The sequence below is a fragment of the Columba livia genome, chromosome 16 (assembly GCF_036013475.1).
Source record: "Columba livia isolate bColLiv1 breed racing homer chromosome 16, bColLiv1.pat.W.v2, whole genome shotgun sequence".
NCBI lineage: Eukaryota > Metazoa > Chordata > Aves > Columbiformes > Columbidae > Columba > Columba livia.
Genome location: NC_088617.1, coordinates 14,890,821 through 15,123,762, shown reverse-complemented (window position 1 = coordinate 15,123,762; position 232,942 = coordinate 14,890,821). Strand labels below are relative to the sequence as shown.

The 232,942-nt window shown below is 54.0% G+C and overlaps 3 protein-coding genes across 19 annotated transcripts in view; 1 reads left to right on the top strand and 2 right to left on the bottom strand.

Moving 5' to 3' along the window:
* The first annotated feature begins 32,505 nt into the window (after positions 1-32,505).
* Positions 32,506-207,448, top strand: DLGAP4 (DLG associated protein 4). Of its 14 annotated transcripts, none has more exons than XM_065032719.1 (14): positions 32,506-32,850; positions 60,478-60,624; positions 138,764-139,806; positions 141,161-141,331; positions 146,940-147,157; positions 150,211-150,325; positions 153,286-153,336; positions 154,481-154,727; positions 198,052-198,413; positions 199,528-199,619; positions 200,068-200,477; positions 202,118-202,209; positions 204,812-204,964; positions 205,689-207,448. In XM_065032719.1, the coding sequence occupies exons 2-14, from the start codon at positions 60,573-60,575 to the stop codon at positions 205,902-205,904; spliced, it is 3,222 nt and encodes a 1,073-aa protein (XP_064888791.1). In that variant the 5' UTR covers positions 32,506-32,850; positions 60,478-60,572; the 3' UTR covers positions 205,905-207,448. The 14 variants fall into 14 exon arrangements, with proteins under 14 accessions (XP_064888791.1, XP_064888792.1, XP_064888793.1 ...); XM_065032721.1 differs by lacking the exon at positions 141,161-141,331 and adding an exon at positions 140,400-140,453 and having other exon boundaries at positions 32,508-32,850; XM_065032722.1 differs by lacking the exon at positions 32,506-32,850 and adding an exon at positions 130,679-130,772 and having other exon boundaries at positions 60,487-60,624.
* Positions 207,449-211,114: 3,666 nt separating this feature from the next.
* On the bottom strand, positions 211,115-218,874 carry TGIF2 (TGFB induced factor homeobox 2). 4 transcript variants are annotated; one of them, XM_065032735.1, is made up of 3 exons: positions 218,732-218,874; positions 217,249-217,487; positions 211,115-213,749 (listed from the first exon to the last, which is right to left on the bottom strand). In XM_065032735.1, exons 2-3 carry the CDS (start codon positions 217,450-217,452, stop codon positions 213,165-213,167), a joined length of 789 nt encoding a protein of 262 aa, XP_064888807.1. In that variant the 5' UTR covers positions 217,453-217,487; positions 218,732-218,874; the 3' UTR covers positions 211,115-213,164. The 4 variants fall into 4 exon arrangements, with proteins under 4 accessions (XP_064888807.1, XP_064888805.1, XP_064888806.1 ...); XM_065032733.1 differs by lacking the exon at positions 218,732-218,874 and adding an exon at positions 218,431-218,650; XM_065032734.1 differs by lacking the exon at positions 218,732-218,874 and adding an exon at positions 218,270-218,649.
* A 6,850-nt stretch (positions 218,875-225,724) lies between these two features.
* MYL9 (myosin light chain 9) overlaps positions 225,725-232,942 on the bottom strand; it is a 9,111-nt gene continuing 1,893 nt past the window's right edge. Inside the window, exons 3-5 of the mRNA XM_065032718.1 lie at positions 227,960-228,163; positions 226,636-226,797; positions 225,725-226,445 (exon numbers count right to left, since the gene is read on the bottom strand). Coding sequence (XP_064888790.1) covers positions 226,273-226,445; positions 226,636-226,797; positions 227,960-228,143 — 519 coding nt within the window. The 5' untranslated portion in view covers positions 228,144-228,163 and the 3' untranslated portion in view covers positions 225,725-226,272. The remainder of the gene's footprint in view (positions 226,446-226,635; positions 226,798-227,959; positions 228,164-232,942) is intronic.

Genomic DNA, 232,942 nt, shown 5'->3' with positions numbered 1-232,942 from the left:
TGGGCACCATGCTGGAGGCATGCTGGTGCTGCCGCGGTGGGGAACGTGTCTCCCTGGAGTCAAGGAGCTGTTCCAGCCACAGCGGCACAGAAGATTATGGTTTTGCTGTCTGGGCTGAGATTATTTCTGACCTGATATGTGAGAGACAGAGTTGCCAGTGCAGCAAACTGTCATGCAGTGCCTGCACATCCTAGAGCTCAAGGAGAGGGCAGGGCTGGGCTCCAGCCCTGCTGCTGCTGGAGGAGCAGCCTGGTTTTGCTGACATTTGTGCACATCTGTGGGCAGGGTCCTCACGCACCTGCAACTCAGATTTGCTGTAACAAGAGCACTGGCTTTGCACACCCAATGTAGACATCCCTATCATGGACCGGGGCCTCCGAGTGGCACCAGGTGAAACATCTGAAAAGTTGATTGCTCTTCAGCAGAGACTCCCCTGTCTCTGGGAGACACAGTCCTAGGGGCAACTGCCCTTGACAAAGAAGGGTCTGGCTGTTTCTTTGCCTTGTGCATTTCTCAAGGATGCCTTTTGGTCCTGTGGCCCTGGGACATTCACTATTTATATTTTCAAAGCCCAGAACTCTGGATTCAAGATTTATAACTCCATCAGGATATTTTGTTTATTCACTTACTAAATTATACTGAGGTGTGACAGGCATCCTTCCACCTCTCCTCTAAGGAGATAAGCCTACTAGAAAATGTGTTGATGATTAACTGCTGGTCTTTTCACTCCCTTGAGAGTGCACAAAGCTGACATTTGCATCCTGATGGGTAAGGACAAGTGAAGCATTGGCCCTCTGTTTGTCCCCCAGCTTGGGCTGTGATTCCAGCCATGGAAGGGAGATGATTGCCGTGACCCTTCCCCACCATCCTGCTATCTGGATTGATCTATCTGAATTTGAAAATAACAAGCTTAGTGTCATACCAGAGTCCTGGCTGGTATTTGTTACCCCAGTGGCTTCCAATCTCCTGAACATGCAAGGTCTGAGATCCCATTTTGCTCTCAGATCTCAGAATGGTGGCTCTCAGATCTCAAATTTATGGTGCCCAGAAAGGCTCATTTCCTTAGGTTCTTGTCACTGCCACCAGGATGGTTCTATCAAATTGGGAGCTTTCCATGCGTTAGTCTAATGAGCGGCCCAGCCCTTCTGACTGGCTTTGGGATTGTCTCCAAACGCATTACGGAACGACCTTTGGGTGCTTATGGACCATTATATATGGATAGTCTGGTACTTGACCCAGAGTTGATATGAGCTGGCACTCTTGAGACCTTTCTTAAAGACTTGAGCAGCTTGTTGGTGCGTTTGACTCCAGGCTGGGCTAGGCGGGTGCAGGCAAGGTTCAGACTGGGGTCCTGCCGTCACTGTGCTGGACTCAGGCAGTCCCAAGGGTACCGAACACGTATGTACCGAAGGTGCAATTGTTTGGTCTTTCAGGGATGCACTGACAGAGACTGTTTCTAGATGACACTGGGTCTGTGTCCTGTCTAGTTGCTTTACCCACATCTGCTTGGACCAGCCACCTCCAGGTGTCTTCTCTGGGTGACAGTAAGAGCATTTTGCTGGTTGAACTCTCTAACCTATACTATCTTGGCTGAGAATGAAACCCAATTATATTTGGTTTTAATGCCTATAAAATATGTTTTGACCATGCTGACTTATTTACACAAAATATCCACAACTGCATAGGTTTTCTTCAGCTGTCTCATAAGCACAAATGCCATGGGGCTCACAATAGCTTCTTCTTTGTGCTGACAAGTCAAGTGAAGAAGACACAGTGAGGATGAGCTCTTCCACACTGCCTCCACCAGGAAGGAGTGAAGTTCAGGCACCATCAACCTTTATTAAAAATCATTAAACTTGCCCCAGCAGACTGGCAACTGGAAAATTTCATGTGGCTTTTAGTAAGGCTGGGTGGAGCTTTTTAAACATCTACATCTTCAGAAAGATGCAGGAAGAAATCTGTGCCAAGGTAGGAAATCAGGACTATGTCCATTGAAACTACACCAGTATGATTTCAGGATGGAAGGTGACCTCTGGTGACTCTGTCAAAACCATACTTTTTTTTAAACATCTACCTGATTTTTCAGGGCAGTGATTATAGGAAATAGGTGCTTGTTGCAGAACATCTTAGAAACTCTGACCTAAGATGAGCCTTTTATTTCTGTACCTGTGAGAGTAGGGAAGGAATGAAGTGAGCTTAAAGGAGACTTGATGTCCTGGTCCCACTGCTGCTCACAGCAACAGTTGGCAATGGGAACAAGCTCATCCTGCTGCATCCTGCTGTGATTCACTTGCCATGGGCCTCATTGAAGAAAATGGTCCCTCTGCATCATTCTGTCATTAACTGTCAATGCAGTGAAACTGAAAAGACAAAAACTTGCAGCAGAGCAGAGTTTTAGTTACACAGTCCAAGCATGCTCAGTAAGATTTGCTTCTGTAAGAGGTCAAGAGCTGGGAGGGTGCAGGATTTCTTCAAACTCCACTGCTGGCACTGCCAGCCCTACACTCTGTCTTGGCGAAAGAGCCAAAAGCTGCCATTCCTCAAAACCGCTGTCCTCGTGCAAAATACCTGAATACAGAGATGTTTGCAGTACTCCTTGGGTAAGAAGGGTTTGCATCCACACTCTGGCCCACGGTCAGTGCTGCAATGCTCTATGGCAACAAAACCCTTATGGTACCAGTGGGAACACAGTGAACTAAACCCAGTGGCATCATGTGGGAGGTAGATGACAGCCTGGGAGGGGGGTGAACCATCATGGTGTGAATACAGTGAAATCTGGCACGGGCTGTGCTCAGGACCACCTTGGTCCTGGCAGCCTGGATGAATGTGGTTCTGTACCTGCTCCATCTTGCTACCACCTCCTGTTCTCCAAGACCTCCCGAATATCAAGAGGGTATGCTGGATTGACATTTGCCATGGTCGTGCTCGTTCTGAACCCCCGGTAGGTCTTGTGGGGTTAGTTCCCTCACACCATTTGCACCACACCTTTTGGCCTTGTTTCCTGTCAGAGCTGTGATGTGCTGGGCTCTCTCCCAGGACTCGGCGGGGGTGGGACAGAGGCGCCTGGAGAAAAGAAGATGTCTGGTCCCCAGTGGCTTGTGGCAAATGGCCCAAGTGGCAGGTACCCCAGGGCAGGGCGTCTGCTCTTAGTCCTGCTCCAAAGGCTGCATCGTGCTTGCACTGCCAGACCCCAGCAAGGAGTGAGGATGGCAACCATGCTGCCCGCACATTCCCAACTGAACACAAAGGCTTTGGGAAGTTCCCAGAAGTGGGAGCCAACTCGAGTGTGAGTTCTGCCAAGTGACAGACCTGGAGGTTGAGCTGCAACCCAGCAATAACTAATGTAGCACTTATTTTAATGACTGCCACTAGCTGGAAGTGCAGACAACTCTCATCTGTGTGTCACTGCAACCCTGCGGGTGATCCTTGGCTCCTCGTTTCAAGAAGTGAGGATGGGGAGCAGGATGCCTGGTTTTTTCCTGCTCCCAAGGTGATACTGGGTCATGCTCCCCTCTAACAGCTGGTGACTAGACAAAGGATTCCCGCTGCGAATTGCACTTCCCAGCAATGGAGAAGCAGCAGGACTTCTCTCTAGTCCAGCTCTCGGGTGCCACAGGAAGGTCGTTCCACACCATAGGGCGGCTGCCCTTGTGGAAGGCAGCCCAGTGGCAATCTCTCCAAGCACATCTGACCTCTGGACCCTATGGACTTGTGCCACCCCTTACCCATAACCAGTCTCTGGCCCTGACACCATTTTAAGTCTCCCACCTCCCTGGGCTGCTGCCCTGCTTGGGGCACTGGACCAAAATCCTGGGCTGTCAAACGAATGTTCTCATGTGGGGGCTCTGAGAGAGACGGAGCATTTCAAATGGAGAGACAAGCTCCTTTAGGGCATACGAAACAAAGGGTGAGACCTGCTGAGCACAATGTGATCACCAATGTCTGAGGTAGGAGCCTGGAAGCTGGAGAAACAGGAAAGAGCCTGGGAAGTGGGGAGGAGGGTCTCTTGCAGCTGGTCCTTACTTTTACTCCCTGTCTCTCTCCTTGCCTGTGGAAAGCTCCCCAGAAGGCAAAATCACCATTACTTTGTTTTCCCAACCTGAGCTTTGAGTAAAATATAACTAAATAAATATTCCTGATGCAGCAGTGGTTTTCAGCAAAGACAGCATGACTCTCTAGGTCTTGCTATGGGGTGGGATGGGGTAAGAAGCCATCCTGGATCCCTTACAGGATGTTTGTGTGCAGGAGTCATGTCTAATGAGCTCAGGCTGCCAGCCTTACTACTCAAACTGGGCATGCAAAGCCAAGCATGCTTAGGACATCAGTTTGTGTCTGCTGAGCTGTGGGTCCTTGTGTGTTGGAAACCTGGTTAGCTCTGTTGTTTCTGGGGCGGGGAACAGGGCTTGTGTTTGTTAGTGATCTTGGCTGTTGCTTTGTGTAAAAGCAACCAATACCTACTGAGGCTGATGGCCTTGGATGGGGTGCTAGTGCGAGTGTGATACAGCTGTGCACTCCTGCTAGACCCTCCTGCTGTGTCTTGTTCCCCAGGACTGAACCCAGCCTCTTATGGCAGAACAAAGCAGGCTTGCTTACCTGAGCTGGCTGCAGTCCTGGCATTTCAAATCACTGTCTCTTCTAGGGCCAAAACTGGACATTTCTAGGACTAAAACTGGACATTTCTGTAAACTGTCATTTGCCTATGACTTCGTATGACCTATCTTGCCATGATCCTTCAGCAAACCTGTTCCTCTCTCACTGGCACTGATACGATGGGCACTGGTTGTCTTAGGGAGGTTGGTGGAGGTCCCCTGGGGTAACCTGGTGCTGGGTATGGTAGCTCAGTAATCCCAGGCTGGAAATTTGGTTTGCTGGGTGAGAGGGAAAGCAGGGATGCTCCAAGCAAGGTGAGGAGGTGCTGAGGGCTGCGTTCACCCACCTCTCTGTGGTAACACCCGTTGCGGTGGGGGCCAGGTTGACAGGAGAGGCAGCACAGTCCTTCCTGCCCATGTTGGAGCAGTACCTGCCTGTTCACGTGCCTTTCTGAAGGGCTGCAACCCATAACCCTTACTCCAGCTAGCACTCTAATGGTCATGTCCTTCTGTAAGTCCCTTTCTCAAAATCCTGGCTTAAATATGCAGGACTTTGCTGCCAGCCTCTCCCCTGGTGTCACTCCTGGAGTGGCTTGCACCAGCTCCAGCACCAGTGGCTTTTTCACATCACAGGGCAGAGATGTTGCAATAAACAACCTCTCAGGTGACTGCAGGAAGAGAACAGAGAGGGAATCACATTGCCCTTAGTCATCACGCTCCTCAGACGAGGACAGAAATGGTGGGAGAGGAAAACCATTCCCTCCGTCCTGCTGATCAGGCCTCCTGATCCCCCCCGCAACCGGGATCGCCTCCTCCTCTGCTGCTGCCGCTGCCGGGGCACACACAGGCTGCTCCCCGTCCGCCTGCCACCCTGTGCGGATCCCACTGCCCTCCCCAGCCCCAGGGACACAGCACTGCGTGTCTGAGCCCGTTAGAGACTTTGCTGAATTACGGCTGGAGGTGTGTGCAAGGGATTTATTTATAACCTCCCTGCTTTCACCTGTCTGCTCAGTCATAACAGTCCCAGACATGCTGCCTTTCCTCCCCCGTTTTCCATATGCTAATGCTTTACTCTCACCTGCCAGGGGCTGCTAATAGACTAGTTCGTGTCAGCCTGGTAGACAGGCCTTTAATTTTCTCCTCTTGCAAACTCTGTGGCTGCAGGAGAAGGAGGCCACCTGCCAGGGGTGGTCTGATGGATTTCTGAACTACTGGGGTCCCTGGGAAGTGGGTGTCTGGGTCTGTGCTCTGCACAGTTTGAGACAAGCAGCCTCCACCCTGTGCTGCTGTGCCCAGTCTGGCCCCAGTGAGAGGCTGGGACCTCCTGCCAACTGGTGGCAGGGAAGGCAGGTACAGACCACAGCAAGCTCGACAAGGTCCTCCACCTCCCTGGCATGCCAGTCCCTGCAGGACCTTCTCCCGTCCTGTTCCCAGCCTGACAGAGGGGCTGAACCCACGTCTGAAGAGATGCTGCTCTCCCAGGAGCAGAGACCTGTCTGTCCTCCTTGCCCAGCACACACTTGAGGACAGAGGGATAGATCCCTCGGGAAAGGGATGCTGCAGGGACCACTGGATGTGACAGCAGTGAAAGGTGGTTGCAACCCTGCCTGTTCCTGAGAGCTGGGTGTCTGGCTGGGATGTCAGTGTCTGTTTCCTGGCAGCCTTTGGGCAGGTTGCTCTGCCAGCTCCCTGCCTCAGTTTCCCCAGCCTCGTTTTGCCTCAGTGCCTTTGTTTCCATTTGTCTCTAAGCCAAAGCATTTGTGCTGTCTCTGGCTTTGCTTTAGAGGCCCACAACAATCTGGATCTTTCAAAAACTGGGAGCAGCCTCCATTCCTCACCTCAGTCTCCACCAAGCTCTCCAGTTCTGTGCTTCCATGGCAAACCCAAATGCTTCCCCCTCCTCACTCTTCTCCCAGCTGCCAGGAGAGCCCAGTGCCCTGAACCAGGACCTGCAGCAAGTTGGAGACACGCTGGGCATCAGCATCCCGCCGTGCTGGGCCGGTGCTGGGCCGTGCCTGCAGCTGCCCGGGCAGGCGCTGGGGCTGAGGGCTCGGCAGCCTCCCCCGCCCGCCTGCCCTCCCTGGGCCTCCCCTGACATCAAGTTATTTTTCTCAATACATGTTACTCATGTTGAGCACCTCCCTCTATTCTTGGGCCTTTTAAGCATCATTCGTTTCCCAGGCGTTCTCCCCCCACCCCCCTTTTATTTTTAAATTAAAAGGAAAAAAAGAGATGTTTCCATAGGAACTTGGTGAGAGGCTGATCCAGACCTCGTTATTTGCTCAGTGAAAGGAACTTTATTTTCGTCTGTTTGTGTACATTGTCAGATTTTGGCTAAACCTACTTTCCTGACTTTGTACAGTGCGTTCTTTTAATCTTCATTTCAAATGCATTCATCCCGTGGCTTAATTTATCCCATATTGTGATCGAATTTAGCTGAAAGCAATCTGCTTTGCCAATTCTGAATAATCATCAGCTGCCTCATTCATTCACTGGAGCAAACCCTGCTCAGAGCAGGGGCTGTGGCCACAGCAGCCTCGGCCGGGTGCTGCAGAGCGCGTTTCTTGCTCGGGGCGCTGCCTTTTGCTCACCCTCACCTGCTGCGGGGCTGCCCGGACCCCACGCCCACTGCCCACGGCACTGCCTGGGTGCTCTGCAGGCCATGGGCTCACAGCATGCCAGCCGACTCAGCCGCCACAGCCAGGGCCGGCAGCCAACAGGTACGGGTGCCCTGGCACTGGTGTCCTTGGTCACCAGGAGGCCATCGTGTCCACGGGGAATCACAGGGGATGTCTTTGCCAGGTTCACCCGGGGGACCTGGACGTGCTTGAAGACATCTGCACTTCCCTACCCTCCATACCTGTTTGGGACTTGTGCACAGACAGGACCTTTCTGATCTCTCCTTGGGACCCACTGGACTCCTTCTTTATCCAGAACTGTCTCGTTTCAGCTTCCATCCTCCTGGGGAGTCTACGAATGCAATGAGGGGAACAGGAGGAGAAACACCCGCAACCCAGAGCCCAGAGGAAAATTCACAAGCCCTTTGGGGAAACACGGCCAGTGCAGGGTATCGTCTGTGCTTCCCCGCTGGCACTGGACCACAAGCTGGGACAGTGCTATCACCATTCCCCGCTGTTCTAGGTCTGTCTTGTCTTCGACTCAAAGACTGCACAAGGTAGCGAAGGTGTTCAGTGGTGGTGTGAGAAGTTACACACCTTCTTGCCCAGAAACATGGTGACTTGTTCTTTTTAGGAAGACATTGCACCCCTTTCGGCAAGTCCCATGCAGAGAGCACAGCTGTGAGAGGCGGTGCTGGGGACTCGAGCTGTGTGCTGCTCTGTGTGGATGCAGTGTGCAGCAGGTTCCACTAGCAAAGTTGCTGTTCTGTGGGAAGGATTTCTTCACCTTTATTTTCAGACTACAAGTAAATGTGACAAAGTGGAAAGAAAATTACTTGACTTTGGTGCTGATGTTGAAGTTTTAAAAGGTGTTTTGGTACAGATTGATTTTGAAAAGGTGTGGGATTGCCCCATTCCCTGCTTTACCTTGTCTCTATGAATCACCAGTGTCTTAAAGACATGAACAAATTTGTTTGGAAAGTGGGGTGAAACAGCACTGTTCACTAAATATTTGTGGAAAAAAAAAAGGAGATTTGGATTGTTGTGACGAGTGAGTGGCTCCTCCCTCTGCCCCAGCTCAGCCTCGCAGGTCCCAAGGGCTGAGGAGCAGTTCCAAAGCCACATTCCCACAGCTGCACCGGTGGGCACTGCGCTGTCCACAGTGCAATGACCCTGTTGCTGGTTTGCAGATCAAGGGTTGAACGTGTGTGGGAAGTGATGGACCCACAGCCCTGCAGCAAAGCACTGTTAGATTCAGGGTGTGCTGGCTGTTGTATGAAGCTATTCCACCAGGCCGTGGCATGTCCTGGATAAAATATGCCTTCAGGCTCTGTTTCTTGATCCATCAGAGACAAAGTCCAACAAGATTTGGATAAGGAGTCAAACTGGTCCTCTTGGTATATTCAGCTGGAAAATGGGGATACCTGAGTTGCCCATGAGTTCTTCATAGGACAGGGACCAGCCTGAGAGCTGGATGGTGGGCATCTCTAAGGCAGTGCTCAGTGCCTTCATCAGACAGTGCAGTGCTTGCTATGTCCTGTTCTCCTGGGAGAAACGAAATTAGTTGATTCATAAATAAATGATGTTTGGGAAGTGCTTCATGAGAGAGATCGGAAGCTGTGGGAGTTCTGTGGCTGAAGAGCCATCTGGGAGAGGCACATAGCAGCTGAGCTCGCTTCTCAGTGTGGCTGAGTTTGCTCAGTAGGCTTGGGAAGGGGAGAGGTGTCAGAAATCTACCTCAGGGCTCCCACTGGTTGTCCTTATCCCCTTAATGTGCAGAGCAAGAACCCCTCAGCTGCAGACCTGCATTCAGGTGTGGGCATCAGGATGTGAACAGCCCCAAGCAAACATTGCAGTCAAAAGGACTCAGCAAAGTCGGAGGCAGCGCTTGTAAAAGATACTGAGCACTTTGCACATCACCTTTGTCTGCAGAAGGGCTAGCGTGAGATGCCCGGAGTGAGACAAAGCAGAAATTCATGCATAATGCTACCTCCAAATCTCCCATTTAATCCATCCCTCTGTATTAATGTCACTTTACAGCTCTTCCACTAGCATTGCGCTGCCCCTAGAGACTAGAGAGATTACTGGGAAGGAAACATGCTGGTGCTTTGTCATGGGCTCCCACAGCACTGTGCCACCTTACACCATCTGAGCATCTGCCCCTAATCTGATTTAGCCACATACAGCTCAACAAAACCACTAAGTGGATTGTCTTATCTCTCCTCTACTAACCCAATCTGTGAATTAGATCTGGCTGTTTTTTGTATAGTGTACAAGTCTGTCCCCAAATCATTCAGGAAATCTGTACAGATGGGCTGCCTCGGAGGCTCAGCCTGGCTCCAGCCACCCAATGCTCTCCACTGCCAAGCTGCTGGGAGCATGTGCTGTGCAACAGCCCCCCGGTCCTGGGCCGCTGGGCACAGCAAAACACACCTTGCCCCATCTCCTCTGTGTCCTTGGCAGACCTGCATCACCTCCCACTTCCCTTTAGTTGTTGCAGCAAGGGGAGCAGCAGGATGAGTCCCTGGACTGATTAGTTCCCTTCTCTTGCAGCCTTGTCCAGACTGACATGACGTCAAAGGCAGGAGCTGGGAGCACACTGCTCTGGCACACTCCATGGGACAGGGGGATGAGCAGAGTCATGGTCATTGGAAGGTGGCTACAGACACTGGTATGTGTAATGGAGCTCACGCATCTGTCCTTTGGCTTCAGTGGAGCTCCTTGTGCCTCTCAAGTCCATCAGGACACTGCACCAGCAGAGTAGCACAACCACTAATGCTTCCAGCTCAGCCTGCTTGCACCAGAGGCAGCAGCTCCCAGCCCTGGAGCGCAAACATCCAGCCCTGCTGGGACATCGCATTGCTCACCTGCCCCTCCCAGGTCAAGAAAGCTGGGATGAAGGGCAGGTGGGCAAGGGCTCAGTCTGAGCCGGAGATCTCAGGCTGAGCCCCCTCCAGAGGCATCAGCTGAGCATAGCGTGGTGCGACGTCCCCCACAAGCCACCTGCTCACATCTGCAGGGCCCCGGCAAAGAGCGGCAGTGTGACCACAGAGCAACCCCACCACCACAGCTACAGGGCAGGAGCAACACTGTACCAAAGTGAATACTGACGGAGTATCCCAGACAGAACCCCCGTATTTATGTAAAAAAGCACAACTCGAAGCATCCTACCTCCCAAGTCTGCCCCTGAAGTCCCATCCTACCCCATCATTGTTTGGTCAGGGTGCCTTAGCAGAAATGAGCAGATGAATTTTCTGCCTGCCGCTTGCCAAGGACAGGCTGTGTCTGTGACCATCAGCCCTGCAAGATGCACAGACCCTGCTGAGCCGCATTACGCCAGAGACACACTTGGCCTCCTGCAACCAGCTTTATGGCTCCCTGGCCTTTCTGATTACCAGTCCCTGATCCTGCTCTGGGAGCCCCTCCTTGTTCCTATCAGTTCTTATCTGTGGCTGGTGCTGGCTTTTTAATTTCCCAAGCTGCTTGCTAGGCAAGAGCAAATTGCCTGCAGGAATCAAGTGACATTGTATATGTGTTCTACGGGGACAGCCACTTTCTTGAGTTTTTTTAAAAGAATAAGAAAACACTCAAAACTTTCAGAGACAGATTAAATGTTGCCCAACTCCTCAAGACTCCAATTTAAATCAAGATTAGCTTTTTCTTGCTGTGAAAGTAAAGGTCAGAAGAGGAATAATTTCTGCCCATGTCCTGAGACCTCTTCTCCTCCGGGATGTACGTCTGACACAGCTTGCACCCAGGCCCAGCTGCAAGCTAACACCTCATGCTCAGCTGTTCCTCGACATCAGTTGCAAAAAGGGATGCAGCAAAGGTGTCTTAGACTTGCTTTTATTTCCAGGCTCTGTGACACTAAAACACATAGAGAGAGTGTCTGCTCTGAGGGTGTATGCTTTGAGCTGGGCATTCAAGTCTAACACTGCTGCCCCTCCAGAGGCCACCGCTCCTCTCTGCTCCACCTGCGAGGTGGTGATGATTCTTCTGCCAGTCGTGCTCCTGTCTCTCTCCAGCGAAGCCTGAAAATGGGGCTGACAGAACTGGGACCCACCATTCTCTCCTTTAGCAAACAGGCTATGGAAAAGCAGCTCAACTCCAAAACCCCAGGCCACTGGGGACCTTTACACCTCTTACAGGGTGCTGTGCCTTGTCTCTTGCTTCCTTCGTGTGGACACACATGTAGTGCCCTGTGCAGTAAGCTCAGCTCTTGCACACAGTGTTCAGTACTAACAGCATCAAATCACTGGGCTGACTTGATTATTAATGGCAGAATGAGGCAAGTGCTGTGTCTTGGCAGGACCTCACGTTCCTTTCTCAGCAGTGCTGAGGGGAGGAGGAGGAGGCAGAAGAAGAGGAGGAGGAGGTCTGCTCCAGGATGTGCATGATCCCCAGGTCTTCTCGGGGCAAGAAAGAGTGGAAGGGAACTTGTGACGCGTTGGTGATAACACTTGAGCCTTCGATGCATCATGGGACAACCAGTCACAAAGATTCACAATGTTTAGTGAATTTTATTGACTTTTATGGCCTTGCACAAGCAAAAGACGGGGCATGCTTCTTGCTTTAAACTAAGACGGTGAACAACCTATGGGCAGAGGAGGGTTTCCATGTTCTACCTCACCTGTGGTAGGCTGGAATTGGTGTCAGCTCTCATCTGGTGATGCTCTGACTATGGGTAGGACCAGGGGGGAGTCCATGCTGTAAGTCTGCAGTGGCTGCAGCCATTTGGCTCTGAGTGCTCCTTCACCATCCATAGTCACAGCACAATGGCTGCGGTCAGCCCTGCCCACCCTGGCAGCAGCCTGCTTTGGCCCCCTCACGAGAGCACCAGGTGAGGTTGTGAGATGCTGATACACCTCCTCTGAGCAGGTGTCAGATCACCTCCTCCAGTCACCCATCATGCAATGGCTCTGTACTTATTCTCTGCCTCAGCTGGCTCTGAGGAGACCAGCATCTCTAAGTCTCCCAGCCCAGGGCTGGTGGAGGATATGAAGGCTCTTGAACTGGCTCCATCAATCTCAAGAGCAAGTTGGTCACCTCAGCACCTCAGTGATTTGAGTCCAGTGTTATGGGGTGCTCGTGTCATTATTCTGTCCACAGTGTGGGTATCCTAGTCCTCAGAGGCCCCCATGGCCACACAGGCTGAGGTGACTGGGTGTTTTGAGGGAGACGGATGACAGAGGAGGTTAGACATGGTGCTCAGAGGAGCCCCTGACTAAGGCTGCAGGTGATGGTCCCAGCCATTCTGCCATTTATGCCTGGTGGCAAAGGCTTTGCTGGTCTGGGCCACCAATCATGTGGGGCTGGAGCGTGGCTGGCAAGAAGGGATTCAGTATATGACATGGATCTTCAGGGGCTCTAGAAAGGCATCTTTCTGGTGCACCATGACGCAAGTTGCCTTCCCTCAGTCTAAATGCTCCTATACATGACAACAGCTCCACTCCTGCAGCAGGAGGGCCCCTAACTGGGGGGCCGCCTCATATGACCAAAGCAGAGGGGAATGACACCATGTCTAGGTAAAGGATGAAGCATCGCTTTCCCTCAGCTGAGCAAGTTGAAGACTTTAGGGGACTTCAGAGGAGAGAGGCTGCTGTGCCACGACCAAGCATGGTGTTAGGAGGTTGATCTCAGGTAACCACAGCTGATATGCAGGCTGGAGGAAGACCCAGAATGCAAACACAGAGCTGCGCAAGGCACAGCTTCTTGGGAAGGTGGAAGGATGCGAGGGATGGCTTAGGTGGTGTGTTCTCATTTCTCTGCAGGTAGTAGATGAACTGGAGAGGGAAGATTGTAAGAATGCAGCTTCATTTCTTACAACAGCCTGCTCTGAAGCACATGATGTTTTTAATACTTTCAATTAAGTCAGGCAGAGGAAGCTAGCTATCACAGCGTATTACGGAAAATTGAGGAGTTCCGCACTCTGCACAAAACCTGAGCAGCTGAGCAATGCCTTTGAATGAAGCTCAGAAATCAACAGCAAGCACAGAAGAGTTTGTGTCTCTTGTAAATCTGAAGAGACAATATTGCCAGGGTTATTGGGTCCCTGATACAAAATGAGATCTTTTAGCAATTCAGAGATGGGGAAAAAAGTTCAGAAAGCCTGACACGCTTGAGCTGGTATAGGTTCTGGTCATCACAAGAGATGACACTACCCCAGAGATTACAAACAGCGCTCAGGTCTGCAGGTGCTTCGGTCAAAGTGACTGATGGGGAGTGGCTGTAAGGGGTGACAGGTGACCTCCCTCTGCAAGGAGTTGCCCAGGGTGGGTAGGAAGGAGCTGCCTCAGCCCCTGCTTGCTGAGGGGAGCTCTGGAGGGACAAGTGTGCACCGCAGCAGCAGCAGGAGAGTCTGAGGAGTATTTTTGCAAACAGAGGGATGAAATAAAGCCAGTTTCCCTTTTCTGGTCACTGCTGAGGTCAAGGAGAGCTGAAGGAATACCATAACTTTGTCTGCAAGAAAGCGTGTTCTGCTGCCTTTGCCAGCTCCCTCTGCCCCAAATAAATTCCTGCCCTGGTTGTTCCTGTGGTGTCTGGGAGATGCCCTTAGGGAAAGAGAGCACATGTTTCTGAAGATATAGAATCTCCAAAAAGAGGTGGGTTCTTCTGTGTCCACTGACATTGTTTTTGGCTCTGAGGCGCTTCACAGAAAATGTTCCATTCAGGAGAGTATAGCAGGGCCCAGGTTCTCCACTGATGACCTTAGAGAAACCATCAAAGACCATGACCAGCCTGTAAGAAGTTTGGGGAGGAGAAGGACTGTTGAACTAAAGTAATGAAAGGATGTTCTCAGCAAATAACACATCTGGGACAGTGATGGACACAGAGGTGCCAGACTTGGCTGTGAGCAATTACTGGAAAACACCAATTATACCAGTGTGAGGGAGGTATGGCCCAATTAGCAGGTGTGGGAAGTTGCCTAATCTCATCCAGACCATCAGGCAGCCCAGATGGCGCTGAGCAGTGGGGGCTGTGCTCTCTGCTGGTGCTCCTGAAGGGTTTCCGGGGTGCGGGGGCCACCAGCGGAGCAGGCACGCTCACCTCAGGGCTGTGAGCCTGGGGAACATGGGAGAAGAAGCTGCATTTCCCAGACCTCTCCTGGCTGGTGCTCAGTTGAGGGCTGAATTAAGTGGTGGTGAAGGAGTCAGAGGCCAGGATGGAGCCAGGGCCACCAATCCTGGGCTCCGTGCATTGCCAACATGTGCCACCCACGGTCTGAGGTGCTGGTCTGCACCATGAAGCATCCTTATGAACACCCTTATGGGATATCAGAGCTGAGATTAGTCCCTGTTGTTACCACAGGGCTGTCAGTTTGATGAGGTGGTTTCAGATGAGGTATCTGTCAGCTTCCAAGGCTTCCTGGCAGCACGGTGGCCATGTGCTCTGCCAGCAGCTGCTGATATCGGAATGGGGAGAATGGGAAACGTAACTGTCTCAAAAGTGCAGCAGGCAAGAGAGGAAGGATGGCAAGGCTTGGAGCTACACGGGCAGTGGCACATTTCTGTAGTTGTCTTTGAAAGGCCCATCTCCCCCACCTGCATGGCTGCTGCTGGGGTTCAGTGGTGGAGGAGCCCCCGTCCTCCCCTCCAAGACCGGGGCGGGTTCCTGCTCCCCCTCTCCAGCTCATCCCCCCGCCCAGCACCAGCCTGGAACCAGCACTGCTCCTGATGCCCCCGTGCAGGATCCTGCTGCCCCAATGCGCCTGCTCCACCTCTCCAGTGCTGGCATCCTCACATGTCTCAGGTGAGGTTTGTGTTCTCCAGTTCATTTCATTTTTGTCTGTCTGTCCTTTTTATCCAAACTTTGGTCTCCCAAGGGCACCAATACTACTAACACAGTTTGACATGAAGTTTCCTGAAAACTAAAGAAAGACAAACCCACCAATTTTGCTTCTGTGCTTCATGCTCTGATGAAAACAAGCACTCTGTCCTGAAAGAGTCAGAGTTCTCAGAGTTCTCAGACTCATGCATGGTGTACTTGTAACACAGAGACGGCAGAATAAGCCCATGGGCGAGGGGGTGGGGGAATTAACGGCAAAGGCGCCCTGCCACAAGGGGCAGTGTTGCGTGGGCTCTGAGGGCTCTGGTTCCGACCCTAAGCTCAACCCAGCTCTGGCATTTGCACTGCAGCCAGCCTGGGCCAGCTACCTCCCACTCTGCTGTGAGTGCTCCTTCCACATGTGTTCCTCTGATACTGCTTTTATCATCAACACGCTTCCTGGGCAACAGTTATTTGGAAGCAAATGCATATTAGCTAACAAACATTGGGGCAATATTTGTCTTCTGTAGGAGTTAAACAAGCCTTGTCCTTAGGTTGCTGCTAAGTCTGGCTGGGCTGCAGAGTCCCATCCCTGCCTGGTAGGAGTCCAAAAGAGCCTTGAACTGGCAGGACAGGGGTGAGAAGCAGCATGTCTCACCTGCCGTTGGCAGTTCCCCCTCCCTCCTTTTTTACATGTCAGCTGCTGTGTGGACCAGAGTGACATTTCTTGGTATCTCACACAAGGACAGCCGGGCTCTTTGGAAGAGTGTTTCTTGACTTGTGCACCTGTATTGACACGTGGGGGGTGGGCAGCTTCACCCTGTCATACCAAGGCTGCCAAAGGCAGTTGTCTAACCCCTAAGCAGAGGGACATGGCTTTCTAAGTGCTTATCACGCACAGCTGAAAGTGCCAGTGCCACCTTTTCTGCAAAGCTTGTGAGTCATGTTTTGCCATCCCAGCATCCGCACTGATGGGTCCTGACACCGACCCCCTGCAAGGACGCTTGTCTGGCAAGAGTCAAGGCCAGCTGAGGGTGGCTCCTGTCTTTTGGGATCCTTGATTGGTGCAGCCCCCAAGAGTGCTGCAGGGGCTCTTGGTGAGGGCTGCCCCATGGCAGCTGCTCCTGCACCCCGCAGGGCGCTGGTCCCTGCGCCCTGACCTGAAGGCACTGGCTTTCTGGCTACTTCACTGCCAGGGGTTTGCTGGGGGACGCTGGGCTGTGTTTGACCCTGGTTACCATTGATACACCTGATCCTGACCCTGGATAGCTGACTCGTCTTCCCAGCTTAGCCTTGGACCTGTCTCATCACCAGACACTTGTGTGATGATCGTGGCTCCTGGCTGAATCTGACTGCCATTGCCAGTGCAACACTGAAAGAATTGTTTTCCTCTGACCTGTGATGGAAAGTGAATATACCAATGAGCTGAAACCTTGCTTTACAGAATATACCAGGTGAATAAAATACGGCTTTGTGCATCTGGCTAGGAATTCCTGCTCTGCTTCTGGCTGGTTTTTGCAGCCGGGGGAAGGTGTGCTTGGGCAGTCCTGCCTTTCCCTTGCGGCTCCTATGGAAGATCGGGGATAGGGAGTCACACAGTGACCTCTTGCATGCACTGCACAGTACCCAGTGCCTTGCTAGACTGTAGACTAGGTGCTAGGCACTTGCTATGGAAAGAGCTGGTACCACTGCAAAGAGTGGAGGCAGGAATACCCGTGTAAGAGGCATTGAGGAAAGGAAGTTAAAAGCTCAAGGCTTTGCTGCCAAAATAGTCTGTGTCCAGTGGAAGATGCTCGAGCAGAAGTGTAAGAAACATTAAAAGCCCCAAATGCCTTCTCCAGCTGCCTCATTGAGGTATGGCTGCTTGTCCAGAGACTTCTGACACTGTGTGCAGATCGTCATCTCAGATGCTGGACTTACTGCATCTTGAATCCCATTATGCTCTTTGCCAACATGATGCCCTGTGGCAAGGAGGTCCACAAGTTCCTCACACGTTTGTATGGACAGATCTTTCCTTTTGCAAGTTTATACCTTCTGTGTGACAGCTTCTTTGCTGGCTTAGCTCCTGTGTTGTGAGACAGAGTAAATAACTATTGCTGATTTGTATTCCTGCCCTCCTTATCTCCCCATCTGTGCCCCAAGGACCCTGCAGAAGCAGGTAACATCCACGAGACAGCAATTGACTTTTCTGATGGGACAGTTCCCTTCAATTTTTATTTTTATATATATATATATATATATATATTTATTTATTTATTTATTTATTTATTTTTTCCCAGAACAAAGCCTTTTGTATTGCTGAATTTGTGAAGATAAACAAGAGTGCAGGGCAGTCTGTGGGCCACCGGGCCAGCAGCACAATGGCTTTCCATGGAAGGCTTCAGGAGCTGTGCCAGAGCTGATGCCAGGATGTGTTCTGCCCTTCCCTGCCCACCTCCCCGTGCTGACCGACCCCTTTTCTCCTGCTCTGCTCCCGCTTTGGCTATGGCAACCCCAGCCGTGGATCATATAACAGCTGGCTTGACAACATGCTTCTGAATTGGCTGAAATTAAGCAAGATGTGTCTGAGACAAGGAGCCTGGATTGAGCGTGAAATGACTCTGTCCCTCCCCAGCAGCTAATTTCTAGATTGTCAGAGCCATTTACAGATGTCTTCCTGCTGCCGTCCTCTTGTCCTGCAATACCATAGTAGCCAAAAAATGATGAATAATAAAATTGTTTTTATCCATTAACTCTGTCTCTCAGGCTCATGCTCACACACAGAGTACAACAATCTTGTGTTAACTGATAAGCAAGAAGCTGCAACACCAGCAGATTGCCGGGTATGTTGACAAGAAGGTGAATCACCAACTAGACGGATGCAGGCAGACAACTGCCAGGCGAGCACATGGCTGGATAAACAGAGGTACAGGAGCTGATCAGCAGGCGGAAAGGCACTAAGGATCCTTTCATGGTTCATCTGTAGTGCAATAAATAAGACTCTCCCAAGAGCAGAGAGCACATCTCTCTGCGGTCTGCGGGAGCATGAGTGATGTACCTTTGGCATGATCTGTATGGAGGAACGATATGGTCCCTGATTGATAAAGCCAAAGACTTTTGTCTCCTGTGCTTCCAAAGCAGATCATACTGAACTGTGAGCTGAGATGTGCAGAAAAAGGGAGGATCTCAGCTCTGCAGAGCCAAAATTTCTGGTACACTGGTACAGCGTTTTGTCCACTTCCGAGATTTTTGTTCTTAAAATTGAACCTTTTCTCTGAGATTCACAAGATTGATATTTCCATGCAAAGAACAATACAAATCACACTTTAAAGTTCTATTTTTTGTACTTTCCCAAACAATAAGGAAAAGAGAACATTTTTAATTAAAATACTTGCAACATTTTGCAAATCCGTTGTGAAAACAGGATGGTTCTTGCATTCCTAATGAAGAGTGAGAGACTGACAGAGAGCATTCCCCTGTTCCATTGCATGTATTAGTCACTCTGAGTGGAAAAAGAGACACAGACGTAAAGGCAAGCAGAGAAATAAATCTATAGGAAAACTGCACTTTGTGAATGGACTGATGAGGGACACAAAAGGAGAGAAATAGGGTGGAATTTGGGCAAAGCATATGTAAAACCAGTGGTGATCCTGGATGGAAAAATACATGGAGGGGTCACAAGTGGAGCACAGGAAGATGCCTTGTTAGTTCATCATCTTGCTTGCACCTGAGGGCTTCATCTTATCCCTTCCACAGCAGACCACGGTCTACCTGCAGTGCCCAGCTGCCCCAACATTGGACATCTCCAAGAGAAGCAGCATGGTATCTACCGCAGGATTTTCTCCGAAGAGACCGAGGGGCACGTGCTGTCCTGCACGGGGCATCAGCTGCCCCAGCAGAGCTGGCCAGGGTCCCCAAACACAGCAGCACCTGATCTAGAGTGGACACAACAGCCTGGGGAACGGTGGGACTGAAGGGGTCCCCCCGGTCCCAGCACATGGGAGCTGCGCCAACACTTGGCCTAAAGTGCCCTTGATCTCCGTTCAGAGCTGGGAGGAGACAGGCGGTGTTCCAACCCCCCCCCACCCAATCCTGCTCAGTCCTGATGCTTCTTCCATTTTTCAAAATTTCACCTGGGAAACAACAATTACACTCAAAATTAATTAATTTCAAGACTCTAATTTTCAGGATTGCATCACTGTTATTATTATTTTGATATAATAATCCAGTGTACACATCATATCAAAAGACACATCACGATTTGTACAACCACTGCTGATATATTCTAATAGAATTGTTTCACAGTGAAATGTTTTGACACTTTGAACAAGATAGGAAGAAAGGCACACAGCGTACTAATTAGGGGACCAGTGGTTTTCAACGTATTAAATAATTATTTTAAACTAACACAAAGCTATTGTGTCAAAGTATTTCATTAAAACACAGAGAAACACTTTGATCTAGAAGTGCTAAGTAAAAGCTGTTCAGAATGCTGTAAAACAAACAGAGTCATGTGAGTAAAATCATGGAAAGGCTGGGATCCCCTGCCCCCGTGTGCGCCTGATTGCTGTTACACAGTGCTGCTGCTGCACAGCCTGGGTGGCAGAAATGTAAATAAACACAACTTCTATCCCTGCGAAAACAATGAGATTAATATTTTAGTTTCAGTTTTATTTGTGTATTTTATTTTAAAACACAATTTGCACTTTTGTTTTCTAAACTATATTCATTCCGGAATCACTCATTTCACAGGACTGTTTTTCCCCTGAGCTAGAATTAGTAAGGGTTTCAAGATGTGACAGTTTCAGCCAAGTTTCAGGCAGCAGCAGGTACAGCTCGCTGCTGCCGTCCTGCTGTCCCTTGCCTGCCCACAGCTGGATGAGGCAGGACAGACCTTTCTGCCTGCACCGTTTGTCACACATGCACCCCCAAACTCGATTTTAGGCAGACAACAAGTTCCAAAACAGACTTTATTCTAGTTGGAAAAGCGTAGCCATTAAACCGACTACAAGCAGGGTTTATGCAATTATTTAGCACTCTGACAACATAAAATACAGGTTTGGATATCAGCTGAGGAGATTATTGGGGTACAATAACATAAGGATAATGAGGATCCACAACGTGCACGCATTCACTCACAAGAAACAAAACCAGAGGCCTCTGACCCCAGGCACACACAAGGAATAATCACTCGCCTGAGATGGGCGAGGGCTCACACTGAGTTAGGCAAGGACTCATTCAGGGATATATCCAGTAAATTACCACTCACACAAACAAGGAGTTGAGGTGCTCTCATTCCTGGGAAGCCTCCTTAGATGGTGTCCCAATCTAAGGGGGGGGCTCCAGTTCACAGATGTGCTGCTCTCAGACCACTCCAAAGGGGTCTTTGGTGGGGACCCCATTTTATAGCCTGGTCCGATGTGGCTGTGGGCGTTACAACATGACCCAGAAGCTTCACAGTTTCTCTGGGCACCTCCTTTTGTTAAGGACCCTGTCAAATGACTGAGGGTCCCACTCCGCCCCCCCAGCTGGTGGAGGTGAAGTCACCCTGCCCTGGGTAGGAAAGGATGTGACTGTCAGCACCTTGAGACCACCCGGGTGTGTATGTGGGGACAGGCACAGTGAGGCATAAAAGGTGCTAAAGAACCATCAACTGCCCCACTGAAGGCTCCGGATCTCAGGGGGATGTGCAACTGCCACACCGGTGTAACGTCATGCTCGGCTCACAAAGCCCAGTGACTGTGCCCAGGCTGTGACCACCTTGCCCTCAGCGGTTGCAGAGGGGCTGAAAATTGGTGCTTCTTTCTCTATCTTGGGGCTGATGCTCATTGCGAGGGCAGCAGACACATGGAGCCGGAGCAGGTGTTGCTGACATCCTTTCCCAGGCTCCGGTCCCAGTGCAGTGGCAGGATCCTGCAGCTGGAATCTTTTGGGAGCTCTGCATTTTCCATGGACCAACGGTGTCCTTGGAGAAAACAGCATCTAAGGGAGTCACAACCAGCCATTGACTTTCCCTTTGGGCAATAAATTCTGTTCCTCTTTCACAGATGCCAGGCCTACAGAATCACAGACTGGTTGGGGTTGGAAGGGACCTCTGGAGATCATCCAGTCCAACCCACCTGCTAAAGTAGTGTCACCAGAGCAGATTGCACAGGAATGTGTCCAGGCAGGTTTGAATGTCTCCAGAGAAGGAGACTCTATAACCTATTTGGGCAGCCTATTCCAGTGCTCTGGCACCCTCAAAGTAAAGAAGTTTCTCCTCATACTCAGATGGAACCTTATAAGCTTCAGTCTGTGCCCACTGGGAGGCTGCGGTGTTATCCCGTGTGTCCTCATCTCCCCAGGAGCAGAACTGAACCGTGTGGTCCACCACCCACCCTGGCCGGGAGGCAAGCCTGGCGTTTTCTATTCGACTGGGTTTTTCATATATATGCTAAGCAGGTAATCCTGTCTGGTAGACATAACCCATTCATCTTAACGTGGCTGAGGATCCATCCATTTCTTTCTCTTGTTTTGCAGGGCTGTGCCAGAGCCTGCTGGCAGCACCTGGAGCTGGGAAATGCCGAGATGTTACAGATCTGCCAGGAGAACAGCAGCCTTGTCCCAGTTATGCAGACAGGTAGGCAGTGCTGCATTTCTTAGGCACAACCCACAGTCTTCTTGGTCCTCTGAGGGCACCAAGGTGACTACACAGGATTTCCATGGAGCCAAGGCACCGAGCTGGGATGCAGTCACTCCAGTTGAACGATATAGCTGGAGCTTGCCTGCTGTAGCCCTTCTGTGCTGCTGAAGATGGAGTCAGAAATAATCCTGCAGGCATCATTTCATGGGCATGGAAATTGCTTCTGCCCTTCAGGAGGGCAGGAACAGCACACCATGACAGTGTGCAACACCATGACTAGCACAAAGTGCTGTTTGGCTCAGCACTCCTGCCCAAGTCACTCCTGCCTTGCTGTTCACCCAGGGTTCACACCACCACAATGGCACCTCTGCAAGCTTGCATGAGCCTTGGACCAGGCGCTATTGCTCTATAAGAGGCTCGTGAGGGATGCTGGACTCTGCTGGAGCTGCTACCCTTAATACACCAAATCCCACACAGGTATCAGGAAATGTACAAGACTGTCAGTAAAGGAGAAACAATGGCTGTCAGTAAAAAAAATGTACGTGTCACTAAAAAAGGTAGGTTAATTTAGAATAATCTGCTTTTCTTCCTTTGGCTTTAGTCTCTTATTGTTGTCAATGCCTTGAACACACAATGTGGATTTAAGGATTTCTGTGTGTTTTGAAGATTCAAAATGATGGATTTGCTCTAGAGGGGAGCACAACTTCTGTAGTGCATACCTGGACCGATCTGTCCCTGCTGCAAGTCTGTACCGCATGTTCCTGGCCACAGGCAGGGCTGTTCCTCTGCATTTCAGGACAAACCAATGACCCTGGACTACCCTGGTGGTGGCCCAGGCAGGACCAGGAGCTGCCCGAGCTGCTCCCATGCACCTGCTGGCTGCTGACCCTGCGGGCTCCCACCTGGCGCAGGTACCTGCTGGGGACTCGCTGACTTGTCCCCACACTGCTCCAGGGACTCAGCCGCCACAGTCATGGTTCGGCGTTTCCAGCTCAGGGACTTCATAAGCCAGATTGGGTTTCTTGATGTTTAGAAACCTGACTATGGATTTCATTTATTTCCATTTATTTATTTTTCACGCTTGTTACTGCTGAACCCTCACAAATTTCTCTTTCAAGCAGTTTTCTGATCTCCATCTATTCCTGTACACTCTTGGCATCTGCAGTGTCCTGTGGCAAGGAGCACCACAGCTCTGCCTCCACTTCCTCACAGCCCTTTGGGTTGGCCTGAACCTCATTGCTGTTGGCTTCATTTGGAGTAAGATGCTGTGAGCTTTTTCCAGGCCTAATTCCTGTGTGTGCTGAGGGAAACAGGACTGCAGTCAGTGTCCAAGAGGTGTTTTTCAACTTGCACGGTGGCTCTGCCATCTCCTTCCTTCTGCCTGTGTTGCCGGGGCCCAGCAGTGCTCCCGGGAGGGAGCTGCACGGCCACCTCGGGCTTCATGCTGCACCAGGGGTGAGACTGAGCTGCATCACGGCCATTGGGAGCAGTTACAGCTAAACCCAGCTTCAGGCCCTTGAACTACAGGAGCTCTAGGGCATGAACACCCAGAGCTGCTTTGCTGCCCAGGATGCTGAGGTCCAGAAGGCAGCAGTGAGCCATGCAGCATCAGCTGGGGGAGCGGGGTCCTGTTCAGCTCCTGAGCCATCACAGCCATCCCTGCATTTTACAATGGCCTTTCTATTTCATCTCTAAAACGTGCCTTGGCTACTTTCTGTGTCTGAAAATAAAATAATATAAAAACACCGCAAACAACAAATGTGGTATCTCCACACTGCATGGAGATAATTAAGACTAATAATGATCCATGTTGTACCTGATTTTAAAAACAAAGCACAGGTATTTCCATTTCTATTAGGTTTTTATAAAGCTTTTAGAGGCTTTTATGAAGCTTATAGTTGGCTTTTTTAATTAATTAACTGTAGGCACTCACCTATGGGATGCTGATGTTGCCCCTTTAGATCAGATGTACTCTCCCACCCTGCATCAAGCGCCTCTAGTCAGGGGACACGTCTCCGTCCATTTAACAAAATATCTCATAATCTTTCTAGATTTTCCTCCACACTGGTATTAAGCTGATTGCTCTGTGATAGCTCAGTGATCCCACATGTTGTGTTTGCTGCTGCTCAGTCCCCGGAATTCCTACTTTTCTTGAGGGAACTGAAACTTCATGCTTACCTGGAAGCTGCATTTCTCTTGCCTCCAGCTAAAAGCTGGTTCTTTTCCCAGCTGCGTTTTCCCAAAGCACCCTGCAAAAAGGGAAGCAAAACCTCTTTGTCTGGTTTTGTCTTTGCTTTGGCCAGGAATGTTATCTGGAGATGGGGTCTGGGTATTTTGGAAAAGATACTGAAGGATGAGCATAGAGCAAATGCAGAAGGCGGCCACATGTGCATGGTGCTGGTGTGAAGCTGCAGCAGCTGGCAGGCTCTGAGTTCTGCCCCAGCCCTGGCACTGCCCGCCCCGGGGCAGCTCTGCCCGGCCCCAGGGCTGCCCAGGGTTGGTGCTGCTGGCAATGGGCATTTGCACCAGCAGCTTAGCTTGGACGGGAGCACACATCCCCTGGTCATCACCACCTCCGCACTCTCACCTCTTGGGCCACCGCTCGCTGATGAGATGGAGACAATGAAGGAGATTTCTGCTGATATGCATCTGATACAGTATTTATAAAGCACTTGTGTATTTGAACCAGGAAAAGGGGAAATTATTCTGTAGCAACTAATTAATCGACCACTAGGCACGAGAGAAGAAGAGTCCCACTGTTAGCCATTGAATATTTTTGCCTTACTAGATAGAGGATGATTTTATGGCATACATGATGTGAGACCCTTTGTCCCCTCAGGAGAACAGATGAAGTGTTATTCTTGGTGTATCTATGAGAAGAAACATGTCACACTGGTCCCCATCTCAGGGTTGTATACTCCATCTGAGAAAAAGAAGGTATCAAAGTCCTTTTTATAAGAATGTCTTTTACAAGGTAACTGGAAAAGTTAAAAGAAAATGTGTTAGGTATGACCTGCCAATTAAATGTCTTCTGAGATCAGCTGAATATAGCATGAAGGGAGGCAGGCAATGTGATAGAAAAGATTAGGCTAGTTCCCAGGCCTGTTTGCTGTGTTAAAACATCCCCAAAACAGCAAAAGCCATTGACTCAGGATGTCCAGAGCAAGTCTGCTCCGGGCAGGCTGGGAGGGGGGGCTGTGCCTCGGCTGCCTGCTTAGGAAAGGTTTGTGCAGCCTGAACTGGGCAAGTAAAACTCCACAGCCATAAACAAGTCTGTAGATGCCTGCCCAACTCCGCTTTGCTCTACAGATGACAGCTTCATCATTTCCAAGCATTTTAGTTTGAATTCAGTTGGGCTGTAAAAATATTCAGTTTATCCCTAGCTCAGATGTTGAAATTGAATGTCAGTTAGAAGCAGAAACCCAGAATTATTCCGTGAGAAAATGCTAAAAAAAGGTTCTTCAAACTTTTGCCCAAAAATACAATTTTCCAGCGAGGCAGTTTGCTCCTGCCAGCCCCCGTGCTCCCCACAGCCCACGCAGCAGCAGCTCAGCCCGGGACACTTCACAGCACCTGCAAATATTTGTAACCTCCCACAGCCCATCGCCCCGAGCAGTACTGCCAGCAGAGCTTCAGTGCTTCCCTCCCCTTCCCTCTCGCCATGCCCTTGGCATTATTATCACATAGTGAGAGCTTAGAAATACAGACTCTAAAGGTTTATATACTAGAAAGCAAATGTAACTCAACAACTATTATTTTTATTTTCTCCAAATCTGTAATCCAATGACATGGATGTAAAAAATAGTAATTTATCTTACTGCACTTTCCAGTGAGGCTGATTTTTTTCATCACTAGACTGTATTGTGGAGTTACCTCCTGCTTCTGCCAGGGGGCTGATGCCACAGGGCTCTGGGTTCACTGTGTCACCTGCCCTGGCAGAGCCAGGAACCAGGCTGGTGAGAGCTACGCCACCTCGGACATATCCGATCGCCCTCAGACGCAGCCTCCTCCTGTTGCAGACACTGGTGCCTATGAGGAAACCCCATTTTCAGCAAGCACTGACCAGTCATCAGCACGCGATCTTGGCCATGGGAGAAGACACTGTCCTGGCATAGTGAGGCTGTGCAGCCTGTCCCCAAGGACAGGCCATCCGCATCTCACAAGGGACAGCGATGTTACACTGCCGACATTTTTGTGGTTAGTATGCTGGCTTTGCTGCGCCTGTTTTGTGCTGCAGTGAAGCACTCATTCCTATTTCTGGGTCACATCCTCAATCTCCCTTCTTATCAGATCGCACCTATTTTTTTAATTGAATGCAATTCTGCTTAGCTGGTGTGTATACCTCACCTGCATCCTCCCTGGCAGAAACGTGGCTTGTTCCTGAATGTTCACATGCTGAGAGTTATTACCATGTCCACTGCAGCTGAGAGCAGTGTAAAAAATACTGGGGTTTGGGGAGGGTGTGTAGATTTTGGGTGCATGGTTTTAATTAGAAATTGACATTTCTAAGCCTTTGGCTGCCAAGCAACAAGCATCTAGAGAATGATCTCAGTTGTGATATGTAAGTTCCCAGCGTCCATCCTCACTGCTGTATTTAAAGCCTCAGAAGGACCCACCTCGCCATTCACTGCACAGGCACTCATCAGTGGTTAAGTTGGCCATTGGAAACCAAGGCAGAGTGGCTGATCCTGGACCCTATCATCCCCAGCACTGCTGGAGCAGCAGAGACTGAACATAAAATGATGGGGGAAAGGAATTTAGTATCAGATCCTGTAGGATGCTCTGGAAGTGCAGTCTGATCCCTGGCTAAATGGAGCCCTGGTTACTCTTTGTCAGTCAGGCTTCCCACAGCCAGAGAACTTGGCCCCTTGTTGAGCAGGCAAAGGGGAGCATGCAGTTGCAGCCCAGAACCTTTATGAGTAAAATGCAGCAGGAGGGAGCACAGAGAGGCTCGTGCAGCTCTGCAGGCACTCCCATACAGCCTCCCTGGCCTCATCCTTTCAGAACAAACAGGTTCCTCCTTATCTTTCCTTTCCGGAATATATCCTTGCCTTGAATTAGCTGACTGACTCACTGCACTCTTTGTAAAACAGTGTTTTGTCCTTTCTTGCTTGCAGCACCTCCCCTAGAGCTCTTCAGCCAGGCTGCAGCAGAGGAGAGTGTCAATGTCTAGGAGCAACACCCTGCCAAGCTTTGGCATCTCTGGGTTATCCTGCACGGCTCTGGCAGACGGGATGCTCAGCGCCCGCCTGGTGAGGCTGTTCCCGGGCTCAGCAGGTGCAGAACTACCCATTGGCTGTGGTCAGTGTGGCACCAAGATGAGCTCCTGAGTAACGGAAGGAAGGTTGAAGCTGCCTTATTAATTTCCCTCTTCCTTTCCTGGTACAGACTCATTTCTCACAGAATATTACCCAGAGTTTCACAGGCACTAAATATACCAGTATCTCTCGAGGAACAGCTGAACAGTATTGTAAACTGCTTCCTAGTGCCCAAGCTATAGCTTCCTGCAGTAAAAACATGCAAAGAGTCACACTGGAGAAGGCTGATGGCCTGTCTGGTCCAACACCATATGTCCAACAGTGGCTCATGGCAAGTGTTCCCAAGGAAGTCATTATATGCTCTTACTGTGCTTAACTGTGCAATCCTGTCCCATGGGGGCCAGGTCCCAAGTGACCAGCTGCTGGTCTGTAGCAGGTGGTCTGCTGTCCCTTGTTTGCTTCCCTCTCTGGTCTCTTAATGTCTAATCTTCTTTCTGAATCTTACTAAGCTCTCTTCTTCAATTTTATCCCGTTACTCCTCAACGTTCCTTCCTGGCATCTCTTCAGATGACTAGATATGGCCTTATACTCTCAGCCCTGCTTGGCTCATCATGTATTGAATTGAATTTGGTGCATTACAAATATCAGACTGAGAGTCTGACTGAGTCTGGTCCACTTTTTTCACCCATCTGAGTATTCAGTTCTTGCTATGCTCTCTTTTGAGTGCTCTCTGAGGTAGAGAACAGGGTGTTTTTTAATTCCAATATATCATCAACTATAGGTGATGCATCTTGTTTATGTGGTACATGTCTCTCCTCAGATGTGCTGATGGTCTCCAGCTTGTTCAGGCAGGGTAAGGGACCCGTAATCTGCCTGTAGATGCCCATGCAATAACCACCGCATCTGTCCTCAGAGAGAGTGTGGACTTGAAGCCTCCAGTGAAGCCACATTGCCTGGAATGAACCACTACCTGGTCAGGAGGAATTGTATAACAAAGGGTAGCAGAGGCTGGTCTGACAGACCATTCCTCCTTGGTGGAACAGGCTTTGTAAGAGCTGCCGCCCAAAACCAAGGCAGGGACAGGGGGAGACATTTTCTGTGAGCAGGACACAGAGCACAGGAAGCCTAGGGCTGAGGTTTTGAGCACACGGCTGTGTTAACAGGTAGTTTGCTCACCAGCATTTGATTTCAGCAAGGAGTAGGGAGGAGAAGGGTTTGCTTCTGAGTGATTTGTTGACAGAAGATCAAAGCAAACCAGGCCTGCCCTCTGCCTAGCTGGGAGGTGCAGGATATCTGCATCACCCTTTGCAGGCACTTCTGGTATTTTACAGCCCATTGCAGATTTTCTGGCCTTTCGCCTCTCACGGGTCTCCAGAGGCATCTGCAGCACCATGAAGGTGCAGAGGGTTGCACGATCTCACCGAAAGAGCCACATCAGCTCAGAGCTTCATCATATTGAGGCATTCCGATGCACCCTGTGTTCAGTGCATCACCCCTTTTCTGTCCCTCCACGTGTCTGAGAGCACTGGGCTCTAGACCCTGCATACAAACAGCTGCTTCCCTACAACACCATCATCTGGGTTCACTCTGTCTCTTCCTTAATTTGCAAGTCCTAAGTTGTTTGTCTCAGGGTCCTATAGACTCAACACCATCAATACGGCTTTGTGCATGCTCAGCGCTGCAACCATCACTCTGCATTGCCACCTCACGCCTTCTCCTCTGACCTCCCTCTCCATATGTTGTCCTCCAGTCCCTGCCTTCCTGTGCAGAACCAAGCTGGGTCAGTTCTCCCATTAGCAGTGAATGTTTGGTCCAGTATGACCAAAATCTTCAGTGGCATCTTTGACAGATTTTGTCACCCCTGGAGACTGAAGCAATTCAGTCCCAGAGGAGTTGTTCCTGCTTTATAGCAGAGAGTTGCAAGCTACATTCAAAGACTGATCTGTGGGCTGCAAAGCCATTCACCAGCCAGACTTCCAGGAGGATAAAACTTGCAATAGAAGGGCCTTTGAGTGACCAGGTTGGCTTCTGTTCTCACACACTCCAAGTGCTCATTGCTCATACAGTGGCATAGTGCAAATCCCAGACTCAAGCCAACTCCTCGACTCAAAACAGCTCCTTTTGGATTCAGCTCTGCCTTCTCCTCCCCAAAAGACTCTCTTCCTCTCAGCACATTGACTTCCCACACAGCATCCTGCCACCATCTTCATGAGGGATGTAAGAGATCCTGACTTGTCAACCCTTGTCCTCTTCTGCTGCTCTGTGGAGACAAATCTCCTCTGTCACCTGGGGTGGATTCTTCTGGATCCCTCAGTTTCTCCTGGCAACTCCACCTCTTCTCTCCGATGAGGGCAGCCCCATCCCACCCTTCCTCTGCTCTGCTTCCTCCCTAACCTGTGCTGGGCTCCCTCAGGCTTACAGCACAAGCATCTCTGTGTCTGGAAAAATCCCCTCAGATTGCTGCCCAATGTCTTCCAGGCTTTCTCCTCTTCTACGTCCACACCCACACTGTCTCCACCTTCTGTCTCACTTGCTCAGCACAGTGTCCTGTGTTCAGCATTCTCAGGATGGTTTCAAAGCCATGCTCAGTCATCATCTTTGATCTTTCTCCTGGTCTCCACACATTCAGCCAGACCAGCTTAGAAAGCTGGTCCTTCTAAGCTTCTCTCATGTCCTTCCCTGTTTTTCTACCTGCCTTTCTCATCTCTGCTTCTCTGCCTCTTCCTTACACCCGCCTCCCTCTTCTGCTGGATGCCCACAGGATCCTGTCCTTCAGCCCTTTCTGTTCTCCTTTCACACATTATGTCTGGGTAATCTCCGCCACCCACTAACTCCAACCGCTATCTCTATGGTGACTCTCAGATCTACTCTGCTGTGCCAGACTTGCATCTTTCTTTCAAAAAAAATCAGCCAGCCTGGCTGACATTTCCTGGTGGAGGTCTAGACTGTCAACCCAATTTCAGCACAGTGTGAGCAGAGTTCATCACCTCTCAGCAAAGCCTTCTCTCATCTCTCCTGAGCAGACAAGACCTCCTGCCCTGCTTTGCACCACTTTGAGCTGAGCTCCCTCGTCCCAGCTGCGCCTGAGTCCCACACATTCTCTCCATACCCTGCTTCCAGACAAAGCCTTTCATATTAATTCCTCCAGCTAAAATACTTGTCTGGGCTCAAATACATTGCTGTTTGATTACTGCTACATTCTTTTCTCTGGGCTTACAATGGCAGCCATGTTAACAAATACTCAGCACACTCATTCCCAGAAAGATTATTTCCCCCTTGCCTTGAACATGTCACTTCTTCCCATGTTCCCTCCTTTATCACCAGGAATGGGAGGCATTTATCTTCACTTGGAAAAGCCTCTACCTCTGCCTGTGGCTTTCTTACTAGTGTCCAAGTCTCTTCTTGACTCCTGTACACCTGATAAGGGAGGGTTTTGGCTGTTTTGCAGACAAAGCTCCCCCATTGCCCTTCATTCCTGATATCCCTCCTTATCCTACCATCTTATTCCTCCACACGGGTTTTGCTGGTTTGCTAACTGAAAACTCAACAAGGGAGCATGTCAGTCTGCCAGGGATGCTTTCCATCATCCTGGGCATTGCACCCAGCTGTAGACCTTTTTGGACACCACGTGACTTTTCTGAGGAGCATGCATACACTCATGGTAAAATCACCGACAAATTCACGCCTTTGTCTCCATTTCCTCTCAGAAAGTTGGGGCTGACATAAGGCTCAAAGGGGCTGTAGAATAGACAGGATGATGGAAAAGGCATTGTCCCTCAAAGCCAAAAGATTCAAGACTGACTGGTCCTGCCACAGGAGTCTGGAAATTCTCTTGCCTTTGACAGATATGAAATGTGCTTTGCCTCTGCAGCAGTGTGGTGCCTTTTGAAGTCAGCCATCCACTCAGCTTCTGCTCTCTTTTGTCCCCATGCCTCTGGACCCCAGTCTCCATCATTGACGAATAACCTGCCAAATTTCATTTTGAGAAGAAAGTCCAATTTGAATGTGATAGGGATCAAGAGAGGGGTTTTGAAAGCATACAAGTAGCCTTCATTGCCCTGCAAAGGCATCCTTGAAACTTAGGAGAGAAAATTCCTGCATCGAGAAAGACTTTAGAGGGTGCAGAGAGCACTGTGAAGCTCATTGTTCCTCTCTACTTGGTCATTTCCCTCAGGGATGAACTGAATGGTCAGTTCTGTATTCAGAACTGTGAAGGCAGCTGCACTTTTGCTGATTCTGCTACAGGAAGGAAAAAAATCTGTATATTTCCATTTTCCTTAGAGAGCGAAGCTTCTTGCCCAGAAAGCCAAACTCTCCATTTGAAAAGCACCAGGGCAAAGTGATGCAAAAATAACCATGCTAGCTGCTCATAGCACCTTGTACTCATCCTTCAGGCCTGACTCTGAAGACTCCAGTTAGGGAAACAGAGGTTCACAGTGGCTGCAACATCAATTTTTAGAAATAACAGCTGCTTGGCTCTCTGAACACCTCACTTTCTCATGGGGCAACCCTGATCAAGCCACCCAAAGCAGCAAATTCTGTGAATTACCTCTGAAACCACAGAGACCTGAGTTGCCTGAGGCCAGGCTGTGAACCCGTGGCAGGGGGTTCAAGAGCTCTTGCTCCATGTCCTGCATGGCTCCATCAGCTCAGCGTGCTTAAAAGTTCGTTGCTTTTCCTGCACACACCTTAAAGAGGCATCTGAATAGAGGGGCTGTTCCCCCAGATAGGTTTCTCAGGTCTCCCCAGGAGAGGACTATGGCAATCAGGGAGGCTTGGCAGGGGCAATGCCAGTTAGGAGCAAACCCTCCTAAGAAGATCATAGAAAGCTGGAGGAGCAAGCACACTTGCCTAAAGCCTGGAGCTGGCTGCCAGGTGAGGCCACCCCCAGCCTAGGGCAAGCTGGTGCCTAGGAAGACGCACATGCAACGGAATGACCAAAGGCCATGGTCAAAAGAGGCAAAATGAACATTTGAGTCTAATTTGTGCAAGGTTGTAAACAAAAATTACTGTGGCAGATGGTCAGTGGATTGTTTTCCAGGGGTTTAAGCAAGACCCGAATTAGGAAAAAATGAGAAACTTTGATGTGGTGTACAGGACATTATTCTGGGGCTCAGGACACATGGACCTCGGTGCCTTTTGAGGGAGTCCTGGCTGCGCAGCGTGTGAAGGAGCCCTGCCTAACATGGCAAAGCTGGGGGGCTGCCAGGGCCAAGCACACAGACCCTGCACACTGGGTTGACAACATAGGTAGAAGGTGCCCCCGAGCTCTACATGTCCTTATAGCCAAGCTGCTGGCTGGAGTGGCTGGTGACCCCCTGGCTGGTGTCAGCCCTGACTGGGAAGAGGAGGACATTTTGGTTTTCCAGGGGAGCCCTGACCCTGCTCTGGCCGTTGGGGGGCTGTGCCCACCGCCTGTATTCTCCAGGCTTTTTCTTGCCCTTGCCACCCTCGCAGCACCGCTGGGTGCTGCGCCGGGGTGCTGTGCCGGGCTGGATGGAGGGTGCTGTGCCGACCCCGCTCCGCTCCCTGCCCTGATTTCCTTGTGGAAATCCCGGAGTCTTCTCCTGATCCAGCTCTGGTTTTGGGGGCAGCCATCGCCCTCTCCCTCTCTCTCTCTTTCCTCTTCCCTCCTTCTGCTCTCCTTCCTCCTCCTCTCCCTCCCTCCTCTCCGCACTGTACTCTCCGGGGGCTCTGGGTACCGCTGCAGCATCACTAGCCACCTCCATCCAGGAGGCTGGGAGCGCGTGGCGGAAGGGGAGGGCTGCGGGGGACAAGTTGAATGAATGGGCATCGCCTCGGTGCTGCTGGAGCCTCCGCATAGGGGCGAGGCGGCCGGACCGCGCCGCGGGCAGGGGGGCAGCGGCGGCCGGCCAGCGGCGGGGGCCGGTGCGGGCCGGGCCGAGCCGAGCCGGGCCCCCCGCCGGGCCCGACGCCGCCGGGGCACTGCGAGGAGCGGGCGCTGCCCCGCCGCGGGACCGCTCCTGCCCGGGCGCCGCCTCCTGCCGCGGCGGATCGAGGTGAGCGGGGCCGGGGACGCGGGGGCTGCGGGGCCGGGGGCCGCGGCGGCCGCCTCGACGCAGCGGGGGCGACCGGGAGCGGGGCAGGAGGCGCAGTCCGGGGGGAGCCGGGACGGGCTGGAGGGGACGGGCTGGAGGGACGGATGGTGCTGGGGCCGGATGCTGGGGCCGGGCTGGATGATGTGGAGCTGGACTGGCTGGTGCAGGGCTGGGCTGGATGGTGCTGGGGACAGGCAACAAGGAGTTAAGTGTCTCTGGAGCCATGGGGCTCAGTGTGCGTGTGCGTGTGCGTGTGTGTGTGTGTGTGTGTGTGTGAGATCTAGCACCCACCCGGGGGGGCGTGGCCCATCACACCCCACGGGTGTTTGTGCACAGGCAGCGGGAGACCGAGGTGTGCAGGTGCTGGCCGCAGCAAGTCGGGGCCCCACGGCTGCGCAGGCTGGGTGTGAGAGCCACAGCGAAGCCTGTCCCCGCCGCGGTCTCCCTGGGAGCCACATTGCGCTTCTCTGTGTGCGTGCGTGCCAGAACCCCAGGCTGAGTGTTTGCGCCTGTGTGGGGGATCCACTGCGGAGCCGGCATGTGCGTTTGCGCCTGGTTGTGACATCCACAACATGCCTGTCAGTCTGAGGGATGCGGAGCTTAGCATGTCCCCATTTCCGTGTGCCAACTGCATTGGGCTCGTGTGTGGGAGCAACCCCAGCCTCAGTGTGCATGTGTGCGCACGCCTGCGTATCGACAGGTGATGTGTGCCTGCGTGTCTGCGCGCTGCAGGATGTGTGTGTTTGGGGCTGTGGGTGTGTGCCAGGGAACACACAAGTGTGATGGAGGGAGCGGGCACGTGTGGGAAAGCGGGGAGGTGTGTGCAGTCTGTGAGCCCCCATGGGCCAGAGCTGCCTGCTTCCCCCACGGGCCTGGGGCAGGGTCTGATGGGAGCATCTGACCCCAGGCTGGCTCTTGGCACCTCCCGGGGAGAGGGGCTGCCAGCTCCCCCCAGCCCACCTCTGCATGTCTGTCCCCATCTCACCAAGCGGGGGCTGGCTCTGAGCGTGGCCTTGGCCTGTGTCTGGCTGTGTGCATCCTGAGGAGGGGAAAGGCCCTGAACGTCCCCCGTTCTGTTCCCTGGGACGGGGACAGGCATTGTCATGCTGTGCTATGCTGTGTGTGTGGGCAGGCAGCGCCCACTGGCAGAGCTGCCCTGCAGAGGCAGGGCGGCCAGCCTGAATCTCACACCCTGCTGCCCATTGGGTTTTGCCTGTGTAAAGGTGCTCCTGCTCTGTGCCAGATCACACAGGGCCAGAGGGGCTGAGGGGAAATGGAGCCATCTGACAGCAAGCGGCAGCGCCTGGCAGGGCAGTGCCTTCGGTTCCGCTGCGGATGCGGGCGGCGGGCAGGCTCCCTGCGTGCCCCTCTGGCTGTAGCAATGGATCCGGTCAGTACACTCACGTTAGACTTTTGCAGGGGCAGACAAATGCCCCCCCACATGCTAATTCCCCTCCAGGAGACAGATGCCACGGAACAAACTCTCCTATGGGCCTTTACCATGACGCAGTTAGGAAGCCCCAGTCCAGGACGCAGCCCAGGCAGAAGCAGGATTTAGAGCCTTGTTGCCATCATTTCGACCGGAGTTTGGCACCAACATGCCTTGGAGGATCTGAACCTTGGTGACACTCCCAACACCATGTCGCCATCCTGGTGTAGGTCTGGCACCTGCCGCACCGTTAGCAGATGTGTCCATGGAGATGCGCAGGGGCTGGCAGCCCACAGGACTTGGGCATCTTGGTGTGCTTCCTGCAAAATGGACTCTCAAAGCCTCCAAATCCACCTCTGACTGCTTCTCCTCTGAGGAAGCATAAAGCAGAGCCAGCCCAGAGGCTTCCTGCAGGAAGCTGACACCTGGTTGGAGCCACCACCCCTGCTCCTGAGACGTGGGGCTACTTCTTACACCGGCAGGAAAATGGGGCTTTTCCAAATCCGGGCTCAGCATCTGTTGTGTGCAAGCCCGGTTCTGATCTCCACGGCAGCTCAGCTCCCTCTCTCCTCACAGTGTACATGACGTACCGGTACAGTTTGAAACACGGCTGCAAGTGATGAAGGAATAGAGCAGCTGAAGGGAAACGTGCCACTCTGCAGTAGGAGACTTTTCCACCTTCTTACACCCTCACACCAGTCCAATAGGGCCAGGCTGAGTTTCACCCTCAGAGCCTAAACATCTGGCAAGCCAGAAAAAAATGTAAATCAAATAAACATCAGTAGTAATTGGAAGATCCGTTTTGAAATTGGTTTGATACCTGCATGCCTCCCAGGCAAGCTTTTCTCATCTTAACCATTGTGCATCTTTGCATGAAAAATGAGGCTTTATTTTCAGTCTGGGTAAGAGCAGCACAGCATGGATAGAAATGAACACACTGTGTCCCCTCTAATCTGTCCACAATCAGGCTTCTCCCAAGCACTGAGCCACTGCTGCCATCATCAGAGATGAATAGTCCTGGATCCAGATGGCAGCCTGCTTCCCTCGGTGCCCACATCATCTCTTCACCATCCGCAGAGGAGGGCAGCAGCCTGTGAGAAAGTGTCCCTGGGAGGACCCCACGCCACGGCAGCACCTCTGTCCCTGGTTTGGCTGCCCGTGGCTCCGGCTGAAGTCGCCAGCTTTGCTTAGCAGCGTCAGCCACAGGCGAGGCAGCACCTGGTTGCCAGAAGCTGTGCTGACTTCCGATTTGCTTTTGGCAGGGTTCAAGGTGCTGATTTTGAGCTTGGAGCTCGGCAGGTTTTTTCTTCTTGCCCTGTTCCAGCCTGGGTCTGTCACAGCCAGGACTGAAGCCGCAGCTGGCTGAGCGCTCTGGCCGTGCCGGGGGCCGCAGGCAGCAGGGGTCTCTAAGACCATGGCAGGGTGTGCTGGTCACCCTGGGCCAGGCTGAGACTTCACTCACTCTTCCCAGGAGGAGGCTGTGTTTGAGAAAGGACTCTAGTCCATACTTACTGAAAGCAAAGGGGTTGCAAGCAGACCACAGGCTGTACCTGGGATGATCAGCAGGAGCTGTTTTGAGCAGGGAGTTTGCTTGATCATTCTTCATTTGGGGGATGGTATTTTTAGATCTGTGCAAAATAAATGGCAGTGAAGATTCAGCTCCTCTGCTTGGGCATGTGAGGGAAGTCCTCGGCACGAGCCGTTGTTTGCGGTGCTGTGTCTTGCTGAAAGCTGGCTTTGTTGAAACCACACGCCCTGAGATTTGCACCGACCTCTTGAAGTCTGGACTTGTTGTGTCTCGCTGTCCGTGGCATAAAAATTATGATGCTTTGCAGAAGATATCTGTATTTCACACTTTGTATCTGCTTACGTGTCTTGTTTTGGAGCTCAGCTGGGTTCCTAAGCCCCTTCTTGCTTGCAAAGACGTGGCATAGGAAATTTCCCATGAGGCTGAACCCTGACCTGCCAGCTCTTGTCTTGCCCAGGCAGGCTCTCCTGGATGTCACCTTTCCCGGGCCTAATAGCTGGCTGGGGGTTCTGACCATGGGCTGTCGGGAAAATTACCTTTCCTGAGAGCTTTCCCTGAGCGAGGCCTGGCTCACTGCAGCTCTTTGCAAAGCTTCCCAGCTGCTTGAAGGAAGTGCCATACAACTTCCAGAGCTGTCACGGTGATCTCAGTGGTTTTATGCCCACTGGGGATGACGGAGGAGTTGTGACAAGCAGCCACAAACCCACATTCCTGCCTACAGGATTGTTTAGATGTCCCCTGGGTCTGGCTCCTGCATTCCCCAGGGAGTGCGGACCCTTCTGCACATCCCTTGGGTGACTCTCACATTGAGGGACCCTGTTCCCTCAGCCCCCAGCAACTGCCTTTGGGTTTGGCATCCCCTTTTATCTCGTGTGATGCCCAAAAACCAGTTGGTGAGGAGTTGGAGGAGCTCTCTCTGCGGGAGGGACCCAGGAGCTTTGAAGGAATGTGTTGACACTTGCAGGTGGGCAGAGGTCTGGCCTGTGAGCAGGGAAGGTAGGTGGCAGCTCAGCGTGTTCATAAAACATGTATGAGGCAGGAGTATTATAACTGCTCAGTGCTGGCTTTGCTCTGTGCTCAGGAGGAGCAGTATGAGACCCATGATGAATGTCATGAAAGTCCCCTTACATCAAGTATTTAATATCCAAATCCCTCAGCCATTTGTCTCAATGTATCTTGGCAGGACAGGGGCCACCCATACGATTTCCCTTGTAAGATGACAAATGCGTGACAACCCCGCGGCCCCAGGCATCCCCTGGCTGCACAGCACTGTGGTGGTGGCTAGCTGGCATGGTTTGGATGCCAGGACCCTCTCCTCAGCTCTTCCCCTCCGTTTGCCATCCCTCTCGGATCTGGCAGGGCATTTTTTTAATCCACATTGCCTCAGGGCCTTGGTGGAGGAGCTGGAACTGGAGCTGGGTCATTGATTTCTTGCATTTGGTGCGCAGGATGGCCCAGCTGATGGCCAGGGCTTTGCAGGAAACAGCTTCTCTCCATGCCATGCGGACTGGGAAGAACATGCAGCAAATGTCCCCAGGATGTTTCAAGGCACCAGTTTGTGCTCTCAGAAGCCTCAGTTGCTACTTCCTCATGTGTGAGACACCTCTGGGGAGCCCTGCGAGGCTGACAGAGACAGGCTGACTGTGTGTCAGGCTGGTTTGAGTCAGACCAAAGTCCTCGGCTGCAGCCACAGGGTGCCTCCCGATTTGCTTTGGCAACATTGTCTGGGTGCTAACGCTTCCCACCATCTTCTTACCTCCATCCTCCCGCCGGCTCAGCTCCATCCCCTTTGGTGTCTTTAGGGTTTACACAGCTCTTGCTCCACTGCCATCCACCACAGCTCTCTCCCAGCCCCCAGCTCCTCTGGGGCTGCCCTGGGACAGCCCTGACGTGTCTTTCTGTCCTTCTGTCCTTCACCCAGGGCAGCACCAGGCGGCTGCTGGCTCCAGCAATGGCCGTGCCTTCCCTGGGGAGGCAGCCAGGGCCGGCACTGAGGGGGAAAGGGCCACGTCCTGCTGTTCCATCAGCAGAGCAGCACCCCGCAAGATATTTATAGGCTCGGTAATGTTATTCCCCTGCCAAACTATTACTGAAATAGGCTCAATGTGTGTCATAGAAGAGAGGATTTTAATGGCACAGTTTCTTCGCTGCAGGAATGAAGTTGACACTCCCTTGCTGTTTGCCTCGTCCGATTAATCCTCTGTAATGGAGAGGCACAAAGGGATGGCTGCTCCAGCAGCTTGGCTGGGAGTTCATGAACCTGGGCAAGTCCTTGAGGTGGCCACCTCAACCAGGTGTTCATCACCTGTGCCCGCTGGACCTGCTGTCTTGCACCTTAACCTGGACCTAAACCTCAGCGGTGGTGCCTCTCGGTGGCTCCTGATGAGACCCTGGGGGACACGGAGCCTGGGGGGAGCAGCCAGACCCTGAGGACCCTCCTCCTGGGGCAGATCTACCAAGGCAGGTGGGACTCAGGGCTGGTGTTGGGACCAAGCAGATATGTTTTAAGGGACAAGGTCCCTTTTCCAGTGTCTTTTTTGTGTTCTGAACAGCAAGGCAATTTCCCAAATGATCAGAAAGGGTCATTTTGGCATTTTCTGAATAACCCACCCTTCTTTTGTCTCACTGGACACTGCTGCTCGTTTGGGAAGAGGTTGAAGTCCATTGAATCCTTTCAGAAGTGTCTTAAGGAAGTGTTTCAGCTGGCTGAAGCACAAATGATTTCTCAGCTTTTCAGTTCATTGATGTGATTCCCTGTCTAGTCCCTGCTTGCCTTGGGCAAAAGTCTCCGGGGTGGGAAAACCATTTCCATGCCAGGTGTAGGTTTGGGTTGTGCTCTCTGGGCAGCATGCTGGGTGTCCTGGAAGCTGGAGGTGCACAGGTGGAGACACCCACCAGAGCACGGTGGCTGGTGTCCTCTCCCCCAGCTCACCACGGGAGGGTGAAGCTCACTGAAGGTGTAGGTGTCCTCTGTGATGGGACGCGGGGCAGCAGCACTGGACAGGAATAGGGGCACCTGATGAGCTCATCAGTCATCTCCTGGGGCTGGCCAGGCATAGGGGTCCCAGTCTTAGGGGGTCAGATGGGCTTGTCTGTGGGATTTGAGCCCTGACGGGTATGAACAGAAGAGAGCAGCCCTCCCACTGCACAGAACAGGAGCAGGAGAGGCCAAGATCATGGGCTCTGAGCTATGGGGGGCCAAGCCCCCCCATGTCAAATGGGGATGGGAGCCTACTACACATCAGGCTGTTTGGAAATAGTTGCTGCTGGGGACCCAAGGAATGATCCGAGGCTTTGGAGCTGGAGGAGCAGCTGGTGTGGAGCTGCTGACTGTGCAGCCCTTGTCACCCTGATTTCTCCACTCCTCTTGTTTGGAGCTGTGAGCTAGGGAAGGAAACCCTCCCCTCCTATTGCTCCCTGACAGCCCCTGAAGCTGCCCACGTGTGATGCAGACAGACCCGCTCCTGGGGCCTCTGTGCCCTCTGCCCTGGGGCGAGCAGGCCAGGGGCAGGTGGCCAGCAGCCAGGAGCCAGGAGGAGCCCAGTGCCTGCTCCCCCCAGTCCCCTGCAGTGCTCCCACAAGCGCAGCAGCCAAGCCCTTGCAGAGACAGCTTGGAAACTGGGAAACTCACATGCTAAAGAAAAATGTCCTTCCCACACAACCCAACCTGTCCTCCTCCCGCTACCAGTGCTGCTGCTGGCGAGCTGCACCCTCAGCGCCGCACCAGGAGTCGACAAAATGATGGTACCCAGCAGGATGGAGAGACCTGAGGTCCAGAGCAGGGAGTGCAGGTGGAGTGGATAGCCTTGGGGGGGCTCCTCCTGTCATGCCATTAGTATGTCCCAGGATCCAGCCCTCCTGCCTATGGCTCTGCAGGCCTCCCTTTGCCTCCTGCCAGCTCAGCAAGATACCTTTTGGTGGAGGTTGCTGTGGATAGGGTGATGATGGCAGTTGTGTGGTCCTGGAGGCAGCATTCCAGCCCTGCTCCCTTCTGCCCACACCCCTTTGGCTTCCACCATTGCTGGCAGACCCACTGGATCCCTCGTCCTTTGCACCCCTAGTTGTTTTCCAGACAGTCGTTCCCCTCCCTCTGGTGGCTGCATATCGTGAGATCAATGCTGAGTGCGCTCCTCCTCCTCCTTGCTGTGCTCTCCCTTAGGACAGACCATTCATCTTGCTCCTCCTCCTCCCTTTCCACTCATTAATGAGTCTCTTTGCACTGAGAAGTCGTGATAGCTGCCAGGGGGCCTGGGAAGACTGCGGAGAGCAGTGGGGAGGACACCAGTTCAGCTCCCAGCCTTTGGGATGTTGGGTGCTGGCTTTGGGATGCTGCTGTGCTGGCCTCAGTGCTGGCTGAGCACCCGGCACGGCACGGCGTGTGTGGGGCCGGAGGGATGTGAAAGGCAGTGAGTGTTTTGCACTTGCTCCCTTGCAGTGGCAGGAGACAGAGAAGTCAGTTTTGGGCAGCTCCCAGCTGCTCTGCTACAGTTTTGCCCCATTTCTGCTGTGTGTGCTGCTCCTCAAACTGCTTCAGGGCTTATCCCTTGGGATTCTCATGGGCAGGGGCTGGGCAGCCCCTGAGGTGGCCTGTCATCTCCATCCCCTCAGCAAGCCTCTGAAGCTCCTGCAGAGGCCCATGCATCTCACAGGAGATCTGCACTGGCGGTGGTGGGCTGCAGCTCGCGTGGGCTGTGTGTGGGCAGGGGACGTGCGTCCTGGGCAGCCTCACCCAGCAGCTGCTCCCGCAGCTCAGTGCTGCTGGTTGGCAGCAGAGGGGTCTGTCCGGCAGATACGTGTGGCTCAGAGCCTTACTAATGAAAGCTGCATTTTCCAAACACATTTTGTAGGCATTGCTTTAATTTCCCAGTGTCTCAACGCTCTCCAAAACCTGAGAAACTGAGATGGTTTCTTCTCAGCAGGGAGGGAGGCTCCTGTTGTCACTCTCTCACATATGCACACACAGAGGCTCTTTCTCTTCCTTCCCGCTTTCCTCCTCCAAAGGACTTTGAACACTTTATAAAAATGTTATTTTCTTCTCCCAAACTGTTGCTTTTCTGCCTTGCTCTCCCCAAGCAGCCTACTGGCTCTCCCTGGGCTCTGCTCCTGAAGCGCATGGTTGCAACTGCTCTGCAAGTGCCACACCAGTGGTGTCCCAGCAGCGGACACAGCCAAGCCTGCAGAAGGAGGAAGGTGCTTGGGTGGCTGCGCTGAAGGAGCTGGGCTGTCCGGGGGGGCTCACAGCAAACCTGTCTTTGCATCTAGTGGGGCTTATCTCATCCCTTGAAGTTGTTCTAGATGCACCAAAGCAAAAGCCTCCTGCGAGGTGGTGCAGTGAGGGCACAGCTGCCCGGCTGTGCTCTCCAGGATGCCGTGGAAGTCCAATTCACCAGGAGCATGCCGGCTGATCTCCCCAGCCCCATGGCAGCCTCTGGCAGCTGCCCTGCCCCGGGGCACTGGGCTCTGCTGTTGGGGTGTCTTGCAGGCATGGACAGACCCTGGGGACAGGCTGGAGGTGGGCTGGAGTTGAAAAACCTTTGTTGTCTTGCATGAAGGGGACTGAGTCACTGCTCTCCCGTGCTGTCATAAGCAGATGGATGATTTAATCACCTAGCAACCAAAATAACGTCAGGTGAGGAGCACTTCCTGATCTGCTCTTGGCCCACAGTCCCGCCACCAGGCCGATGGCAGGGGCCAGGTGACCCCCAGCCCCTCCCCAGGCCTTGAGCTTCCCTGGGCTGAGGCTGGTGGGGAGCCCCCTCCTTCCAGCCCCACCAGAGCGGGGTGCAGGTCTGTGCTGTGCATCACATCTACACCCCAACAGAAATGGCTCCCGGAGCCGAGGCTGAGGTGGGGTGTGAGGGGTGAGGAGGTCTCCTGAGGCCAGTTCCGGGAAGGTGAAAGAGCCATCTCCAAAGACACGCAGAGGGCCCACGACTCCAGCACCGTTTGGGCAGGTTGCTGGCTGTCTGGAGCATCCAGAGGTCCTGTATGAGGAGAGGGAGACTTGTGCCTGGGACCTCCAGAGCACAGTGAAACCAGAGAACTTTGGATGACATCTGCCATTCCCTTGGCATCCCCTCCTCTGTGTGTATCTCTATGGTGCCAGCTTCGAGCACCCTTGGCTTCTGCCCAGTTCCCTTGCCTGGTACCCTCAAAGTGAGAGAATAACCCTAGCATTGGTGTGTTCATTTCAGTTCTTATCCCATCATGGGCAGGGAGCTGTTTGCCTGCCTTGCCATGCTCATGGCATAGCTCTGACGCTGTCAATCCTGCACTGCCTGAGATGGCAATTACCTCCTGATGGCTTCAGCCACCCTGAAAGTCTGTTGGCACAAGGCTAATACAACCCTGCAGGATGGGCTCACCACAACCCACCCTGCAGATGATGAGACCTCCTGGAGCAGGGTCTAAGCTGAGAAGGAAAGCCAGTGCTGGGCAGAGGGCTGCCCTAGCCCAGTGGGGCATGGGGCTGTGAGAACACTGTTGGTCTTGGTGTGCTCATGCCACCTCTTTGGAGCCAGCTGAGGTTCTTTGCTGCAGACCCCTTCATGGCTCCTGGCATGGGTGCATGTGTGAGGTGGTGTGGTGAGGACACATCTGGCCAGGCCACAGGCTCCAGCACCCTTGTGGGACTGCACTATTGGGCTGACCAGGGAGAACTGCTCCCCTCAGAGTGCTGGTCTGATGTTCTGAACTTGGTGGCAGTGAGAGATCACTTGCAGCCCTCTGGCAGCCCAATATTAGCCAGTCCAGGGGCTGGAGAGTGGTTTGGACGAGGCCACTGGTCCATCAGACACTGACCCAGACCCATGCGACTGTCTTTTCCCCTCTAGAAGCAAACAGCCAGCCAGGGAGGAGTGCCAGGCAAGCCTCGCTGGCTGTGGAGGTGTGGGCAGAGGGGAGCTGCTGCTCCCCTTCTCCAGCTCGTGAGGCTGAAGGACATGGGGCCGTTGTGGTATCGGGGCGAGGGGTGGGCTGGCGCCAGAGCTGCAGCTGCCAGGGACCAGAGGACGGCTGTGTAAATAGGGCAGCCCATCTCCCAGCTCCTCTTTGTGGGACAGAGCTGATATAATTAGACGATACGCCCTGTTCTGTGCAGTGCGCTGAGGAAGCCTCTGTGCCGCTGCGGCCCTGGGGAGCCCGGCAGCCCTACTTTGGTGGCACCACTTGTCCCAGCAGAGGTGAGGAGCCGCTTCCAGGCGATGAGCCCTGACTGTTTTGCTTCCTTCTTCTCTGTACTGCTCCAGGAAGCACTGCCTGGTCTGCTAGGTGACTATGTCTTCTCTGCTGCGGGGTTTGGTGGCTTTGGTGTATGCTGGTGACCTTCAAGAGAGGGGTCAGTGAAGTGATGCTGTTAGGAGCTGAGCACAGGTCAGCACCTGTGACTCTGCACACCTGTAGGAAGAAGTGACCCAATGCAGTGACTACCACAGCAAGACAAGCTGCAGGACATGAGGCTGGCCTCTGTGAGCCAAAGCCCCACAGGCAAACCAGGGGAGTGGAGGGGCCCATCCCAGTCAGGCTCTTAACCTCATTAGTGGACATCTCAAACTGCATCTGTACTCCCCCTGGAGAGCCTTGTCTCTCAAAGCATCCAAGAAACCATCCTGGGGTAGCTCTAGAAGTGCAGAGACTCCTGGTAGCACACATCTCCTTAGTCTTCCTGCTAACATGCATCTTCACTGATACCACTGGTAGTGTGCCGTTTTAGAGGAGAAGAAGAGCCAGGGCCTGGTTCCCTTCTGCTCAGTGCCACAGCTCTTCTCTAACACCCTGTGGTGTTCTCCTGTAGACAAATTAACGACCACAATCTAGGCAGTAAGTGGCCAGCTATTGATTTCTGCCCCAGAGTGTTCTGCACATCCCTGTGTTGATCAGTTGACCCTACTGGACCGATTCTGCCAACGATGATGAGCCATAGATATTTGGGAACTCCTGTTTTGTGGTTCTGATGTCAAAGCCATAAAAACCAGCCCTTTTTGCCCCTGTCAGCAGCCAGGAATGTATTTGGCATCCCCACTCCTCCAGCCACTTCCAGTTATTTCACAGGGATGGGCTCAGACCAAGCACCCATCAGGGTCCCTCTGCCAAGCTCCCATCCAGGTCTGGGGTGGATCTGTGGGTTCTTCCTGCAGAGTTTGCAGGCAAACTGCCCCCCATGGCAACTGCCACAGTCTGCTGCAGAAGTAACCTGGGTCTCTATGAACCAAGGCAAATGTCAGAGAAAGAGAAAAGGAATTTAAATTCCACAGATTCCCATTTACACAGTTCTACTGATTTATACTGGGGATGTAAAGCTGCTTTAACCTCCCTTTCTCAGAGGGGTGTAAAGGGATGTTTATGTACATCAGACTCAGCACTCGGGTCTTCAGGCTGTTTTCCCCAGGAGTCAGGTCTGGTCTCCCATCTGAGGACTGATTGATGAACATACTGTCTCAGAAGCGGCTGCTCAGCCTTGTTGCAGCACCAGTGCCCACTCCTCTGGCTGGTCAGCCATGGCTCCTGGCTCCCCCCAGCCTGAGGACTTGGAGCTGCTGCTCTTCACCTCTCCAGATGTGCTGCACACACCTGTACCTGTGCCTGCCCTGGGCACGGCTTTGTCGCCCTTCCACTGGAGGGCACTTGCTTCAATTTGATGTCTTGACTGGGACAGAAGCCGTTGCCATTGCCACCAGCTGTAGCAGACAGTATGGATCAGGTGCCCATGCCAGCCGTGTGCGTCACCTCCAAGCCAGGCATGATGTAGCCAGCAGGAAAAAAAGAGGAGGAAGGACAGAAGCTTTGATATTTCCCACCCTGGGCAGGGAAGTCACTTCATGAGGGGATGCATGGGACCATGGGGCACACCAGGACCTTTTCCATGAGAAGTCACTGCACATTGTGGTCTAGAATGTCATAGAATGTCCTGAGTTGGAAGGGAACCCCAAGGCTCATGGAATCCAACTCCTGTCCCTGCGCAGGACACCCCACAGGTCACCCCATGTGTCTGAGGACATTGTCCAGTCTCTTGAACACTGTCAGGTTGGGGCCGTGACACCTCCCTGGGGAGCCTGTTCAGTGCCCAGCACCTCTGGGTGGAGAACCTTTTCCTCATGGCCAACTGACCCTCCCCTGGCACATCTTCTGCCATTCCCTGGGTTCTGTCACTGGTCACAAAAGAGAAGAGATCGGCTCCTACCCTTCCTCCTTCCCTTGTGAGGAAGGTGCAGTCACCATGAGGTCTCTCCTCCGCATCCTCCAGGCTGAACAAACCAAATGACTTTAGCCGCTCCTGATACGGCTTCCTTTCCAAACCCTTCACCAGCTTTGTAGCCTCTTCTGGACACTCTACAGCAGCTTTATCTCCTTTTCTCCTGTGTCCCCAGCCCTGCACACAGTGAATGCTGCAGGTGAGGCCGCCCCAGGCAGAGCAGAGCGGGACAATCCCCCCCTGCCTGGCTGGCCGTGCTGTGCTGGGTGCACCGGGACACGGGTCCCTCTTGGCTCCAGGGACACTGTTGTCTTCAGTGCAAGGAGCGTCCCTGGCTGCAGTGCGCCAAGCAGAGCAGTACAAGTGTGTGCATAGGGGGGCTGGCCTGGGGGTGCAGACAGGACTGTGCTGCCATAGGGACATGTCTGTGGCTTGTAGCAGCCCATGGTGAGGCCCCAGTGTAGAAAGGGCACTAGGAACCCTCAAGTTTTCCCTACCAGGCTGTGTGTGATAGAGCTGCTGGCAATGGGGGAACAGGGCAGGGGTGGGAATGGGGCTGGGTGCTGCTGGTGGATCCTGTGGTATGTGTCATCTCCTGCAGATGTGGTGGGAAGGCTTTCTGGTCAGCTTCACGTTTTTGTGTTGGGTGTCACCATTTGTCCTCTCCTCCAGGCAAGGAGGACCAGCCTAGCAAGGCAGTGCTTCCCTGGAACACCTCGTATCCTCCGGCACCTGGACTTCAGCCGGTGTTGCTCAGAAAGGGGCTGTTATAGTTGTCTGAAAAAAAATGCTCAAATGTCATAAAAATTAGGATGAAAATTCTGTTCTCTCTCAGATCACATATTTATGGGCATAAAGAGCCTGTATAGGTAGATTAATTAATTAAAATTGAAAGCATTCATTAATACCACTGCAACTCAATCTAATAATACCTTAAGTTGGCTGGGTTCCTCTCTGTGATGAAGCTGCTCCTCTGTGGGTGCCTTTACCTGTCGTTGAGGTTTCCCATCTTCTCCTTCTGCCTTCACATCGTCTTTGCATCTCTGTGTTTGATGATGGCAGATGAGGATTGTGCCAGAGGGCTCGCTCTGCACCAGGGTCAGCAGGGAGCACCTACCTGGGGCCATGCAGGGTGGGAGACAATCCAGCGTGGGTCTTGCAGACATTAGGTCCCAGCAGGTCATACAGGGGTGGAGGGCAGGCGTATCTCTGTGGCTCGTGCTTTTGAGCTCTGGCTCTTTGCTCTCTCTCCTGTGCAAAGTCTTTGCACATGCAGCATGGAGCACTTCTGGGGGCAGCTTGGGTTTGCCCCCATCAGTGGGCTGGTTTTTACAAGGGGTGTGATGCTGGGGGATGGGGGTCAGCACTAGGATGACTTTTGGGAAGGCCAAAACTGTAGAGCAGCTCCTGAGGTAGTCTTAGTCCCACCAGATCTCCTGTTTGATCTGGAGGAAGTTTCTCACCCAGGAGAGAGGAACCCAGTCCTGTAAGAAGCTACGTAGGAAACAGGCCCCCCCTAGAGACAGGAAGAGTTGGGAAGGGGCTGAAGCCATCTCTGCTGACCCTCCTGGGCTGGGAGCAGCATCTTGTCTCTGGGCACTGTCTGGAGGAGGTGTTCAGAGCAGTCTCCACACACCTCTCATGGGCATCGCCGAAAGTGCACAGACACAGGCCTCCTTCCATCATGCCTTGCTGGTGGCTGTGAAGCTGGTGTGTTCCTCTCAGAGGTATGGCCAGGCCTGTCTGCATGCACAAGGACCACATCTCCCATGGCCCTGAGCATGGAGGTGCCAGCTGGGCCTTTCCTCTCGGAGTTCTTCCCCAGCCAGAGCCAGCTCCCTGCCACCAACAGCCATGCGGGGAAGGAGACAAGCGGGGACCCAAAATGTGACGAGTGCTGTCTGGTGCTTGCTGTGCTGCTCCCCGCCGATGCCCAGTGCTCCGGCCTGACTTGCCAGTGGGTGGGCAGGAAGGAGGGTCCACGTCCCCCTGACACAGCCCAGGTGGCCTGCAGCCTGGCGCCAGGCTGCCCTTCTCTGGCGGCGGCATGAAGATCCAATTTGTCTCCCCTCCCTTCAATTGGCTTCACTAAGCAGGTTTTAATTTTGTTAAATAAATATGAAGTAATGGCAGCGGGGCTAGGAGCCAAGTGTCCTGGGGACATCCTTGAGAGCAAATTGAGCTCTGCAGAAAAGCAAGATTCGCTGCAGGAGCTGTGCGAGCTGGGGATGGCGTGAGGCAGAGCCTCCCAGGGCAGAGGGAGCTGCTGGCAGTGGGGCCAGCAGGGTGGTCCTGGGCTTGCTGGCGTGGAGCAGATGCAGCTCCATGCTGTGGTGCGCTCACAGCGCCTTGCTGCCTTCAGAGCAGTTTCTAAATGGCTGCTAAACATCACTGTCAGAAGCACACTCATCTTCCCTTCCTAATTAGTGGAACAGACAGTAATTTGTAATCCTTTTGAAAAGGAAGATCTTAGTGTCTAGCCCTGGAGCCTGGGCAGGGCACAGGGAACAGCAACACGGAACAGAGCTTGCCCAACCAGTGAGGCACCCAGGCAGGGGTAAGGCAGAAGGGCTTTCTGTAGGGTCCTCTTGGTCTCTGCAAGAAGTGCTCTCCCCTGTCTCTTTGGTCAAACCCACCTTCCTTTTCCATCTCCAGAATTTTGGCATTTTCATTTCTCTTTGTCATACCAAATGTAAAATAATCAGCGCGGCAGCCCCAGCAGCAGGCTGGCTTGCAAGTCAGCTCCTGCTCGTCTCCAAGGTGGTGGAGGTGGCAGGGTGGCTTAACTAGCAAAGCCAGAGCCCTTTGCACTGCTGGCAGGCTGGCTGGGCATGGTCACACTGGGACTTGGGATGGGCTGGGGTCAGGGAAGCCCCCAGGGCAAGCCTGTCCCAATGTGGCTCTGGTCTTAGGTGTGCTGGTAAGCATTTGTGTTTTCAAGGCTGAGGATAAAATGTGACCTGGGAGTAGAATGGTAAAAAAACCCAAAGCAGCTGAAAAATAAGATGCAAAGGAACTGAGCTGGCAGAGACGTGGGAGAGGGAATGAAGGCAGGAGTTACACACAGGGCAAGGCCACGAGCAGAGCAAGCAGGAGTGGACCCAGGTTAGATCACAGGAGGAGGAAGCCAGCATGGAGATAAGCTGGACTGGTGGTTATCAAGAGCAGCATGTGCAGCAGAAGTTTGGTGTCATGGTCACAGCCTATCCAAAGTATCAACATCTCCGTGTGGCCCTTGGACAGACCGAGCCATGCTCTAGGGAGCAAGGCAGAGGTAGGGGTTGGAGGTGGAGGCTCATAGCAGGGTCACAGCAGCTTCCCTGATCCACAAGAGCAGTGGAGGGGAGAGCGGTCGAGGTGTGGAGAGGGGCTGGTCCAACAGAAGGGCAGCCAGCAGACTTGCAGGCACTGGGTGATGATGCGAGTTGAGGAAGCTCTGGGTTAATTAACAGCAGTGACAGGCAGGAGCGCTGTTTTGGGCAGACTGAGGCCACCAAGGAGTAGTAGCTTGCTAGGAGAGGGTCATGCAGCCCTCACCACATTATCAGTGGCACTGAGCAACTCCTTGCTTGTGGTGTCTTTAACATCAATTAATCTGGGAAAAGCATATCTGTCTTGCATGCATTAACCTTTATAAATGGCTTAATATGAGGTGCAGCCACAAAGCATGGGAAGGGTCGTGGGAGTGGTGCAGACACTGGCTCATGTTGTCACCCTGGGAATGGAGAGCCTGGGCCCAGGGGGCACAAGCCCTGAGGGGGGTAGATGCCCATTAGGCAGGCTTGGGGGGCAGAGCTGTCCTGGGGCACAGAAATCTTGATGGAAGGAAACAGCTTCAACCAGTGACTTCAAGAAACACCACTTTCCTACTGCATTTCTACAGCCTTTAGAAAAAAGTGTTTGTAATAGCATCAGTGACTCACTGAGCATGCTTTACTCACCAGTTAATGACTGAGCAGAGTTCCAGGGCTCTTAGCAATTCTGGCTTAGATAAATTCAACCTTTTTCCTGGATTCCCATTAATAGGGGAGAGGGGTCTGGGGCATTCAGAGAGGGCAGGTGAGCAGCATGGACAAGGGTGGCATCTTCTTACCATAGTCCCAACCCCTCACAGCTCCCCTGATGCTGAGTGTCTGCATCAGAGCCAGAGGTTAAAGGAGAAAGCAAGCGATTTCACAGGGAGGCTGGGGAGTCACACATGTAGGGGCTTCAGAAGTCACACACTCCATTTTTGGTGCTCATCCTTGCAAACCCCCAGGCAGCTGCACCCTGAGGCAGCTGCCCACACATCCATGGAGAGGGTGGTGAGAGTGACCCAGCTCCTGGAGGAACAGGAGGGGGTGTCAGTGGGTCGGAAGGGCCACTGTGACTGGAACAGTAGCTGGGGAGCCTCAGGAGCTGCACTTACTGTGGTCCCTGGTCTTACATAAAATTATGAGTCTGCAGGGAAGAGGCTGCTTTGGGCATGAACAAGACGTTCCTGGAAGACAAGCTTCAAGCCAGGCCTGGCTATAAACTGCTTGCAAGGAACAAAGCACTTGAGCAGGGCCACCATGCTGTGCAGGATCTTTGTGCACTGTCAGAGATCCAGAGAAGGACAGGCTCTCCTTTCTGCTAGAGAGCGTGTCCCACCCGTGTGCCCAGCTTGCTGCCCTGGTCCTGCCCCAAGCCCGAGCTGCCTGCGGGAGGTCCCAGCCTGGCCACAGCCGGGGCTGCTGATGCCGAGTCAGTGGAGCCCGTCCTGGCCCTCTGCTGCGGATGAGCTTCCCGCAGTGCTCACCTGGCTGGCTACGCAGTGCTGCCCAAGCAGTGAATCATGAAGTCAGGGTGAGCAAGTGCTTGCAGGCAATCGCAAGAAGCCTGTCATCACTGTCATGGGTTTTGCAATCCAACCTACCACATTTGTCACACTCACCAGGGAGGTTTTGGTGGCCCAAGGCACACCCTGGCTGGTTTAGGCAAACAAGTGGTCAACCCTCCACAAGACGTCCTGTCCTGGAGTGGTTCTGGATCTCTGCATGAAGTCTGAGTGTTGACATCAGCATTGGCACTGGTTAGATAAACCGTGGGATCAAAACACATTCCCTGCATGTGCCGGCAGCACACATGGGTCTGGCTTGTGCGCGGGGACCCTGGGATGGTTGTAAAGGCTCCTGTCCTCTGCCAGGCACATGCTGAGCCAGTTGTGAAGCCATTGCAGAAGCAGGATGTGGAGATGAAATTGAAAATTATGCTCGAGTGTGTGGGGTGTGGAGGGGACTCAGGGGAACAGAGGTTGAGCTCTGCCTGCTTCACCCTTGGTGCTTCCTGCACGGCCCGGCTGCACCCCACGGGGGCTGGGAGGGCTGGAGGCGGCTGCGGCTCCTCAGCCAAGGTGGAAGGCACAGCAAGGGCCTTCCTCAGCAGCAGGCAGGCCAGCCACACTGCTGTGTTCAGCCTGCCATGTTCAGGCCATGCCTTGTCTGCAATTCAGTGTTTCCCTGCTGGCACTGTGGCTAAGAGCCAAGGAAAGACCCTTGTATCTGAGAACAGACTTGTGCTGGTCCATCTTGTCTGTATGTTGCCTGCATCCGAACTGCCTGGTGTGACAGTTCCTGCCTGTGCTGGTCCCAAACCACGTCCTGAACCCAGGTGAGGGCTGTGCCCCTGGCGGGGCCCGCGCTGGTCCCTGGACCTGGGGAGTTTCCTGGAGTCTGGGGCTGCCCAGGGCAGAGCTGCTGGAGCAGGTGACACCTGCCATGCTTGCAGTGCAGGGAAGGGGCTCATCCTCTGTCCTAACCAGGCGTGTTCTGGTTCATGTGGACCAGAGAAAGCCCTCCTTGGTCAGAAGAGCTGTGAAGAGGGAACACTGGGAGGTTTCTGGGGGCTCCACAAGTTCCTGTAAGACTGGAGAGGGGCTGCTGCCAGCAGGCTCAGCCCAACCTGGACGTGTGTTGAGCCGGGCTCAGTGAGGCAGCCCTGGCCCATGCACTACTTGATGGCTGAGGCATTCCGGCAAATACATCTTCCAAACTGCTTCTGACAAAAACATGGGGCTTGAGCTACATGTTTTGCTGTAATGGGGTCGTTCGCAACAGCCCCCTAATCTCACTGGGCTGCGAGGCGTCATCCCCTCTGGGCACAGAGATCTGCCAGGGTTGGCCCCAGGGCTCAGCGGGGCAGGGGGAACGTGCGGGGTCCCTGGTGTCAGCAGAGCCCTGTGTGTGCCCAGCTCAGCCCTGGCCCCGGACATCTGGGTATCCCAGGTGCCCAGGGAGGGCAGGCTGCCCAGAGGCAGCTCTGTGTGTGTGTGATGGACAGGGAGATCATCCCAAGCCTTTGCACTGGGAAAAGAACAAACAGAAATATTTGTAGGAGAAATAAGTGGATTGGAGAAATCATTTTAAGACTTTTTTCTTCCCCAGGCTTTTCTTCTCCATAAATTACCAAATCTGGGACAGAGAGCTGGCTGTTTGCATTTGTCACACATGCACACGATGTTGCGTCTATACATTATCTTGACATCAAAGGGAATGTGTGACGTTTCTCTGGCTGTGCAGGCAAGAAAGGACACTGCCTGCTTTTGGGAGAGAAGAGGTTATTATCAAAGGGTTACACACAGCACCTGGAAAGGAGAAGGAGAAATAAGAATGGAGAGCACAGAACTGGGAGCGACAGTGTGGCACTGCAAAAGCAATGCTTCTCCTGGTCTTTTCATCTTCCCTCTTTATTAAAGCAGGGCAAAAGCGAGCCTCTCATGTCATGGACGTAGTTATTATTTTAAGGAAAAAGAATCTGCACATGTGATAGCTGGAGGGAGTTGGGAGATTTTGTTTGGGGAGGAGACTAAAGGAAACCTATCGGCATACAAAGCTTTACTGCAGCAAGGCTCAAGGTTAAGCCAACGCAGCTGCCTTATCCCAGCCAGGTGGGTGCTGAGCTCCTCGGGGTGGGGACACTTGTGTCACTCCTCTCCGAGGAGTTCAGCACCTCACCCCTGCAGAGCCCAAGCTCCTGAGCACTTGGAGGGGCATTTCCCAAAGTGCTATGAGAGCTTGGAAAGGGGATGAGCCTTTGGCAACCAGGTCAAAACAAGTTTGGGCTCAGGAAAAGTGTTAGAAGCAGCATGTGGAAATGAGCAAGCTCTGCTACAGCTCCAGGGGATGGGCAGCCCCACAGGATCCCCCATCCCACAGTGTTCTTCAGGGTATGCAGCCGCTGTCCCTCCTCCCTGCCTCCCGCCCCTCTCTGAGCAGGGTGGGCTGGAGAGCTGCCGGGGCCTTCTCCACGTCCCCCTCCTCTGCCCGTGGGGGTGGATGACCAGCTCGTCCCCGTGCACATCCCGGCAGTGCCTGTGAGTGCAGCTGAGTCCTCTCCCTGCATGGAGTTGTCCTCACTGGGGCCATCTGGGCAGCCCGGCCGAGCCAGCTGAGCTGCTGCCAGGCAGCTGGGCAGCCTGGAGGAGCCTGCCCTGCCTCCAGCCTCACAGCTGCTGCCCAGGCAGCCCCCACACTTTGCCAGATGACAGCTCGCCTTCCTCCCCGAAGGGACTCCCAGCCACGGTGCTCCTGGGGCTTTCCATGGGAGCAAGGTCGGATGCTCCCAAGGGCTGCGGTCCGTGCTGTGGAGAGCTGCAGACAGTGTCTTCTGCTGGGCTACCTCCTTTTTGCTCCATCTCTTCCCTAGCACCAGGGAAGAAGCACAGCAGGACAGTGGTAGCGATGCCACCTAGCCAGATTGCTTCCTAAAGGACCCCCTTCCAAGGCCTTGCTCTTCCCTGAAGCTCTTCACACCAAAGCAGCATGGCGGAGCTCCCTTCTCACAGAATCACAGGCTGGTTGGGGTTGGAAGGGACCTCTGGAAATCATCCAGTCCAACCCACCTGCTAAAGCAGGTACACCTGGAGCAGATCACACAGGGTCTGTGCAGGTGGGTTTGAATGTCTCAGAGAAGGAGACTCCACACCCGCTCTGGGCAGCCTGGTCCAGGCACCCTCAAAGTAAAGAAGTGTCTCCTCATGTTTACGTGGAACCTCCTGTGTTTCAGTCTGTGCCCATTGTCCCTCATCCTATCGTTGGGCACCACTGAAAGGAGTCTGTTCCCATCCTCTTGACATCCACCCTTGAGATATTTATAAATGCTGATAAGATCCCCCCTCAGCTTCTCTTCTCCAGGCTGAACAGACCCAGCTCTCTCAGTCTTTCCTCATAAAAAAGGTGCTCTAGCCCCCTAATCACCTTCGTAGCCCACTGCTGGACTCCCTCCGGTAATTCCTTGTCCTTCTTAACCTGGGAACCCCAGAACTGGATGCAGTGCTCCTGATGTGGCCTAACCACGGCAGAGCAGAGGGGGAGGATTTACTTCCCTTGACCTGCTGGTCACACTCTTCCTCATGCACCCCAGGATACCATTGACCTTCTTGGCCAGAAAAGCACATTGTTGACTCATGGTCAACCTGTTGTCAACCAGAACTCCGAAGTCCTTCTCCACAATGTTGCTTTCCAGCAGGTCTGCCCCAATCTGTACTGGTGCCTGGGGTTACTCCTCCCCAGGTGCAGGACCCTACACTTGCCCTTACTGAGCTTTGTCAGGTTCTTCTCTGCCCAGTCCTCCAGCCTGTCCATGTCTCGCTGAATGGCAGCACAGCCTCTGGTGTGTCAGCCGTTACACCCAGTTTGGTATCATCAGCAAACTGGTGGAGTGTGCCCTCAGTCTCTTCATCCAGGTCATTGATGAACAGGTTGAACAGGACTGGACCTAATACTGAACTCTGGGGAATCTCACTAACTACAGGCCTCCAACCAGATTCTGCATCGTTGATCACAACCCTCTGAGCTCTGCCATCCAACCAGTTTGTGATCCATCTCACTGTGCATTCATCCAGCATGCACTTCCTGAGCTTGTCTATGAGGAGGTTGTGAGAGATGGTGTAAAAAGCCTTTCTAAAGTCAAGCTAAACAAAAACACTGCTCTTCCCTCATCTATCCAGCCAGTTATGCCACCATAGAAGGCTATCAGGTTGGTCAAATATTATTTCCCTTTGGTGAACCCATGCCGACTACTCCTGATAACCTTCTTTTCCTCCACATGCTTGGAGATGACGTCCAGAATAAGTTGCTCCATCACGTTTCCAGGGATGGAGGTGAGGCCTGTAGTTTCCTGTGTTGTCCTTCTTACATTTTTGAAGACTGGAGTGACACTGGCTTTCTTCCAGTCCTCAGGCACCTCTCCTGTTCTCCAAGACCTTTCAGAGATGATGGAGAGTGGCTTTGCAATAACATCTGCCAACTTTCTCAGCACTTGTGGGTGCATCCCATCGGGCCCCATGAATTTGTGGATGTCCAGACTGCGTAGACGATCTCTAACCTGATCCTCCTCAACCAAGGGAAAGTCTTAATTTTGCCAGACTTTCTCTCCTATCTCTAGGGTCTGAGATTCCTGAGGGCCAGTTTTAGCAGTAAAAACAGAAGCAAAGAAAGCATTCAGTGATTCTTCCTTCTCTGTATCATCCTTCATCAGGATACCCTCCTCATTCAGCAGCAGACCTATGTTTTCCCTAAACTTCCTTTTGCTGTTACTCTGCTGCATGCACACCACGGGTATGCAAACAAACTGGTCTCAGGGCTTTACTGCAATGAAACTGGAGGGAGAAAAACTTCCAAGCCTGAGACGGGTGGTAAATCCTGCTGGGGACTTTCTGCAGGGGGGTTGTGGAGCTGACCTGTCCCAGCGCAGGGAGCTGCAGGCATGGTGCCTCCAGCCACGCTCCGGGTGAGCTCACAACTGGAGAACAGCAAACCACAGGGGCTGGATGTGCATGTTGTCCCTCCTGCTGAAGGTTTCTTGTCTGTCTCAGGGGAAGCCTGGAAGGTGAAAAGGCTCCTGCTGTCCTCTGAGCGGTCAAGGTCTTTTCTGGGAGCCAGTGCAGATGCTGGCTGCCACATGACTCGTGCCCACAGCGCTGTGGGGTAATGAGCTGGAAAGGTGGTCAAGAGGCACAGGAAAAAGGCAAGAAAAGGAAGCAAACAGCAGAACCATGCCCAGACTGGGGCCTGAGAAGGGTGGTCTTCTCTCCAGAGGTGCCTTTCCATGATCAGGTCTTCAGCCCCTGGAGTGGTGGGGAGTTCCATGTGGGTATGTGTGGGGCAAGGGGTGTGGGCTCAGGCTGTGCTGGCTACCAAAACTGTCCTGGTTCTGCATCAGGGTACTGCAGGTACCTTTGCAGTGCCCCCAGACATCTTTGCCTGGCCCTTCATGGACAGATTGTGTTTGTTTCAGCTCAGCGCGCTCATTAGATTGAAGTGGAAGAGTTGATCTGATCAAACTTGGAAACATAAAAATAAACGTGCTGGGTTCAGCAGATGGAGGGAACAGCCTGGCAAGTCGGGCAAGCAATGGCAGTGCCCCACAGCAAGCACTCGCAGCAGCTGCCTCGCAGCAGCCTTGGACACAGCTCCCCATGCCGCGGTGCGTGGTGCTCCCGCCCGCGGTGCAGCACGGCAGGGATGGGGCTGTGCGTGATGGGGTGTGCACCGGGGGCCAGATCTGCTCCTGATGCAGCCACGTGGTTTTTCCCTCCAGAATCCTTGGCCGAGAGTCGCATGGGGCTGCGGCTCAGCCCTGGGTTTTCTCCCTTTAGCTGCCCCACTGCTTTGCTTCCCCCAGACCTCCCTGGCAGTGAGCCCGGGAGCTGCTCCCACCACCTCCTGGCAGCCTTGGATGGGTACATCCCCCACTCTCAGTAGTGTTTGCTGAGGATTTGCTGGGTGCTTTTGTCATTAACCTCACTAGTGTGAACGGTTGTTCCTCCTCTTGAAGGAGAGCGCTGGGAACAGAGGTGAATGAACCTGTGCACTACAGTACAGCTGCCAAATGAACGTTTTATGGGGTATTTACTTTGCTGTGATGCTGAAGAAGTACCTCTGAAGTTCAGGCATTGCTGAAATACATCTCCTCTGCCCTTTCCAGCTCATTAACCCCCAAATCCAGCCTAGCCCACACAAGGAGCGGTACTGCCCATCCTCTGGGGACCTTACACCCTCTGCAGTAGCAGAAAAACCCCCTCTGGCTCCTCAGTAGAGCCTTGCCCTGAGCCCTGCTCTCATCCTGCCCTGGAGGGGGCCTGTGTCCTCCAGGTTGGTGGCACTGGGACCCCTCCCCAGAGTTTCCTGATCACCATCCATGCCCTCCAGCATGGAGGGAGGGACGCTGCAGTGAGGTTTCAGCCAGCAGAGGTGGAGTTGCTTCTCTTGCTGGAGACGTCTCTGATCTGCTTCTGCCAGGGGACGCCAGGACGTTGCTGTCTGCTCCTCCCATTTCGGAGTCATTTTGCGTCTTAGATTTGGAGCCACCAGGACTCCTCCCAGCCCAATAAGGGCTAGTTGTGCATGTAACCTTCTCCTTAGTTAAATTCCTAATGGGTTTCTGATGGGTGTCTGGTCTGGGGAGGCTCCCAGTGCCCCGGCACTGGCGCAATGGTTATATCTCCTGCTGAGCTCCGTGGGAGATCTGCCCTGGAGGGAAGGTGCTGGTTGCTTAGACCCCAGAACCAGTGCCCCCAAGCACAGGTCCCGCTGTATTTGTGCACTAGGGGACTAGACTCTGGCACTAATATTCCAGCATGGATTTTAAGTCCTCTGTGGGTAGTTTCAGTAATCCAGGCCATAATGATCCTGACAGCTCTCCTCAATGGCTGGGTGGCTTGGTGGTTCTCTGTTTTGTGAATCTTGTTGCCCAGAGTGTGCTGATGATGAACCGGTGTTTCTTCAGGGAATGATGTTGCACAGACTGAGTACCGCCTTACCCTGAGTCCACACCCCTCCGAGATGGATGCTCGTGGGGCTGCTCTGGCTCCTAGTCTGCTTGTGCGCTGGATGAAGAGGCCAAGAGTCTGGGCTTTGGCAGATACAGGCTCCATGCCTGGGTCTTCTCTTGACTCCCTGTGATCTCTTTGGCAAGTCATACCTCTGTGCCTCACGAAACCTCGTTGCAAGACAGATGTAGGGCTCATCAAACATACTGAATCTTTGTACCGGTGTCATGCAGCGGCAGGATCTGCATCACAGTAAAGCAGGGGCAATACAACCCCTCCCTATAGCATGTGGGGACAGTCCCGGGCCAGTCTCGTGCCATTTTCCTTAACCCACTGGGAACTGATGGGTCTGGGATGAATCTTTCTGCTGGTGTTTCTCAGTCTGGAAAACCTCCTACTTGAAAGTGCTTCTGGGTTTGCTTCAGGGTCTTGTGAACAGAAGCAATCTGGTTTTTAAAGAAAACCAAGCAGGCCAGTCCTATATTTGCCTTGTGGCAGGTGACCTGATGGGATCAGGCAGTCAGGTCTGCTCCCTCAGTCCCAGATGGGGTTTAGAGCCAGCAGAGAATGACACAGGAGGCAGCTGGGACAGGAGGGCTCTGGTTAGCATTTGGGACTGAGGGAACAAGAATTGAAACCTGTTGGAGGTTGCCTTGGTCCTGAAGAAAAAGGAAATGGGGTGTGGGGGACTGGTGTGGGGTGGTGTGCAGGTGGAGAGGGGGAGGGATGTTGAGGGTGATGGGGCTCTGACCTCCTCCATCTGTCCTGATGGTGGTGGGAAGAGGAAGCCGCTCTGTGGCCGACAAGCCTGACCGCTCCTCAGTCTGCCTGCGCAGCAGTCGTGGGCAGTGGCTCACCTTCGCTCCTCCACTCTCCCTGCACCATGGATGGGACTTATCCTGAGGCTCTCGACCAGCCTGCCCAGCGGTCACAGCCTGTCTTTGCAGGGATGGCCTGTGTCTGCTTGGTACCTGGTGTACAGAGAGGAGTTTTGAACTATCCTGTCTAAAGAATTCAATTTATTCTATTTTTCTATCCAAATGTCTTTTCTTCCTTTGCCAAGAAGCCTGTCTGATCAGCAGCAATTAACAGAGCAAACTGAAGTAATGATCTTTATAGCGTGTTCTGTGTGGTCTATCTGAATGACCTCAAAAAGAATGCGCCAGACGTTTGGGGGCTTCTGCTCTGCAGAGGCAGGGCCAGGAGATGACAAAGGGTGGGGAGATGCACAGGAGGGGCTGTGCTGGGCCGCGCTAAGGGTCACTCTGCTGAAGTTCACCTGGGGCAGACCTGCAGAGCCCCTGCTGGCAGTGATCCTAACCCTGCTTGGCAAACCAGGCATGGACTAAAGGACCGGCACCAGGGTCTCTCAACAAGGCTGAGAAACTTGGAGTTCAGCAGCTGACTGTGCCTCTTAAACTGCAATAGGTCCTGCAAGCCCCCATGGCTACCCAACCTCTTTTGATGGTTTGATTTCAGCTCTTGTCTTCCTGCTGTTCAACAGCATATACAGGAAAACGCTGGACTCGGGTACTGCTTTCCCATCCATCATCAATTATTCTCTTTTCATTTGCTTTTGGGGCTTCAGGTTTTTAATCCAGCTGTCTCCTGCCTTACAAATGTTCTTTCCTCAGTTACTTACACCAAGCTGCAGGGCTGTCTCCATTCATCTCAGGAGCACAATGAAGTTGTGCACTCAGCCAAGACTTCGCCAGCTGAGCGCATGAGCACCTGCACCAGGAGCTGTCCCCTGCATTGTCAGTCCCCACTCATGCCAAACAGATGGCCCTGGCATGAGGGGTGGCTCCATCCTGTGCTTTCACCACTGACCACAGCCCAGGTGGCTTCTGCCCATCTGACACACGGGTCCTGCTAATGCAAACCTAGTGCAGGATCAGATTGCTCTCCTCAGCCTTCATCAGAGGATGCAGGTCAACACTTCTTACTCCCTCTTCCCAGTGCTGGTTTGGCGATTATTTCTCAAGGGACATGAGGAAGAAAAGGTGTCTGGCTTTCTCGGAGGAGCAAGTTGGAGAGCAAACAGCTTGTGTCTGCTTTACTGCTGCAGCAGTCAAGCTCCTGTTCCATCCATGAAGCGTGGGTTGGGGTTGGAGATCACCCAGGTGGTGATGACTCTGGGTCAATGCCTCTGAACAAGGAGCAGAGCTCCGCAGGGGCCAAATGTGCCCTCTGTCCCCACATTCAGGAAGCAGAAGCACTTTCCAGAGGAGGGAATCCAGTGTCAGCGTGGAGCTGAAGTGCAGTCAGAGCTGGGAGGTGCCAGATCCCCTTACTGGAAGGAGAGATTCTGCCTTACTCTAAGGTCTCCTGATAAGCACTGTGCTGTCCTTGTTCCCATTCCGGATTTCAGGCTCCTGATATGGAATATGAGGTTTTGGAGCAATCCTGTTTCCCTTATCAGAGCTCTCCCACCTCCTGCACTGAGGCGGCTGCAGGCATGGAAAGACAGGTCATGTCTGAAGGGATGTGCTGAGCTGCTCTCAAGTGCCAGGGCACATCTCAGCCGGCTCTGCTGTGCTGCTCCCCAGACTAGGGACCAGCTCAGACCATTCCTGCACCAAGGCTGCTTTATCCTCACTTCTTAATGCTCTTATCTTGAAGGCTCCCCTCAGATTAAAGCCCAGGCAGTCAGCCCCCTCCCTGGATTTATTGCAATGCAGTTTTCTTCCTCTAATCCGATCAGAGTGCAAGCTGCTCTTTTCAAAGTGCATGGGGAGGACAGATGTGCATGTCACTGTTGTGGTGAGCCAGGCTGACGGAGAGCCATGAGAAGGTGCCCTATTCTTCAGCTTGGTGGCACGTCTGACTGTTTATATGGCTTGAAACCCATTTCTCCTCTAAGACTCTGAGAGCAGCTTTGTGATGTCCCAAGTACACCAACAGTCATAAGGTGAAAGGTTTGCATTGGAGCGGGGTGAGTTGCTCACCATGCTGGAGTCTGTTGACCTCCTTAGACACCCTCATCAAGCTGGAGCACAGCCTTTGGTCTCTGACAGCCATGGAGGCCCAGGAGTCAGGAGAACAGTGCTGTCCATTTCAACAGGATCCCAGGAGCTTTCAGGTGACATCTGAGGATTGGACCTCAGCAGTGTGACCACCACTCATTCATGGTGAGCTGGTTGGTTGCTCCTGATGAGCTCATGAGTCCATGGCCATGCTTGGAGCAGGGCTGGAGAAGCCAGGGATGGACTTGCATCCCTGCTGAGTTCCTTCTTTCCCTGTGCCTCTTGCTCTGCTGAGGGACTGGGGAGCTGAAACCACTCCCCTCTGTATGGCTGGCTCCTGTGATGGCTTTCCTGGTCCTTCTGATGTGTGCCATGTGGGTCAGCCCTGATCAGTGTGTTCTCAGGCAGGGGAGTGGGCACATGGGGAGCCAGGAAGGCTGGTGGAGAGAGGTGCGTGTGGGAGATGCTGGCTACGGGTGTGCTCTGAACCCAACAAGTTGTAGTACATCTGGAGTCTGGGTATTGTGGAGCAGGAGCATCTCTGCTGGATCCCTCCCTCACTGGGTAGGCCTGAAGGGACCTGGGGCAGGGGAAGGCTGGAGGAAGATGACTCTTTTGTGACAGGGAAGGGACTGGTGTTCTTCTGTGCCTCCCTAGATTCACTCTTGTCTTTGCCCTCCTCAGCCCAAGGATCCTGGTGAGCACGGTCACAGAGCTGCCACCTGGCTCTGCCCACACTGCAGCCAGTGCATGGACCACCAACGTCCTCCAGCTCGCAAATGACGGCAGCGTCCTGGCAGAAGAGTCACCTCAGAGAGCAGCATCCAGACTGTGAGTGCTCGGGGCACCATGGGCAGGGCAGGGCCTGAGGCAGGACCCCCGCGGGGCCCGGTCCTGCTCCCTGGGGTTTCCTCGGGTTGAAAGGCAAGATGACCCTGGGGGTGTTGGAAAGCCAGGGGCTTCTCCTCTCAGGATGCCCTTGCTCTGTGAGGCAAAAAGAGAGCCTGAGCGCCAGGCTGACGGGTCAGGGGAACATGGGGCTGTCCAGGGTGCACAGGTGAGCTGGTTTGAGATGCTGGCTTGGCCAGAACTGGGGCCTGGGACAGAGGGAGGACTCTGTTATGGGTGCGACTGTGGCCAGGGAGAGCTGTGATGGTGTCTGCTGCCGGTGATGCTCGGCAGTGGCTGGAGCAATACCAGAGCACAGGAGCATCCAGGTTGCTGCTGTGGCCGCGGGGCAGAGCCCATGGAGTCCAGGCCAGCCATGAGCCAAGCAGCAAGCAGACGCAGGAGGCACCTACACCCACCAGCTGCAGTGAGATCTGTGGTTTGTTTTCTGCTCTCCGCTGTCAGCCCGTGACCATGAGTTCAGCTATGCATGTGGTAGTCCCCAAGGTCCCTGACTTGCTGTGGGCTAGGTGGGCAAGAGAATGCAGATACTTGACCCCCTCTGGCAAGTCAGAGAAGGAGGCTTCTGTAGGCAACGGTTGCAGCCTCCTCAAGTGCATGGAATCCTGTATTTCTCCCCCAAGGAGAGATGAGCTTGTTCCAAGGGCAGGGCTCTGGAGTCAATGAGTGTTGTCACAGTTGCTAAGGTTCATTGGGAAACAACTTTTCATGAAAGCAACAGACATTTGAGAGGCAGTAAATAGGCAGGCCAAACCTACGGAGGAATAAATCACATGCCTACCCCATGTGAGGAGTGATCTTCTGCCATGTCCCAGGATGTGACAATGGCTCCATCAGCAGCTCAGCCAAACCCAAACACTCAGAAGGTCTGGATTTGGCCTCCCAAAGGGAGAATGTGGTCATAAAATCCAACAAGCATCAAACGCATGTTAGGAAATTTTCCTTCACAGCCCTGGAACCTTGGTCAATAGCAATCAGCTGTGGGACCCCAAGGGGTGGGAGAGAGTGCAGGGGCTGGTGTGAGTGCCCTGTCCTGGCCCTGATGCCACTTAGAAGTAGATAATAGCTTCTCCAAACAGCACAGGCTGCCAGGGAGCTCATGACCTTCACAGCATGTGGCTTTCTCAACAGAGCAGCTACTAAAACCCTTCTTTGAATAGTTGGCACAGGAAAATCCATGATGTTTTGTAAAAAATGATCTTTTTGCCCACCCTCTGGGCCAATAAAAGAGTGTCTTTGTAGCCTTTTGGGTTCATTGAGGAAGAAGAGACATGGTTTTCTGCAGGCTGGCGTCGAGGTTCCTGCCTAACATTGATGCTCTAGCTAGTGGTGCAGCAGCCTCCGGATTTGGGGTGAGGGTGGAGGTTGGGCATACATGCACAGACGGATGGGCTGTGCATCTGGGATGGCTGCTGTGTTGGATTGAGGACTGAGGTCATGCACAACTGCAATCTCATCCCCTTCTGCACTGCAGAAAAGACCTTCTCCAGCTTTCCTCCTGAACAGCACATGCACAAACAGCAAACCTCACCGACGCAAACTGAGCACGTGGTTTGGTGATGACTGAGACACAGTGACAGACCAGGCAGCTCCCACACATTGTAGTGCCAAGGACAGGAAAAGGGCTAGAAGAAAATGAAATAAGGTTGACTTGGGTATTTCCTGGATGTTACATCCAGGAGGATGAGTGAGACAAAGCTTGGTGTCTGATTTGGGAAGGGAGACCTGAGAGCAAACAGCCACAGGCCCCATGGGGCACAAAGGCGGATGGTTGCACAGGGGAGAATTATGTCCTTAGGATAGGAGAAACCACTGGGAACACCCCTGGGCGTTGGGAGGCCTCCAACACCAGCCAGACTGTCCCTATCATTTGGGATCCACATGGCACAGTAAGAGCACCAGTCCCAGTCCCCACTGTGAGAGCCCTGGGCAGCAGGAGCATGGGGGCAAAGGTAGGCCTGGGTCTTCCTCTCTGACCTGGATGTGAGAGGAGAAAAGCCCTGGAGATGTCTTTGCTTATGTTCCTGTGAGGCTCGAGGTCAGGGCCAAGGATGTGTGCACAGGACATGCCCCTGCCCTGCCCATGCAACTGGAAGGCACCCATGGTGCTGGTATGGGGATGGACTTCAGGGTGGCATTTGCAGACCCTGTGGCTGCACAGTGTTGGTCTGTGGCTGGACCTGCCAGCGTGCAGCAGGTGATGTCCCAGGAGGCAGGTGGCAGAGCTCAGGACAGCCTGGCTGGGTGGACGCATAGCTGCACTGCTGGACTGGCTTCCTGCATCCTTTATAACCAGGCTGTGGGTTGGCGTTCAGGATGATGGTTCTGCTGTGCTCAGGAGGGAGGAGCAGTGGGCTAGAGCTGCACTTCCTACTGTGAAGGACACACGGCAGGAGCAGAACACAGTGGTGGGATGCATGATGTTTCTTTGGCTCCAGTCACCTCTGGATGCCTCTGCCCTCCCATGTTGTGGGGCAGGCTAGAAATGAAGGGCCAGCCCCTCCCTGCCCCTCTTCCCAGGTGTCCCCTCATTCACCAGGCCACGCTGGCAGCCTTGGCTGGGTCCCCAAACCTGGTGAGGATGCTTGTGCACAGTCGGGCCTGTGTGTGCCCACTCCTAGACAAGCTCACTATGGGCAACCATTGGCACAACCACCCCATGCAGGTGGAGATGGAGCCCCAGAGCAGGACCTGGAGCTGCTCTCCTTCACCTGCTTTTTCTGTGCCAAGGAGGCCAAACACCTCCTGGAGCCTGTCTGAGAGATGCTGGATGCTTCAACACCTTCAAGATGCAGGATTTTGCTCGTGGCTCTCCGAAGCGGGGTCCTTCTTGCAGTTTCTGCACAGGTTGCTCAGAGAAACATGTCTTCAGAAAGGGGACTTGGGTCCTTTTCCCTACTCTGGACTTCTGCTTTCATAACCCTTCTTGAAAGTACCAGAAAATGCAGGTGTAACTGCCTGTCTCTTGCCATGTGTCTCATCAGGGCTCTGGTCTCACTCTGAGTTTGCGTTCATGCCCAGGGAATTTAGAACTAAAACAACCCCTTCCACCAGATACATGGCTGCGTCTTGCTAATCCTCCTGTTGCCTATCATTTCTGAGAAACCAATAACTCAGTTTAAAGGAGAAAGAAGGCTTGCACTAGAAGCCCCCATCCCTTTGGTACCTGTGTCTGTGCACAGAGGCCTCTGGGATGATTCCTGTCTATGCTGGACAACAGCACAAACCGCCCCGTCCTCTGACTTTGGGTCTGGAGGTGCAAAGGAGCCCAGGCTGGGCAAGGCAGGGGAGCAGGGATGTATTTGCTGTGCTCCCGTGAGGATTTGCCGGTGTGGCTGGAGGAAGCTGCTGGTCTGCAGGAGAGGGACGGCAGAGCCTTTGTGCATTGTTGGAGAATCTGAAATTAAAAACTAAAGAGTGAGACCGATTAAAGATCCCAGAGCTCTGAGAAGAGGCAGCTGGGGACTTCTTACTCCTAATGGTCTTCTTTTGTATGTTGAAGAGAACCTTAATCTAAGGCTCCAGCAGTTACTTATTGAGGCACAGGCAGTAAATGGGAGCAGAATTACCCCAGGGCTTGGTTCAAAGTTGGAGTCCAGCCTGTTTGGGAAGGACTAGGGGCCTTCTGCCCTACGGAGTTTTGCTTCCTTGAGTACAGTAGGAGGTGATGGAAGAGGGCGAGAGGCCGAGTATTTACACTGTGCAGCCCAGCACCTGGCCCACACTCCCTAGGGTTCCTCCTGAGAGAGGAACGTATTTCCCGAGCACATCTGTGACAAAGCGTGGCTGAGGACCCATCTTTCCCAAAGTGTTCGGTGCAGCGCGGAGCAGTGGTGTTTCTGCAGGGGGGAGGCTTGGCTGGGATGTGGTTCTCTGAGCTCATGTTCAGCCTGGATAATTGCTAGCACTGGACAACATGAATAACATGGAGCCATGAAACCTGGTGCCTTACTTGCAGGCTCCCGCCCTTGTTTCAAAGGGAGGAGGTCTGGGCTGCCTGCACAGTCAGCTTCCGCATTTGTATGTGATGAGCTTGTGGGATCCTTCTGGTTTTTATATGCTGAAGGCCGCAGGGGAAGTCATCTCTACCCCTTCTGGATGCTTACTTGCTTAGAGACTGAATAAAAGCAAAGAACAGACTTTAATGCTTGGCGCCTTTTGCCCCAGGCCTCAAGTTTTTAAAGCGATGTCAGTGCCCAGACCTATGGAGATTCATCTTCTGGCTGACACAAAAGTATAGTACACCTTCCCTGTAGAGAAACCCACAGACACAGACTGGAGCTAACAAATGGAGATCCTAATAGTTGCCCAACTACCTTCCTTGATAAACAATAATCCAGACAGCTGATGGATTTGGGTTGTGTGTAGATAAAAGAGAGAAAGGACAGATGGCCAGGTGGATGGATGGATGGATGGATGGATGAATGGATGGATGTATGGTTTGTTCTAAAAGGTTGAGCTAACTCAGAGGGGTGAACAGGTGGGTGCTGTGGTGGGGAGAATGGGACTGCAGAGGCAGACCTGCAGAGCTAGCTTGGCCAAAGGCAGGTGGATCTGGCATCTCCTGACCCCACACGTTCCTGCGGTGCTTCTTGTTAGAAGATCTGGTGCATGAAATCCACCTCCAGGTCCCTTTGAAGACAACCACGAGGCTGATGTGGCCACCGGTGGACACCCCTGCCCTAAAGGTTTGTCACCTGCAAAGGACCCTGAGGACACTGTCCTCAGACTTCCACACTTCCTCAGTCCCTCAGCACCTGGGCCAAGGAGCACAAAACCAACCTCTTTCTCCTTGGATAGTGGTGGCAATCATTGAGTAAGATGGCTCCTAAAAACTTGGTGATGGGCAAACTTGAGCACCAGCAAATGTGGGGATTGTTTTGCTGTGGATTCCCAACAGATCTTCATAGCCCAGTAGTGCTGTGTGCCTGGCAAGAGAACTTGCTGTGGGGCGTGTGAAGTGGGTGTTGATGTGCACGCGTGGAGATGCATTTATAGGTTGGGATCATGAGCAACCTGAACCTCTGGGAAGGGGACAGCCGCGTTCCTGGGGCCTCAGAGCACAGATGCCTATACAGACCAGGCAGAAATGAGCAGCTTTCCCAATACTGTATACCAAAAAGGGAACAACTTCCCCCAGTCCAGTTTTCTCCCAACCTTGGTCCTCCAACTGGTTTGGCAGGGGGGCTGCATGGCGCACACAGGGACAGTGCTGCAGGCTGCCTGTGCCTTGGCCCCGCACCAGCACGCGGCCAGAGCGCCAGGGCCCACGCACGGGGCTGCAGCCACGCCACGAGCACTCTGCTCCCACCGTTTCACACAGCTCCTGTTGTGCTGCCAGCCAGCCTCCGCAGGCCTGCAAGGCTTCTTCCCTCTGCCTTCTCCTCCTCTCCTCCTGCTTCCCAGGTTTGCAGAGAGAGCTCAGCCAGGGCTATCTGTGCTAGGAGCAGGCACAGCAAAATGGGAATGGGTGGCTCCTGCTCCCAGCCAGGCTGTCTGCTAGGGAAGCTTTAGATTTATCTACGGATCCAGGCTCTCCTGGGGCCAGTTCCAGGACCTGCCTTGGGCAGGAGAAGGTGCTGGTGCTGTTCTGCACCCCTTTTCTCTTCAGAGCGGTTGTTTTCCTTCCAAGCAGCACTGCAGCACTCAAACAAGAAGGGATTTGCAATGCAGAGAAAACCTCCCACCCGCCACTCAGCAGCGCGTGGGCTGAGAGCAGAGCTGGGAGCAGCTGTGCCGCTTTCCCTGCCTGGGCTCAGCAGTCCTGCTCCTGCCCTCTGGGTTCGGCTGTCTTACAGCCTCTTCTGGGCCAGTCTGGGGCTCTGGGACCCTGAGCCTGCCAGGTGGGATTATGACACTCCTCCTGGGACCCTCTGGGGCAGTGTGGTGTGGCTGGGGGGCTGCAGCGCTGCTCAGGGACCATGGAGAGGATGACGCTCAGCTGGTTTGGGGCCTCTTGCCTCTTTGCAATGTGCTCTGTTTTCCCAGTCTGCTGATCAGGGGCAGGACTGCTGGTTTCACTTTGTGCCTTCCTTGGAGTCCTGGGTCTGAAAAGCACTATAGAGCAGGTAGAGCAGATGTAAGACAGTGAGATGTTTATGTCTGCAACACAGCGGATTGGTGTGTTAGTGGAGAAAGCTGGTGGATGCTTTGGCAATGGGGCACCAGAGAGAGGGTCTGGAGGACTCAGAAGTGTCACAGGCTAGTCCTGCACCAGAAGGGAGGACACCGCTCCTGGTCCCCTCGGGTCTGGGCATACTTTGCTTTCTTGCTGGGAAAATGAGGATGGCTGGTGGAGGCTGGTTTTGAAGGGACGGTGTGTGCTCGCTCTTGGCTGTCCCCTGTACTGCGTTGGCAGAGGTTCAAGCAGACTAGGTCGGAGGGAGCACCATCCCCAGGTTTGGAAACCAGCGCTGACCACGTGTCCTCTCCTGGAAGGCCACAATGCTCTCTGCTCCCTGGGGCAGCTTTAGTGTTACCTACAGAGAGAAGTAAATGCCCTGCCAAGCACCGGGTAGCTATTTGTGCCCTTTTCAGTCTCTCAGTGGGGCAGAAAAGGTTTGGGTGATCCCAAGGTCATCCCTTCATTGGGACTGTCACAAGGGATGACGCAGTGCTGCTGCTTTGCACTTTGGGCTGCTAAACCTGCCTCTAGCCTGCAAAAAGCAGGCCCTTGTGGCTTACGTCGCTTCCCTCCAAACTGAGGATGAACCTGGAGACGATCTGCAGGTGCTGTAGTTGCTCCGCTCCAGGTGTCCCTGAAGTGGGTGGGACAGCCACCACTCCTGCAGCACCACTAATGAGCCCCCGAGGACATCCACATCTCTCCTCCCACCCTCATTCCCTCCATACCCAGCCGACTGTGGGGCCTGAATCCTGTCCCGAGCAGTGAAAGCAGAGGGAGCACTTCTATTTCCTGAGCTGTCACACTGCACTGTCACCTCTAAGAGTCAGAGCATAGCCTGCAAGTGACCCAGTGCTGCAGCCAGGATCACTGGGGTCCCAGTGCTGAAGACACCAAAGGGAGCGAGCTGTACCATGAAAGCCCAGGGGGTTTATCTTCCAGGAGCTAGTGGAGTTTTTACTGCTCACCTCTTGGTTTGCAGACAGCTGCTGAGTTGTTTTGCCCCTCTGTACCAGGGTGTACTGGATTTCTGGGTGACCTGGGCAGCTCAGGATGCATTGGCTCAGTGCAGCAGGGTCTGCGTGGCTGTGATTAGAGGGATGCCATCCAGCCTCTGGCAGGGAGATGGTTCCTCCTGAACAGGCAGGTGCTGCACTGGGTAGGAGACCAGATAGTCTGAGATCATTGCTTTTTCGCCAGAGTGAAAGGCAGAAGGAAACTCTGCCCCCTCCCCAGGACAGGGTTGCGGGAGGGAAGGGGTTGCTCTGGTTTGCAAGGAAAGGCATGAGACTCCCCAGCCGAGGCTGGGGCTACCTAGGACTTCACTGGGGCAATGTGTTTTCTTGGTTGGAGCACAACTGTCAATGGAAGTCTCGGCACAGATTTCAGTGCTCAGAAACACTGTGGGCTGGGACATTTTGGGGAAGATTTTTAGCTGCAGCAAAGAAACTTGGCAGCTTGGAAGCAATCTAATCATCCTCCTCCCATATGCTTGGTTCTATTTAAAAGGGAGCATGTACCCGATTCCTTCCGACCAGCACGGTGACATTTCCAGAGTGCGTTTGGAAATAAATTTGGCATCTGCTGTCAAAATCTCAGATTGAGCCCAGTGTGGCTAATTTGGGCTTTGAGTGCCTTTGCCTCTGCAGAGCACCTTTCCCTGCTGACAGATCCTGAAGTCAGCAATGGCGGGCTTTGCCTTCTGTGGCTGGGGTGGCTTTGAGGGCTGAGATTTGGTTACTGGCTGGTGGCTCAAGCCCATTTTCAACAACTGCTAAAGCTGAGGAGGCCATTCCCAGATGGGTGGTAGCTGTGTGCCTGGCTCTCCCAAGCTGCTCCTTTCCCAGCACGGAAGCAGAAGGAGCTGCGGATGCTTGGGCTCATCCTGCCATCCTCCCAGGAGAGTTAGGTCAGTCCTCTTCCCCTTGATCACTAACAGAACAGCCGTCCTTCTCCAGACTCTCTGCTCTCCAGAAACTTCTCTGAAAACAGTCCTGCCTCCTCCCATCCATTGCCCTGCCCTGCTGACAGGCTGTGGAGGGACATTTCGGGTCCTCCTCACCTTCCCTCTCCCGTTACACACCTGAAGGTCTGCGGTGATGCCCCAGCAGGGTGGGAGCAGCGCGGTGCCCGGAGCACTGCCCGTACTGTGCACAGAACAGCCGGTGCTCCCGAGGGGGCATGGGGCTGTGCTGCACCCCTGCGAAATGTCACTGGTGGGGACAGCAAAGGGCAGAGCCAGGTGGGTGGGAGGATGTTTGGACGGGGGTGTTACTGGGATGCTGCACACACACAGGGTTCGGTGTCATGTCAGCCTGTCCCAGTGTGTTAGGTTGGGGTAGATGGACCATATGTAGAAATGAACCCGGTGCCTTCCTCCTTCTTCCTGCTGATTTTGGTCTCCCCCAGTGCTGCAAAAGGGCATTGGGGTGAGGGTGGAAGAGTAAAGTGGGTTGAAAGCATATGGTCAGGTTAATGCCCTATCTCTGCCTCCTAGCTATACATGTGTTCCTTCTCTGCCTGTGCCATTAGCTTCGTTAGCACCACTGGAGTGGTGGATTAAATCCAGTGAGCTGTGCAATGAACCTCATTGCTTGAGTCAGTTTTAAGGATTATGGTGAATAATGTAGATCAGAATCAGACAGCAATCCGGGCATGGCTCGATGTCTCGAGGGGGTGACAGGGCTGTGGTTTTGCCATTCAGGAGGTTTGCTGTGATCTAATTAGATGTTCAAACAGACCCTCCTGGCCACAGCTCTGTAAATGCCTGCCTGCGTTTACCACTCCTCTCTCTGCACTCAGCTTTGCTCAGTCTCTGTAAACAGCAAGGTCTGGGCTAGCCTTGGGGAAAGAAAGGGGCAGGATATGTTGTAATTAGTGCCCAGATGGCAGAGGGTCCTGGAGCCATGGAGGGAGTGAGGGAAGGAGATAGAGGTAGGAAATGAACAAATGCTTCTTGACACCAGGTAGGAGGTGGGGCCTGACATCTCCCTCTGCCCCCGCTGTGCAGCGCTGCAGGCAGCAGCTCCGCACTGCGCCCCCAGCCTGGAGCAGCACTCCCTGCTCTCGGTGGGAGCCTTCCCTGGGGCAGAGGGGACCCGTGGGTGAAAAAGGCAGGATCCCTCATTGGAGGGAAGAGGTGGAGCTTCTTCCATGGTCCTGGTCTAGATCCTCTGACTGGCACAGTCCTTCTGAGCCATCCTGGTCCAGTTCAGATGTGCTGTCTGCACCTCCGCAGTGCTCGCTTCCCACTGACCAGGGCAGAAATACATGTTATTTTTTCCCTGTCAGTCTCCTTGAGCCCGTTTGCTTCTCCATTGCTCTGCAGTGACAAAGTGTGCTGTGCACTGCCAGTAAGAGCCCAGAAGAAGACCAGCTCCCTGCAGTTCCGTGATCGAGGTCCCACAGCCCTGGGTGCAGGTGCTGAGCCTTGGGGAGGGCTCATCAGTGCCCAGCACCTCTAACTAGCACTGCTGGAAACAGAGTCAGCCTAAGGCTGTTGTTCAGTGGTACATAGAATACAATATTTCAGCAACACCTCCTGTCCCAGAGTTTCAAATGCCACCCAGGGATGAACGAAGTGAGCTCGACAGTCCCCTGCCAAGCCAGTTCATCAGAGCAAAAGGGAAACTGAGGCACGCTGAGAGAACTGTGGATAGCTGAGACTAACTCAGGGTCACACAGCAAGTGGCAGCCTCCCGTGGGAAGGACACTGGCTTTCTCTCTGCCAGCGCCAGCTGCTGCACACCCAGTTTCCTCTGCCTTGCTGGGCTGCTGCACTTAAGAGTTCATGAATTTACTCTGTCTTCCCCCTGTGGGAGGTGTGTGCAGGGACAACACTGCCAGCTCTCAGCCCCCCAGACCCGCTCTCTTCTGGGACTGTGGTAGCCCCACCTGCACCCCAGGCAAACCCGTGCTCCGTGTGGGGCCAGACACGCAGAGGCCCAGCAGCCAAAAGCCTCCTGTGCTGCCCTGACTCTGACTCCTGTCCTGTGGTGAGGCCAGGATAGCTGAGAGCCCAAGCAAATCTTGTAACTGTGTCAGAAAATGAGGAAGGTGAATCCTGCAACTCAGTGAACAAAGCATTTCCTGGCTTGCTGGGGCCACCCAAGCTGAGCACCCCTTCAAAACCCTCACCTCGGCAAGGATCCTGCCAGACATCTGCACCACAGTGCATAGTCTCTGAGCTCCAGGCAGAAGATGTGGGGAAAATTCATATGGAGACCATCGCATAAAGTCTCAGATGGGAAAGGGGTTAGTCTAGCCCAGAGTGACTTTGGTTTCAGCCATAGCAGTACTGGGCATGGGCCTGGTTCCGAGTAGTGATGGAAATACAGAATAGCCGTTGATATAAATCAGGATATCTTCAGCAATGGGCATCTTTGCTCCTGAGCTGATACCCATTCCTGCTTCAAGCCCACCAGGGCTGAAGTCCCTTCCAGGAACAAAGCTTCCTGTGTCCCCTCCAGTCCGAGGGAGGAGGTTTGGCTTGGACAGACCGTGGTGGCTGCCTGGCAGCACCTCTGGCAGCTCTAGTGGGAACCACCCACCTTGCTGGAGTAAAAGAAAAGACAGGAGAGCAAAATCAGGGGTGGGCACACACCAAACCAGGAGAGGTCTGGCTAGCCTGGGTTATTTAAAAGGCCTGTGAACAAATGGGTGACAGATGTAGTCTCCATGACAACTCACAGCTGGCTGGGCAGAAATCAAAGGGCACTGAGCTTCAATGGAGTGTCAGCACCTCAGGGTCATCTACTCCTAGTAACTTGGGTAATTACAGATGCACTTGAAAATGTGCAGATCCAAATACATTCTTATTTTAAGCCCTTTGCAGATAGGCAAATACAAGGACAATCACCCAAAAGACTTATCTTCTGCTAGACCTCCTGCATGCCAGTGATGTGTCTCCACAGTCTGTCCCCGGGCATTGAGGGTGGTGGATGTGAACGGGGACACCTCATCTGTTTGTTCTGCAGGCAGCTCACTGGAGAAGGAAAGAGGGGGGTGCCAACACACATGACTTTTGTGTTTTGCACTGTGTTGTTTGGTAACGTAGTTTACGTAGAATGCTTTGGGATCCGAGCCAAGCAAATTAGCTGTAATAGGTAGAAAGCAATTAATGGCAGGTTTAACTGTACACCACCTCGCAAAGGCTCAGCCCCGTGGCATGGGCTTCTCTCATGGTAAGGACTCAAGTCTGAGGGATTCCTTACATTGGGTAGGTTCGTTACTCAATAGCGGCTCAGCTCGAAACGAGGGCAGCTGAAAGCAGAATCTGTCCTGTTTAAATTGGTGAAGGGACCTCATCAATGCAAGGGAGAAACAAACGGAGACCAGCCTCTCCTCTGAAAAAATCTTTTGCCTGTTATTACTATAATAAGTCTCCAAGTCATGTGTCTGGAAGGGCTGAAGGGAAAAATCTATTTTTCTCCTGTTTTTTTAGGCTGCTGCCTGTGTCACAGTCGCTCTGCAGTCACTGTGCTGGGTTCTGCGCAGAGGTAGCCAGTTTTCCTGTTGTTTGTGTGGGTTTTTCACATGGCAACGGCAGAGAGAAAATCTTTTTTGAAGAAGAAGATGAAGCAGCAACAAATGTGATTGTAAAAAGCAACTCAAATTTGCAAGGAAGAGCGGGGAAAGTGGCAGGAACACAGACATCAGTGTACCTCACCCCTGTCTCCATTGTGGGACCACTGCGGTTGTTGTGCCCAGGGATGTCATCTTCCTCGTCTGCTCCAGGGACACCCAAAACGACACCCCAGCCTGGGGCTGCCTGGGTGTGTTTCCTAATGGCCGAGGCTGAAGCAGGCCAGCCTAAGGCTGACATTTTGCAGGAAGGCTCTGGGCATGCTGTGCTAGGAAGGATTAGGGCTTTGGATGCCTTGGGTCTTGGACACCCCCTGCAGAGCTGAGGTAGCAAAGGGAGCTGGAAAGGTCTGGCTCTGCTGGGCCAACGAGGGCTGTGCGGGAGCTCTGTGCCTGAGCCCGCAGGAGAAGCGCCTGCGCCAAGACAGCTGGCGCTGACACAGCCCTGTGTGCGGGGTCTGTGTGCAGGGTCCGTGAGCAGGGTCCGTGTGCGGGTCCGTGTGCGGGGTCCGTGTGCCGGGTCTGTGTGTGGGGTCTGTGTGCGGGTCCGTGTGCGGGTCCGTGTGCGGGTCCGTGTGCGGGGTCCGTGTGCCGGGTCTGTGTGTGGGGTCTGTGTGCGGGTCCATGTGCGGGGTCCGTGTGTGGGGTCTATGTGCGGGGTCCGTGTGCCGGGTCTGTGTGTGGGGTCCGTGTGCGGGGTCTGTGTGCGGGTCCGTGTGCGGGGTCTGTGTGCGGGGTCCGTGTGTGGGGTCTATGTGCGGGGTCCGTGTGCCGGGTCTGTGTGTGGGGTCCGTGTGCGGGGTCTGTGTGTGGGGTCTGTGTGCGGGGTCCGTGAGCAGGGTCCGTGTGCGGGTCCGTGTGCGGGGTCCGTGTGCCGGGTCTGTGTGTGGGGTCCGTGTGCGGGGTCTGTGTGCGGGTCCGTGTGCGGGGTCTGTGTGCGGGGTCCGTGTGCGGGGTCTGTGTGCGGGGTCCGTGTGCCGGGTCTGTGTGCGGGGTCCGTGTGCGGGGTCCGTGTGCGGGGTCTGTGTGCGGGGTCCGTGTGCGGGGTCCGTGTGCGGGGTCCGTGTGCCGGGTCTGTGTGTGGGGTCTGTGTGCGGGTCCATGTGCCGGGTCTGTGTGTGGGGTCCGTGTGCGGGTCCGTGTGCGGGGTCCGTGTGCGGGGTCCGTGTGCGGGTCTGTGTGTGGGTCTGTGTGCGGGGTGTGCAGGGTAAGGTGCCACCCGACCCCCAGGCAGTGCAGCCAGGCCCAGCCCAGGTAAGGGCCACGGCCGCCTCCCTCACTGTTCGTGCTCCTTCCCAGCCCTCCTTGCTCCCCTCTGGCCATGGCTGGAAACCACGTGCAGGCTCCAGGCAGGCTGTTCTGCATTCTGCCCACCCAGCTGTAACAGCCCGCCCTTGGGAAACTGTTCCCTTCTTTGGTCCATCACAGCACTCCCACGGCTGGTGCATGCGTCACTTTTTTCCTCTTCTTCATACAACTGCCCTTTAGATATTTATATAGTGTTATCATGTTCCCTCTCAGGCATCATCTTTCTAGGCTATACGAATTAAATTCCCTTAGTCTCTGCCCATAAGTCATCCTTTCCAGTCCTTGTATCAGTTTGGCTGCTGTACTCAGAGTGGTTATTTTTCCTTTTTTGTGTGTGATGTCTCTCCCTGTAAAAGCCACACTGGGTATTGTAGGGCACATTTACTACCACAGAGTAAAAATAGGATTAGGACCCATTTTGTCCAGTGAAGGATCATTCTGGCTGGGCTCACACCTGCAAACAAGCTGCCTTTCAGCGGGCTTGCAGCCCAGTGCTGTGTCTCTACCCTGGTGCTTCCGACCCTCCAGTCTATGACTGCTCTGTACTTGCTTCTCCCCACACTGCCTGTCTGCCGTCCCAGCTGGGAGGGTCTAGGTGTGAACCCTGAGTGCCAGTCTTGGTGTGCACCTACTGGGAGAACCCTGCCTGGATCTCCTGGATGCTCTCCCGGCCACCAGATGCTCCTCTGTGCCCCGGCTTGTGTCAGCCCCTCATCCGCGCACTCGCCCGCCTCGTGTGCCTGGTGCCCCGCTGCCCCGAGAAGGTCCCACCTTGGGCACAGTGGAGGCTTCTCCATGCTGCCAAACACACCTGGCTCGGTGACAAGGGTTGCAAATTAGGGAGTGTGGGCGAAAATGGAAAGGTTGGCCCTATAGCTACAACTTTTGATCAGCAGTTTTGCTTGCAAGCACTTGAGGAAGGCAGCTTGTGGGAGACAAGAGGCCAACAGAACATTGGTTTTTCCTTAGCCTGTCAATGAATCCATCACTAGAAATGACTGTGATTAAACACTGACGGTCTCTGCCTTGGACACCTGCAAGCCTGCAGCTACGGTGGCAGCGCCTGGTGCTGTTTTCTTCTGCAGACACTTGGCTGTGGCAGAAGAATGGACAGGGAGGAACACATGTTAACATCACCTACCCTCTACACTGTGACAGAGGCCATGGCAGAGCGGTAACAAGTGCTTGACACAGGATCAACTCATTCACACAGAACCTACATTGTATTTTATTCATTTTTTCCCCTAGAAAATTAGATTTTATCTGTAACTGTTGTTGCTTTTTCACATTCACTATAAAGCTAACTGAATGATGTGTGCTAATGGGGTGCCTCAAAGCAATGCTGGCAGGGTTTTCCTAGCAGAGAGCCGGGCTCTCAGCACCTCTCTGTCTGCCGTGGTGGCCACATGTGGTCACACAGTGACCTCTTGGGAGAAACTATTGTTGTCTCTGTCAACCAAAATGGTTTCTCGAATTCCTGCCGCCATGTTTGGGGTTTGTCCTTAGAGTTTTTCAGGCTACTCCTGGGGGGCAGCTGGCTTGCTGGGGTGCAGCAAGCTGCGTTGAGGACTCAGGGTGCTGTTATGGAGAGAAGGGTGATGAGCTGTGCCATGCCACCAGCTGGGGATTTGCAGCTGCTGTGTTGCAATCCTTCCTTATGAAGGATTTTGTTCTTCTCCCTCAATCTCATTGTTTTTCTCCTGGCCCCTCCATCCATATGCCAGCTTGGGCTTTTCTCTTGGCTGTTGCCTGCAGGATGTCTTCTGGGGTGGTGGTGCCTGAGATCTGCATAAGGATTGGGGAGGATCACCCCATCCTTTAATGTGCTTTGCCCACGTTCCTGTCTGGTGATCGTAACCTCCCCTCTGAGGGCCAGTGGGTTGTCGATGCAGCATCCAAGACCTCTGGCTGCGCAAGGCTCGGCCTGGCTGGGCACGGATGCGGACACTGCAGTCACTCTGAGGGGCAGCAAGGCAAGAGGAGGTCGTGTGGTTCAGCAAGTGTAGGAGGAGTCTGAAACGCTGGAGTCTCAGCTTCACTCTCAAGCCCTGGATGGGAGCCACCCTCCTCATCTGAGGATCCCACAGCTCCCACAGGGCAGGGCGGCTCCACCCAACGCTCAGTCCCCATCACACCCCCTGTTTCAGTGCCAGCGCTCTGGAAAGGCTCAGATTGCCCATCTCCAAGCACCCACAGTCCTGCCTGCACATCCCCAGTTGTAGCCTGGCTGGGAAACCTGTGGAACACACACCAGCCTGGTGGAAGGGGCTCGTTTCTAGTGCCCAAGCGCTGAGCACCCTGCGGTGTGCTGGGCTCTCCAGCCGTCCCTCCCCATTGCACTGTGCCCCTTCCAGCCTTTACCAGCCATTGGTGATCTCGAGCATTCAGAGTCACTTGAAACGCCACCATGTTACAGTCTCTCTTTCATCCCTGGCATCTCCATATGTTTCATCTTGGAAAGCTTGATATTAATAAGCATCTCATGAGACGTGATGAGAGGATTATAGAGGTTGAGTTAATAATGCATTTCACTTTGCAGCTTCCCTTTAAGCAAAAATTGGCTGGGGTGAGCTGCCTAAACAGGTGTGGACCCATGAGTGACAAAATACAGACCAACCTGTATGGCTTGTAGAGTTGTTCGAGGCATTAAAATGAATCAAGTATTAATTAACTGAAACACTCTGAAGTACCCCTGTCATAGCAACCTTGTGTGTCAAAGCCTGCCTGATTTATATTCACGTAAGTTCACATTTTACATCAATATGGTCTGCTTTATGGATTCACTGCAGTTCCGTGTTGCATATCTAACCTGCCTGCAGGCTGATGGATTGTAGTGTGGCCCCGATTCAGGAAAGGAATCAAGTGTGTTTATAACTGGAGAGTTGTATTGAGCTGAATTGAAATGAAGCACATGCGTGGGAGTGGGCCACATTCCCACCACAGCCAGTAAAGCACTTGTAGGGTGCCGGGGAGCCCTGCAGGACCTGCCCTTGGCTGCCTCAGCTCTCCACCGAGGCACCGAGCACGTCACACCTCCCGTGGGTGCCCCTTGCACCAGCCAGCACTGACCCCAGCCCCGCGGGGACCCGCAAGGGGGCTGGGGCGGCAGCCGTGCTCGGGGCACCACACAGCCCTGCCTCGCTCTTGCACGGTGGCATCCTGCGTATTCGAGACTGCTTGAACCCTTGTGCTTTCATCCTCTTTTCCTTGAGGGGGAAAATCTCTGTGGGATTTGTCCTCTTTGAAATCTGCCACAGCAGCAGCCTGAGTCTTTGCTCTGCCTCGGTGCTTCTCGACTTCCACTCGCCATCTGGTCACATTGGATTTGACAGGTTCTTTTGATGTCTCTGTTCAATTCAGTCAGGTGACGCCAGAGAGGCTTTCTGCCTGCCAGAAAGCAAAGAGTTACCTGTTTAATGTCTGTGTAAGCCTTTGGGAAGAGTGGAGTTGGGGACATTAATCCTGAAATGAAAAACCTGCTCTTTGCATTAACAAGGTTGACTGAAAAAGGAAACCATTAAATTATTGGAAAGGCAGCCACTCTGGGAAAGGCAGAGAGTTGGGGTAGCAAATGTGGGTTTGGAAACCTAATAGCTGGTGCAGGAGCAGAGTACAGCAAGGAAGAGGTGTCATATGTTTTAAAACTCGTTGGATTGATTCTGATCTCAGTGGCAGGATTTTCTCTTGGGAGTAAGGCTGCTGGGTTATTTCTGCCATGCCAGACCAGAATCCAGCTCTCTGGATTTCAAGGTTGTGGTTCAACATTTCTAGATTTCTTTCCCTGGCACTTGTGAGTTTCTGCTCCAGGGACAAGAGCAAAGTGAAATCTTGTTTCCCAAGCTCTTGCAAAGCTGTTGGCATCAACAGGAAAAGTACAGCATAAGAGCAAGAAGCAGAAGCCTGGATAGCTTGATTGCCGCCTATGCTGAGTGCTAAAACATACAGGCAGGGCAAAGTGAGCCCAGGGTGTTTTTTGCAGAGCACAGCTCGGCAAATACAACATTGACAAAACTGCTGCCTGAAGGGAAAACCTCTGAACGGGACAGTTGGTCTCCATCCCTTTGAATAGTACAATTTAACCATCCTTCACTTTTATTTAGATATAGAGCATCACTTTAAAAAACAAGAGAACGAGACTGCATATTGCTATCCACGCGTGAGAGAGAGAGAACAGATTTTCTGCAAGACTGGCAGAGGATAATTAGCAGTTTAGCCATTATAATCTGATACGCGCACCCCCGCCAGCTTCTCCCCGGTGTGTCCGGTTGCTGGGGTGCGCCGTGCCTGTCTCCTCGCCATGTACTCACGTCCTGGTGCGCTTCGCTTTCTGTCTGTCCGGAAGAAGTTTGTCTGTCCTGGGGTGTACATCTTCCCAGGCACCTTGTTCAGGAAGGACACTGCCAAGGCCAGGGCCAAGCCAGGCTCAGGCTTGGGGAAGGAATGAATTTCAGTAGATAACAGGGAGTAGGAGATGGCAGCTTACCGACCATGACAAAGTGAAGGCTGCAAAGGCTGCGTCCCTGCAAAAAACTCCGGGAAGTCAGAGACATCTACCCAAATCAGACTCCTTCAGAGGCTCATATTGAGCAGCTGTGGGGACCTGCCATCCCCACCACTTGACAGGACCAGAGCTGGAGATGGGCTTTGCAGATGGGTCCCAGGCCTGCTGGAAACAGGCAGGACCAGTCACTGTTGACCAGCTCCACCTTCTCCTGAGCAGATCCGCCCTCTCTGGTACCCAGCTGTATCACAGGTGCCAAGTTCTCCTAGGACATGGTGAAAGGGCTGTGTCTGCCAGCAGCATTGCCAGATCAGATGTGGTTGGTGCTGTCAAACTAGGGTAGGAGCCTGGTGGCTCAAGGGCACCAGCCCAGGTTGGTCCCTGGGCAATGCTGAGGATGCCGGAAGGGCACAGCTCTCCAAAGATCAGACTAGCACTGGTTGGAGAAGCCCGTTTAGTGTTCAGAGACATAAACTGTCCTACAGCAATGCCAATTAAATTTTACAGGCATCTAAAAATTTAATCTGAGTTTAATCTCCTTTGCCAAAGCCACGAGTCTCTGATAAATATTTTATTTTCCTCTAAGTAAAGAGGGTTTGGAATAATTAATGCAAATGATGAGTCCTTTACTGCACTTGAGCCCCAGCAGGCCAAGCCATGACGCGTCCCCGGCTCCCGCGCTCCCCGGCGTGCCAAACACAGCGCAGCCGGGCGGCGGCCAGCCAGGCTCCGGCTGCACCCGCGCGCCTTCCCCAGCAATTCGGGGGAGCTGCTTCTGTAGATAATGAGAGAGGTTTGCTGGTTGCAGCAACATCGAGGGGTGAAGAGAGGAAGGCAGATGAGGTCACTGCTTTCTCTTCAGAGGGTTCATTTTTCCCTTGATAAAAGAATTTGCCTCTTTCCTGGTCATTTGGAGATGGTGCCCGCAGTGTGATGCTGTGCTGTGTTCCACATGCCTTGTCGACACTTCCTGCTCTCCTCCAAGCGGGAAGTTTTAGAAAACATTTTCTTTTCAAATCCTGTTACAGTTTATGGGAAATGCAGCAGCAATTAGAGATGCCACAGGTGCACTTTCAGCTAGGGAAAGATCTTCCCACCTGGCTAAGGCAGGGAAGACTTTTCTGTGGGCTCATGGCCACGTTTTCTTACCTGATAAGTGAGCAACAATAGCTGCAGGAAGATGAATGTGAAGGAAGCAGGCTTATCAAAGAGGGTGAGTGCAGTCCATCGTGCCTGAGCTTGGCGGAGCCTGGCAGAGAGAAAAGTGGCTGCACAGAGCAGAGAAATGATACTGTCACAAAATCTCCATCGAGGGAGTCCATGAAAGTCCGCTCAGTGCACAGGGAAGGAAAGCATGTCAGCTAGCATAAATCTGCTCAGCAGTGAGGAGAGCGGGAGGGCTGGCATGGTTTGTGTTGGCGGAGAGTGAGCCAGGAGGGGTCTGGAAGAAACCAGCGGGGACGTGAGCACTTCTGCTGTGAAGTCATTCAGCTGGCCTGTGTTTCTGAGGTGCTGGGAGCCGCGTAAGAGCCAGCCCCATCACCCCCTCCATGGGGAGAACCATGTCCCCCAACACCCTGTGTGGCCAGGCAGAGTGGAGCTGGAAAGGCACAGGGGGACACAGCTCCTGGCGTGGCAGGTGGAGCACGCTGGAGGAAAATCAAGCGCCCTCCACTCACCCCATCACCAGAGTGTTTGTCAGGGGAGGTGAGAGCAGGCTGTGGATGGTAGGGACAGGTGGGTGGCTCTCCACTGTCACCTCCCCACAAACTGGCCAAACTCAACAGCATGGAGAGCAAGCAAGGCAGCAAACCAGAAACCCTGCCAACAGTCCCCAGCATCCACCCTGATATTCCTCCCTCCCCACTTGCCCTCTCTCAGCCTCCATCCAGCGATGTGCCCAGAGCTGTCACAGCTCTGTTGCCACAGCAGAGCTGTGACAGACCCCTGAGACTGGCACCGCTGGCAGGCAGTGACCCAGACAGGGAGCGAGGCCCCGGTGGTGGGGTCGTCACCCCGGCCCATTGGCTGTGCAGTCAGGTCACTGGTGGGACTCTGCTCCCCTCTGACCAGCCCCGTGGGGAGGAAAACTGGCAGGTGTGTTAAGCTGTGTGCACTGTTATGGCATTTTGTTTTCCTGCAACTTCATATTTTCTTGGCTCTCTAGGGTAGTGCTTGTAAAAACAGCCATAAAGAAGTTGAAAAGCAATGTGCTGGCTCAGAGGAGTCGTTCAATATCCTTATTAAAGATCTGCAATACTGGAGCCAGAATAGTACTTGGCACTCAGAGGGCACCTTTCATCTCACGAGTTCAAGTCACTTTACAAGCACTAATGAATTAAGCTTCGTAACAGCTTTGCATGCAGAGACTTGTAAACGAATTATTCATCTGCTCTCACAATATAGGCATTAAATAATAATAATAAGCTGGTTAATTCTGTCTCTCCTCTGGTCTGGGGATTGTCTCTGAGCCGATATCTATTCCTTCCCGTTAATCCAGTGCTAATGGTCAATATTTCTAATGTGCGGGATTAGGTGAGCAGGGTTTTGCCGCTCGGGCAGAGCAGCTGTATGGTGGGGCTTCCCTTGGCCCTTCTCTGCTCCAGTCAAGTGTGGAGTCTCAGGTCCTGCCAAGGGCTGAGCACTCACCTGGCCCAGATGAACTCTTCATCACCACTTTTCCTTACATACGTGAATAACTCAGTCAACATCCAGCAAAACACACCTTCCAGCAAATTCAGCGTATTCTGGGAGGTTTTTCTGGCTGGAGATTGAGTTATCTGGTGCTTCAGGGGATGAACCCCGAAAGACGCAGCAGCGCTGTGCTCATGAAGAGATACAGGAGTCGTACTGAACTGGTTCAGAGGATTCTGATCCATCAGGGCTTGGGTGAACAGCCCACTCAGATGTTGTCCTCGCAAAGCTCAGGTTGAGTGCAGGATTTCCTGGGGCAGTCCTGGGGGCTGAAGAGGGAATTGGTTTGGTTTGGACCAAAACAGAAAAAGCGAAACTTCTCAACCAAGTGAAAACCAAAAGTGACACTCTGAAATGTTTAATCTGATGGAAACTAGAGACCCTCATGCCCCTGGGAACTATGTGATCCTCTTACTTATGCTTATTTTCTTATAATTTGTGAAGTTTCAGTGTTAAAGCCCCAAACCTTGCAGTTTCAAAAGAGTGTATTTAATGTTGCAAAGAAAAAGAGCAGCTGTTCCAGGACACCTGCCACAAAAGTAGTCACTTAAAAACAATAAAATGCTTTTCAAATTGAACTTCTCCTCCCCTATTTTGAGCCAAAGCTCTTCACCTGGTATTTAAGAGAAGCAACTAGATTTAGTCTCTCAACACCAGACGCTCTCCCTTGCTCTGGGCACACTGTAGAAAGAGGTCGCTTTGCCTTTCCCACAGTGGGGGCACCTTCCTGGAGGCACTTTCAGGAATATTAGGGGGCAGAGAGACGCGGGCAGCCGGTGGGTCAGGCAGAAGGTCCTTGTCCCAGTTGCTGAGCACCGGCAGGGTTGTGTTGGCTCTGCGAGGAGGGAGCTGAGGGCTGAATGCACGGGGGACATGAGTGGGTGTCTCTTACGAGGAAATCTGCCCATCTCTTACAAAGAAATAACAAACTGTCTTGACTCAGTTGTGAGGATTGAGGTGCTGGTACAGGTGCGGGTGACAGCAACAGCTGGAAAACTGCCCCAGCAATCCTGACGTGTGGTGCCCCTGCCGCGTGTCCATGCCAAGCTGCAGAGAGCCACTGCAGGAGCCTGGCACCGGTGGCACAGGGCACCAATGGCACCAAGCACCGATGACACCAGGTACTGAGGTCACGGCATGTTGGTTCCAGCCCTGAGTGCTGCAGCCAGCGGGAAATGTGGGATGGTTGGCATCTGCCAGGGCCCCTGTTCTCTGAAGGTCGTCAGCACTGGTAAATAGGAGCAGTCAAAGTCAAGACTGGGGCACACTAAAACCCATCTGCCTGTGCTGGGATGGTTGGGCCACCAGCTGGGGGGTTGCTGGGGCACCTGCTCTTACCTGCCAGCACAGGCTGGCCAAGGAGGTACCAGATGCAGATACCTGCCCTTGCAAAGAGGAGCTCGTGGAGCTCCAGAGAGCAGAGCAGGAACAGGCAGTGGGCCAGCACCATCTGCGAAGCAATTTAGAACCACAGCAGAACTCTCACATCCCAGGCGAGGCTCAGGCTGTTTCCCCAAGGTGTCTCACGCAGCCCCTGGGCTGTAAAGATGGATACACAGGTGTGCATCTCTGTGCCGCCTGCCTCGCAGTGTCCATGGCATGTGACACTGAGGTGTCCCTTGCAGCAGCATGTCTGTGGAGGGGAGTGCCCCAAAAGCAGTAATGGCAACTGTGTGGGCATGCTTGTCCTCTCCTGGAGGGTGAACAGCCCTCTGCAGCAGTGGGATGTCTCCTTACAACCAACCAGCTCCGTGCGGTCCTGCCCTCTGATGGCACTGGTGGTGATCCCTCCCATTCTTGCCTGGGCATCCCCCCTTTCTCCTGGTTTCCATGGCGTGTATTTGGGTGTTAATTATAAGGATGCTGCTGATGAACTCATTGCTACATTCATTTGTCTGGGTGCTGAGGTCACCATCTTCACACAGGCAATAACTATCAGCTGTGAGCACACAATAAAATCAATCTCCAGTTGAAGCCCCAGTCTAGAGAGAAGAAAAAATCCCAGCAGCTGTCTCTTCTGGAAGAATATGAGATAAAGAAATGCTTGCTGCCAGGGATCTGCCATTTTCTCCCCGTGACCTGGGGAACACAAGTGTCTAACATGCAGTGTCTGAAAGGAGTGGTACAGCAGGGTTTGAATCACCGAGGCCGCACGCTGCCGAAAGCGGCTGGGAAGCAGATGACACAGGAGGGATGCTGCGCCTGCCCCAGAGCTGGGGGTCGGGGACAGCAGCCCTGCTGGTGCCGGGAGCCTCGGCTGCGCCGGGCGCTGCGGGATTGCTGAGTCAGAAATAATAGCACTGAGGAGTCAGAGCTGAGCAGCAGAGATGCCAGAGGGGTTGGCAATTGCTTCCCGCCTCCAGCTCCTGAAGCCTCTTGCTGGGAATCCCAGTTCCCACTAGATCCAACAGCTCTTTTGCTCACTGCATGTCCTTGGACGAATGATCTTTCCTCTCTTCCCTGCTTCCCCACCTGCAGCGGGGACAAGGATTCTCCTTCCATTTTCAATCCCCACGAAGACTCGGGGATGGAGGCACGCAGGGGTTTGCTACCCGGTGCAGGGCTCCTGGGGGCTGAGCTGGCTGCTCTCCCGGGACGGCCATGGGAGGGAGCAACGGGTGTCCGTGGGCTGGTGTGTGCGGCCGTGGATGTGGATACCCACTTGGGCAGTGTTTGAGGAGTGCTGGGGAGCAGAGCCTGTGAACCATGGCTTGGTCTTGTCTGATCATTTCTGTGTCACTGACTGGAAATCAAAATTATTTCTATGCCATTCTGAGCACAAAAAAGTAGTTGGGAACTGGGAGAGGAGTGTCAGCAGAGGGGTAAGTATGTGTGGAAATAGCATAAGATTAATTACAGGAGCAACAATTATGACTGTTGATAAATCAGCTCCCGTTAGGAGAGTACCCGTGGTCCTATAACTATCTACTATTCTCAAGCTTGGATGAATGAACTAGCTAATTGTTTGCTGTGCTGAAAAGCGATCTTCAGGGAGCAGCACATTACATTAAATGAGTCAGCTCTGTGCTGGCAGAACTATTATCAAATATTATAACATTTAGCTGGACAATTTCTACCCAAGCTCAGTGTCAATGGAGAAGGGTGTTGTTTTCGTCAGTGTATGAAGGAAGAAAGACATCAGATACTGTTTGTTTCCTGATGAGTGGAGGTCTGGCAAAAAATGGGACCATTTTACTTGTTAGAGCACTTTTGAAATGAGTCATGTGTGTTTCAGCGCTGCTCCCAGAAACTTAATTGAAAGTTCTAGTGTCTGTTGTTGCAAGGGGAGAACCATATGCTACCGAAAGACATTACTTGTTTTTTATAGTCCAGAAAGACTGTAACAGCATCCATTCCCAACTGTCACGGCAGGAATAAATATAAGAGTTTCTACTGTAAGGAGATCAAAAACCTGTCGATGACAACAACAACAAAGGAGACTGTGAAAACACAGCTTCATTGTGCCATTTTATACTGTAGACAATCATTGCTGACTGATCTCCGTGGGGGCAAATGGCTGCAGCAACGTGTCCCACCAGCAGAGGACAGGACGTGTGACACAGGGAGTTGTTTGCGAGGTGCTGGTGCTGCTGGCAGTCCGGACTGCCCGCCCCGCTTTGAAAATCCTGCTTAATCATCCCATGCCATCCCATTCAGCCTTCCTTATTATTATTTGCAAAGCTCTCTTGGCTGGAAAATGAAGTCAGTGAATAACATGCTGGAAACAAATGCCTCGTGATGCCGGTCTCCAGCAGCATCGGGAGCCGAGCTGCGAATCCGCAGAGAAGTGTTCCCGAGATCCTCGTGTAAAAGCTTTCTTGAGAAGAGCTGGAATCCCTCCGTGACCATCTCGTCAGACTGCAGGCAATTGCACCATGGAGGGCTTGCTAAGACAGCCTTTGCAAAATGATTAAGTGAAAGCAAAAAGCCTGAATCGACAGCACTGATAAGTTGTATTGTCTGAGAAGAGCAATGTGGGGAGCTGAGGGTGTTCCTACAGTGTCATCCCTCTTTCGTCTTCTGAAGATGTCCACAAGGACACAGTCAGCCAAAAACAAGTATCACAAGTCAGAAGCAGCTCAGTTTCTTGGGCTGTGAAGTTGCAGAGTGTTAGCAGTTGGGTTACTGAGGTTTGCTCTTTGAGTTTAGTGGGCATTTCTGTTCGGATTGACTGTTAACAGCTGTGTCTCTTACATGGTGATCCCAGCACAGCCCCACAGCTCTCCTGTGCCTCCTCTACCCACTGTTTCACATTTAGTCCCTTCCTCCTGCCGGTCACCTTCAGCAAAGCACTTTAAAAAGTGCGTAATTTTAGGTATCTGCTTAAACCCCAATACAACAGCACCTGTTTAAAGTGACATACATGCTGAGTGTCTGGTATGTTGGGATCGACAGGGGCTGTTTCCCAAGTGGTCTGTGTGCTGGGCGGCCGCCATGCAGAGCAGCAATGGCTCCGGCCCTGTTTGCAGGATGTGTTGAAGGAGAGTCCCTGCGAGGACTTGCAGCAGATACAGTGATGAAATAATAACAGTTCATCAGAAGTGTAACCTGCAGGAACTCAGCCTTTCCCTAATTCTGCGTTTCCCTCTTTAATACATATGCTGTATGCTACAGTAGCATATGTCAGAAGATAAATTGCATGTGGCAGAGTAATATATTATGTATAACTAGAGCACGGACTTCCTATTGTTGATAGATTTCTCCTTTCTTTTTATTTCTTTCCCTTTCTTTTCCTCCTTTTGCATGTTTGTGCATTCAGAAAACACCATTTCCCACAGGACACTTGCTGGGCTATTCACTGAAAGTTTATCCAAGTGCCTGTGAAAAGAAACACAATTAACAACTAAAAGGGAGGAAACTTGGCCAAAGTTATTTTAACTTCAAAATAGGGTGATAACATTGAATGTAAATTGCTTGTTCCAGTGGGCATATTAACCCAATGAAAAGACAAACTAACGCTTAGCACGTTTTTAATGTCAGGAGGATGTTTCTGAGGACACACCAGGCTCTGCACCTGAAGCAAAGGTCATTTTAGGTACAGGTTACCTCTCAACTTAAAGTGTTCCTTTGAGATCCTATGAGAACAAAAAGGCTGCTGCTTTGCAAGTGCTGTAATTGGACACCCAACTAGTAGGGAAAAAATTTAGGGTTTTTCTACTTTGTATTTTGTCTCAGAAAGAGGAGTAAAATGTCACCTCTGAAAGAAGGATCCTGCAAGACCCTCGGCTCCCTGTGCTCAATGAAGGTGGTGGGGCCTTGGGACCTCCTGGGATGCATTTCACAGATTGAGTGGTGAGCAGCATACAATAGAGGTTCACAAAACCCTTCTCCGGCCTAAGAGAGACAGCACTGTGATCCAGCAGGCTGGTCTCAAGGCTTTAGAAGTTCATCTGTCTAATAAACCATCAAATAAAGCAGCTGCTTTGGAAGCCATTGACTTGCTTGCACTGCAGACATGTGAATATATCCTGGGCAGAATTCAGAGCTAAGTGGCAGGAAGAGCATGTCTCGGAGCATTTACCTCCTGGAGGAGCACCGAGCTACAAAATTTGTTTTCCAGTACTGCAGTGAACTCCCCACAAGCGTGAATGGCAGGTCAGGACACGGGTCAGAGTGCAGGCTGCCACCTCATCTGGACACTGGTGCAGTTTAACCCCGACGCAGCCACTCGCTCACTCCCCCGATGGGAAGGGGGAGAGAATCAGGAGAGTAAAAGTGAGAAGACTGGTGGGTTGAGATAAAGACAGTTTAATAGTTAAAGCAAAAGCTGCACATAGAAGCAAAACAAACGAGGAATTCATTCACTGCTTCCCATGGGCAGGCAGGTGTGCAGCCATCTCCAGGAAAGCTGGGCTCTGCCAGACAAGTTCCTTGTCGGTTTCTGTAGCAGAGACTCAGGCACGGATTCTAGAAATCTTTCTAAAACAAATAATTCATTTGCAAAGTGCAGCATAGAGCAGCTCACGCTGGTGCCTCCTGAAGAAGAACCCTTAGGAGAAAAAGGCTGGGCGAATTATACCCCCACAATCCCAGCCCCCACCCCTGGGCGTCACTCTGGCTAACTGCGAGATCTCCCCGTGCCTCATTGGTTCTCTTCATTTTCTTCGGGAGGGCTGTCAATTAAAGTTCTGACCTTCAGCTGCTATTTTACACCTGCAGCTGGAGAAAAATGAATTCTTGGCAATAGCCAAACCATTCTTCTGTTTTCTCTTCTGTCAGGTGCAATTATGTTCCTTTACTTATCTCCAGGGATGCAACTCCTCTTATCTTCTATAGCTTGAAGATTCTATGGCCTTTTTTACTTTACAAAGCATAAAGTTTCAAAGGTTCACAGCTTGCAGAAGTTATGCTAAGCAAACTTGCTTATGCTAAGTGAATCCTGTATTAGCAGTGTCTAAACAAGTTCTGCATGAAGCAGTACACCAAATGATTGAATAAGCTGAGGCAGTCTATTCTCTAACAGCCCATCACACATAACGGTGGCGTGGGAAGACAAACACCATCAATCCAAATGTCCCCCACTTCCTTCTTCTTCTCCCAGCTTTTGTACTGAGCTTGACATCATATGGTGTGGAATACCCCTTAGGTCAGCTGGGGTCAGCCATCCTGGCTGTGTCCCCTCCCAGCTTCTCCTGCATCTCTAGCCTACTAGTCAAAATCCCTTGACCTGCTATAAACATCGCTTGGCAACAAACAAAACATTGGTGTATCATCAACATTTTTCTCCTACTAAATCCAAAACACAGCACTGTACCAGGTACTGAAAAATCAACTCTATCCCAGCTGAAACCAGGACAGAGACACATCTGTGAGGCTGTGTCCCGGGTGGGGGCGAGGAACCCCTCTCTCCTAGAGCTGGAGGTGGCAGAGGGCAAGGCGGGGGCATGGAAGGTGTCCAGCCTGCATTTGGGCAGGGGCCCCCATGGCCTCCCTTTCACCTGCAGCAGCGGCCCTGGGTACCACGCTGTCCCCCAGGTCATCACAGGTTTTCACAAATCTATTATTCTTCTTGGAAATCACACTCTTCCTCCTGCAGTGCTGAAAACAAAGGGGTGGGAGAACGCTTCTGCTCCCTGCTGCACACACGAGAGCAACAGGAGCACCAGCAAACTCAGGGCCATGCAGGAAAAGTAGATTTCTAATTACTTGAGGGGTCTTTGATTCCAAATTTATATATACAAATATATATATAGCATCATGACTCACGACAGTGCTCTGGGAGCACAGGAGGATGGTGAAAAGAGAGTCCGACCACTAGCAATTTGAGGATCTCCTCCTGTACCAGATGCTCACCGGTGCAGAGACGCTGCTGACCCCATGGATCGCAGGGAGCTTTGGGCACTCAGCAGCGTCCAGGAGTCAGCATGCTCACTGCACTCATCAAAGAGCAGCCTGAAAAGGCCCCAGATGCCTGTGCCAGGCTCTGAAGGCTGCCCTGTTGCCTTCCATTGTAAAGCACCACGTTGGTTTTAAGCTGCAAACATGGGAAGTAACATTTCTGAAATGACCAAGCATCTGTTCCCTCTATCTTTTCTCTGTAGAGCAAAATGCCCATTTTGGAGGGGGCTCAAACAAGGGCCATGACCCCCTTTCATCTCACGTTCGCCCCTCTGTGTTGTAGACTTTTGACAAAACCACAATGGATGTGGTAACATTTATTGCAGGCGCACCAGCTGATATTCCCCTTGCCCCGGTGACTTGGAAGCCCGATTGGCCTGCCCAGCGCAGGAGTGGCTGTGCTCTGGCAGGGATAAATTGCAGAGATGTTAAAGCAAGCAGGTGGGAGGAAGGCACACCAATCTGTGCTCCACTGGAGACATGCAGAGAACTAGAACCTCTTGAGGATAAAAAGTCTGCAGGTGGATGAGTTTAAATTCCAAGGGACTAGGACAAGCAAACAAATCACAGGAGGCTTGTGTTAGACTTTCATCTTGTGTACAGAAGCAAAGCCAATTGCAAAAATTGCAAACTGCAAAAATGACAATGCTAAATAGGCTGATTTCTGCCTTTGGTCAGACAGGCATACAGCTGTAGTAAGGCTGTGATGGAGGAGGCAGCCTTAAACACAAGCTTAGGTTGTTGTCCCTCTGCCTGACAGATTTCAGTGCATACCTGATGGCTCTAGTGGCCCAAATGCTGCAACACCCACACAGTAGACAAGGTGCTTTGTAAGACGGAATCAGTCAGTGCCTTTCTACATGCCTCCCCATGCCTCCTTGCCTTTGCCAGCAGCTGCAAAAGCTCTGTAGAGATTATCAACAGAACATTTCTTGCCATGAGGGGGATTAGTTTTACTCCTACTGGAGGTGCAGCCGCAGCAGCCACAAGGCTCGGAGCCACCTGGCAAGGTGAAATGTCGCATGTGGGCAGCCCTGGGCTTCTGGTGCCCCTAGGACCCCCCGGTGAAGAGCAGAGGGCTACTTTGCTGCCATTCAAGGGCAAATCAGTTAAGTGGACAAACTGAGTTGCTCACAAGCTATTGCCAGGCAATGCTCAGCATGCTTAGACAAACAGATTGATGTGTTTGGTGGAGAACAATGATTTGGCCGTGTTGCCAGGTCTCTTTCTCTCTCTTCTCTGTTAGTGCATACATTTTACAGTGCCCAAAAAGGAAGAATGAAAATAAGTCTGTCAAGAAACTGCTGAAGAAAGAGGTCTTGTGAAGGTCATAGGTGTTCATTTTCTTTACCCTTTACTAGTTGTGTATCTCCCCAAGAGCTTCCAGATGATGTTCTTGTCCTTCATCATCTTTTGGGGTGAAACACTGAGAAAGCACAAGCTACAATAGCTCCTTTCTCCTTACTAATTGTTTTTCTTACTGCAGTTGATGTATACACAGCCCAGGACAAAGGTTTAGTGGGCCATTTGCTGAAGGATCTATGGTCAAAAAGATCTCTGGGTCCTGCTGACATGATTGCTATGTGGATTTTTGTAGAAGACCTGCAGAGGCAAAGTCCCTGGGATAAATGACCTCAAATGAAAATCCTAGCCACAGACAGTGAGACAAAAACAGTGCATTTTCCGAGTTGTTGAAGCAGGAGTTGATTAGCTGTGTAATATAACATTACTTAGCAATCTACAACAATAGTGCACCTGATTTATTCTAACATTTATCCTAATGGCATTATGGTATTATCCTAATGGCAAAACCAATCAGTAGAGCACACACCATCTGCACCATCTTCAGTGTGGTGCACAGACTGCAGAGCCGCTGTGCTGTGACACCTGGCACAGCTCTGTGACAGCTCTCCAGCCACCCAGAGGGCTGGGGACTGAGGAGTCTGGGACACAGGAGGCTCATGGCATTCACAGGCTGATCTGGGGATACCCAGGTGTCTTCCTAACTGTTGGCATGAGCATTACCAAATCTTGAACAGCAACAGCTTGTGGAGATTGAACCTTATAGGGCCAGGTCCAAGGCATTTCTTCACAAACACAGGGCTTCTGTGAGAGCCCCCAGGCTCAACTGCCTAGTCTTCATTACTGGGTATTTACACCTGTTTGCCATCTCTTCACAGTCACTTCAATTGTGTGAGCAGTTAGCAGGTCTGGTGCTAGGAAAAGGTGGTGTGGTGTGCAGTGTGTGACAGGACTAGAAGTTATTGTTAGGTCTGTCGCACCCCTGTGCTGCACTGCTTTCCCTCCTGTCGTCAGCAGAAAGCTCTGCCAAACAGGGCTGTCATGGCCCACTTGGTGATGGACTCGCGATGGTTCATTTACCTTGATCTCAGAGTGCAAAATTAAGGCAAGCAAAAAGCCAAGGGGTTATGATTCAGTCAAACAGTGTTACTTTATTAATTTGCCCGTAAAGCGGCAGGCGATAGAGAGAGAGAGAATAAGAAAAAGAAAAGGGGAAAAAAATGAGGAGAGTAAAAGTAAAGATGACAAGTGAGGTTGCATTTACCACCAGAGGCGTCCCTCTGGTCTCCAGTCCCGGGGAGTCCTGCCGGTCCCCCGTCGTGGTTCAGGATCCTCTGGTGGAAAGATCTTGACAGTGTCCATTCGGGAGTCATCTCTTATGCTTCTTCACCCCCCTCGCTCCCATTGTTTTAGGCCAGTCTCTGCCTTGATTTCGCAACCCAGTCTTAACTGCACAGGCTCGAAAGATCCACGCTTTCTTTTACCAACACTTGCATGTCCAGCATTCAGGGGTCTTTCTCTGGTCCATTGGGTGACCTCAGGACTTTTGGCGAGCTTCTGGGCATGCTCCTTGTCGTTGGCCATTGTTCGAGGGAGCAGGTGAGGGACAGGTGTGACTGAAGCTGCAGGTGAGAACACATTCTTATGGACAGCAGCTGTTGTCCCTGGATCAAAGAGACCCTCATAACAATCACTTCCAGGAGGCTGGGGCTGGTTTGGCTGAAGCAGCAGGTGAAGTCCATAGAGCAGCCATTGTTAGCAGCAGCCCCATCATATCAGAGAAACCAGTGCAACACAATGCATCTCCTTGGGCCTCTCTCCAAGTCATCGTCCACGCGTTCTTTCTGTCAGGGCCTCAGTTCTCTCAGCTCCTGATGGCGATGTTCAGGCAAATACTGCTCCATCTTCAGACCGACTCTCACAAGGGCAGAGAGCAGAGACAGTGACCCCAGCACCGCCATTCCCTGTTCGCCAATGCCAGTTTTGTGCCGTGCATCTGACATCCACTGCCACGCTCGCTTCTCACCCTGAGACTGGCAGGGTACACTTTGGGCCAGCCAGGTAGGTCACTAGAAAAAGGCATGTTCATAGCCAAGGAGCAAGTCAGTTGGTCACCACTGTGAATGTGGAAAGACTACAGTTAGATCAGGGTATGCTTTGTTCCCATTTGTAAAAATAAATAGAAGTCTCTGGGCTTCCTGCTGCAAACTCTATGTAAATTTAGACCTTGTGCCTGTGGTTCTGAATGCCAACAGATGTCCCTCAAGCTGCTTCTGGTACAGGATCAGAGGTTTGCAAGCCTTCAGCACCTCTCAGCCCTGGAGCTGCCTTCTCAGCTGAGTCCAGCCTGAGCACATCTCAGAAGGTGACTCTGAACATGCTTTGACCCGTGGAGCTGACAGGAACAGTGTGGCATCCTGGGAACGGCTCAGCAGACAGGACCCTCAAGCATGAAGTTGGATACAGTCCCAAATGCAGCCAAGCAGTGAGCCGGAGCTGACAGCTGTCTGCAGGGGCCAGGGAGCCTCTGTGAAGGAGCCCCTCGGCCATCCAGGGGAACTGTTGTCATCCCTGTGGCTTCAGGAGACACCCAGAGCAGATTTCTCACACTGTGGAATGATTCACCAGTGGTGCCCTGGCCTCCCTTTTGGCTACTACATGGGCTGTGACATGCTGTGTTTTGTCCTCAGGGGAGTCCTGACTTGAGCTGGCTTTGTCCTGAGTGCTTAGACTCAGGAACATTAAAAAAGAAACTAGCTGGGGAGTGCTGGAGACAAAGGCAGCAAGCAGTCCCTGCAGGCATGGTGCACAGCCGTTCCCATGTCACCAGCTGGTTGTGGCTCTCAGGAGCGCGGCCGGGAGCTGGCTCTACCCCATCCTGCCGATGGAGTGGGCTCCCTTTGCTGGCTCAGGGGATGGAGCCACAGGTCACAACCAATATTTATTACAACACCTTTTATTAGTGAAACATCATTATCAGCAGAATCAAGCTGTAACAGAGCAGTGGTACTGACTCACACACCTGCTGGAGCCCCAGCAGGCAGAATGACCCCAGAGGGTTGTGGTGATGTGCTAATGGCTTTTAGGCTCAGGAAGTCCTTCAGGGGTCCCTGCTTTCACCAGATGCATATGTCACCTGCAGTCTTGGTCTGCAGCAGCACACACACCAGAGCCTGGGGCAGGCACGCTCTGCGAGCCCCAGGACGCGCTGTGAGAAGGGCTGGTCCCCGAGCCGTGGGGCCAGTGGCCCTGCAGTCCCTGTGCAGCGCCCACTCCTCTGACAAGATTGGTGGGGCAGTTCAGAGTGTTTGTATCTGTCTCATAGAAAGCAAACTAGTGTGGTGGTGTCTTCTGCAGCTCTCAAAGCACCTGAGGACCTGGCCTTCCAGCAGTCCCTGCTGCAAATCACACCACACAAGCTTAATTCTTTCTCCCTGCATAGGCCCTTGTGTTGCTACTGCTGTGAGTACATGGAGAGCTACAGTCCCAGATAAAACTCCGTACAAGGTGTGATGTAGCTCACAAAGTGACCTTGATTCAGGGAGAATGTTGTGCTTGCCACTTTCAGGTCTACAGACCGTCCCCTTCCAGGCTGCTGACATCTGAACTTCCATGTGCTATTACACTGCATTCCCATGCTGCTCCCGGAGGATTTGAACCCAACCCAGACTTTCAGGCCAAGTTCTGTCAAATCCAAGGTGAAAGTCTTTGAGGCAGGCAAGCACACTGCTGAGATGGAGAGGGGAAACAAGGCGACTGGTGGGAGCAGTGGTGTTCACGGAGCATCCCGTGCTGCTGAAGGGCAGCCAGCACCACAGCCTTGCCCTCCAGCAGGTGAAGGAGCAGCTCTGTCTCAGGAACGAGGACACAGCAGGAAGGAGGAGGAAGAGGTGAAGCAGCAAACATGTGTCTTTGGAAGCAGGCCTCCAAGAGCAGGTCCAGCAGTTCATCTCACCCATGGCTGACCCATTTGCGTCAGGGAGTCAGACTGTCCTGAGGGACATCTGTCATGGCATCCAGAGGGTCTAGCCATTATTTACGTATTTAGCATTGCACCTCCCAACCCAGGTCCCAGGTATAAGATATCTGGGAAAACCATACACTTCTGTGGGCCTGACAGCGTGATTTTCTATGGTTGAAGGTCAAAGAATGGCTCCAGTTTCCAGGAGGTTGGAGACATCATGATAAAGTAGCCAGAGGTAAGCAGGAATAGTCAGGAGAATATGTGAAAGAAGTAGTGGAGAACTGGGTATTAGACATCTTGAAGTGAGCCCTTGTTTCTGGTCCATAAACAGCAGGTCCAGCAGAGCTCTACATGGAGCTCAGCACCATTGATTTGGACCCATCATGCAAAACAGACGCTGTAAGGAAAGGCTGGTCTCAGGACCAGCTAAGTGGGACGTTGAAATAATCATCAACTCTGGGAAAACTTGTGGTCAGACCTCCAGCAGATCAAACCCGCAGCCTTGGCTGGGTGTTGGATCTGAGGTGGCTGCAGGGGCTTTTCCCATTTGTTTGATCCATCCATGCCATGCTAAGGTGGTCCAGTGAGCATCACCACTGACAATACAGCAGTGACCGGGTCAGGATTAGCATTCCTGCAGTCGGTGGTGGCACAACAGCAGAGAGTTGTTCATGGCATAGATAGTGCTGAGCTGATGGTATGGTGAGCAGTTGATGGTCCCAGTGTGAGGGGCCAGGCTGAGCACCACTCCAAGGGAGAGCAGGAGTCTGTAACTGTACAGGGTCAGCGCAATGCTCTAGCAATACTGTGAGCACAAGGGACAGCATCCCCTGCACTGTCCTGCTGGCAGGTCCTGCAGTGCCCAGAGGATGGGCTGGTAGTGCCAGACAAGGGTCTCAGCCATTGCAGGATGCAGGGAGGGGAGGGACTGGGGCTCACAGCTGCAGGGCTGTGATGCAGCAGGTGCCAGTGAGCTGCACGAGCTCTGTCATCACATCTGTGGGTTCCTGAATGATTGCTGAGAGGGACCGGATGAACCCTACATGGTCCATGGGGCTCTGCCCCTTTTCTCTCCTTTGCCAGGCAGCCAGAAGATGCACTGTGCCACACACACCGCAAGCCTGTGAGCCACTAAGTCCCTCTTCCCCTGCACAACCCGCCCAAATGCGTCAGAGGGAAGAAACACCACTTCATTCAGCAATGCATCTCAGACAGAGGTCTGTCACCTAGGGCTTGACTTTCCTCCTGACTTGCAAACTGGCCACCCCAGTCTGGACAGCTGCTGGGAGCTTTTCCCGTCTGCATTAGCTCACCCTGAGCACCAGGCTCCTGTGTTGCTCCTTTACAGCGGCCAGGCACTTTAACAGGGATCAGTGACATTTGCTGCCAGAAAAGTATTTCTACAGAAAGAATTTTTTAAGCAAATTAAGAGTGAGGGGTTAGTTAGCACTGGCAATGGCACAAACTTGCTCTGTGCATTACCTGTACAAAAATTGCACAGACAACAGCAGGGGGCTGCACGGTGATCGGTCTATGCCTTTCTGTCTTCCCCAGCCTTGCCATGCCAGCTGGCCTGTTCCCATCCTGCTCCTCTTCCCAGTTCCCCAGCGGACCGAGGGATCCCATGTTGTAAAGGCAGAAGCAGACTCTGCTGCCATCTCCTCATGCTGTCTGTACTCTTTGGGATACTGATCTCTCGCTTCTCAAATGAGACCAAGGGATCGCCTGCAGTTCACCTACGAGCTGGCCAGGAAGGTTGTGCCGTGGGCAGGCTGGAGCCCACCCTGTGCACGACACGGATGGGACCCAGGAGCAGAACAAGCCATAGCCTTTCTCCACATGGCCTGTGCCAGCTGCTCTGTTCAGACCAGGCTCACTCAGTCCACAGTGGGCAGGCAGGGACGCCTCAAACTGGGCGGGTGGTGCGAGGCTGGCTGGGCACTGGGAAGGTGTCCATCACTGGTGCTGGGGGGGCATCATGGCCCCCGGACAGGCTCCCTGGCTCACCCAAAACACTAGGCCGGAGGTAACGGACTTTGTCTGCAGGGAAGCGAAATGTCCCCTCTGGTCCATGCTGCCCGTGCTGGAGTGGCTGGCGGCAGAGCTGGGGGCTGACAGAGGGACTGGGGCTGGTGGCAGGGACAGAGTGATGGCAGGGACAGGGGTAATGGCAGTGCTGGGAGTGATGGCAGAGCTAGACCAGTGACAAGGACAAGGCTGAAGGCAGTGACTACAGAGAACCTCTTTCCTGGGCTCAGGGGGAATAAGGGACCCTACAAGTGGCTTCACGAAGGGGCACAGTGCCAGTGCTGCGCCAGGTCACAGGGGAGACGGCAGGGAGTGTGTGTGCTGCTTTGATGAAGACAAATGAGCACATTTATGTCAGCTCCATAAAAGTAACATCTGCATGGGGCCTTAATGAAAAGCCAGGTACCTGGTAATATAATTACCGTCTGGATTGTCAACAGCAAATTAAACCCTGGTTAGGCTGGGTGCTACCTTTCATCTGGGATTATCAGCAGAGCACTTGGGGCTCAGGGCTTTGTTGTTGTTTGCTCTCACAGACCCGAATTTCTGTTCTCCCTGGAGCGTTCAGCCCCTCACCTCTTCTGATGTGGCACAAGCACCAGAGGCAGCTTCGCCCTCGGGGCCTTGTCCTGCAGAGATGCTGCTGCAGGGGCAGACATGCCCCTGACTTTGAGGGGCCAGATTTGCAGATTCAAACCCTGCTCCCAGTCCGGGCAATTGATTAACTGCAGGAAAGGCCTCAAGGCATGTCCTGAGGGATACTGATCACCTTCAGTGTCTTGTTAGGCACCAGGGCTCAGAGTCCAGTGCTTACACTGAGAGTGACTGGTCTGCTGCCTCACTGCTGTGCCCTGCAGAGAGAGCTTAAAGCAAAGGAAGGGTTAATGTTGGGGTTCCAGTGGCTCCTGGGCCATGGTGACATCAAGCCTAGAGCGAGCTAAGTTCACCTAGGTCCCAGCTTGCTAATTTAAAGCTGACACCAGTGTTTCTCTGGAGTGGAGAGGAGCCTGAGCAGGGGCCGTACAGCCAGCTCTGTGCCCTGCGGCCTTGAGGAGATGGGCTCACAAAGGGACACAGCGTTCCCTGTCCAGGAAAGATGCTCATGGGCTTCCACTGGGCTCAGCCTCCCTGTCTCTGTCACTTCACCATCTCCACCTCCAACATCAGCATCCTCAAAAAACTCTTCAGCTGATGAGGGATCTCAGCACCCTCCAGTGCAGGCGCTCAGAGCTGGGAGGGACTCGCTGCAGCTGTGCTGCCGCTGCCCGAGGAGGCAGGAGGAGGCGAGGGGCAACGAGTGACAGCGCGTCTGTGCCCCTTGCGCTCTTCCACACTCCTTCTTGTGCTTCCAACTCCTTTTCTTGGCCAGGCATGACATAACAGCTGTTCTTAGATAATCGCAGATGGACAGGAAGCCAAGGCAGCTGACAGCACAAACATCCCATCTCTGCCCAGCACTTTTTCTTCCCCTGCCTGTTTCTGCTCTCGATCCCTCTCTGAGGTGGAGGAAACCAGGGAGCTCTGATGAGCATGTGGCCTCCCTGCCAAAAAACTACGTTGTCTTCTTGGTGGCAAAAAAAGTGCTTCCAAACATGCCTTCCAATGGATCAAGCAACGTTTTTAGAGTGGGATTCAGTCATGGGGTGAATGAGCAGGGCACAGTACTGCCTGTCCCACATCACGGATATAGAGTGCGCATGTCCCCCAGAGGTGTGAGTGGGGCGGCCCTTTCGCTCGTTCATCATGCAGAGTGTGTTCTGTGTTTTTACTGATCAGTTTCTGCTGACCACAGTTCCCCAGGGAGCTGCATTGAGATAAAAAAGCGCCTTTGCCTAAGTCTTCCACCAGCCCTGGTCCCCAAGTGCACTGGGAGAGTTTTCAGCAGGAGCCCAGGCCACAGCAGGTCTGGAAAGAGCAAATCATCGTGTCCTCGTGTCTCTCTTGAAGGGCACAAAAGCATTTTGAGATCTGTAGATCAAAAGAGCCGGTGGGACTGATGCTGCAGAGCGGGTGAGGCATTGAGACATGCAATGTCCTTTCACCTTCGCTCTGTTGCTTCATGCTCAGGCAAAAGCCCCTCTCCTGACCAAGAGTGCTGGTCGGCTGTGCCTGCTCCGCAGGGAGCTCGGTGGGCACTGTGTCTGTGAGCGCCATGTGCCGGGGCACGGCACCGGCAGCATGAGCTCCTTGTCTCTTTATAGCCTGTGCAGCAGAAGCGCTCTGGCTTCTTGCCGTACACATGAGCAGCTGTTCGGAGGTCAGCTGTAAATCGTGCTTTCTGAGCAGTTGGCAGATGCAAGCTGGCAGGCATGGACGCCCAGGACCCCACCAAGCGGCTGGAGCGTACGGATCAGAGCAGAGCAATGCTGCCAGCTTCCACTGTCCCAGCCCCTCCAGCCACCAGCAGGATGCTGACCCTGGAACAGAGCAGCCCCACAGGATGCACGAGGGGCTGGACTTGGGTAGGGAGGTGAATTTGCCCACCAAAGTCCATTGCGTGCTTCTCACAGAATCTTGAATAAGCCGTTTACTGCTAAACCTGTATAAAGCAAGGATGGAGCCTCCCTGCTTCATGGAAATGATGAGAAAGAAAAATCCTCAATGCAGTGGGATGGCCATGTCAGCTCCTACAGGGACAGCACTGTGTGCAGAGGTGCAGGTGGGAGATGGTCAGAAGCTATTTTAGGCTGATGCTCAATAGCATCTTGTCTCTGGTGGTGTTTCAGCTCATCCTGCCTGGCAGCACGTTACACTCACCAGCCTGCAGCATGAGAAGTCCTGACGATAAATAGTTTCAAAAACAGGATGAGGTAGGGCTCAATATATTATCATCTTACTGTCATAGCCTCAGGTGTCAAAAAGCAGCTTTCCTGGCATGCTTTCAAGGCTGTTGTGCCAGACCTGCATCCCAGCTGCAACTTTGACAATGACCCTCTTGAGCTGTACTTATTCAGGTGCAGCACGCAAACAAACCACACAGCAGCCAAGCGATTAATAGGATTCTCAACCTGTCCTGTCCCAGATGTTATTTCTAAGCATGTCCTTGGCTGGGACTGTTGAGGGTAGTTCAATCCCATGGACTGAGTGTCCCAGGGATCTGGTTGAGATAAGGAACCGCCTCCTAGCACTGTTGCCAGGTCCCGCAGCAGCAAGGCTGAGCCAGCCCCGCCGGGCACGCAGCCTGCAGGGCAGAACAGACGGCGCTGGCAGCGGGGCAGTGCCTGTGGGGGGGTGTAGGTAGCACAGCCCCGTCCTGCTCCTGAGGCTCACAGCTGAGGGAAAAATCTCTTCATGGGCCTTTTCAGCATCCACCTCCCAGACCCTCAGCCTCCCCGGGGTCTGACTCCAGCAACGCCTGTTGCACGCTCTGCTGGATCTGGATCACACGCACACACAAGGATGCACCACACAGGAAAATAAGAAGGCAGGACAGACTGTACGTTCCTCCTTGTCCTACCAGGATCCCTCCCTTTACCCATTTTTGACCTTTCTCTGAACCATCCTATAACAAGTATTGTGCAATTGCCTAATTCCCTGATTCAATCCCCAAACTTCCACCAGGACCCCCCAGGAAGCCCTGGGTACCTTGTGTGGCAGCCCCATTAGAATGCACACCTTTCCAGAGAGCTCCTGCTGCTGGATCCCCGTGTGCGGGTCGCCACGGCAGCAGAAGTGTGAATGCTCAGCCATGGTGGTCTAGGGGTGTCTGAGGGTCAGCTGAGATGGGCACTGCCCCATTTCCTCTGGTCACTCTGTAACAACTTTATTTGCATTGTTGTTACACAGCCATCCCTGAAGGACAGGCACAGGGACGCAGCAGGGAAAGTGCGAAAGAAGCATGTTCATCACAGCTTTAGGTGAGCATAGTTCTCATTTGAGGTGTTGCGCTCCTGTACAGCATAAATATGTGTGAACACACAAGCATCACAGCAGCCCTATCTTTAAAGGGTATTTGTGACCTGTCCTGACCCTTTAGCAAAGAGTCTGCTGTCAAATAACAGCACAAGATAAATTGGTGTCTGTGAATGCCAGAGCTGAGACCACCACGCTCATTACATGGGAGTGCAATTTGGAATGAAACAGCAGCCTTGGAGGCATGTGTTGTGTCATGGCTGCTAAACTCCCATCTCTGAGCACCGGAACAAGCACCCACAGCATTGTGCTTCTCCTCGCTAGACACAGCACAAGCAATCACGTTAGTCCCTATCGAGCCCAGGGATCCACTGTGTGAGCCAGGTAGAAATTCATATTTAGAGACTTTTCCAGTCCCAAATGGCTTATGAGCTATCCTGGTAAGACAGACAGAGGAAATATCACAAGCTTCGCTTTACAGATGGGGCACCAAAAGGTTTAAGTGACTTAACAGGGATTCAGAGAGGAGGATCTCCAGAGCTCAAGCGCAGAAACATCCCTAGGAGGAGGCCTGACCTTTCAGCGTTCACCTCACCAAAAATACCAGGCGGCACAAAACGAGGGGTGTCAGCACCTGCGGATGAGGGTTCCTGCTGCTGGCCCTGCTCAGGTGTGCCCCCAGCTCCCCCGCGGCAGCAGGCTGGCGGGACACAGGCAGCCCCTGGGGACAGTGCCCGGGCAGAAACCCGTGTCCCCTTCCTGGGCAAGGTGCACAGAGGACACACAGACCAGCAGGAAGGACACGGGCGATGCTGGTGCAAGGCTGATGTTGAGGTTAGAAAAGTAGCTAACCTCCTGACATGTGCGAGGTTCACAGAGGAAGCCCCCAGAACCCGTTGACATATGCAAGGAGTGCTCTGTAGAGGGAGGTAGAAGATCCAAAGGGACTCTTCCTTCAGGGGCTCTGCAATCCTATTTGTCACCAGCTGGCCAGTGTCACCTGAGCACTCCTGGGGTCTTCTCGATGGATTTGTCTCCCTCTTTTTCTCTTGGGTACTTTTGGTGGCTCTGGCTTGGGGAACTGTGTCAGCATCTGCCCCATGCATGCACCTACACATGTGTATGTGTGTGAGCATTGGCACGTGTGTGCATGCACACACATGCTTGGAAGGGGAGAGGCAATCCCATAACCTAGCCTAATATTTTACCAGGACTGGTCTTGAGAGTGACTGGACTTTGGAAGAGGCCATGGTGAGCATGGGCATGAGCCTCTGCATGGGCAGGAGCATCTGGGGTGCATAGGAGGGGGTGAGCAGGAGGAGGGGAGCTGATGGCAAGTGCTGCCCATGCTTGCAGCTGGCTGGGGTGAAAGTCTGTGCTCCCACATGGGAGTTGTGCACCAGCAGTAGGATCCATCCCTGAGGACAATCAGGTCAGGGCCACCCACCTAGATTGCCCATAGCTCTCTCCATCTTCAGGAGTAACAAGGGCACCTGGAAAGAGAGCCCTGAGCCCCTCTGGCACACCTAGGAGCCTGTGTCCCCCAAGGGATCAATCATGAAGGCATCCTTGTTAGCCCCCGCTTACTCCATCCTCACTGATGCAGATCAGCCCATGGCCCCAGGCTTCCTGTGCTCTGTAAGACCTAGGGAGGAGATCTGCAGAGAGGTACTGCAGCGGTTTTAGAAACACCTTGTGTTTCTGTACATGGGAGGTCAGGACAATCAATGCTGGATGCTCAGATGTCACGTCTGGCTTTCTACAAAGCTGGAGATTGAAGATTTTGAAAACACCACATGCTGAGATTTATTTGCTTCTTTCTGATTTTTCAAGCTACTTGGCATGCCATCGTACCGCTGCAATCAGAAGGCTAGAGCTTTGTTACTTAAAATACAGGAAAGCAAGCTGGGTTTTCACGTAAGCCCGTGGCTCCTGGAGCTTCAGCATGTGAAGCCCACACTGTGAGCTGAGGAGTTCACACAAGTTGGCCGGGTGCTCTGTGTGTTTGTGAATGAAAAAATTGGCTGCTGGACCCTGAGCCAGTGAAAAGCTTTGGAATTTTCTTGCTGAAGTGCAAAGTGGCACCGCACCAAGTGCAGCCTTGGCTGGCCAGGAGGCTCCTGGCCTCGGTCGGGGTGGGGGAGGCTGTGCAGCCCAAGGGGCTCCCGCAGGCCCGAGGGGAATTGCTGTGGGGCAAAATGCCCCCACATCTGCTTCACACCCTCCCAGGTGGGGTGGAGCATGGCCAGGCTGGAGTGGCCTCGAGGCCCTAGAGCTTACCCCATCGCCCCCGGCAGCAGCAACAGGCCTGGCTTTGCAGACCAGGCTTCGCAAGAAAGGTATTTGGTACTGGGTTTTGTTTTTGTTTTTTGGGGTTTTTGTTTTGGTTTGGTTTTGGTTTTGGTTTTTTCTGAAGGAAAGATGAAAGGTGCTTTAGCAATAGCGGTGGAAGGAAGACTTGAGGAGCTGCTTATGAGAGCAGGTGTGCAGCAGTGTAAATTGCAGCTGTGAATCCTGGGTCTGCATGCAGTGTTCAGGGGGATTTGAGACACATCTACTATAAATTTAGGAAAAAGAGATTTGATGGTTTAAAATCTCCTTCTCCTGCAAGGAATTTGTGTCTCAGGTATGTCTCAGCAACACTGTGTTGTCCCTGCCCTGTTTGCAGGAAGCCCAAGACTGTTTCCAATAATCCCTTCTTGTCTTGTTCTCCGAATTTATTTGGGACCAAGCATTTGTCTCTCTGGCTCTCTGGTTAATATTACATGCTGTAGGGTTTTGAAGCTATTCCATGGTTTGGCTGAAGGCCTCACTTAGTAACTGACTGATCTCCTGGCTCAGAGAGGTCACTGCCACGTTGCAGGCATGCAGTTCGTGCTAGTGCCATGCTCAGGAGGGTCCTGTGTCCGAGGAATGGGATGTCAGAAGTGCTCTGCAGTGAGGTGAAGTCAGAGCCCCCAGACACCAGGAGCAATTTGCCTGAGTGGAAGAGATGGCTCTGCAATGAGCTCAAGGCCTCGATGCTCTAGGAGCTGGGAATGTGTACAGGGTGCTTAAAGCCAGACATGGCAAAGCACTGGGTAGCAGCACTTTTGCCCAGACCCCAAGAAGATGAACATGAGCTGCATTCACAAGAATCACTCTGCTGAGACTATGCCTAATCACCCAAAGAGGGGTCTTCTCATGCCCAAGGAGGGATCATCTCATTGCATTCCTGAGGCAGGTTGGGTATGGAGGGTTCTGCATGTTCCCCGTGATTTACACAGCCACAGTCTCCTTGCTCTGGGCTGCAGTGGGGAGTTGCTCCCAGGGCTGCAGTCATCAGTGCCGCAGGGTTTGGAGAGAGGGACTGACCTGTAAGGAGCGGTGTGCGTGCGTGGGACAGCTGCAGCCCCTCCTGCACCACACGGCCTGCTCTCTGAGCTTTGGCTCAGCCAGGTCTCCTTCTCCAAATGCTGAAGGAAAGTCCCTGTGAACTGCTTTTAGGTTGCTGAGTCCCTGCCACAGCCCTGGGGTCAGCATGGCCCTGGCTCCCACTGACTAGTCATTCTGGCTGGGCGTTAACCCCTGGGGAGCTGGTTTGGGGAGATGTGATGTTCATGCAGAGAGGCAGCTGGTGGTAGCTGCACTGGCCCTATTCACAGATGTCTGCAGGGCACACAAGCCCAGCACAGCTGCCCGTCTGTCCTGTCCAGTTTTATGTCTCAGAAACAAGGAAATAAATGACCCAGAATGAGATTTTTAAAGCTGAAGGGCGACTGTGTCAGATGTGGTCCTTTTCAAGACATTTGTGACATCTGCTGCCCAGAATGACAGCTTTCCCATGGGAGCTGCTCCAGCTGTACCTGGTGGGTGTCTGTACCCCAGTTTCCAAACCAGAGCAGCACGCCTGGCTGACTGCCAGCAGGCTGCGACCACCCGGGCATCCCACAGCTGCACAGCGTGGGGCTGCCACACCAGTGCTGGTGACCAGTGCTCATCCCAGGATGTGGTGTTCCCAAAGCACAACAGGGTCCACAGTCTGCAAAGGTCTGCTGGTATCCCCTCTCCAGGTCTCTCACCTATTAGAGAGCAGTGTAGGAGACAGGGACCTGGGGGTCCTGGGGACAGCAAGATGACCATGAGCCAGCACTGGGCCCTTGTGGCCAGGAAGCCAATGGTACCTGGGGTGGGTTAGAAGGGGGTGGTCAGTAGGTCAGAGAGGTTCTCCTGCCCCTCTGCTCTGCCCTGGGGAGACCACACCTGGAATCTTGTGTCCAGCTGTGGCCCCTCAGTTCCAGCAGGACAGGGAACTGCTGGAGAGAGTCCAGCGCAGCCACCAAGATGCTGAAGGGAGTGGAGCATCTCCCGTGTGAGGAAAGGCTGAGGGAGCTGGGGCTCTGGAGCTGGACAAGAGGACACTGAGGGGGGACTCATTCATGGGGATCAATATGGAAAGGGGGAGTGTCAGGAGGATGGAGCCAGGCTCTTCTGGGTGACAACCAGTGACAGGACAAGGGGCAATGGGTGCAAACTGGAACACAGGAGGTTCCACTTAAATTTGAGAAGAAACTTGTTCCCAGTGAGGGTGGCAGAGCCTGGCCCAGGCTGCCCAGGGAGGTTGTGGAGTCTCCTTCTGTGCAGACATTCCAACCCGCCTGGACACCTTCCTGTGTAACCTCATCTGGGTGTTCCTGCTCCATGGGGGGATTGCACTGGGTGAGCTTTCCAGGTCACTTCCAGCCCCTGACATTCTGGGATTCTGTGATTCTGTGTAGGTACCACTCAGACACTTTTTTGTTGCAGAGCCCTGCGCTTTCCTCAGCCTCCCAAATTTGCTGTCATCTCTGCTCCACCATGCAGACATGCACAGCTCTCCAGGGCCTGCTGGGGAGCCAACAGGAGGCTCATAAACCCAGTGGTGGTGGATCCCACAACTGCATGTTAGGATCAGCATTCTGGTAGACTTGTTTTTTTCTGTTTCTTGCCATACAACAGACAGAAGCAGAGTTTTCCGGCTTCCTGGGGCAACAGCTGAATTACTCAACCAGACAGGGACAGGGAGAGAGCTAGAAAGCTGAACACCTAGTTGCAGCCCTGCAAAACATGTCTGGGTGTGCTGCTAGGCCTTGGTTTCTGCCTCTGTGAAGAGGACATGGTTGTTCTTAGCTGTTTGCATGAGGCATTGCTGCCAGACAGGCACCCAGAGCAGCGTGCTGAGCTGAGCAGAGTAACTGGGTGACTTCAGCCAACCAAAGTCCTTGCTGGAGAGCTTTAGTCAGCTGAAGTCCTCTGAACCACAGGCCACGCTGGGATAGGCTGTCATTCTCCTGTGTCCCCTTCCAGACGGGACACAGCTGGTGTGAGAGCAGAGGGGAGCCCCAGCACTGCTCCTGCTGCAGAGACCCCGTCCCAGGGCTATGCCCTGCACCGGGGGACACAGGGAGGTTGCAGCAGGCCTGCGGGTCTGGCTGGTGGCTGGGGACCGTGTCTGCAGCACACTCTGCTCACCTGTGGAGGTGTGTGTGCTTCATGTTAGAAAATGGCAAGGGTGGGGTCAAGCTGCTAAAAAGTGAGCCATGAGAAAAAGGAAAGACGACAGCACCCCTGAAAGGGCCTTGGGTGCCTGGAGCCTGTTTGCTTGCAGTTAGTGTTAGATGTCCTTTCTGTTTGGATTTTTCTTAGGAACAGTCAGGATTTCAGGTTTCATCACCATCTGCTTTGATTAGGAACTTCCTGGGCTGCCCAGATGATCAGGGCACAGCGTTTACTGCCTGACATCTAGCTGCCTCTGAAAGGGCTGTCCTGCCACCCCTGATCATGGTTTTCCTCCCCTTTCCTCTCTTAGTACCTGCTGGGGCACTCCTGTGCTGCGCCAGACCAGAGGGTTAAGATTTAACCCCATGGGGAAAAGAACAGCACTTTCTGGTAATCTGGATCCATAACTGGCTCCCCTGGGATATCAAGCAGGATCAGGTTTTCTTCTATCTTCTTGGGCTTCTCCCATTACTTCTGTTGGGGTTTTTCCCAGGGCTGTCCAACAAGGACAAAGCAACAGGACAACCCATCTGCAGGCAAGCAGCAGTGCAACCCAGAAGCTGCAAGGAGTGTGCTTTCCTGGAGAGGAAAGCATGGCAGGTCTGGCATCGCTGAGTTAAGACAGAGGTTTGGCAGGATGGTGGACATCTACATTTGCAAAACACAGCCTTGCAAGGCTGCTGTGAGAACCTGGTCTGGTTCTAGCAAGAAAGGTGTCATGCTGTTGGTCGTAGTGTTTTTCTGACCTCCAGAGGATGATGCTACGGGGGGTGGTGAGCCCTGGGCATGGCGCCTGCCCTGCAGCAGGTCACTTCCATCTCCATCTCCCTCCAGGTGTTGCTGGTGTGTGTTTGCACACTCTGCCCAGGGTGGCACTCACTGCCACCAGCTCCTGCCAGACCGGCCAGTGCTGCTGCACTCACCAGATGCCTGTGAGCTGGCTGCACCGGGGCAGCCCAGGGTGGCTGCCAGACCAGTCCCCACTGACACCGGCTGGTGGGGCTGGTCGGGATACCCACTGCGGGGATCCAGCGGATCCAGTGCCTCATCTCCTGGCAACAGTTCTTCCGTAGCAACCGCCGAGCTGCCGAGGGGAGCAGGAGTGGGAGGGCTGCTGCTGAGGAGGAGGAAGAGCGGGAGGCCTTGGCGGATCCCCCAGGTACGTGTGGCTTTGGCTGGGTGGTGTCTGTTACCAGACGCTGGGCAGGTCCTGCCAGCATCCTTTGCCTGGCCCCAGGGTACCGAGGCAGCCTGGGGCTGAGTGCAGCCCCCCGGGCTGGGTGGCAGCTCGGCCTGTGGGCACGTGGGGTGGCTGGAAGTGGCGATCAGCATGTGCAGGGGCTGCTGGCTCTCAGCCATCACTAAGGCAGCAGAGTGCAGGTATTGGGGCCATCAGGGGCTCAGGCTGGTGTCCCCCAGGCATGCCCATGGCCTGCCAGCCTGCCCAGCAGAGCAGGCACTGAGCTGGTGGAGCTTCCTCCAAGGACGTCCTTCCCTCATCCTTCCCTCAGCTTTGTCAAGGCCAAATTGCCTGCTGTACTGACTGGTGGCATCAGCACCTGGCCCCACTGGGGTGTTCCCCGGCTGCCCCTCACCAAGGAAAGCCAATGCCCACAAACCAGCTCTCCCAGCAGCCAGTCAAGCCCAAGCCCCGGCGCATGGGAGCTCCCTGCCTGGTGCGCACCAAGGTGTATCCCTTCGGCGCTGGTCCTCCTTGGCCCTTGGCCCATCTTGGTTTTTCAGTTGCATGTGAGTCACAGAGCGAACATCCCTGTGACTTGCCTCTACCCTTGTTATTCCTATTTTTTACTGCTGGCCTATTTTAAGCTGCTCTGCTTTGCACTCCTGGTTGCCTCCCCTTTGTCTAAGCAGCGCCTGCACCTGTTGAATGCAGACTGGTGCATTCCACTGCTGTAGTTTAAGCTCAGCCTTTTGCTGTTCCCCCCATCTCTCCAAAACCCTCCCCATGCACATGCCTTCCCCACCATGCCCATGGGTGGGTACATCTCTAGGGCAGGGGGCTGGGCACAGTCGGGCTGAGGTTCAGGGCTGGGTTGTAGCATGGTGCTGGTGGGGACGTGGCCAGGTAAACCAAGGGGAATTTTGTGACCTTCCGCAGAGCATGAGACTCACACATGGGATGGAAACCCTTGCTGCTGCTTGCACTGAGACATCCACTATTACCCTATAGCATCCCCCCAGAGATCTGCTGTAGCAGGTGCCTCTTCATTTGGTCTGTGGTTCCCACCGTTCCTGCCACTGCTGCTCTTCTCCATCCCTGACAGCACTGCCATGCCTGCGGGGTGCAGGATGTTCCCCACAGGGCTGCAGGCTCAGGCTACCCCATCTCACCCCACAGCCAGCTGAGTACGTACAGAGAGCTGGAGAGAGAGCTGCAGCTTGCACCACCACGGGCTGCCAATATGCCTCTGAGGCAGACAGCGCACAGGTCCATGCAGTAGTCGTCATGGCCAGAAATGCTGCTTTTTTTTCTGTAACAACAAACGGCATTCAGACGACCACAGTGTGCAAATCAGGCACTTGGAGAATGACAGCCAGGGAGTGCAGGTGCCAGAGGACACAGGCAGAAAGCACAGCTGGTGCGATCCACCCGCAGGCCTGGGGGAAGGAGCCAGATCCCGCAGATCCCGCAGGCACGAGGCGGCTCTGGGCAGGGATCTGGAGGGAGAGCAGGGCTCACCCCCCTTCCTCCCACCCCTCCTTACGAGAAAAATTCCATGGAGCCAAGGTGGACTGATCAAGGGATGAGGGGTGTAAGTAGGCGGTAAGCAATGTCTAGCCATCACTCAGTGCTGCTCTGGGGCTGTTGTATATCTAGCCAGCATTTCTACCAGGAGGGCCCCTGTGCTGGCTGTGAATGCTTTGTCCCACACTGCGGAGACAACAGGACTTGCCTTTCCCTGGGCCTTGCACATGCTCATATGTGGGACATTTGTCAGACACAATAAGCCCCCAGAGACCCTGCAACCTGATCCCAGATACCCTGACCATTGAGACTTTCTTTTCGGGGGTTCTGGTGTCATTCCCAAGTGACATGTTTGGTCTAAGTCTCAAATCTGGAGATTCCCCATCTGGAGATTTCCAACCCTGAAAGTGACTTCCAGGACCCCCTCACATTTCTTGAAGCTCCCTGCCCAGCGCAGGTGATCAGACTCCTTGGGACTCACTTGAGTTCTTGAACTTTGGGTGAGATCTGCCTGGAGCAGACAGATCAGTCAGCTCAGCTTGCAGAATGCAGTCTACCCCATAAATTCAGCAGCTTCTCTCCCGTTCTCATCCCCTGGCTCAGAAGAGGCAAAGGCAAGGTGGGACACTGAGGTCCCGTGCCCATGGGTCTCCTCTCCATAGCTGAATGTTTGCACAGTCCCCTGATGCGGCAGAGATCTCCAAGCTGGGAGAGCTGGAGGCAATCAGATCTGGGGCTGTTGTAGGAAAGACAGCAGAAGAAATAGGGAGGTATCTCTGGGGCAGTGGGAGCTGACCTGAAACTTTCAATTAGTGCTTGATTGGTGCTGGGCCCCTTGGAGGAAGAGGAACTTCTTATACTGGAATCTGTCTCTGTATATAGAGAGACCAGAAGAAACTTGTTCTTCTACCAAGTGCATTTGTGTCTGTATGAGATAGGTCCAGATCTACCCCAAAAGCACAGCCTCCCCTGTGGCAGCTTTTCTCCAGCCTTATTGAATTGAGCCTCCCAGAACTTGATAATAGCCATTTCCAGAAAAAGTTCTTGAAGAGACTGTAAGAGTCGACTAGCTTTTTGCAGCCCAGTCAAATCAATTACTACAGCCCACTTCAGAGGTCAGCTCATTGCCCTCGCCATGATCCAGGTCTACACTGCAATGCTACACATGGGGGAACTGAGTGATCTGTGACCCGTGTGAATATTGCCTAAACAGCCTTATGAACAAAGACATCAGTGTGGCACAAGGCAACACAACACCAGCACTGGAGAGAACAAAATTAATAGGGAGGCACCAGAACGAATAAGCGGAATGGTTCTTCATCTTCTCTAGATCCCACTTGGAATGTGTGCATGTTATAGTCATCAAACACAAATCTTATATATTATTTTGTCCACACAAACTAACAATTCAGCACTTCAACTTCATCATGTATTTTATCTGGTTTCTGCCATCCTGTATCCAAACCAGCGTGGTCAGCAGGCCAAGGGCAGTGACCCTTCCCCTGTGCTCTGCATTGGGGAGGCCACACCTGGAGTATTGTGTTCAGTTCTGGGCCCCTCAGCTCAGGAAAGAGGTTGAAGTGCTGGAGCGGGTCCAGAGAAGAGCAACACGACTGGGGAAGGGACTTGAACACAAGCCCTATGGGGGGAGGCTGAGGGAGCTGGGCTTGTTTAGTCTGGAGAAGAGGAGGCTTAGAGCTGAGCTCAGCACTCTCTAGAGCTACCTGAAGGGCAGTTATAGCCAGGTGGGGATTGGGCTCTTCTCTCAGGCAGTCAGCAATAGGACAAGGGGCCATGGGCTTCAACTCTGCCAGGGGAAATTGAGGCTGGAGATGAGAAAGCAATTCTGTGCAGAGAGAGTGGTCAGGCATTGGAATGGCTGCCCAGGGAGGTGCTGGACTCACCGGCCCTGGAGGTTTTTAAACTGAGATTGGACATGGCACTTAGTGCCATGATCTAGTAAATGGACTGGAGTTGGACCAAGGGCTGGACTTGATGATCTCTGAGGTCTTTTCCAACCCAGTCGATTCTGTGATTCTGTGATCTTATGCAGATAGACTGTGTATTTCCAGACCTGTCTCTGGTTTTGGCCTTCATATGCTGCTGTGTTTAAAAATTTAGCAGCTATAATTTCAGGCACAGCAGGCAGGTCTCTCCATGATGCAATTGGACTGGTCCAATTGAACTCAGGGCCTGAGAAAACAGCAGGACCTTGGCTTGACTTTGGAGATCCCAGATCTGGCTCCCCTGAAGCAGTTAGGTTGGAGAAGCCCAGGAGCTGAAACACAGAGTAGAGAGAGCAACACTGTCTGTCAGCAGGTGGTCCGGTCCCACACCAGCCCCAGTGGCAAACACAGCGCAGTGCCACAGGTGGATCTGCATCGCTTGGCATGGAGCTTTCATTGCAGCCGATGTCCCTTCTAACAGCCAGCTGCAAGGAGCGCTGAATGCAGTGCACGCGGTGCAGGACCAGGGAGCGGCATCCTGGCATGCAGTGACACAGGAGGACCCCAGGAAGCACTGACTTGTCAGCCTCCCGCTGTGCCTGGGAAGATCATGGCACATGGAGGACAGGGAGGTGAGCCAAGACAGCCAGCACGGCTTCACCAAGGGTAAGTCCAGCCTGATCAACCTACTGGCCGCCTACGATGGAGTAACTATCTCAGCAAGGGCTGTGGATGTCACATATCTGGACTTCTGTAAAGTCTTTGACACAGTCTCTCACAACATCCTTCTCTCTAAACTGGGGAGGTGTGGCTTTGATTGGTGGACTGTTCCGTGGCTGAGGAACTGGCTGGATGGTCACATCCAGAGACTAGTGGTCAATGGCTCAGTGTCCAGTTGGAGCTCAGTGATGAGTGGTGTCCCTCAGGGGTCCCTATTGGGACCAGTACTGTTTAATATCTTCATCAATGACATTGACAGTGGGATTGAGTGTAGCCTCATCAAGTTTGCAGATAAAACCCAGCTGAGTGGTGCAGTTGACACACCTGAGGGCTCGGATGCCATCCAGAGGGACCTGGACAAGCTTGAGAAGTGGGCCTATGTGAACCTCATGAGGTTGAACGAGGGCAATGCAAGGTCCTGCACCAGGGTTGGGGCAACCCCTGGTATAGGTCCAGGCTGGGAATGAAGGGCTGGAGAGCAGCCCTGAGGAGAAGAACTTGGGGGCACTGGTGGACAAAGGATTGGACATGAACTGGCAATGTGCATTTGCAGCCCAGAAGGTCAATCATATCCTGGACAGCATCCCCAGCCTTGTGGACAGCAGGTTTGGGGGTATCCTGCCCCTCTGCCCCGCTCTGTGAGACCCCCCTGCAGTGCTGGTCCAGCTCTGGGTCCTCAGCACAGGACACACATGGAGCTGCTGCAGAGGGGCCAGAGGAGCCACAGGAATGATCCGAGGCTGGAACAGCTCTGCTGGGGGACAGGCTGGGAGAGCTGGGGTGTGCAGCTGGAGAAGAGAAGCTCCAGGGGGACCTTAGTGCGGCCTTTCAGTGCTTAAAAGGGGCCTGTAGGAAAGACTGGGACAGACTTTTAAGCAGGGCCTGTTGCAGTAGGACAACGGGTAATGTCTTTAAACTAAAAGAGGGGAGACTCAGGCTAGACACAAGTAAGACATTTTTTACACTGAGGGTGATAAAATACTGGCCCAGGTTGGCCAGGGAGATGGTGGATGGACCATCCCTGGAGACATCCCAGGCCAGGCTGGACGGGTCTCTGAGCAACCTGAGCTGGTGAAGATGTCCCTGCTCATGGCAGGGGGACTGGGGGAGCTGGGAAGGTCCCTTCAACCCAAACTATTCTGTGATTCTGTAATCTCAAAAAGAATTTAGGGATGAAGGTAGGGGAACATTAACTGCAAGATTCCAGTGAGGACAATCCTAAGGGAGTAGAGTCAACCTGCAAATACAGAGTATGCAAGGCTTGTCTGGATTGTTGAAAGAAAGAGGGTGCAACAGCTATATGTTGATGCATTACTGGGTGAACACTAGAGTAGAGAAGAAGGGCAGAGTTCAGCTAAAGAACACAAGAAATGGTGCAATGTTTGGAGATGTTTAAGCTGGAAATTCAGGCAAAAGCACAAATCAGCACTGTGGGAAGGTGCTGCAGGGAGAGCAGAGCTGTTATGCCCAGGGGCTCCTTACGTGTGTCCTGTGCAATGTGTAACAGGAATGGAGAGATGGCTCCCTGCCCATACTAGTCCTCTCATAATCACTGCTAAAGTAGCTGCATTTCTTTCTGGGCTCCGTGTTTCAGAGGGGACACTAAGAAATTGCAGATAAAGTTGCCTTCCAGTGCAAGAATTAAGATACTTGATCTGTTTATCATGTTCCAGGCAGGATTAAGGATGCCATGTCAGAAATTACAAGAACTAGCACACAGACAAGATAATTTGTTCCTGTGGCTCAGGAGCATTGCAGAAGACTGCCAGAGGATGGGGGTTAGGAGGTGAGATTAAACATGGCCATAGCTAGGGGTATGATAACTCCTTCATATAACAGGCTGGTGCAACCCAGGCTGTGGGCTAATTGCAGGTGCAGATGGGTGACATATTCCGGCCCAGGTCCCACAGGACCAGGTGTAGGAGCAGAAATGGTCCCTTTGCTCCTGTTAGATCTGCAGACCTTGGACATGGAGGCCATGTTGTGTTATTGCTTCATGAATTCTTAGTCTCTGGATGATCATGCCACAGCAATAAGGAGAGATGAATGCAATTAGAACTACTGTACAGTTAGGATGTTTGATACAAAATGGCAGAAGAGGCAATGCTGATGGCATGGGACGGTTCACTCTTGAAGCCACGCATGACAGAAGGGACTAGGCGGAGCAGGAGATTCCCCTCAGCATTCATCAGCCATGGAGAAGGCTTGGACACTTGGCAGGTTCTCCAAGATGTGTGAAACACCAATCTGCCATGGATGTTGGAGAGGTCCGGCCCATGTTTCCCTGTCCTGTCATCCACTGGTGACTGTCTCCTCTCCCAAGCCTTGCTGCTGGCCTCAGGGAGCAAGGCTGCATCTCTTCACCTGAGCCCAAAGACCTAACACCAGCCTGTCACCCACAAGGGCTGCGGAGCAGCAGGCGACCCGAGGTTTGCCAGCCAGCTGTGCCCCCGGCAGCGGCACGTGGGAAAGGGCTCCCGGCCCCGGCTGCGACACCGCTGGGTGCGCGCCCCGGGCAGGGCGCAAGGTCCTCCAGCCCTGTCACCCGCCCCTGTCGCCTCATCAGCACCGGCAGTGGCCTCTGCCCTGCAGGCACCGCCAGCCCAAGGGTCTCACCGGGGGTTGCCGGGGCTCAAGGCAGCCCTTGCTGTCGCTGTTCAGTTCAGGCAGGACTGCAGGCTCCCCCTGTGTTGCACCAGGCAGAAGAGCTGTGACAAGCGGAATTTTTTAGCCAAAATGTTTTTTTAAGTTGGAAAAAAACAGCTTTTTTATTTTTTTAAAATCTGGGGAACTCACCTGTCAAACTGTGCAGGGCAAAATCCTTTTTTTTTTAAAAAAAGTCAAAATACTTAACCGCAATACTTTCCTCCGGCAGCAGTGTCAGTTTCTTTGCATTTTAGTCTAATTTTATGATACTGATAAAATTTTGCCAAAGCTGGAACTGAAAGATCTTGCCTGGGTCCAAATAAAATAATTTAGACTTTAAATGTTGCTTCAAAAAATGTTAATTTTAGTATTACTTAGCTCAAAATTTCTTTTTGCCATTTTCTGGCTGTGCACCCGCTCCCTTGACCTGTCCCCGTGCAGGAAGATCCTGGGACGAGCTCGCTGGGTCCTCCCAGTGAGCAGCCGCAGAGCTCCGGCTGCGGCGCAGCGCTGTCCTGGTGTGCTCCGGCAAACATCACCTCCCGTCCGCTGTGGTCGTGTGCCTTTCCAGGGGAGGAGGGAGGTCACTCAGAGGGATAACTCTGAAGGTCAGGCAGTACAGACTGAGGAGGGATGGTCTCTTGGCAACAAAGCACCAACCTTTGCTTCCACCTTGCTCCTGGCCAGCCCAGCTCTCGGGATGTCCCTCTTATGTGCTCCTGCAGGTCCCTTTCTCGCCGGTCTCTCCCCTTGTGTCCAGGGGAGCTGCTGAGCTCCCCATCCTCCAGCATTTGCCTTTATGACAGTCTGTCTGTTTGTGCAGACAACAGGGCTCATCTTCTTCCTTTCCGCTCTAGTTTTACTCTCTCTCCTGTATTTCTGCAACACTCTCTGTTCTGCCCTCCGCTCCAGCTCCTCCAGTCCTGCCCACCCTCCAGCTCCTGGGTACTCTGGCTAGCTGCCTGGGACACATCACTGACTCACGGACCCTCACGTTCAACAGGAAGAACAGAGTAACTGGCAAGACCTGCCCATTTTGCCTGCCTGGTATCTCCTGCCCCATCTATCCTTTGTGTTTGTCAGGCGCCTAAGATAAGACTCATATTAATATGTCTCTTCTTCCCAGGAGTGTTGGGAGGATTAATTAGTTAATGTTTGTAAAGTGCTTTGAAGATAAGTGCCAAGGGGGATGATGCTAGGAGTAGAAATGGATTCTTTCATTGTGTCTCCTTCCTTTTTCACTTGGGCTAATGCTAACAGCCAATATGCTCTTCCTTTGCTAGATCCCTCATGGGAATAGTGTCACCTCTGGTTGCAAACCAGGGTGAGGAGAGAGCGTGTGAGCAGAAATCACCAGTAGGGAGTAAATAAGAGAGCAGAGAGAAGGCGGCCAGCTGAAGGGTCTGCTCTGCTGGGTGTGCAGGGTGTGCAGCTGTGTGCCATAGCCCAGGAGGGTTGCCACCAGCTTAGGCTGGCTCAGTGGGTATCAACTGTGCCTGGGATGGCTCTGGCTTGTGTGGGAAGGGGGACTGCAGCTCTGGCACTGGTGTGCAGCCTGAGTGCCAGCAGCCAGCTCAGGGGAGACTTCTACCCTTTAGCGACAGGAGAGGCAAGCTCCCCCTGGATGGCTCTGCCCGGAAGGGCGTTTGGTGTTTCCCAGGCAGGCAAGGGGTTGATATCTTACTGTTGATAGGCTGGTGCAAGACCTCGCATGGCTCTAGTTTCCACATTCCAGTCTCCCCACTCTACTGGTCATTCTGATCTCCTGACTACTTTCCTTGGCTCTTCAGCTCAAGAGGTTTGGGTTTGCTTTAAGCTGACCTTTCTCATAAAACACATGTAGCAGAGACAAGAACAAGAAGCTGAATGGGTGACATCACCCCACACTTATTGACTGGCACATCAGGAGACCTGCTCCAAGGTATTTCTGCCAAGTGTGCTCGTTCTCAGAAGCTAGAGATAAAATGCCCAAATGTAGGTTAATGGTGTTCTCTGGGCTGGTGCTCCTAAGAGGGTGGTTTGGGTCTGATACGAGCTCATACTCCCTTCATGGTATGACCTGCTCCAGAGACTTCATGGCAGCACCGCAGCTGAGCTCCACTGCACCTGGGTCACTGGGACATGCTCCCACCGTCACCCACCTTGGCTGCACCCAGACCCTAACCCACCTGTCCTGAGGACAGGACCCATGCCAGAACAGCACTTGGTTTTCTGCACGTGATGTAGGTGCGGGTGCTGAGGAGAGGGGGTCTCCGGAGTCTGTGCTCAGAGCAGCCGGGCTGCCCGCGCTGCTGCCCCTGCGAGCCCGGGGCTGTGCTGGGCTTTGGTGCCTGGATGTGGTGGCATTTTCCATGACAGCTCCAGGATGCTTATTGCCATTTTTACCAAACTCTCTTTCTGAAATGGCCAACATTCTTCTCTTATCAAACTCACACTTTCCTACTGAAAACTGAGCATCGTTTTCTCATGGAAAGAGTGGGATTTTCTTGTGCAGAGCGATAGCACAAGAAAGTGTTGCACTCACAGGGCCCTCTTTTCTTCTTTATTCCAAACTGTGCAGAAAATAAACAAACTCCGGTTGTTTCACCCATTTTCTTTTAGTCATTCATGCCAACTGCCCCCCAAAGCAGCCAGCTCTGTGGAAGATCACAGCAGCCATCCCAGACCTGGAGCCATACAAGGGAAGCTGAGGCAGCGCTTCCCTGCCTGAGCAGGACAACTCCAGCATGTTGGGCAGCAGGACTGACATTTCAGGCTAGAGAATTACCACCAGCCATGCCCCAGCCCTGGCTCCGTCTTGTTGTACATCAATAGTGGATGAGCTCTGGCTTTGTCTGGGCTGGGGAATACATGTTGTTGCTAGTTATGTTAATTAAGTGGTAACTAGGCTGATGGAGATTTATTTTCAGACTGCCTGCTAGAAACTGGTTATACACATCTGGGAAATTGAAAATTGACCTCCTGCTTGTTTCCTGTCTTCTCCAAAGCAGCAGTTAATTATCGTGGTAGCCTGCAGAAGCTATGGGGCAGGCTCCACACAGCACTCTCCTGGGGCTGCCTGGACAGGCCAAGCAGGAAGCTTCTCTTCAGCCTGGCTCTGGAGCCTGGTCCTCATCTTCCTCCCAGATCCTCGTCCAGGCGATCAGCCCTGAAGCTGGCAGGGGTGGTCTGGGGTGGCCTCCCAGTGCCTCTTCCTCACCTTCCTGCCACTCGCAGCCAGCACAGCCCCAGGAAGAGGGAGGCTGCTCATGGGTATGGAGATCTTTAAGCCTGGAAAAGGGGGAATGTGGTGAGCATGGAGGGCAGATAGAGCAGCTCTGGGCTCAGCTCAGCACTTAGGGCATGCGACGCTTCATCCCTGGGAGCTCTTTCCACAGTGGGGACGACAGGAGGTGGCACTTGGCAGAGTTCAAACGACTGAAGGTCTCTCCCTGTCTCCATGACTGCCCTTCCCTATCCTACGCCTCAGCTTCCCCTGAGTGATGGTGATGGTTTGAGTGAGGGTAATGCCTTTTGCACTTGACAAGGTTCACTGTTTTACTGCAGAAGAGGCCAGCAGTACTCACTCTAGAACCAGTGGCTCCAGTTGGTACAGGATGCTCTGTTTATCCAGACCATTGCAACACGAATTACTCCTTCACATGTGTTCCTCCATCTGGCTTTGCACACAGTCTTAGTCTCCATCAGCGCATTGCTCAGCAGCTGAAACGTGGAGTCACCTGACTCGGGAGATCCGCTTGCCTGCGTGGGGCTAACTGCGCTCTGCTGGGCCACCCTGGGGAACTCGCGTCTCCTGGGCAGGATGGGTGCTGAGCCCCTGCGGTGGGACCAGCCCTGTGCCCCACACGGCTCCCTGTTTGCAAGAAGACAGATTATGCCAAAGGGATCCAGGCATGGGCAGAAGCGGCAGCTGCCTGGAAAAGCACCAAAGGGCTGTACAGCCCGTCTGGCTCAGTGCTGGGGCACAGACTCCATCTGCTCCCCATCTCCACCAGCAACCTGGGCCAGCAGAAGAGGGGAGGCCTGGACTGGGAGTGGGGAGAACAATCAGCACTTTACTTTTAGGTGCTCTTAACCCTTGAGTTTCAGGTCACCTGCAAACAAAAGCCACAGCCCCCACACAATCTCCTGGTTAGTGCCAAAAACCAGCACAGCAGTCGCCCATAATGCTTTTATAATCTGCTTTCTTTAAGATGACTGTTCCCACAAGAAAGGGAGGAGGAGGCATGATTAATTTTCATTAGCCTTGTAAATAATAAGCTTGTTTCCGCTAGTCTTGCCCTGTAATTAGGGCTCTGCTTCCAGGGCCCTGCAGAAGGAAGCTGAGATTTGCCGGTGACTCACGGGAAGCGGGGCCAGCCTGGACATCCCACCCTGGGCCAGGAAAAGGGAAGCAGCTGCAGCCCCCTCAGCTTCCCCGGCCGGAGCGGGGGTGGGGGACGGCAGCGCTCCCCGGGCAGCGGCAGAGCACACCCGCACGACCTGCAGGCTGAGGCTTGCGCATCTACCTTATTCAAATAAAAATGAAAGCAAAACTTCAGGTTCAGGGTTGGCAGTGCCTGCCCCAATAGGTGGATGTTGAATATGGATGTAGGATGATCTCAGGAGTTCAGTGACATGGAGATGAGGTGGGGAAGGAGTGCCTGGGTATTTGCATTGAATCTGGGGCTCAGTGACGTAGAATCACCAGCCCCCAAGTGCACAGTCCAAGGCACCATAGAAATATCTGCTTGTGGGTCATGGAGGGAGCAAGCCTCTGCAGCTGAGGACACCACTATGTCTCCGTGAGAGGGACCATGCAATGGTGATGTGTGATCCTTTGGGTAGATATGGCATTGGGGTGGGCTCAAAGCCTCACATGAAAAAGAAGAAAATTTTTGGAGCATCTTGTAGCAAAACGGGGGTGGTTAGCAGGTCGAGAGAGGTTCTCCTGCCCCTCTGCTCTGCCCTGGGGAGACCACACCTGGAATATTGTGTCCAGCTGTGGCCCCTCAGTTCCAGCAGGACAGGGAACTGCTGCAGAGAGTCCAGCGCAGCCACCAAGATGCTGAAGGGAGTGGAGCATCTCCCGCGTGAGGAAAGGCTGAGGGAGCTGGGGCTCTGGAGCTGGACAAGAGGAGACTGAGGGGGGACTCATTCATGGGGAACAAGATGGAAAGGGGGAGTGTCAGGAGGATGGAGCCAGGCTCTTCTGGTGACAACCAGTGACAGGACAAGGGGCAATGGGTGCAAACTGGAACACAGGAGGTTCCACTTAAATTTGAGAAGAAACTTGTTCCTGGTGAGGGTGGCAGAGCCTGGCCCAGGCTGCCCAGGGGGGTTGTGGAGTCTCCTTCTCTGCAGACATTCCAACCCGCCTGGACACCTTCCTGTGTAACCTCATCTGGGTGTTCCTGCTCCATGGGGGGATTGCACTGCATGAGCTTTCCAGGGCCCTTCAACCCCTGGCATTCTGGGATTCTGTGTGATTCTGTGATCTATTTCTATTTTGGTGCCTGCTAAGCAAAAACATCTTGGTTTTCAATCTGGAAGCGCTGATTTGGTATATTTTAAAGAAAGAGCAATATTTTTAAACAAAAAGATTGAATGGTTTAAAGAACCCCAACCAAAGTATTTTATTATAGACCCCCAAAAATGGTCATTCTTATCCCAAAAGAATTTCTTATGCCAATTCCTTGAGAAAAACAAACAAAAATTTAATTGCAGTAAAGTCTGAAAGAAGCAATTCTTTCCTAAGTTTATCCAGAAACTGAAAAATGTCTGTGTATACATCTCCCCTCTCTGGTCTTTGGGAGCTGTAGCATCTGCAGTGTCACCTTCCCTTCTCAAAGCTGCCGTGGACAGGGTGGCACTCACCAGGGAAAGGAAGAACCTGTCTCATCTGCTCCTCCGGAGCGGCTCTATGCGAGGTGGACCTCGAACCCAGCTCAGCTGTGCCCACGCTATGAAGAAAAGGGCTGGAGCCTCATCCCAGTCCTGGCACGGGTATGTGGAGGTCATGGCTCAGATGTTTGCATGGAGAAGAGCCTGGTTGTGCAGGACCACAGCAGAGCTGTGTGGAAACAGCCTCATCCAGAGCAACCTGCTCTTCTTCTGGCTGCTGCCCTGTCCTGAAGCTGCCTGATTCTTGTCCCTGCCCCAGGCACCCGCGGCACAGCAAAGGAGTATGGCCTGGGACACAATGTCCTTCATCACCTTGTCCCTAGCTCAACACCATCTTTCTGACAGGATGAAACTTGAGCCTACTCTACCACTCACCACAAACTCTTTTGTTCTCCCTGTCATGAAACACATATTTCACTGCCACTCCTATTTTATTTTCAATAGTTCTATCTAGGTTGCATTGCAGCCTCCCTTCCTCTAGGCTGGATCCTACACCTCTGTGTGCCTCAAAATGTCTACCAGCCAGGATGTGTTTGGACACAGGGCTTTGGCTTCACCTGAAATGCAGGTGGCAAGTAAATGATTCTCACAGTATTTGGTAGGATTCATTCCCTTCACCCAATGTATTGATATTGCTTGGAACCAGACCTTGTATCTGGGCTTCGTGCTTCCCAGTTCCGTCGCTGCCCCAGAATGTTGCAGGATATTAGGTCTGAGCAGAGGTGACAAAACCACCTTCATAGACATGTCAAAGGAACTGTAGTTGGAGAATTTAGTGACTTCTAAGAGTGCAGCACTGGTTTTATTGCAACGGGCAACAGCATTCAGGGAGCATGTAGGCGGCAGGTCAGTGCTGGAGGCAGGAACGCCTTCACTCGGTCATGCCCATGCTGTGGGATGGTGCTCAGCCCGTCTCACCCACGGCAGCTGCACAGTGGCAGGAGATTCATGACTGAGCAGCAGCACTATGTCCTGGCCCAGAAACTTTGCATGGGAAGAAATAAAAAGGGCCTCATGGGGCTGAGATCTGGGAAACAGTGCACACCCCAAAGCAGGCAACTGCTGCTTTGGTTACTCTTCTCCCTAACACAAGGACAAAGCATCACAGGAAGCGATCGAGGTGGAATACTTTCTCCTCTGGAAAATCCAATGTCCAGGATACCACAAGCATGGGGCATCTCCAGGAATGCCCCCATCCTGGCAGCAAGCACATAATCCTTCCTGGGGCTTATGGGGTTCTCCGTTACCTCTGCATGCTGCTCAGAGCAGTCTGAAAGTCGTGCTGACCGGCTCAGGCAGCCTGGGAGGTGAACTGCAAAGCCAGGCAGGAGCCACCAATGAGGGCACAGCTGCTTCTCCAGTTCCAGTGTGTGAGAAGATGCACAGCTTCAGCAAGGCAACAGCCAGTTGTGGCTAAAGACTTCTAGAGCCAGGAAAATAGTCACCTTGGGTTGGGGTTACCACCTATTTCACAGGCATCCAGAAGTCTGAGAGCAGCAAGTGGCTTCTCTGTTGGGTGCTCATCCCCAGGGTGGGCCAGGGATGAGCGGGACCTACACCATGCACAGTCCTACAGCCTCCATGGTGGGAACCTCTTGCCAAAGAACTAAGACATGGCCCCTTCTGGGAACAGTGTTTTCCCAACCTAGCAGATGCAGCAAAAAACATTATTGAAAGAGCTGTTTGCTAAGGAAAAAAGCAATTGGCATACTGATTAAAAGTGCCTGATTAAAGGACTGAAAGGGAATTACCTATCTTGTTAAAGGCAGGCACCTGCAGAGCTCCTCCTGCTATCAGAGCAACAGCATCCTCCATACCACAGAGAGGACACGGCTGCTCAGCAGCGGCCAGCACGTGGGGCAGCCCTGATCAGTGCAGCACACCCCCTCACCCAGCACAAACCTGCAGCCACCAGCCCAGTGCGTCCCAGGGAGCCACAGCAAAGCCATGCCCTGTGGGGCAGTGCCGGTCGGTGTCTGTCGGTGACAGCGGGCAGTGCAGCGCAGCCGGTGCCGCGGGCCTGGCTGGGCCAACGCAGCACGACGCTGTCCCAGCCACGCGGCCCCAGCAGCACCCCACGCAGGGGGTGTGTGCACGCACACTTGCCCCTCTCTTTCTGGGCTGGCTGTTCTCTTCTAGCGCCAGTATAGGCTGCCCTTTCTTGTCTTTGCCACAGATGGCTTCTCAATGTACTTAATCTTTTCCACCCCTTGCAAAGATGCAGCTAGTGGCCACGTTGGAGCGGGGCTCAGGTGAGAAGTGCAGAACAGACCTGCCTCAGGAAGGGCCAAGTGTCTCTGCCTCAGTGGCACTCAGTTACCCGGTGCAGATTATCCCAGATGTCGTGCCAGGAGCTCTGCCAGAGTACTCAACGGCACAGTGGGTAGCCAGAGCCAGTGAGAGGACAAGGGTCAGGGCTTCTGAGCAGGAGCTACACAAGTGTGGGGCTTTCTGAATTGAGTGGTTGTGTGGCAGACCTGGTTTAGGGACTTTTTGCTAAGATTCTGAGTGCCATATCAGGTTGTGTCCAGTCTCAGAGAGAGATGCTGCTCTTTATCTCATTAGCTTGAGCAGACAAGCAGTGTCAGGGCGGGAGAGCAAGGAGCAGTGGCAAGGACCAATTCTTCAGGTCTTGTCTGCCACAGAAGAGGAGATATTCCTCACATGGGGCTTCCTGAGTGTGGTCAAGACACGGACACTTTGCAACAGCGAATCCCTTCAAGCCCCATCCAGGAACAGGCTCCTCGGTTCCCTGGGTGAGAAGCGCAGCAAGAACAGACACTGCAGAGCCACAGGCTGGGAACAGGCTGGGCAGCAGAGGAGGTGGCTACAAGCCAGCTCCTCTGTCCTTATCTTTACTGTGTAGCCACATTTCAGCTCTGGCCGGCTATCCCACCCGTGTGATCAAACCTGTGTCCTCTGGCTTTGCATGATTGGCCGAAGGTTAAAATAATAGCCAGAAGAGACAGTGAGCATGTGCCAAGTCATGGCTGAATGTAATTGCAGCTGTAGGTACAGGGGAATCTGCTCTTCTTTGGCTTTTACCAAAGTACCTCTGTCTTTTTCCACAGTCATGCATAACCTTCTTGGAAAACCCCTTCCAGTTGCACCGCCATCACTGCAGCCTGTGTCCTGCCTGGGCTTGGGCTGCAGCCAGCAAGTCTGTGCTGCCGCACGCCCGCCCTGCAGCCCCCAGCGAGGTTTCACCTCATCCTCCCTCCCCTGGCTCAAGCCTGGTCCTGCTGCACTGGTAAGCACCTCAGGCAGATCCCTTTCGCAGCCTGGTCCATCAGCAAGAGGCTGGAAACAGCTGCTTGTTTTCCTTGCTGGCAGCGTTCACACCTTTCTCCTGGGTCAGTTGGGGGTAGCTAGGAAGGAATGTAGAGCTTCTTGGAAGAGGTGATGTCTGGGTGCCAGACACCAGCAACGTTCTCCCTTAGGGTCAGACAGTCTCCTGGCATCAGCTCAGGCTTTAGGGGAGGAAAAAACTACAGGAAGGGTGGAAACTGTCATGGGAAAGCATTCACCACATGAGAAAGGCAGGGAACCTCCTACCGGCATTGAGGTGCTGTCTGCAGGATGGACAGGCCAGCAGCGGTCACCTGGAGCAGTGGCCTGTCTGTGTTCCACGCCAGGTTCCCAGGCAGGACCCCACAGGCTGGGCAGGCGCAGCTCCCCGAGCCGAGCTGTGCCCGCACCCACGCGATTCCCAGCCCGCCACAGACTTTCTCCCACGCTGCTGTCTGCTGCTCAAAGCAGGGAGGCCACCCTAGGACCACAGAGCAGGGGATTGCAGACCTCTCCACAGCACCCAGCTGGAGCCAGGGAGCTTCCCACTGCCTCACCTGGCCCAGCAGAGGGTCTGGCATTCGCCCCCTCCTGTCTGTGGAGCTGAGTGGTACCAGGATGACTTGGCCATCTGATGCTGTTATGCGTTGTGGTACTCGCAGTGCTATTTTTAAGAAAAAAAATGCAATCAATCTGGTCTGTCTCGTGGAAGATGTAAGCATGAAATCAGAGGCCCTGAACTTGTGTAAGTCACCCATTTATTGCAGTGCCCCAAAACAGGAATACAGTCACTTTTGGAAAGGTAATAGCAACTGAGAAAGAAATATCTGAATTTGTATATCCTTCAGGTCTCAGAACTGCATTTCAACTAAACATCTTGGGAAAAATGTCTCAGGTGACTTGAACTTTTGTCCATGATGGAGAATGCACTGCTACGCTCAGCAGACCATGGTCCTTTTAATGGCCAAATGCTCTTGTTTGTTAAAAATAAAACCTCTCTTTGCTTGTGGTCTAGACTGAACCATCTTCAGCTGCCTGCCTCTGGATGCAGTTGGGGTCTTGGGTGCAGTGCTGAAAAGCCCTCTCGTGTCAGCCTTTTAGGGGCTGGTGGTCTGCAGTTAAATTGCTTGTGTCCTTGGTGTTCCCCAGTGAGAGCCGCACCGTGCAGTCCTTGTGGCTCTTCTCTAAACCATCTCCAGTTTATCAACACCCTCCCAGATATCAAGCTGCCAGAAAAGGACCCTCTTTTCTAGTAAGATACTGTCTGTGCCAAACACAGGCCCTGCTTCTCTTGTAATGTCTTTCTCTGATGGTGGCAGAGTCTTATTTTAGCCATCATTTTTTTACAGATGTCCAGCTGTTTAGCCACCATGTCCCTCAAGTCCACCTTGGGGTCATACTAGGATACAGTTCTCAGCACAAGTCTCTCCAGATAAGTCCCTTGTAACAAGACAAGCTCTTTTCCATGCACATCACAAAGACGTTTGCAGAGCAGGCTGCCAGGCTTACTGGGATGATCTGGTGGGTTGTGGAAGGTCCCATACATTTTCCATCTTCTGCTTCCTCTGCTAGGACACAGATCTGTAAGCTTTACAGTTAGATATGACTCAAAAAGTTGACCTTGCCTGCCATGACATTCAATGTCCCTCTTTGCTCCCTCATTCCTCCCTAAAGGTGTTGATTTTAACATTTGCTGATTTTAACACTCCAATTATGTGATGCTCCTAGCCAGATTTTGGGAGCACAACTAGGTCGAAATTCGTGTCCATACGTGAGCAGAGTGCATTATCCAGGCTCCCTACCAATGGTGTGAAGGCAATTAAAGAATTTCTCTTCAAGTCGTTGTTGTCTGGACCAATTTTATTCTCAACATCATTATGTCACACACTAATGAGAGCTCTTCAGTCCCTCCTACTTGCCATTCTTCTTCATTGTTTCATATCCTACTGGGTCTGTCCTGCACCCTCCTTGCTCCTCGTGCCCTCAGAAGTTGTCCAGCATCTCCTGGACCACTGCACAGCATGGGACCCGGCCAGCTCACACCCCACACTGCCAGCTGGGTGCCGCGCAGGGTTCTTCTCCTCTCAGCGTCCGGCAGGCGTCCCAGCAGAGCCTCCTGCATGCCCTGCCCCACCACTGCCCTCCCCACGCCCAGGAGCTCTTTGCCAGTGGGGTGCGTCGTTAGTGCAGATTAGTGAATCCCTTCGCAGCAATTATAGACTACCCAGCCTCGTGGACACCCAGCACATCTGGGCCTGGGGGAGGGACAGACGGATCCCTTAGGAAGAACATCTCTCTTCCCTGCTGGGTGTCACTGTGGCCGTGATTATCTCACTGCACAGGCCAGAGAGGCTCAGTTCTGCTCCACCAAGCTCCATCTCCCTTTCCTCCACCAGAAACCTGAGAGATGTTTTCTGCTGTTCCCGTGCTAAGAATTGGTAACCTCCACCCACAGGGAATTATGTCCCCTCCTCTCTCTCTGGTGCTGCTGGCCTGCCCAAGCTTCAGTCTCAAGATGGGCAGAGTAGATCCTAGTTGTCTGTGTCTTTATTTAGTAAATTAAATAAGCAAATATAGGATCTTACAAGAAGTGACGGTGGTGTTTCTTTCAAATGAAACAGATTTCAGTGACTCAAACTCATTCCCTCTGAAGAGTTTCTCCTTCATGTACTTGCAAGCTCCAAGGTTTATGTCCAAGAGGTCTTGCCAGGTTCACTTGTTTACAAAATTAGAAGAGCACTACTGTCAGGTCCTCACTGTGTCTCTGAGGTTCCTCTTGATTGACAATGATGTGGGTTTTGGTTCAGTCTTTCACACCCTCTAAGAGCCAGTGGTCATGATGGGTGCCTCAGCCTCAACTTCCATAAATCTTAGGCAAGATCAGTGTGCGCTGTCTTTCTGTTCAGAATACCTTCCTGTTGGGAGAGCAGGAGAGAAACAGCATGTGGAATGTGCTGTAACCTTGCTTCCCTCCTCCCATGACTCAAACACAACTCTTCTACCGACAAGTCACCTGTGTGGGGACTTCTGCAGAGCACCAGGTTTCTGGGCTTGGAGAGGGGAACATGTTCCTCATGGTTCGGCAGGATTTTGCCATTCTTCCCACCTTTGCTCGATTGTTTCCTCTGGTGATTTCACAGACATATTTTTCCATTCATACCTCCTTCAGAAGAATCTTGATACTGGCTACAAATCTATTCACTTATGAACAACCATATCTCACCTGTGCTCTCCACTTTCTTCACAGCGTCCTTTTTTTCTTTCTTGAATGTGAGGCAGTGATAACACTTAAATCAGGCCCCAAGCATCCTTCATACAAAATGTAATTCTTTCTGGGAAACCCAAAGGAGCTCAATGTATTTCTTTTATCCAGAGAAATGGTTATGGGATTAGAGCTACAAGAACACACATATATTTATTTTCAATATTGCTGCTGTTGGATTTGCAAAGAATGATGCTATGGCCAATTTCATAAAGGAGAGCAGGCCAGAGGTTTGTAATAACTATGCTGAACTTGCTGTCTCTAAGTCTAAGTATTAAAAGGAACTGAAGTTAGGGATGATAGCAAGAGAAGAGGAATGTTGCATTTTCAATAGCCCTTGCCACCACTGGGAGTCTGCACGCCTGGCTGTGCTCTTCACCCATTTCTTACTGCCCCTGTGCAGGACCTGCTCATCCCCTCCGTCCCCGCGAGTGTCTCTGCTGTGTTCACAGCATCTTCACTTGGCCTCACATGTCCCGTATCAGAGTTTTGGATCCTACATGGGGCCAGCTGCAAAACAGAGAAGCACAGGCAGGTCACTTTGCTGACACAAGGACTCCGTTTCTTCTCAGGTTTAACAAGAAGCACACATGGGCAAGTTGCCGAGGCTCTACCAAGTCTGGAGGAGAGCCAAAGTCCCTGCAACAGGAGGTGAGGGACCGGCCAGGGAGGGACCTCTCTTTCTCACACAGACCCAGCCCAAAACGCTGCTTTTTGAGCCTGTGACATTTCATGGTATTTTCTCAAAAATTAAATCCAGTACCATCAAAATGTTCCCAGGAACGCCTACAATGACTGCTCTGCTTGCCTTGCTCTGCTCAGGTTGTGGCCACGCCAGCCTGGCCACAGTAGTCTCTGGCTGGAATGGAAAGACCATCCCACCCTTCGTGTTGTACTGCCATGCAAGCAGGCTGTGCTTTCAACAGCTCGGTCATGACTGAAACCCTCATCAGCTTCGTCTGGAGACCCCAGCAGGCAATAGGATCCTTTATTCAGTTGTACCTTTCTGTCACTTCTGTACAGTCATCTCTGAGGTGGCAATGCCAGGGATCACGAATTTTAGATTAGGCTCTCCAAGGTCCTCTTCAGCCACACATCAAGGCCAACAGAACTACATGAGCTACAGAGGGGCAGGTTGTGGCCCTGCTCTGCTAGACCAAGACTCAGGAACAATAACCATGAGCTGGTTCTCCAGCGAGGTTTGGCTGCAGAGCGTCCGAGGCCCTAGGTAACCCCAAGTGTCTTGAATCATGCAGGGAGGGGAGATCAGCTGATCAGCAGGACAGGCCCAAGCAAACAGCAGCGTGGGGGCGTGCACACTGCCTTGGAAGGACCCTCGGCAGCTTCCTCGAGCATCCTGGGCTTTCATTGCCTGGAAGCTCGGGGACCCCAACGTGCCTCCTGCTCCCCACCATTCCCCTCAGTCTGCAAACCACTTGCCTGAGGCTGCACCACCTCTGGCAGCAGTGTGTGTCCTTCCACACGTCATCTTCAATCCCAGCCCCTCCATGCAGCAGCCATGACGTGAGCGAGCTGCTCCTGAGAATAGGAAAAAGAGGGGGATGATGGATGCGGATCGCTGGTAGTTAACGTAACGTAATTGTGCTGGTGGCGTAATTGTTCATTTGCATTTCCTTGGGGCATTGCTGCTGATATTAATTAAAGGTAATTATAGCCCTGCTTTCTCAGCGCAACAGCAGCATGCAAAGACAAAAGCAGTATTACAGACAAAAATGTTTCTTCCTCCAGAGCTTCAATGCCATCTTTTATTTTGAGAACTCTGCTGGGTGAGCGGAGGCCTGGAGCCCAGGCACTGCTCCTCCCACCCCTCAGAGTCACACTGTGCCCAGGGGCAGGATGGGCACCGTTCCTAGATGTACTCTGGGATTCCATGAGAGTGCTGGTGACAGACACAAGCATCATGGGCAGTGGTAGTACACTTGCAGCACAAGTAGCTACTGGCGGTGACACAGGACGCTGTGCACTGTGGTGAATACTTGTGCAGCCAGGAGAGGTGCTGAGAGCATTGCTAGCAGATGCTGGTTACTTCTGTGTTGAACATTAATGAGGTACTGTCACCTTTCATAACAGTACTGGTGACATTAGAGCAGGAGAGCAATAACTTTGCTGGTGGACACAGGGTAGTTGGATACTGTTGCTATGGATGGCTATAGGTAGCACAAGCTGGATATTGGCTGTTGCAGGCTCTACATGTCTGGATTTTTGGCTCAAACCTAATTCAACTCAGTAGTAGCTGGAATTCACTTTTCATGTGGAGGGAGCCGTGAAAGGGTTGGATTGTGTCAACACAATTACTGCTGCATGGCCATTTGCAGCACCCAGACTCATCATACGTAGTCTTATCACATTCACACAGTGCTATGTTCAGTGCTGGGAGCACTGGCCAATCGGTAGCAACTTGCAACCTCATTGACATCTCTGAGCTCAGAAATGTCTGAGTTTGGGATGTGGAATTGTCCCTTGTCTTCAAGAGCTGATTCCTCCAAAACAGAGGCCTCCTTGGTGAGGTAGAAGCATGTTTGCTGTAGCTCCCGGGTGGAGTGTCTGTCTCTGGTTTTCACAGCTGAGTACCCATCAGCAGCAAGAAACTCAAAAACAAGTGTATTGGTGTAGAGGACAGGTGGGCTCTGGGGACATATGTGACGCTCTGTCTAAAAACCCGCTGTCTCCTGCTTGGCTTTCCCAGGGTGTGTGCCTTTCCTTTAACCATTTCCTCTGCATTATTGAGTTTAAGTGGTACAGAGTTAGTGGGAAAGTGAAGAGAGTTTGTACTGGACTTAGGAGGACTATTTTCTGATATTTCCAGGTGTTCTATTCCTCTGTCTGTTGGGATATCCACCATGAGAGTCTCTGAATGCATCTCGAACACCAAGTCCTCTTGCTCTCTACGTGCACCGTTTCTGTCCATCTATCTAGTCTTTGCTTCCTTGGGACAGATTATAAGAAGGGCTGTTGAGCGTGTTTGTGAGTCTCTGCAGAGGGACGTGAACCGGCTGGATCAATGGGCTGGGGCCAACTGCGTGAAGTTCAACAAGGACAAGTGCTGGGTCCTGCACTTGGGTCACAACAACACCATGAACGTTCCAGGTTGGGGAAGAGCAGCTGGAAAAGGACCTGGGGGTGTTGGTGGCAGTGCCTGAACATGAGCAAGCGTGTGTCCAGGTGGCCAAAAAGGCCACCAGCACCGTGTGCATCAAGAACAGTGTGGCCAGCAGGTCCATGGCAGTAACCATCCCTGTGCTGGGCACTGGGGAGGCCAAACTTCGAATCCTGGGGTCAGTTTTGGGCCCATCACCATAAGAAGGACATTGAGGGACTAAAGAGAGCACAGAGAAGGGAACGGAGCTGGTGAGGGGCTGGAGCACAAGTGTGATGGGAGCGGCTGAGGGACCTGGGGGGTTCAGCTGGAGAACAGGAGCTGAGGGGAGACCTTCTGATCTCTGAACTGCCTGAAAGGAGCTTGGAGCCAGGGGGGTCGGGCTCTGCTCCCCAGGAACAAGCGCCAGGAGCAGAGGAAACGGCCTCAAGTTGTGCCAGGGGAGGCTGAGGTTGGATCTGGGGAACAATTTCTTCCCCAAAGGGCTGTGGGGCATTGGAACAGGCTGCCCAGGGCAGTGCTGGAGTCACCATCCCTGGAGGGGTTTAAAAGATGCATAGATTAGGTTCTTAGGGACAAGGTTTACTGGTAGAGTTAGGTTATGGTTGGACTTGATCTTAAGGATCTCTTACAACCAAAATTATTCTATGATTCTGTGAAACATGGTGCCTCTGGCACAACCCAGGCATGCATTGCACCGGGCATGTCTGTACGGATCCCCTCCAGACAGGAGTTAACTGGGGAGAAACCCCTTCTGCTGGGCGAGAGAGCGGGGTCTCGTGGGAACCGCAGAGCCCACCTCCCTGCGGACAGAGTTGCTGTCTGGTCACTGGCACCAGGGCACTGGTTTGGTCTTCCTCTGCTTCACAAGAGAGGGAGGGAGTCAAACCCACCACTCAGTCCAGCTTTTCTTGAAAAACTGGCGAGATTTCTATCCTTGTCACAGCCTTCCATACATCCTCCCAGTCAAGAAACCGGGGTTTGTTTATTTTAAAGGCCCCCAGGCAGGCCTTCTCAAGACCCTCATGGCCTCATTTGTTCAATTAGGAATGAAAAAGATACCATCATAGGAAGGGCAACTCCTCACCTCGAGTTACCACGCCATTACCGTCTCTTGCTTCTGAGCACTGAAAGGCTGAGTTCTCTGGATTGTCCCAGACCATGCCTGCACCTTCTCAGTGCAGAAGAGAAAGCATGCACACATACACACAGCCTGCCTTGGAAATCGATTGATGTAAACCCCTAATAACACGTAATCTCACTGATAAAATTATTCAGACTGTGTTCTCTGTTGTGATGTGTAGGATTTTGCGGACATTAAGAAACATGAGTTTTTCCCCATATTTATTTATTTTACTTCTCATACAGGGAGCATTTTCTTCAGTTGTTTGCAGTGTAGCTGATGGTGAATGATAATGAAGAAAGAAGCACAACATTTTAGCTGCAATACAGTAGCACCTATTGACCAAATGGAAGAGATTTACACTATGGACTGCTCAAGCAGAAGTTTTATGAGCAGCATTGGCAGGTGACAGACATAGATTTTGGCAGGTGTATAGCTAGGACACACCAAAGGTAATTGGCTGCCATCTGCCACCCTGGTCAGGGGTTTTACAGCGTGAATTGTCCTTCCTGCCTTACCAGACTCTGTTCTCCCAGGACTCAGAACAAAGTGAACAGAAGATGAGGCACAGAGGGTTACAGAACCATCCTACTCAGGACAATAAGCCCCTGGCATTGCCAAGGGATGAAGACATAACCATGGGCAGCAAGGGGATTCCTTGAGGGATTTTTTCATGACAAAGAAGCAAGGGAAGGAAAGTCGAGGAGTGCATTCCCACAAAGGGGCTTGTCCCAGCCCTGTGCCCCTGAGCAAGGAGCCCAGGCGTTTTGCACGTTCCCTCCCCACCTAGCTGATTTCCATTCCATCCTTTCAGTCCACAGGCAACACAGAGGGACATGGGACCCACTTCCACACCTTTGCCCCCTCCCATGGGTATTGCATCTGCCTCTTTCCATAGGATGCTTTCTCATGTTTGCCTTGTGCCTTTGACAGGACTTAATGAAGACAGCCCTGGTGTCAGAGTTTCTGTGTCTTTACAGCATCAGGGTTATGGGCCGGGACATTTGGAAGGAAGGCACCACTCTGCTCCTTGTTACCTGAGGACATTTTCCCTTTTCTCTCTGCCTGGCAGGTCTTCATGAGGGACAGCTCTGGAGCCCAGAGGGACGCGAGGTGCACAGGATGCTGAATCTAGCCTAGTCCCCAAGCCCATCAAGCTGTGAAAGGTACAGTATGGCCCAGGGCTGACTTTGGGACTGTTCAGAGACAGCCCAAGAGAGGGACAGGGAGGGACAGACACTGCTGTGTGCTTGTGGTAGGAGGGTCAGCAGAGAAGGAGGGAGAGGGAGGCTGGGGAAGGGGAGCTGGAGAGGGTGTTTCAATGACAACACTCCCTCCATCTAGTAGTGAATCCTGCAACACGCCCATCACTAAAATAAAGTTATGAAATCTAATACCGATTGCTATAGTAACGTCATGCCTCCGCGCTGACCTAGTTTGAGACAAAGGAAGTGTTCCTGCAGCTCTGAGCACACAGGAGGCTGCAGACGAGTTTCAGGCTGTTCTCTGGAAAAAATGGCAGAGGGAGCTCCTGGTTTTTCCCCACCTGATTCCCCTTGCCCTCAGGCAACATGAGCTGCTTTGTCTCAGGCACTGAACAAATCTCCTGCTCAAGAGCATCTCCATCCTGCATCCCAAACACATGCAGGGCCCCACCTCGCTTCATCTGGACATTTAGGCAACAGAAACTTCAGCCCTGGGGCAAAGCAACGTACTTGCAAAGCTTCAGATACCTGCCGGCACAGCAGCAACAGCCATCACCATTCGGAGCACCCTGTTACTACTGTGCCACAAACATCCAGGGCAAGAAGCCTGTCCCTACCCTGCGGCTGTCCTCACCTTCTCCTCATCTGCTTGACCCTTGGTACCCAGTTCTGGGGCTGCTGCTCTCTCTGGCAGCACAGTGAGACAGGAGGATCTGGCTGGCAGTCTGGGGCAGGCCGAGCAGAGTGGCCTGTCTTCTTCTGAGTCACAAGTTTTCAGTGCAAGTGTGGACAACATCCTTGGGAGTCACGGCATAAGTAAGGTCAAGAGCAGCTGTGTTAAGTGCTTTTCATCCTCTCCTTGCTCCACAGAGAGCTTTGCAAATACACAACCCTCCAGGCTTCTTGGGCAGCACTTACCAGAACAATTCAGTTTTGGTCCCAAAAGGTCTCATTAGCTGCTCTTTCAGACAAGCTGAAACATGCACCATGTTGTCACCAGCATGTGCCCTGTAGGAGGGTGGAGACTGCAGGTGGGTTTCTAAAGACAGTGACCCTTGCTCACTGCCCTGGTTCTTCCATTCCATCTCATCAGCTCTCCTGTTTTCTTCCTGAAAACTCTCTCTTGCTTGTCTTGCCTTCATTTGTCTCATTTGACCTACTTAATGCTTTGCATTTCCTTCTTCAGAGCAGATTCCATCTTCTGGAGAACTTTGAGAAATTTCTATTTAGGGACAGACAAATAGGTTGCAAAGTTTCTGAGGTTTTGTTCCCTTGACAGTTGATTATATTACCAGTGACATTTGCATGAAAATAAGTTCTCTGTCTCTCTCAAAGGTCCATCTGCTCCTCCAGCTTAGTCAATGTCTAAAGTAAATCTTTGGTTTTGTTTTGGTAGCAGCACAACCAAATGCTGTGAAAATCAGTGTCTGTGATATGAAAAACAAACAAACAATACCTAGAGTAAGAAAAATCATTCTTGGTCTGTTTTGGGATGGCTCCAGTCAGATCCTGTCCCTCCCCATCACCTCAGAGGGTGTCGGCCGGCAGTCCCAGCAGAGATATCCCTTTGCCTGAAGAACAAGCGGGAGAGCACGGGGTCTTCCAGCTCCAGGGCTGCAGGGCAACATTGAACTCCCATGGGGCCTCGGGAGCTGTGCGCAGATTCCTCATAAAAAAGGCACAAACCAAATTCAGATGTGCAATGAGATGTGAGAAAATCATCCCACCGGAAGCATAGGAGTCAGTAATATCGAGAAATCAGTGCTGCAGATTTTCTTGAGCTCATACGCCCACGTGGCCTACACTGAGATTTGCTTCATCTAGAGTTAGCTGCATGGAAGCTGGATTTGTAGGTGGGCTGGGAGAGCCTATGGGGTTACCTTCAGGCAGAGTGGCCCTTGTAAAGCAATTCACCCATCTCCTAAGGACATATCTCACTTGGACGAGACACAAGACTCTCTGGAAGCCCCTGTCTCCCCTCCCTTGCTGGACAGTGAGTGAGAGGCAAAGGGCGGTGTGCCTCGGTTCTCCCGGTGGTGCTATCACACTTCTCAGTGATATTAACCCTGGATTAATCTCCCTCAGCATCCCTGGATGGGCAGCGTTGGCTGCTCAGACCTCGGTACCCACACTGTCCCTGGGATGAAGCTGCCCGGCAGCACTGGGAAACTTCCCAGAGAGAAGTGAGAGGCAGAAGGAGGCTGAAGGAAGGTCTGTTGTATAATGAATTGTTCTAAGTAGAAGCCGGCTATTTTTATCCCCTGTGATTAGATGCTGAACTCTTTGAATCATCATTAATGCAACGCCCTGGAAGCCAGCGGCCCCCCTCTCTGAATGCCACATGAAGTGTTCCTGCTAATTCAGGGAACATTTGAATTCATGCGTGTAGGCAGATCGACGTCACCTACACCACAGCATACAATTTTTTAAGCTTCTTGTGGAAGGGTGAGGGGAGTCATTTTTTCTTCTGCACATTGCGAATAATTTCTTCCTTATCTAGCTAGTTATTAGCACGCTGCTAGGTTTCTATATATAAAAGCCACCCATGTGTTTGCAGCCAGCTTGGATGGCTGGGCTGAGCTTTACGTGGGAGATTATGGTATGCAGGGCCCTGGAAGAGCTGATCAGCAGAGGGCAGGACCAGCTGACTCCAAAGGGTGCCTGCAGCCCCACCACAACAGGCGGTTTTTTCCTCCTAGGGGATCTGTGTCCTGAGCAGTCCCATTTTACAGGCTGCTGCTTCTCCTGATGCTTCTCCCTTCTTCTCCTGAGCCGCACCTGAATGACCCTTCATGGCCAGCCCTGCCTCAGTAGTACGTGTCCCTCCCTAACCAGTTCTGTTCAGGTGAACCCTCCTTCGAAAGTTGTGATCTCAAGAGATGCATTCCAACCTAAACAAGTCTGTGATTGTTATACAAATGCCAGACAAGAAGCCTGGTGAGAGGGTCTCTGGCTTCTTGCTGGCACCACCTGGACCGAGGTCTGGCTGTTGGTGCCCAATGTTTTGCACAGGTGCAGTGATTTTGTGGTGCATTATGTGTGTTAGATGAGATGTGACAGAGGTTGAGAGACCCAGGCTCTCCCAGGAGGTGGTAGGTTCTTCCATTTAGCAAGGATGAAGGCCCCCAGGCTGGCATGCAGCATGGGGGCAACAGCTTTGATGTTTCCACAGGGAACAAACTAAGAAGCTGTTGGAAAGCTCTGCTGGTGGGAACAGCAGGAAATCTATGGCTAAGCTGTGAGGGGGAGGCAGAGAGGAGAGGGAAGCAAGGGAAAGGAGGAATGATACTTTGATTTGAGCTTTGATTTGGGGAAGAAATAAGAGTTCTTCAAGTGCCCATTTCTGGATGAAGGTGCCACTCAGTCAGGGCAGCCACAGCTGTGTTTGCAGAGGAGGGCAGCCAGGGAGGGAACATGGACTTCTCGCATGGAAGACGTGTGCCAACGGCAAAAAAGAGGGAGGCAGCACAGAGCCTGCACCCATGACTGGCCGTGGGAGGTGAAAACAGCCCTGGTTTCTCCAGGAGCCCCCGCAGGCAGACTGTGGCCCCTCAGGCCGTGAGAGCTGCAGAGGCTGGTCTGACCTTCCTCTTGACCACCTCCAGTGCCTGGCATGGCAGCGTGATCCCCCATACCTGGGTCTCCACCTTGCACACCACTGCTGATAGCATACAAGCACACATGCACAACCCACAGGAGAGGTGATAGGCGAAAAGGACAGACAAACTTGCAAGTTGGAAAAAAGTTTAAAAAGTTTTACTAATGCTACTAATAAAATAGAGAAAATAACACAAAATATACAAACCCAATCTTGAATTTCCTGGCAGCTGAGTGCCGCTGCTCCAGCAGCTGCAGGGCAGGCACCCAGAAGTCCTGGGCTGGACTCTGCAGTAAACCAGAACTGGATTCAGGGATGCAGGGTCTGTCACTGGCCTTAGCTTGCAGGGACGACTTGCGGGGTCCTCCCCAGATGCCAGCCATAGTCGAAGAGGAACAAGACCCTTGTGATTGCCCACTTTTATACAAAGTATCATGTGTATGGGACGGAATACTAAGTTGGTCAGCTTTAGTCACCTGTTCAGTTTGCTCCTCCTTGTCCCTCTCACGTACGGGACGTGCATCCTTATCAGCGACCTTGCATTCCATTGCTATGTCTACCAAAACATGTATCCAACTTCATAAAAGTGCAGTTACTTAGAAGAACTTAGCTGAAAGAAAAATTCACTAAAAGAGAAACTCGTCTTGTATTTAACAAAACCAGGACAACTGGTCAGGCACGGGAGAGCAATGACAGGACAGACAGACAGGAAATCATTGCTTTGCTAGCATATACACTGCATTGCAGCTGTCTCCTCCATCAAGTTCCCTTCAGTTATCTCCTGCTCTGCCCAGAGTCCAGGCCAGCCTCATCGCTTTGCTGTTATGAAGAGACAGAAAAGCAAATATTTGCAGTCATTGAAGCATCTCTTATAAAAACCAAGGGTTTTCAGCTCACAATGATGATGTGATTCAGTTATTGTTAAGTGGAGTGAACCACCTCCCACCAGCTTCATCAGTCCCCGGACCAGCCCCATCTCCCACTCACAGCAAACGAGCGCAGCAGCTGTGGGTCCTACAGCAGGGAAATATTGGCAGCGCCCAGCCAGGGAAGGAGAGGACTCCCTGCTGAGCAGGAAACTTCTCCAGGCAAAGCTATCACCTCCTGCATGATTTGAGATTTCATACACTGCTTGGTGTCTGGAGCTGCAGATGTGTTTTGCAGGAGCTGCTGCTGTGCGTGAATTCAATGCAGCCAGTCTGAGCCTGCGAAGAGGCAGCTCCAGTGCTGCCGTTGCTGACTGTGCCCCAGAGGAACCTGACACCCCCTGGGGTTCAGGGTGGTTTGGGACACACAAAACTGCCACAAATCAGGTCAGGTTATCTGCTGCACCTCAGAGACCTCCAAGTGACAGCAAGAGGAAGGGAAGAGGAAGGGCAATCCTGAAAAAACACAAGCTGAGGGGGAGGAAGGTAATGGGGCCATGCAGCAAAAGCAGCCCCTTTCCCTGGACGCATCCTCTCAATGCCCTGGCAGCCCCTGCTGTGACCATCTGCTAACCAGGGTCTTCTCCTGCCAAACACTCTGGGTGCCCTCTCTGTGGTCGGGGACTGTCTCCCTCCTTGCTGTGGTGCTTGACCTGGGGTGGGGGGACACAGCAGGGGCACCAGGCAGCAGTCCTGGAAGACAGCCCTTGTCCAGTTTGAGAGCTGCAGGGTCACAGAGTTGGGAGATTTAATTTCAAGCTTTTTCATCCTTCCAAATTAAAAAGATGGTGGGGAAGAGGCTTGCTTGGCTTTTCCTTTCCTAAACCCACTTCTCAAGGAAGTGCCAAGGATTGTAGAGGGTAATTGAAATGCAATGAAAACAGTTTAATCTGTCTTAAAGAGAAAGCAGCTCACAGAGGGTGCAGCAGGCAAAGCAGGGTGAGCACCAGGGGCTGGGGAGGAAGGTCAAGAGGTGCCGAAGAGCACAACAGGAAAAGGGTGGCACCTGCACGGACCGTGAGCAGCTGGACACCAGTCAAGGCTAATGTTGCATTGGGTGTTTTGGCAGGAAGAGTAGGTTTAGTATCAAAGTTCCGTCAGCCCAGGCCAGGATAACAGCCAAGTCCTCATCTCCAAAATGCCTGGGCACTGTCCATGTGGTGAAGAGGTGTGAGGGCCACATTGCCTCTCCCACACCACCAAAGCCCAGGCCACATGGCTGGGTTTGGGTTGTAGGTGAAGGCAGCCAGACCAGCTGCAGGGCCCAGGTCAGCAGCAGCTCGAGAGAACCCACCGCATGGGGTGGGACATCTTCTCCAGGTGGGTTTCAGGAGAAGTGGGATGGGACAGAGCAATCGTTGTGTGGGGCCACAGGATCCCCTGGGGACAAGAGCCACGCAGGCTCACGTGGGTGCTGGGGCAGCCGGCTACATCCACACGTGCTCTCGGCTGGGTTCACCGCGGGGCTGGCAGGGCCCCGGGAGCAGGATTTGCAGAGGAGCAGGAGTGTCCATGTCGAAGTGGGAAGGGGATCCCAGGCTGTGCTCACCTGCTGCCTGCAAACCACTGCTGCAAAAAGACAGGCTTTGCTTTGCCAACCAGCTGGGAGCAACAGTTAGACGGAGACTTTTTAAAACCCATCAAGCCGTGGAATACCGTGCACTTCTTTTTTTTGTGCTCCCAAACATCATGAGCTGTTTTTCATTATTAATATCTTCTTCCCTCCGTGAGGATGGAAAACGAGTCTGTGAATCTCTTTTTTCTGCCAGTGATTGCTGACCCTGCTCCCCACACCAGTTCAGTTCCAGCTGCTTTTGCTGGCCAGACTGTTTGTGGGGGGACAGGGTCCTCGGGGAGACCAGAGTCAGGTTTGTGGCTGAACAGGGAGAACCCAGGAGCCCAGACTACCAGCTCTGCTTCTCACAGGGACACACTGTTATCCAACTTGTTCTCTAAGAATAACCAAATGATGGGTTTCTTTATAACAAACCCACCAGAGGCCCTGAGGGTCCAGGCACTATTTCTCCTGCCAGATCCATGTTAGGCAACATTGAATTGGCCTAGTGTTGGAAAATGGCTCTTCTGCACACAGCCCTGTCATCCGAGCTCCAAGATCAGCCCCTTTGTCTTACCAAGGAGCAGACATTCAGCTGTGTGTACATATTTTGGGGCCCTGGATTTTGCAGAAGTAGCCTGGGATGCCAGTTCTCCAGATTTTTACACCCATAAGAAGTTTTAGTGTTTGCAGCTGCCTTCAAGCTGCACTCAAACTAAAATGAAAAGGAAATAGGGCACTAAACTAAAAGGTAAAATGAAATAAGAGTTACTTTATACACTACATGATTTCACATAGGTTTTAAGCATGGAAAATCAACACATTGATTGATCAACATAAGTAATCTATATGATCATTGAAAATAAAAAAAAGTCTGTCTTTTTTCCCTGTATGACCCGATGCAGGTGAGGATCCCTCCAAGCCAAGCAGGATAGGGATGAGTGCACTGGAGAAACCTTTGGTGAGGAGCTCCCCTGCTGCACGGGGACCCCCCGTGTCCGGCTGCCCCCTCCACCGCCCCGCAGGGAGCCTGTACCCGCTGAGCAGCCTCAGCCCCTCGCTGTGCCACAGGGGGACCATAGCGGGGGACACGGCCAGGCTCAGGGGGTGACACCGCTTCCCCAGAAGCAATGCAGCAAAGCAGGACAGATCAGCTGAGCAGCAAACAGCTTCTCAGGTTAGGCTCTGAGAGTTCAGAAACACCTGTGATCTCATAGTAGCTACTGAAACGATTTCCTCTGGGGTAAAACATGCCATAAACTGGGGTGCTTATTGGAGAGGAGACATTTGACATCATATCACATTAGCACAGCTGCACACAACACATGGAGCAGGGCTGTCAGCCCCCTTCCAAGATACAGTAACCAGAAACACAAAGCATCATGTAGGAGACGGGACGCTCGGCTCCAGATTTCCCTTGGCTCAGGCAGGGCCTGAGTACAGTGTTTGACAGCAGGTTTTTCTCCAGCCCCCTGAACAAATTGGACAGAAGCAGTGATTTGTTGGAAGCGTCCCTGCTGGCCTTTGTTACACTGTCTGTGGAAGAGACTCTATTAAATAAACATGTGCAGAGACCAGACAAATAGCAGCAGCATTATTTAAGCATCCTGTGGTTGAGCACTGAGACACAGAAGCACTTAAACTGCAGCTAGAAAGAATGAATCCCTTCCCCTCCTGTACCCCCTGGTCTGACGTCCTTGCCTCTCTCCTCCTGCCATGCCATCTCCTTCCCATCCTGCTTCTGTCCTTTGTCCCTTAACCTTGGTGGCATTTGCTTTTAGAGCTGTGACAGTCCTTGCAAGGATGCCCGGGTGAGGCGTGGGCTGCCAAGGAGGTTCTCGGCAGGGTCTGAGCCTCTCTCCTCTTCCTGCAGGTGCTGGGAAGTCTGCAGGGAATCAGGGTCGGGGCTTCTGCAAGGGCTCTGCTGCACCATCCCTGAGCAATGCTCTAGGAAACACTGGGACCATGAAGGGCTTAGGAGATAACAGAAGCCGCCACCTCTCCGATAACTTGGACTCCCCTCAAGACTCTCTTTATGCCCCCCAGGACAGGAACCCTTATCTCCTCAGCCCCACCGACTCCTTCGCCATGGACCCCCGATTCCCGGCACAGAATACCCTCCATGGCGACTGCCTCCTGCCACTCAACAACCAGATCTCCAACAGCAGCACGTTCCCCCGCATCCATTACAACTCTCACTTCGAGGTCCCAGATGACAACCCTTTTCCAAGCCATGCCCAAGCCACTAAAATCAACCGCCTGCCTGCAAACCTCCTTGACCAGTTTGAGAAGCAGCTGCCCATCCACAGAGATGGCTTCAGCACCCTTCAGTTTCAGAGGAGCGATGCGAAGCACCGGAGCGAGAGCCCTGGGCGCATCCGGCACCTTGTCCACTCTGTCCAGAAGCTATTTGCCAAGTCCCAGTCTCTGGAGGGCCCCACCAAAGGCAACGTGAACAGCAAGAAGGGGGCAGATGACCCCAAGCAAAACCGGAGGAGCAAGAGCAAAGACAGAGCGAAGACCTCCGAGCCCAAGCGCAGGACCAGATCAAACATATCAGGCTGGTGGAGCTCAGATGACAACTTAGACAGCGATACCTGCAGCTACCGTAATCCCATGGGCCTCATGACACTGGGCCGGCAGCCCGACCACAGCCAGCCGAAATATTTCATGCATGCTTACAACACCATCAGCGAGCACATGCTGAAATCCTCCAAGAGCAATAATGACCTCAAGGTCACCCCTTGCACCAATATCCCCATCAACAATGACTCCAACTACATTAAAAGGGGCTCCTGGTCAACACTGACACTCAGCCATGCCCGGGAAGTATGCCAGAAGGCCTCTGCCACGATCGACAAAGCCTTGCTTAAATCCAAGTCCTGCCACCAAGACTTGGCTTACCAGTACCTGCAGGTGGGTGCAGCAGGGGGGGGTTTATTGCTTGCTTCATGCAGGGACAGTGCAGGACAGGTGACAACCTCTCAGTAGGCGCCCTGTTGCCCAGTAGACCTTCTCAAACAGCTCCAGATGGTTCAGCTGCCATCTCAAGTCCCATTTCCAGGAGAGGGCTGGGGGAGTTGAATTCACCAAGGCCCTGGGGACAGACTACCACACCTGTGGGGACACCGATGCTGATGGGGTCCAGCTCCCCACCTGCAGCGCTGCTCCAGGACCTCCCAGCCCATGTGCTGGACCACAGCAGCGTGGAGAGGAGGTGATATGCCCCCTGCAGTCTTGGCACCCTCTGCTGGGATCCCCGTTTGCTGCGGGACCCCAGCACAAACCCACTGCCCACCCAGACCCTGCAGATGCTGTGGTGGGTGGGCCCTGGGGCAGCCAGGCACAAAGCTGCCCACATGTAGCTGTTTCCACTCGGTGCCCAGGCAGATGGGTATGCCGAGGGGCCATGGCTCGTATCGCCACTGGCCAAGCACCGCTGCCATCCCACAGGCTGAAGGTCACCAGTAATAACTGATGCTTAACCCCTTATATCCACGCATCACAAGGATGTGCCGGCGTGCCCAGTAAGCCCAGCTCTGCAGAGCTTCCCTGGAGCACTGGTAGGACCCGCAGCCCTGCGGGGCATGGCTGCCTTTGCTGCTCACCTGCCCGTGGGGCAGGGCTGTGGGGCCGGGGGGGCAGCGCCAGCCACCCCACTTGCATGCTAGAAGCCTGCATGGCTAGTGCTGGTTTGAACCCCTCTGTCACTGGTCACCGTGGCGGTTTCAAAAAGTGGTGCTTGAGGAACATAAAACTGGTTGTGCCCTGGAGAGAGGAATGAAGATAAATAAGCCAGGCCTGGATGGGGGGAGAAGGGAACTGGCCTGTGTATGTGAATCTCCAGCATTCTTTTTAATGTAAAGCTGTCATGGGTTCCCCTGGCTGCGGCCAGCAGACTCAGAGGCTTTAAAGAGCAATGAATTATTGAAGCACACTCTGCTTCTAATACCTGGCTGGCCACAGCTGCAAATCAAATTTCAGAGGGACTTATTGCATCAGGAACATCATCAGAAAATAATGTTCTTGGCCTGGTTTCTTTTTCTTTGCCCCCTTCCTTTCACTGAAGTGTTAGGAAGTTAAAGAGCTGCAGTCCAAATATCCACCCCCTTTCCCCCTCTGGGTGCAGCAGCAGAGCCCAGCAGAGGCAGCCCAGGTGCTGAATGCAGCACCCCAGCCCCTCACCACCCGGGTTTGGCCATGGCCGGGGGTACGAGTCTGCCCTGCTCGCCATTCCCCACCCTTGTAATGAGCCTCCGTTTCTCGACAGCCTGACGGAGGGCTGTGGGCACAGCTGGGTGGAGTGAGCCCGGCCAGCAGCTGGGCAGCCCCACCGCTCGGCTGGGAGGACACGGGTGCCGCCCTGCTGCAGCCGAGCGAGCCCCCGCGGCGGTGGGACCAGCCCCTCAGCCCTGTGCCGACCGACGCAGGCAGCGGCCAGGTAGGGATCTTGTTTTGAGGGGAAGCTTTTGCTCAGCTCCTTCCCTGCCCTGACCCTCCTGGGACCACCAGGCGGGGTCAGCAGCCAGCACCTCCAGACCTGGAGCAGGAGCAGCCTGGGTAGGGAGCAGCTGGCAGCCGCTGTCTGCATGGCTGGAGGGGCCCTGGGGACACCAGAGTGTGACAGGCATTCTGAGAGCCAGGGCAACCCCTGCAGCCAGCAGCATCTCACCAGCAAAGCCAAGACCCCAAGCACCCAGTCCAGAAAACATGATGTTTGGAGTCCTCACAAGATGACGGGTCACAGATGCTCAGGCTGACCTTGCCCCAGGTGTGAGCCCCAGAGAGCAGGGCACAGGGCTCAGGGCAGGATGGGGCAATTGTATCCAGACACCTCCTTGGCACGGGAAGGGGACTATGCTGGCAATGGAGAAGTTACCTCTGGAGCCCGCTGCATGGAAACCATCCTTCTGCAAGGCCACACGTTCCCTGCCACCCACTCCTCCTGCTTGTGCCATGGTGAGGGACCATGTGCCTCTGCCTGGGGGAGCACACGGGCCCTGCCCCACAGTGGATGGGGCTGCTGCAGAGCAGAAGTGCCCTGTGGGTCCCTGTGCCCCTGTGCCCCCTGACATGAGGAAAGGTAGGAGTGGGATGAGGACAAACGGGAGCCCCAGCCTTCCAGGATGGAGGAAGCCCCTAAGGCTGCTCAAGTCCCCCTGACCCATTTGCAGGCGCTGGGTAGTCTTGGGATTCACTAGGGACTATTGAGGGGCCATATGATATTTCCAAGATATATCCCCAGACCCAGACATTGAAGCAGAGAGTGGGCAATCACCCAGCTCCAGGTTCAGCCCTGTCCTGGCAGGGTAGAGCGTTTCTCAGGAGCAGTCCCCAAGGCCCTGTCCTTAAGGCCCCGTCCCCAGGGAGTGAGGCTGTGCTCCCTGTCACCTGTTCTGCCTTCCTCATGGGCCCCATGTATAGCTGCTGGTACAAGGGAAGAGGCTGAGGCGTCAGGACCCCAATGGCCAAGAAGCCCCTTGGAGTGAGAGATGCCCCAGACAGGGGCTGAACAGGAGGCAAAGCTGAGGGGCATTTCTGCCCCAGACACAGACTCAGACCCATGTCCATGGATAGCGAGACCACACTGAAAAGACGGGCAGTGTCAGGGCCCTTAGGGGATAGTGTCGTATCACAAGCACCATTAGCCTGGTGCATCATCCAGTTTAGCCTCCCCAACCCCATCACAGTCAGATCACACTGAAGTTTCCTTAAGCCCAGTAGCTCCCTAAATAAATTCATAATCCAGAGTGGGTGGCCCATCCAGTGACAACTACTCTGCAGATGCTTGCTGCCCTCACACCAGCCCTACAGAGCTCCCATGGGGCAGGAAACCCAGCCCAGGTCCTTCCCGAAGGGTGCCTTGCCAAAAGGACAGGTGGGGCCCGTAGGCAGCCTGGGCTCCAGCGTTCTTTCTTGAGAACGTGCCTGAGACCACACACAGCCCTCAGGACACCATGAGGGATGCGGCGCTGGAGGGAGCGGTGGTGAACGCGCATCGGGCTCAGTGTGTGCGTTGGAGCCTGGCTGCATGGCGCGTGCATCCCTGCACACCGCGGTGCCTTCGTGTGTGTGCATGTCTGTGTGTGCCGGGGCTGGGCTGCATGTCAGAGCTGGCACTGGTGCGAATGGAAATCCTGTTTGCTCTGCAAGCCTGTCTTCCTCCAGACCTCACCGAAGCAATGGGAGCAGTGTAGCTCTTTCACCCCTGCCTAGAACCCAGGATTGGAGTTTCCTCCTTCCCCACCCTGTTCCCTCTGTTAATGCTCCAGGTGACTGGGGAATGCCCCAGATAGAATTAAGGTAGGAGGAAACCTCTGTGTGGCCCCTTCTTTCCTTTTCCCTCCACGCTCAGCTCATGACAGAGCAGAAGAGACAGAAGGCACTGCTTCTTTGCAACGTGCAGGATTGTGGCAGGTTGGTGCCAGTGGAGCCCAGCTCCCAGGGACAGGCATGCGCCTGGATCCCACATGTCTGCACCACAGAGCACCACACGAACCGAGCCTGGGCAAAGAAGAGGATCCGCATCCTGAAGCCTGGCAGAGCATCTCTGCCATCCACTCCTCCCCTCCTGTGCAGCCACTGGGCAGGGTGGATCCCCAAGTTCTCTGTGCCAGCAGCCACCCACTCAACCTGGGCATCCTCTTGCTCCCACCTCTTTCACACCAATCAAACCACCATGGGCAGAACCAAGCCTATATCTGGGAGAGCAGCACAAAGAGCAGCAAAGCTCACACAGCCTTTGAGGAGCCTCCTGATCTTCCCTGTGCCAGCCCAGGTGCAACACAAGGCAGGCCTCATTTCCACTTTCTGTAATACAAAGGGTCTCTCAGCTGCTAGGGTCTCAGCTGCCAGGAAAGTTACTGCCATCGAGGTGCTGCACTGGCCACTGTTGAGGACTGTCCCCTGATAACAGGAGGTGCTCCTGGCTCTTCAGCCCCATCACAGAGCTTCAGAGACTGTGGGACAGGCTCCTCACATCCTCAGGTGCCTAAAGGTGCAGAGAAGCATCCTGGAGGATCCTGAACAGCGCCTCAAGTACCTGCATTGCTTTCGAAGACCCCAAGGGCACTTACTTGTCTTTTCAGGTGTGGCACTTTTGACACACTTGTCCTGCCTTCTGTCCCACAGGAGCAAGAGCCATGGGAGTCCCTGTGGATTTTGTATGCAGCCAGAGGCAGGACACGCTTCCGGCTGGGGCACCAGATTTGAAGGGTGTCCTGCCAAACATCTTCCTTCCCTTGATCCTGCTAAACTGGAATGTGGAGCACCTTGTGAGCACCTTTGTTTCTTGCTGCCTTGCCAAGGCACAAAGTAGAGGAAGGGAAAGGAGAAATAAGGCATCTCAGTTAAGACCAGTGGGCTGCTGTAATGTGACAGAAAACTGGTGGAGGCTGTCCCTAGGAAAGGGACAGGGTCTGTACAGGGCAGGCAGTGCTGAGGGACGCTTGGCTCATGCTCCTGTAGACAAGCTGCCCCAGCAGAGACAAACTGAAAACACTGTATTTGTGATGCTTTGCCTGTAGCTGGGAGTGTCCAAGGCCAGGAGACAGATGCACAAGCCCAGGCAGAGCTAAGCAGCCTGCACCCTTGCCCTCCAGCAGCAGCAGAGCAGCCACAAGAGCCGGGGCTCTGAGTGCTCCCTCTGCCCTTGGGCTTGCTGGGCTGAGTCCAGCACCTCTCACTGCCCCACAAAATGCAGCACTTGCCACTGCATAGGGGATGTCTGTGCAGTCCCCTGGCCCCTGTTTGGTCTGCCTGGCTGCTGGCAAGCTCTCGCCTCCTTCTCCAAGGGCTGCAGACACCAGCTCTGTCTGCCCCTCGCCCCAGCCCCGCGCTGGCCCAGGACCCTTTCAGGCAGGCAGCTGTGACGCTTCCTGAGGAGAAGGCAGGCAGCAAAATGCAGTCTCAAGTCAGACCTGATGCCAAGGCAATGGGTATAAAAGTGCTTTTCAGGGCTTATGTCTCCTTTAGGAAAGGTCAGAGGCAGCCACCTCAGTGACCTGTGGGATGACAGGACTCAGATGGAGCCAGCAAGGTCCCTCCAGGGCCACCCAGTGCAGGCAGATGGGCTGGGGCAGAGGGGGCACTCACACCCAGCAGAGAAAGGGCTCTCTGCTCTTCCTTGTGCAGGAACCTGCCAGAAAACAACCAGTAGCTCCTGAGCCAGGCAGCCTTGCAAGCAGCCAGCCCGAAAGCCATTGCCAAGCATAAAGCTTGCAGGAGGCAGAGTGGAAAGACCTGGGAAAACCTGCAGCAACAGTGGGTCCAGGGAGGCCTGGCCAGGTTTATGTCTCACGTGTGAGACCTGCTCCACATCAGTCACCCACCTGGATCTCACAACAGGCAACGCCTGTCTCTGACTTTCTGTTCTGTGTCCCCCAGCAATACGGGTCCTGGCTTATGGGCGCACGTCATGACAGGAGCCCCATCACCAGAGCGGTCCCACAGGCTGTCTGGGTTCTGCTCCACATAGCGCTGGGGTCACCCCTTGCCTTCTGAACACACACAGCGAACAGCAGGCTGGCAGGACATGGGCTGGACCCTGGCTCCTGTGGGAGAATAAAGCCCTGGGAGTAAGCTAAGCTGATGCATGTGGATTGAGTCTGCACCTGGCACAGCCCGGTCCCTCTCAGGAGAACAAGAAGTCACCAGCTGCAGATTTGAAGCTCATCTGAAGGTGTTGCACCCCAGCAGCAGCAGATACCACCCTCAGGCTGGCTCTGGCTCCCACAGAACGTGCCTGCTGTGAACAAGGAGGGGAACCAGAACCATGCAGCACTTAATGGTTCTGGCTCATCGCAGGGAGCTGCAACACAGCTCTGTGTATCCCCAAAGCACTGGTTAGTCCCACCGTGTCCTGGGCAGCTGGGCAAATCCAACAGCTCCATCCAGCGGAGTCACCATGGATGCTCTTGGCAGCACGAGCTGCGCTCAGCACAAGACCCTTTGCTGCTCCCCAACCAGCCTGATTCCCACAGCAGACTGGGGAGCCTCAGGCCGTCCCAGTGCCTACATGGTTTGCACATTGCTGCATTCCTCACATCTACCCCTGCTTCTCCTTGACCACTTCTCCTCAGATCAAGGGTGGGTCACAGGCCAGCTACAAACCAAGCCAGCCACCAAACCAAGGCTTTCTCCTGGCAACCCATGTTGCCCCATTTTTCACCTGGCCTGTCCCACACCATGTGTGGCTGTTGTCCTGATCAGTCCTGGGCTGATGGCTGGCTCTGCTGCTGGCCGAGCACGTTGGCTCTGCCTCCGATCACCTACACAAACCCTTCACAGGCTGGGCAGGCTGTGGTGTTGGTTACTTCAGTTGCTCAGTGCTTCAGTAGAAACATCAGCTTGCCAATCTCTAATGAGGGAATGAGACACAATGTGTGCTTTAAATTAATCACAGAGTTGTTATCTCAGCGAAGTCAGAAGTGTTTTTCTTGCACAAGATGCTACGCATCTCTGTGCAGAGAGGCCAGCACAAGGTCTGTGTGCCCAAGCTGCTCTAGAGGGACTTGTGAGGGTCTGGCTTGGCTTCAGAAATTAATTTCAGCCACTTAGAGTGACATTCAACTCAGAAACCTTAAAGGGTATTGGACCTAGTGACGGTCTGGGCTCAGATCCATAGGTCTGGTCTACAACAGCTCTTAATTGCCCTGACCTGAGAAACATATGCACTTTACATTAAATGAGTGTGGGCTCTGTGTTGAACAAGTGTGTGCCACGCCTGTCCCAATGCCCAGTGCAAACCCGGTGAGATTCTTCCCTCCCCGTTATGTCTGGCATTGTGCAGCTTGTATCGACTGTGTAAGCATGGTCCGGTGTGAAGGTGGTCTGCAGTGGTGCTGGGGCAAATGGCTGCGGGTAGATGTGCTAAAACAGGCAATCACACGCAAGGCTGCCTGGCATGAACTGGTAAGGGAGGGTCAGAAAGGAATTGCATTGCCCATTCCATCCACACTCCAGCTGAGGGTTCAACAGTTGTCCTTGCCACTAGTCCCCCAAGTCCTCATGACCCCTGACATCTGTTCATGCTCCCCTTACTCTTGCAGGTGCCTCAGGGGGAGTGGAACAACACGCTGTCTCGGGACAAAGACAGTGAGATCCCGTGCCGGCGCATGCGGAGCGGGAGTTACATCAAAGCCATGGGGGATGATGATAGTGAAGACTCAGAAACCAGCCCCAAACCATCCCCGAAAACCGCAGCTCGGAGGCAGAGTTACCTCAAGGCCACCCAACAGTCCCTGAGTGAGCAGAGCACCACCCAAAGGTAACACTGGAGCTCCTCCAGGAGCTCTCCACAAGTTCCCAGGGGCCACCACAGGACAGTCCTTGGGGTCCAGCCAGCAGCACCCACATGAAAACCCCACCTGGGGAACAGAGCCCAGCAGGGTTCTTGCAGACCAGCTCAGACTGCCCATGGAGCAGGCAGATGAGCAGAGAAGCAGGACAGAAGAAGATATGGCAGAGGAACGGAGAGATCTTTCCATCCTGGTGGCTCCAAATAGCCCTGGTGTTAGTAGCCTGCGCCAGGTCCCTGTCCTCCCAGTGCTGGTGAGGGCACCTCTTTGATGGAGCTGTGTGGATTTCCCCTCTAAGCATCCACTCCTCTGAGATCCCAGCCCCATGATGCTATTTAGATGTGGGAGATGCTCATGGCTGAGGACACTTGGCATGCAGCCCACAGGCTGCTGGGACTGTGCCATCTGCTTTGTTCACAGGTGTCCCAGGGACTCTGGGACCAGCCAGAAAGTGTTGGCACATTAGGCTGGATGATACCCTGAGGCTAGGAGAGTTAAAAGGTCTGGGATCAGGTATTGAGGGAAGAAGGCCCACCGTGGCTCCAGCCAGATAGATGGCAGAGCAAGGCAAACACAGCAAAAGCTTTCTGGGCAAGAGGCTGGTCCTGGAAGGACAGGGTCTGTGTGGACCACCTTACAGGAGGTGACACTGTGCAGTGTCCTCACCAGCTGCTCTGCTTTCCGGGACAAGGCACCCAGGGGCTGTAAAAGGCTGACAGTGTTTTGGACTCTGTGGCTCAGGCGCAGCACAAAGGGGCAGGAGGAGGCAGGAGCCACTGCGGATGAACTGCTGACGTTCAGCAGAGCCAGAAGGAAGTGAGTGTGCAGCAGACAGTGTGGAGACCACTCATGGTGGCTTCAGACCAAAGACCAGATGCTGTTTTCTACTGAGGGACAGTGACAAAATTAACTGTGGGGAGCCCTGGAAATGCTGGCTCTGAATCCATCCTTGTTCCCTGCCTTTGCATCCACTTCAGGGGGAGTAAAGTTGGGTCCAGGCATCTCTGATGCAAAATACCCAAGCTGGGAGGCTGACGTTGGTCTGGTCTTGGGCTCATTGTCCATCCAGGTCACCTCCATCAGGCTATGACCGCACCGGGGCTGCCGGGGTCCATGGGAGCCCAAGGACAGGCAGCTCTGAGGACGGGAGGGTGTTCGAGCGGGGGCAGAGCCGGCCGAGCTGCGCGGGCAGGGGGGTCTGGGCAGCGCGGGGCTGGGCGCGGCCGTGGCGGCGAGAGCTCGGTCCCCAGCGGGGGTCGCTGGCGGGAAGGGGCTCGCAGCTCCAGCGGGGACGCGGGGCGGCCGCAGCCTGAGCACGGCCGCCATCTGCCGACCGGCCCTGCGCTTCGCCCCCGCACCAGGAAGCTTAGGGGACACGTTTGGGTGCCGCGGAGCCTCCCTGGGGTTCCCGCCAGCCCGGCACAGCCCCGGGACAGCAGTGGCGCACTGTGCCCTGGCACAGCCCTGTGCCACCCCTCGCCAAGGTCCTCGGTCTGCTTGGCCGGACCCGTGGTGTGGGACAGGAGGGACAGGAGGGACTGCAGGGAGAGCTGCAGCCTGAGCCAGAGGCAGGCACAGAGGAGTGAGACAGGATCCGTCCCTGTGAAAGGGTCCCTGCCCTTCCAAAGGCTGTTGCCTGCCCTGTGACTCTCTTTCCCCACAGACAGGTGTGAGGGTGATCAGGGTGAAGCCCAGTGGGGTGGGCACAGGGAGGCTGGCAGGGCCACGGCCTGCCCCAGGACACAACCGACTCACACCATGGGTGCACGGTGAGCTCACGTAGCAAACCCACTCAGGCTGAGGGAACCAAGGCAATCGACACAGCCCAGGACTTGGGGTGCAACGCTGTACTTGGCTGCTCAGCTGTCCTCATCACATCCTGCAATGGAGATTCAGGAGGTGCCACGGTCCTTCCTGGAGGTCAACACTCTGCACAGGGTTCCTGCCCAGCTGGGATGCTCTCTGCCCTCAGCTTCACTGTCCCCTGGGCTGGTGAAGGACAGACCTCTGCGCCCATGGCCCTGCTGGATGCCTGGGAAGCGGCACCTCAAGGGTCCTCTGCAGGAATTGTGTGCGATTCAAGAGGGAGAGTCCCCACAGCTCGCCTGGGCTGATGTGGCTAATCGTGTACTGAACCATGCCCCACCTCATCTGTGACAAGGACTCCTTCACACAGGGTCTCATGGTGGAATGGAAGAATGGGGCCACCCCACCTTTCCTACATCCCTCCTCTTCCTCCCACATCCTTCCCATCGTTCCCACATCTTTCCCAGCCCCTGTGCACCTGGGTGTCAGCAGAGACCGTGGCTCTGGTCTTGGCTGGGTCAGGCTCAGTGACAGCCCTGCTCTTCTCCTGCTGCGGAGGCTGCTGCTGGAAATACCAGCCGTCTCCCACTCCTGCAGCACTGTCATTCAGGTTTGGGTCTGCCTTAACTTCTTCCAGATAAACTCTTGGGTTCTTCTACACAAATAATAATAATTAAAAAATCCTGCAGATGTTTCCAGTTGCCAAGTCCACAAAATACCATTTAAAAGTCATTTTTCACCCCACACCTCACCCCTTTCCCACCAGTCCAGATGGTGAATAGAGTGTTTCCCTGATCCCAGACCCCAGCATCAGCCTGTGCAAGAGCTGGTCTGTCACCAAGGCTGTGCCTCTGACAGCTGGTGTGGATCCCTTGTCCTCACTGGGGTTCAGCTGGACTAACCTGGAAACTGCACTGTATTCCTGGGGGCAGCAGGACCCGAGATCTTGTCCCCTCACCTTCCCCTGCACCCCACAAACCTTCACCCATGTGCCAGACTTGGTTGCTCAGGCCAGGGGCCAGCAAGGTGAGAAAAAGCAGCAACAGGGGCCGAGTGGCGGACTTGGTGCCCAGCACCGTCTCCATGCTGTCACATGTGCCGGTGCCTGGCAGGGGTGCCGCAGGCAGGGGTGGTCTGGCAGGGCGGCAGCTCCAGCACAGCCCCCCGTGCCGTGGGGACACCCCTCACCCCTCACACCCTCTCTCTCTGCTGGCAGGAGCCTGGACCGCCTGGACTCTGTCGAGATCCTCCTACCTCCAAAGTTCCCAACCTGGGAGGAAGAATACAATCAGATCTCCGAGAGTGTCAACGAGTCGAGTTGCATCAACCAGGTGAGCCGGGGGAGTGCTGAGCCCCGCAGCACCAGCATGGCCCAGGGAGAAAGGAGGCCTGCTGAGGGGAGGGAGGAACATCTTTTTCCCACTTCAAAATAAGACTCTGACGGTGCTCCAGGAATTGCACATGCTCTTCTCTGGCAGCTTTACCAAAGTCTCAAGACCAGCTCCTTAATTCTGATTCATGTGAGACCCCCGTTCCTCTGGCTTTGCCTTCTCTCCGCACTGCTGGTGCAGCTGGAGTCTCTGTGCCAGGGCAGGGGTATGGTGGCCCAGAGCGATGCGTCACAGTGATGGGTGAAACTCAGGGTTGCTCTGAGAACAAGACCCCACTGTGTCACCACCCAGAAGCCACCCGCAAGGCTGCTCGCTCCTGTTGCAAGCTCCTCACACCCACTGGGTGGGTACAGAGCCCGGGCCAACCGCACCTGTGGTGATGGTGGCTTCCAGCCTGGGACCCTGCAGAAGGTCACTGGGGACAGTAACCCTGCTTAGCTCTGAGGACTTTGTCCCTCATGCAGCAGACTGGACCCAAGAACAAGGTGACTGGAATTCAGGAGACTGTCCTGGCATCTAGCTGGGGATGTCTCCCTTGGATCATCCTCATCCCCAAGGGAAGGGTAAAGCCAAGGATGCCAGTGAGGTGCTGATGGTGGGTGCAAAACCCCTACCACAGCGTGGGCTCATGCCCCGACCCAAACCTCTGGGGTGCCGTTAGTGCAAGCTGGGTTTAACACCTTGTCCCACACTCTGGCTCCCCTTGGGATTACTCTGGAGTGGCTCGGGACATGGGTGGCTATAAGCAGCTGCCTCACAGGCCAGCAAATATCCCATGCCAGGATGAGGCCTTTGCAGAGGTCCTGTGTGCTTATCTCACCTCGGGGGGCCTGTCCTTTTGGTGCCCAGGTGAAGGTCCCCACCAGCAATGGCTCCACAAGCTTCACCCAGCCTTTTCGCTGTTGCCATGGGCCTCTGTCTTGTCCCCTCTCTGTTCACACGTGTCTGCATGGGAACACATGCACGCACGTGCCCCTTCTGAGCTGCTCCGCTCTGACTGTGCGATGACCCAGAGCGGCAGTGCAAGGCAGGGGCAAAAGCAGCAAGATGGGCAACGCAAACCAGAGCATGGAGGAGGGTGAGCGGCATTGCAGCTGTTCCTCTGCAGGTGTGTGGGGCTCTGAGCCCTCCTCTGTCCCAGCCCAGCCTCTCCAACCCCATCCTGCTGTCACAGAGTGTTGGAGCCATTGATGGAGAGCTCTGGGGAAGGGCACAGGGCATTGCTCACAGGTGTACATGTTCCTTGTGGTCAGTCTCGTTCCTTGTATATCAGCAGCAATGTGCTGGGTGTCTCATTGCACAGAGAAGGGGTCAGGACCGTCACTTTCCTGTCCTTTGCGTGTAAATCCATGTCTGAAGCCAGGTCTCTGCACGAAGACAATTGGTGGGCTGAGCCTGTGGTCTCTCCTTGTCTAAACTGCCATTTAACGGCTGAGTGCAGCACCTCCATGAAGACATCAGAAGCTGGAGCTGGAGAGTCTGAGCAGCCCACAATGTGCCAGGCAAATACCAAGACTCGGACCAGTAGCACTGTGATGCTGGGGACATGTCAACTGCCACAGCACCCGCTCACGCGTGGGGCTGCCATCATCATGTGCATTCTACCTGCTTTCCTCCAGATAATAGTTCAGTTGCAGCTGGGTTGGGATTTAGAGGCCTCCCACGAACTGCATATCTGTTGATCCAGGATGGAGCTGGTACAGCCACCAGTGTGTGCTGGTCTGATCCTCTGGCAGGTCTGACCTGACCTTTCATCCAGTGTCAGAGGCCATTCCTCCCTGCCCTCACTTTTGTGTGCCCTCCAACACCTTCCTTGTGTGTACAACAAGACCTTAGTGTCCTCCCACACAGAAACATCCCCATCTCTGAAAGACAAGTCCACTCCACTTAGTTTTGTCCCAGCTGACATCCACCTTGCAAACCTCTGGAAGTTCACCAGGTGTACATGTCAGTGTCCACCTGTCACACCAAGGGGACCAGTGGCCAGAGAGAGCCAGCCGGTGGTCCCCAACACCGCTTAGCCACACAGTGAGCTGTGCCCTGTGGAGAAGGCCTGGACCCAGCCCCAGGGCCAAGCCTCTTCCCCCGGGTACATGTTAAACCTGGATTCTTCCTAAGATGTTTCATCTAAGATGTTTTCATCACCTAAGATGTGTCATCTTGGGCAGCTCACACAGGGCAGAGCTCAGCGGGTGGGTGTGCCGTGCAGAGCAGGGATGCAGAGGAGGAGGAGGTGGCATTCCCCCCACAGGCTGTGCAGTGTCTGTTGGGCCTCTGCCCTATGCCGAGTGTGTGCTGTGGTTTGCTAAGGAGAGAAGGCTTCTTCCTGTTGCGGGGACAAAGGATACGACAGTGAGGTGGGCAGCCCAACACCCCAGGGTGAAGGACAGTTTCCGGGATGTGGAGCGTTCAGACTGCCCATCCTGCCCGGCTCTGCGGGCTGTGGGGCCCGTCGCCGCTCCTGGCCATGCCGCGAGGTGCTGGCCAATGCTGGGGGCTTTGCAGAGCTGCCACCTGGGAGCCACACCAGCCCTTGTCCAGCAGCCACAGGCAACTCACGTGTGCCGAGGGGTGTCCCAACACTATGTGTCCTAAGTGTGCCCTGTGTATATATATTGATATATGGTGCATACAACAGGCTGAATGCATCAGCAGCTTCTCTTCGTCTGGGAGGTGTCCCGTGGAGCTTTGCCGTTCTGTGTTTGTGCCGCTGTCTGAGGGCCTGTGCGGCATCTTGCTTGGCATCTTATGACCTCTGAAGTTTGTACTGAAGTGTCAGCAGCGCTGGCCCCGGCGGATGGGCCATGCCCTCCCCTTGTCCTTGGTCCCTGTGCAATGGCTGTCTGTGTGAGGGGCTCCCCTGCTCTTGGCCTTTAACCTTATCCAACTCTTTCTTCCAGATCTTTGGACCCCCCTCACTTATCCCTCAGATATTTACTCATGGAGAGCAGGTACCGTCCCGCTGGTGTTTCCCTCTTCCTTCCTCACAGAGCTTTCTCGGGTCAGCCTGGACTCCCATGGCAGGGTGCGAGGCAAGGCCGTGGGTCAGCCCGCGCACCGGACCGGTGCAGGAGGAGGAGGAGGAGGAGGCAGCACTTCCGACCAGGGCACTGCACAGCAGCTGGAGAGCTTGGCTCCCCTGGCCCTGGCAGGGCGTTAGGGACCATCAGCTTTAGGCAGAAAATAGAATAACTTTTTGAGCCAAACCTTGTGGATCTCAGATCTCAATTCTGGACAGAAACACTGTCCTTGAGCCCAAAGAAAGGGCCACAAGAGATGGAAGTGGGCAACAAGACTAATCTTGGCATCTTTCATCTGTATTTCAAAATGTTCTGGTGTAGGCTGTCTCTGGTTTAGCCTGTATGAGCCTTTCCTGAGCCCAAGTTAGAGCAGCTGCTGCTGCCGGGAAGCAGGGGTGGGAGGGAGGTGGCGGCAGCAGGAGAAGCGGGAGCGAAGCTGCCCCTGCTCAGCTCACACCTCACACCTCACACCTCACACCTCACACCTCACACCTCACACCTCACACCTCACACCTCACACCTCACCACGCCTGCTGCCGAGCCCGCCCCTGGTCCTCACCGCGGGTGAGGCTAGGACCGGCTCCTGATGGTGCCACCCAGAACCAGTCCAGGCAGCCTGTGCCCAGTCCAGCGCGGAGGCTGTCTCCTCACCCACACTGTCCCACTTCTCTCTCCACACTGCACCCACTGCAGGGCCAGGCCATGTGGCCACACTGAGGAGCACACCTGTCCTGGCAGGGTCTCACAGCTGAGGCTGGTGGGCAAGGGGACCTGTCAGAGGCTTGACGGGGATTTTAGCCTCATGCACTCTCGGCCTCTCCATCAGAGGCTGGGGCATGTTTCACAGGCACTGTGGTGATAAGTCTGTCCTGCTCCATAGCAGGGACCCTCTGGCCTCCAAGGAGGGTCCCCTCTTCCCTCTCTCTCAGCACAGACCTCTGCACCTCCAGGTCTCGTCTGCCATAAGCAGGACCAGGCTGGAGCGGCAGCAGGGCGGCTGCGGGAAAGGAGCAGGAGGGAAGAGATGGAGCTGTGGTGGGCAGGGGGTGACTGGTTCTGCTCCTTTTCCACACAGGCCCCTGAGCCGGAGCTGGGCGAGCAGTACGAGGCCGTCTGCGACCCTACCTACAGCGAGGCTGAGTCAGCTGCCGCAGAGGTGCTGGACCTGCCTCTGCCCAGCTACTTTCGCTCCCGGAGCCACAGCTACCTCCGAGCCATCCAGGCGGGCTGCTCCCAGGAAGAGGACACGGGCTCCGTCCGCTCCATCTCCCCCCCACCAGCCGGCAGCCTCAGCGGCAGCAGGACCCTGCCCACCAACAGCAGTGAGTGCAGCGGCACGCGGCGCGAGGGGAAGGGGCACGAGGCCTGTGGGGATGGGGGATGCTGCTGCCAACCGCCTGGCAGGTGTCAAGGACGTGAGGCCCTGGGCTTAGATACTTGTACCTCCAGCCACGGTTGTCCAAGAGTTTTGTGGGCTCACGGGTGTTTGCTCTATGCTGGAGAGGGAGGCCAGCCGCCAGGTGTGCCGCGAGGGCGGCTAGAGCTGGATCTCCAGATATGGGTGCAGAAATGGCAGACAGGCTCTTGTTGCTGGGGTCTGGCTGGACTGATGCAGCCTGCAAAGGTACAGGAGAGCTCAAAGTCTTTGCTCGGTCAAGCAAACGCAAGCCTGAGCAGGGAGTACCCCACAGGATGCCCACCTTGCCCAGGAGCACTGGCTGCCCTCTCTGCCTGAAGTCCTGCGGGGCTGCGGGCGCAGCAGGAACCTGCAGCACAGACAAGCAGCCCTGCTGCCCTACACTATCAACAGCTTCCATCTTCCTCCTCTCCACTATGCATCTCTTCTTACCGCAGTCCAGGCTACAGTTGACAGGTTTGACCTCTCTCAGGAACACGTCTGTCAGGGACTTTGCACCAGTTTCTCCAGAGCATATTCTGATCTCTGTAGCCCCTTCAGCCAGAGGCAGAAATAGGGGCTGACAGGAGCGGGGAGGACAAAAGGCATCTGCCTCCATCCCTCTGTGATGGAGACGTGACAAGGCTTTGGAGTTCACCATGGACTTCTTTGCATGTTTGTGCACAGGGCAGGACTCCTGGAAACAGGTCTGGGAGATCGGATCTGGGAGAAAAGGTGAATGATGTGAATTTGCCCCCTCCAGATCCACAGGGTTTGTGACTTTGCCCAGCAGTCACAGGCAGGTGTGACACTGCCCAGCCAGGGCCCTGAGCAGCAGCCAGCGAGGGCAGGACCTGGCCAGCCTGGAGCTGGGCAGCAGCCCAGGCAGCGCTGAGCCGAACACGGGGCTCACCAGCAGCTTCTGCACCATCCAGGCCACAGCCCAGCTCCCCACAAAGGCAGAGCGGTGATAAGTGTTGGGCTCACAGCACTCGCATCCCAGTCCCTTCTCCTGCAGACAGGACAGAAGAGGTAACAGGCGGACAGCATCACCCTGGCACACCCAGCCCTCGGGCTGCTGCTTAGAGACAAATCTTTCAAAACCTTCTGACAGTGAGATGATGGGAGTTCATCCCTTGGCTGGCCTGGCTCCAACTGCTTTCTTTCCAGAGGCAGAATTGCAGCAGCCGCATGGGTATCTAATGCATCGAGTTCTATTTGCCCCCCTCCAGCAGATGTACATAGACTAGAGATCCCAACATCCCTGCTGTGGGGTAAAAACAGGTCTTGCTCCAAGTTTCAAGGCACCAATGGGCCTTCCCAAGCCCCAGAGCCCAGCACCCTGCCGCCTCGAGGCACTGAGTGATCAGCAGCATTATATGCAGCTCCTGATGCCCTGCCTGGTGCTGGATGCAGGCATTACTAATTTCAGGCCTTTCTCTTTTGATTAGTAATTACTGTACTGGACAATAGCCTGGCCTCTCCCTCTGATGTGAGTCAGGACTGGCGCCATTCCCCTGAGTAGGGTGGGGCAGCCCTGTTCAGCTGGTGTTCCGCACCAGCCAGGCCGTCTCTCCCAGGAGGCAGCTCCCAGCATCGCGGCAGAGCCGGTCTCTTTACCAAACGCCTGGCCAGAGCTGGCTCTCCTGCATGCCAAGCCCTCCCTTCCCCAGCAGCTGGAGCACCCAGCAGCTCTGGGATGGGCCAGGGCTGCCCGTGCTGCCCGGCAGGGCCACCATGCCCACCTGCAGCGCTGCCGGAGAAAGCTCCACTGAACGCCCCATGCATTCGGCACCCGGCTGGGAGGCAAAGAAGGCGATTGCTATGCCCCAGGATGTAGTTTTACCAGGATTCTGGGGTCACCGGCTCAAGACAGCAGGGGACAGCAAGGGCTGCCCAGACCTCACAGCGCTGGGAAAGCCCAGGAGGAAAGAGAGCTGGTTTTCTGTCTCATTCAAAAATGAGCCGGTGCTGGCTCCACGCTGGAGAGAATAGCACCGCCGGGCCTGGGCACAGGTTTGGTACAGCCAGGCTCCACCTGTGGCTGCCTTTACCGAAGCACAATCTGCAGCAGGGGCTCCACTCTCCAGTGATCTGAACCTGTGCTGGAAAACACGTGCGAGGGCTGCAGGTGGCAGGGAGGAGCATTGCTCTGGAGGTGCTGCTTCTGCAAACGGATCCTGAAGGCCTGAGCAGAGCCAGCAGGTTCAGCTGTGTGGGGAGCAGCTCTGCTCTCACTGCAGCATTTCGGCTGGTGCGAGGCCCACCCAGGGTGCTGGGGGGTGAGAACAGGCTCTGGAGATTTGGCAGGCTCTTGCCAGAAGAGAAACCTGTTACCTTTCTATAATGCTTCAAGTCACTTGATCTGCATCACTTTTGCATCATCTTCTTCAAGGCAGCCTGTATCCCTCTCAGCTCCGCAATAGCCCTGGCGCTCTGGGTGAGGCTCAGCTGTGACACAGGGTGGAAGGGACTGAGGGGTCCCAGCCCGGAATGGTTTTGGGACCTGGTTAGAAAAGGTGATGCCTTGGTGCTCCTGGACATGGCGGTGCCTGGACGTCATGCCAGGCAGACACCAGAGTGGACAGGAGGAGCTGAGGATCTCACCAGCGTTGTACAGTGCTGCCGGCCATGTGGAGGCAGACAGCAAGCCCTGTCACCCACAGGGACACCAAGGTCAGGTCCAGCAGGGCAGGCTGCTCTGGGCATGAGCACAGAACCACAGAGCTCTGGGGGGTTTCAGAGCAGCCTCGCTGTATGTGCCCTGGGAGAAGCTGCCGGGATGCAGGAGTGGGCTGTTGGGGGGAGTCAGGGCAGAGCTGCATCCCAGCAGAGGGCAGAGGGGGATGCAGGAAGGGGAACACCAGCAGCCTTCGCAGCCAGCTCCAGGCCTTCCCACCCACCCATGCCCTTGTGTCTCCCTGCAGCAGTCTACACTCCAGGGCCATCACAGTCAAAATTCACAGGACGAGGCAGGGCCTGGAAGAGATTCACTGGGAGGGACAGGCTCCTCGCTGAGCCCCATCCTGCCACCCTCCCTGCTCTGCTTCTGTCCCACGCTCTCCCCGCCACAGCTTGCCCCATTCTCCACCTGCCCATCCTGCTCCTTGGTGGCAGTATGGCCGATGCTGAGCTCAGTGCTGCTGCAAATCCAGGCTGACACCGGGAAGCAACAGCAGGCGTAGCACAGAAGAGGGTTTCAAAATGACTGGTTGACACCTCTCTCTGACATGACCCAGCAGAGACCTGCTGATTTCCAGAACATTCTCCAGCCCTTTGCATTGGCTGCTGGGGCTTGGGGAGGGAAACCTTTTTGATGGAGGGGGTGGGGAGCAGAGAGGAGCATCTGTGTTTGTGTGTGTGCACGATGGGGAAGGCAGGAGGCATATCTGGGTGGCAGTCACACCTTTAATCAGCCACCTGAGCTCAGTTCAACCTGCGAATGTGCAGCACTGAGGCTTTAATTGGTTGGTGTTGTATGAGAGGGGCCTACCGAGTAGCAGATTGGTACCTCTCAGCTTCCCGGCATCAGTCCGGACCAAGAGAGAGAAGTGGCTGCACCATTGTCTGCAGGCTTAATGCTCGCTCATGGCCTCTGCTCCACACAGGGCTCTGGGGTGAAATTGAGACCCCTCACCTGCTCCCTTCCCATGAACATGCCCCTGCACCAGCAGGGTTCCATGCACCAGCCCAGAGGAACTGTCCCCATCACATGCTGGGTCCCTCAGACAGGGATTGTCTGTAGGGACACCTCCTGAAGAGGCACCAGCAGCAGCAATGCTGTGGCTGACACGGGGTTCCCGTTCTTTGAGAACAGCAGGGGAGTCGAAAGCGAGGGTGTTCAGCCACCAGCTGACGGCATGAGGAGCTGCAGTGAGCTCGGTCTCACCAGGACTGCCAGTCTCGGGTCTGTGAGGAGCAGGGCCCGGTGGGAGGGTCTTGACAGCTGTCACACCTCGGACGAGCCCTGCGCCACTCGCGCATTGCAAGGCAATTAGCTCCAATTTGACAGCCAGCAAAACAGATGATGAGCTGCCCTTGATCAGCCTTAAACAAAGCTTTGTGCCCTGTGAAGCTGGAGACTCAAAAGCCCCAGTGAAACCTATTCATCTAATTGCCAGGCATTTAGCCGACAGCCAGGCCGGCTCCTGAGCATTACAAAGGGCTCCCCAGCCTCAGCTCCTTCTTATTAGAGGCAGCACTGGGAATTGCTTGCTTAACAGGCTGCTTAAAATACAGAGCTGAATATTTGATGTCCAGGGGAAACAGGAAAGCAGAGGTGGGAAAAGCACAGCACAAGGAGGTGAGAATCCCCAGTGCAAAACCCCAGCCCAGCCTCCGCCCAGCAACCAGTGACAGCAGGGAAAGCTCACACCAAGCCAGGTCCTACTCAAGCTCTTCCCAGTCCTCCCTGCACCGTCTGGCAACATCACCCTTGCTCAAGCATCCTGCCCTGGGATTCAGCAGCCTGTTCCCAGAAAAAAACAGATGCCCAGCTCATCCTGTGCTCAAATCTCTTCCAGGGAGGCCAGGGAACCCAGCTTTGCCTCCTCCTCCAGGAGTGGGCTGTCTCTGTTGACCTGTCTTACCAACAGTTAAGATGTCCCTGGGACGGTGAGCTCCGGAGGGCAGTGACGCTCCATCTCTCCCCGTCTGCTGCCCCTGTGATGGCAGCTCTGGCTGCAGGCCCGGCCCGGCCCAGCATGGGAACCACAGCACCTGGAGCAGAAGGAGCTTGAGAAAGTCCAGCCCTTCAGGCCAGCCCAATCGTGATCCCAACCAGAGCCAAGCGTAAGGCTTATCCTTGAGTGCCACCAGCCCTCCCATAAACAACTGCCAGGGCTGCACATACCTCATGCCCATCCATATACCAGAGATCTGCCAAGCCCAGGCTGGGCACAAGAGCACCTGGGAGAGATACTCCCCGACACCATGACAGTACAGCCACTCTTCTGCCTCCAACCTGCTTTCTGCCTTTGTATTGTCTTTTTTTTTTCTTTTCATCACTAAATTAGAGAGACGGCTCTCAGGCCCATTGCTGTGCTGGGAACCCTGTCCAGCCCCAGGAGAAGGCAGATCCCAGCCCGGTCCCCTGACACTGATGCTTTTGCAGGGGGACCGTAGTTGGGCTCAGCGGAGGGGAGACAAAGTGCCTGCACACCTCCATGCAGTGTCACAGCACAAAGCAGCGTCGTGCTGACCAAATCCCCAAGGGCGGGTTCACGCGGGACAAGTTTTCACAGCTTCTGAGAAAGTCACATAGTTCTGACTTGTGAGGAATGAGTACAGCCACCCTTCCTCCTCCTCCTCCTCCTCTGCACAGTGACTACCTAGTCTCTGGGTAGGAAGCCAAGTTCTGCTCTTTTCCTCCCTCAGCTGTCATGGCCTTCTCTTCTTTGTGGGGAAAACATAGTGGTGTGAAGGGAAAGGAAAATCCAAACCAGGCCAGGACATATTGTTCAGCCTGTGCATGAGCGGCCACAGCTCAGGAGTAAAGCACCACTGCGGCCCCTTTGCTAATCATATCAGGCAGAGCTGACCCCATGCAGCCTTTGAGGAGAGAGACTGTTATCATTCCCTTCAGATTTTCTCTTTCTTTTGACCTAGATTTCATGTTCCAGAAATAGCTTTCTCTGACATACCAGCAGGAAAGGGATTAGAGAGAGAGAGTGTGTGTGCGCGCCAGGGAAAGATTGCTGTTGCATGCTCCATCAGTGTTTGTAAGGGAAAAAAAGGCAGATAAAGATGTTCCATGATCTATTCATATGACTGTAGGACAGAAAGAAATTTATGACAACTGTTGCTTTCCACATTCACCTGTTCGTTTTCCACCTCTAATCTTTTCCTTGTTATTATGGAAACTCCACTACCAAGCCCTGTGCCCGAACAGTACTCCCTTTTCCCCAGGAAGCCAGTGCTGTGGGTACAGTGCCGCTCTCCAGCTCCACTGCCAAACCCAAAACCTCTCTGTCCTTCTGCCTCAGCAAAGCTGCACTTGATGCTCTTTGCTGCCAGGTTTCAGCTCTGCTACAGGCAGCATCCAGCACAGCAAACTCTCTGTCTGCTGTGTGCTGTGTGCATGTGTTCGTCTGGCAGGCAGGAACAACTGCAAGGGGTTTGAGTCGCGTGGAAATATCCTTGTGCAGACCCCAGGAAGGGGGGAACTGCAGCCCACATGTGATGCTGTGCTGACACAAGCAGGGGAGGTGAAAGCAGCCTAATACTAGGAAGCGAGTATGGCTCCGAGGTCCTGGCCGAGCCTGCCTTCTCCCAAGAGAGGGCAGCTGCCAGCGTTTTCCTTTGGTAATACGGTCAGAAAGCCAACTCCTTCTTCCTTGCTTTCACCAGATTTGATGGCAGGAAAGGGAGTCAGCAGAGCTGTCTTAATGGGAGAGAAGGAGACCGAAGCACTAAGGGTGCATTAGCTTGCTCAGAGCCTGTGTGAGAGCTGCAGCAGGGAGCCCATGCACGGTGTAGTGCTCTGACCATGAGGCTGCGTTTGTTGGAGGGCAACGTGCCAGGTACACCAGACACCTCGGATCTCCTCTTAGGCTGAGGTAGCATCCCAGCACGCTGGCCCTGCTGCCATCCATGTGAACTGGGTGGGCACAGAGCTGCCCTGGTGCCAGGCAATCACAGATCCTGCTGTTGTCCCTGCTGCTGGCGATGCTCAGCACCTCTCTGCATCTCCCTCTGTGGCCACGGGGCTTGTGCTGTCACTGGAGCAGCCCAGCAGTGACCAACAACAGTCTTAGCTAAGACACACACGTGTCCCAGGATAGCAGGACCGGACGAGGTTTAGAAAGCCCATGCAGCCAGGCCTGGGCATTCGCAGGTTTTCAGACAGCACAGGCAAATGAGGATTTCTTTGTGCGTGTTTCTCTTGTTCTGGGGTTGCTTTTCTTCTCCTTCCTGTTTTTTCCATTAGTTTTTCCTTCTGTGGAGCCATGACATGGGTATTTCTGAGGGTTCGGGAAGAGATCGGCTCAGAGCTTTGCAGAGCCACTCACAGCCCATGTGGATGAGGGTCTCGGGGTCTGAAGCTGTGCGTCACTCCCAAGCCTGGAAGCAGTTAAACTGAAACCAATTTTCTTGTTTTCGTTGGTAGGCAGCAGAGGGCAGGGGCCCTGAGCTGCAGGTCCCAAGTCTCAGGGGTGACTCTGTTGAGATGCTTCTTCAGCCCCACTTTCCTGCTCTGTTTCCAAGAGCAGAAGCCGTAAATCCACAGCGATTCCATCGCTGAACACCAAGGGTGATGGTGTCTCAGCCTGCCGGAACCAGCAGTGTGTGAGCTCAGTGCAGTGACTCCCCAAGGCGCTTTGATCTCCCCTTGCTGGAGACCAGCCCTTCTCTCCTGAATGCCGTGAACCCAGTGAGTCAACAATAAATAAGAGTATCCAAGGCCTGATGGTAACAACAAGTGGTTGGGGTGGCACATGTATTCCTGGCAGGAGCCACACGGCAACACCGCTACCTGCAAAGTCACAAGCCCTGCCCCAGGCCAAGCACTCTGCCGGCAGCACCAGTAGCAGTGGCAGCACCACGCTGGGTCTGCGGGCACCCACTGCTCGTCTCACATCAGACAACAGCACAGCGTGGCCCTGGCCTCACAGAGTCAGGGTGATCGTCACGTTCAGCTCCGGGTGTCTCAGGGAGGCTCAGAGGGCTGGAGCCAGATGCTGCTCCAGCACATCTGTGCCCGGGCTGCCAGACCTGGCATGGCTCTGCCCAGGCAGGCTCTCCCTGCAGCCCGCAGGCTGTACCAGCCTTGCTCCCCTCCCCACATTCATGCTGCTCAGGCAGAAGACACTGGCACCAAGCACAGCAGCAGCACCCGCTGAAGTGAGGCTTAGTTCCATCTCCCTGTGCCCATCAGGATGGAGCTCAGCTGGCAAACCTGTGACAAGCAGGAAACACCCACCCAGGGAAACATCCACTTCCCCTCTTTTCCATTTCCCCTGCTAGCACCGTGCTCTGGCCGGAGTGATCCGGCAGCGATCCCCGGCAGCGATCCCCGGCAGCGCCCGCTCCCACCGCCCAGCCTGGGGTCCCACCGGCGCACGGTGCCGGGGCAGTGGCGGCTGCGGCGGGGGGGGCGGGAATTCTTTCAACCAAACCCACTTGGTGCGTGGGCGCCAGGCGGGGCCGTGCTGGAGAAAGTGTCACTGTGGCTCCCGCGGCCATGACAAGGAGACAAAGCTCCCGCCTGGGGCTGGGAGAGGCGCCCGCTTTGTTCAGCAGCGTGCGGCTCCCCCGCTGCCGCCACGCACGGGGCTGCCCCCGCAGCAGTTCCCGTGCGGGAACAGCAGCGGCCGTCCCCGTTCCTGTGCCCGCTTCGCGTCTGCGGCGGGCGGGACGCGGGGTCACGGCTAACGCTCAGGACGCCCCCGGCCGCCTTGTTCCCGGCGACCGACCGGGGCTGCGGGCGGGGCGGGCGGGGCCGCGCCTGCGCGGGGCGGGGCGGTGACGCGCGGGGCGGGCGGGGGTTTAAGGCGCGGCCCCGCCCGCAGCGCGCAGCCGGAGCGGCGGGCGGGCGCGGTGAGTGCGGTGGCGGCCTCTGCGCGTCTCCTCCCTCCTCGCGGCCGCAGGAGCAGCCGGCGCGGCCCCAGCCCGCGGCCCGTCCTCCTCCTTCTCCTGCCGGGCACGGCCCGTCCTCCCCTCCGCGGGGCCCAGGCCGAGCGCCCCCGCCCCGCGCCCCTCTGTCTCTCCGGTCCCCTCCGCCCCTCCTTTGTGTCTCCCATGGCTTTGTGTCTGGAGCTCCTCAAGCAATGTGAGTGACTGCCCGGGGCGCGGCGGGCGGGCGGGGGGCCGGGCCGGGCCCTGCATGGCTCCGTGGCGGGGGTGCCGCGCCCTGCCTGCTGCCGCCGCCGCTTGCCGGGCCCGCCGCCCCGCCGGGATCGCAGGTGGCGCTTCCGCTTCCCACGCGCGTCTGACCCTCCGTGGGGGAGCTGCGTGGGGCGGCCTCCTGCTGCCTCCGCGCTCGTCCCGGGCTGGGGGGCTGCCCCATCCCGCCACGCATGCCGCCTTCGCCGCGTGGGGCTCCGCGGCCGCTGCGCTGGGGCGGGCGGAGGGAGCTGTGCCCGGAGCTGCTGGTCCTGCTGCCGCCCCGGGGCTGCCCGCGGGGGGGGGGGGGCCCGGCAGCGCTGGGCCCCGCTGGCCCCGTCCCTCCGGAGTGAAGCGGGGTCGTGGCGGGTCAGGCTGGGTGCCCAGGCCGGTGCTTAAGGCCTTTAATGAGTCCCTGTGTGCTGGAGCAAATGAGCTGGTGCCGCACTAAACGTGTTCTCCCCCAGGAAACACTGACTCTTCTTTGAAGGTGGTGTTTGGATTCTTCTTCCCTTGGAGGAGAAAAGGGTATTGTCTGGGTGAGGCACGAAGCTCCAGCACCCGTTGCTGCGGAGGGCTGACATCTAGCAGCGCAGCAAGCTGGCACCTCCCGGCCAGCACGGGCTTTGAAAAGCCTCTTTATTTTAGCCTGGGAGAACAGGTCCTGGCCGAAGCCGCCTGGTGTTGCAGCCCAGCGTTGAGCCGCCCTGCCCTGTCTGAGGGCCCAGGCTGAATGCTCTGCGTTTGACTGCAGGTGTAGCTCAGGTGCCCGTGTGCTGGACAGCGGGGTGTTACAGTTGGTTTTGAGCAGTAAGTAAATGTAGTTCTCAATTTCCCTTCCGGTCTTTAAGAGGCTCAAAAAAGAGGCTTATTTTTAGGATGCTGTTGATAGGACTAATATTACTTATTCTGCAAAAGTACAGACCTTGACCCCAGGTTGTGCAGGAAATGTGTGTTTGAGACGGGAATGGAATTACAATCTCTGAATCGTGGGCTGTGACTTGTTACTGGGGGGTGGGCGAGAAAGAAGAAAAAAAATCCCACAGCATGTGGCATTGGATCCTAAAATAAACCCCGATCATGTGGGATGATAACAAGCCAGATTGCCAACTCATGTAAGTTGGCAGACTTCACTCCAGAGGGTCCAAATCACTTAGCTGGTAACTGCTTTTCCAACAGGAGTTTACACATCCTTGAATGAGTGGAGAAAAGTAAACCGAACTAGTGATGGAACCTGGCCTGCTTGTCTCTGAGATAACTTAGTGTGTGTGCTCTGCAGTGTTATACACGGATATTCAGAAGAAGATTATCTGCAGAATTTATCTGACGTGTTGCAGTCATGGAAAACCTGAAAGCTCATGTTTGGTTTTGTGTCTATATCTTGCTATTTCTATTCCTCTTCTGCAGTGGCAGTGTAAGAGTTTTTGGTGTAGCTGGGGGCCCCGGGATCTGTAACTTGGCTCTTGGGTGTAACTATTATGCAGTGTGCCAGTTTTGAAAGGGCAGGACCCTGTGCAGCCCCTGCCTGATCCTTGTCAGCAAAGGTGATGATGGAAGAACTTGATTTCTGTGATGTGGATTGACTCTTTGGAGAATACTGAGAATCTGGTGGGATTTGGTAAACCAGGGAGCACTGCGAGGCCAACAGGTACCTTTCTGGAACTTGATCGGGTGTAGCTGGTGTCCCAGTAGCTGACAGGGCAAATATTGTCAGCTGTGGGGAGAGCTTGTGTTTCGCTTTGCAGCTGTGTCTGAGTCAGTTGGATACTCGGTTGCTTAATCTGTGCATGCAGTTTAGATTTGTAGACACTTCTGACTGCTTAGCTCAAGGTTATTCAGCTGCTGCTCCAGCCTAATGTGTAACGCATGGGAGACCTGCTGTTCCGTGAGCTCATTCTTAGCTGTGCGTGCTGCCAGAGCAATATAATTTTAAAAGCTTTTAATGGATAACTAATAACTGCCAGACGCTTACAAATAACTGTATGTCAGTTCTTGTCACCTGTATTGATTTTCCTGTTGTTTGAGTCCAGACTCAAGTAGTTTGGAGTGAACTATTTGCTAGACCCTGTAAAAGGCACTCTGTGACACTTAATTTTCCTAATAATACGCTACGTGCCTGCCTGCGGAAGTAAAGCTGCAAAGCCATGCTGCAGCAGGGCTTGTTTTTGTCTCCTCAGCTGATACTTTTGCTCTGTGCGACCTGCGCAACAGCCTCAAATATTTTTTAATGGATTGAGGATGCATAATTGGATTCAGTGCAGTGCAAGTTACAGTAACATATGTGAGCTGGAAGGATTAAGGCTGTACAGGCGGGTGGCTTTGTTCAAGAAATATCCACTTTAATTTCTGCAGTGAAAAGTAGTCGGTGTGTTTCCTATCAGAGCAGACTTAAAGGGAGGGGAGCAATACTAAGTATGATTGCCGTTCGCTTTGAAAGGCGATTAGAATTCACGCTGTTGGCTGCAGTCCTGTGAAGGATGTAGTCGGGCTTGGGGATGAGAGCAGTGAATCCGCGTCCCTCCGGAACAGCTCACAAAAGCATAGGTTTATCCTCCCCTTCTCTCCCGGTCTAAGCCAGCCTGTCACCTGGAGAGAGGGAGGAGTGGGGGACAGGATGACACCAGGGTGTTTGACATAAGCTGCCTTTAAACAAGGGGAAGTTAAACTATTTGCAGATGGGCTAGTTAATGATGAGTGGAAATTCTGTCCACTTCAATTTGTCTTGCAAAATTAATGAATTGCTGGCGTTGTGGTGCAGATGGGTACACTAAGCCTTCTGTCGCCTGGAGAAGCGGTGGGCAAGAGGAACAACAGCCGGTAAAGGCACAGAGGGGCGCACACACGTACCGGGGTGCGAGAAACTTACCCGAGTACTCTGATCCATGAGTACTGCAGCCTGCCCACTGCTGCTTTGCCTTAGCAGACAGCACACGCAGGAGCGTGGTTATTTATTCTCGCTGCTGTACAGGGTCTCTGGGGGTTGTTTGTCAGCTCCTCTGGCAACACCAAGAAAATGAAAACAGTTTCTTTATAAAGGGACCCGCCTGAGACAGGCTGTGGCTTGCTGCGTCAGACAGCAGCGCTCGGAAGTGGGACGGTGTAAGGATGCATTAATTTTAAACATTAGTGCTAGTACTTACATCAAGGACATGTTGACTGTCAGTTTTGTGTATCTTATTTGGGACTCTGCATTAAGACACCCAGGTTTCACTGTCATGATCTTTTCTTCTGAACCCAGTTCTAAGAGATCAAAGCTGAAACAACTGTGTTGTCTCTCCAGTTTGAATCTGGCAAAGAAACTTGAGTGGTGAACGTTTCAAAGGTAAATTCTCACTTGTGGTGCAGGTCTGTCAGAGCTGGAATTAAAGTGAAGATTAGGAGTTTCGTATGCCTTTCTACTGATGCGCTGTCATAGTGCATGGTGATACTTGATGAAAGCTGAAAAGCTATTTAAGAGTTGATAAAAAGGAATTTTTATTGCAAGTTGTTGTCATAAAAGTATTCAAGCTTCTAGAAATTGTCTCGTTTCTATTCTGGGGGTGGTTGAGGATCTAACAGACCAGAGTGCCAGCAGGGCATTCGCTATGTTCAAGAGGGATCTCCAAGCCCAAAACTTCCTACCCAAGGTGGGTGTATCTACAGCTGCATTAAATTGAAAGTTAAAATGGGAAAGTTAAAACATGGATATTACACCCCTCGTAGGCCGTAGGTATAAGACGCCTGTGTCTGAAGCTAGAGAAGGTGTCCCAAAGGCTGCGGTAGGGTTGTCCCCAAGGGTCCCAGCCCCTCTTCCGAAGGCCCTTGTTGGGAGCCCTGCCAGCGCGGTCAGCGCTGCTCTTGTGCAGAACAGCGTGTTGAGGCAGTTTGCGAGCCAGCAGGCTATTGCAGAGCTGCTCTCCCTTGTCTCTTGTAAGCCCACTAGAGTAACTGTTTTGTTGGGAGGTCGTCTTTTCCTTGTTTGAGTCCTGGGGCTTTTCTCAGTCGCTCAGCTTGGCCCAAACATGGGGTCCTGAGTCATGACATTTCTGTCCAGGAACTTTTCCAGGTTTTGGTGCGCTCTATTGAACAGCTACCAGGGCTTTCTTGTCTGACCTGCCACTCCGGCAGCAGTCCTGGGCTGGGAATTTTGGCTTAGTGCTGCTACTGTGAGCAAAGCAAGATACTTGGCACTGTGGAGCTAGTGTAATGCTCAGCCTTGTATAGCGTGGACTGGGATTTTCCAGGAGGGAAGGTGGATTTGGGGTGATAGGTGCTAGTAGAACAGAGCTGGATAACTTTTCCCAGTGCCCAAACAGATGCTTATTCTCTTCCCTTGGAAATAAAAGGGTGTTGGACAGTGCTTGCACCTCCTGAGCTCTGGTCTTGGACAAAATAGCTGCTTTGATTTGAAAGGATTGAGTTTCAGCGACCATCAAGTTCGCAGTCTGCCGCAAGCAGTGCCTTGAGCAGGGAAATGCTGGGTGCTGGGAAGCAGAGATGTGCTCACCAGCAGCGCGTCGCCTTGGCCGTGGCACCGCTGCTCTTGGCCTTTGCTCTTCACACCGCACTCGCGTGTCTGCATCTCACTGTCACCCTGCAATCTTCTAGGGCATTCTGGAGGCTGCCGCTGCTAATAGTGGTATTATGCTGCACATTAGCTTTTATCGCTGCTCTGTTAACGTGCTTACGGGAGATGAGTGCTGCAAAACGCTCTGGGTTGCTAAGCAGAGGCTGCCCAAGCCGGCTGGTGCAGCCCTGCTCTCTCAGGAGCCGTTCTTGCTCGAATCGAACACTGACTCAGGCTGATGGGTGGAAGCCGGGTCTGTGGGGGCAGGGGAACAAAAAGCTCGTATGGGTATCTGTCTTCAGTTGTCTTGCTCGTTAACCGCTGACACCAACGCTGTTCTGTCAGCGTGCGAGCTGTGCGCACGGCCGTGCTTGTGATGTGCGTGTGTGCCGTGACCCCCGGTCACTGCGTGGCCGTGGGCTGGGAGGTATCCCGGATTTCTGGCTGTTCAGCTGTGTGATGCTTCAGTGCGTCTTTGTGGTGCTTCAGGGACAATGTCGATGTGGCATCGGGACTGAAGAAATCTGCAGGCTGGGAGCTGGGAAGGGAGGCGGCGCCTCTCGAGTGCGAGCGGCGGGGCCGCGAACAGGAGCCGTCCCTGGCCCGGGGGTGCCCGGAGCCTGTGGAGCGCCTCACAGCGGGTTTTCACGGCTGCGTAAATCAGAGGCGGCCTGTGCCGCGCCTGCGGAAGCCTTTGGGGTGACTCGGTGCTGCGGCTCCAGCACGGCCGGTTCTGCCCTGGCCCGGGCAGCGCGGGGCGGTGGGGAGCCCGGCGGATGGCGGCCCCGAGGCCCCGGCCCGCGCCGCCCGCGCTTTGCGGCCGCCGCTCTTCGCAGCAGCCGTAGGGCGGGTGAGCGGCCGGGCCGTGCGGGGCCGCCTGCCCCGGCAGCGCTGAGCGCGGGCAGCCCGCCCTCCGCCGTTTCTTGAGCTAGCGAGACGAGCTCTGAGCGCTTGCGCCGGCCCCGCAGCCCCTCCGGGCCGGTGTGAGCGGGGCCGCGGCAGCGCCCGGAGCCCCCGCCCGGGACCGCAGCCCTGCCGGTGCGCCCGTGAGTTCCCCCGCCGCCCGGGCTGCTGGGAGGTGCCTGGGCCGCGGGGCGGTGGAGAAGCTCCTCCTAACCTGTCATCTTGGGTGTTGAGCAATCACGGGGTTTAAGAAGCAAGGCTGAAAGTGCCTGTGTGTCTGCTCCCCTCTAAAGCGCTGTGCTCGGCCCTGCCCGAGCAGCCTGGCCGTGCCCCACGCTGGTGTGGCGCCGCTCCCAGCTCGCGGCGCTGGAGCGAAGCAGAGCAAAGACTGATGAGGCTGCTTCAAATCGAAGGACAGAACTGGGCCAGCCTTTCAGGCTGCTGGTGCTGTGACAGCACTGGGCTTTGAAGCACTGACTGCTTTCTTCTGGCACTGCTACTTGTGTGTGTACCTTTGATTATTTTCTTTCAAGGGCTCTGAATATGTTGGGTGCTGGGGTAATAGCTCTAAAAATAACTTTAGAGGCTGGTTATTTCCAAAGTCATAATTTCTGCATCTCTCAGGTTTCTTTCCCTTCTGTAGCTAGTGTGTTTTTCCAGTGCTGCAAGGCCTGGTTTGTACTTTATCGCACTTTCTGCTCTCTCCTGGCTCTCGCTCTGTTAGCCAGTGCGCTATGGTGATGGTGATGGTGTGTGTTCAGACAGCAGGTGGATGGGATTGCAGTTCTAGGTGAACAAGTTCACATACCAGGAATGCTGAGGCCGGAATGAACTAAAGAATGAACTAGAGTCTTTTTGAAGGGCTTGTGAGAACTGGAGCAGATCCAGTGCTGTCTTGTGTGCATCTGCTGTGTAAACCAACTGTCTTCATGGATGACAACGGTTCAAGAAGTCCCGTTGTCCCATCTCTCTGAAGTGTGCCACAGGATGCCTTGTTTTTAATGGATGAGTGAATCCTAGCAGGAACTCTGGTCACTGTTAAGGCATTAACTCGAGTCCTGTGAAATAACTCTACCAGAATGAGGTAGGAGCTGGTAAAAGTGTTGTGCACAAAGCCTCTCACTTGGCTGGATTATGACTGAGAACTGTGTTGCAGTTGTTGAGGGTACCTGTTAAATATATTTTATGCTAATTCTTATGGTGTGATGCTTTTCAGCATCAGTTTTAAGCTGGCTCACTTAGAGTTTTAGTCACAAAACACCCGATTGCTGCCCAGCCTCCCCAAGCCCGTGCTAGGGGCCCATGTGCTGCGCCTCCCCTGCCCAGAGCGATGTGCCGCCCGTGGAGTTGCCGGAGGGGCGCAGGACAGGTCTGCTCGCTGCGGCGCTGGCCGGCAGTCGTGGGCACGCTCAGGAACCGCGCTCGAGCTGCTGTGCTGGGTGCGGCGCTCCACACGCCAGCTAGCCGGAGTTTCTGCTGTGGTGTATGTACACCTCCAAGCTCGCCTTCTTGAAAAGCGTACCCTAAGCTTATGCGTGGACTGCTGCAGCAGTTAGGCTTGCTTGAGAAAAGAAAAATGCTGTAAATGTACTCCTGAATGTAGCTAGTATTTAATGAGCTGGATCTATAGACAAAGTGGAGGTGCCTAAGGCTTAAAGCCTGATTGTGGTACGGTCTAAACAGCTGCTCCTCGTGGGGGCCTCCTGCTGGCTTTGTGTTGCTCCTGGCCCCATGAGCAGTTGCCTGTCTGTGGGACTGCAGCAAGTGCTTCCTGGTGAACATGCACTGTAGAGCGGGGATCAGTCAGAGTCAGATGTAGCTTGACGTGCCACCAACAGCACTGGAACAATTTAACTTAGGCTAGCGGAGTGTGCTCCTGTGTGTCTCATTGGTTTGGAGGTTGAAAACAACACGATGTCGATACTGAGAGGCTCCAGGTCTTGTTCACATCTCTTTCAAATCCTGAGTGTGCTTCATCCTTGAAGGCGGAATCTTGGCTGGCATGAGTCACTATGGATGGGAGGCCTCGGGGTGGTTTCTTTGTGTGTTCCCCCCACACGCGCGTGCATGCGAACTGTGGCAAGTTGAAAGGCACTTGGGAGGGTTTGCTTGAGCGAGATGGGCTGAGGAGCCTTCTGAGCGTGTGGGTGGGGAGGGAAGGGAGAACTTGACATGAGGGGAGAGGAAAAACATGCTCTCTGATGCAAGCTGTGCTCGGTGTTCTTCCGAGCTGGGAGGGGAGCTAATGATATCATGGGTTTTCCAGTCTGGAAGGGCTTTTTTATACTTAGCTGTGATTTGGGGGTTTTATGGTCACCTGGCAAACTAAAAGCAAGGTTTTTAGTGTTGGAATGATGTACTTTCTACAACAACTTCTTTTATTTCTGTCCATTACTATGGTTCCAACCACAAAAGAGCTTTCTTGTCCTAATTGGCTTCCTCCTGTTCGGATTCAGTTGTGTTGCTGTGTCACCATGGAGACAATCATGATGTTGCAAGCTATGGCATCACTGAAACGTGGCTGGGAGGCAGTTGGTAATGTTCCCCCTCATCCCATCCACCCCAGTAATCAACAGCTGGGAGGAGAAAACAGAACAGCTCAGTAGTTTCAGGTAAGATTCAGAGCTTCTACATGAGCCTGAATTACAGCTGTGATTTTAAGGCTGTTGCTTCAGTAGTGATGGCAAGAGGTGTAATATAACCACTTTCTTGAAACTGCCTTTATTGCCATGTCTGTTGCTGAGCTCACTTACTTAAAATAAATGGATGGCAGGATGCCCAAAGTCTCCCAGTATTGCTGCGCTGCTTCACTTGAGCCATGTTAACAAACATTTCTGATACTAAAACCTCAAGTACCCACTAGGCTGCATTCCAGTCACAGCGTGCTGGGCTTGGCATTGCTTGTGGCTGGGTAGCAGGTATGCTGAGCTTGTCTCGCCGGCCCTGGCGTCAGTCAAAAGAGCTGTTGTACTACTAGGGAGGCGGTTTGAGGAACTTTTTGGGGTCTCTTGCCTTTCGGAGATGCCCGTTTGCACGGTGGGAATACTTAGGCACATAACGGGGTAGCTGTGGCTGCTGAGAGCTGTGTGATGAGATCATGGAAGCCAACAGGATTTGACTTGTATGCCCTCGTGTGTGAGCTCAGTGGAGATGGTAATGTAGCAGAGAACTGGGCTTCCTTCATGGCTTAATTTTGCTCTTTGCCAAAATGCTGGGAACTTTCTTCTTATTTCCTGAATTGCTGTGACTTGTCGCTGCAGAGACTGTTATGTGAGTGTGTTCTGCCCTCTGTGATCTTTTCCGTGCGTTCTCAGCTTTATGCCTTTTCTGGTAAGGGGTCTGGCTGAGAGTGTGGCACAGTGTACTTGGTACTGTGTCTTGAGCTGTGACAGCCTACTCAATTATTAACTAATCTCCCCTTGATTAACGGCAGGCAGGATGGTCTTCACTGCCTGACCTGGCAAACAGGTACCTGATGCTTTCCAGTCATTTGTCCTTTTTGATAAGGGGGCTTTGTCATAGCTATCACAAGAGTGTTATCTGTAACTTTCTGTTTGCGTTACTCTGATACCGGGGGGGACGTGCTGGTCTTCCCTGTGTGTGGTGTGTCCGGAGCCCTGGGCTGAGACCGGGGGGCTCTGCTGCCACACCTGCTTGGTTTGACTTGGGCTGCTCTGGGCTGTCATCTGTCAGGGCTTGGCAAGCACAATAGTACATCTTCTCCCTTGTGCTTTGCTTGTTTTAAGCAGCCTTGTATTCAGACAAAAGGGATAAAATTTCATGTAATGTGAAAGCTGAAACAAGTTGGCTTTTTCAGTGTGAGAGAAATTTCTGGCTGTTTTCCTGAAAGGATTAAAACTTTAGCAGTTCTGCTGACAGACTCTTCTTCTTTCTCTCATTTATTTTCTGAATTGCTGGGTATTTGAGATGAAAGGCTGGAGCAGCTCGTAACATGAAGATTGCTTTTCACCTTGTCTGTTCCTCGGAACCCTTGGTGAGTGTCCTGTTTAGGAGGAAAATGTGACTGGAAGGCCAGTTACATTTGAATCAAGTTAATTTGCAGTGCTGTTGATCTTAAGATGACTAGCTGTCTGGCCAAAGATGCTTAAACCTGCTTTTTAACCAACATTGGTTAAAAGCCGTAGAGGGTAGGAAATGCTTTGGTTCTCTTCTGCTGTTGGTCACATCTGTCCTGGTTGCTACAAGGGCTGTAGAGCAACCCACACCAAGGCTACTTGACTCTGACTTCCAACACTCTAGTTACTATAGAGGAGAAAATAGATGCGAAAATGTTTAAGAGTGAAAATGTTTAGTACTACAGTTTGCAGACAGATATCATTCTGTTAAAAAGTTAAAAGCTCATCTACAAATTGTGTGGCTTTTAAGTTTAGCTGTATTTTTAGCATGCTTTCCATTTTCAGTGTGTAGAAAACTACCTCATCTATGGGAAGGGTAAGATGAAGTTTCCCTTAAGACAGCAAAACAGCTAATTCCAAAGTATTTGGAGATTTCCATTAAAGGCTATGAGTGGATTGCTTCCTAGAAGGAAACTAGTCCTGTCCTTACTCATGGGCTTGTCTAAACGCAGTTAACCCCAAAAAGTTGCTGTGAAATGGCTTATTCTTTCAGAGTAAGACTCTACATGGGGTTCCCCGTCCCCCGGACTTGTTTGTGCCCCAGGGGGTTAACAGGGGATGGTTCTGTGGATGAGTCCACGATCTGCTATTCTTGGTTGCTCTGTTCTTATGCCAGTGGTGGTTGGGGGAGCCTGGATGCTCCTCTCCTTGCCTTGTTCTTCTAGCGGGTGACTCTTGCTGGTGAGGAACGGGGTCACCCAGCTCTGGAACAGCAGCAGCTGTTGTGAGTGACGCGTCTCTGTGCATCTCCTGCTTTCTGCTTTGTTCTCCGCTGGCCGCTGTTGGAAAGCAGCGGGAAGGGCAGCGCAGCGCGGTGCAGAGGGGGAGCAGAGACCCTCCAGTCGCAGCTCTGCGAGTGCCCGAGCACCAGCGCGCCCTGCCGCTCCGCACCCGCTCCCACCTGCGCGGCCGCACCCTGGGCTTCAGCGCGGGCGCTTCAGCCTTGCGGTTGAACTGGATGGTGGCCCCTGCGCCCACCAAACCCCTTCTGCAGTACTTGCGGGTTTCCTGAACTCCTCAGGTTGCCGTGGTGGCATCTCTAACTGATGCACTTGCAGAAGGAAAAGCTGAGGTGCTAGCCCGAGGTAGGCTGTGTGCTTGAGGGTGGGAACACAACCATAAAACCTAATTTCCTGCAGATTAATGAGGCATTGTACTGAGTTCTCTGAAATTCTGGCATAAGGGCACATACCTGTCATTCAGACGAGTTTTAAAAGATGTCTGTGTAGAACACTGTCACTGACAGGATTGTAAGCAGTGTCCAAACTTAAAAGGCAAGAGTGAGTGGGAACTAAAAAAATTTGCCGAATAACTCTGTGAAACTTCCCTGAGATGTTAAGGGAAATGGCATTTCTGCCTGGAAGATCCGGTGGTGAGAACTGGTGCAGGTTTGTCAGGGCATCTCTCCAGCACTGTAGTTTCAGGCATTCTTTCAGCAGCAGTTTAAGGGTTGTGACATCAAGTGCTTGTTCAGATTGTAAGTCAACAGATTGCATGCTGCAAGCCAGGACCTGGAGATGAAAATCAAGTTGTCTTGTGTGATCTCTGATAAGGACTTTGAAACTAGAGCCGCCTGATCCTGTAGCAACAATGGCCGTGTATCCTTGTTCAGAGGTAAACGGAGCTCCTGCACACATCACCCAGCAATGGAGGTCAGTAGAATACGGATTTGTGCTCAGAGCAAGCTGTTCTAGACAAAGGCAGGTAGCGCAGGGCTGGCAGGTGGCACAACTAAAAGTGAAGTTACTTAAGAATGTCTGGAAGCCTCATGTTCAGAATGATAGAGTGGGACTTTTTTATTGGTGTCTCTTCACATCTTGGTGACTGCTGGTCAGTGGGTGGTGAAAAATAAGGCTTTCCCTTTGCTTTAAAGAAAAATGTATTATTTGCTTTTTAAGTCTCGTGTATTCTTTTCTAACCCCTCAGCAGAGAAGTACCTCAGTGAGGGCAACTGCCTGGGCTCCCTCCGCGCGGCTGAGCGCTGCGGGGCAAACACAACGCTGGACAAGGGTGGCCCTTGGCTGCTTCGAGGGTTAAAGGTCTCCTTGTCTAGCCACTAGTGACACATTTCAAGGATGTGAATCACTTCTGTGTCAGTGATATTTGCATATTTTGGGCAGACTTGCTGCACTGTGGTTTGTGCAACACTGAGAAATTTGAAAGATAGAAGGGAATAATAGTGTCAGATGCATTTCTTGATCTGAATTCCTGGTGCTGAAAGTTGAGCTGTCAATTTAATGTGAAAAGTGTTAACTGGCTGGTGCTTAATCCTGTTTGCAGGATTGCAAGTTTGCAAATGGCTTGTGAAAAACCTGCCTACCTGGCCGCAGCGGGAGCCTGACCTGCTGCACTAAGTGTCCCCAGAAGCCACAACTTGTGCTTAAGCCCTTGCCCAGGTTTTCCAAGTCCTTTGAGGGTTTAAGGGAGGGGGAATGCCTGCAGGAGGGAGCTGGTCTGCGCTGGTGTAGGAAGTGCCTGTGCACGCTGTGCTGTGACACGGGCAGACCCGTGGTCGTATGTTCTGTCTCCTCCATCCACGCTCTTGGCTTCAAGTTACTAACAACCGTTCTTATTTGAAGGGGCAGTGGATGCTGTTCAAGTGGCCTCTTGTCCCGAGGTTCCCTGAGCCTGTTCAGCCCAGTTCAGCACTGCTCTGGAACGAGTGCGGCTGCCTATGGCTGCGTTGGCTTGGAGTTTGTCTGGTGTGACGCCTCGGGGCCCAGTGCGCAGGGTGACTGGGCTGTCAGTGGAGTCTCTTGCTGGGAAGCACCGACTGCTGTTCTCAGCTCTGTGGAGTGGTCCTTTGGTTGCTGTTTTCCTGCATCTCTAAGTGTTGAAGGTCAGAGGAAGGGTTTTCACATAGCTACCGTCACAAATGTAGGAAGGAAATAGTCCAGCAGCATCTGCTGAAGGGGGATCGTTGCATGTTCTGCAGTGGAACTTGTGCATATGGGAACTCTGGTCTCTCTGCACAGTTTCTGCACGTTCAAATGTCTAAAAAATAGAGTTCCTTTTTCCTCTTATGGGTAAGATTTATGGATAACTTTCTTAGTTGACCCTATGGTGAAGTCTTACTGAGAAAACACGCCAGTTGGGTTTCCTTAGTAAGGAGTCTCTGAATAGGAGGTCTAATTTTTGAAGTATTGGTAAATACATCTAGGAAGCAGGATGCTTAATAACCCATCTGAATTGGTACTTGGTAGCCTGACAGGTACCAAGGCATGAACAGCTGGGCCGCTGTTCTCAAAGGTGCTGGACGTGACCGAGTCCAAGTGCTGTGATTGCAGCTCTGCATGCGCTCCTTGGAGCGCGGTTGCTGAACGGTTTGTGGGTTGTGGTTGTATCTCTTGCCTTGGGAGGCAGCAAGTGCTTGTTGCTCACCTTGTCAGGCTGCTCGATGTCTGCAGCATTCAGAGCGGTGAGTGCAGGGGACGGCAAGGAGGGCAGCTGGGTCATCCTCCTGTAGCGGAACTTATGCTTAGTTGTGGGTTTGGATTTTTTTTGAAGCATGTTTTCCCTCCAGAGTTTGGGTTTTGCCTGTTTTGCTCTTGGCTTCAGTTTTTGTTCGCTGGAGCCGACAGGTCAGCCTGGCTCTGCCAAGGGGCTGGACACTCTAAAGCACAGCGGGACATGGCGGGTGGAGTCTGGTCACCGCGCTGGCGGCTTTGGAACTTGAGAAGCAATTACTTAACACCATTGCTGTTCGCAGTGCATTGCTTGCACACGTGCCTACCCGACAGAAACTAATATGTACAATGTATATGTGAAACCTAAAGGAAGTGTCAGACAACTTCAGTGTTTTGAAGCACCAAAGCCTAAGGTAAACGCGTTTGTTCTGGCAGGGGACGCTGAATAAGGCAGTGCTCTTGTTAGTCAGATTCCTGAGAGCGTTCTCTGGTAACTGCGGGATGGTTTGCTCACTGGGACCCATCTATAGCTTCAAACGCTGTTGTGCTTGCCTCTGTGCTCAGCGCGGTGTGTGGAAGGGAGGAGGGCTGCTCCAGAGCTCTGCCCGACAGGCACAGGCCGGAACACCCTGCAGTGTAGCTCTCCAATGGAAACGGTAGCAATCTGTACCACCAGGCTTCCAGTGATTGTGTGAATGCTACTGCGTTAAAATTTCCCTGCAATCCTGCTTGTACTTCCAAATCACTGCAGAGGAAAGCAAAGAGAAAGATCAGGCTGGAGTCCTTAAGGCAATAAACTGGAGGGCTGTTTTAGATTTGATGGTGGTACTCAACTCCCCAACGCGTTCTTGACTGTTTGCTGAAATTGTGTGTGCACCCGAGTGTCTGCAGAGCTTGGGTGTAGTGCTGCTGTTGTGCAAAATGTACCAGCTCATTCAGAACACCTGAAAGGGCTGGATCTAGGCATTTCCTTCCGTCTTGCCATAGCCTTTGAACCATCTGCCCTAATTTTGAACAGGGAGCACTTCTAGGGCTGCCACTCAAGACTGTGCTGTTGAGACCTGTCCTGTGGGACAGCGGCTTTGGAGTGTGTGCTGTGTTTTAGTGAGATGTGATCCTGGCTCTTGGGAAAGGTGGTGCTTAATTGAACAGAGCACTAATATTTGTACTGCAAATTGCCACGTGCTTGGCTTCCAGACTTAGAGAAACCACAAACTATGTGGGTCTCCCGTCCTCCGCTTGGTCAGGTGGATGTCAATGAGCCCTGATCCGGTGCTGCTGTGTGAGCAGCCGAGCTCAGCAGCCGGTGCGGGGGGAGCCGGGGAGCCCTGGCGGGTCAGGGGGGAGAAGGGCTCTGGCTCTGTGTCCCGCCCTTTCCGTCCTCGGCTCTGAGCTCCCCGGCTGTCCCTTGGCTCTGTTGCTGTGGCACTCGTGTCACAGTGGGGAGAGGTGAGCACAGTTTGACTGAGTTAATATTCTCTCCGCTGCCCGTCTCGTACTGTGCTTCTATGTCCAGTGTTTCCTTTGATCTCAGGTGTTGATCGCGGTCTTCTGTTCGTGGATCTCGTACACGTGGATGTTTATGTTAACTTGTGCAGAAGACCCTACCATTAGTGTTGCTCAAAGTGCTTGTTTTCATGTCTTGCTTCTTGGTTCTGGAGAGAGCTGTATGCGACTTTTTAAAGCACTCTGAGCACCGACTCCCCGGTGTGAAGCCTGCCAGGGCAGACAGGTCATACCGAAATCAGGAGGCTGTCCTGCTGTAATTGTGTCAGCCTGGCCTGCTGCGTGTGAGGTGACGCACTGCTTTTGTTACACCCTTTCCCCAAGGATAAGACATCCCCGCTACGGGGAGCAGGGGGCCCAGCTTGCACCAGGCTCTAGAGCAGTTGAGTCAGATCTCTTGACAATTAATGTAATTAACAGTTAGCTGTAGAATACCTCCTCTAACTGTCCTTGTGGTGGTGTCCATGTTAGTGTCTAGAGTAGGAGGGGATAGTCCCGTGGTACCTAAGGGAGATGGCACTTCACGAATTGTTCCAGCACAAGCTGCTGATGTTGTAGAGTCACAGAAGGTTCCTGATGGAGATGGTGGGAGCTGCTCAGCGCCTGCAGCTGCAGAACCTGTGAGCGCTCTGCTCCCCCCCGGAGCCTGCTCATAGCAATGTTCCTGCACTTAGATAACTGCCCATGCGTTTGTTTGCAAAACAGTATCCAAAATAACTTGTTACTGTTTTGTTTCCTCAGCTGCCCTGTGCATCTTGGTTACAGTTAGAAAAATAGAAGAACTGAATCTATTGCTGAAAGGGAGTTGGACTATTTCCCTATCACTGCTTTAATGTGAAGTTGTTTTCATCACCTCAGGACTGTGGCTTGTTGGTGAGAAGCTTGTCCGCTGTCGTCTCATGGGCATCCTGTGTCTTGTGGATGTCTGGGGCAGTAATAGAAACAGAGCAGCTTTCCATCTCTGTCTGAAGACAGGATCCGTTCTTGGTCCGATCATGCAGAGGACACTAACCCTGCACCTGGGGAATGGTTCTTGCATAGGAAGGGCTGTCCCGGCCGCTCCCGGGGCGGCAGGTGCTCGCGGCAGCCCTGCCCCCGTGGGCAGCAGCCCTTCGGGCCCCGCTCGTTTCTGGGAACCCGCCAGCCCCCTCTGACCAGGCACTGATGTGCGGTTGGAGCTGGAGCAAACAGGAGCTTCCAGCTCTTTGCTAGATCTGTGTGACTGGAACACAACAGAAACCAAATGCTTGAAAGTTAAAGGCACTTGGTGTTGTCCAACCTCTTCATTTGCCACAGGGCTATTCAAACGCACTTCTGTTTGGTGTTGGCCTTTGAAAGGTTAAGGGATAAAGGAGATTTTCCCCTTGCCTGTTGTGTAGTGACAGCGCTGAGAACATAGCTGCTTCTGTAGGTATACTGAGGAGGAAAATGAATTTTGCAGCATGTACTCCAGGTCTCCATTCACCTGTGCTGTAATGGGAGCAGCTTCAGCTCTCCTTTCTTTCAGCTCCTTGGCAGCAGTTCTCTGTGCTGTGTCCTCCTCTTGCCGACAGCAGGCTCGGTGTTCGTCCGGCCCGGCTGCCAGAAGCTGTGCAGAGGAGACCTCTGGAAGGATCATCCAGCGCACTGACCTTCATCTAAACTCGGGCTGAGACTGCCGAGCAGCTTTGTGCTCCTGAGGGATGGACCTCTGTGGTGTTTACTTGCTTGCTATGATTATGAAGTATCTTCAGCCAGTCTTAACCCTTCTGGCATAGCCTAGATCCAATAAAGTTGACTGGGCATCTCTTTGTCTGAAAGTGTGGCTCTGGTACATGAGCAACCTGAATGTTTCCTCAGAAGTGCTTTCTAGGAAGACATGGAAAGGATAAGGTTTCCCAGTCTGGTGTCAGACGTCAGGAGTGCCCCCAAGCCCCCCGGCGCACTGTCCCCTTCCGGGCGATGCTGGGACCAGCGCAGCGTGTGCTTGGCTGTGGGCTGGACTGCAGTGCTGAGGGCAGAGCAGCTCCCCTCCCAGCTGTGTCCCTCTTGGACACACCGTTTCCTGGTGTATCCTGCCATACTCCTCCTCTCGCTGATGGAGGCTCCTTCTGGCATATGAGCCACTGGAGCAGATAGCTGGAGACCTGCTGCTGCGTAAGATCTTGATTACAACCGTACTGCACCCCACAAATTAAATGCTGCTCTAGGTTTACGTCTCCATGATCACGGTTTGGTTATTTTTGTCTAGTGGTTCTTGTTTTGCAAGGCTGTTTAAGGTGAAGGCACTTGCTGGACTAACCCCTGAGTAGCTGGCATGGTGCCAGTCTGTGCTCTGTGCCCAGCCATGGCTTTGAGCTAAACACAGCAAAGGTGGGCTTGGTGACGGCCCTGGAAAGCACTGCATGGAGAGACTGGCATTTCATCAGAAGGGTGAGCTGCTGGTACTGTGCATTTCATCCTACAGCTGGTCTTGCTGGTGGACAACTGGCGTGACAAGGAGTGGCTGCCCGAATGCAGTAAGTCATTCCAAGCCTGGAATTGTTCCCTGGCCAAGTGTGGGGAGATGGCCAAGTGGAGAAGTAACTCCAGCCTTGGGCAGTCTTCAAAGTGTCTGTCTTGGCTGGAATTTTCAGAGTAGTATAGAGGTGGGATTTTTCACTAGGAGCTGGTGAAATCACACTCACCTTGGTGAACGCGTGGGAGCGAGGTCAGGCCACCTCCAGACACCGCTGCGAGGTCGGCTCCGTACTCCCAGGAGCCATTTGGAGAGACCAAGCTGGTTCTCTCCAAAACCAGGTTGTCCTTGGTTGTGTGAGGAAGCACCTGCAAGGAGCAGTTTGGGCTTGTTTGCTTTATCCTGCCCTTGTGGGAAGAGCTTATGGGCCTGGATGATTTGGAGTTGTCTGCACCTCTGTGCTTAACGGCTGCCGGAATGCTCGGGCTTTGGGTGGGGGCGATGGGAAAAGGTGGTCAGGGACAGGGTTGGTGACAGTCCTGACACCGCCTGGGTGAAACCTCTGATCGTGTTCTCCAAAGGCAGGATTGCGACTCTGAAGACCTCTAGCAAAAAGCCTCGTAATTTCCTTTACAGGACTTTAGGCTTGGCAAGCTCCTGATAGGAGACTCAAGGCCTTTCCACTGTAGCTGTTACGTGAGTCTTGGTACTTCACTGATGTTTTATGTCAGACTAAGAGTTCAGTAGACCTTGCATGTTTTCCATGGCACTGCTTTAGTTACTGTTGAGGTTACGCTATAATTGACTAAAGTCTACTGTGCTTTTTTGGAGCAGGGGCTTTGCAGTCTCAAAACCTCCCTGATGTTTGTGCTGCTGCTCGGAGCGCAGGTGCCCGGGGCAGCACTGTGAATCTGTTGTACACAGCAGGGAAAGCTGGACAGGCGGAGGCAGCGTTGCGGAGCGGCTTCTGCAGGGCCCTTCTCTGCTGCTAAACAAGCTGCTGTGGAAAGTCTGCTCAGGACATGCTTGCAACTCTTTGGACTGAAGATCAGCTGGGGTGGGGTGGCTTTCAGCAGCGTCTCCTGGGGGCTCATCCGGCCCTGGGAGATCCAGTGGGCGCTGTTTTCAGGAAGGTCGGGTAGCTGGGCTTCAGCAAGGAGCGACTTCCTCCAAAACCAGCTCCGCTGACCTGTCTCTTGCTGGAGTAACTTCAAAACAGTCTGACTTGATCATTCTCGTCACCTTCCTCAAGCCACTCCAAATCAGTGGTTGTTACCTCCTTCCAACAGTTTCTGCTTAGTGTTGTGCAATGGATCAGGAAATGCACAAGTGCCGGTACCGAAAGTTCTGCTTCACTTGCTTGCTGGTATTTGGTGTTTACAGGTGAAGCCTTGGGAGGGCGTTTTTTGGAATATCGTGCAGAACAACTGCAGGATTCCTGCGTTTGATTTGGATGGTGTTTATTTGTAGCTGGAGCTATGCAATTGTTAAGTTGGAAGGCGCAGAGGGAGAGAAGGTCACTCATTTGGAAACAGGAATAAATATAAACAAGATGGAAAATGAAGCCAAGAGGTTTTCTGGCACGTAGCTTTCAAGGCAGGAAAATAAAGTGGTCAGTTGTGCAGTTGAGCAGGTTCCCGAACGCGGCAGGGGATGCTCCGGTGACATTCAGTGCTTTTGCCGGGGACTGGGTTTACTGCTAACCCTTCTGGCAGGCCAGGGAGCCGCAGCGTCAAATACAGAACTCAGGGCAGCAGACGGAGAGGAGTAGGTCCTGAGCGCCGTGGCAGACAAAGTGGCGTAAGCAGCGTAACGAAGACTGCCTTTAGTTTTGTGTCCTAGAGGCTGAATCTGTAAATGGATGTGGCAGAGCTCTTCACTCGCCTCTCTTGTGTCCCTTTTCTGGTTATTAGTCTTTAAATCTTCAAAGTGCCTTTCTAGCAGGTTCTGCAGGCTGGAGGGCCAGATGAATGTGGATGTGGGCGAACAGGTACCGCACACATGAATCCAGACCTTCTGCTACCCATGTTTATGGCTGCAAGTGGTGGTCTGGGCTCTTAACTTGAAAGATTACAGGGATTCTTTAAGACTGTGAACCAGGAACTTGGTGTGTTGGAGCCTCCAGTGAGAGCGAACTGAGCTGTAAAGATGAAGACTTGTTAGTGACTTCGAGCTGTTTTGGTCACGGGTAGCGGAGCCTCAGATGTGCTTGGAGGAGACACTCAGTTCACACGTGGGTGTTGCTCTGCCCGTTCTTTTCGGAGCTGGCGCCTGCACGGCGGCTCCGTTGTCGAATGGCCTGCCTGATTCCCAAAGTGACGCGTTCCAGAAAGCGCCGGCTTTGCTCCGGGTACCCTTTCCCTTGGGAGGGTGGGAGAAGGGACCATTGTTCTGTAAGTGCTTGTGATATTTGAAATTCTTAAGAAATCAAAGCTGAGGACTCTTGGCCTGTGGGAGAACAATGTGAGCAGCGTCACTGGGACGTACGCGACTGTTTCTCTACGGTTCCTCTCTGTGCTTAGGAAGAAGAGTCAGCTCAGCTTTGCGGTACACATAGGTTAGTTCACACGGGAGCACTGGGAAATCCAAGCAAGATAACAACTATACTTTCAAGCACTTTCTAGTACCCTACCCGAAGGATTAGAGGGTTGGAATACTTTGTGAATTGCCTGCTCTGGCTCTAAGGACTTGCCTTGCCTCTTCAGCTCACACCAGGGCCTTGCGGCGCTGCCTGTTCTGGTTGGTGCCGCAGTTAACCCCTGGCAAACTTGGCTAACAAAGAGGGGGAGCAGCCTGCCACAGCCTTTCCTGTCTTTGTTCATGTGGGTTATTTTTTAATCTTTATAACTAATGCCATGTTAACTTGTGAATTAGAATATGGAATAGCTCTCTAACATGCAAAGCTTGTCCTGTGCCTCAGCAGACAGAAGTTTCCCAGCGATTTTGACTTTGATTCTTCACTATTAGCATAACGTTGCCACATCTTGGTTTGTACATACTTAAGGGAGGAAATAGCTTCAATTGAATCTAACTATTCAAACATCTTGATGATTGTAGCTTTGAAGATGTAAATCTCGGGTGCTGGCTGCCCGGCAGCAAGTGTCGAAGGAGACAGGCGGTCCTGGCGAAGCGTCGGGTGTTTTCCATGGGCTGGGTGAGCGTGGGGCGCTGTGTTCAGCCTGGTGCCGTCTCCCGGCGCTGAGCCCGCGTTGCGTTGTTGTCTCTGCTGCTGACACATGTGCTTTCCCTGGCCCTGTGGTGCAGGGTGTGGTTTGTTTTTAGCTTACAAAGAATTTCTAGTCATCTGGGGCTGGGGGGATTTCATAATGTTCTGGCAAAACCATCTCTCCTCCTGGTGGCATTGCTGAATGCTTGCCCTTGCCTAAAACAGCTGCAATCTCATCCTGTGAGCAAGTAAGAATAGCAGATGCCAGCAATTCCTTCCCTTAATCAGGTAAAATTTGGGATAGAGTAACCAAAAACTGTGATTAAAATCTTAATGCTGAATAAAGTGATGGAGAAATTAATTCTTCTCTGGCCTTGAGGTTTTTCAGGAGTGGTGGTGGCAATTTGTAGATCTTCTGGGTAGGCTAGGGAATCTCTGGCTGCTTCTGTTCCTGGGGATGTAGCAGTCCCCAAGGAGCCCTGTTTATACTGGGGGAACTCGGCTGTTGCAGCCTCCGGCGCAGCCTGTTCTGTTATCGGGCTGCGTTGACAGCCTGCTGGCTGCCACCAGCATTTTCAGCACCCTCTTGGCCGGCTCTTATGTGAACAGTGTTCAAATGGGACACTTAAAATAATGGTAACCATCCACGCTGCTTCCACGGCTGCGTGTTGGTGGGAACGTGCCGATACCGTGTCAGCAACTGTGCAGCTTTTACAACACCCTCCCGCTGTTCCCCCGGCACCGCGGGTCAAACTAGCGCCAGTGGGTGCTAAAGCTGCCCTAAACACTGAAGTGTGATGCTGTGATCCTGGAGCTCTTTGTGGGTCCTGCAGCTGCAAAAAGGTCCTGGACAAAAAGTGGGGTGGGTTACTGGTGGTCTCAGAGGATGGTCACTGAGCTGAAAGGAGCTATGTGGGCAGTTCCTGCGGAGAAGCTGCCGTTTGTACTGTGCTAGATGGACAACTCCCCGTTCTGAGGGGTGAGCAAGTTGGGTGGTTGTACTTTTTTTGTTCAAGATGCAGCTTACTGCCTGTACATTGAAAGCTTGCAATTCATCTCCTTTGACATATAGCAAATGTTTGGGAATGACTTGATTTTTGTGCTTGAGTGGTCAGCATATCCTAAAAATAGTAAGTTTGAGCTGTTGTGCTTTGACATAGACAAGAACAGATGTGGCTCACCAAGGGGCGCTGTGTGCTTTCTAGCCATATGGCTTTTGGCTGGTGCGACTTTGAGGAGGTGTGTTAAGATTCCCTGAACTTCTGCAGCGACAGAGAAGCGATTTAAAAGCATCTGCATGTGCCATCTGCTGAGTGATGTGGCGTTGCACGAAGTGGTGGCAAATGGAAAGGATGTTTTATGCAGTGCATAATTAGCTGGTGGAACTTACTTCTGCAGGATATTCTAGAAACTGCTAGCTTGGAGAAAAACTAATAAGACCTGCCTAATTAAGCTAGCATTCCTAAATACTTTGAAGATTAATGCTAATACCCTCAGTGCACTTAGAAGTGGATATAGTAGTGCATAAATGGAGGATTCTCAGTCACTCCTTACATTAGTGTCTCCTCTAAGCCCTGGTCTGTGCAGCTGCCGCTTTGCAGAGCAGCAGCAGGTTCGCGACCCCGGTGGGAAGGCAGAGGGCAGCCTGCAACCCAGCAACGCTGGCGGCTTCAAGTTTGGTTTGCATTTGTGCCCTAAATTCATGTGTGTGCTGCCATGGTCCTAAGCTAAACTTGCAGAAAGAGTGACGTTAAACAGGGAGAGGAGGACAGAGACTCATCTCTGTTGTGTGACAGTAATACTGTGGCAGCCAGTTCAGACAGTGCTCCCCTCAGTGCCTCTCTGCAAGTTGTCCACGGTCTTGGATGTTCTGTGCGTTTCTTGCTCTTCACAAGGCCTTTCCAATACAGACCCTCGGGACTGCAGAGCCAGAGCTGGCCTGCAATGAGAGCTTCAGGGTGTGCTCAGCAGTGATGGGCTCCCCAGCTCCTTAGGGAAGAAGTCATTTTTTGAGACTGACACAGTATCTGTTTAAAAGCAAGGAGGAATGGGGCCTGCAAGAAGTGATATTTGGGACAAATACTATCTAGAGACTTGCATTCCAGAGATATTCAGTTGCTTTTTCTCTCTGCCGTCCTACTGGCAGATCAGTCTTGTCTCTCTCATCTCCTGGCTGGTGGTGCTGGAGCCGCCGCGAGCGCTGCGTTTGTGCTGCTGCACTGACAATCCCTGTGCTGGGGCTGCTGCTGCCGGCTGAGCTTCATTTGCCACATCTGGAGAGACTGCTGCGGGCACAGCTCCCGGGGCCAGGGCTGTAAAGTGGATGATGATTTAGTGCATTAGCAAAAAGGGTTGTTGCTCTCCTGTTGTGGCAGCACCTTTCAGTGCAGCTTATCTCCCTGTCTGAGGAGCTTTTGGCTGTGGTCCGTATGCTGGCGGGGTCCTGGTGTCTCGCGGAGCCCCGCGAGCAGCGCCTGCTGAGCTGCAGACCTGCTCTGCTGCCCTGTCTGGGCTCGGTGAGGTGGCGTGTGCTCCAGTCTGCCAAGTCTCACTTGCTCTTGTCAGATGTGAGGTCTGGCACTGCTTGCAGGGAAGTCCATGTGTCCTGTCCCAATGGCAGGGTCTGATGGGAATGTCTGCTGTCTAGACATCCTCTGCCTCTGTGGCGCGGATGGCTCAGAGCTCGGCTGCTTCCTGATGACCCTCTGGAGAGAAGCTGCTGTGTGGCCTGGGTGCGTAGGCATGGTGTTGGCAGTGCTTCCCTGCCTTCCCATGGCTGGGAAAAGCAGCAGCGTAGCTTCCCTGGGAGTGTTGCTGCGTGCACAGAAAGGCCTCGGGCTCCCCCAGCCAGCCCTGCCCCAGGGGCCCTTGCTGGGCCAGTGCAGCCAGGAGCTCCAGCTTCCTGACCCACCGGGCTCAGAGCCAGCGTGGTGCGGTGAGAGTGAACGGAACCCGAGGCAAGGAGGGGGCTCAGGGGAGCTGACTGTGCATCCGTGAGGCAAACACGCTGCTGGGTGTGCAACGAGTCCTGCCAGGTCTGCTGCCAGCCTGGTACAGGGGCTCCTTGGCTCCATCCGTATCCAGCTCACCTGCTATTTCTGCATCGCCTGGACAAAGGCAAACAGGAAGAAATGGTGTATCTGGGAGTGGCTTTAAAGCCAAGCTGAACTCCTGTCAGTGGGAGCTTTCCACACTTGTAAGAACTTGCCATGGGGATGGGATTATGCTGGCACTTCTGATAGCCTCTGATAGCCTCTGCTTGCCGTCCGTGCCGCAGGGCTGCTGCGTGGCCGGGGATTTGGCTGGGGAATGGTTACGTGTGGTCACGGGGAGGAGGCAGCTCTGTCTTCAGCCCTGCCTGTGTGGGCTCATGGAAGTGGGCTGGGCGGGTTTGTGGCTCTGCAGCCCTGGTTGTGCTGGGGCAGCTGTGTCAATGGGGCAGTGGCAGGAATGGGTTGGTTCCTCTGCCGCCCAGGCTGTGTGAGGCCGGCTGGCAGGGCCGGTCTGTGCCCCGGAGCCTGCTCCTGGGGGAGACTGCAGGAGCAGAGCCTGGGGCTCTGGGTTTGCTTTAGCTGTGCTGCTTCACATGTCTTGGTGTATTAAGTGTTAGCCCTCATTAGTGAGGCTGCTGAGGGGATAAGCACAACCTGACTTCCAGTACAGCACAAAGGAGTGCTGAACTGAGGGACCATTCCCTTCGCTTCATCCTCCTTGTGGAACAATGTGTGTGCCACCACTGCATGGGCAGCGAGGGGCCCTGTCCCTGGGGGTCGGGCACCCCCACCCTGTCAGCGCTGCAGTTCTGCTTCTCCTGCAACTCTTCCTAGTAACTTCCTGAGGCAGGACGGCTGGTTTTGGAGATCTGTTCTTGTCAATGGATTGAATGATGGGCAGGGAGAGGAAGGGAATGTTCCCTTAAGCTACTGCCCTGTGCTAGCTGGGCTGGAGATGTGCCCGAGTCCCATAGGACAGACGGACAGCTTGCTGGCTGTGCATCTGCGGAGCAGGATGGAGTTGCCTGTCACTGTTCCAGCTTGCTTCAAAACCTGTGCTGGAAGTCACTGTGGGGAGAAATTACATCTCTAATACAGATGGAAGCCTCAGTAATAGCTGCTGCAGATGGGTTTGGGAGTGTCTGTGGCCGCGTTCTCTGTAGCATCTGTTGTGTTCTCACTGTCACTAACCCTGCTGGGGCAGTCCGTGCTAAAGGGGGAGATGACCAAATGGGCCAGAAGGCCAGCAGTGTGAGATACTGTATTTTTAAACCACAGCATTCTTGGGTGGTGTCATCTGATGCTTTGTGCCTCCTTTAAATTTGTGACCTTCTACAAGTGGCTTTTTAAAAAAAAAAAAGGCAAGCTACCCTGCCACCCCAGTGTAATAGTTTTCAGTGTATTAGTGCTTTATTATTTCTCTGCTCAAACATGGCTGTGAATTCTAAATCAGAACATCTCCAGGAAACTCAAATCCAAAGTCCCTCATGTTAAGAGGTCACAGCCCTCTCAGCCTTGCCTTCACTTGTTAAATGTTTCTGCTCCCCGCAAGGTACAGGGGCTATTTCTCCAGCCGGAAGTGGCTGTTGATCTGGCGTGATCCCGAGTGTCTGTGCTGCCCGCCTTGCCTGCCCAGCACAGCGATCCGTGCTGTAACTAACGCCGCAGTTCACCCCGGAGGCATCTCAGTCATGAGTGACCAGGGAGCACAGATGGTTGTGCAGAGTGCCTTGTGGTGTATTTCTGGATGAAAGCTGTACTGTTAGTCTAAAAACACACAGCTGATATTCAGGGAGATCCCTTTGCTTCTGTGTTTGCATTGGGGCTGCACTTCGACTGTAACGTTTGAGACTTGAGCTTGGGGTCCTTTTCCCGCAGATATGCCTAGTTCATTTGTTTTCATAATATGCAGGAACTTAGCTGTACTTGGCAGTGGTTGAGCAAGTGCAGGGCAGTCCCTTATTTCTTAACAGGTGATGAATAGTGTCCTGCCTGCATAGCTGTAGAGATCTGCAAGAGTGCTGTGACCAAGCCGGGTACTGAACCTGAATGGGAGCAACAGGTGACAAATCTTTAACAGCTCTGTGCTTGCTTGACCAGCACTTGCAGGTGGTTTCCCAGCCGGGAGGCAAATTTGCACAGGGCTTTGTTTAATACTGTAGCCCTTGCAAACATGGAAGCACTTGCTGCTTGGTGGTGAGGAGAAGGCAGCTGCGTTAGCTCCTCTGGCTGGATTGTAGTGGGGCTTTAGGGAAGCGGGTGTTTCTCTGGAAGCCAAGAGGTGATTTTTGTTCTTTCTGCAAGGAAATGCCAGGTACCTGAAGTGTAGTCTATAGACCTGGTACAGGCTGTGCCAACAGGGATCTGGAGCGTGGATCAAGCAGGGGGTGGATGGTGGGTTGTCCCAGGAGAAGCCAGTGTGCCTGTGTGGGAAGAATGGTACTCATTAGTAAGGGCACCTCATCTGTGTGCATATCTCACCTGTGAGTTGATGCTGTTCACTTCAAGTGGAAATAGCTGCTTCCCACAGCTGTGTGGCTCAGGAAGAGTGACCTGGTTACAACTCCCAGTGAGGTCAGGTTGCCTTCCATAGCTGCTGGTAGAGAAGGAGCTGCAGCTTGGTGGGGTCTCAGGCTATGAGCCCAAGCTGCTTCAGTGGGAGAGCTGAGCCTGCTGGCCCTCACCTCTCCTTGGTCTGTGCTCAGGCCCCCTGCCCCCAGCACGGCCGCTCTGCGCTCCCTCATGTTGCTGCGATGTTCTTGCTTCTGGCTGGAATCTGGCAAGCTGGTGTGAAGGGGTGCCCCATTGCCTCTGGAGAGGGATGGTGGCAGAGAGCCCAAGGCCTCGTTCTCTGCCCTGGAAACAAGTGTTTGTCTTCAGCCGGTTGTGTGGAAGCAGCAGCAGCCCGTGGGCAGTGGTGTGGCAGTGGCCCCTTGTCCCAGCTGTCAGTCCAGCTGTGCCCGAGCAGGCTGCGGGGCTTGCTGCTCTACCTGCTGAGCTGTGTTGGGGTGCAAAGCTGAGGATGAGTAGGGCAATAACAAGGGATATGTAAGGTCGAATTTCTCCACTGACCTCCTACAGAAGTACTGCAGGTGATGTGGATGTCTGGAGCGGGAGCTGGGCTGTTGTGTGGCTGGGTGTGAGCAGGGCTGCAATGTCGACGTCATGGTGCTTTTCCCCCAGCGCTGGTGCCTGGGAGGAGCACCAAGAGTGTGTTCTGTCTGACTTACCAGCACAACCTGGCTTGTGCGTTGGCTCCGTGGTTACAAGGAAACAGCAGGTATAGTGATGATAAGCAAGCATCGGGGATCATAAACAAAGCCAAGGGCTGTGGGGAGCTGGTGAAGTGTTAAACCATCATCACAGAATGACAGAGCATCGGGGGTTGGAAGGGACTTTGAAAAATCCAGTCCCATTTTTCTGCTGGAGGAACACCCAGATGAGGTTACACAGGAAGGTGTCCAGGCGGGTTGGAATGTCTGCACAGAAGGAGACTCCACAACCCCCCTGGGCAGCCTGGGCCAGGCTCTGCCACCCTCACCCCAAACAAGTTTCTTCTCCTCTTTCAGTGGAACCTCCTGTGTTCCAGTTTGCACCCATTGCCCCTTGTCCTGTCACTGGTTGTCACCCAGAAGAGCCTGGCTCCGTCCTCCTGACACTCCCCCTTTCCATCTTGATCCCCAGGAATGAGTCCCCCCTCAGTCTCCTCTTGTCCAGCTCCAGAGCCCCAGCTCCCTCAGCCTTTCCTCACACGGGAGATGCTCCACTCCCTTCAGCATCTTGGTGGCTGCGCTGGACTCTCTCCAGCAGTTCCCTGTCCTGCTGGAACTGAGGGGCCACAACTGGACACAAGATTCCAGGTGTGGTCTCCCCAGGGCAGAGCAGAGGGGCAGGAGAACCTCTCTGACCTACTGACCACCCCCTTCTAACCCACCCCAGGTACCATTGGCTTCCTGGCCACAAGGGCACAGTGCTGGCTCATGGTCACCCTGCTGTCCCCAGGACCCCCAGGTCCCTTTCCCCTACACTGCTCTCTAATGGATCATTCCCCAACTTACACTGGAACCTGGGGTTGCTCCTGCCCAGATTCAAGACTCTGCACTTGCCCTTGTTCTATTTCATTCAATGTTTCCCCGCCCAGCTCTCCAGCCTGTCCAGGTCTCTGATGGCAGCACAGCTTCCAGTGTCACCACTCCTGCCAGCTTGGTGTCACCAACAAACTTGCTGATAGTGCACTCTAGTCCCTCATCCAAGTCATTGATGAATATATTGAACAGTACTGGCCCCAGCACCGACCCCTGAGGCACTGCACTGCATACTGGCCTCAACTGGACTCTGCCCCATTGACCACGACTCTCTGGCTTCTTCCCTTCAGCCAGTTCGCTGTTCACCTCACTACCCGATCATCCAGACCGCACTCCTTCAGTTTAGCAGCGAGGATGCTGTGGGAGACTGTGTCAAATGCTTTACTGAAGTCAAGGTAGACCACATCCACTGACCCGCCATCATCTATCCACCTCCCTATATCTTCATAAAAGGCTATGAGATTGGGCAAGCGTGACTTCCCCTTGGTGAAGCCATGTTGACTGCCCCTAATGACAATCTTATCCCTGATATGCCTTGGGATGGCACCAAGGATAAGCTGTTCCATTACTCTCCCAGGTATCGAGGTGAGGCTGACCGGGCTATAATTACCCGGGTATTCCTTCTTGCCCTTTTTGAAGACTGGAGTGACGTTAGCTTTCCTCCAGTCCTCAGGCACCTCTCCCGTCTCCCAAGACTTGGCAAAGATGATGGAGAGCGGTCCAGCAAAGACATCAGCCAGCTCCCTTAGCACCCGCGGGTGCATCCCATCTGGACCCGTGGATTTGTGGATGTTCAGATTGCCTAATTGTTCCTTCACCCAGTCCTCATCAACCAAGGCAAATTCTTGCACGTTCCTGCCTTTGTCTGGGGCCTCAGCAGTGCGGGGCTCCTCAGGACAGCCTCCGGCAGAGCAGACAGAGACAAAGAACCATTCAGTAACTCTACCTTCTCTGTATCTTCTGTTGCCAGGGCTCCCACCTCGTTCATCAGTGGGCCTCCATTGCCTCTGGTGTTCGTTTTATCTGCCACGTATTTGAAAAAGCTCTTCCTGTTGTCCTTGACCCCTCGTGCCAGCTTTAATTCTAAGGAGGCCTTAGCTTTCCAAGTTGCCTCCCTTCATCCCCTGACAGCAGCCTTATATTCTCCCCAAGTGGCCAGCCCCTCCTTCCACGATCTATCAACTCTCCTCTTCCACCTGAGCTTGCCCAGCAGTTCCTGTTTAACCACGCAGGTCTCCTGGCTCCCTTCCTTGACTTCCTACGTGTCGGGATGCTCTGATCTTGTGCCCAGTAGACACAGTCCCTGAACACTAACCAACTATCTTGGGCCCCTTTACCTTCAAGCAGCCTTGCCCATGGGGTTTCCCCCAGCAATTGCCTGAAAAGGCCAAAGTTGGCCCTGCTGAAGTCCAGGGTTGCAATTCTGCTTGCTGTTCTGTTCCTGCCGCACAAGATCCTGAACTCCACCATGTCATGGTCACTACAACCCAGGCAGCCCTCAACCTTTACCGCTTCGACCAGCCCCTCCTTGTTAGTGAGGATGAGCTCCAGCAGCTCCTCTCGTGGTGGGCTCCTCCACCATCTGCATGAGGAAGTTCTCATCAAGGCACTGGAGGAACCTCCTGGACTGTGCCTGGCTGGCTGAATGGTCCTTCCAGCAAACAGCAGGGAAGTTCAAATCCCCACCACAACCAGGGCCTGTGAGTGTGAGGCCGCTCTCAGCTGCCTGTAGAGGCCTCATCAGCTTCCTGACCTTGATCTGGTGGCCTGTAACAGACACCCACCCACACCAGTATCACCCCTGCCAGCCTGCCCCTTGACTTTCACCCCCAGACTCTCAACTCACTCCTCAGCCGTGCCTGGGCAATACTCAATACATTGTAGTTGCTCTCTCACATAAAGAGCAACTCCACCCCCGTGCCTGGCTGGCCTGTCTTTCCTGAGGAGGACACAGCCATCCATGCCCACACTCCAGTCACGTGTGCTGTCCCACCATGTCTCTGTAATTGCCACCAGGTCATAATCTCCTGCTCTAACACAGGTTTCTAACTCCTCCTGTGTATTCCCCATGCTGTGCATTAGTGTGCAGGCATTTCAGGGAATAGGTATTCATAGCATTTCCACAGTCCCTTTAAACAAATGCAGTCACATTTGCTTTCGAGGAGTGTGGTTTTGTTTAGCCAGTGTTCAACTTTTAAAACTGCTCTAGCACTCTAAAGACAGTCATTCTTTAAAGATGGTGTCTTCACGCGGATTCCCTATTTTGTCTAGATGAAAGTATTTTCCTGTTGACTAATAAAGTTTGGGTAGGTTTCTCGTCTGTGCCTGTAACTGATAGTGGTGTCTTGACCTTGAATGTGCAGAATACCCAAACAGCTTCTGTACAAGACAAATACAGGTTTGAGGAGGCCTGCGTGCTGTGGCCATGGCTGTAAAGGCTAGGAACATCTTGTTTTAGCAGAAAAGTAAGGTCTGAAGTGATTGCTGTGAACTCAATAAAGATGTGTATTGTCTTCAGTAGCACTTGTAACTGGGGACCATTTTTACTTGGACTCTCTACAAATAAAACATCCTGCAGCTCATTATGGTTTCAGCCCTGAAGTGTTCTTCGAGCTGATGAAAATCAGAGGCCAGGCTGCTTGGAATGCAGCGGTTCCAGTTCCCTTTGCTGTAGAAAACTGCCTCTCAATGCAGCTCCTTCCATATGCGAGACCCTGTGGCAAACACAAGCCCAAAGGCATGTGACTGAAATCTCTGAGGGGATGATGCAGGGATGGTGGTTCTCATTTTCTGCAAGATTACTGGGTTGTTTCATTTAAAAGACAAATTACCTTGTCTAGTAGTGGGAGAGATTATTTCAGAGCATGTTGCTTTATGCATGAGGAAATGAGGTCATTTCTTCAGGTCTTCCCATGGAGGAAGGGGGTGTGCGGAGCAGAAAGCGAGAGCAGTCGGAGCTGTGCTGGTACGTGTGAGGGCGGTGGAACTTGTCTGCACAACTGACTGTGCCGCGGAGTCTCTGAGATCATTTAACAACAGCGAGGGTGGCTTGAGTAGGTCCTTGGAGTCACTGGAGTGATTAGAACTATCACCAGGCTGCACTGAATCAGCAATAGCAAGAAAATAACTGGGCACTTCACTCTAGATGCACACTTGAGGGCAATTATGATATTTAAATTTAAAGCCAAATACCTTTCTGTGATCTTGGCCGTGCTGCCAGGTGCTGGGCAGGTAAGTGTAGCCTGATGGCATTTGAACAGGAGCCTCTTAAGGCAGTGCTGGATTTAACGTTCTTTTCTGGCTCCTACACGTGGTCTCCCGAAGCAACCCCCTGCTCTCTGGCAGGAGAGGCGGAGGATCTCGGGATCACAGTGCCCGGCTGCTTGGGGTCAGAACACAGCGCCTGCGCCCGGCGCTGCGAGGGGGTGTCGCACAAGCTCCCGAGAGCAGCAGGTAATGTCATGTGGAAGGTACTAACTTGGAAACATGCTGCTTTCTAAAAATAATTAGGCTAGGGAGGCTATAAACAGACATCTCCCCCCCAAAAAAATCAATCATCCACAGTGCAGTTGTGAATTCTAGCAGCTTGCTTAAATAAGCCTTAGAAGATCCCACGAGCAGGAAGAGTTAGAGCTGCAAAGCTGGAAGCTTAAGGAAAACTTCCACATTTTCTTGTTCTTCTATACCTTTTTGGAGCGTGGCTGATGTTCACAAGCAAACTTAGCAGAATAAATAATATGTGTACCTGCTCCAGTGCCCACGTGGATTGTAATCCGATATGATAGCACAAGTTGATTTTCAAAATGCAATAGGTTATGACCTGCAGCAGCGCAAGAGCAGGTTCGTACCCTGTTGAGCTGTAGCCTTTTGTTAGAGGGTAACTCGGCAACTGGAACGTTCCGAACTGGTGGGACTGACCTCAGAGCCGCGAGGACGTGCTGCCGGCTCGGTTGGTCCAGTGACGCATCTTCCCTACAGAAATACTGAGACGCTCTTGGCTTCCTCGATATCTTGTCTCTTCCCACAGGTGCAAAAACGCCACTGAAGCTTAGTCCAGAGTTGTGTTGAGGGAGAAGGCCACACTGTTCTAGATGGGCTTACTCTGACTTTTGCTTTTGAAACCCATTGTAGGTAAGGTGTGATTGGTTTCTGGGTTTGCCACACTCATAAATCCCTGTTTTATGGTTGCAGGAGGTGTCAGTGGGGTTTCTTTGCAGTTGAACTAATCAAAGCATCCTCAGTTCTTCAAGGCTGTAGTCTTTTTTGTTTCTTTCATTTGCAGTGTTTCTTAAAGCCATAAACTTGTTTTTATAGCTCACATAGTCAACTCTTTGACCACATGTATATCAACAGGGGCATTTTTTGTCGGTACTGTGTGGTTCCTTAGAGCAAAATCTGTGATGCTCTTCAGTTGAGCCAGATAGCATGAAGGGATCCCCAGAAACAAGACAAGGGGACGCTGCAGTTTCCCCGTTTGTAAAGCAGCACAAACAGTATTCACAGTGTCTGTTGGTAGGTGGAAGGATTAATTTGGATCTAGCTTATTGACACCACTGATTTCCCCAGGAAACTCTGCTGCCTTCCTGTGCTGATGTGCTGCCCTCCCTTTGTTTTGCCTGGTTGCAATGTTCAATGTCAGATCACAATTGATTTACTTTCCCCAATTACATTACAGCCCTGTGGGTGTAAACAGCAGCTGGGAAACCTGAGCTGTGTTTGTGGTAAACACAGCGGCAGAACCACCGCAGCTCCGGCGGGACGAGGTCACAGAGGCCCGGTGCTGGGGACCCGGGCAGTGCCCGTTCTGGGCCCTCTCCCTGGGGAAGGACAGAGCCCGCTTGCAGGGAGGAGAGACGGTATTTACCTGGGCAGACATACGGAGAGATTTTCTCCTACTGCCAGTTTGGGTGGCTCTTGCTTGTCCCAGGTTAACAGCTGCTGTCCCCCCAGTACGGTAATGGGAGGCGGTGTGGGTGTCCTGTGTTTTGGTGGTGTAGCCACAGCTGATCAGGGGTACTTCTGTGGTTGCTTCTGTGCTGCTTGGTTGGGACGGGCCTTACAGGACTGGGCATAAGACTTGGCCTAGAAATTGCTGTAGCTGTTTGAGGTGTTGGTGTCTGGTCAGACAGCCCTGGCAGAGCGGCTGTGGACACCCCTCATCCATGGGGTGCGGGTGGTTCCCCTCTGCCTGCCAACTCCTCCGGCCCCCAGTGCCTGTGCGGCTCCGCTGGGGGCAGCGATGGGGCCTTGGGCTGCTCTGTGCTCCCTGGTGCACGGCTGGGGTTGAAGGTTTCCTCGTCCTGAGCCCGTGTTGCTGGCAGATGTGCTGTTTCAGCACGCGCCCCCGAGGCCGCTCAGCTGCACAGCCGCTGAGTTGTGTGCCGGGGCAGAGCGCTCGTGGCTGTGCTGGTGTCAGGAGCGCTCTACCTGTGTAGCACGCCGTGCTCTGTGCTGGGTACGTGTCGACAAGGTTTCTGCTGTAAGGGCAGAGCAGGCAAACATCTGTAACAAGGCAAGTTTTAAGGAGGGTTTTGGCGATGTCCAGCGGAGAACGTGGGGAAAGAGAGGGAGCGATTGCGCAGGGACTGTTCCGATAGCACCTCCGTGCCTCCGGCTGTGCCGGCAGTTTGTACATCTGCACCATGAACCAGGTCCTGTGAAGCAGTGCCCGTGGGCAGTGGTCAAGCTCTGTGATGCTGTTCAGCCTGCGCTTGCAGGAGCGGTGCCATCTAATCTGGTACCTCTGAAATGGGCATCCCAGTGGTGAGCTTGACTTGCTTGGAGATGCTAACTGCTTCTGAGCTGATGCTGTTTGAGCATCTGTAGCAGGTCCTGCTGCTGCCCTGGGTGTAGGGGCTTCCACTCTGCGTGGGAAGGGTGGGACCGCGGGGTGGGAAGTGACAGCAGTGCCCTTCTAGTCACCTATCGGCGAGGAGCTTGTGGTGCAGTTGCACGCTGTTTACATGACTGAGTAAGTATTGGCTAAAGTACGTGTGTAGCTGTTTTGGTGTGTAAAAACTTCACAAGGTGAAGCGCTTCCATCTGGCCTTTTAGGAAATGATTGTAGGTGTTTTTTAAAGTGCGCAGTAAGTTCCTCTCCCGGCTGAAGACACGGCAGTGGTGGTCTCAGGCTGTCCTGAGTGGTTTACAGGACATGTAAATTTTAGGGGGAGCGACCAAAGGTGGGACAAGAAAGGGGTTTTGGTGCCTTGGGGAGGAATAAGAATGGGGAAATAGAGGGGTGAGGCCATAAAAGGGAAGGGGTGAGTCTCGTGTAGGCAGCTGGCCGGTCAGTGTGTTGTCTGGCTGTGCCCTGCCCAGCACAGTCTGTCCTGTCTCGGCAGCAGCTGCAGTGGGACCTCGGCCTGGGGTTTGTGTGTCCGGGGCCAGGAGCTGGGCAGGCCGAGTGCCCCAGGACAGCGGCTGCAGGGCGCGCCTTCCGCGTGTATTTTCACTAATGGACTTTCCATCCTATCAAGCCAGAGGCAGGAGCAGGATGAGGCCGTTGGTGCTGTGTGGGTGCTCTTCTGTGATCTGTGTTGGCAGCAACATGCAGATCCATACCTGTAGTGGGTACGTGTGCTCCGTGTGCCTGCTGCAGACATCTCCGGCCTCGCTGCTGGTCTGTCTGGGGACATGGAGCAGCAGTGGCGGTCTCGCCACTCTTGGGCTGTTGCATCCAGATAATGTATTTTCCTCTAATGCGTAGCAGCTAGGTTTTTAAAGGAACTTCACAAACGTTCATCCCTACCATCAGCATCTAACAAACTTTATGGCTTCTTTCCATTTTTATAGGAAAAAACACCACTCTGGTCCAGACACTGAAACTTGTCAACTGACGGGACAAAGAGCTGAGACACTTGGCTGTACTAGGACAATAAAACGTAGGGTTTAGCCAAAGAAAATTTCCCCAACGTAGAAGCCTACACCTGCAAAACCCTGTAGCGTTCTTGGGAGGCTTTTCTGTACCTCTGCTCCATTTCCAGCCTTTCACACATCATGGTATTCCTTTTGACTTCTTTTGCAAGCTAGCTCTGGCTCTGCCTTCCGCTTCCCCGTGTGCTTTGGTTTGGGTTACCAGTGTGAGCTGCTGGCTGTGGGCTGTTCCTGCACTTCTGCCTCCAGCTTCTGCTTGGAGGCTTCTCTTGGATGTTGTGACTGACCTGCTTTTTCTTTCTCTTTTACTGTATCTCTCTCTCCCCAATCTGTCTTCTGCGTTCTCCATTCTTCACACCTCCATAACTGCAGGTTCATCATGCCTAGTGGCATATAAAAAGACTCCACCTCCTGTCCCACCTCGGACCACATCAAAGCCGTTCATCTCTGTCACTGTGCAGAGCAGCACTGAATCTGCGCAGGACACCTACCTGGACAGCCAGGACCACAAGAGCGAGGTGACCAGCCAGTCGGGACTCAGCAATTCCTCAGACAGCTTGGACAGCACCAGGACACCCAGCGTGACGAGGGGAAGCGTCGTGACTGCAGCAGGAGAGACCCCAGAGTTACCCCAGAAAAATGCAACTTTGAAAAGTGACAAAGGGACTCTGACTAGTGAAGAGCCTAAAGTGGAGAACGTCCCCAAAAGAAAGCTGTCGTCTATAGGAATACAAGTATGGAATACTTTGTTCTCCTTTGTTGTAAGGGATGTCCTTAACCCATATATTTAGCGCGTGCATTTTGTGTGACTGGGTGTGCATCCAAACTCACTTAGAATAGCAAGAGAAGCTCCCTGCCTTGTCAAACTAACCTCCTGTGTTCCCAGGGTTGAATACAGTAGGAGCTTTCCATAACAGACCAGAAAAGACTAAGTTTTTAATACCAAATTAAAATGTTTCATAAAGCAGTGGGACCGTGTTAACTGGGCGAGTCCATCTGAAGAGGCCTTTTGCTGCTGGGCTGCCTGTGCTGAGCCTCTCCACCGTGTGTTACTTCAAGGCGTTCCCTTCTCACCACTGGTCTAGGGACAACTCTTTTCTGGGAGCCGGGCCCTCTCCTGGGTGCCCGTGCGGCCTGGGCCGCTGCGGCGCCACGGTCCCCGGGCTGCCGGCAGCAGGGAGCAGCGCCTTGCTGTCACTCTGGCCTGCGAGCTGCCACTTCCCTTGCTGGAAGTGTTTAACTGTGGAAATTGATGGAAATGAGCTGTTGATTATATAGTCAAATGAGAACCAATTGGTAGTGTAAATCCATGCTTCATTCAGCGAAATTTAAGTCATCTGCAATTGTACGCTCTGCTTGTAGACACGTTTCCCCGATGCAGATGGCTGAGTGCTGGGCTAGAGGGGCAAAAGGCGTGACAAAAGGGCAGCAAGGCAAGAGAACTTGCCTTTTCTGTGCTGGTTCCCAAGCCACCTGCCCAGCACCTGGATTTCGTTCCTAAAACCTTCTAACCCTCTTATCCAGAGCTATGGGGGGCGTCGATCCCTGGGCGAGAGGCAGCCGGGCTTCGCTGTCAGTTTTAATCAGGTCGCTGCCCTCTCTCGGATCTCTTGGCCTGTGCCCGTGTGCAGGGGGTCCCTCGGGGTCACGCAGCCCTTCCCGTTGTCACAGCCGGGCGGGCAGCGGTGGGTGGCAGAGCAGATCCCTGCGGGACGTGGTCCTGCGACCTGCTCCTGTTGGCGTGTGGTGTGAGCGTGCTGTGTGCGTGCAGCGCTCCTGGTCTACTGACGTGAATTCAAGCAGCAAGTTCTTGTGTCTGTTTTTGTCTGCATTTTTTTGTTTGATAAGGTTGACTGCCTCCAGCCAGTGGCAAAAGAGGAGCCTCCTCCACCAGCCACCAAATTCCAGTCCATCGGGGTGCAGGTAGAGGACGAGTGGCGGTAAGTGAAAGACACGAGCTTCTGCGGTTTCCTTTCCTTTAAATTGCACTTCCCCCACTTTTGCTTAGGCCTCCTCCCCTTCTTTGTTCCAATACGAGCGGTGTTGAATGGGGGCCCATGGAGAGCTCTTTCTCCATAGCACACACCTGCTGCAAAAAGCACGTGTTCTGTAAACCGCCAAATCAATGGGAGTGTGAAATTTAAAGAAAAAAAGTACAAGATGTGCTTGTAGACGAGCGTCAGTCCTCTCTGCTGAATGGCGTATCGCAGTACGCAGGCAACCTTATAATTTTGTGTGTGTGAGTGTGCGGTGAGTGTTTGTGTGAGGAGGGGCAGGGCGGGCGGGCTGAGGCTCAGCCGCAGCGTAACAAACAAATGCATTTCACTGGCAGCGTGCGGGGCCGCCAGGTTGAGTTCTGCTATTGAATGTTGCTTTTGATCTCTCTAGAAACAGCCACTCTCGCAGCATGTCCTCCAAACAGGACACAGACTCTGACACACAGGAACATAATAACTCTAGCTGTAAATCATCTGAGAGAAGCCTTGCTGAGTGCCCCCAACACAACAACTCCGTTGGTGTTGATGCCACTACCAGGCAACCAGCCAAGCCCTCACAGATTAAGAGAAACCTCTCCTATGGAGAAAACAATGACCCAGCCCTGGAGCCTTCCTCTCTCCCTCCTCCTGACCCCTGGCTTGAGACGTCCTCCACCTCGCCATCAGAACCCGCGCAGCCAGGAGCCTGCCGGCGGGACGGGTACTGGTTCCTGAAGCTGCTGCAGGCGGAGACGGAGCGGTTAGAAGGCTGGTGCCGTCAGATGGACCAGGAGACCAAAGAGAACAATCTCTCTGAAGAAGGTAGATGTTGTCAGCCCCTGGGTGCGAGAGTGGAGCGGCCTAACAGCTCCTCCCTTCAGAAAGAGCTGTAACTGAGTACTGGATCAGCTCTGTGCAGTGAAATCACTGACAGCCCGCAGAGTAAGGGTGGACATGGAAATGAGTATGGGACAAGGAACATGCTTTTGTTTTCTTTGGGAAGGATAAGGTAACTTCCTCTAGCATGTGGGGTAAGAAACAACGCCGTCATGCAGCACAGAAGACTTTCAGGGGATGGTGCAGCTTCTGACCATTCAAAACCGCTAAAAGATTAAAAGACTTGCTTTCAGGGAGGCTGTGGGATATTTCTCCCTGCCTAATCCATTGTACTCAGGCAGGCAGGGAACATTTGATTGGCAGCGGGGCCGAATGAACATGACTTCTGAGCTTGCTCTATCTGTTGAATTGGTGGACTTGTTTTCACAGCAAAGAGAAGGTTTCTTCATATGGGAAAGCTTCACTGAATTGGTGCTAAATACACCAAAAGCACAGGGAACACAAGGCCGCTTGATTTTATCGGGTTTATTCCCAGTTGGGCTTGTTTCATTATTTTCAAATGAGCTGGCAAAACCTGTGCTTCCTGCAGTGAAAATGATGCCCGTGGCGCATACGTAGTGACAGAAGTGGGTGACTGGGCTGCAGAGGGCAGGATCTCTGAGTCTGGTTCATTTCTATTGTTTTGATACCTGAGGAAGGTGAAATAATGGGGAGGTTCAGTTACAGCCCATTGTCAGTGCTGGGGGGTGGGGGCGCTGATCTCCAGTCCTGTTGCACTCGGTTGCTGTGCTGGCTGCCGAGTGGGACGGGCAGCACCAGGGCTCTCCCTGCCCCGGGACGAGCTCGCTTTGCCCGTGGCAAGAGTGCTCTGGCAAGGACAGACACCAAGACCAGTGTAGTGTTACATCGGTGGCCTCTCACAGCAATCTCCTGGTAGATTCTGTGACAGGGAACTTGGTGGGTATGGAGACAGCCCAGCTTACACTTGTCCCTCCAAGATCTAGAACCATTCAGAACCGATTCCCTGGGAGCAGCCGCACGCCAGGGGGGAAAGGAGAATCCGTTCATCCCTGCTCTTGGTGCGGTTGCACTGTGGGTCTCAACCCTGCCTTTGGAAAAGCCCATACAGTGGTTTTCCACTAATGAGCAGAGCAGCGTTGCCATACTCAGAGACCTCTTGGAAAGCCCACCAAGAGCAGCACCAAGCCCTGGGTACTAAAAGCTGTAGCCTGCCAGTGTTTGGATCCCTTGTGGTAAGCGGAGGCTGGAGACTGTTCCTCAGCCCCTTGTCACCTTCACCTCATGCATGAGTGGAGGGGCAGGTTGTGATCTGCTCGCTGAGATGGTGCTGGTGGCTTGTCTGATGGGCCGAAGGCACTTTCTGCAGACTCTGGTGTGACGTTCTCAGTCTGGCCTGCTTTTGACCTGCTCTAGAGGCAGCAAAAAGAGATGGCAAAGACAGATTATAGTTTCAGTACATCTTTCCCTGAGAGCAGTTACTTCCTTGAGGATCTCTGAAACTCATAATGCATCGAGAGTGGTTTTTTTTCTCCAGAAACACTGAAGTTCATTGCTGCATTTAATTGTCTGTCCAACTGAGGTCTGTCCTTTTTTCTCCCCTGTAGTCTTAGGAAAAGTCCTGAGCGCAGTGGGCAGTGCACAGTTACTAATGTCACAAAAGTTCCAGCAATTCCACGGCCTCTGTGAACAAAATTTGGTGAGTCTGGGTCTATTTCTCCTGGTTTTTGGAAGGTGGATGTGTGTGTTTCAACAGAACATGATGGGGTATTCATGGGCTACCGTCACTGCGAAAGCAAAGCCAACGTGGTGTAGGCTCCAGGCTGAGCACCAGCTGTGGCGGATGGATGCTGATTTAAAACTGCAGCTATCTCCTCAACCTCCCTTCTGAACAGGCAGATCTGGGGCTGTGCTCTGCTCAAGGATGAATGTTTGCAATTCCTTTTGCTGCTCACATGAGCACAGGGGAATTTCCTTGACCTGCTGGTCAGGGCATGCTGAATACGCTGGAGTGTCTCTCTGGGTCTGAATTGTCAACTGGCCATACTATGTGTCACAGAATCACAGAATGGACTGAGTTGGAAAAGACCTCAGAGATCATCCAGTCCAGCCCTTGGTCCAACTCCAGTCCGTTTACTAGATCATGGCACTAAGTGCCATGTCCAATCTCAGTTTAAAAACCTCCAGGGCCGGTGAGTCCAGCACCTCCCTGGGCAGCCATTCCAATCCTGACCACTCTCTCTGCACAGAATTGCTTTCTAATCTCCAGCCTCAATTTCCCCTGGCAGAGTTGAAGCCCATGCCCCCTTGTCCTATTGCTGATGCCTGGGAGAAGAGCCCAATCCCCACCTGGCTAGAACTGCCCTTCAGGTAGTTCTAGAGAGTGCTGAGCTCAGCTCTAAGCCTCCTCTTCTCCAGACTAAACAAGCCCAGCTCCCTCAGCCTCTCCCCATGGGTCTTGTGTTCAAGTCCCTTCCCCAGTCGTGTTGCTCTTCTCTGGACCCGCTCCAGCACTTCAATCTCTTTCCTGAGCTGAGGGGCCCAGAACTGAACACAACACTCCAGGTGTGGCCTCACCAATGCAGAGCACAGGGGAAGGGTCACTGCCCTTGTCCTGCTGACCACGCTGGTTTGGATACAGGACAGGACACCATTGGCCTTCTTGGCCACCCGGGCACACTGTTGGCTCATGTTGAGCTTCCTGTCCATTAGTCACCCAGGTCCCTTTCTGTCTGACTGCTCTCCAGCCACTCTGTGCCCAGCCTGTAGCGCTGCAGGGGGTTGTTGTGACCAAAGTGCAGCACCCGCCACTTGGCCTTGTTGAACTTCATCCCATTGGAATCGGCCCATTTTTCCAGTCTATCCAGATCCCTCTGCAGAGCCCTCCTGCCTTCCAGCAGGTCGACACTCCCTCCCAACTTGGTGTCATCAGCAAACTTGCTGATGATGGTCTCAATCCCCTCATCTAAATCATCAATAAAGATGTTAAACAGGACTGGACCCAACACTGACCCCTGGGGACACCACTAGTGCCTGGCCGCCAGCTGGATGCAGCCCCATTCACCAGCACTCTCTGGGCCCGGCCCTCCAGCCAGTTCTCAGCCCAGCAGAGAGTGCACTTGGCCAAGCCATGGGCTACCAGCTTTTGTCCTGGAAACTACCTCTTTCCTGTTGCTTCTAAATGGCTTTTAAGGTGAACCACCAAGGTTTTCCCAAATTGGGGGAAATGTTTGAATAGTCTGTTGTTCTTCTCCAAACACACTTGCTTTGCACGTAGATTATGTGGATGGTAAAACTGTCGTGACAGGATTGCCTCTCGTTGGTCGCAAAGCCCTAAGTCTGATCTCTGCAGAGGCAGTGCGAGGGTCGCCCGTGCTGAGAGCTGAACGGGGCCAGCATGGCCGTGGGTGGGAGTCTGTGTTTTGTTTTTCCCTCAGGCTTTACCATGGTGTGGGTTTTGCAAACTTCCTCAGAGGTGGAGTCCCCTTCACTTGAGGGAAGAATAAAGCTTGGAGAAACTCGAGGAGGAGGAGGAGGAGGAGGCGGGGGGGGCTGTACAGCGCAGCGCTGCGCGCGGCTGGGGGTGTCAGCGCCCTCTGAGCGCTGGGCTCTGCCCCCCGTGCCGAGGTGCTCAGACCTGATCCCAGGCTTTCCTGAGACAATCCAGACCTACGATGGCAGTTCGGATACCTCAGAGCTGGGAAGATTCTGGTCTTTGGAGAAACTTAAGCTATGTAAAATTTTTCAAGCTAGCCTGGGAAATACTGATACTTTCAGATTGTTCGGGGAGGATGTCGCAAAGTAGTTTTGCTTGTGAAAGCTGTATCAGCTTCTTTGGCTTGCTGTACACGGGCATGCCAGGCGTCACTGTGGTGCTTTGCATCATGTTGTGTCCATTTCCATTATTACCCACCCTGAAATCAAGATCTCTGTGCCAGAAACCAGTATTCCAGCTCTGAATCACGCGCTGGGACCTTCGATGGAAGGTACTGCTGTGGGACGGGTGTTCGCTGGGGAAGCTTTGGGAGAAAGGGAGCTATTGCTTCTGCTACAGAGAGTGTCTGTTACAGGAGAAATGGAGCCAGGACCTCTGCTTCACGATCTTTGCAGAAATGGTTTTGACTATAAGTGATGGCATTTAGTCTGCATTAGGGCTGGTGTCTTCTGTGGGTTCTTGATGTTTCAGTTGTTGGGCGGGCAGACTCAGAAGGGTGAACACGTAAGCTGTGCAGACTGCTCTGCCTGTCAGGAGGAGATATTCTGTTCCTTCTGAAAGGTTTTCTTTATGCTTTCCATTCTAGAACCCTAATGCCAACCCCAGACCCACAGCCCAGGACCTCGCTGGGTTTTGGGATCTCCTGCAGTTGTCCATTGAAGACATCAGCATGAAGTTTGATGAGCTGTACCACCTGAAAGCCAATAGCTGGCAGTTGGCAGAGACACCGGAGAGAAAGGTGAGCGTGGGGCAGTGGAGAGTGGCCAGAGCCCCTCACAGACATTTTGGGTAGCTGAGGTCTATTTCTGTCTGCAAACAGAAGATCTTTAGGGATTCTGCCGTCTTGCACTTGTGCGGTGTAATCTCACCACCTTTCAATGCACCGAGACCATTCCTTATAGTAGGAACAATTTTGTACAAGGGGAAAGAGTGTTACGATGGAGAGAGACCACAGCGAAGAGCGGTGGATGCTTAAGGCAGTGATACGGCTGCCTCTAGTGTTACAAGCGCTGTAGGCTTTAAGTATTCCTGGTGTCTGAGTAGTATTAAAAATACCTACTGGAATATCTTGCAAACAGAGGCCAGGCTGTGTCTCTGGGCCTGGCTGGACGTGAGGGCAGGAAGAAGAGGACTATGACTGAGCGGCATTTTAAAATGTTGCAGTTCCAGATGGAGTTCAGTCTTGGTGCTGCCTGTGGCTGGGCCAGACGTGGTCTGCAGACTCTAGGCCACTTCACAGAGAACCTCTGCACCATGGTGTGCAAAATGGCACGTTTCGAGAAATTGGGAAAGCTGGTTTTAGTGAGTGTCTTGCTCAAGAACTGCTCCCGCTCCTTTCACCTGACACTTGATCTCGTTGCCTAGCCCCTCACGCCATAAGAGTCCCCACCATATGAGGGAGATCGCTTCTGTATGTGCATTTTTATTTTATGTTTGGGTTTTTCCTTACTGTCTCCCTAAAGGAAGAGAAGAAACCACCCCCTCCAGTGCCAAAGAAGCCGGCCAAGTCCAAGTCCCAGCTGAACCGGGACAAAGCCTCCGATTCAGACAAGCAGCGCCAGGAAGCTCGCAAGCGCCTCATGGCAGCCAAGCGTGCCGCCTCCGTCCGGCAGAACTCGGCCACGGAGAGCGCGGACAGCATCGAGATCTACGTGCCCGAGGCACAGACCCGCCTTTGAGCAAAGGGGCAGACGAAGGAACCGTGTGCTTTTTATAAGTCATTAAAAAGGAAAAAAAAAGGTTCTCTTAAACTAGTGTGATTTATTAAGTCTAGAGACAATGAGCCATCCTTGAAAAGGGCTCCCGAGTTGGCTTTTTTTCTCTCAGCTTTAAGTAATGAAGATTTTAAAAAAAAAAGCAAACAAAAAAAAGAAAAAAATAGCCCTCGTTGTCTCCCTGGCTGTGGTGTCACTGACGGACCGGACAGACTCCCGGAAACTCCAGCCCCTCGACTTGGAACTTCAGTCTTTTTACTTGTTCTATCTAACGAGAATTATTAGCTTGTTTACAAGAAGAGGACAAGAAAACATGAAGCCTCGAGCACTCGCCATGCTGTGTTCTTCCTCTTCCTCACTTCTGTTCTTCCTTCTCATCCTTTATTTTTTTCTCCCTTCTGCTCCCTTTCTACCCCACCTCTGCATGGCTTTATTTACTGTGTTAGAAATAACCTCTCCTCCACAGAGCTCCCGCAGAGAACACCCACTCAGTGTGTGCTACTGTTGCACTCTGCTAGCAAGCAGCCTCTCTTGGGTTTTTATTTGTTTTCCGTTGGATGGGGCGGTTGGGGTGGGGGGAGCTGGGAGGGCGGGGACGGGGCGCCGCGGGTTTGTATTCTCTGTTCTGCTGAAGCGAGAGGGCGACAGGGTCTGTGGAATGTAACGCGCAGTTGTTGAATCGCAGCCCAGAAGCAAACGTGCAATAATGTGGCAGAGGGGCCGGGCCGGGCCGGGCCGGCGGGCAGCGGGGCCTCGGGGCCACACGGCAGCCGGGGCACCGTCCACACGTTCTGAACTTGGGTTTTCCTCCTCTTCCCTGTACCAAATTAACTTCCTTGAATTGCGTGTTGAGAAAGAAGCTGCTGCACTGAGGGACCTGTTTCAAAGTGGGCTGGGGAGAGTGTAAAGGTGTTCTGGGGTGGGAGGACTGCGTTTTGTACAAAGAGGAAGGCACAGGTAGCTGGTGGTAGGCTGCCTGCCTGTATGTATGTGTACATATGCACATATACACTTAGTAGTACCTGTACATTTAATTCATACACACGTATACATGCCCATACACACAGTGCAGATGGTGTACTAAAAGCACCTTGGTGAGAATGGGCATATGTATAGCATATATTTTTACATGTACTATATCTAGATGTGTGTAAAAGTGTGTGTAAAAATATATACCCTGTGTGTAATCAGATGACTATTTTTTTCCTTATCTCCCTGCTCTCCGGGTAGAGGAAGGATTGCTAAATATTTTTTAGCCCATTTTTCCCTTTGTAGGTCTCCTTTTCAGTCTGGCTCCTTGCAGCCGGAGCTGCCACCACTGAGTTCTTTGCCACCCCCTTAAAATAAGCATTTGGCCCCGGTGCTGGGCAGTTTTTTTCTTCACGTGATGGAACGAGGTGGGAGACTGTGCACCGCTTTCATGGGGTGGGGGTAGAAGCCCACAGACGTTTCAGCGAGGGTGTTGGTGATCCAGAAGGCAAAAACTAAATAAAAGTGGAACCCTGAAAGATGTCTGAGTGAGCGTTCTCTGCTGTCCGGTGTTGTCTGAGATCGCCGCCCACCTGCCCTGAACTCTCAGACTTGGAATCAGGTTTCTATCAAAGCGTGGCTGTACGGTGCCTCAAATTCAGCATTGTGGGTGCGGACGCTAGATTGCACTCTTAGGTTTTTGGGGAGAGCTGTAAAGACACAGTTTTAGAAATGTCCAGCATTGAAATTGAACAGCAAGGAAAGGTGGGTGGGTGGGTGGGTTGGTTGGTTGGTTTTTATAGCTTGAATTTCTTGTTCTAAGCAGCTGAGGCTGCTGCCGGGTGCTGGCGGGGGAGGCCGCTTTCCCTGGGGCTGGTGGCCCGTGGGCAGCAGCCCCTGTTCCCCAGTTCCCAGCCGATCCTCAGCCCCTGGGCTGTTTTCCAGCCCCAGCCAGCCGGGCGCCGGGCAGCGGGGGCCGTGGTGGCCGTGCCGCCATGCAGAAGCACAGCCGGCAGCAGCGAGGCCAGCGGCACGGCGACGGCGGGCTGGGCGCAGAGCTGCCGGCAGCGCCCCGCTGCGCTCTCCGCGCTGGTGGCCGCGGCGGCTCCACAACGGGCTGGTCCTGGCGCTGCCTCGGCCATGGGGCCAGGCACTGCAGACAGGAGACCGGGAGGCCCCGCCCCCCCAGCACGTGCTCAGGGAGCCACACCCTCCTCTGCTCACATGGCCTGTGGTGATTGGCTGGCAGGACTGTTCCCTCCCAGCCAGCCCTGCCCCCGCTGGATCTATTTTATACCATGGGCTGTATATAGTTCATCTCTACAGCTTTATGAATGTACGTATATATTTTAAAAGAAATACAGAAGTATAGAAGTATAGAATAATGCAAGTGGAAAATATGTATTTACACATACTTGTACACACCTTTATTTAGATAATTCTGTATATGCACACATTGTATATAAATGTCTGTGTTTTTATATCTGGACATTACTGGGTCCGAAGGATGCAGGTAGCCAATCACGGAGTTGCCTGAGAACACATGACTATGATGGTGCCAAGCAAGTGCTGTCAGCCAATCACAGAGCTGCGTGACGTTTAACAAAATGGCTGCTCCCTGCCATAAAATGGTGGCTGAAACAAAATGGCTGCCCTCAGGGAGGGGGGTGTCTGCTGTGTCAAATGTACTTCCCGGTAAACCAGGAGGTGGGATGGCTGGTCCTGCCAGCCAATTACAACAGACCATGTGACTTCTGGGGCAAATAGCTGCTGAGGCTGCTGGGATGGGGCGGGGCTGACGGGAGCCCCGCCCCCGCAGCCCCCAGGGGTGTGAGGGCGTGGCCGGAGGGACCCGCCCGCGCCCGGGGCGCCAGCCCTGGGGTTACAGGGCAGCCCGTGCCCGGCGCCTCCGGCCCTGGTTGTGCTGAGCCGCCCCCAGGCCCGGCCGGGCAGGGCCCCGGGAGCCGCGTGGGGCCGTGGCCGAGGCCGTGGCCGTGGCGTGTGCCCTGGGCTGCGCTGCAGCAGCTGCGAGTCCTGGCTGGATGAGCCGCTGCCGATTTTCTCGCGAATGCCATGAGTGCCAGCTCCGTGTCCACCGCGCTCCGGTGGCAGCGCTCAGTGCCCTTTGCCCACGTGCAGCAGCCCGGGCGGCACTGAGCCGGGGGCACCAGCGCGGCCTGTGCCCTGCGGAGCAGCCCTGCACTGCGCGGTCCGCGGAGCACAGCGGGAACCAGGGGGCCATGGTTTGCGCTGCCATTGACCAACATGTCCCTGGGGGCTCAAAGGCCCTTGTGACACATAACTTTGCCTTCCAGTTGCTCTGGTGCCTTCCATTTGCGCTGGTTTTGGGGCTCGGCTGGCACCCTGTGCTGCCTCCTTGCCCCAGCGATTGGGGATGCAGCTGCTCTACCCTCGTGGGGATGTTCAGGGCAGTGCTGGTTGTAGCACAGGCATGAAAGTGTCATGTTAACAAGGCTTTTCTGTGCTCAGTGGGATGTCTGCATGTGGCCGGGGGAGAGCACAGGGCGGGGGGATGGCTGCAGGGCTGGGAATGGGGGGTGAGGGTGCTCCCCCCGCTGGGGCTGCCCCTGTGCGTGTGGGACGTGTCCATGGCCCCGTGGGGGTTGTACCAGAGCCTGCTGGGGCTGGAGGCCCCTTCCCCATGGGGGTCAGTCAGCGCCCTGAGGCTCTGCCTGACCTGCCTGGGGTTCCCCAGCGCCTGCCAGGGCAAAGGCACCTCTGCAGCTCAGGACAGCGTTGGGGCAGCGGCTGTTTTACCCACCTGGGCTGGCAGCCCCAGCCATACCTCGTGCTCCAGCTGTCCCGTGTGCCCCAGCCCACATTCATACAATCATTTTGGTTGGCAAGGCCCCTCAAGATCATCAGTCCAACCGCTCCCCCACCCCTGGCTCTGCCTCCTGTCCTGAGAACCTCATGTCCGTCTGTCCAGCCCTCCAGGGCTGGTGACTCCAGCACTGCCCTGGGCAGCCTGTTCCAATGCCCCACAGCCCTTTGGGGAAGAAATTGTTCCCACATCCAACCTCAACCTCCCCTGGCGCAACTTGAGGCCGTTTCCTCTGCTCCTGGCGCTTGTTCCTGGGGAGCAGAGCCCGACCCCCCTGGCTCCAAGCTCCTTTCAGGCAGTTCAGAGATCAGAAGGTCTCCCCTCAGCTCCTGTTCTCCAGCTGAACCCCCCAGGTCCCTCAGCCGCTCCATCACATTGTGCTCCAGCCCCTCACCAGCTCCATTCCCTTCTCTCCACTCGCTCCAGCACCTCAAGGGCTTTATTGGTGTGAGGGCCCCAAAACTGACCCCAGGATTCAAGGTTTGGCCTCCCCAGTGCCCAGCACAAGTGGATGGTGGCTGTCCCAGGCCTGCTTGGCCACAGAATTCCTCATCATGAGCAGAAAGCACCAGCAGCCTGACAAGGATGGAGGACGCCCTGTTGCTGTTCCTGTCACCAGAGCTCCCCAGGGGCTTTCCCGGAGCTGCAGGAGCGAGGCCTGGCTGGAAGGCAGGGGCCTCCATCCTTCCACAGCCCCGGGCTGGGGGTGCAGAGCCCCTGGAGTCACCCTGCACCACAGGAACCCGGGCTGAGAGGGCTGCGAAGGGCTTGAACTGGCACCATCCCGCTCCAGCAGAGAGCAGGGTCCCTCTCAAGGGAGGCACAGGCACTGCAGCCCTGAAGTGACGGCCATGGAAGACACCAGCAGATGAAGTACTCACAAGCTCACTCGCGTGTGCCGGAGCCAGCGCAGGAGCCGGCACGGCCCTGTCTCGCGGCACAGCCAGGCTGGCAGGGGCTGCTGCTCCGGGCAGCTCTGTCAACCCCTCACGGGGTTCCGGGCAGGGGAGCCCCCACATCGCTGCTCTTCTCTGCCAAGGGGCAGCAGTGCTGCTCTCACCCCCAGCGCTGGGCAGGAGGAGGGAAGACACAAATGCCTCAGCCCTCCGCTGCTGCCAAGCGCTTTCTGGTTCCCCAGCTCGGGGGTCAAACACTGTGGGAAGCAAGCACGGAACAGACCGAAGGACGGCGGGTACGTGCCGGCCTGTGCCAGGTACTGCCCCGCTTTTCCCACACCCAGCAACGCTCCTTAGAGCTCGTAAGCTGCTTTGGCTGAGTGTCAGGAGCGGGGGCTGGAGGCGAGGGAGGAGCAAGCATCCACCCACAAATGACACAGGATAAAAAAACACTACACACCACACAAAACTAAAAAAACTTTTATTTGACAACAGAACAAATAAAAAGGTATTTACAGTAGTTTCTTGCTCCATAAATTTCAATCCAATTATCCCTGCCCTCCCCACTCCTTCTGGTCCGTCCCCAGGGTGGCCCCGCTGTCCCCGGCACAGGCACAGCGGCACTCTGCCCCGGCCGATCCGCTTTGGCTTGACTGGGGCAAAATAAGGGAAGGAGGCTAAAAGGCCCCTCCCTGCCCTGGGGGAGGAAACAGAGCTGCGGGGGGGCAGCGGGGGAAAGGCTACCTAGAAATAAGGGAAGGAATCCTACAATTCATGGTTTTCCCCAGAAACGAGGCAGGGGGCAAAGGCTGGACATGAAACGGAGCTGGGGGAGATGAGGAAGGGATGTTCCCAGCCCCACAATGAGCATCCATCCAACGTGGTGCCCCCCGCCCAGCCGGGCAGCGCCGGAGCTGGAGCCATCACTGCACAGGGACGCCCGGCCAAGCACACACCATTGGCAAACCGTCCCGCAGCCCCGCTGGCACCGGGAGCTCCTCTCCCCTTCTCTCGAGAAGAAGAAAAGGGCTGGGGAGAAACACTAGTCCCCAAAATTCAGTGTCTTCCCTTTCCAGGCTCCATCATTCCGCAGCACTGCTCCCCCAGCACCGCTGGTTCCAACCACTGCACAGCACCAGATCCTGCGGCCATTATTATCTCTAGTCATGCAACTTAATAATCAGGCTAATTACCTAGGATTAGTGTTTCTGAGGATAGATAACATAGGTGCGTACGTATCGCTATTTAACTTACATTTTACAGTGGAACAGCAACATCTCAGTCCCAGGACCAGCACAGTGCCAGGCTCGCGGTGACAGCCCAAACACCACCCCAGGCCGGGCTGGGGGGGACCGGCCACCTCCCAGCAGACACCAGCTTGTCACTAGAGGTCCCCAGCACCACACAAGCAGCCACAGCCCCGCCAGCCCTGGAGCAAGAGCTGCAGGGAGGGGACAGGGAGCAGCAGGACTCCCTGCGTTCCCACTTGGCTGAGGAGACAACGCTGCTTTCCAGGAACGGCCATCCGCAGGCTGCCAGAGGAACACGCACGCCCGTGCCTACAACACACCTCTTCCCAAGCTTTTTTTCTCTTTTTTTTTTTTTTTAAAGATAAAAGAAAAAAAAAAAAAACACAAAGAAACTGGATAAAAAATTTCACAGTCTGAGGCTTTGCATCCGCCCCCGCAGCCGCCTGCCGTCCGCGCCCCACAGCGCACCCTCTGCTCCGGACACAACGTGCACGTGTTCGGCGGGAACTCGAGAGAAACACGGGGAAGTTGTGGAAATGCTTATCAAAGGAAAAAAAATCATATAATAAATCACAAGTAAAGGGAAAATGGTTCAACAAAAAATTGCTAAACAGCACCATAGAGATTGCTACTGGCAGCACATGTAACACCCTAAGGCGGGAGAGGAGGGTCCCGCGTTTTCCGTGTGAACAAATGCCACAGAATTCAGGTTTCCAGTTCATCTGTCCTTCACCCTCCCGTGGGCAAGGCAGGGCTCCCGTGGGCAAGACAGGGCTCCTGGCCAGCGTAACGTACAAGAGAGGGTCTCCACACATAAAGGAGAAAAAGAAAAGGTCAGGGAGAAGAGATCAGATGCTTGGGAGAAAAAGCTTTCATCCATAGTCCTTAAAACAGACACCAACTAAAAAAAAAATTAAAAAAAAAAAATCTCTCTTTCTCTCCCTGAAGTGTTGGCCGAACCCTTGTTTACAGGAGAGAGAAAAAGAAATCAGCAGGTTTTCCAAGGGTTGTTCCACAGGGACCGTCAGTTGCAGGGAGAGGCCAGTGAAGCTGCAAAGGTCTTTTCCGTGCTGCGTTCCCCCCAGGGCACGGTCCTGGCAGCCGGGGCAGCAGGGGCACCTCCCAGCGAGGACAGCGGGAGGGGACAGTCCTTCCTCTCCCTGTGGTGACAGAGCCCGGAGCTCCCGGGAGCCGGTCAGGGGGTGCAGGCAGACGGGGGCACGAGAGCGGAGGGCCAGGACCCCTGGAGGACGCACCCTGGGGGTTATTTGGAGAGGGAGGCCCCGGGGCGCTCAGTCTGGGGCGAGCGGGGCAGCTGCCCGCCCTGCCGCTGCGACTCCAGCTCGGCCGCCTTCTGCAGGGCCACCTCCACTAGCAGCTGGAAGCTGCTGAAGTCGTCACCAAAGAGCTCGGGGGGCGTGGGGGGCGGCGTGTTGAAGAGTCCACTGGTGGGGCTGGCCGCCTCGGCCCGGGCCAGCAAGGTGACAGTGCTGCCGGCGGCACCCGGTGGCACTTTGGGGACAGGGTCCAGCTCCGCCGGCTGCAAGCTGGGGGGCTTCTCCCGCTCAGGGCTGCGGGTGCTCAGCACCGTCAGGTTGCTGCCCAGCGCCTGCGCGGGGTGGCACAGTACCTGTGGGCACACAGACATTGACAGTACCTTGGAGGCCCCCGGGGCCGTCACAGGAGGTACCACCAGCACCCCGGAGCCAGCAGCAGCCCCCCGCGGCAGGGCCACCTCGCCAGCTTTGCCCCCTCGGCGGGAGATGGTGAACTGGTTGGGGTCCTTCCCATCCTTGCGCAGCATGTCGGGGAGCAGCCGCCGCCTGGCGTTGATGAACCAGTTGCAGATCTGGGAGGAGAGAGGGGTGAGAACTGTCAGCCTGGGGTGCCCCACAGGCACAGCACCAGCCAGGGGCAGCAGCCAAGCCAGCAGAAGCCCCATCGGACCCAACAAGCAGCCACCACACATCCCAGCCACCACACGGCTCCCCTCAGCCCCGCGCCCCTTCCCGTGGGGCTCCGGAGAGGCAGAGCTGCTCCTGGCAGGGGCTGCCTGGCCCCCACGGAAACCCCAGCGCCGGCTGCTTCCTGCCTGGCACCGCCTGCCCGGGGCAGCCCCTTCCTCCTGCACCCCAGCCTGGCCGCCCACAGTGCAACGCTCCCACCAGCCCCCCAGCCCACCCTGCCAGGGACCGTGCGCGGGTGTCAGCCCCATGGCACTGCCATGCACCCCACGCCACTGCATGGGACAAACAGCCCGGGCAGCTCTGGCGCCCCACGACCCAGAGCAAGGCTGCACGGAGCCGGGTTCTGCACTCTCCCCCCAGCACAGCCCCATAGTCCCAGCAACTGCCTGTGCCCGGCCACACGCAGGTAACACGGGGCGCAGCTGCCAGCACCCTCCCGGCGCTCCTGCCATCCCCCAGACAGGCCGGGCGTTGCACACAACCAGCCTGGAGCCCCGCGGCCTCAGGCGGGTCCGGGGTCTAGGGGGCAGTTTTCCCTTCTCCAGGCAACCGACCCCAGAGGTCGGCGTGCCCGGCCGTGCCCCACACGCTGACCCAGTGCCAGCCCGGATGGCCGCGCTGAGGCTGCCCGGAGCAGACAGACGGCAGGACAGCAGCATGGACGGGAAACCCCAAAAACCATCAGCTCACAGAGCTGCAGCCCCCACCCCCGACGGCACGGCCAGGATGGCGACAGCACACCGACACCTTCCCGGGCCTCCTGCCCTGCGCCAGGTCACAGCCAGCTTAACGGCTCTTCCAGCACCTGCACGCCAAAGAGGCAGAGCTCTGCCCTTCAGAAACACAGCGGCCATGTATTCAGTCTCAGCCTTGTATTGTTTCTTCATCTTTACATAAAAATGCTACGTTAAAATAACTGCCTTCTTCCTAGAAAACAATTAGAAGATAATAAATCAGAGGAAAAAAATAACTGATCTTTCCCAAATCAACAGCTACATAAAATATTTCCCTTGGGAAGAGAGAACTTACTACAGCTTCATGGCAAGATCTCAGTTGTCCTGTTTTTGTCTTTAAGACAATATTTGGCATTTAACACCCTCAAATTCACCAGTCTCACCCCCTTTTCCCTTCCAAACACTCTCCTCCCTTGCAAGCCTCAGCCAGGTCCCCCTCACATGATCTTACGATTCCACAGCCTTTCACTGCAGAAAACCCCCAACGACAGGGCTGGACTCCCGACAAAAAGCCGAACCAACCCTGCAGCACTGAGAAGCCCCCCAAAAATCCTACCACACTCCTTCCAGCATCCAGCTCCCTCTGGAGAACAGGGCAGGAAGATGGGCACACACACTGCTGCTGCACAGCGCTGCCTGGGGCTGGATACACCTCAGCTTTGCAGCAAGCAGCTTATGTTTTTTAAACACAGCCATTTCTTGGCCGCACCAGCAGTGCACACTGGACCGTCACTCTGGGCTGCGTCTGTCCCCACCGCACCACGGGCATCCATCCCCTGCAGGAGGAAAAGCCCATCCCCGCAGCGGGCACGGGCCTGCAGGCCTGCTGTTCTCCGGGAGGCCTCGCCAGCAGCAGGCACCGCTTCCTGACCTCCCCGCTTTCTGCAAGGGAGACACACGGCTCCCCGCTGCCCCTGGAGACCCAGAGCTGGGCTCCAGCTCCCTGGACACCGGACTGGGCAGGGGGACGCACAAATAAACCATAATAAACCCAGGGGTGTTCGTGCTGTGAAGAAGCACCTGGAGGGGTCAGATCAGCACCAATGGACTGAGCCACTCCAGCCTTCCCATGGAGCTTGTTCCACACATCCAACCCAACATGTTTCTCCTCATCAGATGGAGCAGCCCCCATGACGTCCTGTCACGTCACCTCAGACTGACAGAAACCCCAGTGACAGCTTTCAGCTGGCCCTGGGAAGTGCCACCGGGCTGGGACGCCCTGCCTGGGGGCTACAGGGCAGCCTCCGCCCCAGGCACACGTGGGCTGCAGGGGGTCCCACGGGACAGACAACAGCAGCATGTGGCACGGCCACACCTCGGCACAAGCCCATGTGCCTGGAGCACCCTCCTCGGTCCCACAGAGCTCAGGGCACAGAGGGCCGGGGCACCTGCTGGTCCCACTGCTGTGAGCCCCCACGCCAGGCACCGCCGTGCCAACCTCGGTCAAGGATAAGACCAGATTCCCACAGCCCCAAACCCATTGCTGAGCCCCCAGCACTCTGACTCAAGCCCCGCCAGGACCACCAGCCTCCCTGCAGAGCAGCTGCCCACATACACATCTTTTGCACAGCCAGTATTTAAATAAATACATTAAGATTAAAGTTTGCCTTGCTGGTCAGGAAAAGGGAAGGCAGGCAGGCACTGCCACACACCGGTGTCTGGGCTGCCGCTGGCACAGCTGGCCAGAACTGCGCTGAGCCGCAGGGAAAGGAGCCAGGGGTGCAGAGGAAGCCCCAAGGAGAGGAGCTCAGCTGCAAACCCACTGGGCCTTGCCTGCTCCTCTGCACACAGAGCTGCTTTCCACCGCGTGGTGCCACCAGAACAAGAGAACAGCGAAACCCCCATTCATCTCCCAGCCTGCCAGGCTGGGAAATGAGGGACAGGGTTCTGGGCACACAGGGATCCCCTGTGGGAGGCTGCTGGCATCACCTGGATCAAAGGGACAGGCAGCTGCAGGCACGGTGAAAGCCAAAGCTGCAAGGAAGAACGCTGCCCACCCCCACGGCGAGCCAGGGCTCCTGGCTGCAGACCTGGCACAGCACCTGGAAAACATCCACTCACAACCAGAGCCACCCCAGCCCCGGAGCCTTCAGCTGGCTGCCCCTTAATGCAACTGGTGAAACTGGGGCCAGCTGGGCCAGCCAGTACTTAGTGCTGCTAATGGCCCACCCAGGGCCAAAGCCCAGCCCAAGTGGCTTTTTCTGTCATGGGACAGTTGCCCCTGCCCAGCTCTGTGTGCAGAGGGGTGGTCCTGGCCCCTTTCCTGGGGGGTGTCTAGGGCAATAGGACAAAGCAGCACACCCTGAATCCCTCCCACCTGTGGCAGCTTTTCCTAATGATAAGGTGGTGTTCAGTTTGTCCCTATCCAAGTTGCTCCATTTTCTGGCCAACCAAAAAGCTCTGCTCCAGCACTGCCAAGAGATGGGCCCCCAGGGCACAGATTTCTGCCAAAAAGGGGCTGCCCACATGCAGGTGCCTTTGCTTCCCTGCATCCCCTCCCTGCCTCCTTGCTGCCTTTCAGAGGCAAGTGGTATCAGTGTGCCAAGTCCTCTGGGATCTTCAGTGGGGTTCTCCTGGTCTGGCCCATCCAAAACACCATGGCAGAGGACTCAGCGGTGTCCCCAGCATGTGGGGGTCTGGCTCCTACCTGCAGCACAGAGAGGCTGGTCTGCCCCGACAGGCTGAGCTTCTCCTGCTCCGAGGGGTAGGCATTGAAGCGGTGCTCGTACAGCCAGTCCCGCAGGATCTTCACGGACTCCTTGGGCAGATTGCCCCTTCTCTTCCTCTTGTTGGACTGTGAGGGGTCTGGGGATGTGGCGCTGTCGTCCTCCCCGAGGTCGCTATCCGACATGGTGGAGCTGCCTGCAGATCTCTCCTGGTTAAAGCCTGGCAAGGTGGAACCAAAGAGCGGGCATCAGGCAGAGTCCCGGCCAGGGGAGCACGGGGGGGATGCAGCCACAGACCCCCTGATGCCTCCAAGGTGGAGGGCGGCTCACCCCCTCCTCATCCGGCTGGGGGGGAAATCCAGGGGCAGAGGCCCCCCCGGGGAAGAAGTTACAGACACCGGCCGAGACAACAGCCCACCCCAGCTCGCCGGTGCTCTGCGGGGACAGCACGGGCAGGAGCCCCCACACGCCAGCGGGGTGCTGGGGGGGCCACACGCCAGAGGGGTGCTGGGGGGACAGTCGCAGCGGGCAAGAAAAGTGCAAGCATTTTGGGCGAAAACAAAAAAAGACCAAAAACCCACAAATCTCAGTGGGAGAAAAGGCCGGGGCTGGCTAGTCGGAGTTGCTTCGGGCACAAGGAACCACGCGGGGTCATTGTGCGGCGGGGATGGAGGCGGGGGGCGACTTCCCCGCGCCGCTGTCACGGGCCGGGGGCTCGGCGGTGCGGACCGGGCCGGACCCGCCGCCCCCCGCCCGCAACAGGTAGCGCGGCGCCGGGGCCGCTCCCGCCGCGGACACAAAGCCGGGGAAGCGGCGAGCCCGAGCCCCAGCGCCCCCCCGCCGCCCGGGGACGAGAAGGAGAAAGAAAGAGAAGTTGGAAGCTCGCCCACGGCCCCAAATCCCGCACCCCCGCAAACGGCAGAAACCGGCCCCAAAATAGCCCCCACCAAACAAACAACAACGGCCGAGTTAGAAACGACGCGGAAAAGGAACAAAACCCACCCGAGCGCGCCCACCCGCGACTCCCACAAACTTTTCGCGGCGGGGGCGGCTCCCGGCCCGGCAGCACAAAGGCGGCGGGGCCGCTCTCGGCTCCGCGCCGCCCCGCGCTCCCGGCCCGGCCGGGACTCCATGTTTGCCGCCCGCCCCGGCTGCGCTCTTACCCCCGGGCCGCCGCCGCCGCCGCCTCGGCCCTTGCATGGGCCGCGCCGGGGTCGCGCCGCCACCGCTGGTGCCGGGGGTGCGGCGGGACCCTCCCGCGGCGGCGGGGCGGGCGGCCGAGGCGCAGCGAAAAGTTTTGGGTGGGCGGCGGTGACAGATGCCGAGACAGAGTTCCCTTTGTTCCCGAGGAGGCAGGAACTCGGCCGGGCCCCCCGCCCCCGGCCCCGGCCCGCCCGCCCCCGGCTGTCACCGCCGCGGCACCGGGCAGCGGAGCCCCCGCCCCGCCGAGCCCCGGGCCGCTACCTGGCGGCACCGCCACCCCCGCTCGGACACGGTGCCCGTCGGGAGGGAGCCCCGGGCTGCGGGGGCTGCAGAGGCTGCAGAAGTGTCGCGGTAGCTCCCGCCGAGCGGAGCTGCATCCCGCACCCCAACAGGGGCACCCGTAAAGGGACGCTCATGTTCACCCACGCACAGCCACCCACCCAGCGACACCCACTCAGGGACAGCCGCACAGGAGGACCCACCCAGGGGCACCCACCAAAGGATTCCCACCCAGGGACAGCTGCACAGGGACATCCACTCAGGAGGACCCACCCAGGGACCCCCACTCAGGGACACCTGCACAGGAACACCCACCCAGTGACATCCACCCGGGGCACCCATCCATGAGCACCCACCCTGGGACATGCACAAGCTCCTTGCCCCAGGCCATATTAAGACTGAACCCTGTGTCTGAGCACCAAGGGGTCACTGGTGGCTGTGGGCAGTGAACAGGCAGGCACTGGTTGCAGGGTCAGGCCTGGGGACAGGAGCTGCTGGGGTGAGTGTGGGTGACAGCCCCAGGGACCTCAGGCCACCACTGCTCCCATGGCAGCAGAAGGTGTTTCAAAGCAACTGTGGTGACCTAGGAGGCACCTGGTGGTACCTTTGCCGTGTCCACTGACAACAGGCCAGGCTCTTTGGAGACCTTACTGGCCTGCCACCGCTCGCCGTCTGCCTCTCCACTGCAATAGCAGAGCCTAAGGTGACCTTCTGAGTTCTGGAGACCAAATCACTCCGTTTAAATGCAGGCATGCTGCTGGTCCAGGATGTGGGTCCTGCAGGATTTCCCCACTGTGTGCTCTGTGCCTTTCTGCAATGTGGGGCTGGGTCACACCTTCACCCTCTGCCAGACACTCAGGACAAGCAGGTGAGCAATGCCAAGCCCAGAAGGGAACACATCCATCGTGTCCACCCTGGCATGATGCCCTTCATCGGTGGGACCCACAGAGACGAGCTGCTCTGAGCAGTGGTGCCACATCCCATGGGTCAGGCACCCTCTGGGCTGTGTGGGCGACGCAGTGAGAAACACAGGCTGATCCCTTCCAGCTCCTGCCATGGAGAAGGTGCTGCCGTGGGAAGTCAAGATGACCCCATGCAGCAGCCAGCCCAGAGGGCTGCCAGCAGAGAGATGCTTCTCTTGTGGATGTCCTCGTTGGCATGTCCATCCCCCCTCTTGGAGACGCCTGTGCTCATCCTTGCCGAGCCGAGCACAGCGTGCGGGACCTATGTGCTCGTGGGGCCCAGCAGCCCCAAGGGTCACCGGGTCCTGCTCCATCTTTCTCTACGCAGAGCTCATTTGCCGTTTGCGTCTGATGGCACCTGGCACAGAAGCCGGCCTTGGGGCCGCTCTGCCCTCTCAGGCTCCATCACATTTGCAAGCTGTGCTGCAGCTCCCCTTCTTCCCCTCTTTTCTGCTTGCAGGGAGAAAGATGGGAATCCATTCGGGTATTGAGAAAGGCTGCAAAAAAAACTTCTATGGTAGGTTTTTGGTCTGTGAAAAGCAGACTGTGTGGTGCAATAAACAATTAAACGAAACCAACAGGAGAATTCCTTAAAGTATTTTAGTTGCTGCTAAACCTTCAACGTCCTAAGTGAAACTGTACCCACAAATTGCTATTGCTGCATTAATGCAAATGCAGTGTGGGCTGGTGAACCACAAATGAGGTGTGGAGTCAGCCCTGGGTGCAAATCCTGTCTGCTGCAAGTTTGTGCCAGTGCACGGTGCATCCCCTGGCCCAGGCAGCCCCCTCACACCAGGGGTGCTCCTGCCTGCTCTGCTCCCTGCCCAGGCACCCAGCCTGCTCCTGGTGGGTGACGCCAGAGTCCCCATGGTCTGTGTCAGCCACCGTGCCCGGGCAGAACTGTCCATCTGAACAGTATGGTTTTGCTCCCACCCTTTGACAAAGGCTGTATTAGTCTTCTGCCTAATTGACACATCTAGGAAATGGTGCCTGGGCTCAACTACCTGCCCAGGGTTAGGCCATGAGCCCTCCTGCACTCCCTGGGCTGCAGATACAGGCCATGTAGAAGCAGCATCGGAAAAATCCAACTGGATGCCAGAGCACAGCATCTTGGGGATCCAAAATCCCTGGACAAACGCAGCCTGGAACAGGAGCCAGGGAGCTGCAGCTGATGGGGAACTGGGCGCTTTGTGGGGCCAGGGGCCACGGCAGGGGCTCTGCCTCTTGCTAAGGGCTTGTCCAGGCTGAGTCCCCCCAGCCGGCCCTGCAAAGTCTGGCCAGGCCCATTGACATGACAATACTATTAAACTTCAGCAATTTGAAAAACAATCAGCCAGCAAGAGCCTGAAGGGGGATGCTGGAAAACCCAGGCAGCCTCCGAGAGGTGTCCCAGGTACAGCTCCCTCCACCCTTTGCCCTCCCTCTGATATTGAATCTGGACTTTTAGCAAGGAAAATGGGATTTGTCATCAGCTGTGCCAGCTGTTCGCTACAGCCCTGGCCCGGGGGCCTGGCTCTGGCTCTCCAGCCGCCAAGGTCCTGCTGCCCGCTCAGGGCCACTGGACTCCCGCAGACTGGGATTCCCCCAGCAGCACTGGTGCTGGGAGTGCTGCTAACAGGGCTTTTCTACTGGTGAACAGCCTGCCTTTGCTCCGCAAAAGCCAAGGCACGGTGGCTGGAGTCATGGCAGCATTAGGAGGGAAGCGATAACTGGGTTTGTCTGTCCCCTGTGCAGGGTGGAGTGGGAGCCTCGGGCTGGTGAGCTTCACCCATCTCCTGCAGAGATTTAAATGCAGATTTAAAGGTTTAAAAGCAATCGCTGCCTCCTTGCTGAAGAGACCAATGGTTGCACTATGGTGCCGTCGGTAAGGGCTGGTGTGTGCCAGCTGGGCACCGACTGGGAACTAGCAGCACTGCAACACCCAGTGCCCAGCTGTTGGTGCCACGGCCCCGTGGTGTCGGGCTCAGCTGCAGCACCAGCTGCTCCACCACCTCCAGCACCGTGTGATTCTGCTCAGCTCCAGCACTGGAGCCCCACACTTGGGCACCACAGCCCCTCCATCTCCTCCTGCCCCTTCCCATGCAGCAGCCATGCCCTTCCCGAGACCATAGGGTAGGAGCAGACCCTCTTTCAGCAAGTACTGCCATATCCTTTGCCTCTCTGATATTCCCATAACCTGTGTAATTTGACATGAAAAAGCAATGCTCTGGGGGCATCAGGGTGGAGCTCACAGCTCTGGAGAGTGGCACTCTTGGGTCAGGGTTTGGAGGAAGCCTCTCTGGGCTGCACAGACAGTTCTTGTTCAGGTTAAGGGAAGGGAATAATTCCATGGGGAGAGCTGACACAACAGGAGCTGCCACTCGGAGCAGCCAGGGCAGCTCCTGGGCCCCTGGCCAGGCTGCATGTAGGATCAGGAGCAAGAGCTGAAGAAACAGGCTAGCAGGAACCTCATGAAGTTCATCAAGGAGAAATGCAAAGTCCTGCTCACAGGGAGGGTCAGTCCCAGGCACCAGGATGTGCCAGGGGCTGCCCAGCTGGGAAGCAGCTTGGTAGGAAAGGTCCTGGGGGCCTGGTGGGCACAAGTTGACCATGAGCCAATGAGGTGCCCTTGTAGCCAAGTATGGCAATGGCATCCTGGGCTGCATCAGTCCCAGCGGGGCCAGGGAGCGGATCCTTCTCCTCTGCTCAGCTCTGGGGAGGCAGCCCTGGGGTGCTGGGCTCCCCAGTACAAGAGAGACAGGACATACTGGAGAGAGTCCCGTGAAGGGCCATGGAGATGATGCAGGGACTGGAGCGTCTCTGCTGTGAGAGGCTGAGAGAGCCGGGACTGTTCACTGGAGCAGAGCAGGCTCAGGGAGATCCCGTCGGTGTGGAGATGCTGGAGGGAGGGTGCGGACAGGACAGAGCCAGGCCCTTCCAGTGGTGCCCAGGGACGGGACCAGAGGCCACGGGCACAAACTGGAACACAGCAAGGTCCCCCTGAACATCAGGAAACACTTTTTCACTGGGAACAGCTCTTTTAGATTGAAGTAAAAGGACAGTTATTTTCTTAATTTGGTGCTCTCTCGCACCCCATCCCGCCACCCCACCCCACGCACACACTTCTGAAATTAAACATCTAGTTTTATTTTGATGCTAACACCTTAGAAATCACCGAGTCAAGACAGGTCAGCCTGCTGGCCACGGTTCTTCTGATGCAGCCCAGGACACACTTGGCTTTCCAGGCTGCAAGCGCACATTGCCAGCTCCCAATCAATTTGTCCTTCTCCGCAGGGCTGCTCTCAACCCATCCATCCCCCAGCCTGAGCTGGTACTGGGAATGCAGGACCTTGCAGCTGGCCTGGTTGAACTTCATGAGGTTCACATCGGTGCAAATAGTTGGGGGGTTGCTGATGTTTCTTTCTCCCTCCTTGGATTAAGGGGTTGACCAAAATGGATGAAGTCTTTATGGGGAATGCGTGTTTGATAGCACAGGAGAACTGCCCCACCTGCTTGTGTTGGTAGCACCAGGGGCTTTCCAAGAGCACCAGCTGATGGATGATGCGAGCCAATGTGACTGGAAAGGTTGCTCTCCAGCCTCTGTACTGCTGGGAAAGCTGGGAAACCGACAGCTGAGCAAAAACAGGGGACTGGGCTCAGTTAGTACCAGGACTGAGAAGAAATAATGAAGCGTAGAAAGGGCTCTGACCATTGCTGGACTAACTGGTATGTCTTCTGGGGTCCCATCTCCCACCATGGCTAGAAGCAGGTGCCAAAAGAGGACAAGAACAGAGCCCGAGGGTGTGATGCTCCTGGCCCCAGACGCCCTGAGCCAGACGTGGTTCCTGCGTGTCTGGTAACACCCGTGGGCAGCCCGAGGAGGGGCGGGAAGCAGCACTGTCCCCACGCTGCCACCCCGCTCCCCTTACCAGGCCAGAGGGTTCACCCTGCGCGGGGTGTCCTCGGGGGGACGCTGGTCCATGCTGCCAAACCTCCCAGTTGCTCTTCTCAGGATGCTTCCACTTCCACTTTGGCTCTTTTTTATATTCAAGGCATGGGCCGTAAAGGGACCTAAAGGGACCTAGGCAATGGCTGAACAGTGCTCTCCCTTTTAATCTCCTTTCTTTTCCTAGTAATTCCTAGCATGTGATTTTCTTTCTCCCCTTTTTTTTTTCTTGATTTTCGTAGCCACTGAGCTCTGACCTTTCTTTGGGGTGTTTTGGAGCACTTGGAGCCTGTGGTCTCACCTGTGAAGTCGGTGATGATCTTCCCCACGTGCTTCACTTTCCATCGACCCACCTACTACTGCGCCTGCATTTTGGTGGGTTTCACTCAGCCTCTGAAGTCCTGCAAGACAGCCCCATCTCTGCTGCCCAAATAACTTCGTGCTCCACCTGTAAAGAGCTCCAGGAGGTGGGGGAGGCAGGACTCCCCTTTGCAAGGGCCAGATTTACTCTTCTCCTATGTACCTCAGTATACCTAGCAAAGTTCCTCTTCTTTGTCGGCATCAGGGTTGTGGGACACCCTCTCCTGCGAGCCTGGTGGTGTAAGCCCAGCCATGCCGGTGCAGGAGCAGCTCAGACACAGCAGCTTTAGCAGCTGCTTGAGACGGTGTTTCTGAGAGCCCCATGCTGGAGCCTCTGGTGTCTCTTTGCTCGGAGCCAGCAGTGTCCGCAGCTGGCGGTGACCAGACACCGAGTCCATCCCCCTGCCGACACTGGGAGAACCTGGGCTGGTCACACAAGCTGATCCTTTGGGGCCAGCGGGGCTGAATTTCGCTCCTGGATGCAGCCGTCTCCAGAAGACGGTTTGCCCACAGCGTGGCTGAGGCCTTGCTGAAGCTGGAGGTCCTTTCCCACACCACTCGGTGTATCTCCAGCATCGGCCCCTCTGCCCCAAAGTGATGTCTGTGAGACAGTCACTTTTATGTGAGTCCCGGTGAAAGGGACTTTTCAGAAAGCATCCTGCCCTCCAGCAGCCTTCAGGCCTTGGGCTTTGCTCTGGAAGTGAGAGACCTGTAGGTTTCTCCCTGGTAGGGCATGGAATTAGGGAAGGAACACGGCATCTGCGAGCCTGGAGGTGGGCTGGTTTGGGGCTGTTGCTGCAAGGCATGAGCCATGGCCCTGGGAGCTCACTGGAAAGTACATGTTCAGCCTTTCATGTCTCTGTATCCCTGATAATTCAGTTAATCTTTCCTTGTGTTGGTAGCACTTGCAAACAGAAGCACTGAGAACCAAGGAGAAGCTTTTCAACCGTGGGTCATCTCCCCATGAGGGCATCTCCTGCGGCCTGGCAGGTCCCTGCGCAGGGACGGGGCTGGCGACCCCGCTGATCCCAGCAGCACGCACCATGGAGCCCCGCAGCCCTCGTCCGAGCTTTTCCAGTGCGCTGGGAGCATCTCTGGCATGCACTGTGCCCTCACCAGCTTCTGTGGGTTTGCATCACGTTTTCCGCCATTTTAAATAAAGAAATGCAGGAAAGTCATCCTTCCAGGGCAGAGAGACGAGATGACTTCAAGCAGCACTTAAGATAGCAGCTTTGCAAGGTGGGAGCCCACCTGCACCCACACACCCTTATTCAGGTGGTGATAAATAGCCAAACCAAGGGGACAACCCCCCCCTCCATTTCTCACCCTCCCTGTCTCATACCTGCACCTCTGCCCCCTCAGGGTGACGCAAAAGGGTGGTGGAGCCCCCGAGACCCCGAACCAGCTGATGGGGGAAGTGTGGCCAGCACTTGCCAAGTGTATCTCAGTCAGCCCACCCTGACGCAGGGGCCAAGCAGAACCCTCATCCCATCACCATGGGATCAGAAAATGATGCTCAAGCTGATTTTCTGCAGGTTTGGAGTGATTTTCAAAAGAAGGCTCCTCAGCTGGAAGGAGCCCCGGCTGGCAACGGCAGCGAGGTGGGGAAACATGGTGCCCAAACCACCCCTCAGACCCACCAGGCAGTCAGACAGCAGGCCGCGGCACGGCATGGCGTGGTACGGCACGGCACGGGTCCGCGAGGGAGTCGCACACAGCACACCTCTGTATCACACCCATCAGGTTTTATGCACCGCTTCGGCTTCCCAGATCCCTCAGATCACAGGCTCTAAAGCCATAAAACAGTCAGGGAGGAGGAAACAAAGTGGGTTTTCTTTGATAAACAAGGGGAGTGTGGGAGGAGGGGGAGAGGTGCTTTCTCTCTGTGCTGTGGCCCTGAGACAGGTCTCGTTTGGGCCCGAGCCAGCCAAAACCCCACGGGGCAGCGCTCACCTGGATGCTCACCCTGGCCCCAGGGACTGGTGGCATGGTGGCTTTGAGGGGGCCAGCTGCTGCTGGGGGGGGTCACAGCCAGGCTGGGGGTCCCACTGGGGCGAGCCTGTGGGTGGGAGAGGCGATGGGAGGGGAGGTCTGGGACTGGTGGATGGGCACACAGTGGTGAAGCGATGGCAGCACTTCCCCTCCAAGCGTGACCCGATGTGGGGTGACGGTCCTGGGAGGTGTTTCCCATGGGGGAGCTGCTGTGGGGCAGCAAGGGGGGCCGAGGGGCAGGGGTGTGCGCAGGGAGAGGCAGAGGGGATGGGCAGCCCCGGGCTCTAATCGTCCTTGTCCTTGGCCCCGTGCTTCAGGATGCGGGTGAACTCCACATAGTTGAAGTTGCCCTTCTTGTCGATGGGTGCCTCCCGGTACATCTCATCCACCTCCTCGTCAGTGAATCTGTCTCCCATGGTGGTCAGCAGCTCACGCAGATGGTCCTCATGAATGAAGCCTGTGGGGACAGGGTGGGGTGGCGTTAGCAGGAGACAGCACAGGAGGGCTGAGTGGCAGGACCTTCCCTGTCTCTCCCAAAGGTACCCCTGGCCAGCTGTCCTGCTCTGGAGCTGCCTGGGGACTGTCCCCAAGGATCTGGCCCAGCCCTCGTCCTGGCTGCCCGAAAGGCAGAGCAGGCAGCACCTGACCTGACGCCTCCTCGTCGAAGCAGGCGAAGGCATTGCGGATGACGTCCTCTGGGTCGGTGCCGTTCAGCTTCTCCCCGAACATGGTGAGGAACATGGTGAAGTTGATGGGCCCTGGTGCTTCACTCATCATGCCCTCCAGATACTCGTCCGTGGGGTTCTTCCCTGCCAGACACAGGTGGAGGTGTGTGTTCATGCCCTGTCCCCCCACAGGACCCATCCCCAATGCCAGCCCACGTATTCAGCTGGCTGAGTTTTTTTAATTGCAAATTAATTTGCTGGCACGTGTTCACCCACCCCACAAACAAGGGAAGGGGGTTTCCACAGTGCCTGGCGCTGGCCCCTCAGCAGCTCTCCCCGTGCTTTAATCCATGCCCCAGGCCACTTGGAAGCAAGCTCTGCCAGGCTCAGCCTTGAGGGAGATGAGGGAATTCGTCTGGGGGTCACCAGGAACTAACCCCCCAGCTTTTCCCCATTCCTGTGGCAGCTGACACCCTGCCCCCCGACAAGGAGAGGGGCAGCAATGTCCCCATGTGAGCCTCATGCTGCTGATGTCCGCAGCACTGTTCCTGCCATGGATGCACCAGCAATGGTTTAAGCTCCGCTGCTGAGGTGCCCCAGCACCCAGCCCCTTTCTGCTCCCAGAGCTGCTGCTCTCAGGGAGCGAGGAGGTCCCTCCCAGGGCCAGGCAGGACCTCCAGAACAGGTTTGGCTGCCAGGTCAATCATTGACAGACCTCCGAAAGCACCATGGAGGCACCACGGGGAGCGGGAGGTGGAAACCATGGCCTGCAGTGAAGAAGGGGCTTAGGGTGCGGGATACAGCCAGAGCTGCAAGTCTCAACTGGTCAAGGTATCATGCCAGCACAGGGACCTGCCTCTTCTGTCACCCTGGCTGGGAGCAACAGGAGCTTTGTCCCACAGGGTACAACCCCAGGTGATATTCTGGGGTGAGACCACTCAGATACTCAATGGCTGCAGCTGGTGGTTGCTCCTAGAGCAAAGCTTCTCCGGCCCCAAGGGTCTCTTCACTTCTAGTGAGCATGGCTGTAAAAGCAGCACATCAGGCTGCTGCCCTTGGGTACCTCCACAAACACACCTTGTGCGGTCAGCTGGTGCCAGCAGAGAAATCTGCCCCAGGTTTCACAGCCAGCATCAGGCTGGCCCAAAGCAGGAGGGCTGTGCCCCAACAGCACCCCACCAAAGCTGGTCTCCACCGCTGGGTGTGAGGCACTAGGTGACCCAGCAGCTCTCCCCACTTGCCAAGGAGGTGTTGAGGGCAGAGGGGCTGAAGGACACGTGGAGGCACGAGGGGAGGCTCTGCTCACCGAGAGAAGCCAGCATGTCATGCAGATCTTCCTTGTCAATGAAGCCGTCACGGTTCTGATCAATCATGTTGAAGGCTTCCTTGAACTCCTGGATCTGCGACTGGTCGAACATGGCAAAGACATTGGAGGTGGCGCGCTGGGGACGCTTCTTGGTGGTCTTGGCTTTGGCACGTTTGCTGGACATCTTGGCGGCTGGGGTGGTACCTGGGGGCCGGGCAGCAGGCAGGGGTGTCAGGGGGCTGGCGACAGGCAGAGCAGGGGAGGCTGGAGCAGAGGCAAGGACACACAACTCCTGGCACATCCTCCCATGCCTCCGTTGCCCTGCCACTCACACAGTTTGGCAACAATGAGACAAGGTGGCCACAGAGTTGTACGTGGGGACAGGTGACATTCAGGCTCTAACGAGTCCCTTGGGAAGTCACAAGCACTCACTGGCACCCCTTGCCCAGGGCTGTCCCTACCGGCTGCAGACAGGGCTCCCCAAACTCGCTTGCCGCCCATCCCCTTTGCACCCCAGGCACAGGGAGAGATGCCCAGGCCAGCACCCAGGTCTCCCCCACTCCGCCAGTCCCGGGGGCCCATGGGGACAGGTGCCTCGGCATTTTGGGCAGAGCTCAGCCATAGCCCCTGCCCCCGGCAGGGCTCCCCCCAGCAATGGGTGTCCCTGCACACCCTCCATTCCGCTGCCCAAGGCAGCCGCAGCCCGTCCCCGGGCCATGGGCAGCACCCAGCGGGAAGGGGTTATCTGCCCCGGGCACATTCCTCACATACCACCGCCTCCCTTCCCCCTCCGGCCCGCTCCCTCCATCCCACCTCCCCCCCCCGCCGGGCCAAAGGCCGCGTCCCTCCCCGCTCTGCCCGGGGAGCCCACGGGAAGGGCCCCGAAGCGGTGGGAAAGGGGGTCAGGGACCGCTTGGGGGCTGCAGAGCCCTGCGGGGCGGGGGCACAGCAGCTGAGTAATGCCGGGAGCACGGGGAGCCCGGGACTGGTGCTGTTGTTACAGGTAATGAATGCCAGGAGAAGGCGGCAGCCCGGGGGAGCAAAGAGGGGGGGCAGCTGTGGATGGGCACACCTTTGGGGACATGGCTGGGGCAATGTATGTCCCATAGTGAAGGGCAAAGAGAGCACATGGACCCCCGATACCACCAGGGCAATACCGCAGCAGGAAAACCTGATCTCCCAAAGGGGTGTTCCTGCCCCCAGCCCGTGCTGGCGAGCACCCAGCAGAGCCAGGCTGGAGCAGGGAGCCCATGCCCAGCAGCGAGATGGTACCTGAGCCCCTCCACAGCCTCCGAGCAGTGGTTTGGTGTCATCCCCCCATGCTGCCAGGCTGAGGGATGCAGTTGGAATTTAATACATCCTGCACCATGGGTGCTGGGCACCCAAACAGGATCTGTATGGGGTGCTCAGCACCCCCGTGTGACCACCAACATTACGTGAGATAAGGATGCTCAGACCTCTCCCAGTGGAATCCTGGCCAGCATTACTCAGCAAGACACCAGCAAAGATGCCTGGCAGAGCGAAGGTGGCAGCTGCCAGCTCAGCACAGCCCCACGGGGAGGTCTGGGGTGGGGTCAGCCCAAGGGAGAGATGCTGCTCAGAGCCTTCATGTGTCTACTGCGGCCATTTCCCCCTCATGTGCAGCCCCATGCCTCAGTTTCCCTATCTGAGTCAGCACCTGGCATGGGGAACAGCTAGGGGGGCAAAGTTAAATTAATTTGGCCTTGACAATCCTTGTGGGTCCCTTCCAACTCAGGACATCCTATGATTCTGTGTTAATGTATTATGAATTAATTGTTCGGGGGAAGAGCAGAGCATTACTACCCTGTTCCCCCATGTCCCCTGCCACGGCAGGCAGCAGGGCCGCCTGCATTCCTGCCTTTGGTGGACACGCAGCCGTTAAGAAGCCGCACCATGCTGCGTGAAGCAGCACAAAGCAACAACAGCAGTGAGCTGTGTGCCAGCAGCTGTGCCCACTGGCCCGGCCGCCCTGGGCATGCCGCTCGGGGATCCGCTCCCCGGCTGGGTCCTTAATGCTGACACCCAGGGCACCGCAGGGGAGCACCCCTCCTAGCGGGGCCCCAGCGCTGGCTTGTCCGAGGCTGGAGCAAAAAGCCTTTCACACCTGCACGGCTCCCGCCAGCCCTGCCCGCGCCAGACCTGCTTGCCAGCTCTTTCCCTCACGTTTTCCAAGGGGCTGCAGAGGGGGGAGCTGGAGTGGCCACCAGCCTGGTCCCCGGGCTCATCTGGGCTGCACTAGAGGGACATTCTAGGGGCTGTGGTGAGCGCCACATCCCAGCTATGGTGACAGTGCCTGCAGGGCTCGCTGGCACCACGGTGCCCAGTCAAGCTCAGAGGGGCCTGGGGACTCTTCTCCCACCCCTACGCCCGCCCCCATCCCACTGTGGCAGCATTGCACCACACCAGAGAGCCTGGCATCACCCTCTGAGCCCCAGCCAGGGCCTTCGTCTGCAGGGGAGGTGCTTCATGTCCCCCACACAGTCCCCTCCTCATTCCACATGAGCCCCAGTGGCTGCAGGGCTGGGATGGACACAGCGCTGCCCACATCTCCTCCCTTGTGTGGCCCCAGTGCCTACCGACAGTCACCAAATCACCCCGGCACCCCCCAGATGTGCAGTTCTTCCCCAGTGTCCCCCAGGAAAGAGGCATTTGTCACGGCAGCAGGATGGCTGGGTGGGCAGGAGATCTCAGCCCCCCCTGCTTCCTTCAGCACGGCTGCACCGTGAAGCTCTTTGCGACGGATCAGCCTCTTTCTGCAGGCCCTGCCGGCCCCCTACATGCACCGCTGGCCCCGAGCCGCAGCCAGGCCTGGGGAGGCTCGGCCTGGGGAGGCTCGGCCTGGGGAGGCTCGGCCTGGGGAGGCTCGGCCGAGCACCACAGCTGCGCTGTGCCAGGCCAGAGCCAGCAACAAAAGCTCTGCCGCTGCCCCACGGCACTGGGCTGAGTTTTCAAAACATGCTGAGTTATTAGCAGAATTATTACCAGAAGACTAGAGAAACAAGCAGGAGTTTTGCTCTCACCACATGAATTAATATTATCCAAATATTTACCCTGCCCCAGCTGTGACCAGCAGCAGAAAGCGCAGCTTGGCACCCTCTCCAGAGAGATGGTTCTTGTTACGGGGATTAAGTGTGATTTTGACAGCATATGGTTTTGCTGTTTGATCCAAAATATGCCCCAGAAAGTTGCTTGGTCCCAAGGTCCAGTTCAGCCTGGTCATCTCCTAATCATTCTGTTTCTGCTGTTAGCAGATCCTCTTGGGCTGGCTGGGACTCGGGAAGAGAATTTTTGGGGTCAGTGCAGGGAAAGGTGCCCCTGCATGAGACAGGAGTGATTTGAGTCCTGATTCGACTGGGGCAATCTGTGCTCTGCACAAGGGCTCGACGGCTGCTCTGCCTTGGTCTTCCAGCCTGTGCTTTCTGGGATTCCCAAAAACCTGATGCTCAGCCCGTTTGAGGAAATGCCCAGCCATGATGCCCTGCATGCTGGAGTGGACTCTGCTGAGCCGGTTGGTGCAGCCACCAAACCACCGGCTTCCTCCTTGGCAAGAAGGAAACCCACAGAGACCTGTCCTGCTCCCGCCACCCCTGCTGAAAGCCCTGTCCCTGCCCAGGGGCTGCTGACCTCAGGCAGCAGAGCCAGGGAGGTCGGTGCTGGGGTGAGGCCGCAGCCAGCCCAGCACGGAAGCCGTGTGCCAATCCCATCACCACACTTGCCCCTTCACCAGCTCCCCTTATTCCCTCATCCTTCTGCCACCACTCCTGCCAAGATGATCTCCCTGCCTCCTGCACCACAAGGCTTGTGCCTTCCTCACCTGGGACTCAGACCCCAGGGACCACGGGGACGGCTTCAAAGGTTCATTAGTTAGTAAAAGAAGTTGTTTCAAAGAGAAAGAGCAAAGGCCCACAGTTATCAGAAAAATAAACTGCCATGTGCTTCCTCCTTGATAACACTTGGGATATGCTGCTAAGGGTTTCCCAAAGGCGGCTCCTTGGAAGCTGGCGATGCAACCACAGGAGCCACCTCTGAAAGTGCTGCCGAGGCTCCGGCACGGCGCAGGGCTGCCCTGCAGTCCCAGCACAGCCAGACATCACCGCCTGCTCACAGCCAGCTCCTCCCTGCCACACGATCCCAGCAGCGAGACACATGATGTGCATCTGCTGGATGCTTTTGGTGAGGGTAGGAAAAGAGCGATCCAAACAGCCCGGGCTGTCCCAGAGGACACCCCCGCAGGGTGAACGACAGCCCCTTGGAGGGACTGTGGTTAAACCTCTGCGCAATGGCTCTTCCCAAAATGAGTTGCTATTACCAGCAAGCCACAACACAGCCGTGTTAGTAACGGGCAAGCACTGTCCCACCACAACACCCGGCCAGCCACACCTCAACGTTATGGCAGTGCAGGGGGTGTTAGTCCAGCACAGGCAGCAGTTCCCATCTCCTCTCCCAGGGTGGCACGGGGGCCAGCACGGATGATGCCCTGCAGCATCCCACACCCGCACAGGGGCTGTGGGCCAGCATCCTTCCACCCGCAACACTTTATCTGTCTGCTGGGCACCTCTCCCAGCACCAGGACTGCCCAGGAGCAGACATCCCACCTCTGGAGCCAGCAGGACACACAGACCAGGTTGTTGTATGCTAGAGGAGTGGGCCGCTGATCTTTCCTGCCTAATCTGTTGTTAAACATTCCCTTTCCTCCAGCACAGCCTTGCTCAGGATGCCCGTGGGAGGTGGCATTGCTGGGCTCTGTCCCCGCTGCCAAGGTGTCCGGGGGAGCCACACTGCCGGCCACAGGCACCGGGAGCCGCGGGAACGGCCCCTGTCCGGCTCGGCACTGGAGGAAGGGAGGCAGGCTGATGTTCTGCTCCTTTTTTGGCTTTATTAGAGATGGATGTGGGAAAGGAAGTTTGGAGGCAAGAGGAAAGCAGAACGCGAGCCCTGGGCTGTGACCCCAGACCAGCCGCA

What these genes read in the sequence shown, in the direction of transcription:
- DLGAP4 (XM_065032719.1), top strand. Translation starts at nt 60,573, where the DNA reads ATGACGGCAGCGTCCTGGCAGAAGAGTCACCTCAGAGAGCAGCATCCA. An exon ending in GAACAATCTCTCTGAAGAAG is followed by an intron (nt 200,478 to 202,117) that starts GTAGATGTTGTC and finishes TCTCCCCTGTAG; the next exon opens with TCTTAGGAAAAGTCCTGAGC. An exon ending in CAGAGACACCGGAGAGAAAG is followed by an intron (nt 204,965 to 205,688) that starts GTGAGCGTGGGG and finishes GTCTCCCTAAAG; the next exon opens with GAAGAGAAGAAACCACCCCC.
- TGIF2 (XM_065032733.1), bottom strand. Translation starts at nt 218,467, where the DNA reads ATGCAAGGGCCGAGGCGGCGGCGGCGGCGGCCCGGGG. An exon ending in GCGGCGGCGGCGGCCCGGGG is followed by an intron (nt 217,488 to 218,430) that starts GTAAGAGCGCAG and finishes CCACCTTGCCAG; the next exon opens with GCTTTAACCAGGAGAGATCT. An exon ending in CCAGCCTCTCTGTGCTGCAG is followed by an intron (nt 213,750 to 217,248) that starts GTAGGAGCCAGA and finishes CTCTCCTCCCAG; the next exon opens with ATCTGCAACTGGTTCATCAA.